This window comes from Astatotilapia calliptera, chromosome 23, assembly GCF_900246225.1.
Source record: "Astatotilapia calliptera chromosome 23, fAstCal1.2, whole genome shotgun sequence".
Classification (NCBI taxonomy): Eukaryota; Metazoa; Chordata; class Actinopteri; order Cichliformes; family Cichlidae; genus Astatotilapia; species Astatotilapia calliptera.
The window spans coordinates 92,095-380,452 of record NC_039323.1 but is presented as its reverse complement, the minus strand read 5'-3'; the positions used below and the strand labels follow the sequence as shown (position 1 = coordinate 380,452).

The 288,358-nt window shown below is 42.6% G+C and overlaps 11 protein-coding genes across 25 annotated transcripts in view; 7 read left to right on the top strand and 4 right to left on the bottom strand.

Moving 5' to 3' along the window:
• The window catches only part of LOC113015825 (uncharacterized), an 18,232-nt gene extending 6,315 nt beyond the window's left edge, over positions 1 to 11,917 (top strand). Inside the window, exons 3-6 of the mRNA XM_026158177.1 lie at positions 695 to 743; positions 2,622 to 2,691; positions 4,763 to 6,450; positions 9,167 to 11,917. Coding sequence (XP_026013962.1) covers positions 695 to 743; positions 2,622 to 2,691; positions 4,763 to 6,450; positions 9,167 to 11,688 — 4,329 coding nt within the window. The 3' untranslated portion in view covers positions 11,689 to 11,917. The remainder of the gene's footprint in view (positions 1 to 694; positions 744 to 2,621; positions 2,692 to 4,762; positions 6,451 to 9,166) is intronic.
• A 53,002-nt stretch (positions 11,918 to 64,919) lies between these two features.
• Positions 64,920 to 178,836, top strand: pex5la (peroxisomal biogenesis factor 5-like a). 6 transcript variants are annotated; one of them, XM_026159989.1, is made up of 16 exons: positions 65,308 to 65,386; positions 106,898 to 106,969; positions 124,578 to 124,682; positions 135,603 to 135,714; positions 139,545 to 139,754; positions 140,503 to 140,623; positions 142,497 to 142,590; positions 143,679 to 143,708; positions 147,098 to 147,193; positions 159,237 to 159,353; positions 161,140 to 161,283; positions 163,022 to 163,092; positions 165,623 to 165,841; positions 167,737 to 167,902; positions 171,114 to 171,271; positions 173,379 to 178,836. In XM_026159989.1, the coding sequence occupies exons 1-16, from the start codon at positions 65,366 to 65,368 to the stop codon at positions 173,578 to 173,580; spliced, it is 1,938 nt and encodes a 645-aa protein (XP_026015774.1). In that variant the 5' UTR covers positions 65,308 to 65,365; the 3' UTR covers positions 173,581 to 178,836. The 6 variants fall into 6 exon arrangements, with proteins under 6 accessions (XP_026015778.1, XP_026015774.1, XP_026015776.1 ...); XM_026159991.1 differs by lacking the exon at positions 106,898 to 106,969; XM_026159990.1 differs by lacking the exon at positions 143,679 to 143,708.
• Positions 178,837 to 178,889: 53 nt separating this feature from the next.
• Positions 178,890 to 212,701, bottom strand: usp13 (ubiquitin specific peptidase 13). Of its 4 annotated transcripts, XM_026159985.1 has the most exons (22): positions 212,531 to 212,698; positions 212,157 to 212,390; positions 210,298 to 210,423; positions 208,016 to 208,079; positions 206,756 to 206,877; positions 206,002 to 206,144; positions 204,890 to 205,074; positions 204,385 to 204,482; positions 203,359 to 203,549; positions 202,939 to 203,010; positions 201,374 to 201,479; positions 199,755 to 199,880; positions 194,808 to 194,961; positions 194,265 to 194,439; positions 194,055 to 194,143; positions 193,493 to 193,615; positions 190,878 to 190,901; positions 190,321 to 190,464; positions 184,293 to 184,462; positions 182,016 to 182,208; positions 181,587 to 181,671; positions 178,890 to 181,299 (listed from the first exon to the last, which is right to left on the bottom strand). In XM_026159985.1, the coding sequence occupies exons 2-22, from the start codon at positions 212,265 to 212,267 to the stop codon at positions 181,203 to 181,205; spliced, it is 2,598 nt and encodes an 865-aa protein (XP_026015770.1). In that variant the 5' UTR covers positions 212,268 to 212,390; positions 212,531 to 212,698; the 3' UTR covers positions 178,890 to 181,202. The 4 variants fall into 4 exon arrangements, with proteins under 4 accessions (XP_026015770.1, XP_026015772.1, XP_026015769.1 ...); XM_026159987.1 differs by having other exon boundaries at positions 201,407 to 201,479; positions 212,157 to 212,701; XM_026159984.1 differs by having other exon boundaries at positions 212,157 to 212,698.
• Positions 212,702 to 213,510: 809 nt separating this feature from the next.
• On the bottom strand, positions 213,511 to 219,407 carry ndufb5 (NADH:ubiquinone oxidoreductase subunit B5). Its single transcript, XM_026160003.1, has 6 exons — positions 219,237 to 219,407; positions 217,617 to 217,699; positions 217,005 to 217,071; positions 216,825 to 216,886; positions 214,476 to 214,582; positions 213,511 to 213,719 (listed from the first exon to the last, which is right to left on the bottom strand). The coding sequence occupies exons 1-6, from the start codon at positions 219,352 to 219,354 to the stop codon at positions 213,599 to 213,601; spliced, it is 558 nt and encodes a 185-aa protein (XP_026015788.1). The 5' UTR covers positions 219,355 to 219,407; the 3' UTR covers positions 213,511 to 213,598.
• Positions 219,408 to 219,581: 174 nt separating this feature from the next.
• On the top strand, positions 219,582 to 222,679 carry mrpl47 (mitochondrial ribosomal protein L47). The gene is made up of 7 exons (XM_026160002.1): positions 219,582 to 219,753; positions 220,362 to 220,510; positions 220,774 to 220,834; positions 220,915 to 221,011; positions 221,086 to 221,216; positions 222,249 to 222,344; positions 222,430 to 222,679. The coding sequence occupies exons 1-7, from the start codon at positions 219,599 to 219,601 to the stop codon at positions 222,539 to 222,541; spliced, it is 801 nt and encodes a 266-aa protein (XP_026015787.1). The 5' UTR covers positions 219,582 to 219,598; the 3' UTR covers positions 222,542 to 222,679.
• An 85-nt stretch (positions 222,680 to 222,764) lies between these two features.
• actl6a (actin-like 6A) lies at positions 222,765 to 232,124 on the bottom strand. Of its 4 annotated transcripts, none has more exons than XM_026159997.1 (14): positions 231,964 to 232,124; positions 229,038 to 229,315; positions 228,203 to 228,377; positions 226,207 to 226,307; positions 225,889 to 225,986; positions 225,655 to 225,749; positions 224,826 to 224,932; positions 224,575 to 224,664; positions 224,440 to 224,501; positions 224,173 to 224,287; positions 223,972 to 224,052; positions 223,748 to 223,843; positions 223,502 to 223,588; positions 222,765 to 223,408 (listed from the first exon to the last, which is right to left on the bottom strand). In XM_026159997.1, the coding sequence occupies exons 2-14, from the start codon at positions 229,146 to 229,148 to the stop codon at positions 223,328 to 223,330; spliced, it is 1,299 nt and encodes a 432-aa protein (XP_026015782.1). In that variant the 5' UTR covers positions 229,149 to 229,315; positions 231,964 to 232,124; the 3' UTR covers positions 222,765 to 223,327. The 4 variants fall into 4 exon arrangements, with proteins under 4 accessions (XP_026015782.1, XP_026015783.1, XP_026015781.1 ...); XM_026159998.1 differs by having other exon boundaries at positions 229,038 to 229,114; XM_026159996.1 differs by lacking the exon at positions 231,964 to 232,124 and having other exon boundaries at positions 229,038 to 229,655.
• Positions 232,125 to 232,170: 46 nt separating this feature from the next.
• On the top strand, positions 232,171 to 235,794 carry aldh7a1 (aldehyde dehydrogenase 7 family, member A1). Its single transcript, XM_026159995.1, has 2 exons — positions 232,171 to 232,246; positions 233,689 to 235,794. The coding sequence occupies exon 2, from the start codon at positions 233,694 to 233,696 to the stop codon at positions 235,320 to 235,322; it is 1,629 nt and encodes a 542-aa protein (XP_026015780.1). The 5' UTR covers positions 232,171 to 232,246; positions 233,689 to 233,693; the 3' UTR covers positions 235,323 to 235,794.
• Positions 235,795 to 237,881: 2,087 nt separating this feature from the next.
• On the top strand, positions 237,882 to 255,358 carry LOC113016843 (guanine nucleotide-binding protein subunit beta-4). 2 transcript variants are annotated; one of them, XM_026160001.1, is made up of 10 exons: positions 237,882 to 238,166; positions 247,583 to 247,757; positions 248,047 to 248,085; positions 248,435 to 248,541; positions 251,668 to 251,731; positions 252,080 to 252,242; positions 253,023 to 253,089; positions 253,317 to 253,518; positions 254,145 to 254,361; positions 254,890 to 255,358. In XM_026160001.1, exons 2-10 carry the CDS (start codon positions 247,701 to 247,703, stop codon positions 254,994 to 254,996), a joined length of 1,023 nt encoding a protein of 340 aa, XP_026015786.1. In that variant the 5' UTR covers positions 237,882 to 238,166; positions 247,583 to 247,700; the 3' UTR covers positions 254,997 to 255,358. The 2 variants fall into 2 exon arrangements, with proteins under 2 accessions (XP_026015786.1, XP_026015785.1); XM_026160000.1 differs by lacking the exon at positions 237,882 to 238,166 and adding an exon at positions 243,104 to 243,363.
• A 4,828-nt stretch (positions 255,359 to 260,186) lies between these two features.
• On the bottom strand, positions 260,187 to 273,645 carry mfn1b (mitofusin 1b). The gene is made up of 18 exons (XM_026159988.1): positions 273,470 to 273,645; positions 272,885 to 273,042; positions 272,636 to 272,771; positions 271,743 to 271,905; positions 270,218 to 270,342; positions 270,028 to 270,136; positions 267,976 to 268,083; positions 267,713 to 267,866; positions 267,410 to 267,477; positions 265,864 to 265,985; positions 265,490 to 265,616; positions 264,157 to 264,261; positions 263,675 to 263,777; positions 262,852 to 263,078; positions 262,601 to 262,771; positions 261,704 to 261,900; positions 261,328 to 261,462; positions 260,187 to 261,103 (listed from the first exon to the last, which is right to left on the bottom strand). Exons 2-18 carry the CDS (start codon positions 273,030 to 273,032, stop codon positions 261,034 to 261,036), a joined length of 2,268 nt encoding a protein of 755 aa, XP_026015773.1. The 5' UTR covers positions 273,033 to 273,042; positions 273,470 to 273,645; the 3' UTR covers positions 260,187 to 261,033.
• Positions 273,646 to 278,360: 4,715 nt separating this feature from the next.
• Positions 278,361 to 283,684, top strand: plaat1 (phospholipase A and acyltransferase 1). 3 transcript variants are annotated; one of them, XM_026159334.1, is made up of 5 exons: positions 278,361 to 278,480; positions 279,484 to 279,533; positions 279,846 to 279,984; positions 282,631 to 282,899; positions 283,500 to 283,684. In XM_026159334.1, the coding sequence occupies exons 2-5, from the start codon at positions 279,507 to 279,509 to the stop codon at positions 283,599 to 283,601; spliced, it is 537 nt and encodes a 178-aa protein (XP_026015119.1). In that variant the 5' UTR covers positions 278,361 to 278,480; positions 279,484 to 279,506; the 3' UTR covers positions 283,602 to 283,684. The 3 variants fall into 3 exon arrangements, with proteins under 3 accessions (XP_026015119.1, XP_026015117.1, XP_026015120.1); XM_026159332.1 differs by lacking the exon at positions 278,361 to 278,480 and adding an exon at positions 278,540 to 278,750; XM_026159335.1 differs by lacking the exon at positions 278,361 to 278,480 and adding an exon at positions 279,123 to 279,142.
• A 1,453-nt stretch (positions 283,685 to 285,137) lies between these two features.
• The window catches only part of ftsj3 (FtsJ RNA 2'-O-methyltransferase 3), a 9,705-nt gene continuing 6,484 nt past the window's right edge, over positions 285,138 to 288,358 (top strand). Inside the window, exons 1-11 of the mRNA XM_026158920.1 lie at positions 285,138 to 285,353; positions 285,490 to 285,595; positions 286,314 to 286,360; positions 286,470 to 286,549; positions 286,689 to 286,788; positions 287,018 to 287,212; positions 287,339 to 287,454; positions 287,644 to 287,748; positions 287,859 to 287,959; positions 288,121 to 288,207; positions 288,296 to 288,358. The exon at positions 288,296 to 288,358 is cut by the window's right edge and continues 84 nt beyond it. Coding sequence (XP_026014705.1) covers positions 285,287 to 285,353; positions 285,490 to 285,595; positions 286,314 to 286,360; positions 286,470 to 286,549; positions 286,689 to 286,788; positions 287,018 to 287,212; positions 287,339 to 287,454; positions 287,644 to 287,748; positions 287,859 to 287,959; positions 288,121 to 288,207; positions 288,296 to 288,358 — 1,067 coding nt within the window. The 5' untranslated portion in view covers positions 285,138 to 285,286. The remainder of the gene's footprint in view (positions 285,354 to 285,489; positions 285,596 to 286,313; positions 286,361 to 286,469; positions 286,550 to 286,688; positions 286,789 to 287,017; positions 287,213 to 287,338; positions 287,455 to 287,643; positions 287,749 to 287,858; positions 287,960 to 288,120; positions 288,208 to 288,295) is intronic.

The following is a 288,358-nucleotide window of genomic DNA, read 5'->3' as shown; positions in this document are numbered from 1 at the left end:
AAGAACATGCACTCGTTACATCACAAAGAAGAGCAGCTATAACTGTAACCCTGCTCAATCCGGCTTCTTTTTTATATATTATGTGTTCACTGAAGTTCACTGAAATAATAAGGTGAACATTTGATCAGTCTGTAAATCTGTGAAAGGATTTCAAAGCTTGGTATCTTCACATGGCTCTGTAACTCACAGCTAAGTGTTTTCAGTTGTCACAGATTGCATGTTCTGGTCAGTTGATTTTATGACTGAGAACTTCAGCACTCACAGTTACATGTGTAAGTTTGTAATAGTGCATTTAAAGCATTTCTTTAAATGCTCTCACCCCAACCAGTCACAGCAGATGGCTCCACCCCTGCCGGAGGTTTCTTCCTGTTAAAAGGGAGTTTTTCCTTCCCACTGTCACCACAGCGCTTGCTCATAGGCAGTCGTATGATTGTTGGGTTTTTCTCTGTATGTATTATTGTAGGATTTCCTTACAAAATAAAGCACCTTGAGGCGATTTGAGGCTGTATAAATAACTTGAATTGAATTGAATGCTGAGGAAAGGCAAGTGCTGAAGCTTTTCTAACTGCTCCGTAACATTAAATACTGTATACCGGTCCTCACTCATAAGTTGACATTTCTATGGTTCAGCACCATTAAGCTGGTTTGTCTGGATTGAAGCTGAGCGCGCTGGTTTTCCTGTTTGTTCTCACAGGCTCTCATGGGGGAAGGAATTCACTGTTTCTCCACAAACTGGTGTGCAGGTACGTGTCCCCAGCTTTCACAGGCTTGAATCCAGATAAGTGTTTCTTTGTGGACGCGAGTGGATCAGGCAGCTTTGTCCACAGGTAAGACAGGCAGGTGCAAAAACACGGTGAGTGGGTAATCTTACTCAGGAACAAGAAAACATGCTTCACCTATCAGGAGAGTCCAGTCTCACTACAACATGACAATTTTAGTTCAACAATCCAGTGAGGAATAGAGAGGAGAAACGAGGTGAGTGTAAGTGGAATCAGACATGCCACTGGCTACTAGGCAGCCACGCCCATACCTGTGAAGAGCACCTAATACTAATACTAGTACTAATCAAATGTCAATAATAAACATATGCCATGCGTTTCCAGCAGGAAATTCTTTTTATCCTGAACTCTTTTACTGAAAACTGTAGAATTAACAGGATAATAAACTCGGACCATTTTGCATTTAATCATTAGTTATTGGTTATTAAACTCTGTCTGTCCCAGAGGTTTCTTCCTGTCAATCTTCCTCTTTTTCTTTGCAAGTACTTTCTCGCAGAGTTGCATCTATTTGATGGGATTTTTCTATTATTGCAGGGTCTTTACCTTACAATAGAAAGCACCTTGAACAGAAGAACAGAAAATGCTATCTTGTCATGCAGTCTTTTGGGATACTAATTTAGAAGCTATTGTACACAGAATGTGGGATAGATTTGCTTTATAGTAAAATATGCAAAACTAAAAACATACAATAGCTCTCATGTCGGAGGCATGTAAATCAAATCAGTTATAAAACACAATTATTTATGTTTCAATATTGCAATAAAAGTGTTTAGGACAGTTTTGTGCACTGCAGCAACATCTGCCTTTAGATGAGCTCCACCCTCATTATCTGTTTCCAGTAGTTTCCTGTGTGATAGAGTTTAAAAGCTAAAAGCTGCATATCACTGGCAGATCAGAGCCATCTTTTTCACCTAAAAACCAGAAAACAAGACAAATTTAGCACTAAAGCTTAATCACATAATAATTCCCTTTACTGTTTGTGATATCAAAGAAACCGTTCCACTCTGTTTTGTAATAGCGTGTTTGGCTCACATGAGAAATATGCACACAACACGAGCAAAAGCTGTAGAGGCAAGGAAAGCTTCGTTGCTTAATTCTATCCAGATGTACTAAATGCTAAAAGTTGTTCCTGAACTTACCCGCACAAGACTTTCATTATGATATGAAAATAATAAGAAAATGAATAGAAAATGTATCATTTTTGTTACAGCAGAGAGAGTGAACGCTCATTCAGTGTGTTTGTGGGTGGATTGTGTTACAGTCTGTCCCTAAAAGTGGATTTGGGAAACCAAACCCATCCATTTACAAGCATACCATGAATGTTACTCCAAAGATATGTGCAGACCATACTTTGCACACCCAAGCAGACACACAAACAACATTGCCACAAACTAAAAACACAAAACAATCTCCATTGTTCTGTCCAGAGTCACTTGTCACCCTTCCTGTAACCTCTAGCACACATATACATCTTTCCTTGTCCATTAAATAAAGAAGCTTGAGGCATTAAAAAAAGTGTCTTTGCTAAGATGAAACAGAGACCAAATACCCACATAAACACAAAATCAGTTCAGTCCCAGGCTGGTACCAGAGGGTGGGGCTTCTGCTGGTCTGATCCCCCTCCACCACATTTAGAAAAAAAGGGTGAGTGTGTGTGAGACACCGAGGGGGCCGGGGGACGGCCAGGAAGCTCAGAAACAGGATCTACACATTTCTTGTGTGAGACAGAGAGAAAAAAAGCTGACTTATAAAATTTGACTGATGACGAAGAGCAGGAAAATGTGATGGTGTGAAAGTTCAGGCAGTGCTGGAAACTTTCAGAGGATTAGTAAAACTGAGGAGGAAGGGAGGACGCACATAAAAGAACTCCACACCGACTCACTGTCTCTGTTCAGGGATCGCAGCACGAGAGGTAAGCTCAGCAAAACAGCACGCTGGCCTACTTTGTTCCTTTATTTGACTTTTTCTTTTTTTAAAACTTTTATTTACTTAAGACTTAAGATGTGTCCAGTATATTTCTGAGGTAAATGTAACAGGAAACAAACAAGATAAAGAAGTCGGTGACAGTAATGTGGAATAAGATATAATGTTAGTTTTTCTTCTTGTTATTTTTTAAATATTAAATTTATAATACGTTGTATAGTCATGTGTTTTCATGTGTAAAACAATTAGCTTTTTAATATGTCATTATTATAAGAGTTACGTTTTGAATTACATGACAAAGTGTATTTTTTATGTCATGTCAGCTACGGTGTTCATCAAAACATGCTAAATAAAACATGCATGGCCTTCTGCAGCTCTGCTCCTACGCTCTTTTCACAGAACATAATGTTCTGAGCCTTTAATTATCGAAGGGAGAAAAACATCTAAGGAATTACTGGTGAACTGGAAATGGTTTAACCATTATATTACAACACAGATCATTTCAGGCTGTCCCAGTGACGAAATGACAGTGGGTTTGGGTTGGACTGAGAGGATAAAGTCTGCCAGAGATGACACATAGTTTAGGTGTTAATTTACCTTTTCTTCTCCCTCCTGCTGGCTCCTCCGCTTTTTAATACGGCGAAAATGATCCCATATAACAAAAGGAAGGGTATTCCACGGATACCTAAATTTTATTTTTCAGTAGTTCGGTAATTAGAAACCCGTCTATGACTAAAGTCTGAACTCTGACCGGCCACATTCACAGCAGGAAAGAAAAAGGAAATAATCATGAAACTGTTCGGTGTCTCTTATAGGAAAGTTAAAAGAAATAAGAATTATGAGGAATTAAATGAGGTATTATGTTAGTATGGCTAGAAATCATGTAAACGTTATAAAATTGTAATAGCAGTGGAAACAATGACTTCACCCTCACAGCAGGAATCTAGTACCACCTCTCCAACCTTTTAATGAAAACAGAAAAAATGTGTTAAAATGTGAGCAGCTGGGACGGACCAGCATGGATTTTATGACCTCCTGCTTTTGATGAAAAAAAAGGAAAAGAAGGAAGTTAAGAAATCTGATGCCTTTGAGTTCGTTTGAAGGATATTTTATTTTGTCTTTACAAAGTTCCTTCCTGAAAGACACTCTTGTTGCAAACTAATACATCTCATCTACTGAGAAGCAACTCAGGCTTGCCAGCCCTCAGTTGCAGGACTGTGAATTTGGTGAATTTGTGTGGAGAAGCAGGTCATGATGCTGGCAAGGTTTTGTTCCAGGAGCCGTCTGTGCCTCTACAAACAGTGAGAACGGCTCAGCTTCCAAACTTGTGCAGGCAGTCTGGCATGCTGAGAAGCAGACAAAACACTGAATTTCATTTGCTAACAAATATTCAGTGTTCACTTTCAAAAAATTTTGCAAAACAAATTATTCAGGCATGAGTGGTTCAAAATTACTGCTTAACACAAATGCTGCATACACGGTTTTGCTGCCAGAGGCCTGCCAAGCATTTAGCAGTCAGTTCTGTTGGTGGGCAGTGCTCCTAGCTACGGGCAACATTGGATTAATTTATGCAAATGTCGGCTTCCTGGACGAAACACAAACTCAGAGGCTACACCATGAAGACACTGTTACTAATTAGAGCTGCATTCAGTAGAACTTTCCTATCATTGTGATGGTTCTGGGAGCAGAGAATCCCAATCTGACATGGAGAGGAGATAAATCCTTTTCTTTACTGCCCTGTAAGCAAAAAGGTTTTGCAATAATAAATCAAATTTCAGAGTAGGTCCAGTGGCGTTAACACACCAGAAATGCAACAATGTCCATTTTCCCTCATGAATATCCAAAGTGGAGCAGTTCAGTTACTTTCGTAAGCAAAAATAACAGCGTTTGTTTAATGAGCGCTTGCTGGCCTTCCACATAAAGCAAAATCCCCACAGGTTGTACACAATCTTAATGTATCCAGACTTCTTTTTCTTAAATATGGCAACAAACATGGCTCACACTGATTTGTTTAGTGACTTTGGCATGTAACCAATCAACATATGTTTCTTCTATTTTAGGGCAATAATGGAGCTGCCAACGACACTTCCTGTACTCCTACTTCTCATGGCCCTCAGTGTTGTCTGGGCGTGTCCGGATGGATGCCAATGTAGAGGAAGCACAGTCCAATGCGTTGGCCTGTCAAACTTCCCCATGCCGCTGCCGTCATCTGCCACCAAACTCTATTTTTCAAAATGCAGTTTTAACTCTCTGGAGCCAGAACACATGACGAATTCGTTGGATTTGTTGCTAATTAAAGAATCTCTTTTGAGGGAAGTGCGCCCTGGCACGTTTAATTCAACACCACATATCGGGTCCTTAACATTAACTGGTACCCAACTGCAGGATCTGCCAGAAGCCTTGTTGAAAAATCTGCAGAAACTTGAGGCTTTGACACTAAGCATCAACAACCTCTTAGTACTTCGGCCTCAGTGGTTTTCCCTGTTGACCGAGCTTAGAAGACTTGACCTTAGTAGGAATCTTTTCACTGCAGTACCTGTGGAAACTTTTCATCCACTGAAACAGTTGAGCTACCTTTCCCTTTCTGGTAACAAAGTCAGCCAGCTATCTAGAGAAACCTTTAAGGGTCTTTCTCAGATCATAACTTTACGCCTTAATAGAAACATGCTACAGGAGCTTCAAGTTGGTACTTTGGATGACCTTGTAAACCTGGGAGAGCTGTCACTACAAGACAACCAAATCACTCACCTCCACCGTGACCTGTTCTCCAAGACTCCAAAACTCCAGAAGCTGTTTCTCTCCAACAACAAGATCACATCTCTCCCAGAAGGGATCTTCCTAAACGTGCCAAATCTTTCCCAGATCTCCCTGTATGAAAACCAGCTGGAGACTCTGGGGCCAAGGGTGTTTGGGCCCACGGCCCTTAAGGAGCTGTGGCTGTATGACAACAAGCTGAGTCGTGTGGAAAATGACACGTTCAGGAACCTGACTCAGTTACGCCTCCTGGTCCTCAGTCGTAACCGGATTAGTTATGTATCCACCAGTGCATTTAGAGGATTGGAACAGCTGGGAGAGGTATCCCTGCACACCAATCTGATCACGACCCTGCAAGCTGGGACTTTCCAGGTGCTACCAAGACTGGTCAACATTTCTCTGGAAAACAACTTCATCAAATCCCTCCCACGTGGTTTCCTCCAGGGTCTGACCCACCTGGGACAGATAGACCTGCGAAACAATTCCCTCCCTAACCTACCACAGGAGAGTTTAGACGCCCTTACTGCATCAGAGGAAGTACTCCTCCAGCAAAATCCCTGGAGGTGTGACAAGGATATTCTGCCACTTAGGGACTGGTTGAAGCAGTACCCATCAAAGACTAACCAAAGCCTTGTGGTCTGTGACGCTCCTTCCAGTCTGAATGGCGAGATGATTGCTTTGCTGGCAGATGAGAACTTGGTATCTCTCAGCTCTACTCAGGAGCCCGTGCTGACCTCAACAGAGAAGAGGAGGAGGCCACATACACCTCCAGCCAAAAGAAGCACTCCCTCACCAGCTGTCAAGACGACCCCCACCTCAGAGTATGAAAAGGTAACCAGGAGTGGACAAGGGAATACTGGAAGCATTTCTCGTGATATTTCAATCACCCTAATTGTCATCGCAGTAGTGTGCACTGTCATCATCAGCACTGTAATTATCAGCTGTATTTGCTGGAGGAGAAATAAGAGTGGCACGGGGAATATAGGCCGCAGGAGTACGAACTCTGTGCTGTAGACTGCAATTCAAACAAAGCACACGAAGAACTTTTAGAGGGCGACTTTGGAGAGTTGGTAATTGAGCCTGAAAGGCACCAGAGAGTTCATTACCTTTCAGTTTTATTCATCAGATTTACCCCTCAGTGTGTCTTCCTGACTGTGCATCTTTGAGGAAAGAGATGCCATCTTAAATACTAACTGTAACAACAAATGCCTTAACAACTTTTGGCCAACCTGGACATATTTGTGAATGTAAACTGAAACATGCTTCGCCTGTTGAGTTAACCACCCAACGACTGTTTTTCATTAACAATTGTTGCAGCTTGACGGCTGATTTTGTGCTAACAACCCAACATTTAGCAAATAGTTGAACTTCTTTGCAAAAGCGTTACAATATACATACAAAAGATGTAATATGGAGTTCACTAGGGGCAGGGATAGCTCAGTAGGTAGAGTGGTGGCCCCATGATCGGAAGGTCGGGGGTTCGATTCCCCTGAACAGCTACCCTGAGGTACCCCTGAGCAAGGTACCGTCCCTACACACTGCTCCCCGGGTTCCCAGTGGCTGCCCACTGCTTCACTGAGTGAATGGGTTAAATGCAGAGAGGGATTTTCCCCACGGGGACCAATAAAGTACACTTTCTTCTTCTTCTACTATACTATACATCACGCTTCAATAGCCTGAATAAATGCAACACTTCTAGTGAGAGCATGTGCACGCTCTCTTATTGTCTCTTATTTACTGAGCTTCACCATTCATACTAGGTTTGACAAGTCTGACATTATTTATATAAATATATACATTGTTTCATATTTGAATTCTTGTGAAAATGATTTTAAACACGTGAAAGTTTTCAGCATGACACTGACATAGTGGGTTGTACATTTAATAAAACGTAACAAAAACAACAACCCAGGAGTACTAATTTTTTTTCCATCCATCCATTCACTTCCACTTATCCTTTTTCAGGGTCATGGGGGGCGCTGGAGCCTATCCCAGCTGTCATAGGGCAAGAGGCGGGGTACACCCTGGACAGGTCGCCAGTCTGTCGCAGGGCCAACACACAGGGACAGACAACCATTCACACTCACTTTCACTCTCACATTCACACCTAGTGGCAATTTGGATTATCCAATTAACCTATCCCCACAAGCTGCATGTCTTTGGACGGTGGGAGGAAGCCGGAGTACCCGGAGGGAACCCACGCAAACACGGAGAGAACATGCAAACTCCACACAGAAAGACCCCGGCCTGATGCTGGAATTGAACTCAGGACCTTCTTGCTGTGCGGCAACAGTGCTAACCACCGTGCCACCGTGCCGCCCACTAATTTTTTTTAATTCATTTATTTTAATATGGTAAAATTAAAAGAAACAAGGCAAGCCTCACGCTTCAATCACATAAATCCATACATAATAGCCAAGTACAGAGTGTCAGCATGAGTACCATTGTCAAGGTCCGGCTGTGTGGGAGGCAGGATGTGGACCCAAACAGAGGACTTAGAAAACAATAAGTAAACTTAAAATCTAACTGTAATGCTGACTATCCACAGAAATAACAAAAGAGCAAAAACTTCTCCAGGGCAAGAACTGGAAATCAGAGTACAGGTATATAAGGACAACACGTGTCAGAATCAGAATCAGAATACTTTATTGATCCCTGGGGGAAATTATTTTTGTTACAGTGCTCCATTATAAGCCAACATTAAGACAAGACAGACAATACACTAACTAAGAATAGTACAATATATACATATATATATATATATACATACATACATACATACATACATAAGTCACTCATAAATAAATAGCTGAACAAGAAACATGTGTAGTTATAGCAGCAAACAGCAAACAAACAGCAAACAAACAGCGTGTCAGGGAGACACGCTGCTATGAGGGAAGACACAGCAAAGAACAGAGGGAGACTCAGACGATAAAAACCAACCAGGTAATGTAAGAGATGGAAAACAAATTAAACTAAGAAGTCCAAAACACAATACCCTGGGTTAAACACCCAGTTACATCTACTATCCTCTTGGTAAAATCCATTCTACATCCACAGTACCTTCCATTACACTGCCATCTAATGGAAAACAGTCACGATAAAGTCTGAAATACTTTAGCTGGAATCCAAAAGTTCCACCTGAAGCTTGCCTATGATTACAAACTGGAAGCAACAAATTCATCAAAAATGATGTTGTGCATTTTTTCGTGCTGTTCCAGTGAGGAAGTAAAAAACCAAAATAACAAACACATGTGCGTTTTAACTGGCCTGAAATATTGTGTTAAGCATGTGTTAAACATTAATCACACAGCTATGTATGACGTTAAAGAAAAACTCCACAATCTTGAATGCACTCTGTAGACGTGTGCAGTAACTAAAAAACTGATGCCTTGCTCTTATCTCGGGCTGCAGAAGTGTGCTGCGCCACGCCTCAGATGCAACAGACTTACAGCCTGTTGGAGCCTCAGTAATAATTACCTAACTCGCATGTGTCTCGTTTTTGCTGGAGCTTCATCCTCCAAAAGAAATAACCTGGTAGGTACCCTTTTCTTTGATATTTGACTAGGTTTAAAAAAAAAAGATTTTCCAGAGAAATTGCAGGTCTGAATTTGATGCATTAAAAACAAATCATGCTAAATTACAAACCAAAATGTAATTCTTGAAAATTTTGCATGAGGGTAAAAATATTTTTTTCTTTTTCTAGTGAATAAAAATGTCCAGAGGCGAGATCATCGTTTTCTTTCTACTTTTCATGCCTGACTTTTCACTGGCTGAAACCCAACCATGTGAAAAGGCGACTGACTGCCCCAAAGAGAACCAGGCAGTTTTTAGCTCAGCTACAGAAATCCCACGCTCTCTCAGACCCAAAGTGACAGAAGTCTTTTTTTTGGTTAGCCATATTACAACAATACCAAAAGGAGCCTTTGCTGAAAACCCACAGCTTGAAAAGGTGGAGTTCATAAACAGTAACATATCATCCATCGAGCTGGGAGCGTTCGAGGGACTGAAAAACCTGAAAAATATTGAGGTCTCTGGCAGCAAATTAACGTCACTCCCAGTAGGAGTCTTTAACGACCTCAGCAACATGGAGGAACTCGTACTCAAATCTAACAAGCTTCAAAGACTTGATAAAGGTTTGTTTGAAGGCCTTAAAAAACTAAGACACCTCCTGTTGAATTTGAATGAGATTAAGTTGATTGAAGATGAGACATTTGACGGTCTTGACAACCTTTTAATGCTCCATTTGGGTAAAAACAATCTCTCTGCTGTGTCAACTCACTGGTTCTCCAACCTAAACAAGCTGGAGGCATTCCGACTTTATGAGAATCAGCTGACCACCATTCCTGAAGACTTGTTTCAGAATTTACCAAACTTAAAGGAAATCAGCTTGCATGGAAACCAGATAGAAGAATTGCCTCCCAATCTGTTCCCTCATAAAAACAAACTGACTAAACTGTTGCTGGACAATAATCTTCTAACTACTTTTCCTGAGGGGTATTTTGTTGGCTTCCCTCAGCTTAAAACACTGACCCTGAAGAACAACAGGCTGAAAAGTTTGCCACCAGTGCTGTTTGGAGAAATGCCCAAATTGACCGAATTAAGCCTCCAGCAAAACAATCTCTCCAGTCTCCCTAAAGGAGTTTTTGGCCCTCTGAAGAAAATCAGGAAGCTGGACCTGTCGAAGAATAAATTCGTCACCTTGTCCCCTGAATACTTTGAAGGCCCAGAAAAGCTCACAGAACTGAATCTACAGAACAACATGATAGAGTCACTGGATGAAGATCTGTTTGAAAAGCTACAATCACTAGCCACTCTCAAGCTTGCTCACAACAACCTCCAGACGCTTCCTGGAGATATTTTTGACCCATTAGGAAAGCTCGGGAAGCTTGACCTCAGTAACAACCCGTGGCTCTGCGACTGTAACCTGAAAGCCTTCCACAGCTGGGTGACCAGAAATGCTGCAAAGCTCACATCTCCTCCACTCTGTGAGTGTCCCGAAGATTTGAAAGGGACGAAAATGCCCTCATTAACACAGGATCAGCTGATTTGCCCAGCACTTCCACCCACGACTACCACAACAACTACACCCACAACTACACCCACGACAACACTTCCACCCACGACTACCACAACAACTACACCCACAACTACACCCACGACCACCCCAACCACAACTACACCCATGACAACAACTACACCCACGACCACCCCAACCACAACTACACCCATGACAACAACTACACCCACGACCACCCCAACCACAACTACACCCACAACTACACCCACGACCACCCCAACCACAACTACACCCATGACAACAACTACACCCACGACCACCCCAACCACAACTACACCCACGACAACAACTACACCCACGACCACCCCAACCACAACTACACCCATGACAACAACTACACCCACGACAACACTTCCACCCACGACTACCACAACAACTACACCCACAACTACACCCACAACAACACTTCCACCCACGACCACCACAACAACTACACCCACAACTACACCCACGACAACAACTACACCCACGACCACCCCAACCACAACTACACCCACGACCACCACAACTACACCCACAACCACCCCAACCACAACTACACCCACAACCACCCCAACCACAACTACACCCATGACAACAACTACAGCCACGACCACCCCAACCACAACTACACCTACAACCACCACTACATCCCTGACTACGACAACTACACCCACAACCACCCCAGTAACAACTGCACCCACGACTACCACAACAACTACAACCACCCCAACCACAACTGCAACCACAACCACCCCGACTACAATTGCAACCACCACTACTCTGACCACGACTGCACCCACAACAACATCTACACCCACAACCACCCCAACAACAAGTACAACCACAACTACTACAACAACTACATCTCCTCCACCCACTCCAGTGATCTTCTCCTGTCTGAACGTGACAACCTCAGAGCAGCAGCAAGCTTACTTTGTTCCTCAAGACAGCACAAAAGTTCAGCAGTGCAAAACTCATCTGAAGGTTTACATTGTTATTCTGGTGGTAGAGATTATCTGCACATTGGCTCTGGCTAAGTTCACCATTTCACTTTATCACCTACTCCAGCGCAGTGAGAGGTTGTACCACAAAGTGAAACTCACCCGCTTCTCCTACAAGAGGGAAGTCATCCTACGGCCTCTGCGAGAGGCAGAGACCCGAGGACTTTGAATTTTCTGAGGTGCTGCTAGAGATCAGAGTTTAATCATCCGAAAGATCACCAGGATGGCAAATAGGCCAGAAGCAATCATACAACTTATCACAACATCCTTAAAGCTGTAATAATTCATCTTAAATGATTTGTGAGCAGTGGAGCGATAAGATGAAGAAAGAATAAGAAGTAAGAATGATGCATACACATGCATTAGGTTTTGTATCCCTTGCTCAAATGTAATGTTTCTGGATGTTTTCTCTGTTTTTGCTTAAAAATATATGCAAAAGATATTAGTTTTTTGTTTTTTTATGTCAAATATAATAAAATGTACATAATTTAAAAAGACGTTTCTGAAACTAGTCATTACTGAGATTTCCTTTAACACATTCTTACAGCAAGGGGGTGGCAGAGATCCATAAGATCTCACTCACATTCACCAAAAACAAAAAACAAGAGGTGCTAAGAATAGGACCAGTTCTGCAAATTAGAGACACTGTAACAGGTAAGAGAAGTGCTCACTAACACAGATTTGGACAGATTTGTGAACAATATTTGAGAGTCATGGGTCTTTCAATTTTAAATCATGCTTTTTATTTGTTCTTGTTTCTAATGTCTCTGTAAAGCACTTTGAATCACCTTGTTGTTGAATTGTGCTATACAAATAAACTTGCCTTGCCTTGCCTTTGTGCATGTAGAAAATGTTTCAGATCTTTAAAAAATGGGAGCAAAAGTGTTGCGTTTATATTTTTGTTCAGTGTAGTTCACTGCCACACAAAAGCAAATTCTCCCAACAAGTTGAAATTGGGCTTGGTCTTCCCACACTCTGCCACCATTGCTACAAGCGATGAAGCGCCTTGAGGCGACTTTTGTTGTGATTTGGCGCTATATAAATAAAATTGAATTGAATTGAATTGTAACCTCACTACTCAACAAAGTGATCCATGTGATCCCTGTACTGACTCCTTCCCACCTCTGACAAATCCCACAGCTGCAGAATTGTCCAAGAATAATTTTTTTACAGATCACACCGCTGTGAGTGAAATCAGGAGTGTACAGGGTGAAGAGAAAAGGCGAGAGTACGGTCACCTGTGGTGCTCCTGTGCTGTGACTGACACACACACACACACACACACACACACACACACACACACACACACACACACACACACACACTGTAGTATATAAACGCTACATATTTTCAGTATACAAAAGCATGGTGTCTTATCAGGGCCCCCTGGTGGATCACAAACGTACTGCAGGTGGGCTGCAGTAATAACAGGAATTCAGTTTGTACATTTCTGTAATTTCAATCACATTAATATAAATGTATTAATTGATATAGTAAGTGAATAATTCAAGGTGGTTAGTTTTGGATATTACAACTGACCTAAATTTATTAAAGTTTGAGTTGGGTTGCATTAGCAATTTATAGCCAACAGCCTAAGAGCTTTATGTTCTTTGCATGGTTCACAAGGAAATGCATCATTTTCTGTTGTATTTGATTACAGTGAAGGTTTAATGATGGGTGGGTCCAATTTTATTTCCTGTTTTTTTTTTTGTTTTTTGCTTTTTTTTGTTTTTTTTCCGTGTATCGTGCCCACCCCCAAGATCCTATATGTATGTGTAATGAGAGTGTGAGTAATGTGAATGTCTAAGTTGTGGGATAAAATTGAGGCAGAGGCAGCCAGAAGGGGACAGAGGGGGGGGGGGGGGGGGGGGGAGCCTCCTCTGCACCCTGGTGACATACCCCTACTCCAAGGTCCTGCATGTGTGGGTGGTTGTGGTGGAGCGGGAAGAGGGAGGCAGCTGGAGATGGGGAGGGAAGGAAGCTCCCCCGCTGACCCCAGTAGGCACCCCCATACTCCGCGACCTGCCAGGGAAAGGGGGCCCAGGCCCATCCAGACCGGGCCCAGTGCAGCAGCGCCGCCTGGCCCCACAGAGCCCGGGACAGTCCACCCAACCCCACCACAGAGAAAACTGCACCCACCCCACCATCCACTCTTCTTCCAGACTACATAAGACAATAAACACCCAGGCTGAGATCTCCCTCCACCTCTCCTGTATCTCCCCCTCCTGCAGAGAGAGTTCCTGAAGAGAGGAAAGCTCCTGCAAGATGTGACAAACTCCCCCACCAGCTGAAGAGCCCCCCAGGTGGCTCGATGCACCGGCGGCACCCTGCTCCAGGGCTGGGCCCCCATGCACCCACCCGCCCACAACCCCGGCAGCACACCAACCAGGACCCAAGCCCCCGAGGCCCGGCCCGGGCCCCAGCCCAGAGACGGAGCGCCCCAGAACCTCACGCCCATCCCGGACCCACCCAGGGGCAGACAGACTACCAGGTCAGTAACCCACGTCCGTCAGCACAGACCCTCCCCTAGCCCCGCTGCACGCAGCCGCGAGGAAACAGTCACCTGAGAGCCAACAGAGCCCCTAACCGGACATGACCGCTACCCCGGGTTGAGCCCCCCAAGGAAGATGCCTCCGGGGAACCCCCCGACGCCCTAAGCCTGTCCCTACCCCCACATCAATCACATCAGTGAAGGCGGGACCAAACTATGACCCCCCACCCCCACTAGGTGATGGAGCTGATCAAAGGAGCCCAGAGCGATTGATCTGATGTGGTGGCAGAGGCTGTATCAAGACTAATGTAATCTAATAGATAATTTCTATATTGGTTAGAATTAAGATTATTTTTATTTTTCCAGTTCATGAGGACTGTTTTCTTGGCTATGCATAGGGCAGTGAAGATCATATGGGCTATATTGTTTTCTGAAGTGACATTATCTAAGCTGCCCAACAAACACACTAAGGGGGAAGTTGGAATGTTACATTTCAGACACCCACCCATTTCCTGGTTTTCAAATGAATCGCAGCACTCTCGGCTTTGGGAATGGCTGACATAGAACGTGGCAGTAAGTCTAGCTCAGGAGCATGCCAAATACTCTTGGGCAAAATACTGACCCAAGTTTCTCTCCCCTGCGTCCGTCGGACCATGAATGTGTGTGCATGTTAGATAGAAAGCACATACTTAGAAAACGGTGTTTGTGTGAATGACCAGGCTGATGATGCAAGTTGTATAAATTGTGCTGGTGTCCCTTGTTTTCCCTTTTACTGGTGTGTGTGTGTGTGTGTGTGTGTGTGTGTGTGTGTGTGTGTGTGTGTGTGTGTGTGTGTGTGTGTGTGTGTGTGTGTGGTGTCCTGGTTTTCCTGGGACACCAGGAAGGGTTGTTCCCACTGTGGGGACCTGCCTCACCTGGAGGCATAATCACACACACCTGCAGCTGACTAGGCTCGTCTGGAGAGCTTCATAGAAGAGTGGCTGAGCTTCTGTCAACGCTGGATCGTGGTGTGACCTCCAGTCAGTTTCTCAGCAGTAACTGTTTGTAGTCAGTGTGAGTCTGCCACAAACTGTGAATGTACTAACGGCTGCCTCTGTGATTTCCCAGGAGGACTCAGGAAATGAGAGGGCAGCATCATAAGAGGCACCATAAATATATTAAATATATAAAAATGAAGCTGTTAGGTGATAAACAAATTCCTATGTAGTTCCATCTGATAGCAAAAACACGATTATTTAAAAATTTGTATTAACAAACATTTATAAATAACACAAACAATTTTTAAAGAAGACCCTTCTCTCTGGGGTGGAGGCAAGCGGACCACCTCCTTATCTGCAGTAGCAGGGAGGCCCCGCATCCCAGACCCCAGTCTGACGGCCAGCACCTCCTCCCAGCCCCCCAGCCCTGACGGCTAACAGAACCGGGTGAGTGAAGACCTCAAACCTCCCTACGCCCGCTCATATGTAGTGTTGCTGTGTGCTGTTCTAAAGTGCATTTAAAACTCAGGAGAGCATGGTACTAGCTTCCTCTCAGAGAGCAGCACGGCTCTTCCCGAAAACCCTTAGTGTCTAAATGCATTTAAAATTGAGGGCAGGGCACCAGCGGCAGAGGTGAGTTGGAGTACACTGACCATCCTCTGGATGCTGTAAAACGTGCCCACCCCCAAGAGTGAGTAATGTGGATGTCTAGGTTGCAGAATAAAATTGAGGCACAGGCGGCCAGAAGGGGACAGAGGGGGAGTGCCTCCCCTGCATCCTGGTGACATACCTGCACCCCAAGCCCTGCGTGTGTGGGTGGGTGTGGTAGAGTGGGAATAGGGAGGCAGCTGAGGATGGGGAGGGAAGAAAGGGGCCAGCTCCCCCGCTGACCCCAGTAGGCACCCCCACACTCTGGAACCCACCAGGGCAAGGGGGCCCAGGCCCATCCGGACCGGGGCCCGCAGCAGCAGCACCGCCCAGCCCCACAGAGTCCAGGGCAGCCCACCCGACTCCACCCCAGAGAAAACTGCACTCCATCATCCAATCATCTCCCAAACTACACAAGACAATAGACACCCAGGTTGAGTTCATTCTCCACCTCTTCTATATCTCTCCCCCCACCTGCAGAGTGGGCTCCTGTAGTGAGGAGACCACCTGCAAAGATATAACAACCTCCCCACCAGTTAGAGAGCCCTCTAGTTGGGCCGATACACCAGAGGTCCCCTGCACTGGGGCTGAGCCCCCCTGCACCCACCCGCCCACTGCTCCGGCGACACAACAGCCAGGACCCAAGCCCCTAAGGCCCGGCCAGCACCCCAGACCGGGGGGCGGAGCACCCCCAGACCCCCAAGCCTCCACGCCCGTCCCGGACCCTCCCAGGGGCAGCCAGGCTACCAGGCCAGTAACCAACGTCCGCCAGCACAGACCCTCCCCCATCTCCGCTGTACGTAGCCACAAGGAAAACACCATCTAAGAGCCCCCAGAGCCCCTAACCAGGTCATGGCCACATCCCCCGGGTTAGGCCCTCTAGGGAAACGTCCCTAGGGACTCCCCAGACGCCCTAAGGCCGTCCCTACCCCCATATCAACCACAATAGCGAAGGCAGGACCAAACCATGACCCCCCACCCCCACTAGGTGATGAAGCCGATCAAAGGAGCCCAAAGGGATTGATCAAATGTGATGGCAGATGTTGTATCAAGACTAATGTGATCTATTAGATGGTTTTTATATTGGTTAGAATTAAGATTATTTATATTTTTCCAGTTAATGAGGACCATTTTCTTGGCAATGCATAAGGCCGTAAAAACAACGTGGGCTGTGTTTATTTCTGCAGTGACCTCATCCAAGTTGCCCAGCAAGCATACTAAAGGGGAGGCTGGAATGTTACATTTCAGACACTTTGATAAGTCTTCACATATCTCACGCCAGAATTTCTGAACTGGTGGACAAAACCAAAGAGCGTGGATGTAACTGTCCGGTGTATTTGCTGTGCAGTGTGAGCAGTTGTTGGAAGGCGTATAGCCCATCCTGAACATCCTATGACCAGTATAGTGCACTCTGTGTAATATTTTGTATTGTAATAATTGCAAACTGGGATTTCTGATCCATTGAAAGGTTTTTAAGCATACCTGAGACCAAAAGATTGGGTCTAAGCTGATTGATAAATCTGCTTCCCATTTTGCAACAAGAAGGGATATTGATTCATCTATTTTAGAAAGTGTTCTGTATATTTTAGACAATAATTTGGGGGGTTTTAGACTAAAAAACTGTACCATACTTGGTGGTGTTTGTAATTCAGCCTCACTGGGATTAAATTTCTTTTTTACTATGGATTTAATTTGTTGATATTCCAAAAATCATTTCTTGTTGATCCCATATTGTGTAACTAGTCTGGGAATTAATCGCATTGCACTTGACGCACTCCAGCTGACTTACCTTTGTTTGAATGATGACGTTTGGCGGCTTAAAAATAGCCAAAACTTGTACCCAACCATTGGTAAACTGGATGTGCGCCTCCAGAGATTTATAATTACGAAACTGGTTCGCTGTGTATGTGCTGACTCCACAGACAAGGTACGTAAAGATATCGGGGTAGGACAATGGCAGTAAGTCGTCAGGGTCTCTACTCCACTGGTGTATTTCCCAAGTACCGTCTCTTTGCATCCGAACGCAATCGGTCTCTATACCACCCTTTGTCTTTTGAGCTGCTTTTAAGCATGTTTCTTGCAACTGTCCTTCCAACACAGTGTGTTTGTTTTGATTCGTGGCCCAGAAATAGGGTGCAGCCCTATAGTTCCTCCACATGACACACAGGCTCAAAGTGATCAAAAACAGCAGAGCTGGTGAATTTCTTGGAAAGGTCCTGTGAAGGCAGGGCGATCATAGATCGACGATGATTTAACCTTACTGATAAAAAAACTGCAAAAACCTTTCACAAAAAGGAGAGGAACAATGGATAGGGAATATGCACCGACTATCATAAGGCCAGAAAAGGCAGAAAAATCAGGGATTGGGAATTCTGCGCCAGTAAACCGATTTGCTTTCTGGGGGATTCCAACCTGAACCGATACAATAATGAAACTATTCACTGACAGCTATCTGGGGGCTTCCTTCTACCACTTTCACCAAATTTTAGAGAAAACTCCAGATCACCTGCTCTTTAAATTGGTGGTGTTATCAGTTGGAATAAACAACAAAGATCAGGATCCAGAAGAATCTTCAACTAAACAACTGAGGATGCTGTACAGGAAAGCTCAAGCAGTTTTTTCTTCTCTTCCATGGGAACAATGATGAAATTTGACAGTGATGAACAATTTCCTGACTGATCGCTTCCTGGTTCTGAACCTGCTTCCTGCTGACCAATTCCAAACAGTTGGGGATAACATTCTTAAAACTTATTTTTTTACTTTGGCTTTTGATTCTGTCTAGTTGGCTGTTTTAGCTTGTTGCGTTGTTACCTATTGTTTGTTGTCCTCTTCTATTGTTTGTTTTAACTGTCTCATGTTTTTATTGACTGTGAAGCACTATGGTCAACACTGTTGTTTTTAATATGTGCTATATAAATAAATTTTGATTTGATTTGATTTGAACATTCACTGGACACAGGACACAGCGGAGCGTACACTCTTACATTGGTGCGAACAATTATAGTTAAATGTTTAGTGCATATTCAACCTAGGGGTGGAAACGGGACCCACTGTTGATTTGTCGCGGGAGTGTTTTAAATCTGTCGGAATCGTTTCACCCCACAGAACGTCAGGTGCGTATGCTAGAGAGGGTCTCACCTGTATTCCGGTTCCAAAAACACATGATAGACTGGCGCTCCGGAGGGATCTTCATTTGTATCATAGGAAAATTAAACGAACTATTTCTCACAAAATAGGAATAAAAATAAAAATGCCTTGGAGGCAAAATTCCCTTTACCCTCTAACTGGGAGCCTGTATGGGAACAGGTGGACGCTAAGATGAGGCGCCGCTTTAGCTGCAATTAGAGCAGGGCGATATGGCCAAAAATATTTATCACGATATATATTTGAAAATTTGCGATAACGATATCACCGACGATATAATTGATGCGAGACAAAATACAACTCCACAACATTACTAGCGCAAAAAGACAACCTTCCATTTATTTTCACTTAAACAAGAAGCTGGTTTTTATGTACATTAAAGCTTTATAAAAATGTAACAGTGCAAATGCAAATTCCTTGCTGAAAGTTTAACCAAAAGGCATTTCCAGTAGAAATGGGCTGACATATCCTGAGCATAACCATGTATAATATCCACTGAAGTTAAAAAGAGGTGCTTTGCAACATTAAACTGCAGTGTGCAGTACGCATTTTTCGGACCATAAGGTGCACGGGATTATAAGGCACATTAAGCGAAACAAAGCAGTCAGATAAATCAAACTTTATTAAACTCATTCTTCTTGATTCCTCCACTTCTGTACCATTGATTCATTAATGTTGAATTCTCTGGCAGCTGCTCTATTCCCATGTTGTTGCAGTATATTAATGACTAACCTCGTATTGTGGATGGATTATCTCAGTTGTTCTCCTGACTGAAGTTTGGTCCGTTTACAGCATCCTGCCATGCGATTGCATTTGTCTCTAACCATGAAGAACCTTCACGTTAACTTTTATAAGTGGAAAAGTGTTAGTGTTCGTCCTCCAGCTTCACTGTTTATGTTATGCTAACATAGCTGTGTCGCTAGCGATCACGTAGCACATCATTATATACCAGCTAGCCCAACTTCAGTAACCGTACAAACGTCACTGCTGTTTAGTTTCCTGTCTTCATTTATGTTGGAAGTGATAGCAGAGCTGTACGTTTGATTTTTTTCAGAAATCTTTCAGTCAGAACATGCAATATCTTGCTTAGGTAACTAGCGAAACTAGCGAGCTAACTTCCGCTAGCTTCCTGCTAACTTCTAACTCCGTTAAATGTAATAACTTTTGTTTTCATGGATGCCTGGAAGTTAAACTTTATAGTTACACCTGGTAAAGCAGCAATGCTGATCGTTTTATTAAAGATGAAAGAATTTAGACAGTTTTTAACTCTAAGTGATGCTGCAGTGTTGTTTGACCTGAAGTATACGGAGTTTAGGACCCAGATTACTCCCAGATTTAAGAGCATCTTAGTCCGACAAATACGACAATAACAACGGCCGCTTGCATGTTCTGCAAAAAAATGTGCTTTGTTGTGTATCTGACGGACAAACACCAAACCAGTTCCACATCACGGAAGTTGCACCATTTTTACAAACCAATTCTGGTTCATCTGTTTCACTCAACAATCGGCCATGTGCGTATGAAAACAAAGGCACTGCGCATGCGCGTTTTACTCCCATTCTATCGCGATATTTCATTTTCCTATCGTTGCCTAACATTATACCGGTATTACCGTATGGCCCAGCCCTAGCTGCAATGATTTTGAATTTAACGCCAAACAGTACCTCCAAGTGGAGGGACTGCAGTGGGAGACAGATATGCCCCATCTTATGCCAACTTCTACATGAGTGAATGGGAAAAGGGTGCTTTGGTGAAATGTCCCTGCAAACCTTTCTTCTACCTCCGCTTCTTAGATGACGTTATAGGGGCCTGGTCGTACACACGGAGGAATATATTGAGTTTTTAAAGGTGTTGAATGACCATCGTGCTTCAATTAAAGTTAAGAATACGTTAGATCCACAACAGGTGAATTTTTTGGATACAACAGGTTTTTTTTGAGCCTGTAGATGAGCAGCACAAAAGAATACTCACATGAGTATACTTCAAGTCGACACACACTCACGCCCTCCTCCATAAGACCATCTACCATCCCAAACATACATTTAAAGGCATTGTTAAGTCACAGATCATCAGATTTTACAGAATAGCATCCCGTGAAGAAGACCTCCAGGAGTCCATCGCTGTCCTCTTCCTCAGTCTTAGAAGTAGGGGATATTCAAACAGGTTCCTCAGGGCCATTAAGAAGAAAACTCTCTTAGAACTGGGCTCACCCGGGACCACTAGCCCAGGGGCGGGGGTATTGTACCTCTGATTACCACTTACTCTGCATCACATTTGCCTCTACAGCGGGCCTTCATTTGTAACTTTGAGAAGCTTCCAACCAGTGTGAGCTACTTCCAAGATTGTAGGGTGATAGCAGCTCACAGAAAGGACAAAAATCTAAAGGATGTGTTCGTTGAAACGAAGCTCTGGGATCACCATGAGTAGAGAAACCGAGGGACGAACCACTGGGCCCTAAGACAAAAGCAATACCTGTTCAATCCACATGGGGGAGCTGAAGCTCCAATTCTGAATAGAATTACACTTAATAGTAGAGGGTGGGCCATTTATATGGATACACCGTAATAACATGGGAATGGTTGGTGATATTAAAGTCCTGTTTGTGGCACATTAGTATATGTGAGGGGCAAACTCCTCAAGATGGGCGGTGACCATGGTGGCCATTTAGAAGTCGGCCATCTTGGATACAACGTTTGTTTTTTCAATAGGAAGAGGGCCATGTGACACATCAAACTTATTGGTAATGTCACAAGAAAAACAATGGTGTGCTTGGTTTCAACGTAACTTTATTCTTTCATGAGTTATTTACAAGTTTCTGACCACTTATAAAATGTGTTCAATGTGTTGCCCATTGTGTTGGATTGTCAATGCAACCCTCTTCTCCATCAGATCTATTTTCCCTTTTTTAGAGGAATAAAAACCAAAAGGGATTCGTGATCATAAATATGGGACAAGAATAAAGAACTTACCTGAAGGAGAAATGGCAGGACCTGAGATGAGGGCCACTGAACCAAGTATAGGATGGAAAGAAGGCGACAGCACTCAGACTCCTGGCTGCCAGTGCACTGGACCCATAGTTTATGGCTACAGAAAAGCACTCTCTTTATACCTAACCCCTGCTAAGAGTAATGCACAGTTTTCTTTTGCTAAGTCACCTCCTGAGATCTTCAATCACAAACCGAGTCTCATTTCCACTTGTAGAAAGGGAAGCATCATTATTTATCCAGGCTTGAATGACTGGTGTGTTTTAGTCTGCTCTTCCTTCCCTATCTCTCTGTGATTTACAGATAAAGTAGCCACAGTTTTCAGACTTTCTGATCAAGCCAACAAACACAGAGTTGAAATAGTTGTTTCCACCACGCTGCCAGGGACACACTTCACATGGGATTGCTGAGAATGTATTTATTTATTTGTCTGTTAGCCTAAAAGTGGAAATGAATAAAGAAAAATATCATCAGCCACACTGTTATTTCTTTCTTTGAATGTGTAAATACCAGTTAGATTGCTAATGTGGCCAGAGTCACAAAGAGGATATGGAGGAAAGTGAAAGCTTTTCTTTTAGCACTTCTCGTCTAAGCACACGAGCTTGTGGTCCATCTTTCCAGCCTCATCCTCTCCAACAGTGGACTTTTTCCTCTTTTATAATAGATCCATCCATCTCTCTTTAGAACTGCTTGTCAGAGCCATGGTTTGAAAGCTGCAGCAGCTTGGAATGACTAGTTAGCCTAACATGCCTGTCTTTGGACTGTGGGAGGAAGCTGGCATAGAGAAGAGCACTCATGCAAGCACAGGAAAGAGCAACTAGTGGATTCAAACCTGTGAGACAAGAGTGCTAACCACTGCATCACTCTGCCACCACCTCTGTTCTTTGGTTACCTCGAGCTTGGGGTCGTATGATTACAGAGGGTCGTGAAAACTGCCCAGCGCATCGCCAGAGCACCACTTCCTGCCATAAAGGACATCTACAGGAAGCAGTGTCTGAAAAGGGCAGGGAAAATCATCAAAGACCCCAGTCACCAATCACATGGACTCTTCACCCTCCTGCCCTCTGGGAGGCGCTACAGGAGCCTCCGGACTAAGACCACCAGGTACCGGAACAGCTTCTTCCCCACAGCTGTCAGACTCCTGAACTCTGCCTCCTGACATCTGACCCACGTTAAACTCATGGACTGAACATACACACACCCACAATGGACAACTGTACCCTCAAACACAATAATAACATGGACTGAACCACCACTCACAACCACCAGCACTTTATATAGCCTCTGTAGAAACTATCTACACCCTCACTTATCTTAACTGCACTACTGTATAGCTCTGTGTAAATAATCATTCTGTACATTCGATAATCTTTAATCCTACAACTGTTTACAACTTGCATAGTTCCCATTTCTGTATAGCTGTATATCTCAGATTCTGTAAAGTTATTTATTTCATATTCTGTATAGTTTTTCATATTTATATCCTGTTCATAGCTTGTACTCACTACAGCCTGTACATACTTATAGTTATAGAATATTCACAACATACTTCATACCGTGTACATTATAACATACCATAATAGACCCATTTCTGTAATATACTCACATATCTATATTATTGCTAATATATATTGTAATATATCTATATCACTAAAGCACTTCTGGATGGATGCAAACTGCATTTCGTTGCCCTGTACCTGTGCATGTGCAATGACAATAAAGTTGAATTCTATTCTATTCTATTCTATTCTATTAGCAGCTTCGTTCTGTTCAAGAGAAACGAAGAAGCCTTTGTGTAAAGTAACTTCTAAGATGTTGTGGGTTGATGAATAAGATACACATGCATTTATGTTACGCTGCCTATCTTCACATGGGACCAAACTTGATTTCTGTGAGTCATGATGGCATCACGTCACACCAATCTAGTTAAAATGCTGATTTTTTCTCTGTTAAAGTCAATAAATATCATTCGATTCCTCTAATAAATCTCCTCTTACTAAGATGGCTTTAGTGTCACAGCAGCCACTGTTGATCAGTAAAAACTCTGACTTTTCAATTAATCTTTTCATGTCACACAGATATGAAAACAATGCACTTTACCAATACATTACAAAAGAGAGCTCACATACAAAAAATTAGTTAGATCTACAAAAAAATTGCAATAGTTTCTTAGTTTAAACTGTTTATAAAGCAGTGAACTTTGACCTCTGCTAATCTGCAATGTGATAATTAACAGACAGCGAGGCAAAGGGAAGAGGATTTGATTCTTGTCAGAGTGTGAAAGTTGATTTGTGTCCAGAGGGAACAAAATATAATCGATGCTATGTCTTCTGCTTTTAGCTGTCACACAGCAGGTCATCTTACCCGTCGCACCAACAGTCTGCATGTCCTGTCTCTCATTTCCTCCATGAATCTTCCTCTTTTCCTCCTCCCATAGTCTCTAGATTTAAAATCCCTGTTCTCATACATACTGCACATTGCCGTTGGACAGTGTCCACTCACACCTTGCTGGCCAACAACACAGATCTTATTGATAACCGGAAGTTTGATTTGGCAAAGGTTTTGTAACGCAGACTCTTCCTGACACAACAGAGTACACTTTTGCTGTTCAAAAGTGATTTTGAATGAAAATGGAAAAATGTTCAATAGAAGTCCTTAAAGTAGCCAGACAGATTAAACCAAACAGACCTCACATTACTCCTTGTTTAGTGACCTTTTCCATTACCGCACAGGCCTACCATAAAAACAAATGAACTGTAATCAGCTGGCTTTAAGATCATATTTTGACGTTCAATGGCTTTACATTTCAGCAGTTTTAGCTGAGCCAAAAGATTATCATCCAGAAGCAGACAAAGTTGTCATATCCCTTGAAGACTCTGCTTTTAGGGAAGTTCTTCTAACGAGCCTGAAATGGAGCTGAGGAGGTAATTGCGTGTGAAAAGGGCAATGTACTGAAGAACATAAGAGGCTATAAAATAAGGAGGAACCCATTATAGCCAAAATAAGAGATTTCAACTGGAAAACAGTTTAAAGCAAGCAGGCAGAGTTTCAGCTGGAATGGTACAGCTGATTACCTGGGGTTAATGACCGGCAGGCTCCTATTATAGAGAACATATGATAGAGATGTGGCCAACTAATTTTGGGGCAAACTAACTTTCATTCTTCAGTGAATCTACTTGTTTTATGGTACAATGAGAGAAGCTGAGGGAAAGTTCTTGATCAAAAGTTGTTACAAAAGCCAGAAAAAACTTCAGTGACTGCAGTTTTAGTAGGATTTGATGCAAAAACTGCAAAGACTCAAAACTAAACAAAAAACTTTATAAATTTTCTCCACGTACACTGAATGCACCACAGCTACAGAGGTGCAGAAGTGTACAAAATGCCGGTCACACTCAAAACCTTATTTTGTTTGTTGATGAAAAATAAAATCGGGCATGGCAACATTTTTTATTTTATGACAGATATTTGGGGGGAAACGAATATTTAAAAAATGTAGCAGATTTCTTTTCGTTTGATAAAATATAACCAAGTGCAAATGTTTTTGTGAAACTGCAGGACAAACGTCAGGACTCCTTAACTGCTACACATGTGGGCATGTAGATTACCAGTTCAAAGCTTTTTCTCTTTGCTGCTGTCAGTTACTGGATATTTCTGCAGATGAATTATTTAAATCTTCCCAGAACAACAGACATCTTCTCTTGGCTCAGCAGGGTCAGTTTCACAGCTGCCTTCAGACAGGCTCACAGACTCCAGCAGCGCTGAAACCTGCTGTCAGGAGCACGTTCAACAGAAACACAGACACTTTATACTCATTTTATTTTTTTAAGTTTAGTGTATTACATGCAGTGTTGGGTAAGTTACTTTAAAATAGTAACTTAGTTACATCACTAGTTACTTCTCTCAAAAGTAACTCAGTTACTTCAAGTTACTCGTTACTTTCAAAGTAACTAGTTACTAGGGAAAGTAACTAGTTTTACTCAGAATTCTCTTGTTAATGTGTTGCTTCCATAACTGGATACCCAGCAAGATTACCAGTCTTCTAGCTTGCCTACTTGCCACAAGTGCACTGTGCCACCTACCAATAGAAAGGAAAAGATAATGTGCATATTTCCACAAGAGAAATCCCACGCCTGGACCGTCATTGACTGCTGCCATGATTCTAGCCTATGTCACAGCGTCATGTGCACCTTTAACACAAAAACTGCAGTCGTGGTGCTTTCGATTGTACTCAGAACTCGGAAATTCTGCCTTCTGAATAGGAAGATGTAGGTAACACCAGACTGCAGATGAGCCGCATACAGGGCTGGACTGGGACAGAAAATTGGCCCGGGCATTTTGACTAGAGACCGGCCGCCATTATAGGAAAAATCTTAAAGCCTTTGAATGAAAATAAACACTGTTGTGACAGTGATGTTCACTGTTCTGATGGTATATATGCATCAATCTATCAATCGTTTGTTGTAAGATTCAGTTAATTATTTTTTAAAAGCGAGACATTTTAAATGAGAATAAGAAAGAAAAGTATTTCTTTGTGCCCCCCATTCCCTGTTAATGCCCTACCTGCCCCCCTGGCAACACTTTGCTAGATCCGCCCCTGCACAGTTACCAGCTGTCAGCTACCTAAAAAAGGATCCTGGTGTTATTTGTCTCTCAGAAACAGTGTTGGTCAAGTTACTTGAAAAAAGTAATCAGTAACTAATTACTGATTACTCCCCCAAAAAAGTAATCCCGTTACTTTACTGATTACTTATTTTCAAAAGTAATTAATTACTTAGTTACTTAGTTACTTAGTTACTTTTTAAAAACACGATTTACAACCTGAAGAGGTGATAAAGCGATAGATCTTTCAGCCCAATTCTACTTTTTCTACATGATCCATCATACAAAATGTAATCAAATGGAAAAGTCTCTTTTTTTAACTTGTTTTATCAGTTTTAATCTTTTAACTTTATGCATCAAGCAAAACATTTAATTATATGCAACATTCTCTGACTTGAATAAATTAGTTTAACATTTAAACCTATTTTCTACACATTCCAGCACATAAAATAAAATATTTTTTGTGTTTACACTCACTCTTTCAAACAGATGCAAGTAAAACACAGCAGAACATAAATAAAGTCAAAGACTCAGCGGTCCTTTTGCTCTATTTTCACCTGTAAAGCAGGAGCAGGGTAGGCGGAGGGTTACCCTGGTGCAGGTGTGCTGCGGTCAGTTGAAGAATCCGCGCGAGTGTCTCTGTGAGTTTCCCATCACGTCGTAGCTACTCGGTGCTTGTTGGAAGTTTAGGGGTTTTTTCGCTGTAAAAAGAAGTTTTCTTCCCACGCACAGCGGACACTAATGTTTTTGTCACTTTTTATGGAATCAAACTCAAAGTAAGGTCAGTACTTCCACACTTTAAACGCTGCACGCTCATACTCTCTCCCGCACTCGATATATTATCCATTGTTGATCTGCACACAGCTGCTGTCACCAACGTCGCACTTGCTTACGTCACTGTCATGAGACATTCTCGCAAAAAAAATCACGGTTTTAGTAACGCAGTAACGCAGCGTTCCTACGGGAAAGTAACGGTAATCTAATTACTGATTTTGCAATAGTAATCCCTTACTTTACTCGTTACTTGAAAAAAGTAATCAGATTACAGTAACGCGTTACAATTAACGCGTTACTGCCCATCTCTGCTCAGAAACAGTTCATAACTTCCCTTCAACTCATTCATGTCACCTAAAAGGTAAACCTGTTTCTCCATCACAGCTCTGATGATTCAGTAAGGACATCTCCTGGTTTCATCTTCATGTTTCCCTCTCACCACATATCCAAACCGACATCATGACCAGCAGCTTTACAGCTGTGGCTCCAGCAAACATCAGCTGATACTAGAAATTAATATTAAATAAATTCTAACAACAGCTGATCAAGCTTAAACGTGCTGCTGTTGTTTAGCGCGACATCCGCTGGTTTCCTCTTTCGGCGCAAAGTGAGCGATAAACAAACAAGAGAGCCGATCAGCTGATCATTGATCAGTTTCATGATTGAAGTAGAAACAGGAGAGGAAGGGGGGAGAATGAGAGAAGAAGAGGCAGCTGTGCAGCAAAGACAGAATAACTCCAGCTTTGTGTCTTTTTGTAGCTGAATTACGGGACAAACTGTTCCTTTTCACCTCAATAAGAAACGCGTAATATTTCTCTGAATACCAGACGGGACGGTTGGCAACTCTAATAACTTATGAACAAAATAAAGTTCAACATCATTAACTTCATAGCACCACCCAGCTGTATAGAAACTCCGTCATGCTAGCTAGCACGCAGTACGGAAAAAGTCAGCATAACGAAAATAAACTCCACCTACACTTGGTTCATATCTGACCCAGAGAGACTGCAGGTCATAACTTCTTACCTGAAGTTCAGTTCACACTTGGACCGGCGGCCGCCTCGGGTCTCTTTTCCTTCTGCGTCCCCTTTCCTTCATCCACCTGCTGGCCTCCAACACTTGCTAATGTTACTGAATCTGTGGAAGCTCCGCGATGCCACCACTCGAAGTAACGAGTAACGACCCTTTCTAAATCCCAGTAACGACTAACGCGTTCCTGATTTTGGCATAATAACTAGTTACCGTGCTCGTTACCACAATAATAACGTAGTTACTGTAACGCGTTACTTAATAACGCGTTAGTCCCAAGCACTGATTACATGAATGCCTGCAAACACAGATGTTTCTGTACACAGCGGGAATTACGAGCACAAACTGTCACATCATGACAATGCTAGCTTCCTGATACTGACAGCATTAAGGTTTCTCTAAGGATTATATTTCTGCACATTTCTCTTAATGCCACAACATGAAATATTTGACACTTAAAGAAAAATCAATTTGGGTGATTTTCTTTTCAATTTAAAAATTTACATATGTCACAACCTAAACAAGAAAAAACATGGAAACTGTAATTTGTAGTATTTCAAAAGTAATTTGCAGCCTACATGTGGTGTGTTTTCCTAACCATAGTTATGGTTGTACCTCATACTTTATACCTTTACAGGCACTGTGTGTAAAATCTCACCACTAGATGTCAGTAGACTGTAGATTGCAGTTAACTGAGGACTGTTTCCTTATCCCTCCCTATTCAAGTGCATAATCTACTGTAGGAGAAAGGACTGCAGTGAGTATAGACAGTGAGTCCAGTGTTTCTGTCAATATGTCAAGTGTCTATTTACTGCAGATCAGGCTGTAAACTTAGTCCAATATGAGCCGACGAGTCAGCGAAGCTCACTTCTGTCCATTGACAGCGTCACTGAGGAAGCTTTGAGGATTTCTTCTATGTCAGTAAGTGCTGCTGTTTTTCTGTTAGCCAGCATCAGTGCATCTGACATTGTTGGACTCGAACACTCAGAAAATAAAGTCTTATATGATGTGTGAACTGTTTAACAGAGAGAAAGTGAGATTTTTAGGGCGCTCGAGCCTCACATTAGCTGAATTGCTGTTAGCCGTCCAGTGATGGCAGGGTTGCGTGTCTATTGTCTGCTGATAATAAGTAATTGCAACAATTTTGGGAATAACAAAGCATGTATGTGCATGTTGAGTTTTCTTCCACCCCCTCTCAGAGGATAAAACAGAGGTGTGAGCCTTTATATGTTGAGTCTGAAGGTGCAAACGCAAATTAAAATTTGTCCCCATGGCACACAAATACCTACAAGTTCTGTCCTTTCCTTTCCAGTTTGTTAGAAGACGCAATTAAATGTATTTTTATGAGTAAAGCATTCAGTTTTTCTATTAAATAAACTAAACATGACTGTCCCTTTAAATAAGTGTGGACCAACACGCTGTTGCTTAGTTTGTTTTACTGCAGTAGCCTTTACATGTCCATGAGTAGTCACGTATGCAGTGAGGGGGCCTGGACTCAGGCACTTGAAAGCACAGCCACCTTGGCGCTGGTGTCTTGCGCCTCCCACCCGAGGAGCATTCAGCAGTGCCAGCTGAGCCCAATCTCTGCATGGCAGCTGCACCTCCAGCTTAGGAGCTTAGGTCACCATGACACCTTCTCATCTGCTCCTTAAAATGGAATCAGCCAGGGAGCCTATAGAGAAGCTGCCTATAGAGTGCACACAGATTAGCTATCATTCCGTGTACTGTTAAGTATTACTAATATTAAGTGTCATCACGCTAAGTATGCCCTGACTGATATATGAACGCTTAAGCCCGCCCAGGAAATGACGACCTCTATCCAGGAAGTACATCCATACAGCAGCATTATGTGCTTATGTGGTAGAGTGTATATAATGATCAGTTACTGAAATAAAACCTTAAACAACAACCCTGAAACAAGTCTGTAACTGTGCAAATGTGACCACCGAGCATTATGCCACGATTCTGTTCAGTCAAGCATCTCAGGACAAATTAGAGTTATGCAGTCATGAATGGGCTTTCAATATGCTCCCTCAGCTCCTGTTTGTTGTAAATCAATGATGGTGCCAGGTCTGTCTTGTAAAAGGGATTATGCATCTCAAGTGACATTGCAGTTAACAAAGCAAAATCAATATTTAAAAGATTTTGAGTAGAATTCTCAATAAAGAGAGACGGTAAAGTGCAGCCTCAGAAAAACAAGCAGTTACATAATAGAAGGAGCCTTAGGAATTTAAGCAGGAATGTTAATGAATAGTAGTGTGGGATGTAAAGTCATAGTTTATAAACTATTAAGAAAATGAGGATATTTTAATTCCACCCTACAGTGATGCCAGTTGTAATAATACTCACATATCTATATTATTGCTAATATATATTGTAATATATCTATATCACTAAAGCACTTCTGGATGGATGCAAACTGCATTTCGTTGCCCTGTACCTGTGCATGTGCAATGACAATAAAGTTGAATTCTATTCTATTCTATTCTAATAGGAAAACGGTGAAACTTCATAAAAAGAAAGTGAAAAATGTTGAAGGGCCTGAGCTGACGCGAAGATGAATCTTGGACGATACGCTGCACACGACGCCAGCGGCCCAGCTGCCAAAACAGGAAGAAATAATGGCTTCAAGTAATGACTTGTCAGCCTTTGTATGAAGGAATGAGACAGAAATAGCTCCGCTTGAATTAAAAAAAAGAAGAAGAAAGTGAGTCTATTTTTACTCTGTCCTCTTCGCCTTTTGTCTAATTTTAGTCTAGAATTAGTCTCGCTGGCTGCCTGAGCAGGGGTCTCATCAAGCTGCACAAGGGTGCTGAAGATATTACAGGAAGGAGTGCACATTTCTTTTAACTTTAAACACCTTGATTCACACAAGCACACAAATATTCACAGTTCTCAGAGTCAAGGTTTATTCATGGAGAGGTCAGTGGGAGTCATCCGATTAGAGAAAAGCTTCAGGTATTTTGGGAGCTTTTCGACTCTGACATCATTGTAAAAGTCACTGCAGATGTGAGTGTCATTGACTTAATGAGCGGTTTCACCTTCGCTATACCCCCAGTGATGATGAGGCATTAGCTCAGTGTGCAGGACACCAGAGTACACTTTTGCCGTTCAACTTTAACATTTCCAGGCAAAAAGCACTTTGCTCATAATTGGCCTGTGCAATTAGCCAGACTCTCTCCTTTGTTCATGAACAGCAGAGCTACAGTCGGGGTGAAGAAAGAAGAACGTTTCATGTACTGCAGTTTTCATCTCGACCAACTATACAGCAGTTCAACACAAACTACTACTTTGCTTGTTTGTTTTGCTGGATGTGAAGTTCTTTTGACAAATGACAAATTAAAGGAAAACAAATCTCAGCTATACGGAGGGCCTTTTGGTTCCACAAACCAATGGGACGATAGAGAGGAGCAGTCACACCCCTCAGTAAAACGATTAGGTTTTAACCTGACCGACGACAACATTCACACGTTACAACCTCAGGTTCATGATGGTGTAAAACATGCTTCTACATCACTCCCTGTCCACAGATTTGCGGAGTAAAAGACGAGCAGCACACCGCAGACGATGCTCCAAAGGACAGCACAGTCCATTTCTTAGTTATTATTTATGGATATATTATTGAGATTATTTCACGTTAAATACTGAAGTTAAATGGCACAGCTGGTCAAATGGTGTAAGGCACTTGGTGCTATAGCTAGTAACTGACATCATTTTCATACTCGTATCACTCAGTTGATCTTCTTGTGAACGATAAACAGTAAAGATTCGTATTTGATTGTGTTTGTGAGGGAATTCAACTCAGTTCTGAAACTATTTTCACCATCTATTGATTTTTTTTTTAATTCATGGGTTAAATGCTCTAGTGTGCAGTACTGTAGTTTCAGTAATGTGTTTATATAGCCATTATATTTATATACAGCTGATTTTTCAGGACAACTCTTCACTCCTACATGGACAGCGAAGAGTGAGCACAATTTCGGACATAAAGTGAGCAGCAGCATAGACTCTGATGACACAGCAGCCCTGATTGAGAATGAACAGTCTCAGTCTGAGGTAAATGTCACCTAAGCCTGAAATCAATTGCAATCTCCCCTTAGTGTTGTCTCCCAGGAACTGGATGTTCCTCCAGCCAGCAGTCCCGCTCTGCTTGGGCAGTACCGAGGATGATACCTGACACTTCCTAAACTTCCCCCTGGAAGCTGATGGAAAACTGCATCTTTAGAAGCTCACAGTAATGATAAGAACGACTAACAAGAGTTGGCTAAATGATAAACAGATGATGGGCTGAGTATCGTGTGCCTCACACAGCAGCATGGTCGACCTGAGTGCCGGTGTGTATCTCAGTCACACGGAGGTGTGTGAGACGACACAGGAGGTGATTTGGTGCCCCAACATGTGTCAGCAAGCAGATTCACACAATAACAGTCTGTACACCATTTATTTTGACACAAAATTCTCTGTCAAGGTCCCGATAAATCAAACGTGACTGTCAAACAGCCGGTGATTTTTCTAAAGAACAAAGACGTTTAATTTCAACTTAAAACATCCCATGAGGAATGTTCCGGTTTTAAACTCTTTCAGCTCAACAATTACAACAAACTGTCATCGATGTTGGATAAGAAACAGTTAAGAAGAAGATCTGTGCCTTTGTTTAAATGCTCAACATAAGCACTGGTGTAGCCGGATACAACAAATGCTGTCTGTGTGTGTGTGTAAAGTTAAAGCTTTGACGGTGTGATACTTTTGGATATGCTCCTGAGTTATATAGAGATCGATGTTTACCAGGTGTAGTAGCAGGATACTGCATTAGTCCTGGTGAAGGTCATTAAGAGCTCTGTGCAGGATACCCTTTGGTAATTCGGTGTATTGTACCTGTTTAACTGCAGTCACGCCACAGGAGCGATGCTAAACTTCCTGTCTTGGGTTTAGTTCACGCCAACATTTGCCTCCCAACAAACTGACAAACGTTTTGTTACTCAGTGACTTCTAGTGCCAAATGTCAGCTCCTCAGGAAACTGTGAAGATGTCTGATCATAAGTGTGAGCGCTGATGAAACATCCTTTACACAATTACTCTGATTACTTGTTTCCCTGAACTTCAGAACATGAACACTGCTGTTCAGGGTTACTTAGGTTCACACACACTCGCACTTGCTTGGACCTCTTACATTCATTCAGTACCATATGAAGATATTACCACAGTGCCTGTATTATGGAGGCCAGATCAGTTTGTTTCACACACAGTTTGTGTTTCCATCCACCAAGTTTCTTCCATTTATCCGATTCAGAGCATTCAAATAAATCAAATTCAAATTCAAATTTTATTTGTCACGTACACAGTCATACACAGTACGATATGTAGTGAAATGCTTGGACAACTGCTCGTGACCTAAAGAAAACAAAAAAGGAAAAGGCTATGAATAAGATAGGAAATAAATATGAAAAATTAAAAAGGGTGAATTTAACTAGGAAGGAATAAAATATAAATTAAGGTTAAAAATGAAATAACTGTACAACACAAATTAGAATGAAGGGTAAATTTAACTGGGAGAATAAGATAAAATATATAAATTAAAGTTGAAAATAAAATAACTGTACAACAAAATACACAATATAGAACTATATAAGAATGTATGAAGAAATATAAATAAATATATACACAATAACAGCAGCTGTACAAGTATTAACCGGAAATGAAGAATATAGTGACCAGTGTTGTGCAAAACCAAAGTCCAGAAAGTCCAGTGTGTGTGTAAGAACCATATGTGTGGGTCAGTACTGTGTGGTGGTGTGATTGAGAGACCGTATCGCCTGCGGGAAGAAGCTCCTCCTCAGTCTCTCTGTGTTGGTCTTCAGGGAGCGGAATCGCTTTCCTGACCTCAGCAGAGAGAACAGTCTGTTGTTGGGATGGCTGAGGTCCTTCACCATCTTCCTGGCCTTGGTCCAGCACCGCCTGCTGTAGATTGAGTGCAGGTCAGGGAGCTCGGAGCGGATGGTGCGCTCAGCTGACCGCACAACCCTCTGTAGAGCTCGTCTGTCCTGCATGGTGCTGTTCCCGAACCAGGTTAAGATGTTTCCCGCCAGGATGCTCTCTATGGTGCACGAGTAAAAGTTCCTGAGCACCTTGGAGGGCAGTTGGAAGTCTCTCAAGCGTCTGAGGTGGTAGAGACGCTGTCGGGCCTTTTTCACCACGGTGTTGATGTGACAGGACCATGACAGGTCCTGCGTGATGTGAACTCCGAGGTATTTGAAGCTGTCCACTCTCTCCACTGGGCACTCGTTGATGACGGGGGTCTGGTAGTTCCTCTCCTGCTTAGTGCTGAAGTCCACTATCAGCTCCTTTGTCTTACTGACGTTTAGAAGGAGGTTGTTCCTCTGGCACCAGTTCTCCAGATTCCTAATCTCCTTCAGGTAGGCCGTCTCGTTGTTATCAGAGATCAGGCCCACCACGACGGTGTCGTCAGCAAACTTGATGATGGTGGTGGAGCTGGTAGTGGCCACACAGTCATATGTGTACAAAGAGTACAGCAGGGGGCTCAGAACACACCCCTGGGGGGCTCCAGTGCTGAGAGTGGTGGAGGCTGAGACATGTCCGCCCATCCTTACTGCCTGTGGTCTGCCAGTTAGGAAGTTGGAGACCCACTGACACATAGATGAGCTGAGTCCCAGAAATGATTCACAAATGATTTGTATTGTTTTTATTTACAGTGAATCAACAAAAACAAAGGAAACAAACTTGTATTATACTCTTGATGCATCTCAGTCATCCAGGAAAGTAAAATCTCCAAAAGTTGATTCTGTTCATCTGGACGTAGCGTTTTGTGGGAGAAACGTTTCGTCACCCATCCTTCTTCAGTCTCAGCTGACTGCAGGTTTCAATCTTATAAACAGGACATTTGCATAATGACTGAAACAGCCCACTGAAGGAACAATGGGCTGGGAGGTCAGTTCCTTTATCATAATTTTGCAAATTCTCATGACCATTGGTCAACAACCACTGATCAATCCCCACAGACACAGCAGCCAGGGAGGCAGAAGAACATCAAGAAGGCCCTGAATAAATGTGGTTATCCCAGCTGGACTTTTGTCAAAGCTGGAAAGGCTCCTAAAGAAAGCTCCAGCCGATCCAGGAGAGAAGGACAACCGCTGCCTAAGCGAAAACCTCCCATATGTGTCAGGAGTGTTGGAGCAGTTGAGACGCATTTTTTCTAAACACCGGGTCTCTGTGGCTTTTAAACCCCAAAACACGCTGCGCCAAAAATTGGTCCACCCCAAGGATCGGGTCCCCCGACACAAACAGAGTAACATAGTGTACGCTGGTAAGTGCAGGAGGATTGCCAGGATTTATACATCGGGGAAACCAAACAACCTCTGGCTAAGAGGATGGCACAACACAGAAGAGCCACCTCGTCAGGCCAGGACTCTGCAGTCTGTTTACACCTACAGGCCAGTGGACACTCTTTCAATGATGAGGATGTAACATCCTGGACAGGGAGGAACGCTGGTTTGAGGGCGGAGTCAAGGAGGCCATTTACGTGAAAAGGGAAAGACCATCTCTGAATTGAGGAGGGGCCTAAGGGTACATCTGTCACCATCTTACAATGCTGTGATTGCAGCCATTCCCCAACTCTCTGTGACCGGGACTCATGGTTATTGATCAGTGGGTTTTGGTCAGTGGTTGTTGATCAATGGTCATGAGAATTTGCATAATTAAGATTAAGGACCTGACCTCCCAGCCCATTGTTCCTTCAGTGGGCTGGTTTCAGTCATTATGCAAATGTCCTGTTTATAAGATTGAAACCTGCAGTCAGCTGAGACTGAAGACGTCACCTGATGATGACGAAACGCTTCTCCCACAAAACGCTACGTCCTGAATCAACTTTTGGAGATTGTATTGACTAGATCTCAGTCCAGGTGCTGTCATTCTACAGGAAGATCAGGATGGACTCGACCACCCTGTGTGCTACTTCTCAAAGAAGTTCACTCTTCCCCAGAGAAGGTATTCCACCATCGAACAAGAAACCCTTGCCGTTCTGCTGGCTCTGCAGCATTTTGAGGTTTATCTCGGATTAAGCAGGGAGCCCATAAAAGTCTTTACAGACCACAATCCGCTTGTTTTCCTTTCAAGGATGTACAATAACAATCGTCGGCTTATGAGGTGGTCTTTAAACATTCAAGAGTACAACCTTCAAATCTGCCGTAAAAAAGGGACAGAAAATGTCCTGGCTAATGCACTATCCCGTGCCCTGTAGTCTGTTTAGGGTTTTTGTTTGTGTTTGAAGGATCCAAACTGTTTGTTTGGTGTTGTAAGGGTGGGGGTGTTACGTGTCTGCAGGCTGCATGTTTTCTTTCCCTCCCCTTTTGTTTGCCATTCCCTTAGGTCGCAGACTGCAGGCTGATGTCAATCTGGGGACGTCCAATTAATTAGAGGAGGGAGGCCCTAATTGGACAAACCAGGAGTGAAGCCCTTGATAAGGAGACTCACCTGTGGCTGGGGGCGGCTCTCTTCCCTCCTTGAATTGTTTGACACATGTGTGACGGTTTCCTGCTGTCTTTCTTTTGTTTGATGATTGTGGTGGGAGTAAAGTGGACTAGGTGAGTTTGGGGACCCCATACACTTACTCACGTAGAGTCTTTGTGTTAGAAACACTAGGTAAGTAGGTTGGTGCCACCCATGTAATTTTGAGCTTGTTTCAAGTTGAGGTTTGGGTCTATCTCTCCTGTTTGTTGCTTTTCTAGGATAGTAGCTCAGCTCAGCTAAGTTTTGGTTTTGTCTTTTTGGTGTTTTTTTTGGCACAACCTAACTGTCCCTTTTCCCCCCACATTTGTTGTTTGAGTCTGGGTTGTTTATTTTGTGAGAGTGCTGCCATTAAACCTTTTTTCATAACACCTGTACTGAGTTTCCGGAGTTGTGTTATCCCCTCCTGCCCTCGGGGAGACGTAACATACGGTCATACCAATATTTTGGTCCTCCTCCCACTGAGTGCGGGTATTGTGAAGACGTCTCACCTCAGCGCAGCGATGGGCAAATTCAAATTAAAACTTTATGTCTTCTCAGTCCTTTGACCCAAAAGCTGTCAGCCAAACACGCGTCACTTAACTACAAATGCAAACGTGGAATAGCAAACACTAGCATCTGCCTTCTCTTCAAACGCACACTCGTGTTTGAAGACTAGAGATGGCACGATACCACTTTTTTATGTCCGATACGATATCATAAATTTGGATATCTGCCGATACCGATATGAATCCGATATAGTGTTTTTTAATCAACAAAACTGTTTTTTAAAATATCTTGCTGCATTTTGCAAGTCTGCAAGTTCATACTCAAGTTTAAAACAACAACTACACTAAAGCTATTCTGTTATACCTGTATACAAAAAAAATATTTCATAGTTCAGCAATACTGATCAATCTAATAAACTTAGACCTACACCATCCTCCCTATTCTGGTATTTTAAAGAGTACTTAGCGTAAATATTAAGCAACCTAACTAATAGGGTTCCAACTCCCAGCAACAACAAAAATAAATAAATAAAAAATAGTGAACCACCCCTCACGCTCCACCTCATGATGCTTAATCAATGTAATCAACCTTAATTTGATGCAGTGTGAAAAAAAATGCACAGAAATCAATTATTTTTCAAGAAATATTAAATAGATTCAACATCTTTCTTCAACAAAATTGCAGACTGCACAGATGGTACCTTCCCAAAGGAAAATGTACTATAGCTTACTAGGGTATATATATTAGACTTAATAGTCACTATATACAGTAATTGACTTCTATTCATTTTACATCAAATTAAAACTTTGGGTGTCAGATAATTATTTATTAAAAGCTAGACATTTTAAATGAGAATAAGAAAGAAAAGTATGTCTTTGTGCCCCCTTTTCCCAGTTAATGCCCTATCGGCCCCCCTGGCTAAACTTTGCTAGATCCGCCCCTGCACAGTTACCAGCCGTCAGCTACGTAGAAAAAGATCCTGGTGTAGAAAGTAATATTAAATAAATTGTAACAACAGCTGATCAAGCTTAAACGTGCTGCTGTTGTTCAGCCGCTGGTTTGCTCTTTCTGGTGCAAAGTGGACCAAAAACAAACAAGAGAGACTCACGACAGAAAAGCCGATCAGCTGATCATTAGCAGTTTCATGATTGAAGTAGCAGCCGGAGAGCGAGAGGCAGTCGCTCGTTAAGCTTAACGTGGGAATGCTTTACAAACATTCAGAGATGGACTTACACACTTGCTTTACTTCTCTCGGGATAACTTTGTCGGAGATGAAATGCCGGGTTGCTAGCGAAGCTCCACATGCTATCCAGACCACCGACAGGTCCCGCATGCCACAGCTGCTCTATCACGTGATGCATACTGCTCCAACGTTCTGAGGCGAGTTACGGCGTGTTGCAAGTTTTGTGAGGTGCTTTCGTGATATTTAATGGATCGGATTACATTTTTTATTTTTCTCCGATATCCGATCCAGTAATTTAGGTCAGTATCGGACCGATACCGATACGTAATATCGGATCGGTCCATCTCTATTGAAGACACACACCTCCTACTCTGCCTGCTGACATTCAGTCAGTCATGTCAGCAGCGATGTCTCACAGAGGGCCGTCTGCTGTGTCAGGATGCTCCCCGAGTTAACCTCACCACGGGCCGCTCTGAGCATTAAGTAGCAATATAAATGGAAATTAGACCTTCCAATGAAGAGTAAATGAAGTGCAAGGAAACAATATATGTTCCCAGATAAGTAACAATGATAAAGATGCCACAGAAATGAAATGACTGCCTGGATTACTTGCTTGTTGGAAGAACCAAAGACTGAATGGAATGAATGCCTCAATTAGGATTTGTGTGTCTTATTGTTAAAACATATACTTCTTTTGCTCCACCAAAACTGAGCACCATGATAACTATTTTAGTGGAGATGCTGAAAACTTGAACACGGGGTCAGGGGATTTTTACTTTCTACACTGCTGGTACTACACGTTGGCTTCTAAAACAATTTCAAGTTTAAACAACACTAGCTAAATATACCACATTAAACCCCTTCCCACATCACTGCTTCTTTAATCCTGCCTGAAAAAATGGTTGGGTTTGTTCAAACGGCAGAAACCAAACACGAGCTCAGTGACTTTCACTGTGGATGTTTGACGCTCGTGTTCCAGCGGGCAGGAATCTGTCAGGATCCAAACGTTTCAGAGACACGTTCGGGAAAACTTACGGAACGAGCTTTCACCTTCTCGGTTATAATAATAAAAGCATGATGTCTGGGTGGGTGGGTGACTGTGGATTCTTGTCTGTGTGTGGCTTTTTTAAGCCGTGCCTTCAGGGCATCGAGATAGCGATCACACCGGGTCACAGCAGCAAGCTGAAAAACGTGTAGCCATCATCTGCTCTGACAGAAGTAGCAAACGACCGCCTGAGTTCACAAGAGCCAACCCTCCCTCCTGCTGCTGCCAGCTCATCACATGAGCGCTACCGTGTTTCCATCATAAACAACAGAGGTAGCTGATTTCACACAGGCAAACATGAACCATCATGAACCAACAAACTAACCATTTAATAACCATTTAATCCGATTCAGACTCACGGGGATGAAGGCTGGGATTTTTCCCAGCTGTGAGAGGGCAAAAGGCACGGCACACAACCCGGACAGGTTGGCAGTCTGTCGCAGGATCTTTGAAATACGCATCAATATCAGTGTTTCTTTATTGTTATCCATTGTAGATGCTGTGTTAGTTTGTCATGGGTTGTTTCTTTGGGGTTTTTAAGGATTGAAGACATCTGTGTCCCAACAAAACTGGCTTAATATTTACAGAATAATGTTCTTCTCTCCCCTATTGCACCGTCGAGGAGCGTGCCAGCATACATTTCACTGCATGTTGTACTTGTATAACTATGCATGTGACAAACAAGCAACCTTGCATCTTGATCTTGAATCTTAACCAGAAATATTGTCGGCCATCTGAAATAATGTGTGAACCAATGAACTACAGGAACTAGCTTTGCTATAGTTAATATACACTCAGCCACTTTATCAGATGTTTTTGTGCGTTTAAAAACACAGCTGCTGCACATTCATGGTCAGTACTGTGTGTTTGGCTCAATCAACGAGTCACAAACACACAACAGTGGCTGGTGTTAGGCATGTGGGGCTACTTTGACTTTTTTAGTGGGACGTCCGAGCTGAGCGGCTGTTCCACAAATAACTTCACTGGGAATTCAGGAATGCACCATAAGAACCAACAATTTCTGTTTCTGCTCAGTTCAATCCTGAATTAGACATACATGCCTAAATGCACTGAATTGCTCCGATGTGATTGGCTAATTATAGATATTTTATATATATATATATATATATATATATATATATATATATATATATATATATATATATATATATATATAATTATATTACATTCTTTGTTAATGAGCACCTGAACCCGAGGTGTACCTAATAAAGTGGCTGGTGAGTGTACAATTTAAAATAAATACAAACTTATCCGTCCACTTGGAAACAAATACTTATTATTTCTGATAAAAAGTCTTTACATTTCCTGTGGGTGTAAATATTCGTTCCTCCAGGCTGCTGACCTCTCACAGATATCCTTCAGCCCCTTGCGACCCGGTGCTAGATAAGCAGGAACAGAAAAAGGATGGATGGATGTTTGCTGTTGTTTGTGCCAAGAGGGAGCATGACGCAGCGGTCAACCACCGAGGCCGGGCCCGTCAGGTTAGAGCGCCCTTTTTTTCCTCGGCGCTCTCAATCATCACAGAACAATCTCACATCGCAGCTCTCCCGGACCTGCCACATTTCATCTGGTGTCTATTTATCACGCTGGGGTCAGACGGCTCCTTCTCCTCAATAAAAATACTCACTTGTATTGTATTTTTTTTGGGTTGTATGGAAGCCCCAAACGCAATTTCATTGTTCTTGACAATGACAATAAATAAATACTACTACTACTACTTTATGTGACAAAATACTTTGAACAGTGGGTTTGCAGTTGAGCAAAATGATTCATGCAAATGCTGCTCGAAGAATTGTGCAAATATTATCACTGCGAGTCTGAAAGCAAAGAAAGGGAAAACAGATGTGCATGAATAAAACAAAGGGGCTGACACACAGAGATTTAGATAAAAATAAAGAAGACTGGAACGGAAAAGACATCCCCAACAAATCTCGACACCAGAAGAAGAAAAAATAAGTTTAAAAACAAGCATGAACGATTTTGAAGGGATACAGATCTGCATACTGTCCAGCACTAAACCCACTGAATGTGATGATGATTGAGGAGGTGGCACATTAGTCGTGTCTGCCCAGTGCAGACTCGTCAGTGTGCTGTGCCTTTTTGATAGTTGTTGATGGACTTGGAAGACTAATTCATCTCCATTACAGTGACATATTTCTGTGCTGTCGTGCTCAATTAGATTCCACATCAGTGAATAAACCTCTGTGCAGCACTCCTGTTTTTCCCTCCTGCCACTTTCAGTGATGACAATACTGGAGTCGCTTTAAGCCTTCTGCAGGTGGCCTGGCTGTGGGCTGATTTCTGTAGGTGTGGAGCAAAGACAGAATTTGTCCTCGGTGAAATGACATCTGCTCGCGATCCCTGATGCAGAAACTCATAAATATACAAGGATTAAGGGGGAAAAGTCACTTTTAATTCAAGATGTTCTTTTTTTCCAAGACACCTGTCACGTTTCCAAGTAAACAGCGTTCATGTGAAAAATCCGCTTCAACAATGACACATTTACTCAGTAGCCCACGAGGTCCTGCACCCTCTCCTCTTTAATTCAAAACAAAAAGAATCATTTTAGGTTGCAGACACATGCCAGTACTTCACACTTCATCCTGTTTGTACTTTTGCATTAAAAATCCCCCAGCGAGACTAATTACCCTGCATGATTAGAAAAAACTATGGCCTGCTGTCAGCTCAGCGATGAGGAGTTGCTCAGATTTGGCAGGCGAGTGAGTAATGTGACAGAGGACTCTTAACTCAAAGTTGATCTGTGCTGATGCTGAACACTACAGCACAAACAGCCTGATTGCATTAAAATTCAGTTTGTCCTCCTCGACAGTTACCCTCAGTGTCCACCATCAGCCCGGAGCTCGAGCACTGCCATCCATACCCACATTAGGCACGAGGACCCTGCTTCAAACTCACTCAGAACAGCGAGTTTCACACTTCAAGTCATTTAGCTGTGATGTGTTTTTACTGTCTTTGATTGAAGCGCCTGCATGAGAGCAACTAGCAATCGTCATAAGTGTTCTTTATATTCAGATCATCAGCAACATCTTCAAGCCTTGTCAGGCAAGGTCACAGCTTCAAGTGGCCCACTGGAATTTCATGAAGCCAACACAACAGTGTGCTATCCAGCTCTTTTTGGAGTCTTATGCTGCAAAACCAGCCAGGGAATCCAGTCGAGAGCACAAAGCACAGGGTCTTTATACGTTTGCCTCCTATCAGACACTGAAACAAGCAACGTGCTATGATGATGCTGGCTGTGTTTGCCATTCACAACAACAAGTCAGGTGTGTGTGTGTGTGTGTGTGTGTGTGTGTGTGTGTGTGTGTGTGTGTGTGTGTGTGTGTGTGTGTGTGTGTGTGTGTGTGTGTGAGCATTTCCACTAGGTACGGTCCATTTCATAACAACCAAACATAAAGTCTAGCTTCTATACACAGCTGACATATAAATCTCAGCGACTGCACCCATACAAAGCCCACATGTGCATCTTTTATGTGTGTTTGTGAAATGCTTGCTGTTGCTTACACACAGGAGAGTTGTTGAAAATAAAGAGAAAGGAACTGTGAACTCCCTTGGAGGTAATATAGCGTGCTTGCCAGTGTTACATAAGGCAGTGATTGCTCCTTTCACAGACACTGGCACCTCTGTGCTTTTCTCAACTCCATGCTCACGTTTTTAATACTAACAAACGCTGAAATGTCAGCAGTGTGGCTCTCACTCGGACCACTATGAAACCATAACATGAGTGGGTGAAACTGTGTTTCCCCTCAGTCCTTGTAATAAAAAAATGACACTTGCCTTAATCTGTAAGAAGCTTAACCCCCTACTGTGAGATGGATTATAATCTCTACAGACACAAATATGACAAGGTTATGAACTTTGCAAAGAAAAATCATCACAGCTGTCCTTGACCCAAGAATGCAAGTACTAATTAAGTTCAAGTTATAAAAAAAAAGGCCAACAGATTAGTTCCTGATTATTTCCTAAGATCAGCAGAAACAGATGTCCAACTTGTTCATTTCGTATTTAGCTGCAGCTCCTTAAACATCGCACCTCTGCTGAGGTGCTGCTCAAACCCAGGTTGCTTTCATAGTAGCTTTTCCTTTATTTTTGGCTCAGGTGTTTCTCGTTTTCTTTTGGACAACACCCCGGAGATGAGTTAGGTTTAATAGTGTTACAACCAGAAAACCATCCGGTAGTAGTTTTGGCCCCGTGAGCAGCTGCTATGTGCTGCTGGAAAAGGAGATCTGCATGTTCACAAAGGTTCAATATTAGGAATGCATGTTTGTGCACCTTTTCCTTCCAATTTTCAATTAATTCGCTTTAATGTAGCAGCCAGCCTTCTGTGCACACCGACCATGTGGAAGGAGCATCATACGGACAAATAAAAGTTTGAATGTGTCGGAAGTAGGAAGTTTTGGACCCAAATTTAGGTTTCAAACTTCAAAATGAAATTCAAACAGAGACAGAATCAAAGTACAAAACTCCCCAAAATGTCTGGGTGGCAGGAACATACAACCAGAGAGAAACAAACAGATGCTTGGACAAAGGAAGTACAGGACTATAAATACTCACACTGCACTGACAGCTGACAGGGGAAGTGACCACAGCTGGGGAAAATGAGGCACAGGTGAACACAATCACTGGGAGGACACAAAGCTAAACAGACACAGAAAACAACAAACCAATAAAACAGGAAATGAGTAAGAAAAACTAAGCAGGGAAACTGAAATGCAACAATAAATTAAAGTTGATGAAACGGCAAAGGAAGGCACAAAGGCAGAGGATGAGGACACTAACATATAAACAGTGACTGCAGCTCAGAGCTAGAGGTGATATAAATATATTCAACAGCAAATTGAAACTCAAAACCCTGGGTCTCAAACCCAGGGACCATGACAAAATATGAACAATAAGACCACGATCATCAAAACTAAACCAGAAAAAGGCTTAAAGTACTTTTGCTTTACATGGGATGAATATAGAATATATGAGTTTTCTCCTGAGATCCACTTGTAGAAACCTGATGCAACACTGGGTGTTTTAACATCCTTAACATCAGACGTTTTAGCGTGAAACATGGGAACTGGCTTTCTTTTGGCAACTATGATGAACTTGGAATTATTTTTCATCCCTGAAGGTTTCCGACTCGCTAAGAAACAAAACACACGAGCAATGACCTCTTTTACTGTTGCAGCTGTCTGCATTACTTTGCTCTGTAGCGTTGTTCGTGTAGCATGGCCAGTTTAAATCAAAGGAGAAATTGAGCCAATTACAATTTGCTAAAAAGATGGAAAATTAGCAAAAAAAACCATCATGTTCTTCACCGCGACTCAGTGCAAGAATGACTGCTTTAAGCTCTTAAGCTATTAAATTAAGTAGTTGGTTCAACAAATGTGAAGCTGATGTGAAAATCGCCAGTTTGCTTTCTGTTACAACGGCTCGTTTTATTCACAGCCACTGTGAGACGACTGCACCAAAGTCTGTTAAACTTTGGTTCATCGCACAAGTCAAAGGACAACCTGCACATGACTTCCTCTGTTTAGTTCAGAGATGCTTAAGTTCACCAGTCACTGATGAATTAGCAACTTCAGATAGTGACAGCTGATCTGTGTGTGTGTGTGTGTGTGTGTGTGTGATAATGCTCCTGACTTCAGAGGCACGGAAACAGCATCTGCATCAGGTAATACAGCTAAGATTCGTTTCTGAGTGTCTTTCAATATCTTTCAACAGCTTTTTGTTTGTTTTTAAATTCTAAACATGAAAATGAATCCATCCCGTTTGTATCTGCAGCAGAGGGTTTGAGAATGAAGTAAACAAAGTGTGTCGCTCTTCCTCCTGACTGCTCTCTCACGGGTCCCAAAAGAAGTAAAAACCAACAACAGTGTAAACTTGTGCACCTTCTGCTCATCTGTCACATTAGTGACAAGACTGAGCTCAGTGAAAAAGACAAACCTGCAGAGAGACTGAGAGTAATAGGCTTGGTGGGGAAGGGGAGGGGTGTTTCTGCTGCATTGCTGGGTTTTGCACTCCATCGTTTCTCCATCTCATTTAATTTATCAGATGCAGCCTGGTGGACTCACCCAACCTTGGCAGTGGTTATGCTCACCTTGTCAGTCAGTCCCTGTCTCTGGGATCACATGACATTTTCAGCAGCACTAAGAGCAATAAAACTTTTTTTGTTTGCATGGTGAGGGTTCATTTGCTGCTAAAACGAGGCATTCAGTGTTGTTTCAGATCTGCACCATTATCTGCTTTGGCAACATGTCTAGCTCAGTTTTTAATTCTCGTGACTCCAAGCTGCACGTTTTACAGAAGATCTGCACCAGTGACAAAAATGAAACAGCATTATCCTGATGGCGTGATGAAAAGTATTACAGCTTTAAATACTAGAGGGGGGGGGGAGCATTTAATTATGAATACTTTCCAATAGTCCAACACTTATTTCTTTGTATTTTGCTTCAAAGCAGTCAGAGTTGTTTTTTTCCAACACAAGGGATGAACCAGTGTTGTGTCTACACACAACATCTTAGTAAAGAAATTCAGTTAAAATGACATTTTATCACTGGGCACTTTCTTATAAGCAACCTGTCACAAAAGCACATTTATTTAGCTGAATCTATGCCAATGATAACACAGTTTGACAGGCATAAAGTATAATTTTTGCACCAACAAGGTGATTCCCTAAAAGCTGCAAACTTAGTGTGCAGTCTATACAAGTGAACAAGTGAAAGACAAAAGAAGAGGCAGACCTGAAGAAACCCAACCTGCAGCAAAGGAACAGTCTCTGAAAGTCATGTCCTTAAGAAATAAAATAAAGAAATTCATTAGGACTAAGTGTGTGTACCAGACTTCATATTAGTCCATGTCGTTTCACTGGCAACAAGAAACATCAGTCTCACGGTAGCGCTACAGAAAAAAGTCAGAGAATTAGAAGGAATCATTGGGGAACTTCATTTAATCAGGAAATCTCGGTACAGACCAACAGAATAAATTGCTGGACAGGCAAGCAAACCAACACACTAAATTAAACCGCCTGTAAGACTACATGAATGGGTCTAGAAAAAGCTGAATTTACCACTGTGCCAGATGTGCACGTCCAAATCCCCAGAGCCATTTGTAGCACAGAAATGAGCCAGCTGTTGTGGTGTGGTGGGTCAGCACTGGATTGTGCTGATTCTGATACCACACAGCTGCCAGAGAGTGAAACACATAATAACACTGTCGGGTTACGCTCTCCATCAGTCACGGCAGTGTTAAGATGCCCTTGAGGAAATGTGAAGTTCCCAGTAGACAGGCGGTGTCCGCTGTGGATGGATGGAGAGTGCTGAGAACAGATACATACGTAACTCAGATTTAACAACAGGGAGCAAACATGTGCTGTGTAAACAGGAGCTCTGCTGTTTGGTTAGTGTGCCAGCTATTGGATCACTTCTGAAATACGCAGGATTTTGTTAACCATCCAAAAAAAAAAACCCACACTACAGCTGCTTCAACATCTGCTTCCAGGGTGAACATTACTGTCACCGGGGCGATCGTGGTCAAGAGTTGGTCTTGTAATCAGAAGGTTGTCGGTTCGAGCCCCGGCTCCGACAGTCTCGGTCGTTGTGTCCTTGGGCAAGACACTTCACCCGTTGCCTACTGGTGGTGGTCAGAGGGCCCGGTGGCGCCAGTGTCCGTCAGTGCGCCCCAGGGCAGCTGTGGCTACAATGCAGCTGCCATCACCAGTGCGTGTGTGTGAAGGATGACTGGATGTAGTGTGACGCGCTTTGGGCTCCATAGGGACTGAGTAAAGCGCTATACAGTCCATTTACCCAGCTGCCCAATCGCTTTCAGCTGCAGCTTCCTCTTCCTGAATGAGGTCACTGATTGGCTGCAGGCCAAATAAATTATCTCTACTTCCAACCAAATATACCTGTGTGGCTGGCATTTTGCACTCAGGGCTCATATTACAGTTGAATTCTATAGATGTTGTGCACTATAAGCAATAACTTGTACTTTTTAATGTGTTATTAAACAATATTCATGATCCATGAGATGAAGGACTTTATACAAAAGAAGAATCGATAACATCTCAGTGCTCAATCCTCTAAAAACATGTTCAGTCTAATATTTACAAATGATGTCACCTGACATCTTACCTGCGCAGTATCACTGCGATACTACCATCCTGTGAAAATCTCACTATACTATTTCTCAGCATCGTCTTTAGTTCATTTCAGAGTTGTTATCCCTCCATGTGAATGAAGGCTCTTTGCATCTTTCTGAGAAGCTCTAATGGGAACAACAGAGTCACAGCAACTAGAGCGACGCAGCAGCGACATGCTGGCACACTCAGACTTCCAGCCGGAACTACAATCTTCTGTGCAGGTATTCAGTCAAGGTCAGTTTCAAAGCTGGCCAAGCTTATGTGACACGACTGGATGCGTTTGGGAAGATTGTCTCGCCATCTTTGCGGTTTTTGCAGGTTTGTAACTCTGAAGCTATCAAGTGCAGTGGTTAAGTCTTTTTACTTGGAAAGCAAATGGTTGCTAGTTTGATTCCAGTTGGAGGAAAAGCATGTGACATAGAAACAAACTAGTTGTTTGACATTCAACCTGATAGGTTTGTAGCTTGAACCTATTCGCTGGAATGTTGAGGACAATATAATTACACAGCAAGCAAGACCCGAAGTAGGCAAAGTTCTTCTTGTTACTCATGCATGAGGGAGACCTGCCTGGAGCCAAGTGTCGTTCCACCACTTGACCTCCATCAGACTCTCAGCCAGGTTCCCCATAGCACTCCTTTTATTGTGGTTACATGAATATGCATAGGGTCATTAACATATAGCATCTTACATAGGTGTACATGTGAACAAAGAATACTGTGTGTGTGTGTGGGGGGGGGGGGGTACTGCTGATCAAAGGGTCATATAACATGAAAGCACAAAAGCAAACATCCTTGGTCAGGAAGAGGGTAGTCTCCCCCTCACCCTAGATGGTTCACCCTAGATAACACGGTGAGGAAGTCCAGCAGTTCATCTAAACAAAAAGCACTTAGACTAGAACAGATGTAGCTACGTTAATCCTACCGTAAAATAATAAGACAAAGTACGGCCTCTCTCGTGCTCCCAGAGTGCTCTCTAATGCACACAAAGTTTGCAGACTATTAAGGATCAAACCTCTACCAATCTACAATTAATTATAAAACTCTAAGCATATATAAGTAGATATTTTTAAGCATAAATGACAATCAACAATACAAAACCTAACACAACCAACTGTGAAAATCTGTCACCATTGACGTTTTTAGGGTTTAGTTTCTGCTGTATTTATCACCAGAAGGCTTTTTATACAAGCGTGTTGTTGTTGTTGAAGAGAGGGGGTCATGGACGTGTTATTGGCTGTCATCGCTGACAGGTGGCACTGGGAGATGACCACACCGTCGCTGTGTCAGCCTGTGAAACACACACCGGGCATGCAGCCAGCTCTGATGGGATTTACACAAGAGGAGAAGAAAACCCGCTGCTGACTAATCCTCGGGGAGCTAAATGTAATCATTTTTTGTCACACAGGTTGGACATGAAATGATCTGTGTTGAACTTGGCACAAATGTTACTTGTTTTTGTTTTTCTAAATCCAACTCAAAACACAAATTGCTGGCTTATATTATTATGTCATAAGAATGCATGTAAAAACCCACAATCACTTTATCATCATTATTTTTAAAGTATATTTTTAGCTGATATTTCTTTCTCTGTTTTTGCCCGGAAATCAACAGGAAACAGGCTGAGATCAAACCAGCTGCAAATCCAGCTGTGGCCTGGAGATGTTACCTGAGGTGTACAGAAGGACGGTGAAAGGAGCGGTGCATGTGCATCAGCACTAAGAGTTGGAAGCTGCGTGTCATTTAGGTAGTAGTTGGTAGCCTGCAGCAGTTAACTGCCTGATTGTGGATGCTGTCTCGTACCTCATTTCTTCATATCGCCGGTCCCTTCGTTCTGAAGGTGTCGGGTTTCTGTTCATCGCTGTGAGCAGGCAAGTAAGACAGGAAGCAGAGGGAGGGAGATATCAGACAGGGATGACTAACTGCTCATTGGTACTAACAGGACACTTTCACGTGTGAGCCAACCTGTTTGTCACAGTGGCGCAAAACTGCAATGACAAGATGTTCAGCACGTTTAACGGTGGGATCTCACTGGAGCTGACAAAAATAATTAAGAAATGAGAAAAAGACTTACCAAAGGGAGCCTGCTGAGATGTTTCATGCTGCTGTAGCCTGGTTTGTAATATAGTCATCGTAGAAAAACAGATGAAATAATTAAAAGCACACCCTTTGGCAGTTTTTTTTATTATATCTTTATTGAAAAAAGGACTTGTTACAATAAAGTGCGTTAATATTATTTAGTCCTTTTGTTTTACATTCAGTAACGAAAAGTGAACTCGGTGGCTTGACAGTGTATACATAATGCAGCATGTTTAACTTATTTACATAAAGTACATTCAATACATATTATGGAGGGTCGACCTGACATTGTACAATACATGGGAGATACACCAATTCAGGGCTGGTCTCACCTAAATTCAGGGCGGATGGGGGACACAGAGCTAATCCATTATTCCATATTTTGTAGAATTGGTCTTTTAGAATTTTTAAAAAGAATGTCAATGTTTCCATTTTCCATATTTCAAAAACCGCATCAAACCAATCCTCAAGTGTTGGCGGAGTTGGATTTGCCACTTTCCGGTTATTGATTTTTTGCTTGCCGCTAATAGGGCTTGTAAGAGCTTTGTGTTCGGACCAAGCCAGCAACCAGGCCCAAGTAAAAATTTACAAAATTAATATCAAATTTTATCTTAAAAACCTTAAAAACCTGGGATATTGCAATGTTTGTTAAAATAATCCCGCATTTGAAGAAACCTGAAGAAATCTACTTGTCTTAGGCCATTTCTTATTTGTAAAGATTGGAAACTCTGAAGTGTCCATTTATGTGTGAAGGGATGTTGTTGGTCCACTTTCTATCCAGGACTGAAATCTTTTATCACTTTCATTTGGTTTAAAATCTGTGTCATAAGCACACCATCTAAATTCTTTTAGTATTCGTTCACTACCACATATTTTAATCAATTTATTCCATATTTCTAGAGTGTGGCTTATCCATGTTCCTTTACCTTCTAAACCGTCTGCCAATTTTTTATCCGCAATTGAGGCTTGTAGTTGAAATTTCCCCTTGTGGGCCTGATAAAGGTATATCAAATCAAAAATTTAGGGGTTGTATTGAATTCTATGGATTTCCACTTAGCTTTCAAATTAGGGTTACACCATTGCAGCAGGGGGATGACCTGAGATGCATAATAATAGTATTGTAAACATGGGAGCACTGCCCCACCTTTTGCCTTGCTTAACTGTAAAATACTAAATTTAATTCTTGGTTTTTCCCCTGCTAAATAAAGCGCGAAATCCATTTGTCCCATTCCCCAAACTGTGTTTGACTTACTTCAACAGGCTAAATAAATAAATTCTAAATAAATAGAGGAGTCTTGGGAGTACGTTCATTTTCACTGCTGATATCCTTGAATTTAAATTTAAGAATCAATCAATCTGAATCGGATTTTATGGCCTGTGACAAGGGACCATAATTTACTTGTGATAGATTAGAAATATTCTTAGTTAGAATTATTCCCAAGTATTCAAGTGTTTCAGCTTCCCAATTTATATTATAATTATCTCGTAAATTGTTAAATGCTGTATAGTTTAGTGTCATTACCTGTGTACCTGTGTTTAGTTTATAACCAGACACTTCTCCAAAGTCGGATAGAGAGGACATCAACTCCTCAAATGATTCTTCAGGTTCCCTCAAAAAGACCAAAACATCATCTGCAAACATTGCAACTTTTTGTTCTTCACCGGCGGTACCTTTAATTTTAGTATTGTTTCTCATAAACTGACCAAGAGGCTCAATATAGAGTGCAAATAAAAGTGGTGAGACCGGACAGCCCTGCCTGGTCCCTCTTTCTAGAGTAAGTGATTCAGATAGATCTCCATTGACTTTCACCCAAGCCCTTGGTTTATCATAGAGGGATTGTATTATTGAGATCAATTTATTGTGAAAACCAAAAGTCTTTAATACCCTGTAAAGAAAAAGCCATCTGACTGAGTCAAAGGCTTTCTCAGCGTCCAGTCCCACCAACACTGCCCACACCCCACCTCTGTTTATTTGTTCCATAACATGTAGGGAACAATGTTGTCCACTGTTTGCCTGTCGGATGAAACCACACTGATCCAGGTGTATTTTGTAAATTTTTTTGAGTCTCCGTGCCAAAATTGCTGTAAATAGTTTATAATCCAAATTTAATACACTAATCGGTCAATAACTGCTACATGCTGTCCTATCTTTACCCTCTTTGGGAATGATGGAGATAACTGGACAGGAGTAGTGGGTTTGGAGAGAGTTCCATGCTTTTAGGATGGAACTCTCTCCAAACATCAATTATCCCCAATTCCTCCATCAATTGATTTGATTTTTTTGTAAGAGCATCTGAGCTAATAGATGCTCCAGACACATCTAGTTTAGGGTTCAATCTCATATTGAAATCACCTCCACAGATTACCAGACCTTGTGAATTCACCATTAAATCAAATATTTGTTTATATACTGCCCAGTTGCTTCCTGGAGGAATATACACATTTATAAAAGTCGTTTCCAGACCTTCAATTTTGTCCGTAATTTTTATAAACCTTCCCTCCCCATCCTGTAGTTCTGATATGTGTTCATAATTAATTGTATTTGAAATAAGTATAGCAACTCCTCTCCTAGGGCCTCCCTTATATGAAGACGAAAATATGTTTTTAAAACCGTGTCTTCTCAGTGTATCATGTTCTGATTGACTCAGGTGGGTCTCCTGGAGGAACCTGTGCCTTTTCCCTTTTTAATTTAGACAAAATCTTACTTCTTTTGACCGGATTTAGAACTTCATTTACATTAAAGGATATTAATTCAACTGGTTCTCCCTGCATTCATACCTTGCAATTTCCCCCTTTCTCCCCCACTTCATATAAGCTGCTGCCTCGTAAACACAGTAAAACAAAAATTGCCACCAACAAAAAATAAATTGCGAAAACTTAACACTCACACAGCCCTCTTACTGACCTGCAGCAAGTCCAAGGGAAAGCCTCCAACCCAAAATGAGTTGCAGGGCCCTCTACTGCTTTGGCCGTTTTTAGAGATTTTACATATGATTAGAAAAATGACCTCGTCCTTGCCAGGATGAACAGCAGCATGGTGTATTTATTGTACAGTATCACTATTTGTTTAACTGAGGCAAAAACAGAAGCAGTGTGTGAAGAACCAAGTTCATCCCATGATCCACCTTTAGCAGCATGTATGACTTCATTAGTCTTTCACATTGTTGTGGAGGAATTTGGTTTCACTCTTCTTTACACCTTTGCTTCATCATCGAGGTTTGTAGGCATTCATTTATGCGCAGCCTCTTAATTTCCCACCGTAGCTTTTTAACCAGATTGTAAGTCGGAAAGATGGCCTCACATTTGACTCGGTGTTACTCAGCGTAACTGTATCCCAAAATATACAGTTGGGTTCATGGTTGGCTCAGTAACTGCAAGGCCCCCAAGTCCTGTGGCTGCTAAACCAGCCAAATCACCTGGGATGACGTGTTTGTATGCTGTGCTGTGCAGCACAGCCAGATCTCTGCACTTTGGTCTCATCTGTCCCAGAAGCATCGTTACAGAAGTCATGTGGTCTGTTTAGATGCAATTTTGTAAAGCTAAGCTGTGCTGCTGTGTTCAGAGAAGAGGTTCTCTCCTGGAAAAACTTGCAAACAAACCATACTCGCTTAGTCTTTATCTTTAATATTTAAATGCTAAATGAGCCCCGTAGAGTCTGACATGGAGCTCTTGGGTATTCTGAAGATTCTGGGACTATATCACGGTCTGACCTCGTGCTGGAACAACAGCAGGAAGACTGGCAACAGCCACCAATGTTTCCCACTCGTAAATAATCTTCTGATGGTTTGGAAAGGGTCATATAATCCTTCCTGGTCTCAGAGACAGCAACAGTCGCTTCTTTACAGTCATTATTGATGTCTTTCCTCCTTGGTTGCGTTAGCACACGTTGACTACTCCAGATCAAATACTGTGAAAACCTCTGCTGTTACAGGGGTGCCACACAGTTTTTGAAGTTTCGGTTCATTTTCATTAAATAAAAAATGTGCAGTTCAATTTAGACATTTTAGTAAGTGGAACATGGTGACATTAGACATTTTCTGTTGGGAGCCTTTTGTTGCTAGAAGCAGGTTTATTATATTATATTTAAATATTCTGGACACAAACACATTTTGTACTTTTTTGCTGCTTTTGTGTGGATCTACGTAGCGACTCCCTGCTGAGAAACATCACACAACAAACTTTTGATAAGTTCGTTAAGTTAGTAAGTCACTCCCTATGACTATTAGCTGCTTTTGAAAAGCACATAATATGTTGTAGATTACTTGTTACCCCTTTAAAACTGCAACAATTTAAGTAATTTTTCCGTTACTTTAAAGTAAATGTATTTCTTTTCTTCATTTCTGGGAATGAATCCAGATCAATGGAAACATCTACATGCTGTAGATGTTTCCATTGATCTGACATTAGATCGATGTGGACACTGAGCTCATTTTTACTCCTGGTTAATGCGTTTTACTCTCAGCAGTGGCCTTCAGGGACTTACCTGATTCAAGAAGAAAGATTTCGGTGAATTTCCAGGACTCAAAGGAGCTCTTGACTGACGTCACAGCCAGTGACTAGCAGTGTTGGTCAAGTTAATTGAAAAAAGTAATCAGTAACTAATTACTGATTACTTCCCCAAAAAAGTAATCCTGTTACTTTACTGATTACTTATTTTCAAAAGTAATTAATTACTTAGTTACTTAGTTACTTTTTAAAAACACGATTTACAACCTGAGTAGGTGATAAAGCGATAGATCTTTCAGCCCAATTCTACTTTTTCTACATGATCCATCATACAAAATGTAATCAAATGGAAAAGTCTCTTTTTAAAACTTGTTTTATTAGTTTTAATCTTTTAACTTTATGCATCAAGCAAACATTTAATTATATGCAACATTCTCTGAGTTGAAGAGATTAGTTTAACATTGAAACCTATTTTCTGCACATTCCAGCACATAAAACAAAATGTTTTTTGTGTTTACACTCAGTCTTTCAAATAGATGCAAGTAAAACACAGCAGAAAATAAATAAAGTCAAAGACTCAGCGGTCCTGTTGCTCTATTTTCACCTGTAAAGCAGGAGTGGGGCAGGCGGAGGGTTACCCTGGTGCAGGTGTGCCGCGGTCAGTGGAAGAATCCGCGAGTTTCTCTGTGAGTTTCCCATTACGTCGTAGCTACTCGGTGCTTGTTGGAAGTTTAGGGGTTTTTTCGCTGTAAAAAGAAGTTTTCTTCCCACGCACGATGGACACTAATGTTTTTGTCACTTTTTATGGAATCAAACTCAAAGTAAGGTCAGTACTTCCACGCTTTAAACGCTGCACGCTCATACTCTCTCTGCACTCGATATGTGATCCATTGTTGATCTGCACACAGCTGTTGTCACGAATGTCGCACTCGCTTACGTCACTGTCATGAGACATTCTCGCAAAAAATCACGGTTTTAGTAACGCAGTAATGCAGTGTTCCTACGGGAAAGTAACGGTAATCTAATTACCGTTTTTGCAATAGTAATCCATTACTTTACTCGTTACTCGAAAAAAGTAATCGGATTACAGTAACGCGTTACAAGTAACGCGTTACTGTAATCTGCCCATCTCTGGTGACTAGTGCTAATAACAAAAAGCATGGACTTACTGGCAAATGAGGAGGAGCACAAATCAAATTCAACCCAGGCTTGGAGTCTATGCTGTGATGGGCTGAGAGGCCAGGTACACCTTAGAAAGGTGAGCAGTCTATTGCAGGGCTAACACACAGACGCTCACAGCCATTCATGCAGCCAGTTAACACAACATACAACTTACATGTCTTTGGACTGTGTGAGGAAGCACTCGCGCCCACATCAGCACGGGAAAAGCATCAAACCCCACGGTAAGGCTGACAGTTTCAAACCAGGAGTCTTCTTGTTGTGAGTCATTTTCATGGTGCCAGAGGTTGGTCCCAATAAATTGTTTGGAAATAATAAAGACAATCGTAGATTCTGAATTGATGCAAAGCAACAGGAACAAAATAAACTGACACATTTAAACCTTTGGTGGGGGGGGGGTCACTAACTGTAACTACAGACTTTCAGCATTTACTTCATCTTTTCACAGTTTTTTAATGTAACTAGTTGCTCCCAAACACAAGACGTGTGAATAGTCATTACAACATCATGAGTTTTACAATCAGCAGTTCCCAGTGTTTCAAATTAGCTGGAAAACTCTGAATGTTGTTCTAATTGTGCTTTTGAAACAGCGCACTTAATCTGCGCTTTAACTGCAGCGTCGTTTGAGGCAGTGATTTGCTTATCTCAGTGCAATATGCTGAAAGGTTGGTGTTGATGAAGAGCCACCGAAGGTCAGCAGGATATTAATGTAGTGTGCTAATCTAGAGATTTATTCATACAGCTTTATTACCGAAGATACCAACGGCTGCACTGGAAACTTTGTTACTGACTAATTTATCATATAGCAGAGTGGCCGCTGTCTCAGCTGGAACAGACTTGCTGCTTTCATACAGATGCAGGTACACAACCTTGTTTTCTTTATTATATTCAGGAGAATTCAAAGCCTGCCAAAGTTAGGAATGGTTAGAAATGGACTAAACCTAATTTTTTTAGCCGTTATCTTTCAAGTCCAACAGCTAAAAATTGTTTTTATCATCACTGAAAAGGGAGGTGTCACTTAATTAGCCTTTAGGAAGTGTAAGCTGAGTGCTAACTGGTATGTAGCTAGTCTCCACTTCCATAAACTGCAGTGAATCTCTGTGATATTGCCCATCCAGCAGTCGCAGCTATCATGCATGTGTCATGAATTATTGAAGTGAATCAGTTGCCAGGAGCCTTATTTCATGAAGATGAGCTTCACCTGAAGTCATGGCTGATGGCAGCCTGCTGCAGCTGCTCATCTGGAGCTATGGTGCACAGCGTATGACGGCATAAATATGGAACAGAGGAAGGTTTACAGTAGCTGAAACCTCAAAAGGAAAAGCAAGAATTTCTATCTGACTTTATTCCCATTGAGCATTCAACACTGAATGCTGGGACTGTATCAGCAACTGGAGCTCTATTTCCCCACTCCATCAGGTCCATAGCCTCCATTCCTCAGTTATCCCCTGACTGTAAACAGCTAATCCCATTTAAGGTCAAAAGGGAACTGAGTCCATTCCAAGGTGAGAGGTGAGTACACTAGACCACCATATCAAGGAACTGCCACATCTTTCTTTGGATGCCTAACGTTAACCAGTGAGAACATGATCTTACTGTATGTACAATTTACCAAAAAATACATACTCATGTAGAAAACAAGCGCTTTTCGATGACACTGCAAAGCCCTTTGTAATCCAGTTTCCATTTATACTCAAAACCATTATGGTCTTCTAATTGTACATGTTTTTTCCCAAACTGTTCGCCTCTGGCATTACTTGAAGGGGACGCTTAATAAAATCCAAATAATCAATACTGCTACAGTGACCTTGCCACAGACAGTAAAGTACACCGATAAAAGAGGAGGCACTGAGGGGTCAACGCTGTTTGAAGGCACTCACAGCTCGGTGGGCCAGTGAATGCAACCTGCTTTTATCGGCCACCAGACAACCAGATGCAGCAAACACAGACAGCTGGATTTGCATCCTAGACACCCTAACAATCAGCGGGCAGCCGTATCAAAGCGCTGCAGACCCCTTGATCTACTTTTTATGTTCAGCAAGAAAATGCGTTTACTGATACATATAAATAGTTCTCCATGTGATCATTTCTAGTGCGATTAATCTGGAGTAGCTCGGCGGACAAACAAGTGTGTGTTTGCATTTCTGTGTACGCTTCTGCTCATCTGAGGGAATATTTGAGAAACATAAATTATAAATCCCATGCCATGCACAAATAACCGTGGTAATGAAGCTGGCAGAACAACTGGATGCGGTACATATTTAAACAGGCTACTTGCTTTGTGGACATATCATCTGGGCATTAAAGATTCAGACGCAGTGATAGCCCAACGTTAGAGAAGACTGCAGGGTGAGTAGTTTAGAAATGGGAGCATTATCTAGTCAGCAGGGGCCGACGATGCACGCAAGAGACCCGAGCTGCCGGGACAAGACCGACGGGACGGCGAGTGTAAGATTTACTGTGAAGTTTCCACAATAGTTCTGCAAAAAGAACCCAAACTGTTAATGTTGCAGATTTAGAAGGTTAATGATATTCACGTGGAAAAATATAGAACAGCATATGTGATTATTTGTTGCCTTCAAGTTTCAGTCTTTGTCTCCAGAAAACATCTCAATACTCTCACACTATAAACAGAATCAAACATCCTCGCAGTCACCACAGCGAAAGCCCTGGGTTGGCATTAACTGCAAAAAATTAGAAAGCAAGCTTTTAAAAGAGCTATAACTTCAGACGGCACTTTTTAATCTGTGCAGTTTGTATTTTTTCCTAACTAGTGCCTTTGTTTACCAGGTCGGATGCTTCTCTGCAACATTAGCCTTGCTTGATTCTTATCTTGTCTATGATTTCTAGCTGCAGTTGGAAATAAGGGTATAATTTACCACAGCACAGAATACAGCTAACACGAGGTATTTAATATTCCAGTACGTCATGGTTATCCAAGACCATTTGCTTAATCAAGAAACAAGATCCTTACTGCCAATAAACCATTAAAAGAGTGAGAGCTTATCTCCTACTCTACTTACAGCTGGATGTTGAAATGACTGGAAGAAGCTTCACCCGTTTATCTTCAGGACACAGTTAGAAGTTTGGACCTTTTAGTTAAAACGTTGACTTTATAAGTTATATTATGTGTCATGGTAAAAATATCACCCGATCCTCTGCAGGGCTTAAAAATGATTAACATACATTCATTCAAACATCAATGAGCTGATGCAGAGTCATAAAGCGTAGGCCCAAATTTTTTCACACACAAAACGAAAACAGAGTTTTATTACTATCATTATTATTATTATCGTAGTAGTACGAGAAACGAGGAAAACGTGCTTAGATCTGCGGATTTTGTGTTATAGTGATATTTGCCGGCTGGCAAAGAGCTTTCTTCTAAATATCAGCTTGTTTGATTACCTTAACTAACTCATTAATAATATTTTAAACAGTGCATTTACCAAAACCTCAGCGTGTTCCTGTCTGCTTAGGAACAGCGGCGCCTCAGAGGGAAACATGCTTGTTGGAGTGTAAACTGGTACAAAGCGTCTGCCGCTCTACATCGTTTGACATCATTTGTTTGCTCCATTAGCTTTGTGTCATTCTCCTCTGCAGCTCCGCGGCTCACTGCTAATGATTTGTCCTCCAAAAAGCAGATTAGGAGTTAGTGTGTTAGTTACATTATGTGTAAAATCAAAAGAAATCACATTTTTGCCTGAGATGACCGGACGATGCAAGTAGTTTTTAGCCGTTGGATTAAGAAGTCCAATATTTAGGTTTGTGATGCAGCAGAAAAAACGATTCTCTGAATTTCTAAAATAACACGTCCAGGAAATAGTGCCGTTTTTCTGGTTGCATTCAGGCCAAACCATCAACACCTCTAATAGACTTGTTTGCAAAACCACACTTTCCGATTGCAGGGTGACACTGTGTGAAGGTCGGGCCTCTCCGAAGCAAACAAAGCTGGATGATGACATCACTGCTGCACAGCAAAAACACACACGCATGACAAAGACTGACAAATAGTCAAGGAAGAGCTGCGATTGCTATTTGATCATGACAGGAGGGGCAGAGCTGTGTTGACTGATAGCATCTGTGGCCTGTTGCTATGTAGCAACTGGTCGCCTGGAAATTATTTCTAGAGTAATGAGTTACCGGCTGACGAGTACTTCAGTGGAGATCCGAATGTGTGATTGGATTTATAGGCAATGAGATGGTACGAACCTCGGATACAGGAGGAACAATGCGGTTTTCGTCCTGGTCACGGAACACTGGACCAGCTCTTTATCCTCTCCAGGATACTTGAGGGTGCATGGGAGTTTGCCCAACCAGTCTACATGTGTTTTGTGGACTCGGAGAAGGCATTCGACCGTGTCCCTCGGGGTGTCCTGTGGGAGGTGTTGCAGGAATATGGGGTGTCTGGCCCATTGCTACGGGCCATTCAATCCCTATACAACCGTTGCAAGAGCTTGGTTCGCATTGCCGGCAATAAGTCGGACTCGTTCCCGGTGGGTGATGGGCTCCGCCAGGGCTGCCCTTTGTCTCCGGTTCTGTTCATAATTTTTATGGACAGGATTTCTAGGCGCAGCCAAGTGGCGGAGGGCTTTCACTCTGGTGGCCTCAGAATCTCATCTCTGATTTTTGCGGATGATGTGGTTCTGTTGGCTTCATCGGGTGGGGGCCTCCAGCTCGCACTGGAGCGGTTCGCAGCCGAGTGTGAAGCAGCGGGAATGAGGATCAGCACCTCCAAATCTGAGGCCATGGTTCTCAGCCGGAAAAGGGTGGAGTGCCCACTCCGGGTCGGGGATGAGTTCCTGCCACAAGTGGAGGAGTTCAAGTATCTCGGGGTCTTGTTCGCGAGTGATGGGAGAAGGGAGCCGGAGATCGACAGACGGATTGGGGCTGCAGCTGCAGTAATGCGGACGCTGCACACTCCGTCGTGGTGAAGAGGGAGCTGAGTGTAAAAGCGAAGCTCTCAATTTACCGGTCGATCTACGTCCCTACCCTCACCTATGGCCACGAGCTGTGGGTAGTGGCCGAAAGAACGAGATCGCGGATACAAGCGGCAGAAATGAGCTTCCTCCGAAGGGTGGCTGGCCTCTCCCTTAGAGATAGGGTGAGAAGTTCGGCCATCCGGGAGGGGCTCAGAGTAGAGCAGCTGCTGCTCCACATCGAAAGGAGCCAGCTGAGGTGGTTCGGGCATCTGACAAGGATGCCCCCTGGGCGCCTCCTGGGTGAGGTGTTCCAGGGCATGTCCCACCGGGAGGAGGCGCCGGGGCAGACCCAGGACACGCTGGAGAGATTATATCTCTCGGCTGGCCTGGGAACGCCTTGGTATTCCCCCGGATAAGCTGGAGGAGGTGGCTGGGGAGAGGGAGGTCTGGGCCTCTTTGCTTAGGCTGCTGCCCCCGCGACCCGGCCCCGGACAAAGCGGATGAAAATGGATGGATGGATGGAGATGGTACACTGCAGGTACGCCTGACAGCAAGTGTCACTGTTTCCTCTAGCGTGAGAGATAAGTTCCTCCTGTACTGGTAATGAACCAGTTAAATAAAACCTTGGTCAGGCCCGTGTGTCCACAACAGGTTCAGCTGCACTAGTTGCCAGGAGCCTTATCTCAGCTTCGGTGTCACCAACTGTGACGTCAGCGAAACAGCTGTCACCAAACAAGTGATATATGGAGTATAATGGACATTTTAATTTTTAAGCACCACATTTCTCAGGTCAAAAATAGGTCGAGCCCTGCTAATAATGGGATCGTCAAATGTGCCAGCTGCATTTGATCTCGCCATCCATTCGCATTATTTCAGTCACTCCTTAATTTACAGAGATTCTGGAGGTCAATCCAATCCGACATATTTCCGTGAACTTCTGAGACTCAGTTTGGTGTTTATTTTATTAAAAGTCTGCATTGGAGCAGGCTGCGGTTTTATGAGAATAAAATCTATATAACACTTTTGTATAATTGCAAATCACCAAAAGCTCTCATGTTGCCCAGAATTTCATGCTCGGTGTTGAAACTGTGTTTCAATCCCAGTCAAATGCTTATCAAACCGAATCTGTTTAAGTCATTTGTCTCACCATCTGTGGTCCAGGTAAAGACTTAACTATGGTTTGGGGTGAATACATGAATTCAAATGACGCACTTCCAATATCCTTTTATACTTTTAATAGCTTTGTGGGCAATGATGGTCAAAAGAATATCAGAAATAATTATCATTGAGTATTTATGGCCATACGTTAAAGTTACAGCTGAACAAAAAAAAGAGTTTTTACCTGATGATGGTGTTAATTAATACCTGAATCATCAAGCTATATTCTCCACACTAAGTGGATAATTCCAAAAAGCTGTGACCAAAAACCGCCCCGCCGGTGACGCCCAATGAGTTAGAGGATCTGCATGGTGATTCAAATTTAGTCAGAGGGTCCAAAGCGGTTGGTCTGCTTAGAATGAGCCGAGATGTCTGTTGGCAAAAAGCAAAGCAGTGACGTCATGATTATACCAGAAATCAGTCAGTGTTCAAAAGACTTTGTTTGTTTTTGGGGGGTGAGATGCACCATGGTCGAATTCACCTGTGTGAACACTGAAGCATGTATATGTGTCACTGACATGAAACTTGGTTTACGCTTTTATTCCCACTTTCCAACATTCTCAGTCCGTACGTCTCATTAAAAAATCACAGCAGTACTGCTCAGTATTTATTGTAATTCTTCTTTAGCTGTGTTTTGTAGCTGGTAATTATCCAAAGCAGATAAAACAATTCATTTTCAATTTGACTGAAATAAGTGGCCAGCCAAAGAGCAGTAATTCCCTTCTTGTTAACTTTAATAATATTTTCACCATTTCTGTTAATCTAAACATAGATTTAAAGGCCAGCACGTGCACATGTGAGCACCATTATGAAATATATAACAATATGACTCCTCGATAAAACACTACAATCTGTGATCATATATCGATTTTTAAAAATAGGTCTGTGTACGTTTGGTAAACAATAAAGACCCAGGATGTAATAATCGTGCTTTCTTGACTTTAGACTAGATTTTTTTAATGTAGTGAAGCATGAAGAATAAGACAGGACTGATGTGTTGGTGTTGTTGCACAGCAAATTACAGTGAGAGCTTCTGAAAAGCAACAACTTACACCTTTATTAAAGGACAGTGTGTTAATAATTACAGATGTGTTTGGTTTGATGTCCACACAAGCCTCTGCTGCCCTCAAAAGATCCTGGGCCGTTTCACAAAGACAGTTAATTCCAGTTCTTTTGGGTGATGTTCAGATACAGCAGAGCTTCAACAACATTTCCAGGGAAACAGGATGTAATGATTAGACCGTGCTCAGCGCCTCCAATCACGGGAGTTTCCAGGGTTTTTAAAATTTGCTGACATGAAGAGGATCAGGAGAAAGGTGGGAGGGGAGGCAAAAATCAGAACTAAAATTAAACTACAAAGTACACTATTTGCACCTAAAATATAGTGGAAATGTGGCATTACATAGAAATACTTTACGTTCAATACGTGAGTAAATGCACTAACTTGTTACTCTGTTCCTATACATCAGGGGTGTCAAACATAAGGCCCTGGGGCCAGAATTGGCCTGGCAAAGACTCCAACCGGATGGCACTGGAAAACTTTATGTTCATAAGTTTTATAACATTTCCCACTGATAAAGATCTCCCCCATGGCTTCTGATATTACACTGAAATAATTATTTAAACATTCATAGACTAACGCAAAGGACCGTTTCTTTGGCCCATCCCACTTAAGATCAAAGTGGGCTGTACGTGGTCCGTGCTATAAAATCATTTTGACATCCATGCTGTACGTGCTCTCATTCATTGGGTATTGTAAGATTAACAGTACTTTACTTTTTGCCTCCAAATGTGAGGACACATTAGAGCTGTGGCCTTCAGGTTGTTAGTGCTCATGCAGCGGCAACCCCTGAACCAGATGGTGTACACCAGGGGTAAAAAGAGCCATCAGGCTGTAGAGGAGTCTTTTTCACTCGGTCAGCTTGTGGGACTCTGCAGGCAGCTGACCAGCAGGCCAAGCGGGCTGTGGCTTCAATGGTTGTCAAAGCAAAAACTCAGGCGTGGGAGGAGTTCAGCGAGGTCGTAGAGCTACGCTTTGGGTCAGCCTTGAAGAGATTCCAGCAGACTGTCAGACAACTCAGGAGGGGGAAGCAGCTTTCAGCCCACACGATGTACAGTGGGGATATTGTTCTGCTTATCTCAACTGAGAATATAGTCAGGGGGTGGAAGGAATAATTTAAGAATCCCTCTGCCTTTTACATAGATTATCTCTTGACAGGCAGATACACAAAAAGATGGGCATGCTTTACTGCTTTGATATGTGACTCGATTACTTCGCTAAGGTTTCTCAAGCTGCATCTTGAAGCAAAGCATGTCTTTGAGGGCTCTGCTCAGCTATATGTTCAGTGTGAGTGCTTATATCACCAGATGTCCAGATGGTGGTGCACTCCACATCAGTAATCCTTTGCTACACGTCTGCAAAGTAAGGTAAAGTATTGATTAAACTGCTAAAAAAAATATATCCCTGTGTATCAAAACTAAATGTTAGGAATTGTTTTCCAAAATAATCCTTTCATGCATCCCAATAGCTTCGGTGTAAATGTGTGGCTCACTGGATATACGAAGAAGTCTCCTTCACTCTCAGTCTGCACCCAACAAGCTGTGTGACTCCACTGAGGGGGACACAGTACCAGCTGACACTGGCAAAGTGTGTTTACTTTGCAGGAAAGGAAGAATAGAGGAAAATGTTTTGCTATTAGGTGCAGAACACAAAGCGGCCCTGCTCCAGCTGGTCAGAGAAGAGAAAAGGTCAAAAATCCTTCCAGAGTGTCGAGGTGCTATCAGCAAATTGAAAAAGAAATTAACTAAATTTTCACCAGAAGCTGAACTTCTGGATGAAGTGTTGTTGAAATTCTCATAATACATAACTCCCACCCCCACCAAGACATTGTAGACCTACATATGTTTTCATGTAGGTATGAAAACAGGCAAAGTTGCCATTGCCCCGTTAGATCTAATCTGAATCCGTGTTTTTGTTTGTTTGTTTGTTTGTTTGTTTGTTTGTCATTGATACACTAATCTGGAGCTGTTCCGCTCCCAGTGAGCTATTTTAGAATAAAATAAAAGCTTGCTGTGTATTTGATATTCTGTTATTCAGTAGAAAACATCTGCATACATGCGTGTGTACGTGTGAGATTAAAACACGCGCACTGACAGTAATGTGGGCTATACTTTAAACATATAGATCTCCTACGTTGCTAAGAAACCACATGTCTCCATTGTTTTTGATCACTGAATTGTGGCTTCCACTAATTAAAACGAGTGAAAACGGCAACTAATTGGTTCATCGCACGCAGATGTCACGCTCTGTAGACGCTGTTTCCTCTGCGTGTTTTAACCGTGTCATTCAGCTGCTTTCTCAGCGGGAGGCTTATAAAAGCTTATAAAACGTTTTTAAAATCAATTTGCTCATGACAAAATCCTTCTGCTATAAATTCTTCTTCTACGCCTGTGAACTTTTGAAATTTCCTGAACACGATCTTGAGAGCGAGCGAGCGAGAGCTGTGCACGTCATCACTGGGGGAGGCACCAGAGGGCTGGGTTAGAGGGAGTAGTCGGGAAGCAGGAGAGAGGAGCGCGCTATAAGAAGAGAGAGCCCAGCAGGAGCGTCAAAACATTTAAAGCAAGACCGAAAGGAAAACGCCAGCGCGCTCAGAATGAAGACTTGAATCTCGAGAGAATTTTATTTTTGTTTGTTTGTGTTTTTCATGTAAGGACTATTTCAGGAATCTGCAAGTATTAAAAAACCAGGAAAGAAAAGAAAGTGCCGTCCGGCGTCGCTCTCCGTGTGTGTCAGCGCGCTGAGGTATCCTGGATGAGCGCAAAGTGTCAGCTTCAGCACCCGAGGAGAGGACAGCTCCGCTCTGTCTGCTCCTTTTTGGACCTCCAGTCCAAAAACTCTCCTTCGGCTTCTGATGTCCACACTTGGAGTTTGACACTGTGCGCCCCATACAAGCCGGGAAGAAGTGTAAAAGGAAGATCCAGTGACGGAGAGAGCCGCGACCGACTGTGTGCTCAATATGTACCAGGGGCATTTACAGGTAAGGAGGCAGGATGTGCACGTCTCAATTAAGATGGAAAACGAAATGTTGCAGTTGTGATGGAACAAATGAACAAGATTTGGATGCATTTGTAGTTCATGTTAAGAGCTTTTCTGTTTTGTTTTGTTTTTTCATTCCTTGTGGGTTTAGTAATCTCGAGGCACTGCTGTTTCGATGTTGACGCCGTATTTACCTGAGAGACGTCTGCTGATGCGGGCCCTTCAAGTTTTGGGGGGGAAATTTGCTCAAAGAGGCTGTTAATACGTGAATTTAGTCCAGCACTCGAGTCTGCTACAGCCTTCATTAGCTGCGGTAATCACCGGGGAGACGGAGGGAGTGAAGGGCACTGTGGCGCGCCAACTGCAAGTGCAGGTGCGTGCCAAAGGTAAACAGGAGGCAAACCTCGTCTGTTTAACCAGGCAGCCCGTGACATCGCAACAAATCACTCGCGTGACGTCACGCAATTTGACGTCAATTTTCAGTCAGCTCTTAATAAGAGCCTGAAACTCATCTGAGACGTTAAAACGAGGCGAGCTGACGACGATCAGCTTTCTGACTTCAGCAGAGACCGGAGGGTTACAGTGAGCAGCTTCCAACAGCTGCATGTGTGGCGTGCGGTACAATCACACGCTGTCACATAAACAGTAACCCCCTCCTCTGCGGTTAATGTTAGCCTCTGCTTTGCTTTATAAACATGGAGTGAAATTTACACGGCTGCTTGACAAAGATACATTCGTTTCCAGACAGCTGATTATGTAATAAAAGACCAGCAGTCCTGAGTCAGTACTCGGGAGCTTTGAAGACCAACATTTAATATTTCATGATATATTACTCAAGCAGCGGTATTCATTGAAAATGCCAACAGTTCTTGCCTGGATGACCACGGACGTGTTTGTTATGGGAGGGTCAGCGGAAAACCTCAGAAACTGGATGATTTTTTAAAAAGGAGAAAATCACGTGCTTTGAATCAAAGTTTTCTCTGTTACATTCATGTTTCAGTTGTCAGACACTTTCTGTGTTTTTCATCACATGCACGCAAGTCATTACACTCTGTGCCATGTTTAGATCACAGCTGTAACAAAACACTGTGCTTTCTAAGAGATTATACGGAAGTTATTTAGCAGCAGTGAGTAATGGGAATATTTTTGCTTTGACATCCGCTTGTGTAAGGGATACATTTATTTTTCCATCCCTTTCTCCTTGAAGTAAAGTGTTTGCTTCTGGGAGAGCATATGAAATCTGAGCTATCTAAATCGGTAACACTATCAGACTCTTGTCGGAGAGACACTGGAACTGATAGCATGGCTTCTTTGGGCATAAAGGAGGACTGTTTTTCCTCGAAGAGAAGAGGCTAATATGCACATTTGTCAGCGCTTTTTTGCAGAAATTAATCAACGTGGAACACTTTTAGAGTTGTTCGCTCTTCATAACAGTTTAAATTGTATCACACACAGTCAGTAAAACATGAAGTGCACGTCCGTTATGTTTGCATTTTCATTTTTGCATCAAGCATTTCACAGGCCTAATGTGACCTCCAAATTTATGCTGGAGGTGGAAATCACTGGGCGTAATGGGTCGCCGGAATTTCAAGTGAAGCTCACACTGCACACACTTTGTGATGCATTACTGGGATAGGAAATCCGTCAGTCAGAGCTATCAGATTTCCTATCCCAAAGTAGCTACACTTGTAAGTTCTCCTTTATTACACAATTGTCAGTCAGCACGATTTGTCAGCTTATGAATGTTGCAGCTCAGGAGGCAGCTGGCTGGGGAGCGAGATAAGAATGTCCAGTTTCCATCTTACCATTTCTTATTTGATAACCTTCTCCTTTCCCTGCGACCTGGACAAGCGGAGCATGTGCGGGCCAGTGTGCAGTTTAATCCAAGGCTTTCTGTATTTCCATAAACACATTTTGCATAAGTGCAGGGGATATTCACACAATGAAACATTATTGGATGAATCAAATATTTTGGCCTGTGCATGGTCTCATGATTGATGCCAAGTGTTGGTTGGCTGTTGAGGATTGTGGTCTGCAGAGAGCTGCTGGCAGAAATACAATGCTGGACTTGTGTCTGCTATTTTTTTCCAGTTATTCTTTTTCCCCTAAATGAACCCTAAACACATGGGTAATGATAACACCCAGCATCCAGGCAGTTACAAATGTGTGTTTGCGTGTTATGGTATAAAACGTGACATCGAGAAACGTTTTACCTTTAAGAGAAGGGTAAACCAAAGGTGTGTAACAGCTGCTCATCTTTATCAAAAAGCTACAAAACATACTGTTTCTGTTACTTCCCTGCATATTTCACTTGTATACAGTAGTACATTTATTAAAGTTTAAGATTTAGTACACCCATTCTTCATCAAACTACATGAGAACATTTCAATTTGTACACTGCAATCGCTGAATTGGCTTTAGCTGCTTTGGTATTCGTGTTTACAGTATATCTAATTAGTGCGTGTACTGTGTGTATAAAACATACTGGCTTAATGGAAGCGACGCTCCAAGGCCTTTAGATGTTTGCTCTGTTAAGCGCAACATGATTACGTAATTTGATTACCATTTTTCAAGGCCCTCGGGGAGCATCTCAGATGGATGCTTTCGCTGATCAGAAGTAGATCAAGTCTCTTAAGATCACAGTCATTCACATCAATATTGTATTAGACGTGTACTAGATTTACTCATACAGTTTGCTGTCTTGGGTGAAAGCTTCTTAGTTTGCATTTCATTTCCTTGTCTTTTATTTGTCACAGCATGGCGCATATCTTTGTATTTTTGGGTTCTTCTCAGTGCAATCAGCCAAAAGCTTTTCTCAGAGCTATATTCATGTATTCAAATGCAAAGAGTATTTAGAGTATTTAAAAGTAGAATGGGAGGCAGAGCCTTCAGTTTTCAGGCCCCTCTTCTGTGGAACCAGCTTCCAGTTTGGATTCAGGAGACAGACACTATCTCTACTTTCAAGATTAGGCTTCAAACTTTCATTTTTGCTAAAGCATATAGTTAGGGCTGGACCAGGTGACCCTGAATCCTCCCTTAGTTATGCTGCAATAGCTGCTGGGGTTTCCCATGATGCATTGAGTTTTTCCTTTCCAGTCACCATAGACCACAGACCTCTGCACTGAATCACACAATCTCTGTCTCTCTTCCACAGCATGTCTTTATCCCGTCTTCCTTCTCTCACCCCATCCCTAGCTTTCTTCCTGTTAAAAGGGAGTTTTTCCTTCCCACTGTCGCCAAAGTCCTTGCTCATAGGGGGTCATATGATTGTTGGGTTTATTGTAGGGTCTACCTTACAATATAAAGCACCTTGAGGCGACTGTTGTTGTGATTTGGCGCTTTTTAAATAAAATTTAATTGAGTAAAAATAAATTGTGGTAATCGGATGACCTGTATATCCTATTAAACACAAATATTAGAATATTCAAATATAACTACTCTGAAAATTTAAACAATGCTTAGTGGATAAAACCTTTTGGAGAACTTAAAAATATTAATGAATCAACAGATTCAGAAAAAACAAGGGAGCATACAAGAGCGTCAGGGTATCACAACCCAGCAAGAGAACGTATGCAAGCATGCATGTAACATCCTGAAACACCCTTTCATCGGTCGGAGCTGTGCAATCAATCAGGCTGTACTTCATGTATGTTAAACTCTTAATGTTGTTGTTGTAAGGTTTTTATCAGCGCCTCTCCCACAGCTGTGGCGGTCAGCTTGAGGGACAGCAGAGGACTCCCGGAAGCTTTTTCCACTATTTTAAAGTCTCCTTGATTTAATGAACCATGGTCTTGATTAAGAGCCATTTAATAGGCCTGACTATTTCAGGAGCCAGGATAATGAGTGAAATCAGGTGGCATCCGGCTGGAACAAAAGCTCCACAGACAGTACTGCTCTCCTTGTTGAAAATATGTAGCGGGGCTTGAAACCTGTAGACGTCCTAACTACTGTAACACTTACAAACCGTTACATTATGGATGTTCAGGAGATTAGCAGCCCCTCAAACCCTGAACATTTATTATTCACCATTTATTTTTTCTTAAGAGTCTCAGTGGTTGTTAAAATCATGGTCTCTCTCACTGTCTGATGGTATCAGGGCATTCTAACTTTTCAATATATATGAGACTACTGTCTTATAAGGTGGCGAAGTTGGCCATTCAGGAGAGACACAGAGTAGAGTCGTTCGTAGGGACTGAGATGAGATGTTTTGGCTTCTGGATTTCTACTAGCTAAGGTGTTGATGGTATGTCTGCCTGGAAGGAGAACCCAAGGCAGACTCAGGACATGCTCGGGATTATATCTTTTGTCTGGCATGGGAATGCCTGGGTGTCCCAGATGACTTAGAGAAGGTAGGTGGGGAGAGGGAGGTCCGGGCATGTCTGCTTTAAATGTTTCCCCTGCAACCTGGACTCATAGGAGTGGCAGAAGATGAACGGATAGATGGATGGAGGCACTGGGGTCTGAACTTGCGTTTAAACTTCCCTTATTTTTACTTCCACTTATCAAAACATCAAAACCAACTGCAGTATCTTGTCTATGTACTCCTCGTGTCCCCAGAACATCTCTGATTTTTCAGGGCTTAGAGACAGGTCCTCCAGGGACAGCAGATTTTTGGGTCCTGTTTGTTGCTGGGTAGGGACTTCATGAATCCACTTGTGCTAGTGCAAATGGTTTATTGGATTGGTATATGCAGAAATTGGAGGCTGAGTGGTGTCCTCGAGCTGTTCCTGAGCAGTGTTTGCAGCGTAGTGGGGTGCACTGTCTTTCTTGGGGACACAGCTGCTGTTAGGCCAGTGCCATCGCCACCATGTTTTTTTCTTTGCATGTATTGGGTAAAAAGGTTCATTTAAGTGGTGCTACGGGCCTTACGGACTAATTTACATACATTTAGATAGAAGTACTGCTTTGAAGCATTGTCCTGCTGCATATTCTGTGAAGTCATGCACAGCTGTTCTGTGCCATGAACACTAGTTTAACATTTGTGGTATTTAAAGTATGGCTCGTCTGTGAAGCACTTTGTTGTACCTGTGACTTTTAAATGTGCTATAGAAATAAAATTGAAATTGAAATTGAATTAAAAATATAAAAAATACACATTTTCCAAACCAGAGAATTGCTGACTCGCGCCAAATATGTCTTTATACAGAGAGGAAAAAAATGTCTAATTAACCACAAGATAAACAACCTGAAAGATTTGCCTTCTGCCGCTGCTTTCTAAGGTAGCCTACGTAGCCGACATCCAGCCTTCAGTCACTGGGCTTTTCTACTTCCCCTGTTTGGGTAGTTAAGGCTGAATAGAGACCCTGAGCAGCTTGTGGAGCTTGTAAAGCGGACTAGACGGAGACTAAGAGGGATTCAAGCATTCATCAGCAGCTGTTGCCCTATAAGCAGATTGAGGAAAAAAGGGATTGTTCTTCTTGCCACGGAGAATGGGAATTTTGTCATGGCTGTGTGCAGGCAGGCAGGGAGAGAGGACCCAAAATGCAGGACTCACAAACGCAGGAACTAAAGGGTGAACCTTAAGCAGATTTATTGATGTGCACAAACTGAACAGAACTGAACTGCGAATACAAAACTAAACTAGCAAGCAGGCAGGTCGGCAAACTGAACACACAGGGGAGGTATGAAGGTACGACGCGACAGCGAGCAGGGGAAGACGCTAAATACAAGAGGTGAACAGAGCTAAGAGGAAACAGCTGGGAGACACGGCTGATGCTGATTACACTGACGAGACAGGGAGAGCACAAAGCTGAACGCACAGACATAAGGCACAGACCTACAAAGTAAAACAGGAAGTACACGACAGACAGAGAGATCCAGACGAGACACAGAACTTAACAGACGCAGAAAGCAGATAAAATAACACCGTGGACAGACAGAAGGAAGAGACAGAGACCGGGAGACCAAATAACAAAACCTAAAAACAAGAACTCAGGAAGTGCTACCAAAACTAGGAAGCTGAAATACTAGGACAGAACCAAAACAGACAGTCATACTTTGTAATAAAATCAAAAGGAAAAGTACAAAAGCAAAAACACTGGGTCACTGGCCCAGGACCGTGACAAATTTTGTTATTCACTGTCATCTGTCCTTTCTTTGAACACCCGCCCATTCATGAAACAGAATAATCAAAAAAGGAGGAAAAAAGGACATTAAGTCCAGATGTGGGTGTGAATGATGTGACAAGAGGTTGGGCTGAGGAGAGCGGACGGAGGAGAAAAAGGGTCATGATGCAGTCATGTCACATTGTACTGAATATTCATCTCTTTCCTGTTAAATCCAGGCTCCAGTCTGTCCTTTGGAATCACAGTTTCCTGAATAACCACCTGCTCTCTGACTGGGATGACTTGGAGGATTCATATCTTCCTGGATCTTAGTCATTCATAAGGGCACAATTCATTAGTGCCCAGCTTTAACATAAGGAAGCTGTGGTATATGTGCAGTATGTTTATATCATTCACACCTTAAGAGTACATTTCTATAGACCGTGGCTCAAAATGTGCACTGCTCAGCGTTTTGAGGACTCTTTTAAAACCGCTGGACTCGGTTGCTATTATACAGTTTTTTGCAGACAGGAGCTTCTCTACACCAAAGCAGTGCAGCAGCTCACAGAGTAGCAGAGCAATTAGGCTGACTGTCTTAGCTAGTGACACACACAAAATCGCCCTCACCAAATGTTAGCACAACTTTGCAAGCTTTCTCAAACGGGAAGCCTGTAACCGAGAGAGGATGCAATCGACGTAAGGAACCCGGCTTCACGGCTTCACAGCTCTACACCATCATCTCTGTTCGCTGATTTCCTCCGGGTGTCTTTCTGCCTCAAGTCTGTTAACACGGCAGCCCTCCCAACCCCACGCCGAGAGTCCCCTGAGCTACTGTACAGAGCCACATTTTTCCTCCCACAAAAGTAGGACAAGCCTCAGCATCTTTGTCACTGGAAGCGGAGGGGCTGTGCAGAAGAACGGGTAGCCCATCCATCTCTTTCACCCGACCCATTCATAACAGCCATTCTCCAACTGGGAATTAATTTGCTCCAGAAACCAGACATACGAGGGCCTGAGTGCGGAGAGCGCATGTGTTTGGGCCTCCAGGGATATATAGGAGGTGTCATGGATGAGAGCTGTTGGTAAACAAATACGCAGGTTCACTGTGCCAGATGTGAGCATCACCTCCACGGGGCTTCCCGCTGATAAGTTAGTTTGGCCCCTCCTCTGTAAATTCACCAGATAGATTTACTGCATGCATGTATAGCGCTTTATCTACTGCCACTGGTCTAAATATATTAACATATATCATTTTCAAAAGACATTTCTTTCAGCAATTTATTGTCAATAATAATTTTGAAAAATGGCTCTGAGAGTTTACCAGAGACAAAAGTGAAGACTTTAAAACTGATAGTTTCACCTACATGAAGCAGTCAAGAGGTAGAAATGTGTATTTAAGATCTTTAGTAGTGCAAAATGTGCCAGTCTTCAGAAACGTAGTTCTCGTCCAGATTTAGTTCAGCTCGTGTGAACACATGATTAGCTGCTTTTGGTTGCCCAGCCTGTCACTTCAACTCAAGCTAAGGCCCCAACTCTGCATCCTGTTTTTGCTCTGAGTTTATTTCTGCCATTTTGGGGCTTCTTTCGAGATTTTGGTCTGTTCTTCATTAGCCGTGTGTTTTGGTAACAAAAGAAATGACGCTTTCATGCAGTGAGCATTGTCCTAATTGTATCCCAACCACTCGCCTCTTTACTTTGTTTATGTAAATGACAAAAGTGATCCCACCGGTGTAATTTGAGCTCAGATCTTTCAGTCACTTTGGTAATGGATGGACAGGCAAGCTTGAAAGTGCCAACATTAAAGGAAAGATGCGACATGTAAGCGTTAGCGCCGCACGGACATGATTTGACTGGCCAAACTGGTTCTTCTGTGCTTGAAACATTATCACAGCTTAATAAAGTGACGTAACGCTGTTTCTAACAAAATCAGTTTCAAATTCATTTATTTGTTTCCCGCAGCCTAATATCTCCCATTTATGGGATACAAGTAACTTTTTAACGTCTCGTGAGTAGAAACAGACGGCGAGAGAGAGAGAGGGGCCACAGGAAACTGCAAATAGTCGGGTCTATCCGAAGGTTGTTGCTCCATGGGGAACGCTTGAAATCCCGCTCTCAAATTCACCGTCCCTGCTGTTTTAATGTGAGAATCTGTTTTTGTGCCCCGAGCAAGAGATACTCATCTTTTGATTTGCTGACTCCCAGCTTCCTGCCTTCTGTATTTGAACCTAGACTAGCAACTTCACCATCAGTGCTCAGCCTTATACAATGGCTCTTCCTCTGTGAACCAGTAATCTTGTCAGATAATTGCAGGAGAACACTCCACATAAACCAAGGTCTGCAAATTATCACATCAATTAGTATGTACCCACAAACACCAATTACATCCCTCTCATGATCACCACTAATGACAATTTGAGCACTCTGTCGCAGCCCTGTACTTACAACCAAGTGCTACCCAGCAGTTTACAGCTGTGAGAAGCAAGCTGTTTGTAGAGACGCCAAAATAATGAAACTCTGAACTAAAGCTGCTCTAATTTCCTTTAATTTTAAGAAGCTTTTGCCACATGAAACACTAATTTGTCAAAGCTCTCCTGTGTAAGGCTGTAGTGAAAAAGGAGCCTTTGATGTTATTTGTAAATGCGGAGTGAAGGATGAAGTGTGGAGGATAATGATACTGTAGCTGAAAAATGTGTCAATTAAACACTTTGTGCAAAGATATGCTGCAGAAATTGTGAGTATGAGATTTGTTTAGGCTTTCTTGATGGATGGATTTACAGCAGCGCCCCTCTACTATTGTTCACTGAGCTACTTCCAGTGGAGTTCACCTACTCTATGAGTTTCTGTGCAAGTCTGTCTGTTGGAAGCAAGCGAGCAAGGAATTGCCTTGCATTTCTATAAATACCTGTGAGACACACAGTTAATGAATTCCCTGGCAGAAGTTCAGAGTTGGGTTACAGAGCAGAGCTTAAAGAGGAGCTGGGTGTACAGCTGGGATGCATGTATGTGCAAGTGTGCGCCAGCTGAGAGGGCTAAAGGCAGGAAAGCATCGCAGCAGAGCAGGACTAACTTCTCACCTGGGGCAGTCCCACATGCCACTCTCCATATGCAAATCATCTCACTCTTGTGCATGTGCAGGTACAAGCTAAGAATATGTGTGTATATTTCTCCAAATGCACATGTGGTACCTGCATGCAGTTGTCTGCATGGATGCATCCATATGCCCTTGAGCATGCATGTTCACACAAGTGTAGATAATGAGGCAAGGCACGTTTGTGTGATTCATATTCCTCCACATGACAGGAGCTGCAGCGTGCCAGAGAGGAGGTCAAAAGACCCCGCTCGCATGGCATCTCCCCACACATGCATGGAATGAACAATACTGTTTGGCAGCTAAATGGGTGATGCTATATTAATACTATCTACACAAAACTAGAGATGGACCGATCCGATATTACGTATCGGTATCGGTCCGATACTGACCTAAATTACTGGATCGGATATCGGAGAAAAATAAAATAGAAGTCAATTACTATATATAGTAACTATTAAGTCTAATATATATATATATATACCCTAGTAAGCTATAGTACTTTTTCCTTTGGGAAGGTACCATCTGTGCAGTCTGCAATTTTGTTGAAGAAAGATGTTGAATCTATTTAATATTTCTTGAAAAATAATTGATTTCTGTGCATTTTTTTTTTCACACTGCATCAAATTAAGGTTGATTACGTCGATTAAGCATCATGAGGTGGAGCGTGAGGGGTGGTTCCCTATTTTTTATTTATTTATTTTTGTTGTTGCTGGGAGTTGGAACTCTATTAGTTAGGTTGCTTAATATATATGCTAAGTACTCTTTAAAATACCAGAATAGGGAGGATGGTGCAGGTTTAAGTTTATTAGATTGATCAGTATTGCTGAACTATGAAATATTATTTTTTGCATACAGGTATAACAGAATAGCTTTAGTGTAGTTGTTGTTTTAAACTTGAGTATGAACTTATACAAAATGCAGCAAGATATTAAAAAACAGTTTTGTTGATTAAAAAACACTATATCGGATTCATATCGGTATCGGCAGATATCCAAATTTATGATATCGGTATCGGTATCGGACATAAAAAAGTGGTATCGTGCCATCTCTACACAAAACACCCGCAAGGAAACACCCGTGTGGTAAAGGTTCACAGAACCAAAGTCTTTCCTTTAACGGTGTTTGTACATGACCAGACCTGCTGCATCCCAGATAAACATGACTTTTTTAATCTTAGGTTTGGTGAGAAACAACATATTGCATCGCATGCGTAACTGGAACTCATAAGGCCATTACATGGTCACATGTCACTGTTAACATATGACAGATAAAAGCTGTGACTGAAAATGTTCGATGACTAATAAAACTAACACTGAGACATAGTGAATACTGGTGGATAGTATTTTGGGGATTCTGTGGTATTAATACTGCAATAAAGCATCTGAATGATTTGATAAGGACGGTGATGACAAAGGCAACGGTTGAGCTCCAAAGCACCTGGGTCAGAATCACCAACTCTATCAGGATGTCAACAAAATACCTGATTCCTCATTTTGATCAAATGTGGAACATAGAAAAGTGTTACAACGTCATAGTAAAACTGACCTTTGACCTTTGGGATAGAAGTCAGCATCGGTTATTATTTGGTTAAATCACATGTTTTTGTAACCACTTCATCCTCATGAATTATTTAAAAAAATACAACTAATTTATTCAAATAAGAATTCTGACTCGTGACAAAATGTGAATTCAGATTCTGAGGCTGAGAGTTTCTCTTCTGGGGAGAGCGACTGATATATGTAGAGTAAAATAGATGAGAAATCATGTTTGTTTGGCTTTCAGTGGAAGCAGCCGGCTAATATTTTAACGCAAAATGTCGATTCTTGTTTTGAAAACGAGGACTTTAGGAAGCAGCTCAGACAGTCTCAGCGTGTCCCTGGTTAAAGTTATTCACGTCTGCACACCTCACCTCTTGTGGCAGACATTGTTCTATTGTGTCCTCCAGATCTTCCTCTCAGCGTAATCCATCACAGACAAAAGCAGTGAGAGTGTAGGTGTTTCTGTGGATCTGTCACAGTGTCTGCATCCAACAAAACTCTCATGTGTGGCTTGTTGACTGTGACAACGTCTAGTTGAAGTGATGTAGATATCAGGCTTCAGCTGTTCTTTGTGTGTGGCGTAATTACACGATAACAAATAAGCTGTTTGCAAAGTGACAGCATGCAGAAGTCTGCACGCTCAGAGTCACCATTCACGGTAAGTAACGTCTAATCTCGGCACATCAGATTCTTATGCTGTCATCACCATTAAACGTATTCCCTCAGGAGTCATTTTGTGTAGACTGGTCTGAAATGTTGTGAAGTGAGCATCTCTAAAAATGCAAGTAGGCATTAAAGACAGAGAGGAATATTTTTTATATGGCAAATATGGGCTGCTACCCCGACCTCATATAAACTAATATCAGCATTTATTCTTTTATTCCTGTAAACTTTCTACTTGGACCAAGAACTGTGAAACTAATCAATCATTAGAAGTTCAGTGAATGAGCGTCCACTGCAGTAGGTCCGTAATACATTTCTGCTCCATCTCTCTCATTCTGTGCATGAGAGACAGTGACTGATTGTGTGCTTTTTAAATTACTAATTGACAGCAGAAATTGAGCAGCATGGTGTGAGTCTATTTTTGTAGCACTACACACCAATTTACTCAGCAGGGAAGCTGCACCGAGCCATGAGTGGAAGTATTATCTTGCTGTTAAGAGCAACAATAAAAGCCCATCTAGTGTTATATAAGTCAAAGCCAGTTCACGTTGAAAGTGTTCCTAATGTTTTCGTCTCTCATGCGCCAGTCTCACAGAACATCAAACGAGTAACTCGGCTCTCTCAGACAGGCTTGTGAGTCAAGCGCCATCCCAGCACCTCCTGCACATTTTGTGCTTCCAGTCTATTTTCTGTCTTTTCCTCCTCTGGCAGCTTAATGAGGTCAAATTCCCGCACGACTGTGTCGCCCCTCACAGTGTATATGCGTTGATCTTATTAATGGTTTCTGTAATTACTGGTCAGACTTACTGTCTGCTTTCTGCTTTCACTTTGATCGTATAAATCACTGAATCCATACATGAAAACACATCTGGTTCTTGTTCCTGTGGAGCTACGTAAAAGCTGCTTGGATGCAGTAAATATCCGGTATCATTTAGCTGATCGAGTGCAGTCTGGGGACTTAGCTATAGAAAATAGTACGAAATGTTGGGTTAGCTTCCCAGCCACACAGAAATACACTCACTGGCCACTCTTTTAGGTACACCTCTTCAGCTGCCCATTAATGCCAATCATACGGCACCAAGAAAATGTTGATATGGTCAAGATGACCTGCTGAAGTTCAAGTTGAACATTAGGCTGAGGAAGACACATGACATGGTTGTTGGTGTCAGATAAGGTCTCTGACAGATCTTTTATGGTGAGTATGGATACATGCTCCTCTAAGATCCATGAAATGACATGTGGTGTGCCTCAAGGGTCGGTTCTAGGCCCTGTACTTTTTAATTTGTATATGTTGCCTCTCGGCGGTGTCATCAGGAGGCATGGAGTGAACTTCCACAGTTACGCTGATGACACGCAGCTGTACATCTCTGTGTCTCCTGATGACACCAGACCAATGGATGCCCTTTTTAACTGTATCTTGGATATAAGATCTTGGATGGCAGAAAACTTTTTACAGCTTAACCAGGACAAAACTGAAGTTTTAATTGTCGGTCCTGAGGCTCAGAGAGAGAAACTCTTGTCTAAATTACAGGCATTTTCACTATGTCCTTCGCTACAAGTGAAAAACCTGGGTGTTATTTTTGACTCTGAGCTTGGTTTTATCCCACATGTTAAACATGTAACCAAAATTGGATTTTATCATCTAAAAAATATAGCCAGAGTCGCCCTATTCTCTCTCGGGCCAACATGGAGATGCTGATGCATGCTTTTATTACCAGTCGCATTGATTACTGTAATGCCCTGCTCTCTGGTCTTCCTAAGAAGAATATTTCAACTTTACAACTTTTGCAAAACTCGGCAGCTCGTGTGCTGACGAAGACCAGAGGGCGGGCCCACATTACACCGGTTTTAGAATCGCTGCACTGGCTCCCCGTGTGTTTCAGGATCGATTTTAAAGTTCTTTTATTGGTTTTTAAATGTCTTAATGGTCTTGGGCCTTCTTATCTCTCAGATCTGCTTTTACCATATGAACCCTCGCGGACCCTGAGGTCCTCTGGTACTGGCCTTTTGATTGTCCCTAAAGTCAGGACACATACTCACGGAGAGGCAGCTTTTCAGTGGTATGGTCCTCGTCTGTGGAACAGCCTGCCGGAGGAGCTCAGGGCCGCAGAGAACGTACATGTTTTTAAGAACAGGCTCAAGACCCACCTTTTTAATTTAGCTTTTACTTAGCGTTTATTTATTTTTTATGCTTATTTATTCTATCCTGTCATTCTATTATTAATTTAGGATTTACCTAATATTTCTTGATTTTATTCTTATTCATATTTTAATCTTCTTACTCTATTTATATTTATATTTATATTGTATCCTGTTCTTATTTATTTTATCATTTTACCCTGTATACATCGTATTGCGTCATATCTCCAGTGTTTCCTCGGAGGGCGCTCTCTGCACCGGGGCTGTGATTGACCGTGGCTGCTGGGTCTCTGGGGGTCCTCTCAGCCTGGTTGGGGGGCTCCTTGGCCTCCCTCCTGCTGTGTGCCCATCCCGGAGGCTGCGGTCTGTGACCGGCTCCCGGTGCAGACGGCTCTCTGTTATAATGTTTCCTCACTTGGCTCATGCGAGCCCAGCCCAATTTTTACTCTTTAAGTGTGCGCGTGTGTGTATGTGTGTGTGGGTGGGGGGATATATGTGTATTGAGAGTGTGGGGAGTGAGTTGGAGGGTGGGGTGGGCTGCTTTTAACTATGTAAAGCACTTTGTGCTACATTTTTTTTCTGTATGAAAAGTGCTTTATAAATAAAGATTGATTGATTGATTGATTGATTGATTGATTGATTGATTGATTGATTGATTGATTGATTGATTGATTGATTGATAAGGTGATCTGAGTATTTCAGAAATTGGTGAGCTGCTGAGATTTTCCCTGAAAACGGTCTTGAGGGTTTTCAGAGAAAATATCCAGGCTTGTGAAAATTAGACAATGGAAGAATAATGCCTGAGTTTATGAGATGGACACATTTGCACGTTTCAAGACACGTGTTAACAATTCTCCGAACATCAGATTAAAGTGCAGCTATTAAAATAAACTGACCTGCAGAGGTGTTCTTCGAGCACATGATGGTTGTCCCAGTTAAACCAAAGGACACCAGCACTAACTGGAAGTTTCTGGATGGATGGCTCAATGGAAACAAACTTACAGTAAAGATAACCCCCCCTCCCACACACACACACACACACACGTACGTCTACTCACCCTCTTCTATTTACAGTATGTTAAAATCTCAACTCTGCGCACATTAGCGTGCATCATTTGTGAAAATCAAATAAATGTCTATTTTAAATGAAAGGAAACAAAGCAAGACTCGCTGTGTAAAGTTCATTTAGAGTTGAGGCCTTACTTAAAATTATAATCTTGTTCCAGCTTATTGATAAGCAAGCTCTTGAGATAAGAGTTGCATGCCTGTGGTCCTTCAAGCATGCCAGTGTAGCTTGTGGAGAGTTTCTCAGGGTTGGCTCTGTTGTTTTGTTTCCAGCTGAACTGGAGAAAAATCAATAGAGGCCAATGAAAAGTTCACACGGATGTCTCGGGCTCAGTTTCATGAGCATCTGCTTAGATACGCTGGAAAGATAACTTTCTGAATAACTACTAAGTGATCTTCAACCTCAAATACAGTCATGGTCTGATCAAGATGCAGCTGAGGGACATTTAACCAAATATTAGTGGAAGTGTTTGTATGTATGAGGCTGTATGAGACCGTGAGCCTGTCGGGATTCAAGAAAATCAAAAATAAATTCAAACTTGTGCATCCAATTCAAGTTTTTACAGATGAATGTGCACAATCAGTCCACCCAGATCAAAGAAATCATTAAATGTACAAAATCACTATGGCATGCATGCCCACAAGTGTCTGTAAACCTACAGAGTCCAAAGGCGCATAGACACATACAGAGAAACAGGGAGAGATTTACAGCCTTGAGCAAAAGGGCATGACCGCTCTGTTTTCAGCATTTCTTTACCATCTCCACGGCCTCACCTCACTCATCTTCAAGATTGCTATCATGTCAATTAAAGCCTATCCTTCAGCTATCATATAACCCAGGTTAGTTAGACAGGCTGCCATGGAAAAGGTCAGTCAAAGCTTTAACGATGGTGCAGTGGGATCTCCGCAGAGCGTAGGGAGGCGAGAGGCAGACACAAAACAACCACCAGGAAAATGATTACTTATAGTTCTTATCTTAATCATTTAAATGTGAAACTCTCAGACTGTTTCCTGTTAAAAGGATTATAGCACAACTTTAATGATTTTTTTTAACAGCTTTAAAAAACGATATCATGGTGCAGTCGATTTGATGCATTTGGTGTTAAAGTTCAGCTTAGTGAGACTCCTGGTAATGTTAGCTGAACTGCACTGCTGAGTCCTGCAGGCCAAACATGGCACTAATAATGGTGAATGTTGCGGGTTTTGAAAAAGCATATATTGTCATCCATATGATGTCCTGTTCAGGTTTTACTTTGCCTATTTCAGCACAACAATGGGCCTCATTCACTTATATTTACATAGAAATGTTCTAACCATGTGCAAAAAACAAGTGCGTAAATAAAATTATCACCAGATTCATGAAATGTGCACAGCAGCCTGTTTCGGTCTTATTATTCTCCATATGTTCGTGAATTAAATTCAGATTATACAATCTACATACAGTCTTTCTTCTGTCTGTCTACTGAACCATTTGTCTGTTTAATCTAATGAATTCAACTGCAGGTGTGAAAAGCAGTGCAGAGCTGAGCAAGAAAGCAGGAGAAAGTCTGACTGAAGAAACTGAAAAGATCATGTCTGAGGAACCTGAAAAGGTGAAAACCAGGAAGAAGTGAGCAGGCCTCAGGCTGAATTCATGGAAGTTCTGAATATCATTTCCCCTGAGACACTCGCTGTGCCGCAAGTCAAGAAAAGTTTGGACATCAGAAATAAATAAAAAAAGACTGACAGATGATCCAAAACAGACAAGAAGAGGTGGATAACAAGGAGCAGAAGATGAGAAGGTCACCACAAAGGATAAAAACATCCCTGAGAAATTAGACTGTAAATGATTAGATCAAGCAGTAAAGATGCAAATCACTGTATCAAATGTGTCCATCCATCCAGTTCCTTAAGCACTTGTGCAGTTGAAGGTGTGTAGCGTATCCCATGGGGTGTCATGGGGTGGAGGTACACCCTGGACAGCTGGTCACTCTATCACAGGGCTAATGCAAAGAGACAAGCAGCCATGCACGCTCATATTCACACCCACAATCCCATACCTCTTTGGACGTCTGTGGGAGGAAGTTGGAAGGAGAAACCGCACAGGTAAGGTGAGAAATAACCTCCACGCAGAAGGACCCAGCCTGTGGATTTGAACCCCCACTGCACGAATATATTTCCCCAATGTTAATGTGTCATTTCTCTAAATGCTATCAAACCATCCAATAACAAAATCTTCTGTTCAGTGAAGAGTGACTGTACACTGTGTCAATTCTAATTAACAAGCCAATTTTCCACTTTCCAAAAGACGTCCATAGTAAAATATGAAAGTTTCAGCTCTGTCAGTACTGTTACAATACTTTTATATATAAGTACAAAAATGTCTGCTGTGCACTACAGAGGAATCTTCCAGGCTCTGAAGAGCGAGATAATGTGTGGTAGTTTCACTCCACTGTTGGCACTTTCATGGCCATAACAGCAGCAGCAGAAACATCATACATTCGAACTCTCCGAGCTGAGAGTTGCTTCCTCACAGCACGTTCATTATTTTAGTGTGTTCCTTTCTGCGTTCATTTTCCATGCAAACTTTTCAAAGGGCAGCCGGACAGGGAGAGATGGAAACTTTCCAGGCTGGCAGAGGGTTTAAAAAAACAAAAAGCTAAGCTGTATGACGTGATTACAAGTGCCTCACAGCCCCTTGTGTAATCAGCACCGCTGCCCACATCTAATCTTGTGAAGAGCACCCCCCCCCCCCCCCACACACACACACACACACACACACACACACACACACACCACCAGATGACCAGTTAAGAAATGCCCCTGTTATGATGAAATCCTCAGGGTGGTGATTTGCACCAGAAATGTGACATTTACATGAAAGAAACGAGCTGCAACAGAAGCATCGAGTCCATCACAATAGTGATGAAAGCAGCTCTTTAACAGTGATTGCTTGGTGATATCATGTTTGTGTTCGGTGCTTATCACAAGTGTCAAAATATCAGGCAGAAAAAAAAGAAAGAAAGCGCTGCTTTGGTCATCTGTTTTAAAAATAGGAGGCTGAAGTGGCCACACGCAGAAGCTATTGTGAAATCTGAGATTCGCCCAATCGATGTTCGGGCTCAAAGCCAGCTTCTACTCTTAAGTTGTAGATGCTGTGCAGAGGAATGATTGTGCTGCGTCTTTAGTGGATATCTGTTTTCACGCACAAAGCATGTTTCTGACTCTAATCCCACTCACACCAGCACCTGATAATTACAGTTAATAGTAGGAAACCTTTTCTTCCATAACCTCCACTGCTCCTGCTCTGAGAAGGAATTTGAAATAACAACTGATGCTAATGCTTCCTACGAAGCAGCCCAGTGTTTGATGTTTTTTACCAAGAGCTCTTTACAAATATGTCCCATAATAATCTGCATGGAAGGGCATCTGGGACTGCATGCGAGTTTGCCAGTGGGTGAGATTATAATAGATTAGACTAATTACATGTGATGCCAACAGGCTGCTTTACACTGATCCATTGTTTGATGATGAATGAAACTGGAGTTATACGGGTTGCTGATGTGACCGCCTGCTGCTTTCGTTTAAAAGGTGAAAGCGTAAAAAAGAAAGGTATCGAGGGATCAGAGAAAAAAAAACTGTGTCTAAATGTGCTTTCAGCACCATCAATAAATGAGGAGACACAACAAGGCGAGCCACGTCACAGTCAATGGAAAAGTGTGCTCTAAAGTTGGAGGAGTCCCCTCCATTCAAAATAGCTACTTCACATGAACAGCAGTTTTCGCCATTAAATCTGCTTTTGTGATTTTTGATTATTTCTGAGAGTCATATCAGGACATCGCTCTGAGAAAAGCCCAGCTTTTTGACATCTCATATACTTGTAATAAATGGCATCAAGCGAAATAAACTCTTGATCAGGGTCACGAAATTCAAAAGGGATCAGTGCTTATTTTAAGTTAACAGCACTAAAAAAATTATCTTAAAAGTGGGATACACACTTTTGACAGGAGAAATGAGTCAGAGGTCGACAGATGGATTGGTTCTGCGGCTGCAGTGATGCTGATGCTGCACTGCTCCATTGTGGTGTATAGAGAGCTGAGCGTAAAACCGGTGGATAAATGGATGGATGAATGGATGGATGGATGGATGGATGGATGGTTGTATGGATGGATGGATGGATGGATGGATGGATGGATGTATGGATGGTTGTATGGATGGATAAATGGATGGTTGTATGGATGGATAAATGGATGGATGGTTATATGGATGGATGGATGGATGGATAAATGGATGGATGGATGGTTGTATGGATGGATAAATAGATGGATGGATGGTTGTATGTATGGATGGATAAATGGATGGTTGTATGGATGGATGGATGGTTGTATGGATGGATAAATGGATGGATGGATGGTTGTATGGATGGATAAATGGATGGATGGATGGTTGTATGGATGGATGGATGCAATGGGATACTGAGCTCATAAGAAGTCACAGAGATTTGTGGCCATGTATTGCTCTTTGGGTTAGCCAGTGATGTCATGCAGTTTTTAGATGGTTTCCTGCATTCACCGAGATCAATGGTAGTGTGAGAGGGCATTCATCATTTGACAGATCTCTTATCATTGTGGTAGACGTGTAATGAGCTGCCTGTGGGCATGTCTCTCTCTTTCTGTCTTTGTCACGGTGCCTCTTTATCACACAGGGTCAGGTGTACCAACCCTGACTTGCACACCTCCCCAAACCCGCACATATACACGCACTCAGACAGCCACACAGACATGTTGAAAGAGAAGCAATTGTTGCCCATTGTGAAACATTGTCACAATAGAGAGCCATCTATAACAGCTGGCAGCTTAAGGTGTGCTCCTCTCCATGGGGCCTACTTTGTTTTGACAGATTTGTACTATTACAATGAGATGATCACAATAGGGCCATTAGACAGCTGAGTGCACCCTTTCGTAAAATGAAATGACTTTGTATGATCTTCTGTCACTGTGAGGAAGTCTATATGTTCATTCATTGTACTACTTTTTCATTCATGTACCTACAAGTGCTCCCAATTCTAAATCCTGTAAGTATGTCCACAAACTTTCCACTTTAAAGAGCACGTGAGGTCACCCGCTTCACTCGGTGGCTCACGCCAACTGGATCTACTGAACTCGTCCAGTAAATGTTTTTAAAGCATCAGTAACTACAATGATTTGCTAAGTGCATGATGACTGCTTAATGGTCCACCTGGATATGCCTTTACATTATGTTTGCACAGCGTTTTAGGCCCTTCACTTCCATCCATTTTCTTAACCACTTATCCAACTGAGGACCACGGGAGTGGGGGCTGCAGCCTGTCCCAGCAGTCTGAGGGTGATATATGAAGCCTTGACGATTCCTCTCCTGAGCTGTGCTAGGAAAATATTTTACTTTTCAGATTTCATAAAACTATTTATAGCCAGGGCAGAGAAACCAAAAAAGCCAATTAAAACACTGAAAATAAGTCCAAAAGATAACAAGAATACAAAAATACAGAGAGAAAACCAGAGAAAGCATGATGGGAAGAGCAAATATTACAAAGTAGCACATACACAGATGTTTTAACAAAGGGTACACAGGACAGGAAAATAAAATCAATAAAGTGCAGTATCACAATGTTTTGCTTGGCAATATTGCAAAGATGCAGGGGCAACAAATATCTTACATCTTATCATAAATATCTTTTTAGTTGTGGAATAATATAATCAACATTTTTTTTAAACAGATGTAAAGCAAAGATGGAAGCATCAGAGGAAGAAATCAGCAATCTGCAGTTAAATGAAATGTATGGACTTCTTTTGGATAGTTCTTTAAACATAGATGGGACAAAGCAGATGGTTATTACATATGGGATTATTAGGAGTGCTATATGGAAGTAAATAATCATTTTGTTCGCACTAATACCAGAACACATTTTTACATGATATCAGCAATAATGCATGCATTTATGTTCAGTTGCGTGCACGGCAATCAGAGACACATCAGAGCTAAAAACCTCAGATGAGGGCAGTAGCGGTTTTTGATACGGGCAACATGGGCGGTTGCCCAGGGAGGCATCGTGGTGGGGGGGCGGCATCACAGGCATCAGTGCCCTGACGTCATGCCAGCGTATATTGGGGATGGCATAGGCACCGATCGGTTTTCTATCGCCCATTTGCTGGGAGTAAGGGCGCCCTCCGTTTGCAAGGTGCGCCTGCTGCTTGCGGCACAGGGAGGAGAGGGCGGGGCGGGGGGGATTCTCTGGCTGGCTGGAGCGGCATCCAATAACCAACTCGCAAAATAAAACAAAATAAAAACAAACCAACAAACACGAAAACACCAGACATTATGATACAGACTTATAATTTGCACCGATGTTTTTTCAAAATTCTGTATGCAAAAAGTGAGCGCGAGAGCCCTCGGTGCGCCTGCTCGCTGCTGAAATCAAAGTAAACTTTATTGTGATCTCCGCTACATACAGTCCAGTAATATATATAAGAAGAGTAAGAAAATAAATACACACTTTAAGATCAGGGGTAAAGGGCTCAATAACAATTTAAAATTTATAATTTACAGTTTGATGATTTGAAGTCTCACACACAACCCGTCGAAAGGGGCGGGGCCGGCTGCTTCCGAATAGAGCACATTTCAATCATAATGTTGTAAATCCAAGCCCATTATGTATTCATGATTTGAATCCTGGGTTGTGCGAAATCCCAGAAATAAACCCAGAAAAAGCCAATCTGTGAACTAAGGTGTAGGTCTGTTAGGTTATGCTGTGGTGATCCTCGGGTTACAGTTGGTCCAAGAAGAAATGGTAAAAATAGTAACAGTAACAGACTAAACTCCAAACAATACTATGTTGCAGATTTTACACATTTAAGAAATAGCACTAATATATAGAGATCACTCAATTATAAATGTCAAGGATTAACAGAGGGGATTATAAATAAATATCAAGAAAACTGCCGAGAATATTTCAGAGTAGAAAAGAGCGTGTGTAAAAAGGGTGTAACTATTGCAGTGTTTGCAGTGTGTTAGATGGAGGAGTTGTACAGGGAGCCACAGGCAGGAATAATTTCCTGTGTCGGTCAGTGGTGCATTGTGGGTAATCTCAGTCTCTCACTGAACGTGCTTCTGTGACGAGCCAGCATGTCATGTCATGGAGTGGGTGGGAGGTATTATCCAACATTGTCTTTATCTTGGACAACATCTGCCTCTCAGACACCACCCTAACGGAGTCCAGCTCCATCCCCACAACATTAGTGGCCTTGTGGATCAGTAAATTTAGTCTGTTGGCATCTGTGACCCTCAACCTTCCTTCTCTCACCCCAACCAATCACAGCAGATAGCCCCGCCCCTCCCTGAGCCTGGTTCTGCCAGAGGTTTCTTCCTGTTAAGAGGGAGTTTTTCCTTCCCACTGTCGCCAAAGTGCTTGCTCATAGGGGGTCATATGATTGTTGGGTTTTTTCTCTGTATGTATTATTGTACAATCTACTGTACACTATAAAGCGCCTTGAGGCGACTGTTGTTGTGATTTGGCGCTATATAAATTGAATTGAACCTGTTGCCTCATAGAGGATAGCACTGACCAAAACAACAAGATAACATCAATTAGTAGGGATAGTGAAAACGTCTGTTTACGTTTGTTAGTCACTTGGCTATATAGTAAACAGTAGACACTGATGTAGCTTACTGAATCTTTTGGATTGTGTTTCGACAACAGTTTTATGTTAATGTACAACCCTTAATATGTTTTGTGTGTGTGTGTGTGTGTGTGTGTGTGTGTGTGTGTGTGTGTGTGTGTGTGTGTGTGTGTGTGTGTGTGTGTGTGTGTGTGTTGGGGGGGGGGGGGGCAGAGGGAGTGTTCGCCCCAAGGCGCCAAACAGGCTAGGACCACCACTGGATGAGGGTGTAGTATCTAAAAAGGAAACTACTTCAATAACCACTCCTTCCAATATTTTGCTAAATATGCAAGAAATGGGGAACACTAGGTTAATTTAGGTATTTGATTTTTGCTGTGTCATTATTATTGCATTATAATGGTGCTGCACCTTGTAGCAGTGGGTTCACACTTTGAATCAGGTAGTGACAGTAGGTCACTGTAAAGAAGGCTGCCCTTCACTTTTTGCACTAATAAATAAATGCTACTGGCTGCAATCACTGATAAAATGTCCAATTTTTTTTTCTACATCATCATAAATATCTTGTTGAAATATGACATTTATTACTTTTCGAATTACCCTGAAATATCATGAAATCATTTTGAGGCTATATTGCTCACTCCTATTCCCACACACTGTGATGTCATAGATACAGCTCATAAAATAGGTCTGAGTTTATGGGCAGATGAGAAAGCGGCACAAACCGAATTCAAACAGGGGCTGGAGTCTGTCCCGGCTGTGCTGGGTGAGAGGATCAGTGCACCCTGGACCAGCCTGTCGCAGGGCTAACATACATGTAGACACACAGCCATTCTTCTGATGATTCCCACCTTTAATATTTATACACTGAGTACTTAATGTGAGATGACAAATGGGGGGATGAGACACAGGTGAACCTATTGAAAAAAGGTGTGGACGATCATGACAAGTGATACAGCAAAATTAACTCATGAGAAACAAGTAGAGATGACTCCCACTAACATTATAATGGGATAATAACAAACCAAAACCCTCTGATCATAGTTCAGCTCTTCAGATTCACAGAGGTAATCTAATGTTAGCATATAGCAACACTGCAATATGGTAACTGTTCAACATACGCACAATGCTAGCCTACAAAGCTCATTTTATTGTTTTATCTTAATTTTTTTTAAAAAAAGCAACAACACAACCAAAAAAACAAGTTTTTGAGAGCAGCTCGAAAGCAAAGTTATAAAATGAAACAGAGAGAGTTAGAACTGATTGAGAAGAGGATGCTGGCAGTCTGAGGTGTAGTTCTGTGTCTCAAATAGCTTTTAAAAATGTTTTCTTTATCTCTGTCCGAGTCTGTCTGAACACCAGAAGCCCAAAAAGCTTCCTGGCTCACTTTATCCTGATAACAGTATCAGCCCAAATAGGCGCCGGTCCAGATCGTGTCCTTTAGACAAAATGCCTGTCAGTTCAGTTTAGATTAGAATTACTTGTAAACCAAATGCTTTTTTTGTGTAGGTGGAATTTTTTTTGCCTAATTTGAAGATTTATGTGTATTGTTTTTATTTGTTTTTTTATTTGTTAGTATATACATATTGTACATATTTTATTCTAACCTCATTATAATATGTAAATACCTCCATCGAACGAGCATTCGTTTCCTCTCGCAGCAGGGGTGAGCGTCCTCGAACAATAAGCCAATCTCATTTGCACAGCAGGACTTCAGTTCAGTAAGGAACTTGTGAACGAGGATATCGTGGGCTGACAGCAGGGAGGTAGGGCTGGGTGTCAGGGCCTCAGGAGAGGCAGCGTGACACCACAGTAATCAGGGTGAGGGCGGGCAAGTATAACATCATTTCAGGAGGTCTATGCTTGACCTACAACTGCCAGTAAATGCACAACACCGTAAACCTGATTTGCAGCTTACATCTGTCAACTAAGCCATTTTCCCCTAACTATCATCTGGATCCAGTCCTACCATATGTTAGCAAATATATACGGGCCTCTTGCTTACTACTCTGCTTGCCGTTTAAGTAAGCCATACAGTATCAAACAAGCTATCAGGAGACAGAAAAAGACGTCAGCGGGATTTTGACCAATGAATAAATAAGAAAGGAGTCTAGGGATAAAAACAGGTAGGAGGCTGTTGTGGTGCTAATGGTTGCACATAAGGATCTGCTCCCCTCCTCCTCATCCTCCTCTCAACAATTCTCTGTTCCTGCAGCTGCTATTTTCAAAGGCTTTAATTGGCCAAAGTCACTCAAGGTGACAAGGGCCCCATGGGCCTGTGTCTGGGCAACCTGATTACTGTGTGCGTGCGTGCATGTGTGTGTGTGTGTGTGTGTGTGTGCGCCTGTGTGTGTGTGTGTGTGTGTGTGTGTGTGTGTGTGTGTGTGTGTGTGTGTGCACAAAGGTATCACCACGGGAGCACTGAAGTCAACAAGGATGTCATGCAGTTGCTTGTGGTCTGAAAATGACTTAAGGATGTTTTTGTTTTAATTGATGTTGCTGTTAAAAGTGTAGCGCAGCATAACATCAAACCAACAATATGAACATTTTCAGGCAGGGAGGCCGTTAGTAAGATGTTTTTGGATGACCAACACAGCTTTGCTTGTGAAATGAAAGAATGAAGGCTACAGGGTTGCCTCTAATGCAACCAGGAAGTCCACGGTTTTCAGTTATGGTTATTTAAAATCATCCCAACGCCACAGCAATGCCCGATATGCATCCATGCATCTATCCATCCATCTACTTCCGCTTTATCCCAGGCCGGGTCAAGGGGGCAGCAGCCTAAGCAGAGAAGCCCAGACCTCCCTCTCTCCAGTTTATCTGGGGGAACACCAAGGCGTTCCCAGGCCAGCCAATAGATATAATCTCTCCAGCGTGTCCTGGGTCTGCCCCGGGGCCTCCTCCCGGTGGGACATGCCTGGAACACCTCACCCAGGAGGTGCCCAGGAGGCATCCTTGTCAGATGCCCGAACCGCCTCAACTGGCTCCTTTCGATGTGGAGCAGCAGCGGCTCTACTCTGAGCCCCTCCCGGATGGCCGAACTTCTCACCCTATCTCTAAGGGAGAGGCCAGCCACCCTTCGGAGGAAGCTCATTTCTGCCGCTTGTATCCGCGATCTCGTTCTTTCGGTCACTACCCACAGCTCGTGGCCATAGGTGAGGGTAGGGACGTAGATTGACGGGTAAATTTTACACTCAGCTCCCTCTTCACCACGACGGAGTGTGCAACATCCGCATCACTGCAGCCGCAGCACCAATCCGTCTGTCGATCTCCGGCTCCCTTCTCCCATCACTCGCGAACAAGACCCCGAGATACTTGAACTCCTCCACTTGTGGCAGGAACTCATCCCCGACCCGGAGTGGGCACTCCACCCTTTTCCGGCTGAGAACCATGGCCTCAGATTTGGAGGTGCTGATCCTCATTCCCGCTGCTTCACACTCGGCTGCGAACCGCTCCAGTGCGAGCTGGAGGCCCTCACCCGATGAAGCCAACAGAACCACATCATCCGCGAAAAGCAGAGAGGAGATTCTGAGGCCACCAGAGTGAAAGCCCTCCGCCACTTGGCTGCGCCTACAAATCCTGTCCATAAAAACTATGAACAGAATCAGTGACAACGGGCAGCCCTGGCGGAGCCCATCACCCACCGGGAACGAGTCCGACTTGTTGCCGGCAATGCGAACCAAGCTCTTGCAACGGTTGTATAGGGATTGAATGGCCCGTAGCAATGGGCCAGACACCCCATATTCCTGCAACACCTCCCACAGGACACCCCGAGGGACACGGTCGAATGCCTTCTCCAAGTCCACAAAACACATGTAGACTGGTTGGGCAAACTCCCATGCACCCTCAAGTATCCTGGAGAGGATAAAGAGCTGGTCCAGTGTTCCGCGACCAGGACGAAAACCGCATTTTTCCTCCTGTATCTGAGGTTCGACTAGCGGACAAACTCTCCTTTCCAGCACCCTGGCATAGACTTTCCCAGGGAGGCTGAGGAGTGTGATCCCCCTGTAGTTGGAACACACCCTCCGGTCCCCCTTCTTAAAGATGGGGACCACCACCCCGGTCTGCCAGTCCAGGGGTACTGCCCCTGATCTCCACGCAACATTGTAGAGGCGTGTCAACCAGGACAGCCCTACAACGTCCAGAGCCTTCAGGAACTCGGGGCGGACCTCATCAACACCAGGGGCTCTGCCACCAAGGAGTTGTTTAACTGCCTCAGTGACCTCGCCCCTGGAAATTGGCGGGTCATTCCCCTCATTCCCAGACTCTGCTTCCTCCTCGGAAGACGTGTCAGTGGGATTAGGGAGGTCCTCGAAGTATTCCTTCCATCGCCTGACAATTTTCTCAGTCGAAGTCAGCAGCGCTCCGCCAGCACTATACACAGTGCAGGTAGAGCACCGCTTTCCCCTCCTGAGACGCCTGACGGTTTGCCAGAATCTCATCGAGGCAGTCCGAAAGTCTTTTTCCATGGCCTCTCCGAACTCCTCCCACACCCGAGTTTTTGCTTCAGCCACTGCCCGAGCCGCATTCCGCTTTGGGTGTAAGTGCCCGATATGCACTTATACCCAAATGCAGCTAAAGCATCAATAAATATCCTGTATCTGTGTAAAGACTTCATAGAAGATAAATGTGGCAAATGCCATCGCAGGTTTACCCTCGATGCATTTCAACATCTCCGTGTGTTGTAGCCTGTAGGCCACAAGCTACGCCTGTAGCCTACAGTATACTAAACATTATTAAACAGCAAAAACAAATCTGGAATCCAGCTAGCTTGCAACCTAAATGCTGATGTTTGCAAACATTCTGCCTGCATTGCATCAGCATGTTAGCTTTGCAACTCATTATTCTCATGCTGACTTAAGTATTTAGCTCAAAGTGCTCAGAGACACTATGGTTGCTGTATACTCCTGATTTAGTTTTTGCCGTATGTCAGTGTCTTTTATTCCTATCCCCCTCTCTCTCTCCTTAAATAGCTCCAGGTCTATTTCAGTCCCACTGATACTTGAGACAGAACAGACAAATGTGTGGGCCTGAATTTAATTGCAGGTATCCAAGTGATTAAAGGCAATTTTCTGGTTTAAGTCAAATATTAAAAGGTCGGCCTGTGATTAGCTCTCAGCTTTGAAGTTACACAATATGATCCATTTTCTTCCTACAGTCTGCATCTTAGCAATAACCTCCAAGGGAATACTGTACTCAACAACATCTTTGTCATATAATTGAAAGGCACCCGGACCAGCATCCCCTATTCTAAATGGATAATTAAATCAAACACATCTTGGTGGAGTAGAATAGTAATGAAAGCAGAAGCCATATTTTGCAATTGCTCAGATGTAGATGAGTGCGTAGAAGCCACACATATGACAGCTACTTTAAAAAGCACAATGACAAACTCATTTACAGGGAAAAAACGCTGTGCAGCTGCCCTGATCTAGGACAGTCAGCAGCTCGAACTGAGATGTGTCTGCAGCGAGAATGTAATGCTATTTTCCAGCTAGCCGCTAGTAATCAGGTTACTGTATCCTCTTGCTCAATGCACAAAGGGGATCCTCCTCTTTTACCATCATCCCTCATTGTTACCAGCTGCAGGCCAAGCTGCAAGTAGCAGCACAGCTATAGTGTAAGTAATGACTTGGGCTGGCTTGGCAAGAGAGGCTCAATGTCCTCTTTCACTACAGTTTTTCTTAACGGAGCAGGTAATGAGGAAAGAGCATATTGGTCACTGAGTCTAGAGCATTTGGTTCTGCCAGGATATGTGGAGATATGAGAGGGGCTGCAGAGTGTTTCTAGGTGGTTCCTGGAAGAGGAGGAATTACAAATCACTGTTAAATAAAGAATAAAAAAATGATTTTTTTAGTAGTCTTTCAGTGTTGCGCTGCTCTGCCCTTGCTATTTTCACTCGAATTAATCATAGCAACAGATGTGCCGAAACATGTCAGGAATGGAGATGGCGGCGCCCTCTTTCATGACAGTAATGTCAGCTTTTTATTTTATCCTCCAGCTGGTGGCTCTGCTGCTGTTGGTGAAACTGTGCATACTGAGCACTGATGAGGGAGGGAAGAGTTTGGCTGAAGGTACAGGTGGAGTAAGCACTTATGCTGTATTGAACATGGTAAATTAGAGAGACTGGGGCTGTCCATTTGATTACGCCGTCGTGGGAGGGGTTTAACGTCTGGATTAGTGTATTGTTCTCACTGGTGTCTATCAGGCCTTCAACATCAAATCAAAGAGTTTTCTGCAGATTTCTGATTCATGACAGAAATCAGGTATTTGAAATCAGTAAAGAACGATGTTACAGAAAGTGGGAGGATATTTTATGTCAACCTGAATTTACTTTCATTTTTGGACAGTCAGTGTCCTCTGAACAATAATGAAAATACCATAAACACTACTGTAAACCATTGCTTTTCACCACACATTAAAACTCTTTATAAAAACCAACTACACCTGCTCTGTGAGTGGGTTTGTTGTTTAAAATAAAACAAGCCACCACGGCATGTCATTACTCTTTGTCGACACAGTGCATTGAGAAGCAAATTCACATGAGGAATTGCTGGTATTTCACAGGTTCACCGCTTCTTTCAGGAACTCACAGATGGTATTACTGAGTGTTAGTCTGCAGCTACTGTGGAGCGAACTGACTCACCATTATTTGTTTTACAGCTCAAATAAAGACATTGCTTGACTTACTTTTATGAGCCTTGCTGCCAGGTCGCTTGGGCTTTTCTGGGGACTGAACAATAAAGTCAGTCTAATAACACTGTATAAGTCTATGCAGCCAACAGAAGGCTGTCACTGCAGGCAAAGAAACTGAACACTTTGCTCCCATGGCTATGTTTTCCAGGGGAAATTATTTTTTTTATCTTCAGTACTGCAAATGTATTATATTCAATAACTCGTTGGAATTTCATAGATGTATTTAATTTTCTTTCTACTGCTTAGACAGCCAAGTCTTCTTTCCTCACGTAATCCTCAGTTGTCACATGAACAACTTTTTAATCGTGTAAGGTGAACTCAGTTGTTTCTCACTGCTTGAAATCCTGTTTAGTTTAGTTTTATAATCTCACTTCACCGTGTTTTGTCTACAGTGTGCAGTGGTAAGAAGCGAGGTTTATTATACTCACAGTCTTTATTTAAAATCATTTAACTTTTACGAAATTACTCCTCAGTTTTTAATACATTCTACATTTTGCATTTAGTACTTTTGTAGTCTGCTGGAGTTTGGCTCTCCTTCATTGAAATCCTACTGACAAACTAGACTGCAGGTATCCAACATGCAGCAATGACATCAGCCTCCTTTTCATTGTTGATGGCACTTTTTTACACCATGTCAGAGAGGTATAAGTTTACTGCAGGGAACAATAAAGGGATAAAGTCATGAAACACAGCTTAACACAGAAGCAGTGTCAGCTCATGTCTTCGAGGTGCTGACTGTGACTCTCAGAAATGTAGGGGCCTACTATGAAATGGTCTTGGTCCAGTATACCCAGTGAAGCAGTTAACGAGATGAAGTCTATTTATGTCGACATTATATGTGACTTTTGGCCTTCCCTATCAGTGACTTCTCTGCTTACATTGATGGTCAAGGTAGTTAGTAAGAGCAAAGCGACATGTTAAGACAATAAATCTCAGAATGCTTGCTAATGTAATTTTCTTTCCACAAATGCACAGATAATATCTGATCTCAGAGCAGTGAAGCCAGAGCCAGCAGCGCCTTGTCTAGCATGGTAGTCTCCCCTGTGTTTCCTGTCAGAGACACGGGGCTTTACCTACAACAGCCTGGCACAAACAGCCAGAAGAAGCTGCTGGCTCTCAACTTGGCAAGCTCAGGCTATGTTAAAGGGGCACACAGACACACTCATGAAACAGACCTGTGCTACAGATTCCAGTGGAATGGAAGACAAGCACAGTCTAACCTATTCCACATAATACATATCTATATCCACAGGATGATGGAAGCTTATGAGACTGAACACTGTTTGAAATGCTTTAAGTTTGTGAATAAGACTGTAATTTATGTCTATTTTAGATTTTTCTGGGCAAGCAGTGCCTGCTTTGCTTTCCCTGGTGGAACGTCACTGGTATCGTTTAACTTTAACTGGTAACAACAAATACGTATATACCCTGATTAAGTCTACATTACTTTTATGTGGGGAAAAAACTCTTTGTTGTGTGACTCTCATCAGCAACACGGTGCAGCTAACAGGAGACATACCTGCACAGCTCCACTGTTGTGTCTGCCTACAAAGTGTTATGAAAGGTGGATAGTGCAACATTAAATGTAAAGCTTTCCTTAAGGTCACAAAACTGTCCTTAACCTTTGCCACAGCTTTGCTTATGACAGAATATAAACTCTGAGTGAGAATCAGAAGATAAATGAGCTCTTTTGTTTTTTGTGAGGTACAAAGATTAACAGTTTTCATGTTGTACAAATGTTTTAATCATGTCATCCAGGAAGCTTTACAGACGCTTTATCTGGCATCGGTTTGAACAAAAGATCTTCTCATTATGTGCTGAACATTACAACTCAGCTCACAAGCTGCCATTCTTTCACAACTAAATTAATGAACTCGTCAACCAAAATGAGCCCATACTTTATTCAAAATCACCCGTGGAAGCAGCAAGTGAAGGTTATGAAATTCAGAACGTAACGACTGTGAGAGCACAGTAAAGTTATTCTTTTCTTAATCTGACTGCAAATTTCACAGTTTGACATCTCCTGTAGCTTCAATGAGTAATAGGTGACTATATATATATATATCAGTACAGCTATATCAAATAGTGCTGACATAAAAGCTCAGACGGACGTTGATGCGTTGTCGTTCCATCTCACCTTTTTGACACGATGACTCGTTTAAAGAATCAGGGGAGAAAAGCAAATCAGTCTTCTGCCTAAGAGAGTGGAAGTCAAAGCAAAGCCCATTATTTTGGTTTCTGAGAGTGGAGTCACTACTCGAGAGTGTACAAAAACAAAGATAAACACATCATGAGCCAACAATCAACCAAGTGCCTCATTTCACAAATGTAATTCTTATTAAAGCCAAATACATATGAAAGTAGTTACTGTTGTTTTTGAAAGAGACATCACAAGGAACAAAACATACATTTATTGACAGTTCGATTTAAATCCTAGTATCTCTTTCAGTTTCCTTACCTCCACACACACACACACACACACACACACACACACACACACACACACACACACACAGTTCTTTAGCATCAGTAGCCTGAGTTATGCAGTATAAAAATGTTAATGTATGCATTTATAATGACAAACAGCAACGCTTTATCCAGCGCTCCGAGTGCTCAACCAAGCACACTGACAACCAACAAAATCCTTATTTTTCTTTGCCAAATCGAATTCCAGTTAATGAAATGTTCATCTGCCAACAAACACGTGTGAATACTCCATCTGGGATGGGCCCAGAGCTGTCACTAATGAATACCATCCAGCCACCTTTCACAGTGAGGCTGACACTTTCTCAGCTGTTTCTCTCACCAGTTTACAAGTACTTACAGACGAGTGGATGCAGTGTCCAGTCTGCCTACATACTCATCGGTCAGGTGTAGGATGTCGATCTCCCCCCTTGTACAGTCTAACTTGAACTGACATGCTTTTTACATGCTCTGTGATCCCATGTGAATCTTTTATGAGCCCCGGCCTGTGTTTCATGTTCACATTTCATTGTGAGCGTCAGAGCCACACACTTTTCTAATGCACATTTGGAAGCTTTATTAATCCCACACTGGGTAAATTCACAGACAACAGCGAGAAAAAGTTCATTAAAGATATATTACTAAGATATATATATATATAAAGATATATATATATATAATACTAAGTGCAATAATCCTTTCTGTCATCGTTGTATTTTTACTCAGTTGTATATAGTATTTGTATTTGTATTCTATTTTTATCTTATTGTATATTTATTTTATTTTATTCTATTCTGTACAGTTGTGTACTGTATTTATTCTTATTGTATTCTAATTTTTGCCTCATAACTTTTGCACTGTCCACTTCCTGCTGTGACAAAACAAATTTCCCACGTGTGGGACTAATAAAGGTTATCTTATCTTATCTTATCTTATTAGAAAAATAAAAACTGAAAAATAATGCACAAAAGAGAAACAGTAGTTGTAATTGTATTAGTATCATATTGTGGTGTGCCAGCTGGCTGTTTTACATTTTTTTTCTAACTCTCTCTTTAATAACATCCTTTCAGATCTTGACTCTGGGGGTTTTGTGAAGTAATCCTCCTGCAGTGACAAAAAAATTATTAAAAATAAAAAACTGAAAGATAAAATTACATAAGTATCTACAGCCTTTTCATGACACTCAAAATTGAGCTCAGGTGCATCCTTTCTCCACCCCCACACCTGTCAGATGTTTCTACAACCCGAGTCCACCCGTGGTAAGTCCAGTTGGCTGGGCATAATTTGGAAAGGCACTCCCTTGTCTGAAACACAGATCTAAGGAGGGATATAGAAAGATTTCTGTGCAATTGAAGGTATCCGTGATCCCAGTGGCCTCCATCATCCATAAAAGAAAGTTTGGAATCACCAAGACCTGGAGCTGGCCAATCTGGGTGATCGGGGAAGAAAGGTCTTAGTAAGGGAGGTGAGCAAGAATCAGACAGTTACTCTGACAGAGCTCCGGTGTTGCTCTGTGGAGAGGGGAGAACCTTCCAGAAGGACAGGGCCGTGCAGAGACGTTTAAAGGGGCGGGTGCTCAAAGTTAAAAAGGGGCACATTGAACCAGGCTGGATAACAACAACAAACATTCATCAAGAATCTAATATGGGCAACAAGTAAAGCAAACGTAGCCTATGTTTTACCTGATGGGTACAATGTTGCTGTTGAGGGGTTGCTGCTGCTCCTGCTGCTGATAGTGCTGGAGGGCAGGGCTGTGTTGATCTGAGACTGTAGACATTAAAAAGTCCACAGGAGAGATGGTAGCTGATTAAACAAGTGTCATGAGATAATAACAAGATGCAAAGATTGGTGACAGCGCTTGGAACCATAAGGCAACAAAAACTGTGAGAAATAATTTAGGCTCTGCCTGTGAATCACTCTTTGCTTCTCTTCTTCCTTCCATCCCATCATTTCATATATCACTCTCCACTTGCTGTCTATCTGAGAACAAGGCACAACTTGCTATTGCAATAAACTATAATCTAATTATCCACACCTAACAACTCTTGCACTTAATCTATAATAAAATGATGACAGAAAAATGTTATAGCCCTGCCTTTAGTAGCCTCACACAGCTCCTACTGTTTCATCCTCATGTCCTTACCAGGCATGTCTGGACAATGTTATATCATGAGTAATAGTTTTTTTTAAAAATCCATCTAAATAAAAAACACACATGCACGCACACACAGTGACATTTTAGACCTTCTTCAGAATACTGTATATACTATGGGCATCACGGTGCTGATCCAGAATCCTTACATTATTATTTATTACTAGAGCTACAATAATAAAGCAAAGAGGAGGGGGAAGTAATAAATATGAAATAATGTATTTATGATGATTCCATTTGTTTCACTATCCACTCTGTGCAGGGCAAATCTTATTTTTACTGCTGTAAAATCCAAATTTTGTCTTATTTAAAATATAAATCTAATATAATCTGCTTCTTAATGTATGTTCTTTAAAAGACAGCGTGTTTTTTAATATATTATAATTATAATAATGCATTATTATGTGGACATGCATATTAGATCATTTTTTAGTGAAATATAATCCCCCCAGAAAGGCAGGAAAAGCCCGGAAACTTACTTTAAAACTAAATATGTTCTAAATACTTTAAAACTAAATATGTTCCCTACAACGGTGACAGAGCTACAGACCCATGACAGCCTTACACAGGTAGCCAGCAGCTGTGACCAGCACTACTTGTGCAGTTAATACAAGGACAAGTAATGTTTGTCGCGCTGTTGCACACACAGCACGCTCATTTGTTTCAGTTCATCAGTTGCAACAAGACAGCTTACCAACGTGTACGTAATAAGCTAATACTCCTGTGTGCTACACACTACAGTTTACGCTGTACACCTACTTACTGGTTTTGTCGCGTCAACTTGTGTTTCTCCTGCAGCTCCGGACCGCAACAAATGCGCGTGCTCTTTGTGAGCTCGTTCCCGGCTCGTAACCAGCGCGTTCTGCCGTCAAGGGCAGATCATTGGTTAAATGTGATCATGTGACTGATGCAAGCCAGATCCTTTAATTTAGCAAAACTGTGATTAATAGTTAAATTTTATTGTTGAGGGGCACAGACAGGACTCCGCACACACATTAAAAAATTTTTAAAAGTTGCCTCAACAAAAGGGCACTTTGGGCACTTATCAGAAAAGGGGCGGGTGCTCAAGCCCCTCTAGCCCCCCCCCCCCCCCCCCCCCTCTGCACGTGCCTGCAGAAGGACAAGCATTTCTGAAGCACTCCATCACTCAGGCCTATATGGTCCTCAGCAAAACGGACGTGATAGTCCTCTGGTCTCTGGTCTAATGAAACCAACTCTTTAACTGAATGGTATGGCGTTATTTTTGTGCCACTATTCTGAGCGCACGTAAAAAGAGTTTGCAGGTGCAAGTGTTGAATTTTGAGGAGAAGTTTATTTTGAGCGAAGAAAAGCTGAATTTAAGTGAACAAAATTTATTGCTGCGTGCAAAAAATGTATTTCCGTCTTTGCTATTATCCACACACACACACGCACACACGCACACACACACACACACACACACACGCACACACGCACACACACACACACGCACACACACACACACACGCACACACGCACACACACACACACACGCACACACACACAATAGCAGCCCCTCTCGCTCAGTTTTTGTATTTGGGCTCTCAACATTTCTGCCTGTGAGCGTTCAACTCTTTCCGTACACCGTTATATTTGTGCCACAAAACCAGCCAATCACAGACTTGGATGCAAAAAAATCTGGCTGTTTTGGTCTCCAATCAACTCGAAATGACAAAATGCCATACGCCATAGCCTACGTCTATTGCAGCATAACTAAGGGAGGATTCAGGGTCACCTGGTCCAGCCCTAACTATATGCTTTAGCAAAAAGGAAAGTTTGAAGCCTAATCTTGAAAGTAGAGATAGTGTCTGTCTCCTGAATCCAAACTGGAAGCTGGTTCCACAGAAGAGGGGCCTGAAAACTGAAGGCTCTGCCTCCCATTCTACTTTTAAATACTCTAGGAACAACAAGTAGGCCTGCAGAGCGAGAGCGAAGTGCTCTAATAGGGTGATATGGTACTACAAGGTCATTAAGATAAGATGGGGCCTGATTATTTAAGACCTTGTATGTGAGGAGCAGGATTTTGAATTCTGGATTTAACAGGAAGCCAAAACAGGAGAAATCTGCTCTCTCTTTCTAGTCCCTGTCAGGACTCTTGCTGCAGCATTTTGGATCAGCTGAAGGCTTTTCAGGGAGTTTTTTGGACTTCCTGATAATAAGTTCAAGTTCAAGTTCAAGTTCAACTTTATTGTCACTTCAACCATATACAGTTTAAAAATACACAGTGAGGCGAAACAACGTTCCTCCAGGAACCAAGGTGCTACAAGACAAGTTAGTGCAAAAAAAATAATAATATATAATATATCTAGTAATAATATGAATTACATGTAATGAATTACATGTAATGAATTACAGTCGTCCAGCCTGGAAGTAATAAATGCATGAACTAGTTTTTCAGCGTCACTCTGAGACAGGATATTTCTAACTTTAGAGATGTTAAGATAAGATAAGATAAGATAAGATAGAACTTTATTAATCCCTCGGGTGGGTTCCTCTGGGAAATTCGATTTCCAAAAAAAGCACAGCAACGACCGAAGTTACAGTTACAGAATTGTTATATATATATATATATACACACACACACACACACACACACACACACACACACACACACATATATAAATACAGAAACAAATATAAATAAAATATACAAAGGGGATAAATAGAATAAATAGGAATAAAAAATAAAAAATATAAAATGTTGCACAAATGGAAGAAAGCATTATGTAAACATAATGAATTACAGTCGTCCAGCCTGGAAGTAATAAATGCATGAACTAGTTTTTCAGCGTCACTCTGAGACAGGATATTTCTAACTTTAGAGATGTTGCACAAATGGAAGAACGCAGTCTTACATATTTGTTTAATATGTGCATTGAAGGACATGTCCTGGTCAAACATGACTCCAAGTTTCCTCACAGTGTTACTGGAGGCCAAGGTAATGCCATCCAGAGTAAGAATCTGCTTAGATACCATATTTCTAGGCTTTTCAGGGCCGAGTACAATAACCTCAGTTTGATCTGAATGAAGAAGCAGAAAGTTAGCGGCCATCCAGGTCTTTATGTCTTTAAGACATTCCTGCAGTTTAACTCATTGGTGTGTGTTATCTGGCTTCATGGACAGATAGAGCTGGGTGTCATCTGCATAGCAGTGTAAATGTATGCTATGTCTTCTAATGATGCTGCCTAAGGGAAGCATGTATAATGTAAACAGAATTGGTCCTAGCACTGAACCCTGTGGAACTCCATAATTAACCTCAGTGTGTGAAGAGGACTCTCCATTTACATGCACAAACTGGAGTCTATTAGATAGATATGATACAAACCACTGCAGTGCAGTACCTGTAATACCTACAGCATGTTCTAATCGCTCTAATAGGATATTATGGTCGACAGTCAGGGTCGAGGGAAAGATGTATACAATGATGCACAGAGACATCCTTGCTGATAATCTTGATGGCTTTGGTACCACTCTGTGAATGTCTCTGAGTGGCGCAGCCAGAGCCCAGACCTGAGCCCAAGTGAATATTTCTGGAGAGATCAGAAAATGACTGTGCACATCCAACTTGATGGAGCTTGAGAGGCTCTGCAGAGAAAAATGGGAGAAACTGCCCAAAAATAGGCGTGTCAAGCTTGTCGCGTCATACTCAAAAGGCTTGAGTTTGTAATTGCGTAGAAAGACTGTGAGCATTTATGCGTGCTGTATTTAGGTTTTTTTATTTTTCATAAATTTGTGAAAATCTCAAGCAACATTTTGGTTGAATAAGGCTGTAAGATGACAAAAGTGAAGTCCTGAGAACCCTGATCAGATGTACTGTGCATCCTGTCACTGACTGCATTTGATTGTTACCGGTGTGAGCTGAAGAGATGGATTCATGGGTGATTGGGCCATAGTAGTCTGGTGCACACTCAGTAGCATGCTGCCTTTGCTCTCATTTCATTTAAGCCATGTTTTCTCAGTTGTCCTAGGGAGCAGCCGTCTGTAAACCCTCAGGGACAGCTTTTCACCATCTATCCCCATTATAAGGCATTACCGTCCTCTGCCTTTCCCAGAGTGTCACTTCATTTTTGTGAAAGCTCTGCCATGGCACATCCTCCCCATAATGAAATAGATCCAGTTCTGCTGCACTGAAATTAGGTTTACAGGGAAACTGTGGAATGATGATTTTCCTGTACATAAATCTAACCTTATTATGGAGAGTGTTAATGAAACAGCAGTTAATTAATTCTTTGCTGTTAAATTGAGGACTACATCTGCAGCACAGTAAACATCATTGGATCCACCATTAGTTGGGAGACATGGCTTGTCATAAATAATATGTTAGCATCACTCCACAGCAGCTTGTTTTTTGAATTTGGGTTTCATGTTTGAGCTCTGGTAAATTGAGCCTCTGAGGATTTGGTCTCTAATAGCACTATGAAGACATTTTTCTTTCAGTGGGACCCTGCTTTTTTATCTTATCCACATCAGATTGTTTGTAAAAACAGGATCTTTTTTATACTTCCTTGCATCATTCCTCCTTAGACATGGTAAACAAGCTTGGAATCCTTTATGTCTGTAGATGTTTGTACTAGTAATGTATATGAATATAATAGATCGTGTCCACAGACTTTAGGGTCATTCTTTTAACCATCTACATGTCTTGGTAGCCGGGGGTCGGTCCGCCAGGGCCTCTGCTCCTGTGCATCGCTCAACTCTCAAAGCACCCGAACCCTACGGTGCCTCCTGCGGGTGGTGGGTCTGCAGGAAGATGGGCCCATATCCCTTTTTCGGGCCGTGCCCTACCGGGCCCCTTGGACTAAGGCCCAGCCACCTCCCTTGGCTCCAGGGCGGGGCCGGCTAATCCTATCCCAGGCAGGGTGAACTGTTCCTCGATGGTCTTCTCATAGGGGTCTTCTGAATCGCTCTTTGTCTGGTCCCTCACCCAGGACCAATTTGCCATGGGAGACCCTACCAGGGGCTAGAAGCCCCTGGACAACATTGCCCCTGGGATCCCTGGGACACACAAACCCCTCCACCACGATAAGGTAGCGATTTGCGGATGCGTCTACATGTAACAGTAAAAAAAGCCCTAACACTGGCAGCTTTTGTGTTCCAGTCTTTAACACTTTCTTACACTTTCTTAAGACTGTCTCTCGTGTTTTGACCTTACAAGACAGGCTGTCCTTTGTGTGTGACACTAAAGCAAAGTCAAACAGTTTTTCTTGGGTCTGATTTGCAGCACAAACCTGACAGTAGTAAATGCTGCTGGTGCGGGAATGCAGCCGCATAAATGTTTTCAGTGAATCGCTGAAACTTCTTTTGTTGACTGAGACACTTAAAGCGTCACCAGAGCTTAAATCCACACAGACCTTTCTGTGAAATCACCAGGCAAGGCATTAGTTAGATCACCAACCAAGCCATGTGTGGTTGAACAGGATAAGTTGATTTACTTCACAAGATACCAGACTGAATTTACTTTTATTGTTATTTTAATAAATGAATCTATGAATTGGTGTAATCTGACTTTGAGGAAGGGATGAAGATTGGTACAGGTGAAGAGGAGCCAGTTATAGCATAGCTCAGCATAAAGACAGGAAGACACATGCAGTTAAACATTTATTACATTTTAATTTTTGTCCTGTCATTTTCAAATGTATCAGGAAAATGTGTCAAAGCCCCCAAATCAGTTTACCGGCTGCACATTAACCACACACAAAGGACTGCGCTGCACATTTTCATGTCTAACATGTAGAGGAAATTAAATATGCCTCTTTAAAAGAATCACTCACACACAATGCTTAGTTTTACCAGGTGTTGAAATGTTTTAAATTATAGTTGTCAGAATAAGAACCACTTCTTTGTTATTATAGAACTGTGACACTATGCTACAGTATGGTACATTAGATAACATTACAACACAAAACAATTAAAAAACAACTTTTCCGCAGCCATTGACGCATCTAATTACTTCAGTGGCTCGAACTGCAGCGTTGTTATGGAGGAAATGAGGTAACCAAGGAATCAAAAACCTGATTAGACATGAGAAATGAATCCACCACGCTGTGTTTCAGGATTATAATCATGTGCACATTTGAATAATTGCATTTGAATAAGATAATTTCCCACAAGCACAAAAGAACATTGCTTTACAAACTAAACAGTGTCCTTTAAATTAGTTTTAGGCTTTGAGAGTTAGACATGTCTAGAGCTCTTACTACCCCGACACTGACTTAATGTCACATTTCTCAAGTCTTTATAAACTACTAGGGAACACGAGTGGGTACTAAATATTCTCAGCAGACAAGCCTTAGTGTAGAGTGCAGTTTTTTGTACTGGAACATAAATTTCCTTCAGCTGCAGGAAGTAATTTTGAACATGATTTGTATTAGCCGCCAACAAAGGAATGCTTCGTCTTAATGTGCTGCTGCTGCAAAGACTCGCGCTGGACCATGCGAGCCAATAGTTTGTGACAGTGATGGATGAGCTGCTGTAAGCACAATAAATTACCTAAATTATTTTTCAAGCACATCAGGTTGCAGCTTTCCGTGGCATGTTTGCTGCCAAAGTTCCCCATTCATTATAAGAAACTATCCCCATAACAAGTATGAAGGCCAGTAAACATGGCACGAAATGTCACGCTTAAATATCAGCAGTAAAAGTGATGGTAACATTTATAGGTGTAAGCCTTATTCACAGTACTACTGGAAGTCAGTTATTGACATCAATATCTTAAGGAGGGGGTGCATTTCTGTCTGAACCTCATCATTCTCCCTTTCCAAAAATGTATTTTCAAAGGTAACGACTAATATTATTTTACATGTACAGTACTGTGGAACAAACTGGTCTTCAGCAGTACTCTGGGCTTTCTGGAGGTTTTTCACATATCTATGAAAAATACCAAAACGTTCTACGGTACAGAGGAGGCCAAGACAGACTTAATCATGAGTTTGTACAGCCATCTGTACAACATGGTCGAAACTCTGTGTCACGGTCTGCGTGCAGGCAGGCAGGAAAGGACCCAATGCAGGCTCGTACGCGGAGGTGAAACTTAAAGTCAAAAAGCAGCTTTACTGCTGGACAATAGGAAAACTTAAGTAAACCTGAAGATACAAAATCGACCAAGGGCAAAGACACAAAGGGGAAAATACGAAATAATCAAAATCTAAACAGGAATAACCAAGGCACTAGACAGGGGTGTCCAACTCCAGTCCTCGAGTGAGAGTCAGACAGAGAGGTTGCTTTTCCCTGAGAGCTGCAGCTTTTAGATGCACTCTTGTTCCGACACACCTGACTCTAATGAATGGCTTGTTACCAGGCCTTTGCCAAGCTTGATGGCATGCTGACGAGGTAATCCAACCATCTCATTCAACTGTGTTGGAGTAGGGATGCAGCTAAACGCTGTAGGACAGCAGCTTTTGAGGAGTTGGACACACTTAAGACTACCAAAGAGACTTAAACATGATACGTCACACTCTGTCACAGTTTGGGCTTTTCAGTCAGTGGTGTTATTATTGTTAACTGATGGAATAATGAACGTAGACTGGACATGCTTTCACCTTTCAATAAATTCTCGTAACTATTTCTGTTTATTTTCCAAACCAAATATAAAAGATACAGAAGGGCCTGAGACTTTTCATACTGTATGTCTTCATGTGATAGATTTAGGATGTATGAATGTTAATGCTAGCCCATTCCACCACATGTCCAAACGTATTCAGCAGAGATGCTTGTCTGTTCTCTGTGTCAGGGACAAAGCACCGCTTCTTCTCAGCAGCAGAGGTCTGAGTGCAGCTCTGCTCTGAAATCTGAACTTTAGCGTTTGTGAAGGAACAGATTTGTATGTGGAGAGTCTGCCTTATTTATTTACATCTTCTGTTTGAGTCAGTCACAATGCTCCAGTGGACCGCTTATTATTATTATTTGCCACCATATATCAGCTCACTGCACTCAGTAGTGCAGCAAACATTTTCCACTCAAACCCACAGAGGATAAGCTCATCCCTGACTGTGATCAATTTTCCATTTCCACAGAGGGACCCAGCTATTGTTTGCGGCTTCTCTCTGAAGCTAAGAGGAAAACATGAAAGAGGTGAGACGCTAGAGGTGAGCCAGCAGCGCAAAGACATGCATCAGAAACTACTTCATACTGTACCATGTGGCTAACATGGCACACAAGCTGTGTCCACGTTTCTGACCATAAAGTAAAGAATTGATGTTATGTCCTTATTTATCACCATATCTGAATATATCTGTGATATCTCAGTGAAACTTTCATCAACCAATGGTTGATAAAAGTGACTATTTGCACTTTTTATCTAAAAATGTTTCTCTGCTCTTATATGCTGCTGTCGCCATTTAACCTTATAGATTTTCTCTAGTATTTCCTTAATAAATAGTTATTTTAAAATAGGAATTCAAAACAAATTTCCTCAAAAAAAAAACACTGAAACCACCACACCAATACAGCCCTTATACCAAGCAGCAACCTGACAAATTAAGCCAACGCTAAACAGAAGGAAATTGAAGTAATGAAGGGTCGTTAATGCTGTTTAAAAAAAAATTTTAATCCCCATAGACCAGAGGTGTCCAACTCCAGGCCTCGAGGGCCGGTGTCCTGCAGGTTTTAAATGTGTCCCTGACTCAACACAGCTGATTTAAATGACCTCCTCAACATGTCTTGAAATTCTCCAGAGGCCTGGGAATGAACTAATAATTTGAATCAGGTGTGTTGACCCAGGGTGAGTTTATGCAAATATAAAAAAAAGTCACTTCTAAAATAAATACACAAATTGTGTAGTCATGTATTTTGGTGAGGGAGATATTTATATTTATATATATACCTGAAAAATAGGATCATGGCCAAGCTTGAAACCTGGATCCCCCGTAGCCGGTTACCAAGATTACGTGAAGTACCTTCAGTAGGTCTGTTAGATGATGTTAATGCAGCACTACGGACAATACCTACAACCACGATTACCGACACTAACAAGCTGATCTACAATACGGCAGCAGTGATCAGTGAGATGCTTGGCTACAAGTTGAATAGCCACAAGGGGCAGTACCCTGCATGGAGAAGGAGGCTAGAGGCTAAGATCAAAGTAGCACGGAGGGAGGTTAGCCAACTAACGGAGTTGCAGAAAGGTGCGACGAATAAGGTGCCTAAGAAATACAGCAAGCTGTCCATACCTGAGGCCTTGGAAACTGCCAAGCAAAGACTCACAGCCTTGGCCAGCCGCTTGAGGAGGTACACCAGAGAGATAGAAGGCAGGAGAATAAACCAGCTGTTCTCCACAGAGCAAAAGTGTACTCTCAGTGGCAAGGGAACAATAAGAGAACAGCACCACCAAGGCTGGAGACGGAGCAATACTGGAAGAGCATATGGGAGAAGGACGCAACCCATAACGGCAATGCTCAGTGGCTAGAGGATCTGAGGGCAGACCATAGCAACCTCCCTGAACAGGGTCCAGTAACCATCACAGTGGCAGATATCCAAGAAAGGGTCTCCAGTATGAAGAGTTGGACAGCACCAGGGCCCGACATGGTTCACGCCTACTGGCTGAAGAAGCTGACTGCACTCCACGAGCGTCTGGCAGCACAAATGAACCAGCTGCTAGTTAACGAGAGACACCCGGAATGGCTAACTGAAGGCCGGACGGTCCTGATCCCCAAGGACCCCAAGAAGGGACCAGTCCCCTCCAACTACCGACCAATAACCTGCCTCAGTACTACATGGAAGCTCCTGTCAGGCATCATAGCGGCTAAGATGAACAGGCACATGGGTCAATACATGAGCGAGACACAGAAAGGAATTGGCAAGAATACCAGAGGCGCAAAACACCAGCTACTGGTAGACAGAACAATCAGCCGAGACTGCAAGACCAGACTGACAAACCTGTGCACTGCCTGGATTGATTACAAGAAGGCCTATGACGCAATGCCCCACAGCTGGATACTGGAATGCCTAGAACTATATAAGATCAACAGGACCCTGAGAGCCTTCATCAGGAACTCAATGGGGATGTGGCGTACAACACTAGAGACCAACTCCAAGCCCATAGCACAAGTCACCATCAAGTGCGGGATCTACCAAGGAGATGCTCTGTCCCCACTGCTGTTCTGCATAGGCCTGAACCCCCTCAGTGAGATCATTAACAAGACTGGATACGGATACCGACTACGGAACGGAGCAGTTGTCAGCCACCTCCTGTACATGGATGACATCAAGCTGTATGCCAAGAGTGAACGAGACATCGATTCACTGATCCACACTACCAGGCTATACAGCAATGACATTGGAATGTTGTTCGGACTGGAGAAGTGTAGTCGGATGGTAACAAAGAGAGGGAAGGTAGTCAGAACTGAGGGGATTGAACTACCAGAAGGCAACATTGCAGACATAGAGGACAGTTACAAGTACCTGGGGATCCCGCAGGCAAATGGGAACCACGAAGAGGCCGCTAGAAAAGCTGCAACCACCAAGTACCTGCAGAGGGTCAGGCAAGTCCTGAGGAGTCAGCTGAATGGTAAGAACAAGATCCGGGCCATCAACACGTACGCCCTGCCCGTGATCAGGTACCCTGCTGGGGTAATAGGCTGGCCAAAGGAGGAGAAAGAAGCCACTGACATTAAGACAAGAAAGCTCCTTACCATGCATGGAGGGTTTCACCCCAAGTCCAGCACCCTGAGGCTGTACGCTAAGCGGAAGGAAGGGGGCCGGGGACTGGTGAGTGTCAGCACCACAGTCCAGGATGAGACAACGAACATCCAAGAATACATTGGGAAGATGGCCCCAACTGACCGAGTGCTCAGTGAATACCTCAGGCAGCAGAAACCCAAGAAAGAGGAGGGAGACGAGGAACCATCGTGGAAGGACAGGCCCCTGCATGGTATGTACCACCGGCAGATAGAGGAGGTGGCTGATATCCAGAAATCCTACCAGTGGCTGGACAAAGCTGGACTGAAAGACAGCACAGAGGCACTAATCATGGCAGCACAAGAACAAGCTCTGAGTACAAGATCCATAGAGGCTGGGGTCTATAACCTGGAAGTCCCGAGATCAAAATGGGAGATGCCCCCAAGGGTGGTGGAGAATGACCGAGCTAAGATCCTGTGGAGCTTCCAGATACAGACGGACAAAATGGTGGTGGCTAACCAACCGGACATAGTGGTGGTAGACAAACAGAAGAAGACGGCCGTAGTGATCGATGTAGCGGTTCCGAATGACAGCAATATCAGGAAGAAGGAACACGAGAAGCTGGAGAAATACCAAGGGCTCAGAGAAGAGCTCGAGAGGATGTGGAGGGTGAAGGTGACGGTGGTCCCCGTGGTAATCGGACCACTAGGTGCGGTGACTCCCAAGCTAGGCGAGTGGCTCCAGCAGATCCCGGGAATAACATCGGAGATCTCTGTCCAGAAAAGCGCAGTCCTGGGAACAGCTAAGATACTGCGCAGGACCCTCAAGCTCCCAGGCCTCTGGTAGAGGACCCGAGCTTAAAGGATAAACCGCCCGCAGGGGCGCGCTGGGTGTTTTATTTATATGAAGCCATACTCGCTCGGACTTGCCCGGATTAAAAAGGTCTGCGTCAGATGATGAGGAACCAGGGCACCCTGATGAGAAGTGGGCTACTCCAACAGAGAGAAGGGCATCGTTGGGCAAGAGAGGAAAAATAGGTCACTGTTGGAATGCTACTATATTAACCCAAGCAGAAGAGGTTACATGAGTGGGATGAGGGACCTATGGGATCTTTGACACCCAACATCCACGCTAACTGAGAAACAGTGATAGATGTAGTGATGCCAAATGACAGCAACATCAGGACAACAACAACAACAACCTTTATTTATAGAGCACATTAAAAGCCTAGGCATACCAAAGTGCTTTACAGAAAAACAATAAAATAATACAGTTAAGAGCATTAATATCAAATATAATAAGAACAGCAGACAATGTTCACAGTAGAAAGCCACTAATAAAATGGACTGCAGCACATAGATTATAGCAGACCCAGTGCCGCATGATAGAGAACACCAAGAATGAAGGAATAGTAAAAAGTTAATGCAATAGGTCGCAGTTAACAGTCAGCATTTAACGGGTAGAAAAGGAAAAAGGAACACGAGAAGCTGGAGAAGTACCAAGGGCTCAGAGAAGAGCTGGAGAAGATGTGGAGGGTGAAGATAACAGTGGTTCCAGTGGTAATCGGACCACTAGGTGCAGCGACTCCCAAGCTAGGTGAGTGGCTCCAGCAGATCCCAGGAACAACATCGGAGATCTTTGTCCAGAAGAGCACAGTACTAGGAACAGCTAAGATACTGCAGGACCCTCAATATACAGGATTTATCAATAAGAATACTGCAACTTGAAATTCTATATTTTTTTATGCAATGAACATACAAGTATTGACCCCAAGTTCATCTTGGGAATCCTTCACCTTGAAATTGTACGTCTTGGTGGACTGGCTGGTTAAGGGTCTCTCGGAAGTGTTCGGCCCATTGTTTGTTTTGCTCTTCTTGGGCGATCGAGAGCTTCCCATTTTTTTCCTCGACTGTGACGTTTGCATTGGTCCTCGATCCAGTAAATGGTAAATGGCCTGTATTTATATAGCGCTTTACTAGTCCCTAAGGACCCCAAAGTGCTTTACATATCCAGTCATCCACCCATTCACACACACATTCACACACTGGTGATGGCAAGCTACATTGTAGCCACAGCCACCCTGGGGCGCACTGACAGAGGCGAGGCTGCCGGACACTGGCGCCACCGGGCCCTCTGACCACCACCAGTAGGCAACGGGTGAAGTGTTTTGCCCAAGGACACAACGACCGAGACTGTCCGAGCCGGGGCTCGAACCGGCAACCTTCCGATTACAAGGCGAACTCCCAACTCTTGAGCCACGATCACAAGTAAGCTTGTTTACGATGCGGTATAGGGTCTTGGAATCATTCCGATCCGCTGCTTCCTGAGTTTCGGCACCTTTTCATTCTAGCCATTCTTTCTTGTCTTTCTGACAGCTTTTCTTCACTAGCCGATCTAATTCTGCGTAGCATCGGGTTCCTTCCTCTCTGGCTTGTTCGGTTTTGGCCTGCTCTCTTTTGAGCTTCGCAATTTTTCTCTCATCGATCAGTTCCCATGTTCTTCCTTGGATCCACTGTTCGTTTCTCTTTCCTCTGTGTCTTCTGATCAATAACATTGGAAGACGCAGAGGAAACTGCAACTTGAAATTCTATATTTTTTTATGTAATGAACATAAAAGCTTGTGGTAAATTTTAAAATACATGGTCAGATATAAAGTTTTACAAAACTCACAGTGTTCACATATAGTCAAACTGGTCCCAGTGAGCTACCAGAGATATAATGGTGTCATTTAATCATCTCCTGTGAGCTCACAGTGTAAAACATACACAACATTGAAAAAAGGAAAAAAATCTAATGTGATAAACTTTAATTCCTAAAACAGTTTTTGTGAAACAAATGAATTTCTTTGTGTAAAAGTAATGTAAAATGTGTCCACTGAATGCCAAGTAAGACATAAAAGTAACTATTGTCTCACTCAAAATATAATATTGCTCATTACTGCAGGCCACTTTATCTTTGTTGTATGAGATGCATCACCTGGCAGCGCACTACAGTGTAATCTGGTTTTAAATGAGGAGATAGTGACTTACATAAGGAATAATTAATGCTCACAGGCTTGTGTAATTTTAAACTGCTTAGGGGGGATATCATGTTTCACAAGATTTAGTCTCAAACTGCCCACAGAGAACGTTGTCAGTAGTTAAAGGACATTTTCAACAAAAGTTTTTAAATGTTAAACTCAGCATGTGGCATTAATACCAGCAGGAACATTTCAAATACAGATAATCCAGCCATAAAAAGCTGGCAAACAAAAATAAAAACATAATTTCCACTGAACTGCAAAATCTCAATAAATAAAACCTGCCATTGTTAGCAGATTGTTACATCTGAGTGTAGATGGAGACAGCTAAACAGCCAATAAGTCCAATATGAGTATATCACACACTGTTATTTTTATATTCTCTCTTTCCTGATCGTGGGAGATGATTTGTATTTAAAAAGCAACTTAAATACAATTGTGGCCATAAACTGTCTGTATCTATAAAGTGGGGGTAATTATTGTCTGTGAAGGTTCTCAGTCATCCAGGTCATCGTAGTCAAAGGAGCTTGGAAAGAAAAGCGTCTGGACTTCTTTAAGTTGCTTGAAGACGTTTCACCTCTCATCCGAGAAGCTTCTTCAGTTCTAAGGTCAAATGGTGGAGAGTCCCAGATATAAACCTAGTGGGAGTTTCCCCCCACAGAGGGACAAAAGGACCCCCTGATGATCCTCTAATCGCCTGAGCCAAGGTGTGAAACTGGGCGTGGGTCACAATCAGCCAGAGTTTCGGGTGTGTTCATTGTGAAACCTGGAGGACAGATGAGGAGAGGACAGATGGTTCGAAAGAGGAGTGAAAGAAGCCATCTATGTCCACTGTGAGCGACCATCTTTGAACAGAGGCGGGGGTTTACGACACCATCTCTCTGCCATCTATAATCCAGTTTTGAGATCCCTTCCCAGACGCCTTAACGCCCACTCACATCCTGGGCCATCTGACCTCAGGAATTCACATGATAAGGTGGGGCCAGGTTTCACAATGAACACACCCGAAACTCTGGCTGATTGGGACCCACACCCAGTTTCACACCTTGGCTCAGGCGATTAGAGGATCATCAGGGGTCCTTTTGTCCCTCTGTGGGGGGTCACTCCCACTAGGTTTATATCTGGGACTCTCCACCATTTGACCTTAGAACTGAAGAAGCTTCTCGGATGAGAGGTGAAACGTCTTCAAGCAACTTAAAGAAGTCCAGACGCTTTTCTTTCCAAGCTCCTTTGACTGGGGGTAATTATTATTTATTCCTCGGCTAAATTTGTAATTTTGCTTACTTCCAAGAATTGAACAGTCTGTAATTGTTGTGGTAGTGAAAAATATCAACCAAAATCTATTTAAGTATAACTTTTATGTAATGTTTTTGCACTACTACATGAGCAAACTAATGAAATAATTATTTCCCCCACTGTATCAGTACAAACTCAACGGACTCCTGTCAGTATGAATGTTACAGATGTTCAAAAATGTTATAAATGATATAGTTCTAACCTCTGAAATGTAACCTTAGAAGGAGAAACAAACTGCCTTTTTTGTAAATAATGTTTTTGTGTGTTTCAGTTAGTTGTTTTTTTTTTTTCATTTATTGCCACGACTTAGATGAACAATTAAAAACGTACTTACTTAGACTTAGATCCTCCCATGCTTTATGTGGCATATTGGGCGGCAAACGAACGCCACCAGGCTCGATCTTGTGCCCGGGCTTCAGCTTCATCCAACGTTATATTCAATGTCTTTAGGTCTTGATGGAATGACCTTCACCAGGTGTTGCGGGGACGTCCTCATGGTCTTTTAACGCCCAGGGGTTGCAAGCGCATCACTGTTTTTGGAATCTGTGCGTCATCCATGTGGAGGATATGGCCGGCCAGTTGGAACCTTTTGCGTGCAACGATGTTGTGAAGTTTGACTGTGCCACTCCTTCGCAGGATCTCCTTGTTGGTGATGTGGTCGGTGTAGAGGATCCTCAGAATCCGGCGAAGACATCGCTGCTGAAAGACGTCGAGTTTGGTGTTGATGCAGGCCGACACCTTCCAAGTCTCGCTGGCATAAATGGCGGCTGGGATCACGATTAAATTAAGCAAGCGGTTTTTGATCTTGAGGGAGATGGTCGGGGAGGACCAGATCTTGTTCATCCTCCGAAATACCGCAGCTGCCTTTCCAATGCGGCATTTGACATCCGGCTTGCCGCATGACGTAGTCGAGGGCAACGAGAAAAAGTAGAGGTGACAGGATGCAGCCCTGCCTGATGCCGGTGGTGATTTCGACGAAGACGGTGTGGCCATTTCCGGTCTTAACGCAACAGCATGATCGCAAGTACAGGTCCTTGAAGATGTTGATGAAGATGGTAGGGACACCATACAAGTGCCGCATCTGCCAAAGAGAATCGTGGTGGATGCTATCGAAGGCCTACTTGAAGTTGACGAAATTGATGGCGAGTTGTTGTCGGTACTTGACGCACTGTTCGATGATGTTTCTTAAGATGAAAATCTGTTCTGTGCATGATCGGCCTATCCGGAACCCAGCTTGCTCTTCTAGTAGACGTTGGTTGAGGGCACTCCTCAGTCGTCGAAGGAGGACAGTACAGAATGCCTTGCCAGGCACAGAGAGGAGGGTGATGCCTCTCCAGTTGGTGCACTCGGAGGTGTGGCCCTTCTTTGGTAGCTTGACTATGGCGCCCTTCCGCCAGTCCTCCGACACTGCCACTTTGCCAGCACTTGTTGAACAGGGTCGTCAGTTCTTCCACCATGGCTTGGCCGCCGTGTTTCAGGAGCTCTGCTGGTATTTCGCCTAGGCCAGCCACTATGTTGTTCTTAAGGCTCGTGATTGCGATCTTCACTTCCTCGATGGTGATTCTGCCAGTATTGACCCCAAGTTCATCTTGGGAATCCTCCGCCTTGAAATTGTATGTCTTGGTGGACTCTGGCTGGTTAAGGGTCTCTTGGAAGTGTTCGGCCCATCGTTTGTTTTGCTCTTCTTGGGCGATCGAGAGCTTCCCATTTTTGTCCTCGACTGTGACATTTGCATTGGTCCTCGATCCAGTAAGCTTGTTTACAATGCGGTATAGGGTCTTGGAATCATTCCGATCCGCTGCTTCCTGAGTTTCGGCACCTTTTCATTCTAGCCATTCTTTCTTGTCTTTCCGACAGCTTTTCTTCACTAGCTGATCTAATTCTGCGTAGCATCGGGTTCCTTCCTCTCTGGCTTGTTCGGTTTTGGCCTGCTCTCTTTTGAGCTTCGCAATTTTTCTCTCATCGATCAGTTCCCATGTTCTTCCTTGGATTCACTGTTTGCTTCTCTTTCCTCTGCGTCTTCTGATGGTGTTTTGGGCGGACTCCACAGTGGCGTCCCTGAGGCCAGTCCAGAGGTCTTCGACGTCTTCCATTTCTCCAAGGAGGGTGAAATGATTTTGCAGCTCTAAAGTGAAGCCATTGACAACGGTCGGGTCCTTGAGCTTCTCGATTGTGAACGGTGCATTTGGTGCGGGCTGTCTTTGTTTCCGAAGTTTGAATTTGACTTCCGCTCTGACTAGGTGGTGGTCAGATCCAACATCTGCTTTTTGACATGCCCTTATGTCTTGCAAAGCCGACCTCCATTTTTGGCTGATGCAGATAAAATCAATTTCATTGAATGTACGCCCATCCGGTGACCGCCATGTCTTCTTGTGGATCTCTCGGTGCTGGAAGTATGTATTTCCAACGCACAGCCCATTGTGCTCGCAGAAGGATACTAATCGTTCGCCGTTATCGCTGAGATGCGTTGAAGATGCATGCGATCCAACCACTGTCTTCAATCCCAATCGGTCGCCGCCCAGCTGGGCATTAAAGTCTCCGATGAGGATCTTAAGGTCGTAATTCGGGATGTCATTAAAGATGTCTTGCAGCTGATCATAGAAATTGTCCTTGAAAGCGTCTTCCGTATTGTCCGTTGGTGCATAGACTTGCACAATGGTCTTCTTGGTGTGTCCAAATCCAAAACGAGCTGTGATGATGCTGTCGTTAACAGGTTTCCAAACAACGAGTGCGCTCACGGCTTCTTTGCTCAATACGAACCCCACTCCATGTTAATGTCGATCTTCATGACACAAGTACAAGATCGTCTTGCCATCGCTGATAATTCGGCCACTCTCTATCCACCTCATTTCACTGATTCCAAGGATGTCTAGCTGATAATCCTCAAACTCCTTCAAAAGTTGAGCCAGCCGTCCGCTCTGATATAACGTGCGAACGTTCCATGTCCCAATTCTTGTGATGGTTTTGGCAGAGAATAATGCTTCCATCGGGCGCTGGATGCCATTTTTGGTTTCTTCCAGCACCCTCATCCTGTTTGAAGTAGAATTCCAGCCACATTGTCCAAAACTTCTGCTTTCGTTTGTCATTTCTGTAGCGGTAGGGTTTTTTACAGGTACGGGTTGCTAGTCCGACGCCCAACTCTCCTCCTTTCTCATCCGGGCTTGGAACCGGCCATGGCGGAGTTAATTAAAAACGACATATTCTAATTGCTTGGAGTTAGAGACAGGTTTGAACAGCAGTGATCACTTCAGAGGGCTGATTAAAGCATGTAATAGTTGTGCCATTTACTGAAATTTCAAAGTCTTAGACCGAAAGATAAATCCTTAATAGCCCCATATGAAATATTGTTGTTTAATAAACATCTGATTAAGCTCAGATATGTTTAAATATTTTTAATTCTTCATATTTAAAGACAGTCTCGGTGTCTCCTGATATAATCCCACACTGACTCCATGACACTGAGATTAGGGCTCCGTGGGAACCAAGTCATCTATAATAAACTTCTATGACAGACGCCTTGTTTTGCCATTGGCTGAAGAAACTGCTTCCTAATTTGGGAGCGATCAGAACCCTGTCTGAAGTCATGGATTACTAAAAACAGTAACGTACATGTAATAATTCAGAAAAACAGAAAATCTGCCACCTTGTTGAGAAATTAAATTGAACAGCACAGAAGGTCTGCAAGCCAGTACAAAGTGAACACAAACCTGGTGGACCGTCTACTGCTGGCTCACGTAAACACTGCACAGAGAGAAGATTCAGCTATTTCAAAACTGCATCTCCTGCCATTCGGTCTAAACAACTAACAACACATTTTTTAGGCTTCATCGAAGCCTTTATGATTCGTCTCTGGCCATGTAAATGCTGGCAACGTCTTATCAAGACATGTTATAGTGAGAAAGTCTGGAGAGAGGGAGCAGGTGGCTTTTGGGACTCTATTAAGAGCATTAGGCTTTCAAGGAACGTCTCCCTCAGGCGCATGCATTTTGCAACATGATCAGTTGAGGAAATTAGCGGGAGAAAAGCCTAATTCATTTTACTGGAAAGTGGAATTGTGAAAAAGCCCTAATAAGATCTAGCTAAAAGGCTTCTAGTGTGCTCTCCTCTGTCTGAACAGGCAGCCTGACAAAATGCAGAAACTCAAACGTGATGAACGTTTGCTGGTCAGCAGATTTAATTGCAGGAAGAAAAGCCATTTCCTGAGATGAAATGTGTAGTCTCCTGTGAAATGGTGATTCAGTGACATCTGTGTGTCTTAAAGGGATTAATAGCATACAGTACTATCTGTCTTCTGGCAGTGGGCAAAACATGACATGAGGGCGAGTCGCTGTTGGTTTCTGCAGGACAGCTGCTGCCATAGAGTCAAGGTGCAGAGGACGACAGTAGGCTGGGAAAATCAATTTGACCTCTTATATAATCTGTTTTTACTGTTATGTAATATAGCCTTAGCAATTATCGGACGAGCTTCGAACAGTTGTGTTCCTGCGAGAGGTTGTAGGTGGTATTAGGACAGTTTAAGCTCGGAGGGTAACTTTGAGTGTAGCTAAAGATCCTGGATACAAGTGCACACTTTGACCGCTACAGCTACGTGAAGCATTAAAATAAACTCTGTAGGAAGCTGAGAAGTAATACTCCACAGGCATATTAACTTATCAGCAATCAAACTGTGGACCTTTTGATTATGTTATTTAGTTTTGTCATCATCGGTTATTTATAATAACACCAAGACCAGAGGGTATCAAGACCAAGACAAGACCAAGACCAAGACTGAGACAAAAAAGTCTTTAAACTGCAGCCAGAAGCTGCTTCGTTTATGGGTGTAAGCATTTTATGTGTTTTTGCGATGCACTCACACAGCCCTCCTCATCACTGTCTACTGTCTCACTCACTTACTGAGAGGACAGGCGCAAGCTCCACTTGACTGTCGTGTCTCTCACATAATGATATTATCCCATATCCTCGCATGTGATTGGCCACAATATGGACGCTGTGTTTTGAGTTTTGTTCAAAAAAGAATCACTCATATAGGAAAAATATATATAAGATAAGATAAGATAAGATAAGATAGAACTTTATTAATCCCTCGGGTGGGTTCCTCTGGGAAATTCGATTTCCAAAAAAGCACAGCACCGACAGAAGTTACAGAGTTATACACACACACATATATATAAATACAGAGACAATATAAATAAAATATACGAAGGGGATAAATAGAATAAATAGGAATAAAAATAAAAATACAAGTGAATTGCACATTTCAATATATCACATCTGCAGGACACCTTAAACTAGTTTTTTAATTAAGCAGCGAGGCAGAACAAAGTCGGGGCTGCATCAAGACACAGGGACTAAACCCCAATTCAACCAGACCCAGAACTGATCCGGAATTAAAACAGGATACAACAGTTCAAAATCAGGACTACTGAGGATTTAACCAAAACAGAACCAGAATCAGAACTAGATGATAGTAGCACTAAAATCATCATAGACCTGCACTACACTTATTTTTAATTCTACCAAAGTCCACTATTTAGATTCAGAAACGTTTATATAATTATTTATCCTTGTTGTGCAAACAAGCTGCAAAACTTAATAAATATAGAATTTGAAAAATAACAAACAGAATCTAAAAAGTTACACTAGGCACTGGATACATGTTCTGATGAGTTTTGGCAAACAACCATGTGACTAACAGGTGTGTCTCACCTGCTCTTGTTCCCTCCCTCTCTCATTCTGCTCCTCTCTCTCTCTCTCTCTCTCTCTCTGTTCCTCTCTCTCTCTCTCTGTTCCTTTGTCTCTCTCTGTTCCTCTCTCTCTCTCTCTCTCTGTTCCTCTCTCTCTCTCTGTTCCCCTCTCTCTCTCTCTCTCTCTCTCTCTCTCTCTGTTCCTCTCTCTCTCTCTCTCTCTCTCTGTTCCTCTCTCTCTCTCTGTTCCTCTCTCTCTCTCTCTCTCTCTCTGTCCTCTCTCTCTCTCTGTTCCTCTCTCTCTCTCTCTCTCTCTCTGTTCCTCTCTCTCTCTCTCTCTCTCTGTTCCTCTCTCTCTCTCTCTGTTCCTCTCTCTCTCTCTCTCTCTGTTCCTCTCTCTCTCTCTCTCTGTTCCTCTCTCTCTCTCTGTTCCTCTCTCTCTCTCTCTCTCTCTCTCTCTCTGTTCCTTTCTCTCTCTCTGTTCCTCTCTCTCTCTCTCTCTGTTCCTTTGTCTCTCTCTGTTCCTCTCTCTCTCTCTGTTCCTCTCTCTCTCTCTCTCTCTCTGTTTCCTCTCTCTCTCTCTGTTCCCTCTCTCTCTCTCTCTCTCTGTTCCTCTCTCTCTCTCTCTCTCTCTCTCTCTCTCTCTCTGTTCCTCTCTCTCTCTCTGTTCCTCTCTCTCTCTCTCTCTCTCTCTCTCTCTGTTCCTCTCTCTCTCTGTTCCTCTCTCTCTCTCTCTCTCTGTTCCTCTCTCTCTCTCTCTCTCCTCTCTCTCTCTCTGTTCCTTTCTCTCTCTCTGTTCCTCTCTCTCTCTCTCTCTGTTCCTCTCTCTCTCTGTTCCTCTCTCTCTCTCTCTGTTCCTCTCTCTCTCTCTCTCTCTCTCTGTTCCTCTCTCTCTCTGTTCCTCTCTCTCTCTCTCTCTGTTCCTTTCTCTCTCTCTGTTCCTCTCTCTCTCTCTCTCTCCTCTGTTCCTCTCTCTCTCTCTCTCTGTCCTCTCTCTCTCTCTCTCTCTCTGTTCCTCTCTCTCTCTCTCTCTCTCTCTGTTCCTCTCTCTCTCTCTCTCTCTCTCTGTTCCTCTCTCTCTCTCTGTTCCTCTCTCTCTCTCTCTCTCTGTTCCTCTCTCTCTCTCTCTCTCTCTCTGTTCCCCTCTCTCTCTCTCTTCTCTCTCTCTCTCTCTCTGTTCCTCTCTCTCTCTCTCTCTCTCTCTGTTCCTCTCTCTCTCTCTGTTTCCTCTCTCTCTCTCTCTCTCTCTCTGTTCCTCTCTCTCTCTCTCTCTGTTCCTCTCTCTCTCTCTCTCTCTCTGTTCCTCTCTCTCTCTCTCTCTCTCTCTGTTCCTCTCTCTCTCTCTCTCTCTCTGTTCCTCTCTCTCTCTCTGTTCCTCTCTCTCTCTCTCTCTCTCTGTTCCTCTCTCTCTCTCTCTCTCTCTCTCTCTGTTCCTCTCTCTCTCTCTCTCTCTCTCTCTCTCTGTTCCTCTCTCTCTCTCTCTCTGTTCCTCTCTCTCTCTCTGTTCTCTCTCTCTCTCTCTCTCTCTCTCTCTCTGTTCCTCTCTCTCTCTCTCTCTCTCTGTTCCTCTCTCTCTCTCTCTGTTCCTCTCTCTCTCTCTCTCTCTCTGTTCCTCTCTCTCTCTCTCTCTTCCTCTCTCTCTCTCTCTCTCTCTCTCTCTCTGTTCCTCTCTCTCTCTCTCTCTCTCTGCTCCTCTCTCTCTCTCTCTCTGTTTTCCTCTCTCTCTCTCTGTTCCTCTCTCTCTCTCTCTCTCTCTCTCTCTGTTCCTCTCTCTCTCTCTCTCTCTGTTCCTCTCTCTCTCTCTGTTCCTCTCTCTCTCTCTGTTCCTCTCTCTCTCTCTCTCTGTTCCTCTCTCTCTCTCTGTTCCTCTCTCTCCTCTCTCTCTCTCTCTCTCTCTTCTGTTCCCCTCCTCTCTCTCTCTCTCTCTCTCTGTTCCTCTCTCTCTGTCTCTCTCTCTCTCTCTGTTCCTCTCTCTCTCTCTGTTCCTCTCTCTCTCTCTGTTCCTCTCTCTCTCTCTCTCTCTGTTCCTCTCTCTCTCTCTGTTCCTCTCTCTCTCTCTCTCTCTCTCTCTCTCTCTCTCTCTCTCTCTGTTCCCCTCTCTCTCTCTCTCTCTCTCTCTCTGTTTCCTCTCTCTCTCTCTCTCTCTCTCTCTCTCTGTTCCTCTCTCTCTCTCTCTCTCTCTCTCTCTCTCTCTCTCTCTCTCTCTCTCTCTCTCTGTTCCTCTCTCTCTCTCTCTCTCTGTTCCTCTCTCTCTCTCTCTCTCTGTTCCTCTCTCTCTCTCTCTCTGTTCCTCTCTCTCTCTCTCTCTCTCTCTCTCTCTGTTCCTCTCTCTCTCTCTCTCTCTCTCTCTCTCTCTCTCTCTCTCTCTCTCTCTCTCTCTCTCTCTCTCTGTCCTCTCTCTCTCTCTCTCTCTCTCTCTCTCTCTCTCTCTCTCTGTTCCTCTCTCTCTCTCTCTCTCTCTCTCTCTGTTCCTCTCTCTCTCTCTCTCTCCTCTCTCTCTCTCTCTGTTCCTCTCTCTCTCTCTCTCTCTCTCTCTGCTTCCTCTCTCTGCTCTCTCTCTTCTCTCTCTCTGTTCCTCTCTCTGCTCTCTCTCTCTCTCTCTGTTCCTCTCTCTCTCTCTCTGTTCCTCTCTCTCTGTTCCTCTCTCTCTCTCTCTCTCTCTCTCTCTGTTCCTCTCTCTCTCTCTCTCTGTTCCTCTCTCTCTGTTCCTCTCTCTCTCTCTCTCTCTCTCTCTCTGTTCCTCTCTCTCTCTCTCTCTCTCTCTCTCTGTTCCTCTCTCTCTCTCTCTCTCTCTCTCTCTCTCTCTCTCTCTCTCTCTCTGTTCCTCTCTCTCTCTCTCTCTCTCTCTCTCTCTCTCTCTGTTCCTCTCTCTCTCTCTCTCTCTCTCTCTCTGTTCCTCTCTCTCTCTCTCTCTCTCTCTCTCTCTCTCTGTTCCTCTCTCTCTCTCTCTCTCTCTCTCTGTTCCTCTCTCTCTCTCTCTCTCTCTCTCTCTCTGTTCCTCTCTCTCTCTCTCTCTCTCTCTCTCTGTTCCTCTCTCTCTCTCTCTCTGTCCTCTCTCTCTGTTCCTCTCTCTCTCTCTCTTCTCTCTCTCTCTGTTCCTCTCTCTCTCTCTCTCTGTTCCTCTCTCTCTGTTCCTCTCTCTCTCTCTCTCTCTCTCTCTCTGTTCCTCTCTCTCTCTCTCTCTCTCTCTCTCTGTTCCTCTCTCTCTCTCTCTCTCTCTCTCTCTGTTCCTCTCTCTCTTCTCTCTCTCTCTCTCTGTTCCTCTCTCTCTCTCTCTCTGTTCCTCTCTCTCTGTTCCTCTCTCTCTCTCTCTCTCTCTCTCTCTCTGTGCTGACAATCAAACCAAACACCAACATCATCAAATATACAGTGGAAACCAGATATTTACAAATTTTCTGTTCCTGGTGTTTTGTTGACATCTCTTGATGTTCCCATGTCACAGAAACAGGCTCTGTGTTTTGCCTTATATGCATCCACAGCTGTGCCACCAGTTTACTCACATGGACTCTACGAACCAATCAGAAGCTTCTTCAGCTCAGAATAGAATCGTCTGGAGTTTCTTATTAATTAACAATAAACTTAGAGTATATGTACTCCTACATTTGATGAAAGTGATAAAAATAGAAGCTCTCTCTCTCTTTATTCTGACATTTAACTAATTCAAAAGATATTTCAATATTTATTTATCCAAAACAAAACAAGTGTACTCTAAATTGATGTTTAACAGTAAAATAATGTTTTTATGTTTTCTCCATAAAGTGTAAATATCTGGTTTAAACTGTGAATATACTGCTGTGTATTGAAGTTCCTGTTGTTTTGCATAGAAATATACTGAACAACATACAAAGCATAATATATAAAATAACATCTACCAGTTTTTTCTTTGAAAGAAGCTCCTCATGTCCATTGTTGTGTTCATCAGTACATTACTGATTTATTTAGCCGTGGAGGGAAACAACTGAAAATATGAAATAAACACACATGTAAGCTGAGACTCTCTAAAGAAACAGCATTGTTGTTGTTCGGCTTTTCATTTTGCCGTTTGTTGATTCACTCAACAGTTGTCAGTCAGACATCTAAGGATGAAACAAATTACACTCCAAAAGACCCAATGCTTCTGATGCTTAAGCTCAGTAAGCCCCCCCCCCCCAGCTCTGCCGGCGGTTGACTCCAAATCTCCCGAGAACTATGTCGATCTAAGAAAGCAAGACCGAGACAGCGAGACCAAGACAAGACCAAGACCACGTAAAAGTGGTCTCGGGACACCCAACTCTAGTTAGTGGTAAATGGACTGATTCTTGTATAGCGCTTTTCTGCTCTCCCAAAGCGCTCTGTACAACATTCACACAAACAAGTGCTTTCTAATTACCATTCACACACCGATGGATGCATCAGAGAGCAACTTGGTGTTAATGTCCGAGGATATTTGGCACGCAGACTAGTAGGAGCCAGGGACTGAACCACCAACCTTCCTGAGCTACAGCCACCCCGTGCTCATCCAAATGATGAATGATGATTTCCTTGATTGTTGATTGATGATTGTTTTCCTTTTTTCATCCTTTCAATTGGTCTTTTTTACTATATAATAATTTTACTATCGTGGGTATCCAGATTTTAACACGCTGGCTTCAGTTTTCGTAGTTTTCACCTTAACAAGTTAAATATATGCAGGAGAAGAGGAAATATTGAAAATAGTGTAGAAACAAATCATTGCATCACACAGTTAAATTTTTTAGACCAAACTTTTTATATTAGCACTTGCAGTTGTACCCATAGTGGAGTCAAAGCCTTACACTCTGTATAATGAGCTCTTTATAATCATCACAGTGTGCAGAAGTGCTGCTGCGGACAACCATACTCATCTCTGTCCACAGTCAACCCTCTACATCGTGCAGTGACCTTCGTTTCATTGCCATGGTCTTGTGGAAATGTCTTTAGTTGATGTGTTGATTATCAGACAGCCTGTAGTATTTGTCCATCATCATAAGGTAAAGTATGCTCTGTAAGATGCCCTGGATGGGGTCGCACTGAGTTGTCCAACTGTCCTGACACAAGTCGTTGTTGATCTCACTGTTGTAGGGGAAAGACTCTAGGGCTGCAGATAAGACTGTTGCCATGGTCCTGAAGGAGATACCAAGTAAGGCGTCATCAGAAGGGAAGCCCCTCCTCACAGTGACTACAAAGGTGGGCAGATGCATTTCAGAAACACCCCACCCACCCCCAATCCCAAACCCACCCCCTGGATTAAAGCAGAAAGTCCTCCTGTGTTGGTCACACTGAAACACGAGCAAAGCTTTGAGTGTCCTATAACTGACCTCTCCTGTCTACTAACTCCTAACTTGAGCCTTATGACTGTTGTATCTAACAAAGAAGCGAAAATTATTTCATTTCCAGCTGCTCTATGGGGTATAAAACCCACCTAATGCATCACTACGTTTGTACAAACAGAGCCTAATGATGTTACCATCTACACAAGTAACCTCAAATTCACTGCAATTATTCATGCGACTCTTTATCTTTTCCAATTAGCCTCTGCAACACTCATAGTGCTCCTCCACTTCTATATTTAACACTGTATGGGGATTAACCACAAATTTCGTGTCCCATTCATAATCGGGTCAGTCAAACTTCCTCGTGAACTTTTTACACCTCATAAGCAGCTAATCCTCAGCACAAACAGTGTGTGAATGCATTTCCAAAAAAATGCTATGTCACACAGCATGGCATTGAGCTGTTGGTGGTGTTCTTTGAACCAAAGACTGCAGCAAATTACTGCAGCCATTGCTGAGCTTTTCACTTCTCTGTTGCTTTTTAAGTGGTAAAGCTGGAGTCTATGCACCAAGTGCCAGTATGAGTTTTGTTGCCCTGTGCTTGATTGCTTCTGTGGGTGCTGCTGCTGCGTGTGTGTCTATGTTTTGATAAGCTGTAGCATGCTTTACTCCTGTTTTATTTTCTAATGCAGTGTCTGGTTTGATAAGCTCTCATACAACAGATATAATTTTCCCACTTAAGTGTGGGGGGGATGTAATTATAGCCCCAAATTGTTTGCTGAGTCGACACCAACAGAGTACGATTTAAAGATTTATCTTAAACCAAAGTGTAAAGGGTCAGGAAGGAATCAGTGATTGTTAGCACACGTTTCCTGTATCTGACATTTCTGCTCATTTAAGATGCTGCAGTGAGGCTGAAATCAAATTAATGGAAATAATAGATCAATAACTTATTCTCAGTTTGGATGTTAGCAGCTCATATTTCTCCTGCTACTTTACATTGAGTTTTATTGCTGCTTCAAACAGGCAACGCTCCATCAGTTATGCTCAGCGAGTCTGATCGACCACCGGCGAATGAGGTGATAACGGCCTATTGAGTGTGCTGGTAGGTGGAGGAGGCCGCCGACTGGCAACATGCACGAGGCTGATAACAGCTGATGATGACCATTCATGGTCTAAAAACATTCAGACTGGGGGGGTTTACATTTTACAGCCTTCAAATGTCAATAATCTTGTCTTCAGGCCCAGCATTGAGTGAAAAGAACATGAACACAAATGTCATTACCATTTTGGGTTTACTTCTCACAGTGCAATGATGACAGCATGTTTCCATGAGGCCACAGGCTTCAACTTTCAAAATGAATCAAAAATAACAAACAATAACAAAACAATATAAAACCTCTCATTTCATTTATTTATTTATAAAGCACGTTTAATAACAATAGGGAGCTGACCAAAGTGCTGTACAAAGTAATGACATTGACGACAACGACAGGTAAGAAAATTAAAAGAAAATTAGGATAAAAGAATTGGTAACTCTCCTACAGTTTCGAAAGCCAGAGTAAAAAAATATGTTTTCAGATGCGATTTAAAAAGAGTAACAGTTGGGGCCTTTCTAATGTGGAGAGGTAGATCATTCCACATTTTCAGTGCCACAACCGCAAATGCCCGATCTCCTCTATGAACCATCCTAGGCTTATGTAAGGAGCAGATGTTTGCTTGATCGAAGGGCTCTAGGGCGTATAAAGCTGCAATAGGTCAGACAAATAGTCCGGTGTCTGGCCAAGTCAAAAGTAACATTTTGAATTTAATTCTAAAACGCACTGGAAGCCAATGAAGGCTCTTCTCACTATTGTCTTCACATAATTATTAAAATGATCAAAGCCACAACAACTAATTAAAGACACAAACTTAGAGGCCCATCATACATACTAAGCAGGTCACACATGCATGCACTGCATAATGTATAGAAAGTGAGTTTCCTGTATCCTCTCTTTTTAAAAAGGTAGAAAAATATGTCAAATTATAACAGTTAAATCATATTTGAGTACCACAGACATGTAACAGTAACAACCACTTTGCTTGCTTTTTGCACACCCTTCACCAAACCCCCCCCCCCCCCCCAGTGTTCGCACACTGTTGTTTAAACATTTTATGTGCTAAAATGATTAAAGGGTGTATATGAAAAAGTCAATTTTTCTGCAGATTTTTATTTTTTAATATCTGGATTGTCAGTTAGTCAAAATCAAAATCACCAGTAAAATAATCTTAAATGACAGCGTCGAAGCGAATGCTGGATGTTGTTTCCACTCGGCTGGACTCAACTCATGATTGAAGTGCTCTCCAGTGGCTGAGGCAGCAGTTTGAGAAGTGTCCCTGCCTGATGTCACTTAGCAAGTGATGGAGGCTAAGCCACAGCCGGTGGTCCCTTTAGCCGCACGTCAAGTCAGGTCAGGTTTGTTTGGAAAGCCCAAGATGATGCATGATGTCTGAATGGGCCACACACACACAGGCTTCAACCAGCCAGACTCTTTATGATGATACATGAAAAAGAATCCGCATGAAACAAGACGTCACATTCACCTCTTCCTCTAATTTAATTCACAGCTCTGATATCCTCATTTCTTCATCCATATAAAACTAAACTACAGTGATGATCTTCAGAACTGTGTGCTACTGTATGTGCAACAGATCTGCTGTTAATTATCAGTTTTTGTTTTATTTTTGTTATTTTGTTCATTTTTTATTGACTTTTAGTAAAAAAGGTAAGATTCAATGTGCAAAAAGTACCTTTTTAAGTATCCTAAAAAATGGATACATTCCTTTTTTTAATATTACGTTGTACTTTTTTCACACTGTCTCCTAAAAACAAATCAGTCAGGCAAAATGTTGTACTGGATAGAATATTTCAAACCTTTATTTACAAGCAAAATTCAAATTGAATTAGTGTCCTTGGCCAAAATAGGCAGGGTTAACCTTGGTTTCGGAGCTAACCCACCATGACTCTCAATGCCAGGACAAAACGGAGTAACCAGAGAAATAAAAAATATCCAGGATCCTGTTGCTGTGAGGAAGCCGTGCTAACCACTGATCCAGTTCCAGTCATTATAACAAGACACATTATAGAGCCAGCTGTTAGGACCGATCTTCAGCATTAATAAAACCAGTCTTGGACAAATCACAAGAAAAGTACAGAGCGATGGGCTGTTGAATTGATGATTTTTGTCCAAAGGCAGTCTGGTAGCAAGCTTTTAGTATGAAATAATGGCAGCTTTATTCTTCACTCAAATATATAAGGGAAGAAATTATTCTTTTTTTTAAATATTTCACTTTTGACTCTGCTGCCTAAAGTCAAATCATATAAAGCCATCACGATGACTCATAAAACCCCAACAAGCCTTTGGGATGAATAGATCATCACCACCCACAAGAAACTGCTTGGAAACAAAAGTAACGAGTAAACAACCTGATGCATCACGGAGAAGCTTTCTAATGATTTGTAAGAATCAATTTTGCATTTTAAAAAAAGACTTGCTGCATAGTTATATAATCCCTGACCACAGCTCACAACCACGTGAACTCTATAAAGCATACAACCTTGACTGTTATCATTTTTCTAGCCAACCATCCATCGCATAGCCGCCAGCTTTTAGCTAACAGCTGACATTAGTTCTCTTTGCCTTTATGTAGTGTTTTCCATCCTCTGCACCTCCTCCTACCCTCACCTCAGCCTCCCCTCCTTCAAGGCTCTGGTACACAATTCCCCTGACAGCAACATCTGAGAGTCAAGCCCAAGTGGCACAATTAGTTGAAGTTTTCTATCACATAATATTCTAGATTACTGCTTAAAGCACTTGTAAACAAAATGCCAAAGTGCTTTGCATAGGAGAGAGTTAAAAAGAAAGGCAGCGAGGGAAAACAGTAACCACCTCATAGCAATGGGCAAACAGCTCACAAAGCTCCTCTCCTGCCTTAGAAGTGAACCTGTAATTAGTGTTTGCATGCTACCTGCTCTGTGCCTCACACATCATCCCAGATAAACATGGTAGATTTTCTGTCCCCATTTTCTGGTTGATTGGAGGAGGAAAGTGAAGAGGTCTCATCATTTCAAAGCCATGATTTAGAACAGACTCCTGTGGCAATTACACAAAGTGCTTTGAAGAACTACATCAGCTTACAGTGATCGTTTAGGGTTGGGCGTAGATCGTACAGAGTCCTCCATCAGAAGGCTGCCAGCAGTCATACAGAAACAACCTCCTCTTCACAGGCGTGCCTCAACTTATAGGCTCAAAAGCGACCGTTCACAGTCAAATCAAGCTTTCAGTCTGTCAGACTCCACACTCACACTAACATCTTTAATGATGCACTTAGGCACAGCAGTGCTTTTGTGCTGAATGCTAATGGGTTATAGTTTCCTTTATGACCGTTCTAGTTTAGTGTTACCACGCTACCATGTGTTCCCCCTTAAGGCGAGACTAGTGTTTAACATTTAACCTTGAAAACATCCCAAATGTAGTCAGTTACAACGCCAAGCTTTACAACCTCAGGCCTCATGTATCACTCTGGAGGATTTTAAAATCCAGTAGGGTTGTCACCCTGTCCATAACACCAACCTGTGCTAAAATCTCTCATCTGCAGCTCTCCCAACTCACCAAATGATACGTCCATCATGGTCATAGTAACACCAGATGGTGTCTTTAGTGAATGTGCCACACTTGGAAACTGTTGAAAAATGGAGTTGAGCCTTAAAATGAAGCCAGTGCAGAAATAGCAAAAACAAATGCAACAAATCAAATGGCACTTGAAGCTGGTTTCAAAGCAAGTCGATGCCAATAGAGTCCCATGATGACATCCCCAACTTTTCAGCAGAATTAAACATATTTACACCCTTTTGCAGAACATTTTTGGTCTCTTTTCCTTAAAATTATATATATTTTACGAGTGTGACCGTTCTAAGTGACAGGGGGTGTTGATATAATCTTTATATGAAAGATTAAACTTTAAACTTTAAATATTTCGGCCATAATCCTTTTTTTTCTCCTTATTAATAAACCTTGATACCTGGATGCTTATACAGTAGAGATCTATAATTCAAAGAGTAGCCCTGCACTAAAGCTAAACCTCCTTTATTGTCCATTTTACATTAAAGGCAACCATAATTTACAAAATGAGCAGTAAGTTTCTATAAAATAAAACTTGAAAGAAGTGATTAAAACCATTAACTCGTTAGGAAAGCCTTTACTGAGATCATAAACACTGCAGGCTTGTGTCCAACTTAAGAACTTATTCCCATCAGGGGAGTTTAAAAAATGTAGGGTGGAGGCATTTTGGCTTTGGCTTCATTTTTCAGGGCCAGAAGCTACAGCCATCTATAGTCTGTGGGTGCCAGCTTATATCTATTAGATAACACATTTTTCTGTCTGGTTAATTATAATGTCAGTCTATCCTCCAGTTCTGATGATGTTGTATATTTGCATGCATTTAACACTAATTAGCAGCTATTTGTTGCTGTGTCCCATACAGCCGATGTTTGCAACTTGTTCATCAAGCATGCTAATGTAGCTAACTGTTAGCTTAGCACTCCAGCCTCTGATCTTATTCTGGCTCCAAAAACAGCATGGCAACAACCATAATGCCAGAACTGAAGCCTGAAAACAACATCCACAAACTACTGGGTGACATCTATTAAAAAAACATGTCACTAAAAAGGCTAAGTGCTATCAGTGCATAATCACAAAGATTTATCACCTTGACTTAAAACTGAAATTTGCATCCTTGATTTAAAGAAAAGGCCTACTGTACCAAAGATGTAGTTTTGTGTGAAGTTTGTCACCATATTGTTTCAAATGTCACATTTTCTGGGGATATGCTAATGTCAGCTGTCAGCAGAACATGGCTCAGCATGGATCCCAATCATGTCTGTCAAAACTTTAAATCTCAACACTATTCAATTAAATCAGAGCATTACTGGAGGACTCTAAATGATGTTTTCTAAATGAGCCACATGCTGCTCATTTGACAGAACTGACCTTCAGTCAATCAATCAATCCAAAAATAAATAAATAAATAAACAGAGTGGAAAAATCCAAAGTCTTGTGACGTAGAAAAAAGGGTTATAAAAACGCATCTAAAAAGAAAACAGGCCAAACTCACAAATGATTTATTAGATGCTTTGAATGGGAAATGCTTCTTATCATGGTTATCGTCCACTGCATGAAAACACAGCTGCAATCCAAATGCTCAGTCGCTGTGAGCATGTGCACTTATGAATGCCTGTTAAGGTGTAAAGAGAACACTATACAATATCTATACAGCTCAACTGGTATTTAACGACTCGGTTAGCTCGAAGCATGATGTGTTAAGTACATTAAAATCAGAAATAAGACTTCAATCCTGAAGACACCAGACAGAAGGAAATCTTCTGTTTTATTCTTACGTGCAACACGCTAGAGAATGCATTTGACTGCATGCACTCATGCATACGTTACTGTACCACAGGCAATATAACAGAGCTGATTAATGCTTCATTTAAACATCAAAGCTGTCAATACAGAAATCTATAAAGGAAACAGAACATATTAATGTACCAGGAAATTAGTACATTAACTATCAAATAGTCAATTACCTGAACTGCTCACAGTCAGTTCACTGTTAATCTGAATAAACCTTTAATTAAGTAATGTTTTCACAAAATAACGGTCTGCAACACCAGTTACTTGTGTAACTGTAATTAAAGTTGCTAAAATACTTTACATACAAAAAGGTTCAGATGAATATGAGGAGACATGATGGTGAAACCTGTCAAAATATGTTGGAAGGCTCATTATGTTAAAAAAAAAAAAAACTATACATAACACAACAACTGATTTGATCCATTTCAGTCTGACTTTAGGGGAAAGAATCAGTACAGGAGCTGTTTTATTGCAGTTAGGCTTATGAACAGCACTTTAACTTTTGCTCTTGTTATTTTACTGGACCTGACTGTAGCTTTGCTTTTGCCAACCATTCGCTTCAATAGAGTGAAGCTGGCTACACACTGGAGACCTTACTGGGCAAGCAAGTACAAACGACATATCCACTGAAATGGGCAGGAAATAAACTCATCTCAATCCTCAAGGAAGCAACCGAAGTGACTACCAATGAGAGTGAAGATTACCTTTGACTGACTGGTAGTAAATAAGCATCGCCTAGGCAACTGGGGCCATGTTAGAGCCATCAGTTTCAACGTGATGTGTGACAAGCTAATCGCTGCTAATGTGAGATGGTGTAGATGGAAAGGCACTCGAGTGGCTCTTATGCAGTTTATCAAACAGAGTACATCTTAACACGTGGGATCCCACAGGGCTCAGTCCTTGGACCTGTTTTGTTTCCTTTATATCTGCATCTATTCAGCCATGTAATCCATTATACACGAGTGTCTCTCTTACGAACTGTGTACCTTTAATTCTTACTGCTGAACTCTGATAAAAACTTAAGTCCTCATTATTGGTCCTGATCATATTTCTAATAATGTTAGTCCCCTTTGTTGGACAAGTAATAACTGAGTAAAAGCAATCTGCTAAAAACTTGACATTATTTTCAATCACCGACTCAGTTTTAGCCACATGTCCAAGTCTAATCCATTTTTGCTTCATACAAAATGACTCCAGACTGCAGTTTAAGATTAAATCACTCCACGCTATGGCTCCACTTTAGATCTCAGAATATCACCCTCAGACTCTTCACAGCAGACAATCGATTAAAGGTTCCACAGTCCAGTCTTTAAAACAAAGGGACACTGTGCTTTCACTGTTTTAGCCCAAAACTGTTGGGCAATTTTTCTTTGACCATCAGGCTCAACACAATCAGGTGCTATTGAAAAAAAAACCTACCTCTATAAATGGGCTTTTGTATAATGTTTTACAGTATTTTCTTATATTTTTAGCCTTGCCTGCATTGCCTATTGTTGTTACACATACTGTATATATGTCACTCTCTATAGTGAGAATGCAAAAACATAAACAGGAAACAGAAAAATAGAAGAGCAATGGAAGAATTTTTCCTCTCACAGAAACATTGACACCTATGGGGTTTTTTTCTTTTTAACTCAGGTGATATGTAGTTGATCGAGAACAAGTGATTTAATTAAAAGCAACAAAAAGTCACTTAAGATGAGTCACTTCCTGCATTAAAGGCCAGCAGCTGAGCGGTTATCCGGGTTAGTTCATATAAAGCATGCACTCCTTTCACACCGCTAACAGCTGTAACTGATTCAGCAGTGGCTTAGCCTCCGCTCACACTCAACTGCACCTTTGCAGAGCAAGCACAGTCTGTAAATCACTTAATATGACCTTTAAAAACAAGTCCACCCTCATGCATTTCATTTTAAGATTGGTTGCTTCAGACCAAATTGGACAATAACACACTGGCTGGCAGCAAAAGGTGAAATAAGGCTACTCGGCATTGTGAGACTTCCCATGGACAAAATCTCTACTCAGACAGCAGAGCAGCACAAACACAGCCTAATTATCTGTGCTGGGTCACTGTTCCTGCTGCTCAGCACAATCTCTCACTCCACAAACCAACGGCCCGTCTCTGGGTATTATTCATGTCCTCTTTAAAGCATCTCTGCTGCAGAGCAAGGATACAACCAAAGCTGTCACTTCTCCCCTTGCTGATCACCACTGATAAATAAGAGTAAGAAAAAAACACAAAGAAGAATTCATATAATGTCAGTATAATGTAACACAGGCACAACATATAATATGTTGCCCAGTTTTTCCAGTTTTCTAATTGGTTTTTATTTTCATTCACTCAGTAAAAGGACTAGATGTTACAGTCCCTGGTAATGCATTGCTTTAAATAGAGAAAATCTTTCAGGGATGGCTGTTATGAGGAAAAGTAGCCCAGAAACTTTACCAGCGGCACATATCGTTGTGTGCCTCAACTTTCGGTCTTTTACCCAGGCTAATCTGCCATGTTTCCTTGGTTAGGTTTAGGGGTTAGAGATCTGATCTAAATTATCATATTAAAATTTGGGACACATCGTCAGCAGTGGACCTTGGATTCATCAGGTGTTTTGGCCATTATCTCCAAGGAGGCCCTGCCAGGGCTGATCAGGCCCCGGAGTGTGTCAGTGGTTTATGTTAACATTGTTATTTCTCTTCTACTTTCTCCTGTTTAGATTTCTACAATTTATTCTCTATTCAATGCAACTGAGAAATACTTACCTCTTTAACATTTATGGAGCCTCGTTTTAATTTAATTTTCACTTTTGGCTTTTAATTCAGTTTAGTTTCAGTTTGTTTCCAGAGTGCGTTTGTTTATTCGTCTTTAAAAATGTTTAGTTTTACTTTCGTTTCTATTAGTTTCAGTGCTATTTCTAGTCCCCATTAATTATTATTGCACAGAGGACATATGTGAGAACAGCGTTCAGGAAAAGCACGTGACTCACAGTCTTGTACACACCAAAGTCTGATCAGGAAACAAACACTGAAACTAAGAATATTTCCTGCATATATCTTCAAATTTTATTTCAGTTGGTTTTCCAAGTTCACAAAATTGCAGTTTGAATATTTTTCAGTGGTTTCATTTTTATCTTTGTTACCTGAAATATTTTTTCCCACGTTTTGACATTTAGCTTGGCAGAGCAGATCCTAAAGAAGGTGAATGACTCCCCAATCAAAGCGACAAATGGCTTTTACGTCCACTGGACTTTTCTCATCTTGCTGACTACTGAAAGCTGCTCTTTCCTGTCGACACACATTTACACAGATCTTTCTAATACGCGCATTGATGATTACCTGTCACACGGCCATGTTACAATGACCATTTAGCCCAATATTCATGTCTCTGAGCCCGCGGTCAGATATTTGTTTTTCATAATTTCTCCAACAGAGGTCGAGCAGGGCCCAGCATGCACTCCAGATTTATTCAGGAAGTCAGCATAATTGTAAAGTAATATAACGCTATCAAAAGCCCATCCAACACTTCATCGAGCATATGGCAGATTGTGCTCAGCGCACTTCATGCTTGCTAACTAACAGGACCTTCATTAAAATTCTGCTTGTGGCCATGGCCTGCAGAGCAACAACAGGAAATGTCACATTTCCTCGCTGCCAGCATTATGGACACGCTACACAATGACATCACCGGTGGCGGCTGCTTTCCTCTCCAAATGATGAAGAAATGGCTGGCAAATTGAGACCAGCTGCACCTGAAGTGTTGTGAGGATTCGTAGTACCAATAATGAACTGGATGTGACCTATTCAGCAGCTGCTCTGGCAACCCTACAAATTGGTGCATCAAAGGCAAAGTGATTAGCATTTCATGGTTTGGAAGGTGAGATAAGCAGGAATGGTTATGTAATTATTGTTCTGGACACCAAGCAGCTCCGAGTCCAGCTCATCTGGATCTCAGTGCATGACACACACTCCAATAACCTGCTCTTCTTTCTGTAGTAACCTGAGGGTTTGTTGGTGCCATAGAGATGTGATTGTGTGATAACAATCATGAAATACCAGCTGTGTTCAACCATATGCCACGCGCACACATCAGTTTGCAGAGAGAAGTCACAGTGGGCTTAGCCGAGAGGCCGCAGGTTCAGTATGTGCCGTCACATGCTGTCGTTAAATAATGTGCACCACGAGCATGTCGCCCCCCAAAGGACAGAGTTGTAGAAGTTTACACACTCATAGGGATTTGACAGTATAGCTCTGCTGTCATGTGAACCAGTGGCCTGAATTTCCCCTCATAATAATAAGGCTTTGGGGGCTTTCACAGAGGATTTGAAGGGAGTTTAGCATGAGAGACATGCGAAGAGAGCCTGAACTGTCTCATGTGTTTGTCCCTGCAGCTGGTGAGCGAGCAACAAGAGAGCCGCCCGCTTCTAAGCCCTTCTATCGACGATTTCCTCTGCGAGACCAAGTGCGATGGGGTTTCCCGCCCAGTTACTTCCAACACAGCCGGTACAGCACTTTTATTTCCGCATTTAAGCTGATGATAATGTGCTTACATCAAGTATTTTTCTTTCATTTGTACAAGCATTATATTTAAATCTACTCATATTTAATAGCCAGGAAAACCTTTCTGAGCCATGTTGGGACTAGAACAAATGGATGTCACTTCCTCTTTTTATCCAACACGGCCAAAATCCTGGAGACGAGTTTCTTTCTTTTATATAATTTACCTGTGCCTCAAGTCAGATCAATAGACCTTCATATATTATATGATATTTTGATTCTTCACTGTCCACAGGTTGCACTCAGTGATGCCCAGTGCTTGCACAAACATTAGCTGTTGAAGGATGTACTGTATATATATATTAAAAAAAAGGTTTTAGCATCTAACAAAGGTTCATTCTAACATTTCCTTTTCAGCTCTATTTGCAGTTTTAACACTATCCCTACTAAACACCCCAGTAATCAGTTTTATTCACCTCATACAATAATGTTTCCTGTGATTCTCACACATTATAGTGGACTGATTTATTTTCTACTTCAAACATTAAAACTGACTATATTTAAAGAATTATAATACAAATGTATTATAATTAGTGCTTTAAACGATTGTTTGTGCTAAAATAATCTGGATCAGACTCACTGTTGAGAAACTCAACCATCTGACATTAACAGAAGCTGAACACCATCTTGATTTCCGCATGGCATCGTTTGCAGATCAGACAGCTGACACATGTCATCTCTCGTCAGCTGAGAAAAATGCTGTGAGCAACTCTGTCTCTCCCTAATGGAAAAATCATTATGTTTAGGAACATAAACTGCAGAACTGAGGGATTTATTTCTCATTGTGATTTGGAAATAAGAAGTCAAAAATAAGAATAAAACTCTGTGTTTAGGCAAATTTCACTGGGTACAGTCTCCTGCTGCTGCAGTTTGCAGCTACATAAAATGATGCAGGTGAAGCAAATTTTAGGTTTGATTGTTTGTGAACTTGTTTTCATGCTGGATGGAAGTTTCCGGAACCACACGACACTTAACAAAATCGAACAAGCAAAGATAATTACGAGCTCAAGTATGCTAATCCACATGAGTCCTCCGTGATGATGCTTTCTCTGTTTCACTTCCATCTGCTGTTCAGGTCGACAGCAGCAGGTTTTTTTGCTCTTCTGAGTCTTAAAAACCTCCACAGTTAATTATGAATTGATGTCACAGGTATCTGGGGTTTAGAACCGAGTCAATTATACATCTATTTAAATTTGTGATTTAAAAGAAAACAGCGCAGAGGTTTGGGGGTCTCCATCCGGACCAATGCAGCTCTGACATTAACGCATTCACAGAAAGTCGCTTCACCAACACTCTTCTGCTCTCATTTTTTCCTTTTGTCATCACTTTGATGTTTACTTGCTAGTTTAAATAGTCAAAGGAAGGCTTGAAGGATGTGTCATTAACAATGTGTTCTTTATAAAACTGCTAAATATAAACGAATCAAAATGTAAATTAAAACAAACTAATTCTGGCTGAAAATCCTGAGTTTGGGACCACCAGCCTCTACCTTTCTTTCACCTGCACTCCGGTCGGAGCTACTTCCTGTCCTTAAATCACAAGGTGATGTGGTAGGATTGTGTCAATACATGATATTCTTGGGAATTGAAGTTTGAAAAGTGATTGCCAAAGATGACATTTCGATTGTTACTAGTAAATTAAACATTAAACAAATTAAACACTGATGTGTGCACACTTGGTCCATTCTTGGATCGTTGCACACTTGAATGTGAGTGTGGGGAGTAGCTTCCTTCATCAGTCACAAAACAACAGAGTGTCATTTTGTCTACTGGCTTGATTTTAGTTTTTGTAGTTGTGTCAGGCCTTTCGTTTTGTGATGATGGAGGGTCAATGGAAAATTGTACTTATTAGTCAGTATAATCTTTCAGTGATATAAGTTTGCATATGGTAGAATACTGCATGTAATCATTTGTGTTTAGAAGTATATAGTTGGTGACATAGTGAAATGTTTCATCCTAGGGGGCCTGTAACACTTTAAGGTGTTTTAGCGTCCACCCCCACATCCTGGAGAAGTGTTTTAGAGTATATTTCTTAACATGGAGGGTTACACGTCCCTCTAACTTTGTGGCCAATAATATGTTCTCTCTCCACTGCAGCAGCGAGTCACCGCTGAACAGTTTGGTCTTTGTCCAAATTGTTTCACACACTCAGAGCTCTGACGTGGCCCGATGGAGACCACTGGTACAAGATAATCAGCTGTAATTTGTCATTATGTTTTGGCTCACTGGTGTCAAACTGAAGAGATCAGGACTCTCGATGTCTCAGTGGTCATACTTGTTTACTACAAACCCACTGGCCGCTACACAGTAACTACTTCTAAATGCTTACTGAGGAGGTTTCTTCCTGTTAAAAGGGAGTTTTTCCTTCCCACTGTTGCCAAAGTGCTTGCTCATAGGGGGTCATGTGATTGTTGGGTTTTTCTCTGTATCTATGAAGCGCCTTGAGGCAACTTATGTTGTGATTTGGCGCTATATAAATAAAATTGAATTGAATTGAATTGAATTACTGTGCGCTGTATTTCTTCCTAGCATCATCATTTCAAGGAGACTCTGGGTGGCAAAACAATTTTTACATCACTGTCTCTTCATAAAGCGTTCGTGATTCTTTTGATGCTGGAAACTCTTCAGGCAAGCATCCACACGAGTGTGTCTCCCTTGATTTCTAATTGTATTTGTCATCTAAAGAGCACAAGGCTGGGAAAACGAGCACACTCTCTAATTATGTAGAGATTTCAGTCAACAAATACTCTCAGTTGCTTGACAAGAAGCAGCAGCATGCCGGTTATGCAGTCACGTACCTGCACTTTTAAGCTCGTATGGCTCAAAAGACGTCGTCGGCTCCTCGGAGGCGAGCAAGAAAAGTTTGTGGGTTCCTCAAATATCCAGTGTATGAAAACGTTTTAGTGTGGGTTTTAGCAAGTCATGAATTTTTAATCTAACCTCACAAAAACATGTCATGTATTTGGTTTGCAGTGTTTCTCACTAAACTACTGATGGGAAATAAAGGAAGCGAGTCTACTGCAAAAGGACAAAATGCCACGATAGATACGATGCAAAGGTTTTTAGTCCCCACTCATTTCTTAATATTTTTGCTTCCAAGGAGCCAGACTCTCTTAGAATTTTTTAAATAGCCCTGAGCAGGAGTTCTTCAACCTCTGAAGATCTTTTTCATTTTTAGTCCTCTCCTTGTACCTGAGCATTTTCACAGTAATGTTTTCTTGTTTGTTGAGCCACCTAACATGACTCGTGCTTGAGTTACTGCACTGACCAAACTGCCTCCAGAGCCCGTCTCATCCTTAGCAGACCGTGCAGTCATTTGCAGTATATTTAGATTGGCTGAAAAGAGCAGCAGCAAATTTTTAGATGCCCACCTAAGGGGGAATACTCCAGCTTAAGTACCGCTGACAGGTCTACATGCCACGTCAGAAACCGTGCCGATCAAAATCAAAGCCCGTGGTGCACAAAAAGTGAAGCCTGCTATTCAGTCTCATTACAAAGTTTTACAAGTTTGATGCAACCTCGAAGGCCTCTTAAAGTAAAGACGCCAATAAAGTCGCAAATTACATTTGAGATAAGGAGATGGTCAACTCACAGATTACTAATTTTTAAAAAAAGACCAGAGTGAGGGGGGAAAGTACTCTATGAAAATTTAAGTGCAATCCAACACTCCAACAGATTTGATCAAATTAGAACACGTTTAATGAATGCAGTTTCCATGGCTATCAATGATCCTTCAGATGACAGATGAGAAGCTAACCATGTGCCATCTCCTCACAGTTCTCTCTTCAACTCTGGACCTGCTAGATCTCAGCGAACCTGGAGAGAGGAGGAACAGCAGGGACAGAAAGAGTGCCCTGTTATCCCAGGGAGACAGCCAGAAGAACACCTCACACAGGAAAAAGACAGATGAGACAGAGCTGATCCAGGTGGAAGTTGAACATACGGCACCAAGCATGCGAACCCCAGAGAGGGCATCACTGGACTCAGGTAGAGAGACGCTCCAAAGTTTGGGTGATTTTCTGTCAGTAACACTAAATCACACTTAGTATCAGGGATGACCTGCTCCAATAAAACTGAATCCACTCCACGCTGCCAACACTAATGTGCAAACGTGGTCAATCCTTCATCAGCCTCCACTCGAGCCCTCTGACACACCTTATAACTTGAACAACTACAACTCCCATCATCTTGTGTGGAAGTGACCTCACACGTGCACAAGAGTGGCCACAGAAGCACTGAGTCGATTTAATGTAATGAAAGGGATAAAAGAAAAGAAACAGCCAGTTCCTTTTGTGTTTGAAAAGGTTAAAGTCTGTAACTGTGCAGAGCGAGTGTGGTGAATAACTCATGGGAGGGAGACTGGTTATAACTGTGATGTCATTTAAAGCAGAACTTTGTGTCCTGATAGATTTGTGGACAGCTGATCGTCTTCTCGTTTTTTAAATTTGTTTAGATTTGTTTTGTTTTTTAGCTAATTATTTGTACTCTCAGAAAGACGTGTTAAAAGGTTTGTGTTTCAAAGCTGGAAAAAATAACTTATCTTTGAAAATTAGTGTCACCATTTAATTGCACACCAAACCTGATTAATTTAGCTTTTTGTCTGAACACATTAGCGTTTCCCCAAATTAACAGAAAGTGGAACATCTGTGTATGTTTCACGGGCAAATTTGAAATTACATTTCTTTGTTTTTCCATGTTTCACTTTGGTTTTTTGTTATGTTATTACTGTCACCAGTTACAATTGGCTCACTGGATAAATGGGAAGAATTGAATCCCAACCCTGAAAGAAATGGCAACAGAAAATGGAAGCTGGAGAGACGACGTTCTTCTAAAAATTCATCTAATGAGTTTCTGTGGTAGGTCCTTACCTCTATATTACTCTGACTGGATAATAATCATATCATCTTTTTCATATCTGTCCAGCATCATTATTATTTACACTGGAAATCTGAATTCCCTGTCAGATGTCTAATAATCAGTAGCCAAAGTCTCAGAGCTTACGCAGCTTTTTGTGCATTAAAATTTGTGTCACTTTGTAGGAAAAATGTCCTTCAGACTTGTTTTTATCCCACCTCTAAGAACCGTCTTAGGCTACGTTCACACTGCAGGCGAAAGCACATCAAATCCTGACCCTGCGACTCATATCCGATCATGGTGTGACAGTGTGAACGGCACATTGAGAGACCAGTGTCGGAGTGTTAAAGAACAGCTTTGAAATTCTCATGAGTTGTTTGCAAAAGAAAAATCACCATCATATTGCAGCTATCCCTTCGGCGCCAGCTGTGGGCTCAAGGCTGGAGCCGAACAACAACACCCTGATAACGACTGTGTTGAGTCTGTTCTTCCCATTCCCTGCAAGGCCACCTGGGTTGGCTGGAAGACTGTTTACTTAGCCTAGCAGGGCGAAGGACAGTCTCAGCTGAACTCTGGACACACACACACACACATATACACTGATAAGCACTCACCGACGCATCACCCTCCCTACCCCGGATCCAACGCCACCTCCAACGCTTACCTCCCATCCGTTGTGGACACCGGGTCAGCTGGAGGCGCAGTCAAAGATTGCAGCGGTCCCAGATCAGATGTACACACTGGAACACTTTCCCATGTTGCTGTCTGTGTTTATTGTGCTATGGTGTGTTGATATCTGTGCATTCCTGTACTATCCTTCTGTGTTACACATTTCCATGTTTTTTTCCTGCTACCTGGCCTGACCTGTCTCCCCAATGTGATGTTTGTGTATTGTATGTACGGTCGGCAAGGTCTGTCATCTCGGTTGTGGGCAAAAGACCTGCAACTGACAAATAAAGGCTATCTCATCTCATCAAATCCGATATTTTCAAATCCGATCTGGGTCACTTTCGTATGTGGTACTGAATCCGATACATATCCGATGTTTTAGAAAGCGACTGCTGTTTGATGGTCATGTCGCATTAAATCCGTCTTTTACGTCACTGACACAAGACAGACGCCAACTATCAGCGCCCAGGAAGACGTTGTGAACACTTCCTGTTTGTTGGGAAGACGATGTTGGAGAAACGTGAACATTTTATTTGTACTGCTCCTCTCTAAAACAGTCATACGGATAAACTGTAATAAGGATAATTATTAGGCCATATGTAAATAACTTTACACTTATAATTATAACTTAGAGCAAAATTGGGAAACGTAAAGTCCGAAGTCTTTATATTAAGGCCATCAGTCAAACACTACTGCTTGGTCTGGGTTGTGTGTGACGTCTTCTTTTGCGCATGCGGACGCGTTGAGCGTTCACACTGGAGACCGTTTGCTGTCACATTGTATTTGTAGTGTGAACAAGCAGACAAAAAAAAAATCGGATTTGATCAAAAATTCAGAATTGAGCATCAAGACCTGCAGAGTGAACGTAGTGTCTTTATGTTCAGGGTTTTTAGGCCCACGACTTCCTTTGCTTGCTTCTTGTTAGACAAACAGTCCTGCTGAACATTTTAGGTAACTGAGGAAACATTACTTTAGTAGACGGTGAAACAGGGGAGACCGAATGTTTGTCCACCTGTTGATTATATAGTGTTTTATCTGCTATTGGCAGAGTTCAAAGGTAAATATTTACCATGGTGATGTTTTATGCAAACATGTAATAAAATGACATTTTTTTTACTGCCATTTTCTAATTATTCATCTTTAAAGCTCTACTGCCAACATGTTTAACATGCTGGCTCATCCCAGTCCTCTCTCTTTTTTCTTTAGGTCCATAGATTGTAAACCACAGATAGACTCGTCAAATAAGAATACCCTGGAAGCAAACACCAAACTGGAACCAGAGTCTGCACTGGCGTCACAAGTAAGTGCTCGGAGTGTGAGTGGAAGGCAGGAATCCTCATTAATGCACTGTGTGCGCACTCGAAGTCTTTTTTAACTGAGAAAGCTTTCCACATCTCCGACATTAGCGTTTCCCTTTCCAGAACCCCCCCCCCCAGCACCACCACCCTCCTTGAGAAAATCAAACTACATGAACATACAACTGCAGGAAAAGGCTGTGGAACCTCCCAGCATTGATTGCCTGTCGTGTCCTGAGTCTTTGTCTAAATCACACTTATAAACAAGTACAAGTGACCACATTAATGTCACACATTCTTACTTTGTGTAGGCTTTGTGAATGTCTGAGATCCTGATGTTTCCAAAAACTGACATCAGAGCTTCAGTTTCAGAAGCTGGAATCAGAAGAAGAGCACGCCGCTGTAAATAAAGGCCGTCAAAATGCTTCTTGACATTCACGTAAAGATTTCATGATGGGACAAATGGGACACTATAGGAAAGATTATTAAGAAGCATGAAGCTGTAAAATGCCATAGAAGAGACTTTTTCAACATCACTCCATTTTCTAAACCACTGTTTATCAAATTTTGAGACCCATGGAGCAAACGCCAGGCAGGGAACACCCTGGAAACATCCAGGACAGGTTATCAGTTACCATTTCATGCTCCATATTGCACCTACAGTCAATTTAAAATCTCCAATAAAACTAACAGGGTGGAAGTCAGAGTACCCAGAGATGAGCCACATACGCACAGGGAGCTGGAGGAAACTGAGGAAATTTTCCCAAAAGAGGGAGTTCTGCAGGGATTATTTTAAAAAAGCACTAATCATCTTCAAAAATGTCTGTTTTTGTGACTCTGATAAAGATTAGTCCAGATGTTAGGAGTAATCAGTGCAGAAATCCTGGTCATTCCAAAGGGTTTACAAACTTTTTTACTGTATTGTTCTGATTGTTGCACTGTTATATACGTTTGAAGAACTGATGACTTAAGCTTTATTTACCAACTGCATGTTTATGTTGTGTTACAATGAAAGTTTGTATCTAATAAGACACCCTACTGTGTGTTGTTTACCCATCATTTTGTCCTAACACCTACAATTCTTCCATTTCAGCTCAACAGGCAGTATATTAGTGGAAGACATGTAAGCCTCCCTATGCATCCTTTCATATAACACTGAAAGACTTATACATTTGTACCAGTGAAACAGCATCACACCTTCTCAGAATATCTGGCTCTAAAGACCAAAAACAAGGTGACTGTACTGAGAGCAAAAAGTAAGATAAAGATCAAAGTTGGCTTGGGATGGATTCCTTTGTGGTGCTACTAGGTCCAAATGTCAAGCGCTTTCTGCCTTAGTTGGTGTCTCTGTGTAGGTCTGCATAGGGGTCTTGTTTTCAGACGCCATTATTAGATTAATAGCCTATGAATTATTCAGCAGCCTTACTCCAAACCCATTAGTGTTGAGCTCACCGAGCTAGCTAAGCCTATATCACCTTTTCAGCACACTGATAAATAATAGATTTGGGATTAAAGATAGCTGTCCGAGACGGGGGCCGGGGAGCTATTGGCAAACAAACACACCAAATTTGTTTTGCTCAGGAGTTACATTGTAGCTCGCTGACAGAGATACTGTAAAGAGTGGTTTTAGCTTCCCACACAGCAGGTACAACACGCACACAGAAAAAAAATGCATGCAAAGATGAGGCGGGTCCTGCATGAGATTTACATACACGAACTAACACAAGTGTATAACTCAACCTTCAAAGGAAAAATCCACCCTCGTTATTTTGTGGAGTTAAACATCAAGGAGGAGAAAGAATCGTCATTTTATATGTTTATAAACATGAAAAGAAATCTTTTTATGATGCAGTTACAGTGCATGCTCACTGTGAGCTCCAGCTTCACGCTTCAAGGTTTTATTGTTTCCTCAGTCCCTGCTTTTAAGGAGCTCATCCAACTGTAATTTGCCAGTAAGTCCTCATCCTATCAAGCCTTTAGTAAAAACATCATGTCTTAGAAATATAAGAAGGGCAACTGGAGGGCACATCCTCTGCCAAGACCAATGTCTGAAAGAAAGATTTCAACATTTAAAGGACTCTTGCTTGGCACACGCTCAGCCTCTGTGCTAGCCTTCATGAAATTAGCTTTTGTGGTTTTTGCATAATCTTGATAAAAACAGACAGAAAACAAATGGCCTCCACCTCAGTGCCTGTCCTGGCAATCCCATCTTACATTTTTCTTTATCATCACGAGCTCAATAGCTCTGCAGAGCAGTCTGGTGCTTACTTACTTCCACTGCTTTTACAGAAACATTTTGCATTTTAAATGCAGATTCTTGGGGTTTCCTCTGGGCAGCAAGAAAAAGAAAACACAGACAAACAACAGCTGGAAAAAAGCAAAACAATAAATACCAACAGGAAATAAGACACTGCTTGAAATTCAGGGCTCATTATTTTAAACCTGAATACGTATTTGTTTTTTTAGCTATGACTATGTCACCAATCGACAACCTCTGTGTGCATGACTGAGAAAAGTCTCATTAAAAACAATTCTGCAAAAGAAGAAACATTCTTCAACAGCGATGTGAGAGACTCATCGCCAGTTATTGCAGAGGCTTGATTGCTGTTCTTAGTTATCAGGTTTTCACACAGGGTTCCTATAAGTTTGGACACACCTTCTCATGTCATGGTTTTTCTTTATTTTTACTACTTTCTACAGTGTAGATACAAACTGAAGACTTAAAATCTATGAAGCAACATATATGGAATTACCCAGCAAAGACAAAAATGACAAATAACTCTAAACATATTTTAGAAAGCAGCCATCCTTTGCTTTGTTGACAGTGGGTTAGGGTTTGTTGGGGTTTTATTCAAAACTGAAGGCACACTGAACCAGCATGGCTACCACAGCATCCTGCAGCCACACACCATCCAATCATTTATTTTCCAACAGCACAATCACTCCACACTCACCTCCAGGCTGTGTGAAGGCTGTTTGACCAAGAAGGAGAGTGATGGAGGCCTGGCCTCCAGTCACCTGACCTAAACCCAATGGAGATGGTTTGGGATGAGATGGAGCGCAGAGTGAAGGCAAAAGGACAATCAAGTGCTCAGCATCTTTGGAAACGCCTTCAACACTGTTGGAAAACTATTTCAGGAGATGACCTCATGAAGCTCATGGAGAGAACGCCAAGAGTGTGCAAAGCAGTAATCAAAGCAAAGGCTGGCTAGAATCTAACATGTTTTGAGTTATTTCACACTTTTGTCTTCTACATAATTCGTCTGTGTTCATTCCTAGTTTTGATGCCTTCAGTGAGAATCTACAATGTAAACATGAAAATAAAGAAAAACCATTGAATGAGAAGTTAATAGTGTATACACTACCAGTCAGGTGGTGTATACACGATTAACTGATGGCCAAGGCAACGCCCAATCACATCATCAGGTTGCACTGTGTGAATTGTAACCATGTAATCTAAATTCCATCTTGTTATGAACTAAAAGTGAAAAGTGTGGAAAGAAGCCCAAAAAACAACCACCAAGGATTTGGAATAAAAGTTGTTAAAATGTTGTCTGGTATGAAACTACAGCTGGACTGGAGATCTCACAGCAGAATAGTAAATCTCGCCACATTTCTGATTTAAGCTGAAGACAGGAAACTGTGACAGAGCACTTTCGGGTGGATTTTTCCTTAAGCAATCCAAATACAGAATCCTGCATTTGTGGCAACTTTTTCTTTTTGGCACTGCATGCATTTTGCTCTTCATGAAGCACTTTCTTGCACCCATTCTGGGTGACATTAAGATAAATTTTGCATTATATCTTTCCAGATGGGAAATGTTACAGATAATAGCTGGCGGGACTGCAAGCACAGGGAGCAGTCTCTAATAGATTTCCTAGCCCTGCGATACATAAAAGCTATTGCTATGTCTAGTAAGCCTAATGCATTGTATACGAGTATCTCAGAATCATTTACTTCTCAAAATGAATGCATATGAAGTTGTGTAAACTATACCACACTCTGATAATGCAAAACTACTTGCGTGTAATTGGTTGGTTTCCATTTTCTCAGCACAGCAAAGCTTCATTATCCAAGTGTGTAAGTGGGAATCTATCAGCATATTCTGGTTTTACATTGCATGCACACAGGAGTGAGCCAGGCCGGAGGGTGAAATTGTGAGAGGCTGGATAAGTAGGATGTGGTTCAGATGAGGAGCAGGTCTGCGAGGCGAGGGCTGGGCGGGTGGGTGCTGACAGTAGTGATTCGGCTGGCCTTCCTAAGCATGTCAGAGGCTTTGTTGAGGCAGGGATATTTACTCATCCCTGAGAAAGCAGAGACGGCTGACCCTGCACACTCTCCCTGCCCGCCTGTCCTCCTATCTGCGCGTGTGTGTAATGCGATGTTCTATGTTTGAAGCGTGTGTGCGAACGTGATGGTTTGTCATGTGCAAGTGAGTGAAGGTAACGGAGCCTGTTTGCGCATAAATGTTTATATTACTATGAAATGTGTGCATGCATGTGTGTATGACAGGCTCGCTTAACGAAGGAGCAGCGGTGGGGGAGCGCGCTGCTGTCCAGACATCAGTCCCTGGAGGAGGAGTTTGAGCGGGCCAAGGCTGCTGTTGAGGTAAGCAGAGTTCTCTTTAGTACATCTGTCAGCAAAGAGGCTCATCCGCCGCTGACTTCTACTAAGACTTAACAGGAAGGTTGGATGTTCAGTTTCCATCAGCTAAACTGTTTCGTGCATGCACCCTTCCTGGCAAACACCCTCTTTTTCTGTGCGAGTTTCAGGAACGGGCACGAGTTAGAGAGACGGACAGCTTACTGGAATCCAGCCCTACTCATCGAAACAACATTCCTTATTCCAGCTTGAGCTTATCTTTGTAATTCACTAAGAAATGCAAAGAAAAAAACAAGCTGTGAAAAATCGTACTTATTAAACAGTGAATCCCAAGGAACTTAAACACTGTTCTTCTGTAGTTTAGCACGACCCCTGATCAGCTGGGTAAAAGTAATTTTCTCTGTTATCAACATGATAATACTCCTCCTGCTTTTTTAAGGGAAAATCTTTTGAGTTTAAAGAATTGCAATAAAGGTTCTGTGGGCATTAAGCCATGAGAACTGTCTTCAATATCACATTTCAACCATCATTGCCCATGTATTCAATTCAGTTCAATTCAATTTTATTTATACAGTGCCAAATCAAATAAGGGCGCTTTATATTGTACAGTAGATCGTACAATAATGGATTCAGAGAAAGCCCAACTATCATATGACCCCCTATGAGCAAGCACTTTGGCGACAGTGGGAAGGAAAAACTCCCTTTGAACAGGAAGAAACCTCCAGCAGAACCAGGCTCAGGGAGGGGCGGGGCCATCTGCTGTGATTGGTTGGGGTGAGAGAAGGAAGACAGGATAAAGACATGCTGTGGAAGAGAGACAGAGGTTAATAACAGATATGATTCAATGCAGAGAGGTCTGTTAATACATAGTGAGTGAGAAAGGTGACTGGAAAGGAAAAACTCAATGCATCATGGGAATCCCCCGGCAGCCTACGTCTATTGCAGCATAACTAAGGGAGGATTCAGGGTCACCTGGTCCAGCCCTAACTATATGCTTTAGCAAAAAGGAAAGTTTGAAGCCTAATCTTGAAAGTAGAGATAGTGTCTGTGTCACAGTACGGCTGTGTGCAGGCAAAGGAAGGACCCAAACGCAAACTTGTAGAGACAAAGGTAAACTCAAAAAACACAGCTTTATTGCTGGTGTAGGGGGACAATACAAACAATACAAAACTAAACTGGGAAACTGAAGCACAAGGCACCACAGGGAAAATCACACAGCTATGAGGGAGGACGCAACGCTGACAAAGAGAAACACGGGGCTTAAATACACAGAGCGATAACGAGGGGGAATGAGCCACAGGAGGAGAGCACAGCTGGGAGTAATAACGCAGGACAGACAAGGGAAGCAAAACTAGAAACATTAACATAGGACAGACTGTGAAAGTAAAACAGGAAACACACGGACTGAACTCAAAACATGAAAACTTAACAGCAACTGAGACAGAACATAGGGACCTGAAACATGGGACAGAAAGGCAAAGTAGACACAACATGAACATAACAACGCCCACAGGGAAAGATCAAAACAGAACACAGAAGCACAGGACCTCTTTCAAAATAAAATAGGAAACAATGAAACACTGACATGACTACATGAACTTGACAACATAAGAAACAGACATGAAACACATAAAGGATAAGGGAGACTTAACACAAGGGTTGAAAACACAAGGGGAATATAATAAATAAATGAACATAGAAAATTTAATGAGCTTAAACATACACTATAAACATCAAAATGAACTAAAACTCAAAACGCTGGGTCATAAGACCCAGGATCGTGACAGTCTGTCTCCTGAATCCAAACTGGAAGCTGGTTCCACAGAAGAGGGGCCTGAAAACTGAAGGCTCTGCCTCCCATTCTACTTTTAAATACTCTAGGAACAACAAGTAGGCCTGCAGAGCGAGAGCGAAGTGCTCTAATAGGGTGATATGGTACTACAAGGTCATTAAGATAAGATGGGGCCTGATTATTTAAGACCTTGTATGTGAGGAGCAGGATTTTGAATTCTGGATTTAACAGGAAGCCAAAACAGGAGAAATCTGCTCTCTCTTTCTAGTCCCTGTCAGGACTCTTGCTGCAGCATTTTGGATCAGCTGAAGGCTTTTCAGGGAGTTTTTAGGACTTCCTGATAATAATGAATTACAGTCGTCCAGCCTGGAAGTAATAAATGCATGAACTAGTTTTTCAGCGTCACTCTGAGACAGGATATTTCTAACTTTAGAGATGTTGCACAAATGGAAGAACGCAGTCTTACATATTTGTTTAATATGTGCATTGAAGGACATGTCCTGGTCAAAAATGACTCCAAGGTTCCTCACAGTGTTACTGGAGGCCAAGGTAATGCCATCCAGAGGAAGAATCTGCTTAGATACCATATTTCTAGGCTTTTCAGGGCCGAGTACAATAACCTCAGTTTGATCTGAATTAAGAAGCAGAAAGTTAGCGGCCATCCAGGTCTTTATGTCTTTAAGACATTCCTGCAGTTTAACTCATTGGTGTGTGTTATCTGGCTTCATGGACAGATAGAGCTGGGTGTCATCTGCATAGCAGTGTAAATGTATGCTATGTCTTCTAATGATGCTGCCTAAGGGAAGCATGTATAATGTAAACAGAATTGGTCCTAGCACTGAACCCTGTGGAACTCCATAATTAACCTCAGTGTGTGAAGAGGACTCTCCATTTACATGCACAAACTGGAGTCTATTAGATAGATATGATACAAACCACTGCAGCACAGTACCTGTAATACCTACAGCATGTTCTAATCGCTCTAATAGGATATTATGGTCGACAGTATCGAACGCTGCACTGAGGTCTAGCAGGAGAAGCACAGAGATGAGTCCACTGTCAGAGGCCATAAGAAGATCATTTGTAACCTTCACTAAAGCTGTTTCTGTGCTGTGATGAGCTCTGAAACCTGACTGAAACTCTTCAAATAAACCTCTGCAGATGATCTGTTAGCTGTTTGACAACTACTCTTTCAAGGATGTTTGATATAAAGGAAGGTTGGAGATTGGCCTATAATTAGCTAAGACTGCTGGGTCTAGAGATGCTTTTTGAGTAAAGGTTTAACTACAGCCAGCTTGAAGGCCTGTGGTACATAGCTGATTATTAGAGATAGGTTGATCATATTTAAGATCGAAGAATTAATTAATGGCAGGACTTCTTTGAGCAGTTTTGTAGGAATGGGGTCTAAAAGACACGTTGATGGTTTGGAGGAAGTAATTATTGAAGTTAACTCAGAAAGATCAATTGGAGAAAAAGAGTCTAACTTAACATCAATGGTACTAAGAGTAGCTATAGATAATATTACATCTGTGGGATGATTACTGGTAATTTTTTCTCTAATGATAAAAATGTTATTTGTGAAGAAGTTCATGAAGTCATTACTAGTTAACGTTAAAGGGATGGTTGGCTCAACAGAGCTCTGACTGTTTGTCAGCCTGGCTGCAGAGCTGAAGAGAAACCTGGGGTTGTTCTTATTTTCTTCAATCAGTGATGAATAGTAAGATGTTCACTCATGATGGCTCGTGCAATGTGAATTTCTACCTGAAGCCCCATGGAGCTGATTTCCATTTGATTTCTTCAGCTCTTTTTTAATCTCTTTGTGAAATGATCACTATTGTGCTTCCTACAACGTAATCGGCCTGTGGTGCCAACTGACACAACAGTGTGTGTAAAATCCACAGAGGAGAGTTCATGAGTGGGCTGACCGAGAAAAATATTCACGACTCTGAACGAGCTTGCAAACGGACGGTAAACAAACCGGACATTTTGCCTGATGTCACAGGATAAGTTACAGTAATTAGAGACATTATTGGAGAGCGCACAGTCGAGTGAAAAAAGAATTTATGCATTTTTTAAATAAAACACGACACATTAAACTATGTCGTTATTTATTTAACAAAAGTGAAAGAAGCAGCGTGTAAAGCACAGCCGTATACTTCCAGTTCTGAGGTTGTATTTTTCAAATCAGCTAAGAAGAGACTAATTTTCTTGTCCTGTCGGGGTCACCGTGAAACATGAAACACTGCTTACTCGCTTCTGTTTTGTTCCTAAAGTACTGTTGTCACTTTTCAAATTCTTTGCCCACCAAGTTACTATTTGACCCAACGATTACACGAACAACAACAAAGATTTCCCTGTAAATGTTTGTTCTTTCACTTTTCAAACAGGTTTATTTTTGAAACGTTACAGCATAGTCACTAGGTACAAATAAACCAAAAACACTGACTTTCTAAACTGGACATAGGATAACAGACATAACCACGAAGGTTGTGTTTCTGTAATAAAGTCATTTTACCGCTCAGCAGACGTCTGAAAATGGGAGTAAGCCCTGCACTGCTGAAGGTTACAATAGACTGCTGCACACCGAGCTACGTGCAATGATCAATAAATAACAGAAGTGAGAGGAGCAGCAGCAGTAAGGGAGTAGAGCCGCCCGTTCGGGGGATCCCATCCCAAATTTGACGATGACGTAACATTTCATATTAGCGAAAAGCTGCATCCACCCAAACACCTGTACAGGTTCTGGTCGTCCGGTGGCAGATAAATGATGAGATTTAGAGATTCTCCTTCTGAGAACGGCGTATCGATTCGTAACAGTATCTCACAGCCTTGATCGAGAAGCCTGAGTGCTGGCCTTCATTTGATGCGAGCCGTCAGCCATTTTGGCTTCGCTTGCCAATGCCAAAGACCTTAATCGCATAATTTCAATTTAAGCAGCTGTGCATATGCATGCTCTTTCATACTTACAAAGACACGGCGGTAGAGACAGCACAGACAGAACATTAAATCAGCACAGCGTCTTTCTTCCAATTCATTCAATTAGACGAAGCAGCCAAATGTAAGAAAATTAGGACCCGGGGAGGATTCGTGGAATTAGCCGTCTAAATAAGATTCATTTTACGAAGCTGGCACTTATGGGAACCTGTAAGCTTATGCCTTTAGTGCCTTTGCACATAAAATCTGTGGAAAAGGGAGGATAAAGTGGCAGCGGTCCAAGACTACTAACTATACAGGGGAGATATATTTAAAGTATGCACAGTGCATGTCACACGAGGACGCCGTAAATTACTTTGAGCTGATGACAATGTAATGCTTTCATTAAACAGAGAAGCCCTGAAATTGCTGCAGGCTAAATTGTGACTTTGGGAAACAGCGTTTTGGCTGAGGGGCATAGGAAAAGGTCCCACAGTGGTGATAAAAATGAGACGAAGGTGACTGCGCACCCTCCCGTTTGATTAAAACGCAGCGGCTTCAATTTTATCTGACAGAATATTAGTCTGAGGCAGTCTTGGTTTAAGTTGCCTTTGTTGCGGCAATGTAGTTGCCGACAAGTTAGAGATGCAGCCCTGCGATCAAAAGGTCAGCAGTTTTAATCCACAGTCCTCCTGGGGAAAATTAGGATGGGGAAAGTAAATGAGTAATGCCTCCACTACTCTCAACAATCTCCATCTCTGTGCCCTCCAGCAGTCCACAAAATTGCAAATGTTGGAGCTGTAAAATTTTCAGCGTGAGAATGAAGACGCACAAAGCATCTCCTAAAAAAGTATAAATGTACCTGCATTGAAGAAAAATGATATTTATATATTTGATGAGTGGTGAATGCAGCATGAATGGAAACTTTCAAAATGTGGAGTGCAAAAAGTGAGCCTTTGTGCTTTGAAACAACACTTTGGGTCACTGAAAAATGAGCTGGTGAAAGTTCCTTCCAGTGTGAAGGTTTTCAGGAGCCCAGGTTCTGTGTTTACATGCAGACTTGTCATGTGTAAAAAACATTAGCATGGCCCTGTTTATTTGTAGGCTTCCTATATGTAGGCCAGTATTTGTACACATTCAGGGCTATATCGCCACATTAGACATGCTCTCAACAGCTATTTTTTAAAATTGAAAGCAGAAAAAAGTATTTGTAGCCTAACATGGAAACATAAGTGAAAAATAAAGAAAATCCATTAAATAAACTATAAGCTATAGTGCAGTATGTAAGATGCTGTCCCTTTATCTACTTTGATCCCACAAAAAGCTTCATTTGGCTGTTAATTAAACTTTCTATGTACTTTAATGAAATATGTATTTGATCCCCGATCAAGGGGGCGAGCTCTTGATGGCGAGCACAGAGGGAGCGAGGGAACACGAGGGAGCGACGGTGCAGATGTGATGGGCTGGGGAAACATGAACATAATGAAGCGAAACACAATGAGAGAAACAAGAACTCACACAATTAAATAAACACAGTTGGCAAGGACACAATAACCAAAAGCTAAACAGAATAAGCAACCGAGGCACTACAGAGTCAACCGTAGAATAACAAAGTAGACTAACATCATACAAAATGACAAAAACCATGAGAAAACTCAAAACACTGAAAACAAAAGACCCAGAACCGTGACAATAATGTGTTACCAAGTGGTGGCTGTGGTCCCAGTTATCTTCAAACTTGTGTAGTTTTGGGCTGATCCTCCACCTTCCTCATCATCATCCTTGTGTGGAGCTCCAGAACGAAGGCGACTGTTTTTTTATTGCTTCCATTTCTAGATGATCCCACCAACAGTTACGTCTCCCGATGGTCTTGTAGCCCACTCCAGCCCTGTGTGCTGTACATGCATAATGACTTCAGATCAAGTTGATTACCTGTAATCTGCATGAAACATGGGCTCACAGGCCTGGTATCACTGGCAGCCAGAATTCCAGCTGGATTCAATGGGATCAAGTGCTTATTTCACTCAGTGACATTCAAATCCATTTATAACTTTTATCTAATGCATTTTTTCTACATTTTAGATTGTTATTCTCTCTGTCACTATTAAAATAAAACTACCATAAAACATTGCAGCTGCGTATTTCGTCAGCAGCTATCAAATAATATACTGCAGTGTCTACTACAGTGAGGAAGAATACAATAAGGAAGTAGGTCCTGAAGGTCACATCTTCACTACTATAATAAAAGAAGCAAACTTTGTTGCTACTCCGGCTCAACCTAGAGTAAGGATCTTTCATTTCAGTTTGTTTGCAATCAGCCACAAACCTTTACATGAAAAAGCCCTCACTGAAGTAGATCTATGTGCTGTTATCAAAGACATCCATGCAGAAGGTCTGCCAAAATGCACTGGTAGCACTTTGTCCACAGCAGTGCATTTTACTCGTCTCTGAGTGACATTATCGGGACTCTAGCTTCCTATTTTTGTCTCGCTGACCAAGGACTTGGCCTACGCAGCACAGAAGTGGGTGGCTCATTAACATTAAAAGGCCAGGCCAGTCCTGCTCCGGAGATGAGAAGAGTCCTTTTTTCTGGAGTCTGCTGCTGTGTCACTGGTAAATAATGAGACTTTTTGTGATGCAGGCCGCCTGGGCAAAGTGGATAAGTAACCCTGTTCAAGTACTTGTTTTCTTCCAAAGACTGTGTTTCAAGGTAACAGTTCAAACTGACATCCTGTTAGGCCAGTTATCATCGCAAATTTCAACATCACAAGGAACAAAACAAAATAACATTCATTTATGGATTATTAGCATTTTTTCAGTTAGCGAAAAGCAGGAAATATTCACTTTAGTGTGATGAAGGTTGGTCTGATGGTTGCCAAAAGCTTTAAAGCCTGTGGGTCTCCATTCCCTCTGCACCTGGTGATAAAGTCGTTTGTATAAATGCAGACATGAGCGAGATCTGAACTCATCCATAAGACAAAGTTTCATGTTGCTGTTTGAATGCTAACTATGCTGGTTTACACACACAACTCCCGTGAGTGTGCATCTCTACCTTTATATTAAGTCTATAAGTCCACCTGTGTTTACAGTAACGATAATGCTCTATGCAAAAGGGCATTTCATAATCATTTATTATAAATAATTATGGCTCTGTTTTTCCTATCAGGCCTAAGATAAATATATTGCACCTTTCGTTTTTTAGCTGACTTATCGAGAATTTTCATTACAAATTACCTTCTCAGCCGCGTCCATTTATTTTCACTGCATTCATCACCTCAGCCCGTTTGAGTAGCACGCATTAATTGGACTCTAAAGGCAAAACATAAGTATAGTTTTTCCAAAAGTAGGCGACACAAACAGCGATGTGCAAGCTCTGTAGAGGCTGCTATGATTATTGCTGTTGTTAATAATGTATTCATGAAGTAACTAATGAAACCCCACCTCATTTACAAGCAGCGGCGACATGTTTGGTTGTGGGAAGCTCTCTGTCTCTTTCACGTAACACTTCATCAGAGCTGCTGAAATTAGAGTCGCAGCCGTGGCCTCACTCCAGTCGTACGCAGGATATAATTACCTTGCTGTGTCTTTGCCTTGTTCCTCATAATTAAACTGCCAATGCCAGCGTTGAAAACATCCGTCACAGCATTATGAAGAAATATGAATTTCTTGTCATTTCACAACATGCATGTGTATTTACTCGATTTTAATTCTCCGAGCAATTTACTGAGCGGTACCGCAAGCAGTTTACCGTCTACGACTTGGAAACATTGAGATGATGGGTAGGTAACAGGGCCAATGCAGGCCCTGCGATAAAAATAATGAAAAAACATTAAAGCCGTAGTATTTAAATTACCACAATGACTGCAGCCTGCCATAAAAATCTATTATAAGAACATGAAGATGAACACTGCCGGAAGCCAGGAGGAAATGATGCTGTGCAGGGAATCAGGATTCGGGACTAACAACAGGAAGTATGGATCATATGAGCGCAATATTGTGGATTTTTAATTTATTTTAAGTAAATGGTAGTTTCTTAATCTTATACTGATTTTAGGGGTAAAAACTGTATTTTAGCATTTTATTATTAGTATTAAGGAAGAGGGTCGGAGTCATTGTTAACCTTCAGCAGTGTATTTTTACACACTTTGTAACTGCAGATAGCACTGATAGTGGTGTAAACAAGCGAGCTGCTGGGCATCTTTTCTCCGTTATGTTCTGTAACACAGGAAACATCCTGACACCAAGATGAATAATACAAGCCTGTAATAACAGCCAATCATTAAGCCAGTCAGACTCAGCCGATGTGAATGCAAGACTAACGTGTGCTGGTTACTTTCAGCAAGACATTTTAAGGACTTCCTGCTATGATACTCGCAGTTCTCACACTGGATCACGCTGGTCACACTTTGTATATCAGTTCGATTTATTGCATAAATGCTTGCTTAAACTTAGAGTACAATGTGTGAAGGAGAGATGAGAAACACCTTATTATTTACATGTGGAGTTCAGATTTGGGCCCAGACTGTCAAGTCAGGGCTGTGTGCAGGCAGGAGTGGTGGTAAGGAGGACCCAAAGTGCAGACGCTCAGAGGCAAGAGCGTACTTCAAAACAGCTTTAATGCTAAACTCAAAAAGTACCAAAACTGAGAATCCAAAATAAACACGGCCGGACGGACAGACAGACGAGAGTAGATCACGACCAGGACGGAAGAAAACACAGGCATCCTAACACAGAGAGATTTATTAGCTCAGCTGTTTAACCCTCTCGAGGCGGGCGTCGCCGATTTGCAACAGTTAAAAACTAACAACCTGATTACCCCACATACATATTTTATGAGTTTGCTGTACTCAGAAGTACCACTGCAGGACTTGGTTGTGCATTAGCAACAAAAAGTTTAATTTGAGCCTGAGAGGGTTAATAGAGGGTGTACTGCAGTATTTAAGAGGGACCAGAGAAAAAAGGTACTTGGTGTTGTAGGGATTTGGTGGTTTCAGCCCAGATGATACTCTTCTGTTGCACCACACACACCAGCAAAAACAAAAATGCTAAACAAAATAATGTGGTGCAGCGACACAGGGCTATGACACAAACTCACATGTTTCTAAATGTAAACAGCTACTCGACCTCCAAATTTCTGCTTCAAACACCGACTCTCTGATGCCATGCTTCCTGATGGAGCCGACAGCGAAGGCTCCCCTCGATGCAATTTGTGTGCAAGTCAGCAGTCTGCAATTACCTGCCATCTTTCACCACGAGGGGCCGCACCGTGGCCTTGATGTCAGTCAAAAGGATCATTTCATGTGGAGATCTGAGACCTTTGACACAAACACATGTGTCCTTATAGCAGGTCTCTCTGACCCTGCTTGCTTCTACAGTGTCTCACACACGCATGTACTGTGTGCGACGCTGTCATGTTGTCATGATGACTATAAAGGACTGAATAAGTCAGAGGAAGCTGCTCTGCTCTGTTTGGCTTCCTGTTCTTTGCTCTGCTTCTGACAGGAAGGCGGTCACAAATCATGAAATAAACCAGCTGGAAAGAAAAAAGTGGCCATGCAGAGTATTCGCGTTTTGCATGAAAGGCAGTCATGTCATTAAGTAAATCTGTAGCGACAGGCATGTACGTGAAGAGAAATGGGACCGCACACCAAAAACTGCCCCATCATGTTTACTGTGTACATAAATAGGACAGGAACTTGTAAGCCGTATGGCTGCACACCACACAACTGTGCATCCAAAACTTACATTCCCAAATTCCCAGTTATTTCCAGACAGGACTTACAACATCCTGCTGATATCCCAGCTGCACATGAGACTTACCACACAAATGGTGTGAGAAATAACACAACACTGCAAACTGTTACACCCCGTTTAGCGACACTGCAGTCAATTTACCTGTGACACGCACTGCAAACAATTCGGGTCTCAGTACAGCTGGGAAGCAGCGCTATGCATGACCTGTAATCTGGAATATAAAGGGAAGTGGCACAATCAAATAAACAAAAAACAAAGAAGGAGGTTAGTCCGCCCTTACACAACTCACTCACAATCAATACCCGCCTTCACGGCTGGACGAACTAACCAAAACAAAATTCCAAATCAATCAAAAGAACGAACAAAAAAGGACAGCAGAGACAGCACAGCTGAACAACACAAACAACATTATGGAATAAAATATTACCCAATAAAATATCAATTTTGTGAAACCATTCAAAGTCAAAGCTAAAACACACACTCAATATACCTACAATATTGATCCGTCTCCCTGCGCGCAGTCGATCTAGGGCTTGATCAATTCTTCTATTAAAACTCGTGGTCACACTAAAAAAGTCCAGCGACACACATTAAAAACGGGCACCTACAATAACAAATAATCCAAACAAAATGGCAAAAGGCTCTTACCGACAGTATACCCACTCGCATCCGAGTGAATTAATCACTCTTCTGTTTTTTCCACAGAAGAGTGCTGACCTCACCCCACACACCCACTACCTTTTCATAGCTCTTCAGCCAATCACCTGGCAGAGAGCAACAAACTGCCAGGTGACACGTGTTACAATCGGTTTTCTTAAAGCCTCTTTGAAGTGTTTATAGGTCTGCTACCATAATAAATAAACACAATTCAACAGTTTCCTTATCATTAGTAGTCTTGCCGTTAATTACATTACAGTAAGCTGTCGTATTCAAGGGTTATTGCAAAACAACACAAACTCTGGTTGATTAAACTAATTGATGGCAAACAAACATGTATTTAAAAGGTTCCCAGTACAGGCTTTGATTTCCTGTCAGAAGAAATGTTAGAAAATGCTCCAGGAAGCAAACTCCCACATTACACTGACAGCCTTCGGTCTGCTGATTGAAGGGTGCAAATATCATCCTGATAGAGTTCCTTAAGTCCAACTCTGTCAAGGAAAGGTGAACATTTTGTGTGTTTCTGATCGTCTTAGAAAGAACAGACCAAGCTTAAAATATGCAAATTATTGAACGGCAGAAACAGTACTTCAGGTTTAGCTGCTGTTTTGAAGAATTAACCGATTCTGTTGAAAGAAGGTGCCAGCCGCGTGTTTCATTCTGGTCGGGTCTTCATCCATTTCCTGCAGCTGCATTTCCAGCATAAAGCATTTTTCCTCTAAACTCTGCCTTGACATGCAGATGTGATGAGTCATCAGGAGTGTGAGGTCTGTACATTACAGCACGGAAATAGGCAGACGTGACATTTCCAACAGTAGGGTGATTGCAAATTGCAAGAGCTAACTATTCACTCATTTCCCCCCTGTCACCTTCCACTCCTTCCTTCCTGTTTTCTTGAACTGTGTCCTCTCTCTCTCTCTCTGATGTGTGCAGTCAGATACCGAGTTCTGGGATAAGATGCAGGCAGAGTGGGAAGAGCTGGCTCGGCGAAACTGGCTGACGGAAAACGAGCAGGCACAGATTCCCTCCACTGTGTCTCCGTACGAGAAGGTCACTATTATTAAAATGTTACTCTCAGCGCGCACGCAGATTCGTCCTGATGACAGTGATGCAGGAATATGCAGAACTGCGTGTGCGCCTAGAGTGAAAGTGTGCAGTATGTTTACATCTGACATCTATAAAAACCTGAAACCAAATATAGTTTTATCAGCCTTTGTAGATCAACATTTAAAATATCTGAGCTATTTATTGTCTTCCACGTTGATTTAGTGTCCAATTCTGTATTTATCCATGTGTGACTGTCAGAATTTATGCAGCCATAAAATGAACCTGTGCTAATATTCTCACAATGCGCATGAGGGAAGATTTATGATTAGTAAGTGGCCTTGAAGTCTCAAAGTGATGAATGAGTGAGCAACGGAGGGATTTTAGGAACAGGCGTGATTAATGGAGGCTTGTCACCCTGAGGTTAACGGTCAACTATCAGAGACTTTAAGGTTACTGTAATGCACCGAGCTTTGTGGATCCAGAACTTTTATATATGTGAATGGGTTTTAAAAATGAGGAATGACGTGTAAACTAGTGTTAAACGACTCCGTGTTGAATGTGAAGCCTTTGGTCTCAGTCACACATACCTGGTAAGCACTGGTATCCATGCAAAGATGAGTATTCCTCTAGTGGTTGCCAGTAGTTACTGGAGGTCGCTTGCCGTCGCTGTGAAACTGATTCTTAAAGACCAGCCAGTGATGCCATCACTACCAGTTACTATACTGTCGCTTAGCATTAGCTGATAACAGTGGTCACCTCCAGTTTGTGTGGAAGATACCTAATTGTCTGCAAGCACTGGCTAACTACTGGCTAAGTGATTGTGAACCTGTGACGTGTAACCTGTCAAACTTTCAAGTTTCACTAGCTAGGAGGCCAATTAGGGAGTCTATGCAGACAAGTGGCTTCTTCCATGTAAGCTCCAGGCGACCGTGGCAACCTGCTAGTGACCAAAGAATTTAAATAGAAGTTTCCAGCAACATAGCCAACACCCATTAGCCAGGTTGTTGGGGAATATGGATTTTTTTTCACCTAGAGTCAGCTGCCGGGTGAATGCTGTGCCACAAAGGGATGAGGTGGTCTCTAGGTCTGTTTGACCGATTCCCTATTGTGTATGAGAAGAGTGACAATATGAAAACCCAAGAGTGAAACAGCGAGTAAAGCTAAAGCTGCTTATTTTATTGAAAGCAGCACAGATAATTAAAGTCTAAGAGTCTAAAAATATGCCATTCTGAAGAAGAAACATACAAAAAAAAAAAGTAATAATTTAGTTGTATTTATCTTTCTGGTTCACGCCAGACTGATCAACACTACTTGTTAATGTGTTGTGATGCAATGTAACAACGCCTGCACACTGACCTGCATGTTTACCGCATCACAATGACATTTTCCCGAGTTTCAGAGGACATGAGCACATGTCTGAGCATCACCCACCAGCTGACCTTCTTATGCCAGGAAATCATGTGAGATCAGACTTGTGGGCTTTCTGTATTGATCCCAGCGTAGCGCTCGTTCTTAAGGAAAAATCTGTTTCAAAGTCATCGTGCTCAAAAGCACGCAACACACCAGGGTAATCACAGTTTGAAAATGCAAAGTTTAACATTTAAAGAGAGCAGACAAACCCTGGGGAGCTCAGTCCAGGTTTGATGTGAAGGAGAAAAGATCAATTCCTGCTCCTGCAGTTTTGCTTAAATATACAACTGCACAGGACACTTGGTTTGCAATGGAATAATAGAAGAGTGAAACTGACGTTGCCACTGTGCTTGTTTTTATCTTTTCTTCTTGCTGATAGGGTTACTACTTCCACACAGATAATCCTTATAAGGACTTGCCTAATGCATTCGAAGAGGGACTGAAGAAATCCCGAGAGGGAGACTTGCCAAACGCTGTGCTTTTGCTTGAAGCAGCTGTCCTACAGGACCCTCACGATTCAGAGGTGAATTCTGCTAATATACACATGCACAGAGCTGTCAACACACACTGTTTACCCAGTCAAGTCAGTAGCAGAGCTATTCATATTTACAGACATTTGTACACTTTTAGAGTACAAATGGCCGATAAAACTGCAGCCTTACGCCGGCTAACTGGACTGGATCACTGAGGCTTTCATTGCAAAGCTATGGCTAAATCCTCCCCTGCTACAGAGGAAGAATGCCTCACTGACCAGCTGATTTGGTAGGCAGCACCCACAGGCTCAATGCTGATTGCCTGTAGAGGTCAGGGGATTTTTTCCCTTTTAAAAATAGTTGTTTACTGTAGCAAAAAAATACTCAACTTGCACTTGATGAGAATTTCCATTTGCCCAGTGAGATGAACAATAGCTCATTCTCCTTTTTGTATTCCTCCCATTTCAATGGAGTGACCTCTTTGCGAGCTGAAAGAGCAAAGCCTTCATTCAAAGTACTTCGGAATCCCCTGGAATATACAGAAATGTGCCAGTTATTCCGAGGAGAGGATTATCCCACGGTATATGGAACTAATACGATTCCAAATTTCCTTGTAGGGCACGTAGCGGCTTATTGGCCGACTGCGAAGACCTCTGAATCATTCAGAAATCATTTGGCGCCTGGTTTCAAAGAGCTGAACAAAAAAAGCATGTAGAGAGATTAGAACAGGTTATTAAATGTGCCCTTACACACACATCATACAGTGGGACTAATCTCATAATCTGGATTGGATTTCAGGTTCGTTATATCATTGTCTGGCCTCTTGTGTTGATGAAGGCCCTAATTCAAGTCAGTGTCGTCCCTCTAACACATAAACATATTCCAATTAAAGAGGACAGCAAGTCATTTAAAGCTGTGGGATAATGATCTGCTCAGCTGAGCAGCAGAAGGGGATGATAATCAGCTGCTTTGGGCAACGATGAGACAACCCCCAAAACAGGAATGCTTTTTTTCCTTCTTGTTTTCACTAGTTTTGCATTTGGCTAGGGTCAGTGTTACTACTGGTAGCATGAGGTAATACCTGGACCCTACAGAGGTTGGTAGTAACTCCTCCAGGAAGGCTCATCAGTACGTACCATTGCAAGGAGGTTATCTGTGTCTACCAGCACAGCCTCGAGAGAATGGGGGAGATTGGGGTGTGCCAAGTTACACAGGAAATGGGCAGAAAATGAGGGGCAAGAGGACTTCTGGAGAGATGAATCCAAATTTGAAATATTTGGTTCAAAGTGTTGACAGTATGTATGGAGGAGCAGCCCTGAGTGTCTACAGCCAACTTTTAAACACGGTGGAGGCACAATCGTGGATGCAGTTACCTTCACATTTTGAGCCACTGTATATCATCTATAAAGCATCTGATTGGCAGGGGCTTCATGTTTCAGCATGACAGCGATGCCAAACACGATGCCAAACAATGCAGTAAATGCATACCTGGATAGGTCCCATCGCGGTTACACACAAAATAAACTATATTTATTATTAAATTATGCTCTTTTTCAGTTTTACTACATAATATCTGATGGTGCCTGAGGACAATAGTCCAAATAAAACACTGTCAGTCTTAATCATCACTGCATATACCCCAGTTGTACTTCCTTAAAATTAGCTGGAGCTATGGATGTCTTAACTCACAGTAGCCAGACAACAGCCGTGGCAGCATAGGCTGTACACTGTTTCCACCGTGTGTTTTTTACTCTTTGTTCTTTACCTGTTTGTATTGTTTTGATGCAGGCCTGGCAAGTCCTGGGGACCACCCAGGCTGAAAATGAGAACGAGCAGGCAGCGATTGTCTCCCTCCAGAGGTAATGACAAACAACTGCATTCAGTTCCCATTTAAAATCAAAAAACGCTCGCAGACATTGGAGTCAGTCAGCTGTTGCTGCTTGGGAACACCATATGTTTGCACAAGTGGGACACTGTGGAAATATCATGTGAAAAGATGAAGCCCAGCACGTGAAATTTGCCTGCGAGGTTTCACTGAACTGTTTAACAGCAGTAGGTTCAGCGAGAACAAAACCAAGTCATAACTATATGCCGATGTTAAAACAGTATTATAAGAAGAACACCATCACAGTTTTGTTCAGTTATCCTTAGATGGAGATGGGAAGAGCAGGCTCTGGGAGTTTTATTCTTAAAACAGAGACACCCCACATGGATGGTGATAGCACAGAGCACGTTTATGAGCAGAAGCCTCAATGGGAGGTGGCCCACTTTCATTCAAACTGGTGAAGCCGGAAATGACACCTTTCTGGGAATGTGAGTGCTGACAACAGAAAACACAAGAGATTCAGCAGAAAGTGTTCTTCCTTCAGATATGGTCCATTTTTCAGAAGAAAGAAACAAGACTAGGAAAATGTGATCGCTGTTAGACGTGGATTACAAACGGTGTCCGCTGTCATGCAGAATATCTTAGTTGGCCTGAGATTCCTGCGGTCCAGCAGAGTCCTACACGCTCCTTCTGTGGTTTGAATGTCTGTGTTATGTAATGGCTCCATCTGCGAAGGCTCTTTTTGTATGAAGTGAGATTAAATGTTTTTAGCTTGTGGTTACAGTGGCATCGTTTCAGATTCACAACACTGCTGTATTCTCTTTTTTATCTGTTTGTTGAATAATGTCATATGCTTAACTTTGTTTTGCCATGTTTATGCTTTAATTCAGAAAATGTCTTCTTTGATACAAAGGCTACACCTACAGTACTGCTATTTGAAATAAAGCAATTAAGATGTGATCGAAGGGCAGACTTTAAGCTATGACTCGAAAACCGTATCACATTAACTGTTTTTTTATGCAAAGTCCATTTTCAGACAGGTGACTGAAAGGTGGGTTTTTGACGAGGTGAGACCCGTTCCCTTGTTATTCGATGACAAATTAAGCAGATGAAAGATCTGATTCCAATTGTTTACCTTCTGTTTAGTAGCTGTTTGCTGGAAACTGCCAAAAAGATGAGACGTTATATGTAAAGTTCATCATTAGGCTGGAAAACAAAATAAACATAGAAAGGCCAGTTCATGCCTTACTCTAAGAAAATCACAGAGGGCCTGGAAGAGCACAAAGTAGAGCAGAATTGTTGATGCAAATGATGCAAAGAGAAAAGCACGCCAAACCAGAGAAATGAAGCAAACCACATCGTCCGTCAAACACAGTGGAGGCTGTGCTATGGCACGGGCATGTGTGGGTCACAACTGTTTATTGATGGTGTGACTGCTGATAGAGGTAACAGGATGCACTGTGAAGTGTACAAGGCTATACCCTCTGCTAAATGGTGCTAAACTGATCAGAAAGGATTTCACAGTGCACACCAATAATAAGAAGCATACTGCACATAGCAAGGCAAACATGGCCGACTCAGTCACCGGCTTTCAACCAACAGATCGTGCTCTTTAGTTACTGAAGAGAAAGCTGGATACAGAGAGATCCCAAAAAGTAACAACAGTAGGAGGCTGAAGGCCTGGCAGATCATCTCAAGGGCGGAAACACAGCATTTGGTGATGTCCATGAACAGTTGTCGAGGTACAGGCCGTCAAAATCTGCAAATTGTGTCTGACGGTCTAATTATTTTTAAGCCTATAAAAATGGGGGACTAAGTATAAAGATGTCTATAATTCCTAAACAGTTTCGTATTTTTGTTAAACGCCTTGAAGTCAAGTCTGCACTTTGATCACACCTTAATTGTTCGATTAAAATCCACTATGTACGGAGGCAAACAATGCAACACTGTGTGAGTATTTATGGGCCTAACTTTATATGCAGTGAACGTCAGTGTCCTGAACCAGGGTTTACGTCATTTGCAGTGGGACTGAAATAATTTGGTTTGTGCGAGATTAGGATGGTTTTAAGGAAGCTGGCACATCAACTGTAGCAAATCTGGCTAAAAAATTATCTTGTTGAAAGCTAAATCTCGTTTTGGCCTCCCCTTTAGTCTTTCAACTAATCCAAGTCGTTCATCCAACACTGTTCTGTTCTTCTTCCCTTTTCAATTATGAAGTGCCAGCACAGTGGCAAGCGTCCACGTGATATAACCGGTGATATAACTTCAGCAATTACTACAAACATACTTTCCGTCTCTGGAACAACCACCCATGCCGTTTTGCCTAAGTGCAAAGCTAATTCAAATCATCAGCTGTGGGTAGCATGCAAACACGACTCTCTGCAGCAGAGACGGAGCAGGAGAAGTGTTGCTCGTTCGCTCTGGCCCAGAAATCATTAGCCTTGGCCTGATGTTCCTCTGCTTTGGCCTGTCCCAATTAATGCTTGTCAAATCTAGATTTCTCTTTGAAGTGAACACCTTACTTGATTTCTCTTCTCCCGTGAACGAATCGTGTCTCCATCCAGGTGTTTGGAGCTCCACCCAAACAACCTTATAGCCCTCTTGGCTCTGGCAGTGAGCCTGACCAACACTGGTATGCGCCATGATGCCTGTGAGGCCCTCCTCCGCTGGCTGAGACACAATCCCAAGTACAAGCATCTTGTCAAAGGCAAGACTCATCTAACGGGATCTCCAAACTCCCAGCGCAGGATGTCTCATGCTCCCAACCTGGGCAGACATGAAAGGTAGAGTATTTAAACTCTTTAGACCTAATTAAAAGGATCACTACAGCATAAGAAAACCTGCAGTCTCTTGTTTGCCACTTTATTAAAGATGGACGGATGTCTCGTATGTTGGCTTTGTACACATATCAGAGGCTGCAGCAAGTCAAAGGTGTTGTTGATGAAGTGGAAAGCAACATGTAGCTGTGCAGGTTTCTTAAACTTGTAGCTGTTAACAATTACTAAACCAAGTTTAAGACATTTCACTTTAAAATCTGGTCCTGGGTGTTTGTTTTGTACACTAATACACTGATTATTTAACAATAATTGGCTATTATTTTGCTATCTGTCTGTTTTCTTCCACCTCTCTAATTCAGAGTCACAAGGAGAAGGGTTATCTCAACTATTATAAGCTACAACCCGGACAGGTTGGTGTGTGTTTAAAGGGCTAACGGAGAGAGACAGACAAGCATTCACACCTGCAATGCTAACCACAACACATACCTTCAGGACAGGCATGTGGACGTTAACCTGCAAGGAAAGGAGGGTGTTGGTACTAGCAGTTAACATTAGCCACACATCAGTTTTTCCTTCTATTTATAACATTATAACATACTGAATTTGTGTGTTTTTTTAATTCAACAATAAATATCACGTGCTGGGAATATTTTTAATTCTAGCAAATATGAATGACAAAATCCTTCTTCCACAGATTCCTGGTTCCTTCTTTCCTAATAGCAATTGTTGCCACAGCTGACGATGCTGTGGCAGACGGGCAGTTTGACGTGTGCTTACACTCCGTTGCAACATTATAGCAGACGGCTTCATTCATTTGGCTGGCTTATCTTTATTATTGGGATTGTTCGTGTCTCTAATATAAAATATATGCACAGCCAAAAAAATAAAAGGAAGACACTGAAACTGTCAATAGGAAACAAACAATCATGCTAGATATCTATACTGACATGGACTGGGTAATGAAAGGATGCTGAGATGGTGCTCAGAGTGGGCCCCAAGAGTAGCTGACAACAAAGGGGCGTGCTCCTGATGAGGTAACTGATGGCGTCCTGGAGGAGCTCCTCCCAGATCTGGACCAGACTATCGCTGAGCTCCTGGACAGTTGGAGTTGCAGCCTGGCGGCTTCGGATAGACAGAAACAGAAAGTTTCAGATGTGTTTTATTGGATTTGACTTCTGTTGTTAAAACTGGTAAAATTACGATTCCAGGATTTGTTAATACTCTCGTATATGTACTTGTGAAATGTAGTACTGGTGACACTGGTAGTGGCAGTAATACTGGTGAGATGGTAGACGGAGGGTTACAGTACATGTGTGGACCTTGTTAAATTACTTTGTTAAGTGCGTGCTGTCTGCAATATTTTAAGTCGTATAATTGAGGTTGTTTGGTATATCTGATCTGAAAGACCTAATTCCACTCCCGAGGTAAAGTAGCGCTTTATCAAATCATTAATCGTCTAGTCAGTGTGAAGAGACACAGTTACAGCCCAATTACTGCGGTCTCCCCTCTAGTCCACGGAATAACATCCCTTTAAATTTTTGCTGCTCACCTCATCCCTCATTTTCTATCCCTTCCTTTTATCGCTCTGCTAAGGCTCGCGTCACAGTTTTCAGATACATGCACTGCTAAATATTAGACCACAGCTTCACTCATGTTTACAAACATCAGTGAACATGTTTACAAACTGTTTACAAACAGAAATTCATTCTTTCCATACGACCGGCCTGGTTTCCAGTTTTCCTCTCTGTACCGCCCCCATCATTCCCCCGGCTGCCTCTCATCATGTTACGCTGTGAATAAAAGTCCAGTGCACATCATGGCCCTGCAGTCTTATGCGTGCTTACTCAGCAGCCTTAAGTCACACTAATCCTTATCTCAATTTTGTGTGTGTGTGTCCACAGCTCCCTGCTACCAGAGGTCAAGGAGCTCTACCTGGAAGCAGTTCAGCAGAACTCTGACAGCATCGACCCAGATTTGCAGACGGGCCTCGGGGTGCTTTACAACCTCAGCGGAGAGTTTAACAAAGCCGTGGAGGCCTTCAACACGGCTTTGTCAGTGCGGCCCGAGGTAGACACACAGCCCTACGCACTACACACAGGGACACGGTTTAATATGCATGGTTCTCCAAAAAGATGACTTTAGGCTGACACTTTACCATATACCAGTCAACAACTTAGCAGCTTTGTTAGTTAGGCTCTACTTATCAAGTATAGTTTTTAAAAGAGAGAAGGGAAATAAGTGATAATCCAAACACGGCTCATAACACATGAACAGCTGGCACTGCATTAATGCACCAATGTCAACGGCTTTCATACAACAGTGGATCGGTTGCTCACATATTACATCCATGTTACAGCACAACAGTGGGTTTTCTGTTGTCGTGGTGTTACGGCCCTAGCAGGGCCTCCTCCTGAAGATGCCTGTGTGGGCGTGTCCCACCACCTCTTCTGCCTGAGGTGCCACCTTTCCCTTTTACACAGCTGACTCGCGTCAGTAATCAAGGAGATTTAAGCCCAGGGAAAGGTGAGCTCTGGGCCAGAGTGCCAGTAGTGTGGTTACAGCTTGTGAGCTGAGTGCTTGTTGTGTTTGCAGCTAGTGAGCTGCTCTTTCTTTTTGGCTTACGTTTTACTTTATTGATAAGGTATGTAATTTAGACTTAGACTTTAGACTTAGTGGTCTTAGTGTTTCAGAAACTGCTGATCTGCTTTCACACACAATCATCATCTCTCAGGTTTAGAAAGAATGATTCAAAAAAAGAGAAACTTGGTGAAAATCCTTCCTTGGTGTCAGCGGTCAGTCAAAAATAGCTTCCAGCTGATAGGAAGCCAACAGTAACTCAAATATGGCACCAGTTACCACAGTGGGTGAGCAGGCGATCGTATGTCTTCCCTGTCTTTCTCTGCTTTCCTGTCTAGTTCCATTATTGTAATCAAATAAAGGCAAATGCCAAAAAAATAACCAGTTATTACAGGCAGTGTATAAAAAGAGCATCTCTGAGTGCACAGTGCAGCAGCAGAAGACCACACTGTCTGCCCCGCCTGCTTAAAACAGGAAACTGAGGCTACAGTTTACATGGATAATACAAGACTGGAAAAATGTTGCTTGATTCAATGAGTCTCATATTCTGCAGCAACAATCGCTTCATCCGGCTTCGCATCAATAGTTCAGGCTGTTGGTGTTAGAGTGGTGCTGGGTACAGTATCTGGAGAAGCGGCCCCTTTTGTGCGCCACGGACCAGTTTAATGTCGGACCATATTTTCACGGGCCGGCCTTTAAGGTGTGGCGGATAAATACAACAAAATAAAATGATACAACCGAGACAAAAACTGTGACGCTTTGTAAATATAATAATAATATATATAATATAATATAATAGCTCAGTAGGTAAAGTGGTCGCCCCATGATCGGAAGGTCGGCGGTTCGAATCCACTTAACGGCTACCCTGAGGTACCCCTGAGCAAGGTACCGTCCCTACACACTGCTCCCCGGGCGCCTGCTTAGTGGGCTGCCCACTGCTTCACAGAGTGAATGGGTCAAATGCAGAGAAAAAACAAGTAATTTCCCCATGGGGATCAATAAAGTATCCATTATTATTATTATTATTATTATTATTATTATAAAAGCGAATTCACTGTGTAATTGTGTAACTTTATTAGCAGCGTCCCCCTGAACAACAGCGAGAGTAACATCCCCCTCTCTGTTACTATGGTAACGCGTAAACGTTTCTTTCAAAATAAGACGCACAACTTCAACACGGGAAAGACCCAGGGAACTGAAAACTGAAACCTCAAGCCTCGCAGCCCGGTATCAAACGAGCGGTCCGTGGCCCGGGGGTTGGGGACCGCTGATCTAGCGCACTTTGGGCCTCTTAGTACCGACGGGTCAGTATTTAAACACCACAGCCGACCTGGGTATTGTTGCTGAACGTGTCCATCCCTCTGCTGACAGCAGAATAGCACACTACGTCCCATGGATCAGATCAAACTGGTTTCTTGAACATGACACTGAAGTCTCTGTACGGCCACCACAGTCACCAGATCCCAGTCCAGCAGAGCATCTCTGGGATGTGGTGGAACGCAGATAAATCTGCAGCAGCTGTGTGTGTTGGTTGTGTGTGTGTGTTATTATCGTGCTGATGTGAACCCTTCAGGAATGTTTCCTGTGAGCGTGTGCTGTGCTTTCTAATACTGTACATACTGTAAGAGCCAGACTTCCAAACACACGCAGCAGACACGAAGCCCCAAAGCATAGCGAGGATGAGCCACGATATCAAGGGAGAGCTTGTGCAAACAGATGCAGTGAGGCACAGCAAACTGTCACAGCAATATGCGAACTGTCGCGCTGCCAAATCTGGCCTGGTGAACTCCTGACTGGCACACATATGCTCTCGCTTGTGATCCAGCACAACGGTTGAGCAAGACGCAATCCGCACACACATACACAAAAACACACATAATTACGCAGAGAGCTAAAAATAATCTCAGATGCATGCATATTCACTCCACTAGAACACACAGGCATGCGACAGATAAAATGGACACGCACGCAAATACAACCAAGAACTTTTCTACCATTTCTCTGTATGCAAATGAGCTCCATCCTCCCAGCACTGTCCCAGGCCGGCATGAATATTACTCACTGTTAAATCCAGCCTCCCGCATTTGACTTGGTAATATCAGGTCCCCTGCTGGAAAAATAGCTCTGAACACAAAGGGAGATAATTATACCCCAGTGCTGGGCTTAGCCAGAGATGAAGGATCCCTGTAACAGACCATGACCTCTGTATGTGCCTGTCTACCTGCAGGTGGGAAACAACAGCAAGGACATCCTTTGTGATATAACTCAGCTATCCTTAAATTACCCTTCTTGAGTTACTTTTAACCAGGGGAGATGTTACAATGCTCCAAAACAGCCCCTTGTTATTTAGGTCTCTAAAGAAAGACTGCTTTGTCACGCTGTCACTGCAGATGGAAGGCCATGTGATGCGCAGCAGCCCAGATTATCCAAGTCCTAATTAGTCCATCTATTGTATTAAAGACACTGCAAGCTGATTTTTAGGTCCTTCAAAGGTGGACAGCGTTTAAGCCTTGAATAATTAAATAATAATTGAAGCGATGTCGCTGATGAGTTTTAAATTGCACTAAATGACTGAATGCAAGTCTTGAGTATGTTGGTTATTTAGGCTGGCAGCATCTGACACCACACTGAGCTGTACCAAACCTTCACTACCTGACATTTCCTATTCCTCAATCAACCGATGACTCGCACTCTTGTGCAGGACTACTTGTTGTGGAACCGCCTCGGGGCCACGCTGGCGAATGGAGATCGAAGCGAGGAGGCGGTGGAGGCTTACACAAGAGCCCTGGAGCTGCAGCCGGGGTTTATCCGGTCCCGCTACAACCTGGGCATCAGCTGTATTAACCTGGGGGCACACAGGTGAGTGATCTGTGAGTGGGATAGCATTTCTATTCTTTTTGCGTAATGCAGTGGAGTAGAATTAATAAGCATAACAGCCAAAGTGTAGGTCAGAAAGGGCAGCAGTTGAAGTAAGACAATGCACAGAGTTAATATGTGAGTTTTCATAAATGCCAAATAAAAGCATGACATCTTCACACTGAGAAGGCTGCAGACGATATTGGCTCAAAAATCAAAATGTGGCTGATTAATTTCCTGTTGATAGATTTATTATTGCAGCTCGAATCTAAATTGCAAAATGTGTGACTTGGTGCACAAGATCTCTTCTTATGAATCATTTATCTCGTGTGGTGAGTGGAATACTGTCTGCACATATCAATTCTGCTCATGATACCAATCATATGCATTCATATGAGTTTTAATATGTACCTGCCAGACAACACCCAAAAGGCAAATGCTTATCCACAAACAGAAAATATTCAGATTGAAGCTACTATCAGCGTAGAAATACAAGCAGCAGCACACAACCAGAAATCTGACATGAGCAGACATCAAGACATATCCAAACTCAGCCAGTTACACTCAGAGATGGGCAGTAACGCGTTACATGATGAGTAAGTAAGGGATTACTATTGCAAATTACTATTACTATTACTATTGCAAAAACGGTAATTAGATTACAGTTACTTTCCCGTATGAAACGCTGCGTTACTGCGTTACTGAAACCCTGATTTTTTTGCGAGAATGTCTCATGACAGTGACGTAAGCGAGTGCGCCGTTAGTCACAACAGCTGTGTGCAGATCAACAATGGATCATATATCGAGTGCAGAGAGAGTATGAGCGTGCAGCGTTTAAAGCGTGGAAGTACTGACCTTACTTTGAGTTTGATTCCATAAAAAGTGACAAAAACATTAGTGTCCGCTGTGCGTGGGAAGAAAACTTCTTTTTACAGCGAAAAAACCCCTAAACTTCCAACAAGCACCGAGTAGCTACGACGTAATGGGAAACTCACAGAGAAACTCACGGATTCTTCCACTGACCGCGGCACACCTGCACCAGGGTAAACCTCCGCCTGCCCCACTCCTGCTTTACAGGTGAAAATAGAGCAACAGGACCGCTGAGTCTTTGACTTTATTTATGTTCTGCTGTGTTTTACTTTGAAAGACTGAGTGTAAACACAAAAAATACTTTATTTTGTGTGGAATGTGCAGAAAATAGGTTTAAATGTTAAACTAATTTCTTCCAGTCAGAGAATGTTGCAGATAATAAAATTTTTGCTTGATGCATAAAGTTAAAAGATTAAAACTAATAAAACAAGTTTTAAAAAGAGACTTTTCCATTTGATTACATTTTGTATGATGGATTATGCAGAAAAAGTAGAATTGGCTGAAAGATCTATCACTTTATCACCTACTCAGGTTGTAAATCGTGTTTTTAAAACGTAACTAAGTAACTGAGTAATTAGTTACTTTTGAAAATAAGTAATCAGTAAAGTAATGTGATTACTTTTGGGGGAAGTAATCAGTAATTAGTTACTGATTACTTTTTTCAAGTAACTTGATCAACACTAGACAGCTGTCAGTGGCCGAAGTAAATAAATAGCATAGACACTAACAAAATAAAAGCATAGAAATAGTCATAGAAACAACAGGACTTCATGTAAATTTACTCTAGTTCAAATGAGTAAGTTTTCTAAACCTTACCACTAAAACGCAAGAAATGCCTTGACGTTGAGGTAGCTTTAAATGTCTGCACAGTTGCCTTAATGCAACCACACAGGTCCTGTTAGTTTGGCAGGTGAGACATCTGCTTGAGACGTCTCGCAGAGTGATCAAGTGCAGTAAGGTTTGTTATGTTTTGGCCTTTTTGTTTATATTCTTGTTGTGCAAAATAAGTTGGTCTCGTCTTCCTCCCCTCACCCCAACCGACTGGGCGGGCCTCTCCCTGAGCCTGGATTTGTCCAAGGTTTCTTCCTGTTTGATGGCAGCAACATTTCTCAGGGTCATCTTTACCACTGTGTAGTATCGCCTCTTCTTTTAACAACAGTCTGTACGTGTCTCAGAACTGAGGAGACCAGCTGATGGAATTTTGTGATGCAATGACTTGCTTTTATTCCTTCTTCCCCAGAGAGGCGGCCAGCAACTTCCTGACTGCCTTAAGCCTTCAGAGGAAAAGCCGGAGTCGCCAGCAGTCCCACCAGGTGATGTCTGGAAACATCTGGGCGGCTTTGAGGATAGCTTTATCCATGATGGACCAGCCTGAACTCTTCCAGGCTGCAAATATCGGCGACTTGGATCATCTCATGCGGGCCTTCAACTTAGACATTTGACGACCAGGAGGCAGTAATGCTAACATCTGCCCCCTCTTCACTTACTATCTGATTTCTACCCAACAGCCAAAAGTCCAAAGTGCACAGTCAGAATGGACTGATGGACGTCAGAGACAACAGTGTATTTTTATGCACGTCCAAATTAACTACAGTCGTCAAAGCTATTATATTTTTCACCCAAGTACCTCGGAGCAGTTCTGGGGACAGGTTCTTCCAAGGGTTTGAAGGGACTGCTCTGTGTTGGATTTGCACTGTAATTTGTGATTTCCCTGAAGAGCACAAGGACGGGCAAAGATTGTACGAGCAATGCCTTAGAGGACACATCAATTAAAAACTGACTCATCCAGCGGAACAGAGCCGGCAGAGACGGACGGTTGTACGAGCCTGATAGAGCAGACCTCACAGGCCGTTTTCAAAGAAAAGAGAGGAAAAAACATTTGACTCCTGAAGGATGGATTTAGTGAGCAAATGACAAAGACTGCAGCGTATAACCTGGAACTCCAAGCTCTGTTCCTGGCTTATTTTCATCCTTTCAATGGGAAAATAATGATACTGCATGAATAAGCATTTTCATAACTAGATTCTTGTTTCAAATTAACATACTTTTAGAGGTTTTCCCTTTGCACATCAGATAAACAGATATAACTTCCTCAGTCCGAGTGGAATGTGCAAGCCTTACTCAAAAGCATGCGACCAACAATATTTATTTATACTATTTTTATGAAAACAGAAAAAACCCACACTAAGCCATTTTCAGACTAGTTTCATTTTCTTAAATAACTGCTGTCTTTTGAACTTGAAAGCTTTCTGAGCCACTAATTTTTGTTTCGCTCGGTTTTTCTCTCCTTTCTTTTGGCTCCTAGCTCCTCTTTGTTCCCTTTAAGCTGACTGCAGAAACACAGAAAAGCTGGGCAACAGCAATCTATAAAACCTTCATTAGTCTTTTCAAACTTTAGCATATGAAAACGTTATTCTTAACAAGTCTAAAAATATCTCTTTTTATCTTCTTCTGCTAGTTCTGGGATGGCTTCAGAGTTACTAATGACTACTGTACACATTATTCAGTCCTTTTTTATTTTTGCTGACCTGACTCAGTTTGTTTTCTGTTGTCAGTATCTGCTGACGCCGTCACTGGTGTCTTTGCTGCTCCTCCAAAGACAGCAAGGCTCATGCATTTAATAGTCATAATGCATGATTTGAATATTTACGTAAGCTTGGGCAGAATGCTGCACATGTATGATGAACGCTGTTCGTTTCACCACACACTTCAAATCACATCAGGTTGATGTTCAAACTCGAGATGGTTATGCATCTGCAGAAAACATGATTGTGTAAATACAGTGACTCTCCTGCTGCAGGACGAAAGCTTTTCCTTAGACATACTTTTTAGCTGACAGCTTCACTTGCATCACTGCTGCTAGTTTGAAAGTCACTCTCTGAAGTGAATACCCTGTACCTCGCTGTGCAACAGAGTAAATGATAGATAATCTTCTGTACTGCATAGCTCAGCACATTCGGGTGTTTATCAGGCGTGTCCACGGTCTGAGGGTTTTTATTGTAGCTCCTATGCAAAAGGTCATGTTTTATGTTGCCATTCTGAATTGTTGCGGGTCCCCGTCTGCCTCGGCAGACTGAAAGGAAGCGTCATTTCGGTGTTTGGAAAGAAGACTATCAGGCAGAACCAGAGACCAGTGTGAGAGCCATTCATCTTCCAAACTGTACAGCCGGGGTGTCACGGTCTGTACAAGAAGAAGTGTTTCATCAGGAAGTTGCCAGAATGAAAACAAGTGTTCTCCCAGGGAGAAAGTGGTCAGAAGCTCTGACTAAAAGAAAGACTGATCGACACAAAGAGTGCAGCCTTCTGCTTTTAGAACCAGGTTGCACGGACATGGCGTCTTTGACCTTAGTTGCATCCATCAAATTCACCGCCACTGATGAAAAAAGATCAGCTGCTCTACTTGCCAGATACTTAAAAAAATATTGGCACAGACTCTATTTATCACACAACCAGGATAAATAGATCAAACACTAGACGAGAAGTCAGAGATACACAGCACATATGTGCATGCCTCTAACAGTCGGCCTCAGAGGGGAGCTAACAGCGACTTTGGCAACGAGGCCAAAGCAGGGGTGCATGCACAAATGTTTTCACGGTGGGAGACTGGACGATGATAAAAGGTATCCTTCGCTGGAACAAATCAGGTTTACATCCAGGAGTTCATGTTTGATTTCTGTTTGATTAGCATTAAATTACTGTGGAAGTCAAATTTAAGCATGCTTGTAGCTCCATACATGCCAGCGAGGGTCTGTCTGCCAGTTTGGCCCAGACTGAAAGGGGTGGCGTGAAATTTGCTTCCAGCACGTCTCCCAAAAACAAAAGTGTCACTCGGCCGGCAGAATGGGTTTAGCCCAAATAACTGCAAAGTTTGCGACGGCGCCATGAACCTGCATCGAGCTACCTTTAGAGCCATTTGGCTGTCAGCGTTTTAATATAATAAAGCTTGTGGTTAAATTCGATATGGAAGCTCTGCAATCCCTCACCTGCCTGCTTTCTTGTTCAGCCGCTGTTCTGTTCTTTAGATCATTGCCACACTTTCACACCCAGTCATAATACTCTCGTTCAATCACCTTCTTGCCTGCCTTCTTTGAGCCAATTAGCTTCCACTCTGGTTTAAATCTGTGCTCTTCATTGCTCTCCCTTTCAGACTGTCATTTGCACAACCCACCTCGTCCCCATCTCTATTTTCATGTTCACCACCACCAGCGTCTAGACTCCAGGGGGTCCTGTCCTAAATCCTATTCCTGCTGGGACAGGTAAGATGGGTCACCAGCGTCTGATCGCCAAATACATTCATTTCTTTGTCTCAACAAATCATGTTCAGTTCTTGATCTCTCCTTATTGAACACAGGAGATATTATCAGTATGTTAGCATTGTCAGAGTGAGTGCTGCATTTCGCTCAAAGCTCCACTTTTAGGCTCACAGAGCAGCTAGCGTGGTAGTCCAGTGCACGACGATCCCCCTCCAGTTTTCTTTGCTAAAGCGTTAACTCAACCCTGTAGGAGGTCCCTATCAGCGAGAGGTTCTGCAGGCCAGGAGCTGTTCCACATTTTTACCTGGCATGCCTGTCCTCCCAGGTGCTCCCAGGTGTTTTACAAAATCAACTCTAGTTGTCTTATGAGGTCGCAGGCCCTCGCTCTTTTCCATTTCGTTACAGGTTACCACAGGTTCATGTTTTTTAAAGAAATCTTACATTGCTGGGCCACAACCTTCTTCTGCCGTCCACATCATTCCATAGTGCATTGAGATAGGATGCAGTTTTCTTTATTTTGCTGAACCTACTACTGTACCTTCTCAGGTGAACTGACCTAGCCTAACGCATGCACCTGTGCAACAAACTGAGGCTGTTTGCATGTTAGATCCTTTACATTTCTACTTTTTTAATGACGTTTTCATTCGTATGCATGACATACATGGAAGTGCTTTCTCTTCCGACCCCAAGAAAAGTAAATATATCATGAGGTTTCCTTGCAATATCGCTATAATGCACTTTTAAGTTCGCAAACTTTGACAAAACATGATGTATATAAACAGTATGTATTCTACACAAGATGCTTTTTCTTGCATGGAAGTGTGAGAGGCTCAAAATAACGAGTCTAAGGCACAGCACACTGCAAACACACTTCAGCTTGAATACTGGCTAATGAACTGGATAATCATAGTTATGCACAAATGTTATATTTATTACTTCTACAAATTACAAACATGTTTGTAACCACTGCAATGACCCCAACCTATAAAGCTGTCTAGCTGTTATTGCACAACTCTTTAGTGCTGAAAAGCTTTTATGTAGACTTTCACAACCTGCTGTGACCCTTTAACAGCTGTTTTTATAAGGTTTTAATGTTTGCAAGAATCACTTCATTAGTTCTGTTTACACTTAAGAAAGAGGGAGAGTAAAAGTGGACAGTCATACAACAGTTCAAATTCACAGCTTTTACACAGACTTGCTCACCGTGTCTTCTATTGTGGAGACCTAAAGTGTTCAAAGGTGAGAGTTACGCAGTTTTATGGAGTGAAAACAGACCAAATACAATCGCTCACTGACTGCTGTGTTAGGTACACCTGTTCAGCTGCATAGATGCAGATCGTGTGGCAGTCACACAGTGCAGATGTGATTCTGAATGTGGTTGTTGGTACCAGAAGGACTAGCGTGACTACTTCAGAGACTGTTGACTTCTGGATCTCTATAGTTTACACAGAGTAGTCTGAAACCAGGAGCAGCAGATGTAGAAGAGCATCTGTGAACATGTAACCACTGCTGTCAGCTAAGAACAGGAAACGGACCATCAAAACTGAAGATTCGAAACACGTCTGGTCTGATGCTCCTTGGCTTCTCCTGACATTCGGATGGCTCGGTCAGAATTTGGCATAAGCATGAAAACATGGCTGCCTGTGTCAGTGGGTCATTTTGGTCCCCTTGGTATGAAAATGAGCATCATTTAAACACAGCAGCCTACCTGATAATGACCACGCTGATAAATGTTTCCATTCAGCTTCTTGGATAAAATAAGATTTAATTACATATTGAATTTATTAAAAATGTGTGCAGGGGTACTAGCAAGGTGTACCTAATGAACTGTCCAGTTAACGATCCTAATGAGGCAATCACATCTTTGGCTCCGGCATGTTTCTATTAACTGAAAAAACGAATAAATACCCAGACACACAAATAATTCTTCGTTCTAATGAAACAATGATACTGAAAAAAAAAAAGGTCAAAACAGAATAAAAAGACTCCAAAGGAGGGGCATTATTCTTCATTTCACTGGAATAACTTTGTTTTTGTGTATCAATAAGACACTTTTTATTTGGCTTTGTCCACTTTTATTATCTCTAAAAGATTTGTGCTTTTAAAATGTGGGAATTGGTGCTTAGGGTACAGAAAATCCATAAAGCATTCGTGATGGCTTCACTGGTTGGGCTCATTGAGGTTGCTGTTGCATATGTACTTCCTCCACTGCTCCGGTTCAGAACGTGCACCTTGTTATCATTTATTTGCGTCACACGTATATGAATAATATATTTTGAGGGATGAAATTAGAAATAATGTAATTTGTATACAGCCACTCGTTTATTGAAACACCTACTATAATGCATATTACTCTCCCTGTATAATCACGAGGTCAGCATTAGCACCTTTGGAACGTACAACATGAAAGTAATCTTTTAAAATAAAGTGTTGTTATATATTCGACACTCCCGTGTCTTTATTGTGCCGACTCCTGCCCGACACGATGAAGCCAGGTCTCAACAAACATGTCGTTTATTAAATGATCCAAACATCGTAAGTAAACAGTGCCACTGGTACACTGGACTGCCATGACTCTGTTCACATACACCTAAGCCATATTTGGATACATTACAAAAGTCAGCTTAAAATAATCAGTTCAAGGAGAGCTCTGAAATGAAAACTACAGAACTGACAAAAAAGGCAGAAAGATTAGAAACAGGTCAAGAAGCTTTTTGACATTTAGTTAAATGGAGAGAAAAAGAGAATGAAGCTCACAAGAGTACAACGGTACAACCCAGACGACTAAATGTCCATCTCTAGTTAACATGCTGACAGTGGAAAAAACCTTTTTTATATGACAAAATGAACCATTACGTTTTAAACAAGGTAGAGAAGAATGGAAGCGACGGAGCTGGAGAGAAAGCTGAAAGACGAGGACAGAAAGACGGCAACGAGCCGGGACCACGAGAGGAGCAGAGACAGCTACCCATCATTAGGCAAAAGCTTGTCACTCACTCAGCGACGACGAGAGGCACAAACACAAGACTTGCATAGAGATGTTTAGTATTCCCCAATGCATAGACAAACAGTTTCTCTGGTAAGAGGCTAAGATTTGCTCAGGGAAATCGAGGCACAGTGTTGTTAAAGGGGAGTCATATGGATTTGTTATATAAATTACATTAGTGTTTTTTGTCTGTGTCAATGAAAAACGCCCGTAGAAACCATCGTGGTGCTGTTCTGCTTTTCTTTTCTACTCTCTTTGTCAACAGCACGTCTTCCCTTTGAGTACGAGAGCCTAAAATAATTAACTGTAATTCAACGTTTGATAAATTACGATTAATTTGAGCAGAACTCCACCTTCAAATATGCTACCGGAAGCAGACCGCGCTCTCCGAGATGAACAAAACGTGAATAAAAATAAAGATATGAAGCCAAGTATGGAGATACTGACAGTCAAGAGCACAGTGTTTAATCCATCCTGCACATTATGAATATTACTGAGCAGATAAAGCAGAGAGCTGGAGGCTAGACCAGCTCCAGGCCCTAAAGAGTGGCCCGCTGTAGCATCACAGTCATGTCTGAGTGTTTTGTTTGCAGCGAGCACCACGAGTGTATACATTCAGAGGAGGTACGGTCACTGTACAGCTGTTCTCGTACAGCTGTTCAACAGCAGATTTGGTTATTAGTGCATATTGCTCTAGACAAAAACATTCAAACTTACATGGCCTGAAACAATCGTTTTAGCTTCTGGGCTACAGTCCGAATCTGTCAGAGTGATAAAAGAACCAGCGGGAGCCAGGTGCAGCCCAGTAACAGTTATGTCGAGTTTGCAGATATTTTGCACTTTGAGCAAAAATTATGTACACAAAAGGTTCACCTACGTTACTATGCAACCTCCCTGAACAGGGACGACTGGACAGCCAGGCTGGCCTTAATTAGATCGAATCAAATGAATATAATCTCCTTGGCAGTGCCGCACTTCAGACATGAGTCCTGGTAGTTTGTGACTGGCAAGTACAGTGCAGGTACAGGAAAAAGTCAAAAAAGTGCAACAGGGACAGAAATGACACTAACATCCTGACAGCCGGCGCATCAGGGCGTTGAAGGTTTTTCATTAAATGTGACAAACGTACACGTCGGCCTCGAGCATAACCGGGACGAATCGAGTTAATGCCCATTTATCACTCTGAAACTCACGTGGTGACTTCCATGTGTGGAAAACCAAAACCTTTTCATTCTTAGTGAATTTTGCTCCGCTTCATATTTGTAATGTTTTACATGAAGCACTTGGGATTGCACTGTGGAAGGAGCATCGCGCTCCTCTTCTCTTTCCAGTTTCTCAAAACATTCAATGCAAAGCCCCCTGCAGCACAGGAGCTTCTTGTTTGTTGTTGCAGTTTCAGAGCAGGGCTGGCAGTGAAGCACTGCACTTAAGTACACATTTATAAAATGCACCACTTTGGGAAAAAAGAAAAAACGGCACAGTGACTGAAGGCAGAGAAGAGGAGAAAGACTGAGAGTTGATATGTGGCGTTGTTTCGTGTAAAGAGCACAATCGTAGAAATTGCACAGATCCCTCTGTACCAACACTGTAAAGACATGTTCTTTCTTTGAACACAAACACTGATATTTAAAGCATAACACTAATACACAAAAAGCACATCGCTTTCCCTTCTGACCAGAGTTCCTGGTTGCTCCAGAATGACATCACAATAAGGCAAGCAGCTGGTCGGAGAGGTTATCCCATCGTTCCCACTGAGACGTCACAGTTGTCTGCCAGTCTTCTGGGTCTGTGGTTATTTAAAGGACACGGCGCAGCGAGCAGCGGTCTAACTGCTCGACAGTCGATGGTAAAAGTAGACGTAGCCCAAGTCCTTTGGAGGTCTTTCTGACAAACACACTTTGTGGTCGTTGTAGATCACCCACCTGCAGGCGGGAGAAGTGCACATTAAATTCACACAAATGCTTTTAAAGTGTCATTTTTCTCAAATTTGAATGAAAAGATTTAATGGGTTCATTATTCTTTTTCTACTCAGTGTAAAGAGGAAACAGGCTCAGTTATGATCCAGCAGCACGCAGCCAGACTGGTGAACTATCGTAGAACTAAAAACAATAATAAATCTGTACACAGTTAATGCAACGAGATGAGACATCAGAGATGTTTCTGTGACAGGTCGTCAGCTCTGTAACATGAAACACTGCGTGCCGCTCACCGTCCCTCCTTTTTGATGTGACAAACATAATGTCCAGACATCGTGGACGCTCCCATGTGACTGATGAAGGCGAAGAGCTCATATCCTTAGAAAAAGAAGAAGAACAAAGTCAGTGAGTGACAAACTAACGCATATTTACAGAAAAACAATTAAAGTGATAATTATCTAATAAAGTGCTCATTTTCAGTTTTAACTTAAAAACAGGTGATGTATTTAGCACGTGGGGATAAAATGAAGGAATTTAAATTGTTTTTTGATGCTGCTACACCTTGAAATCCAGTGCCCAGCAGCACGTGGGTACAGCACGCGTCATAATCAGACCTGACTGGGGCTAAAATGGCCCGTGGACGCTCACAATGTCGAGATTAAATTCAAGGGCAGAGAAGCAGTATGTTTCTGTCGGAGCGGCGGTCGTGCAGAGTCACTCACGTCCCGGTCCGTCTTTGACTCTGGGGCCCGACGCGTCTCCGTCTGGGGACAGCGTGGAGTCGCTGTGCGAGTTGGCGTTGGAGAAGGCGTTGTCATTGGGCTCTGTGTCAGCCATGTCTGAAAGGGCATCACTCTCCTCCTCCTCCTCCGGGTGGGTGAAGATCCAGTCGAGAGCTCGTTCAAGATTATTGTTCTGTAAAATGCCAAAAGCGGCGCAAACACGGTCAGCTCGCTGACATTCAGAACTAAAAAGGCCGTAATATCCCAGGAATGCTAAGAACCATAGGGAATCTCTTCTTCTCATGCAGATGTGAACATGCTCACCAGGTAATGGACCGGTTCTTATACAAAGGGCTTTTCTTAACCTCCTAAGACCCGAACTCTTCCACGGCATGCATTTTTATTTCTCTTTGATATTTGGTCACATTGGGGCCCAATGAATGTAAAAACAAAGAATTACCAGATTTTGTTTTTTTACATTATTTGAGTTTTTATGAAAAATAGGAGCCACACATGAGGATATTTGTTTAAAATTCTGATAGAACAGTAGCAGTATAATGTCCTCGTGAGTGGATTTCAGGCCTTTGTAGAGCAAAATGGAGTATTTTGGTCTAAATAACCCAAAATGTGATGTCTTCATATGTGGACGCAGGTCCTAGGAGGTTAAAGCACTTTTATCTCATTCACACACATTCATACAAGCAGCTTTTTTCTAACATTCACACTCCAGTGAATGCACTGGGAGCAATTCGGGGTTCAGCATCTTGTCCAGGCTGCAGCAGCCAGGGATCAAACTACAAACTTTCCAATTAGTGGATGACCTGCTCTACATCCTTAACCACACCCACAAATATTTCTGCTTTTCCTGGAAAAATTATTTCCTGAAATGCTCAAATCAACAGTGACAGTAGAAGCAGTACTCGTGGGAATAAAACCAGAGCTGATGATTGAATTTTGGGGGGATTTATTTTCCCCCACAGCTCCAGTGCATCTTGGATAAACTCCTCATAAAAAGCACTTTTAGGAACGTGTTAAATGAACAATTATTTACTAGAAAGGTGAACGCAAACATCTGCCTGTGCTCATTTTTCCACAGAGGATGTTTGCGTTCGGTCCAAAATAGAGGTGTGATGCCTGGGGAATGTCAGCGTGAGGAGCATGTCGGGATGATGAGGAGTTAAGCTGCCTGATGTTGCCGGGCGGGTCACTGCGCTTGAAGAGCAACTCTCTTTTTCTTCCTAATTTTGTGCTAATAATGAACCAAGACTTGAGACCGCTTCTCTGTTTCACACCTCCATCCCTCAGGACCAACGTGAGCTTTTTTCCACTTCAACAACACGGAGGCAGGCAGCGAGTTGGGCTCACTGATGATGAGAAGCCTGGTGTGTCTATTTGTGCGTCTGACTAACAGTCTGCTGGGCTATTTTTGCTGAGGGCGCACTTTGAAAGATGAGAATCAGAGGCCATTTCAAAACAACACTGATAGATTTACTGCAACTGTATCACGCTTGACTCATTGAAAAAATAAATCAACACTATGAATGCATTCAAAGTGAATCTTATGTGATGATACAGCGAGTTAAAGTGTCAGTGAGCCGTGAGCTGTTCCTAAACCTGACAGGCTGCTGGGATTACAGCTAAATGCAGACATTTCTAATCCCTCTGACATGTACGACCAATCACATCTGCACTTTGCCCTCTGTTTAAAATCACCACGCCGCCTTACACCAACTTCACCTCCTGACACATTGTTCCATTTGCTCAGTGTTTCTTCGAGGTTTACAGGCCGTATTTTCCTGATTGTTACCCGTTTTAATGACTCAATGAATGACTAATTGTCAGAGTTTCTTTCCTCTTGCGTTTCAAACTAACAACATTTATGGTGCCTGGAGGTCAGAGCTGTGTTTTTGTCCCGAACCCATCAGAGACAGCGAAGCACGTGGGTGGTTCTTTGTCGTCCGGATTTCCGTCCTCGGCTCTGATTTATTTCTATATAAATATGTAAAGTATTGCATGTTAAACAGGCTGAGATACAGGTACCACCTTATCGGCTCAGACAGGCTGACCATCGCTGTCCACACAGGCCGCCGGGTGCCCCTCGTGTTTAAAACAAATCCCTGCTCTCACGAACTGCAGCAGAAGACCTTTTCAGTCACACAAAATGGTATTTGTAAGACATCCTGGATAATTACCAAAATAATTATCTGATGTATTTTAAACATTTTTTGTGCTAGTGGCTAGAAAGACTCCAGTGGACATAGTGGGCAGAAGACTGACCGTGGCTTTCAGCGCGTGGATGCTGTGAGTGCGGGGAAAGCCCATTGAGGTAAGGATGGCAATGCTCTCCTCGGGGGGCGAGTTGCCCAGCAGGGCGGCGCCCGTGGGGCTGTCACCGGCGGAGGGGCCGGGATCAATCATGGAGGGCAGAGTGAGCGGCTCTGCAAAGTCTGCGAGGAAAAAGAGACAAAGGAAAAAATAATGATGCAGCACATTCCCATTTATGTTTAACCTAATTACTGTGCGTTTCTGCTTTGGAGGTCAAAGGTCGCATTTTCTAGAGACAACGCTAATTCAAACTGTAAAGCGATTAAAGCTGATCACAGACGTCCGACTGGTGTGTGACTAACTGGCACTAAGAATATTTCAAACACAGAAACAGCAAACGGTCACGTTAGGAGGGCGTGTGGGAGGCATCCCGATGCTCTGTAGTGGAAACGACACACACAAATGCACCCTGTGGATTGTTTGTCACAGTCAGGTTTGCTTGGGGGGGTCTGCACACCACGAGTGTTGATCTGTTGAGGTGCTTACGCCTCTCCAAACAGATGTACAGGCTGGCAACGAACACCAGGAAACACCTGGACCCTACGCTGAGGGACTCCAGCTCTGTGGGGCTGGCAGGGATGGTCCAAACACAACACCCTTCGTGACGAGTCTCCATGTAATTCAGTGAGTATGAAAATGATGTGAATCATATGCTACAACCTTCAGTTTCACCAAATCTAAACTAAAGTGAAGACCAATGGGAGATCTGAAACCAGACTGCAGTGCACACCACCATCAAACAACATGAGGGGAAAGAAAGTGTGCGACTCCCTTTCAGAGACTTTTAGAGTCACTTGAGCTGTTCTGGCAGAGTGTGGCCGCTCACCTCACTGACACACTTCACTTTTCTTTGTCTCGGGTTTCAAATAAGGTAAATTCATACCTCTGACTGTAGACCTGTAATGTTCCTCTTTCTCAATTCAGACTAAACTAAACGAGTTGGCACAAAAAGCCTCAGAAACACCATCTATGCACTATCTGGACAGCATATACTTAACCTCCAATACCATTGCTAGAAATATCAGGCCATTTCCTGAAAGAGAGGTCTTCTTTGACTTGCATGTAAATCAGGTCTCTATCACTACTTTCCTTTAGCTGAAGTACTGAGAAAATGAGGCACTTATCTATCTATCTATCTATCTATCTATCTATCTATCTATCTATCTATCTATCTATCTATCTATCTGCACGATAGAGACAAAAGTTATTGGTCATCCATCAAGCCAACCATCTGTACTTTTGCTCATCCAATCAGGCTGGTGTATTTCCAAGGCAGGCTCCCAGAAATATTAGGCCACACCTTGTAATCTTTGAATCTAGTGTTTTCAGTTCCACAGGTGTATGAACTCAAGCACCTGGCCATGCGAACCTTTGTGAAAGAATGGACTGTTCTAAAGAGAAGATCTCACTGAATTTGAGCGTGATGCTGTAACAGAACGCCAACGACTCGACAAGTCACCTACTAGATAATCCACGATAACCTTGTAAGTGGTATTACTGCAAAGTGGAAGCATTGAAGAACCACTCAGCCAGGAAGTGGGTGACCATGTAAAGTTACAGAGTCACTGAGTGCAGAGTGCAAAATGGTCAATGGTAACTTTATTGTCCCTGATGGGAAATTGCCACCAATGCTTTGCTGACGCAGTAACTGCGAGCTTCAAAGCTCCTGTGAGTGTAACATGTGGCTTGTCCAGTATTTCTGTTCATTTAGTGTATTCTGAACTAGATTTCTGTCCTTATTATCAGGATGTAAATGTGAAAAAAAATGCTCCAGCACGAGTACTAGCAGGAACTAGGCTGATCATATTTCTCCAGTACCAGCTTCTCTTTGTAAAATGCAGAACTGAATATTTTTTAAACAGAAAAAAGCTCAATCATATCTGAAAAGGTCTTATGTTTGCTATTGGCACTTCCCTCCCTTAGTGCAAATATGCTTGTTGTTTTGTAAAGGAATCAAAGGTAGGATACTGCAGGTATTACAGGTACTGTGCTGCAGTGGTTTGTATCATATCTATCTCATAGACTCCAGTTTGTGCATGTAAATGGAGAGTCCTCTTCACACACTGAGGTTAATTATGGAGTTCCACAGGGTTCAGTGCTAGGACCAATTCTGTTTACATTATACATGCTTCCCTTAGGCAGCATCATTAGAAGACATAGCATACATTTACACTGCTATGCAGATGACACCCAGCTCTATCTGTCCATGAAGCCAGATAACACACACCAATGAGTTAAACTGCAGGAATGTCTTAAAGACACAAAGACCTGGATGGCCGCTAACTTTCTGCTTCTTAATTCAGATCAAACTGAGGTTATTGTACTCGGCCCTGAAAAGCCTAGAAATATGGTATTTAACCAGATTCTTACTCTGGATGGCATTACCTTGGCCTCCAGTAACGCTGTGAGGAACCTTGGAGTCATTTTTGACCAGGACATGTCCTTCAACGCACATATTAAACAAATATGTAAGACTGCTTTCTTCCATTTGCGCAACATCTCTAAAGTTAGAAATATCCTGTCTCAGAGTGACGCTGAAAAACTAGTTCATGCATTTATTACTTCCAGGCTGGACGACTGTAATTCATTATTATCAGGAAGTCCTAAAAACTCCCTGAAAAGCCTTCAGCTGATCCAAAATGCTGCAGCAAGAGTCCTGACAGGGACTAGAAAGAGAGAGCAGGTTTCTCCTGTTTTGGCTTCCTGTTAAATCCAGAATTCAAAGTCCTGCTCCTCACATACAAGGTCTTAAACAATCAGGCCCCATCTTATCTTAATGACCTTGTAGTACCATATCACCCTATTAGAGCACTTCGCTCTCGCTCTGCAGGCCTACTTGTTGTTCCTAGAGTATTTAAAAGTAGAATGGGAGGCAGAGCCTTCAGTTTTCAGGCCCCTCTTCTGTGGAACCAGCTTCCAGTTTGGATTCAGGAGACAGACACTATCTCTACTTTCAAGATTAGGCTTCAAACTTTCCTTTTTGCTAAAGCATATAGTTAGGGCTGGACCAGGTGACCCTGAATCCTCCCTTAGTTATGCTGCAATAGACGTAGGCTGCCGGGGATTCCCATGATGCATTGAATCATATCTGCTATTAATCTCTGTCTCTCTTCCACAGCATGTCTTTATCCTGTCTTCCTTCTCTCACCCCAACCAATCACAGCAGATGGCCCCGCCCCTCCCTGAGCCTGGTTCTGCTGGAGGTTTCTTCCTGTTAAAAGGGAGTTTTTCCTTCCCACTGTCGCCAAAAATGCTTGTTCATAGGGGGTCATGTGATTGTTGGGTTTTCTCTGAATCCATTATTATACGATCTACTGTACAATATAAAGCACCTTGAGGCGACTGTTGTTGTGATCTGGCGCTGTATAAATAAAATTGAATTGAATTGAATGTTATGCAGAGATTTCTGGCCTGTTCCCAGTCAGCTCCCAGTTTGGATGTGGGAAACAGACTCCCCTCTCTGCCTTTAAGATGAGGATTAGAAACTCTTTAAGCCTGAATCTTATTTATGCTGTCTGGGTCTGTCCCTGAAAACCTCCCATCTACTCTATTTCAGCCTCCACAAGCTTATATGCCACTGTTGCATATCATTAACTCTTTGTCTTAGTTAGCGTTTGTCCCTCGCTGTCCTCGCCGTCCCTTCCTGCAGGTATCTCTGGCTTCAGAGCTGCTTGTTTACCATCTGCTTTTACTGGCTCCACCAGCCAGCCCAGTGTTTACTGTCATACTATTATTGTTTGTCGTCTGTTGTCTCTCCATGCTCATCATTTCCCTTTTTACCCTCGGTGCCTCAGCTGAATGCAGCAGATGGTTGCCTCTCCCTGAGCCTGGCCCTGCCAGAGGTTTCTCTGCTAAAAGGGAGTTTTATTCCTCCCTGCACCGTCATCAAACGCTTACCCGAATATTTGAGCTTCTGTCTGTGATACAGTAAAGCGCTAACCACCATTTCAACTTGTAGCTATTTTAAACGCATTAAAATGAACTATATGCCAATCAGATTTTTTAAAAGAGAAATCAAAGGAATATTACTTTTATATCTGGTGAACGTTTTACATATGCTGAACAGTGAAACTGAGCATGGAATGGAAATACTCATTTTTAAGTACAACACACTTCTCTTACTTTTAGTTGAATTTGCTGAAGGTGCACAATGACCGCTGAGGAACAAGGACACTCCCAATAGAACGACTTACTGTTGGCCATAAACACAGCCTTCATTACTCTGCTTGCCATAAATTAAATTGCGCACCACTTATCTCCCCCTATCATCTCTGTCTCGTTCTCCTTGTTTTGCGTCCTTCTGCTCGCCTCCTATACAGATGTGTTTATACCACAGAAAGACGCCGCTCTGTCAGGCTGCCAAACAGAAGAGCAGATGTTTGCATGTGAAGTCTTAAACTACGGCCGTGTCACATTGTCTTTAAAGCCCTCGTGCTGTTTATATTCACTGCGGCGTCTAAAGTGATTAGGTGAACAGCGGTTTAGTTGTCAAACCAAAATAAGCTGAAAGAACCTCCGTGCAGGATCGGACCCTTTAGCTGATGTCACTGAGCCTGAATGCAGCCCGTTTTGTAGATCCATCAAGCCCATTTAAAAACTCCTCTGGAGAGGCCCTTTACAGCCAACCAGGGAAATAAAAACGTGAGTCTGCACCTCAGGGGAACATCTCAGCACAAAGACACAAAGTCAGTCCAGACAAAGTTTCTGGAGACGATCGTGCACGCAGGTGAGCACAGATAAGCACCTGCAGCACACAAAAGAACACAGTGCATGCAATGGAAGAACATGAGATGTGATGCGTCTCTCACTTTCAATTACCTCTGTGTTTAAAAAGGTCCCCAACAAATAAACGTACCTGTCTGTGTAATGCATTCTGTCAGCACCACAGTGGGGGAAATGCCTTTGGCTGATATGTGGATAAAAACATGCAACACAGACATCTTATGTAATCTGACCAACATCTAAACTTTGTCTGTTTTCACTGCAGCTCTTCTATTACTTGTCTCTAGTATTTCTACCTTTGTCTGGATTACAGTTACTCCTTGAATCCTCAGCACTCTCCCCACACTCATTTCGTATCACCACCATGCTGTCTTGAAGCCTCGCTGTGAATGTTTGCAGGTTTAAAACACTAGTTGCACTTTGACACACTATAACGAGAAGGCCCGGCTCACAGTCGCTGCTTTAATTTATCCCAGAGCTGTTCTGTCAGGTTGAAGCCAGGACTCTGTGCAGGCCAGTCGTGTTCTTCAACCTAACATGTGTTCATCCTCGTCTTTATGGACCTTTCTTTGTGCACTGGTGTGCAGTCATGTTGGAACAGGAAGAGGCCGTTCCCAAACTGTTCCCACAAATTCAGGAGCATGAAGTTGTCCAAAACATCTTGGCATGCCGAAGCATTAAGAATTTCCTCCTCCACCAAACTTTACACTCGGCACAGAGGAGTTCTCTTTCCACTTCAGTTGCTGTTGTTCCCAACTGCAACCACTTTGTTATAACGCCACTAACAGTTGACTGTGGAATATTTAGTAAGAAGGAAATTTAACGAGTGGACTGCACAGGTGGTGTCCTATCACAGCGCCGCGCTGAAATTCACCGAGCTCCTGCAAGCGACCTGTTCGTGGCACAGTTGTTTGTAGAAGCAGTCTGCAGCAGCTGACTTTACACACCTGCAGCCACAGAAGTGACTGAAACACCTGAACTGAATGATTTGGGTGGGTGCGTGCTTCTGGTGATATAAAGTGTACATCGTGGAAAAAATGCATTTGTATTGTTTTTATTTAGTATTTTATGTGTGAAAAAAAGCAAATAAGTCCCAACATGTAATTTGATACCAGCACTAACATGTTTATAGCCCTGAACTGAGAAAAATGTTTGTACAGAACTTCTGACTGTAGAGGTCATGTGACATGTTTAATTTCACACTCCACCACGACATCATCCTCCATCCTCGGTGCATTGTGCCGTGATGCTGGCTCACCTGGCTCTTCCATATGGGCTATGATCCAGTTGAAGGCCATCTCAGGGCCCATGTTCCCCGTGTAGTACACCGCCTTCCTGCAGGCCTCCAGCGGAAAGCCCATCTCCGCCAGCTGCATTACTGCAGCCTCGTCTATTTCTGGAGCTGGGGACACAACAAATCAGCATCAATAACTAAAACATGCAGTTGCTGATTCAACAGTAGCAGTGGCTTGAGTCTAAACAGCCAAACAGATTTGTGGCGACTCCCTCTGTGGGACTCATTAAACAAAGAGAGCAGAGGAGCGTCGGGCCTGCAGAGGCATCTTTGTTGAGGGATGATTTATCAAGGAGAGAAATGAGTCTGGCTAAAGCAAGCAGAGCTGCACAGCAAAGCCAAGTTTGTCACAAAGTCGAGAGCAGCTGCAGCACCTGCTCAGGTAGGTCAGAGGTTTAGCTCGCTAGCATTCATCACCACTGCTTCGAGCTCGAAATACATTTTCTATGGTTATAACTTATAGAAATGTTGCATGTTTATTCAGTTTGGCACACAGCTGTGCAGAGAAATTAAATACTTACAGTCCAAGGAGCTCATGGAGTTATCTGAAAGAGGAGGAGGACACGGCACAGTCAAGCATCACCATCGCTGGCTCTGTATTTACTGTTGATTCTGTTTTGGAATCATTTCACTCTTTGAGAATAATAAAAGATTTGCAGACATTTGTACAGATAGCATCTATAATCGGCCAAGACAATATCCTGGAAAATCTGAGCTGCCGGCACGTTATTAATATTCACAAACAAAGGTACAGTTCATCAAACAAATCCATTGTAACACAGGGAATCCAGATGTTTTCGAGTACCCGTGGCGGGTCCTGGGCACAGTTGGTATTTCTGTCTTTTAAATTTTCTTTTTACCTTTCTCATAAAAGGATCATTTAGCTGCAGAACATCAAGGGGAGAAGCAAATGTCCCCTCCCACACCCCTCATGAGTCACAGAAACACTGCCCAACTGTGTTATTTTGGACCGTGAAATGTTGTCAGTGTCCTACAAACACATTTTATTTTACACAGATATGAAAACATCGGGTGAACGAAGAAAAAAAATAATGCAGAAACACGGCCTGAGAGCGGCACAGGCTTTTGTTCATTTTCCTTTGTTTTCCCCTCATGGCCTCAGTTACAGCCCCTCGGACGGCTGCTGGGTTTTATCCAGTTTGCTATATTAACTGAAAGGAAATACTGACCCAGTGAATGCAGCTGGAGTAGCCATCTTCCATGGTTTCTTTTAAATCGCAGGTTTGCTTTAATAGGTTTAAATGGATAATGTGAGTAACCAAAACAGGGAAGGAACAAAGCTGAACCAGTTTCAATACATCGTGTGCAGTTTGTGATTGTTAATTTTGTATTTTTTAACCAAAAGAAAAGTGGAAGCAAAAGAAAACAATTCACTTTCCATTTTCTGAATGGCCTGGAATAATTGAGTGAATAGAAACAGACCAATGAGAAATAATGTGCTTCAAGCAGCGTACAGGAAAACACATTTGTGTGCTGCTATGAAATCAATAAGAATCACTGAAGCCTTTTGGAGATAGAAGTGCGACCAACGATGAATCACTGCGAATTCCAGCAGGGGAGGAACGGGCCAGCGGTTCATTTACAACCAGCAAAACTCATCATATGAATGTGAAATAAATAAATCTGAAAGGCCATTGAATGCAGCGTGTTGTCTCCTCTGACCTGTTTTCATTTCACAGCTTTAGCTGCACGATTTACAGAGGCAACGCTGTTGTTAACCTCCTGAAATAGAAGCTCAGAGCGACGTGCAGATTTGCTGCAAATAAAAGCATGTGTGTGTCTGTGGCCCTCAAAGATATCTGTACAGGACGCCAAGCCGTAACAGGGTCTAAGCAAACCAAAACAATGATGCTCTAATGTGCAGATACTCCACTCAGATTGTTTGACACCGACAGTACAGCACACCATGTTCAGTCCTAAAATATTTAGGCACACTAAGACAAGCGAGTGCAAAGTTTTTCTATTGTGTATTCATGTGCTAAGATGCAGCAGACGAAACCAAAGAAAGATCCAAGTTTATGGATGTGTGAAGCACAGCAAAGGCTGCTCTCAGATGTTACCGTCTCTGCTCGAGCCCACCCCCAAATGTGCTCACAGCCTGAAACATTATAGGACTCTCTGTACTTCACATCTGCTGAAATATTAACAGAGACAGCGATGTAGCTGAACTTTACAACAGGAGGAGGAAACTGCAATCACAGAGCAGAGAGAGACGAAAGGCAAACAAAAAGGAGGGCACTGCCTTTGTGGGGTTGATTTTTTATTTTTAATAAGGGCTAAAGTGGCATGGATTTAACGGCTGAAATATTACCAAGCCTGCAAAAAAGTTTCTTAAAAAGTGACAATATTTTATTGAGTGCTATAACTCGCTAGCTTCCAGTACTTTAATCCCAGAGCTGAGGGAAGTGCGTTACAAGGAGATCTGGTGAAATCATTAGAACCTATTAGGCTTAGCCACACTGTGAACACAAACACTCTTCAGTAATTGATTGAGCATGCCTTTCCTGTGGGATTCCATTTAATGTGTCCTTAGGAGGGAATATGGGTGGCTTTCAGCAGAATATTATATTAGAGACAATTTCACAGACCATTTAATTCACAAAAATACCCGAGACCTGCCAAAAAGGATCTGGGGCACTGCAGCTGGTTTAAGCAGCAACGTGTTATGTTATAGGGTAAACACAAAGTTTCATATACTGAGGTGTTTCTAGCACATAAATGGAGTGAAGAAATATTCTTGGCTTTTTTGGCTAAACAGTACAACAAAAGGCTTCGCGCTCTGGGAAAACAGTGCCCTTTAAAATTAATAAGGGACTGTGAAATCAAAGATGAAGGGCCAAAAACGCCCGGAGTAATTAAGGGTGCTGGTACACTGTTTTTCTAGAATTCATGCATGACTGCTAACACCCCTGTAGGCCAATGCAGGCAATTTATGAGAGCCTGTAACCTTCTCATTGAATTCTGGGTGAGAAAAATGGAGCAGCATCTAATAGATGCCATATATTATAATATATGGATGTTTATTTGTCAACATCAAACAGAAAATAATACAGAAAAGAGCAAATTGTTAAACTCAAATAGGCTTAAAAACTCCCTCCTCCATTTTATTTCATACCTCTGGTGTCTTCGGGTAAAACAATGGGAGGCATGAGGTCCGGCAGCTCTTCTTCACCTGCCTGCAGCCCCGTGGCTCGGAGCCGGTTCAGATCCAGGAAGTCGGGAACGTCAATGACCACATCTGCAGAGCGAGATATAAAAGTATCAAACTGAAGAATCCAGCAGTAAGAACAGTGAGCTCTCAGATCAACTTTTAAATATTACGATCTATATGTGAGGCGTGAACTGACCTTTTTCCCCATTTATGAACTGAACTGAACACTTTATGAACATTTTAAGGTGCTAAACACACCGATTGATTTTCAACTACCAGCTAAACAGCAAAAGCGTTTTACGGACACCGACAGGATGACAGATAAACGTTTATAACCATGTGTTCAAAGTGCAGGTGAAACGTTTTCTCCACCCGGCAACAGATTCACTGCTGTGCCTTGTGAACTGCAGTTTAATGGTGCCCTCTGCTGGGGGTTTATAGCATTGCACTTACTGAGACATGCTGGTGGAGGGAAATATAAGGTCAATAAATCTGATCAGTCACTAAAGTGTGAGATACTAGTTACCTAGTTTTTTCGGCACCCAATCAACTCCAAATGTGAATTTCTTAATCTGCACCACCAGATACTCTGGGAACGAGGCAAATCGGGAAGTTCTGTAAAAGAATGTGTTGAAAATTCAGTTTATGAATCCAGCTGGTTTTCGTTTAAATATACTGGTTAAAAAGGGGTGTACGTTGGTCATTTCTGGCCCGAGAACAAGTGGACGTTGCTTACTTGACTCCAGCTGACTTGGCCTGCAGTGCCGAGCTCCAGAAATCAGGAACATTTTCCGGCTCTGTGAAGGCCTGCAGACAAGCAGTGAAAGGGATCCGCGCTCTCACTGGTTCAGGAGGGGGACGCATGTTCTCTTCTGCTTCCTTACGCTTGACCTCATATGCAAGTAGCTCCTCTGGTAATGAAAAAAACAACAAAAATGTGTCACTTTCATTTGCAGCATTCTCAGAACTGAAGGTGCTGCAAAAGCTGCAAAAGCCAATGTATTTGTTGTAAGTGTAGCATTGCAGAGCTTTAACTAAAACTCCACTGTTTCAGTCAAATACTCTCATCTTGGCAACATTTAAATAGTACATACAATTTGTCACGTAATACTTTATATCAAGCTGTGAAGGTGTAATTATACCTTACATACAAAACAGCTCTTAGCCGGGAACATTATTCCCTTCTCAGAGCAGGTCCAGTTCATTCTCCCACTTGCTGCAGTGACCAGAGGCAATCGTGGCCTCCATTCGCATTGTAAGCGTGTGGGGGCTCCGTTACCTCGATTGCTGGCGGCCTCAAATGGAGCGGGCAGCTGGATGCAGTAGTCAACCCGCTGAGTGTAACGGACACGACGAGTCTGGCAGCACTGAACTCGCTCCTCCACCAGGAAGCGAAACACATCACTTGGATTCTCTGAGCCTGCGCTGTTCCTCTGCAGAAACACCAAGATTTACGATTCAGAGACGCTGAATATGAGCATCGATAACAGAATCGGACCACATTTGGATTATGTGTCAGGCTGACTTTAGTTTATTATCCCTAAAGCAGGCTTGGCCGAGTCCAGGCCTCGAGGGCCGGTGTCCTGCAGGTTTTAGATCTCACCCTGGGTCAACACACCTAAATCAAATGATTAGTTCATTACCAGGCATCTGGAGAACATCAAGACATGTTGAGGAGGTCATTAACCGTTTAAATCAGCTGTGTTGGATCAAGGACACATCTAAAACCTGCAGGACACCGGCCCTCGAGGCCTGGAGTTGGACACCACTGTCATAAAGTATTAGTCCCATCCATCCATCATTAATTTTGTTTCGGTTATCTGGGGCCGGGTCGCAGGGGCAGCAGCCTAAGCAGAGAAGCCCCGACCTGCCTCTCTCCGGCCACCTCCAGCCTTTCCGGGGAAACACCAAGGCGTTCCCAGGCCAGCCGAGAGACATAATCTCTCCAGCGTGTCCTGCCTCTTGGCCCGGCACACCTCAACCGGCTCCTTTCAATGTGGAGGAGCAGCGGCTCTACTCTGAGCTCCTCCAAGATGGCCAAACTCCTCACCCCATCTCTAAGCCACTGTTAGGGAAAATATTCTAAAACACTTCTTCAGTAAAGACTCAGAGAAGAGAAACACACAGAACTTCTTGCTAGCAAGGGCAGCCTCCAAACTGAGACTCGCACTAAGAAACTGCCCCGGTCTTTATTTATACTTCAGTGAGCATTTGTGTGTGTGTGTGTGTGTGTGTGTGTGTGTGTGTGTGTGTGTGTGTGTGTGTGTGTGTGTGTGCTGCTGATCAAAGGGTCATATAACATGAAAGCACAAAAGGTACATCCTTGGTTAAGAAGAGGGTAATCTCCCCCTCACCCTAGATGGTTCACCCTAGATAACACAGTGAAGAAGTCCAGCGGTTCATCTAGGCAAAAAGGCACTTAGACTAAAACAGACATAGCTATGTTAAAACAATAAAACAATAAAACAAGGTGCAACCTCTCATGCTCCCAGGACGTGGGGGTGCATTCCTGGAGTGCACACCAAGCCTGCAGCCTGTTAGAGATCACACATCCTGTCACTACACAATTAATTATATGCCTCTAAGCATACATGGTTAAATATTTCCTAATACAAATAACTACATGCAGTATTCTACCATATGCAAACTTATATCACTAAAAGATTATACTGACTACTAAATACAATTTTCCATTGACAGCCACTCTTCAGAGAAAGCTCATTTCCGCTGCTTGTATTTCGGTCACTACCCAAAGCTCATGACCACAGGGGTAGGGATGTAGAACAACAAGTACATTGAGAGCATTGCTTTCACACTCAGCTCTCTCTTCGCCATGATGGACTGGTACAGCGTCTGCATCACTGCAGCCACAGCATCAATCCGTCTGTCAATCTCCTGTCCCTTTCTCCTTTCACTCATGAACAAGACCCCAAGATACTCCTCCACTTGGGAACTTGTCCTAGAGTAGGCACTTCACCCTTTTCGAGCTGAGGACCATGGCCTCAGATTTGGAGACTATGCAGACCAAGCTCTGCAATTAACCAAACACCCCATACTCCCTGAGCACCTCCCACTGGATACACCAAGGGACAAAGTCGAATGTCTTCTCCAAGTCCATGGTCCTGGTTCCACGACCAGGACAAAAACCGCATTGTTCCTCCTTTATCCGAGGTTCGACTAACGGATACATTTTCCTTTCCAGCACCCTGGCATAGACTTTCCCAGGGAGGCTGAGGACTGTGATCCCCTACAGTTGGAGCACACCCTTTCTTGAAGATGGGAACCACGACTCCGGTCTATCAATCCAGAGGTACCACACCTGATCTCCACGCAGCACTGCAGAGGCGTTTCAACCAAGCCCGCCCTACAACATCCAGAGCCTTCAGGAACTCAGGGCGAACCTCGTCCACACCAGGGGCTCTGGCACCAAGGAGCTACTTCAGTGACCTCCCCCCGGAAAAGACGAGTTGTCCCCCTCGTCTCCAGACTCTGCTTTCTCTGCGGAAGACTAAGGAAGTCCTCTGAGTTCCATCCACTGTGCAACAATGTCCTCGGTCGAAGCCAGCAGCGCTCCACTACACACAGTGCAGGTAGAGCACTGCTTTACCCTCCGAGTTGCCTGACGGTTTTCCATGTTTCTTCAAGGCAGTCCGAAAGTCTTTTTCCTCCCTGAACTCCTCCCACACTCGAGTTTTTGCTTCAGCCACTCCCAAACCATGTTCCGCTTGGCCAATCGGTACCTATCAGCTGCCATCGAAGTCCTAGGCTAACCAAACCTGACAGGACTCCTTCGTCAGTCTGATGGTTCCCTTCACGTCTGGTTCGGGGGACACCACCACGACGGGTACCAACCACCTTGCAGCCGCAGCTCAGTGCAACGGAGGTGCTGAACATGGTCAGACTCAATGTCCCGAGTCTCCCTCAGATTGCTGTTGAGCTCTGCCGGAGGTGGGAGCGCTGGCATATTAAGCAAATTATAAATACGGTTAAATGTAACAGCTCTATTTGACAATGACATAAACTGGGGAAGAGGTGGATAGAGACTGGATATATAAATCACAGAAACGACTGTCTTTGCCGTGGTCTCTCTAGACTCTCCTGGCAAGACTTAAGCGTGACTGCAGTTTGACCCACATTTCTTAATACAGCCATTCAAAACACTGATGTGACTCTTTAATTTACCAAATGCCTCAATGGAGAGAGCTGCATCTTTTTTTAGAAAACTAGGAAGAATCATTATCACTGACAGGCTCCATATCCTCAGCAGGGCTGATTGAAGCAGTGTTTATTTGAAGACTGTGGTGAAGGATGGCACTGTGATTAAAGCACTCGTTTGCCAAGGCCAAGGCCTCTCTGCACCCCAGCCCTTCTATTCTAAGATGCTACAGCAATACACGAGTTATAATGTCACTTCAGCCATATTTGTAGGATGGCACAGGCTGGGCGTGCTGCTGATGGTGGTGATGTTATTCAGGTTATCCATGTATGGGTAACTAAACTGGCATGTAAACACTGACTAGTAGGTCAAAGGAGGTGTGGAAACAAAAACAAAAATGTTAATCACATTTAGTGTGAAATATATCTACAGATGATTTTTTTTAACAACAGCCACAGAGGTTAGGAGAGATTGGTTGTTATGTTTTGTTTATGTGCAGACTATCTCAGGGCATGCGTCCTGGGTGAGGCAGAATCGGAGGCATTATCTGGCCACACAGTGTAAGCGATAGCAGAGGTCTATAGATATCCTGCTTGAGACAGACATTTCAGCACACCCCATGTTTATGTACCAACCAGGGAGACGGCGTGCTGTGTTTAGTCGAAAACAAACGGCCCCTCCTCCAATAAACTGTCTGTCCCCGTGTGTCACACTCACCATATCCCACAACAGCTCCCACTCTGTGACAATGTCACAGAAAACTGCAGTTTACAGCACATCGGTCACGTGGGATGTTTTACGTCATTTTAAAGATTTTCTGTGACGCAGCGAGGCACGCTGACAGACGTCAGGGTTTTTTAATTTTACAGAGCAACATTGTAACACTTACATCAAATATAGAATTCACAGATGTATTTACATTCACATTTCTAAAAGTCGTTTGCCAGATTTATACATTCATCAGCCGCTTTAGTAGATACACCTTGCTAATACCATTTGGACCCCCTTTGTTTTCTTAACTTCTCTAATTCTTTGTGCCAACAGGGTGCTGGAAACAAAGATCAGAGATTTTGGTTCGACGTTGCTGCAGATTTATTCAACTCCACGTCCATGATGCGAATCTCCCGTTTCCACCACAACCCAAACTTGCTCTAGTAGTTTGAAATTTGGTGACTGTGGAGGCCTTTCAAACTGCAGTGCGTTGTCACTGAAAGCAGTTTAAGATCAACTTTGTGCTCATTTGCATACATTGATTCCAACAAGTGTTTATTTGAGTTATTGCTGCCAGCCTCAGTCTGACTCTGACGTCTCGTACTCGCACTCACTGGATATTTTCTCTTTTTCAAACATAGAGAAGGTCGTGTTGGGAAATCCCAGCAGTTCAGCAAACTCTGCAGTCACAGCCTGTCACTTTCACAGTCACTGGAATCACCTCTTTCCCATTCTGGTGCCCAGTTTGAACTTGAACACAGTATTTGCATTATAAGACAGTTGAACAGGGATGTCGCGGCCTTTTACGTTCCAAACACCAAAAAAGTCCAAGAAAAGGCCGTGGGTGGCAACGGGAGGTTTGTTTTAGAACGCACTTCTGACTCCATTGTTTAAAAATCATATGCCGTTTATTTCGTGGAAAATTATAAACAAAAATCAGCCAAATAACTTCTTAAAACTTAAAATTAAACGAAAGTTAACTTAATTTGCTTTAACAACTTCAAAAGTGGTCAAAAAATCATTTCCTAACCCTCCCGTCTTCCCATCTGACATTTGGCAAACAAAAAACCTCTTTACCACACCCATCCAGGGTGCTCTTAATCTCTTGATTAATGAGAGGGTCCATAAGCTAATAAACCAATCACTTTGCAAAAGCTTCTCCAATAAAATTAATTACAAATTTACATAACAAAACCAGGTCAGTACATTCTTACACCTTTAAAGAAAAAACAAAAATGAATACAGATTGCATTTTATAAACATTCAACAAAAATGGCCACAACAAGGGATGTCTAATAAAGTGTGTAATTAGTGTACATGTGGATATGTGAAGACATTTTTCCACCCGGCTTCACTCACCTCCACCAGGTTGATCATGTGCAGGAGGAATTCATGAGCATCTTGTTGTCTGTTGGAGGAAAACTCTAGGTGTCCCCTGCTGACCAGAGCCTTCAACATTCGAGCAGAGATGCCCTTCTGCTGGTGCTGCAATTAAAATATATATACATATAAAAAGATGTCTCACATAATCTGACTACGCGTAAATACTCGGCCTTTTCAGAGGACCATATAACACAAGAGACAGCTGACCGAGAGTGGGAATTATAGATGTTGGAAGGAATGTGTGATGTCAGGCTAATCAACATGTTTGTCTAACGTGACAATAATATATGTGCTAAAATATGATGCTACAAAGTAACACAGATACTTCAAAAACTCGCTGCTGTGGGGGCACGGTCTGCGGTGCTGCTGCAGGGGTGATGGACACACCTGCACGCCATCTGCAATCACGTCTTGCCGGCTTAAAAATCTGACTGGGTCCTGGGTTGTTGATGTCAATGCGAGTTGGGCTATGAGCTGCAGCTGACTGAGTGTGTGAACAGCAACCAAGTATGCTGAAAAGCATGTTAACGACAACACCATCGGGTCTGCGGTGGGTTCTTTGCACTGGCATCGCCACCTTCTTTGTTAAAAAACTCAAACTTTAAGCTAGCTGTCACAACAAGAAATACAGACGTCTGCATCACAATGCTCAGGTAAAAAGCATCTTTTCCAATGCTCGCCATCACTGTTGATACTTGCAGCTTGTGACTAAAACTTTGTTGCTGCCATACATATAAAAATGTGCTTTCACAAAGATGCAGCAAAAACATTTAACCTGGCTCCTTCACACATATCTACATTTACTTTGGTTAAACAGAAGTTAAAGTGTGAAAAAGCATAAACCAGCAGTTACTATAAAATAAGCAGACGTTTAAATATGTTGCTGCCATCCAATCTATATTTTTTCTCTGCAATCAAACAAAAGTAATAGTCTTTAACACGTAAAACCACCAACCTCCATCACGAGAACGTGTACCAGCATTAAGGAAACAATTTGATGAGACTCTGTGATTGTGCTGGGTCACACTGACATAATACAAGCTCTCCCCCCACATCTCCCCAGCTGTCAATATATGTCCAACCACGATTCCCCATCACACATGCAGGAAGCTCACAGCTCGGCCTGGTGGCTGGTGAAGCTTATGGAAGAAGCCCAGGGCTTACAGAAATAACCCTTTATGGCTGTCCTGTAATTTTGTGGCAGATGTGTACTACGACTCCGAAAAGGCAACAGTTTCAAATGACAAACAAACACGTAAATATTCATATAAATTAAACAGTAGCACATTTTACCCATGTAGCAGCATAAAGCTGTGGTGTGAGGAACTAAAAGGCAGAACACAAAATATTAACGGAGCTGTTGAAGTCGAGCAGCTCAAACTGCTGTCAACAGTTTGTAGACCAAATGAAAACAGCAGGAGGAGGAGAGAAGCGACTTTAAACATATATAAACTCAACTACACTCCTTAAAAAACAACTCTGTTACGTTACTATGAAAAACCAAACGTTAAATCAAACTGAGCGGCTAAATCTGAATGTTAGGATTATTCGCATGCTTCTGTTGCTTATGGACCCAGTTTGGAAGCTGGACATACCCAGTTTAACACCTTGTATTCTTCTTTCATCACCTGTTCAATGAGCTCAGATTTCATGGGCGGTTTGGAGTACTGGCCTGAAAGCAGTCCATGTCCCAGTTTAGCCCTGCCACACAAAAACACACACATAAGCATAAAGTAGAGTCTTATTTTAGTCTTGCTGGGGTTATTTTTTAGATGGCACACCCTGAAGGAAGTGTGCACAGATGTCAAGGAAAAAGACACTACAAAACCTTCAGACAGGGCACTTGGAGGCCAGCTCGTGATAATCCTGAGTTTAAACTAAAGCAGGCTGTAGTCCTAAGTGCCTGTTTTGTTATTGGACTGGCTGTGGCGCCTCTTTGCAGCTCTTTGTGGTTGTTTCTTGTCTTATAAATACGTCTGTGCAGTGGTACTCCAGAGAGACAATTAGGAGAAATACAGTCATTTAGATTCATTCAAGGCTGATGACAGTTTTCATCGACTGTATACTACTTCATATTTATTAAAAGTGAAAAGGAGCAAGCAAGGGGACCTAGTCTGCTTCATTTGTTTCCCTGTCATATATACACTATTACACTGATGTTCTTATTAAACAGTGAGGTCATGTAACAGTTATCCCGATCCAGGCGTGTTTTCATGGGCGTTTTTCCACTCTTGGATCAAAAGCAGACGTCCGATATTCAGTAATAACAGGCACACAGCTATAGCTGCGAGGACAGTAGCTCCACCCACCTGCTGTTCAAACCTTGTGTTTATGCAGAGCAGCCAATCAGACGGACGTTTGCTTCAAGAGGAGCTAAAACAGTTTGTGCCAGACGGTGCATGAGTCCATAAATGTGTGATAAGTGGCGTAAACCCGGCCCTGTGTTAGCCTTACAGCTTACAGGTCACCTGCTTAACTTAGTGAGGCACGCAGCACCGCAACTACTGCAAAGATCTGGAGGAGAGCCTCTTCAAATGATTACACGACCTTTAGCAACATGCTAATTTAATGAACTTAAATATTTGGTGGCAGAACCTCAGCTCCAATCCACGCCCCCCGAATGCGTCATGTGTATCATGAAAGACTTTCCTGTTTGTCCTTCAGCACCTTGACCTTTATTCACTTTATTCACACGTAGCGTTTCTATTAAGTACCTGTTTACAACATAATTGTCTTCAGATTAATCCAACTTTAAGAGAGCGCCATTATACAAATAAACGGTTTACTTTCCTATGACCCATTTCTCGCTGACAAGCTCTAACAGTGACAGATATAAACGTGTTTTTATCTGGCTGCGTGCCTCACAGCATGAAATACACAGCTGATATCTATCGCCTTCCTGGCTAAGAATCTGCTTCCCATTCATCACACCCACAGCATCTGACTGGCCTCTTGCAACATACTGGCTTATGTGACAAAGTCAAACAGATTTTACAACTAGCATCAAAATTCATTGGCAAGATTTGGTTCTATTAGAAAACGACACATCGTGTTAATTATGTTATAATTAACAAAATATTCCAGTCCTGAGCAGCTAGAAAAACACCCTCTCCTGTTTGTGCAGTTCCACACTGCATAACGTGACACTGCAGTCACTTACATTTGAGTTGCAAAGTCCTGGGTGGGGTCGAGCGGTGAGTAGTCAAATATCCTCTGAAGATTACCCACATACCTGGAGAGCAAAGCATGAGTCACACTCTGACCTACAGAGGAGCATACGGGATGATGGACCCTCAGGAACATTAACTGTAAAGTAACAGTTTTAAATAATGCTCAAAAGATTTTTTTTATGTCCTCTGTCGACTGACATGAATAAATATTTGTAAATTATTTTGAACAACAAATTTACACTTTAAACACTTGATAAAAAACAGCTTTGATTGTTAATAAAAACTGAAAAAGTATTTCAGATTCTTCTGTGGTAACAAGACCTCATTTTTAAACTGGCTCTAAAGAAAAGCAGTCTTTCTGTGAAACCAGTACAGAATCAATAACATCTGACATACGAGATATTACTCACATCCTTTGGAAGTCTGGGATGCTGAAGAGGACCTGCATGACCGTACTAAGGTAGCAGCTGCTTCCCAGATTTTTGATGCCTGTATAACCAGAGCCATACACCTCCTTCAGCTTCATGCCCGACTCTTGGATCACCTCCCACTCGCTGACCCGCGGCCGGGGTTTATTGTCTGTGTGGTGCCCGTTTTCTGTCTGAAGGGGGAAAAGGGAAGCTATATTAGAAACACCTTTTGGGAGAAACAGAGTCTTCATCTGGTTCTCAAAGCTGGAGAGAATTTGACTGGAAAGTCTATTATGGTTTTTAAACTCCACCCCACATGAAAAACGCCTGGTTAGACCAAAAACAGCGTTGGAGAATCCAGGCAGGTCAATCCCAATCAGTCCTACACTTTTTATTCATGTACTAAACTAAACTCTGAGATGAAGTTCTTTTAAATGTGGATTGTTTTGATTGAAATATCCCCAAAAACCCCAGACTGATGTTTTTGGGACTGACACCTATTGGCACGATTTAAATACAGTGTTCATCAAATTTATTGGAGCATCTGACATACAAACAAGAAAACATAAATATTTACAGCTCTTTCAAAAACTTCAAATCAATCAAGCATAATATTCAACCACTGTAGGAATGCAAGTCAATTTGTGTAATTTGGCATTTTAATCAAAAATAATAGTGTGCTTCACTCATACAGATTAATATGGGAGAGGATTAGGGCCACTGGAGTCCTCTTCCATAGCATTAACCATTACAGAAACACCAATTACTCCATTTAAATAGCAGTGATTTAGGGCAGCTGTGTCATAAACCTCTCAGTGAATTTAACAGCGCTACATCTCTTCAAAGTTTTCTTTATTTCACGTAAAGAAATGTAACAAATGTTTGTAAAACTCCAATGAAAATGTTCAGTGTGTAGCTGCAGCAGTGAAGCGTGGTGTGCGTTTGTTATTGATTTGATAATTGACTGATTATTACTGATTTCTTTGATGTGTTTTAGATGTTTTAGGCTCAAAGCAGCTAACTTACTCCTTTCTGCATCTGTAGCATGTCTATTCCAAAATGTGACAGGTGCTCTGATACGTGCGGGTCCAACACAGCTTCTTCTTCCTCAAACGAATAGATGTCTGAAATTTAAAGAGCAGTTAATCACTACAACAAGATTCATTGTTGGGATGGTAACTTACTCGCTTTAGAAATGAACTACAGATGGATGAGATCTTGCTTTGTATTTCCAAGAGTCACTGTGTGAGCTTCAGGAACAAAACTTTGATCGGACAGTCGGTAGGTGAAATTATTATTATAGCTACACGATGCTACACATTATGTCAAATTTTTAAAAACGAAGCGAGTTTAACTACATATTATTGTGTTTTAAACACTACCATAAATTTGATCTAAACTACAAGTTTTCTGTAGTTTTCTTTGCATTAAAGATCAAAACAAATGTAAAGGAAGGATCACTGACAACGTGAAATAAATGAAATTCTAGATTCGTGGAACGGCTCTCGTGATGATATCAAGAGTCCCAGACCTGCTCCATCGGGGGTGATGGTGTCCAGTTTGACAGCCAGAGGGTAGTTGGTCTCTCTGTAGTGCTCCAGCGCATGGCCGTTACCACCGCTCCCATCAAAGAACCACTTCCCACAGAGCACCGCTCCGTCTGTCAGGTTCAGCCACAGGTTCTCTCTCATCTCACACTTCTGACACTTCCAGCCACTGCAGACAACAAAACAGACTCGTGTTGTTGATGTGCCATTTTTAATCACTCAGTCGTGCCAAGCCTCACTTTTGACTGCAAAATGTCTGTGAAGCTTCTCAGTCATCCAGGTCACAGCAGTCTAAGGAGCTCGGATGGAGAAGCGTCTGGACTCCTTTAAGCTGCTTCAAGACGTTTCACCTCTCATCTGAGTTCTAAGGTCAAAACAGTCAATCTGGGACTCTCCACCATTTGACCCTAGAATGAAGAAGCTTCTCGGATGAGAGGTGAAACATCTTCAAGCAGCTTTTCCATCCGAGCCACTTAGACTTTTACTGCAACATTGCATTTTCCTCAACAACAGGGGTGAAAGTCGTCGGATTTACAGGTTCTCTCCTGTTCTTTAGTTATCAAAGCAACAGAAACAAAGACTACAAATACAAGACTTTCCTTATATAGAATCATTAAAAACATAGACGTTTACATCCATGCCTATTCAGACACGTATAATAAAGTACGCAGCAAAGCCTTTAATAGGTGGAAACCAAAGATTACTTTGATCAATGAAGTGTCAAATGTGAAATATGGTTCACATTTCGTTTTGGCTTCACTAACGAGGTTTTTGTAGTGTGTGCGTGCCATCATTCTGTTTGCAAACACAATAACCTGAATAAACTGGACTTCTATCCAGAGATGCCTTCAAAGTCAACTTAATGGCTTCGTGGTCAAAAACGGACAAAAACCGTAACTTTGAAACCAGAATTCTGTGGTGTCGTGATTATTGTTGACATACACAAAGTACGTGTCAGATTTGACCTCTGACCTCTTCAAAGTCAGTACATTGATCTGAAGGTCAAAGTGATCATGGTGCTATATAGAGCTGTTGTTTCTTACTGCCGTTATTTGTATTGACAGCATACAGGGAATAACACAGACTTCACTCCGACCTGGGTGGGATCCTGACCCCGTTATCCAGCTGTCTGAGGCTTCTGGCATGCCGAGACACCTGGATCTCCTCCTCCCAGGACTCAGGCTCCTGTTTCTTGTAAGCTGATGGTGCATTGAGTACTGCATCACAGGCGATGGTCACCTGGACGTCAGCAGAGTCAGCGGTCAGTATTTTATTTCAGCAATTATTTTCTTACAACTGAACATAAAAGCTCAGAACCACAGAAAAGAGCCAAAGAGGTCATGCAAGATTTGTGCTTAAAAAAGAAAGTGTGTGCCACGTCACATGACTGATTCAACACCGAAAGAGTTAAGAAAAATCCAGCAGCAAAACACACCTGCTCTTTTATTACACTGTACAATTAAATATTTTCCACGCGGCAACATGAAATCGCACATGCATTAAATAATAAAACAGACGTCGAGGTCGTGCCAAAGCCAAGCTCTAAAAGCCAAACTAACGAATAAATGTGTGAAAAGTCTCTTCTGTGCTCCATGCAAGCAGTAAACACAGAAAACAAGGCACATACAGGTGCACCACATGGTTCCCCGAAATGTTTGCAAAGGTGTACATCTCACAGGTCACCCACCAATCCTCTATAATGAAGTTCGTTTTTGAATTTTCACAGATGTTTTTGAACCTTGAATGTAAAACATATGGATTGAGACCAAATGGTGGCTCTACAAGACAGACGGGGTGGCCACTCAGGGAACCATCAGCGTGCACTGTAACGGTAACACCGACTCACTGACCAGAGCGGGCAACTCCTCAATATTTGGTAAGGGGATCTCGAAGTGGTCTGGAAAAATGACGAGCTTGGCCTCATCCTCGTATTCATAGTCCTCCCCGTTAAAATCACGGTTCAGCTCTAAATCTTTCAGGGAGGAAGCAAACAGTCAGCTGCCACTGAGTTTGTTCTGAAATATCTTTACTTGATGTTCTTTTCTGCTTGAATTTGAGATGATGATTTGTTCCTTTAGTCAGTAGCGGATTTCTAAGGAGCGGGCTTTGATCACCCTCCATACAGAGCATTTGTTTTCCACTGCAGCCTAAACGTGCATAATGACTCAGTGGGAAACAGGATCATAGGTTAACCCTGACAATGCTGTTATGCCTACTGATTGCATGCGACGTCAGCAGCTAGCGCCTTAATTAGATCACTGGACCAACGTGGGGATTATGGCGGATACGTACATAACCGCTGTCACTTCAAGATCTTAAAAGGATAACAGGAAGAACTGCTCCAAAGAAGGAGTCCTCAGGAAGAGGCAGGTAATGGCTGGAGGGCTGATCTAATCTACCCTTCATGGAGTGGAAGGAATTCCTCCGTCAGGAAGGAGGCAGAGTCACCTGGTCCTCTGGGCGCAGCGTCATAGCTGCAGCAGAAGTGTGTCAGCAGCCTGGACGGGAGGTTGACAGGCGGTGGCAGCTGAGAGGCCGGCGACTCTCCCTCTCCGCACCCCCAAAGAGGCGGAGATGAAGGGGAGCGGGCCAGGATTTGATTTAGAACAGTTACCAACCACATTTACAAATAAATGAGCTATATTTAGAGAACAAGATGAAGCGGAGGAAGAAGAGGAGGGGACACATCATGAGGAACATCTGACGCTTTGGGTAAAGGCTGGCAAGAGGGGGCGGCTGGAGGGTCACGACAGAGCAGGAGATGCGTTTCTGACCACATTAACATTAAACCACCAAAACAGTAAATTACTTCTGGAGCTGCACTTTTGCAAACACCAATCAACGAGATTTACTGTTCAGGTATGATTTAGTGCTTTAATCCTGCCTCTGCTGGAGTATAAACAGTTGATTACTCATTTTCCTGTTCTCATGCTACAAAATCCGTAAACATGATCGTCGTTACTCTGGTACATTTAAGTTCTGACGATAGGTCTCGTGGTGAGGAAAGGAGCATTTAGTGAGTTTCTTGTACCAGTGAAGTAAAACCCTGAATGCTTTTACTTATATTCATAAGGCTGTAAACTCTACTTGCACCACTGCCTCGGTCTTACCTAGAAACACTTTTCCATTTCTTCTTCTGGGGATGGCGCCGCCTCCAGCAGCTCCGGTGGCTTTCTGTAGGAAACATCACATTTAAACACCTTTCAGCACCCTGCACAGACATCCAGAATTACTTGAAAAAACACATTTTTATGCCGTGCTAAAGCCAATCCAGATAGTTGTCATTTTGTTAGGAATAGATGCTGGACGTTCCAGGTGCCGGTCAGTTTACAAGGCAAGCGGAAAACCCCGACCATGGCAGGGTCAACATACAGGATGATTAATAAAGTGCTTCAGTACGACAGATACTGTTTACATCATGTGTGGGCCTGTCTTTGCCTGTAGTGTGTGTCATGGTCTTTTTCTGCCTCTGCTGCAATTGTCTCTTCATTGAATGTCGTCAAGTGCGATCAAAAAGGCAGCATGAACACAAAAACAAAGAATAGTAACATTAACATATTTTAGCTTTGACACAGTTATTGAATGGCTTAGGACCGTGAATCTGCAGAATCATCAGTTGGCAGCACAACTCCACAGCGCCACCAACTGGTTTCCTTTCAGTTTGATCAGGTTGGCCTGAATGAGCCTCTCTCGGTGGGTAAACAGGGCAGAAAGACGGAGAATGCTGACACGCTTGAGACCGAGTGGACCCATGGGAAAAAACCCAGCAGACACAGGAGCCTGCAGAATGTGAGCAGCTGTTTGTGGACAGATCCAGGCATTGAAATAGCAGTTCTCTACAAAGCAGAGCAGAAGCCAATTAGAGGCAGCAGCTCTGATCTTTGTCGGTCACCATCCAGTTTTCATAGAAAGACAAAAGTGAAGCATGTTTTGGTTCAGATGTGATACTTTTGCAAAGACTGTTCCCTTAAATGACTCAGCAGCTCTGTGGCTCAGTCTCAACAAAAGCGTAACGTTACAGTCTTTGGACAAAACATCATTAATTGTAATAAAACTCTACAGTAATAAATTCTGTTGTGATATAAATGGGTTCAGTCGTTTCACTTTTGTAATGCTCGTCTTATTGTTGCTTTCCAATTGGAAAATTGTTTTTACTCATGTTTTACTGAAGCACACCTCACTGGTCCAATCTTAAAAACATCACAGCTTGATGAATTGTGGGTTTTAACGGCGTGTTCAGCAAACTAAGAAAAATAGATTTTAATCTCTTTATTACAAGTTAAAGAAATCCTCAACTTTCCACATAATTAGTAGCAAATTACCAAGTTAACTCTTGGAATTTTCCAAACACACAAAAACTAGAAAAACGTTCAGTGAGGAAAGTTAGAGGTGAGAAACAGGCCTGAAAACATCAAGTGTTACACACAAACAGGGGGGGGTGTAATGATTTGCAAATGAACCCATAGGGGCCCAGCGGGCGATCGTGGCTCAAGAGTTGGGAGTTCGCCTTGTAATCGGACAGTTGCCGGTTCGAGCCCCGGCTTGGACAGTCTCGGTCGTTGTGTCCTTGGGCGAGACACTTCACCCGTTGCCTGCTGGTGGCGCCAGTGTCCGGCAGCCTCGCCTCTGTCAGTGCGCCCCAGGGTGGCTGTGGCTACAATGTAGCTGCCATCACCAGTGTGTGAATGTGTGTGTGAATGGGTGGATGACTGGATGTAGTGTAAGGTGCTTTGGGGTCCTTAGGGACTAGAAAAGCGCTATACAAATACATTTACCAAGACGATGCTAACTTGCATCTATTATGCTGCATCAGCCTCTGTGGGAGGAGAGTCTGTGTCCTGAACTGGCCTACCTGCCTGCAGTCCAGCTTCACCAACTGGAAACACTTATTGAAATGAACAATATGACCGAGCAGATGTAGGACCGTGGAGCAACTGGGATGCTGCATCAGACAGGGCCGGGATGACGTTCCTCTCCCAAAACTCAAGCACCTGGCCTACTCGCTCTCCAGACACTTTTTTCATAAACATTTCTCTCAGTTTACATCTGCGATAAAACGCTTTTACAACTTGACACGTTGTGATTATTTTTGTGCGCAAGAAATCTGGATTTAATTTGGTCTTATGTGTTAACAATCATCATTTAAATATATGAATCAATATTCCACACATCACTGGTTTTACTCAGGAGTTGTTTTTTTAGCTTTTCTGTTCGACTCTGTTAAATTCTATTAAATGAATTACCTTTATGTGCTACGGATTCAAACGTGCTCTATAAACAGGATTTGAAAAGCACTTTAGAAACAAAGATGATTTCTGTGCTCTGAATTCTACTTTAGTCTGTATTTACAATCAACGCCCGACAAAGCACATGGAGCAGGTGGAAGACGCACCTCTTTGACGTGCCGTTTGAGGTGCATGTAAACGCTCTGTCCTGTTTTGCGATAATGTCGCTCCACATGTTCTCGACCGAAGCCCAGGAATGTGTTCATACACACATACAGGCCTCCCTCAGACTCCTGCGGAGCAAAACAAACAATAACAATGAGAAAGCACAACTGGCACACTATGAGCACATTTGAAATATTTCTTACCGTGGGAACAATTTCAGGATCTTCTATTTTGCCCAGTTTGCCAAACTCATCACGGTAACATCAAACACAGAGATGTGATTCTGACACTTTCCAAACTCTTTCTCGCTCAAAGAATTATTATTTGCACCAAAAACTTTCCACCTTTCAGCATTTGTGCTGCTGACAAGCATTAGTTTTAATGCAAATGCCTCCTCTGACAGGTCATTTAAGCCAAGGAAAGTAATTGATTATTGTCTCATATTAGGCTTCATACGAGCAACATGATACAACAATTTTATGCTGTTGTTTCTGAAACTGAAAAGCATCCCATTACAGGCAGACTATTTCATTAACAACATATCTGAGCTCTTGGGAGAATGATTTTTACCTTTAGTAACAGCCCATAAGCTGAGACTGACTTGTGTCATGTCTTTGAGAGAAGACACAATTCTTTGGTCATCTTGTTATTATCAAAAAATGTCCACGTGAACAGTGACAGACACCTAAACATGCTTTCAAATCTACAATAATCAACCTTTTCCTTTCCTTGACAGTTCACTTCACATGGGAAAACAACACACTTGGAAAATACACCTTCAAAGTTAACCTAAATCTGCGACCAGGCCAGGCCTTATAAACCCCCCGTGATAAACCTTTAAGTGGCCCAGAGTGACATATGAGCCTCAACAGTGCAAGGGTAAAAATAACCCAGTCCTCAGGCCAACATGACAAACTCCAGACAGCTGAGTCACCTTTAAAAACGGGTTCAGTCGAGAAAGCGAGATTTCATTGGGGCAAAGAAATGTTATTTATATCTGTCACAGGTAGGAAGGGTACCTGTGACAGATACAAAAATGCAGGGTTCAGTTCACGTACAGGAAGAACTGAATCATCAGCGCATGAAACCCCTTAAAGGTTCAAATAAAGTAAAGCAGCAGCTGTGTTCATGATGTCCCTGCTGTCCTATTCACAGAAGAAAAGTAAAATGACAAAAATAAAGCAGAATAAGCATTTTCATATAGCAGAAGCATTAAATCTTTCACTTTTTGACTCATTATAGTCACAGTGTTGCAGAGACACCATGTGACCCCATAAAAGCTACTAAAAACCAAAACAACACCATTAGGGTCTTTAAACGTGTACAAATCCTGTTTGAGAACAGAAACATCACCGTGGACACAGTTCCAGCCAAGCACCACTGACGCACTTTAGGCCATTTTCAGACAAATTACAGACTATAAAAGGCCAAGAGTGGAGCAGTGAACTCAGTGTGCTGCTGCTGGAGGGGGAGCCCAGCTTCAGGCAGGTGTAGGTGTGTGGCTCCGTTTATTGGTCTAACTGGCCTGCGTGTGGACCTCCAGTAGTAGTGGGGTGGTGTGAAGTGGACACAAAGGAAACCCCTTTCATCTCTTTCGCCTGAGACGTAAACACCCTTTAATTGTCTTTTCCCCTCTCAAGCTCGCGGGGACGGTGACCATGGAAACACGCTCATTTACAGCAGATTCACGTGCGCCGCTGAGCTCGTGCAAAACAAGCTGTCAGCTCGCCTGCGACGCACTTTCTCTCCCCAAACAAGCCGCTCGTGTCGCACCGTGTGTGTGTGTGTGTGTGTGTGTGTGTGTGTGTGTGTGTGTGTGTGTGTGTGTGTGTGGGTGGAAGGGGGCGACAGGCACACTTACGGGAGAGTCGAAAGAAAAGGCGCACTCGCTCTTGAACACCCGGTCTCCTGTTCTGGGGACCCTGATGGTGGGCATGTATGGGACCAGCAGCTCTCCGAGGTCTGCAGCCATCTTCGCATTCCTGCTTCTCGCACCACAGTGCTGCGGAGCCTCCGGGGCAGCGCCTGTCACAGGAGAGGATGCTATTTTTAAAGCACTCCGTCTCTACATTCCTCCGACCAGGGGGATGTGACGCTGAAAAACATAAAAATAAAATGACCGAGGGGTGGAGGCAGGCAGGCTGCTGCACGGTGCGGCGCAAAGCTAATGTTGTTCTTTTGTGTTTCTATTCTTTTTCCTGTCTCCCATCACACAAAAAAAGAAAAATCTCGGACCTGCGCAGAAATTACATTGCTGCTGTTGGCTGTGGTGACGCCGCTGTGCTGCTCCTGCTCACGGGGATGTTTTACGAGAAGGCCCCTCCCGCCTCTGAGGATGATTCATAAAGCCGCCCACATTTACTACAGCATGTTTCCAGCTTCCAGGATTCAGGAAGTGCGTGATTATGGAGGACACTTTGATTTTTAGTAGCTGCTGCTGATCCTTTATCAATCTGCAGTCGGTTTGTTTAAAAAAGAGAGAGAGCAGGAAATGTCATTGCTCTGCAGGATTTTGCGAATATAATAAGTAAATAAACAAAAAATATACTGCAGATGGCAGATTTTTATTTTTAATATGTGATTTTAAGTCCACTTGTGCTGCGTGTGTCTAAAGAAGCCCTTTGTCCGCATGACCAGGCTAGTCTTGTCTGCAGAGCTCTGCCACCCGGTGGACGCTCGTGTTCATCGCAAGAAAATAAACTATAAACCAACAGGAGACCAACCTTCCTCAGAGATCTGGAAGAATTTACAGTACAAATAAATGTAAGGTGCAATTTGTTTTTAATTGCACTTGGCTGAAGCTTTCTCAGCCCTGGCTAAGCATTTGGATATATCTTGATCTTTGTCAACAGGCCAAGTATATCCTGGACAGGTTGTCAGCTCGATGCCGGGCTGATACAGAGACGGACAACCATAGGAGACTTTTAGAGTCACTAATTAACCCCACTAACTGCACGCGACGGAGAAAATTCAAACTCCTTCATGGAAAAAAAAAATGTAATTATAGATATTATGCACATTTGATTTACTCTTCAACTTGAACTTTATTGGATGATTTCAGCTCAGAAGTATTCACACAAACTGAAGACAGGGGGTCTCAGTGGGTTTCCTGCTCTGACACAAGCTGCCAGTCCCCGATCATCTGTAACTCTGGAATATCATCACGGTAAAGGTGTTTGCTGCATGAACTGAATTAAGACGCTAAAACATGAATATCAGAGTTCGATAGATACTTTATTCACGCAATAAGGGAAAAAATGTACAAACAGTGAGATTGATGTACAGATGACAGAAACATCTGGATTAATGGTCAGGCGATGACTTGGGGCTGTTGTCAATTAGCTCCTTGTTAAGGGTCGGCACTTGAAACCAGGGGCCGTCTCCTTGCTGCCTCATATGGCGACGCACCTCCAGCTGCGTCAGTCTGTGACAACAAAATCATGAATAAAAAGAGGCGGAGAATGTAACACCATGCTTTAGAAATGAGCAACCGGTTAAGTATGGAAGACTAATAATGTACGATGCTCGTAAAATAACAAAGAACTACATTTGTCACAGCTGCAGCACACACACTTAAATTGATTCCTCAAGATTTACCAATCTTATTAAATTTACCAATTTCAATAACCAATCTGCATATTTTTCAGAGAGCGTGTTCTGAAAAAGCCAAAGATGGTTCCCTCATAGGCTCGCCTGCACCTGTTTTCTTTTGGAGAGAGAAGAAAAACAAAAAACTGAGGTTTTCCACATCAGTGGAAGAATGCTATTATCAAGGAATGCAGCTGCTCTGCACGCCCTTTCAGGATCCCTCCCTGCACCAGAACTGCATCATGTTCTGGTGCTTTCCATGACTGGACACACTTAAGAACGGCTGCCGCTTTAGCGTTTGTAGTGAGTTTTCCATGACGGTGGTAGCAAACTGCTGTTTCCCATTTTTGCTGTAAAGCACATTTGTAAACCTCTGTGACAGTTAAAAACTCTCTCTTGGATGCTTCCCTCTGTAAAACTCAATATCAAGACACTGTTGGTTACACTACATAAACAGCTAAACACCAGCTGTAGCACATCAGTGTATCGTGTGGTGTATATGAGCCAAGCAGACACGTCTTCTAAAAGCATTTAAATTCATGTGTTTGTGTTGATGGTGAAGCGCACGAAGCACACTGGCAGTAACACCCACCTCATGTCTGCTTTTTCCTTTTCAATCTGGATCGCAGCCATCATCTTTTCGTAGTCCTTCACTGGGGAATCATAGATGTTCCGTGTGATCCACCTGGTGATGGGGTGCTGAAACAACAGCGCACAAGGATTTTGTGCAAACATAGGACTGTCCCTTTAGTGCAGGCATGTGACATACATTTGTTGCAGTTCAGTGTTATTGTGGTTACAGAGGAGCTTTGGTCAAGTAAACTTTCTTGAGGGGACATTTTTTATCCTGTTTTAATTCTTAAGCTCAAGATCCGCCTCACCAACAGCTTAAGGTCATAAGGAGCATTTACCAGGCTCTGCCCATGAAAACTCAGAAACCATACACTTTTTTTACAAAGATTATTTTCCTTTGGAGATGCTTTCATGTTGACTGTGGCTGGTGCTGCTGTGCGTTCGTGTCGTCTGGATCGGCTTTGGTGAATGTTTTGGGTTTGGTGTTGACATCTGTCCAGCCTCGCTTGTGGAATATTCCACTCTCACCCAAGGTGGAAGCGTGCCACTTGTGGCTAGGGAAGATTGAGTGCTTTAATGAACTTTGATTCACTGCTTGATCAAAGCTTGTGCGCCAAAACACACTGGAGGGTTTTTTTTTATAGGAATAAAAGCATTTTTAAGAAATAGAGTGCCACTGAGTCCTTTGAAGACTTTGCTTAAAAATCATACCCAGTTTAAAATTTGTTGCTTTCTCCTTATCAGAAGCCTCCTTAGACAGGAGACTAGCATGGCTGCTATTTTTAACTCCTTTCCTGGAAGTCCCGGTCTGTTCCATTGCACTTGTGCATCTGCAGCACATGATGGATCTCCTCCAGTGTGTCACTGCAATAATACTTCAACTCTAACTTCATTTTTGGGAAAAGGACAAAGAGCCAGAATCTAGAAAGTGCAAGGCAGTCGTCAGTGTGTGGACACAGACTGGTACGTGCTACGTACAGACTGCTTGCTCCAAGTCCAGAGATTATACTCTCACCATCTACAAGTCCGCTATGGCCTGCTTGAGTCCCAGTGATGGGACACTGGGCCATGTTGCCACTGTGTGCACCTATGTGTCTATGGAACTGTGCAGGCTGCACTACCGCACCCCCACACCCTCAGAGATGCAGGATTTTGAACTGAGCACTGATAACAAGCCGGACGGTCCCTCTCCTCTTTAGTCTGAAGGATGCTGTGTTCATGTTTTCCAAAAAACTTTGATTTGTCTGACCACAGGACTGTTTCCCCACTTGGCTCCAGTCCATTTTAAACGAGCTTTGTCCTGGATCATGTTCACATACGCCTTGTCTTTACATTATGATGCTTTGACATGCATTTGTTGATGACACGGTGACAGAATTATGACGGTTTATCTCTGACAGGAGCAAACAGGAGGGACACAAAGTAAGGAAGCAGCCCAGGGCAGACGCACACCCAGGCTACTGCAGCCCTTTGGCATACAGGTCGTTTGCACAACCAGGTCAGCTATGCCAGGGCTCCATGTCTGGTTTGAATGCAGAGCAGCCTGAGGGCCTGGAACTGAAGGGCAGCCAATATTGATTTTCTCCTTGTCCCTTTGCCCCAAAAGGAGGTTTCTCCAGAATCTCCAGCTGTGCTGATATTATTTACTGTGAATGATGAGATATTCAGTCTTCTTTGTGGTGAGAAACATTCAGTTTTGTGCAGTTTAGTGAGCCTCTGCTCATCGACACGTCTGAAACGCTGCCTCTCTAACATCATCTTTTTACACACAATCATGTTACTGACCTATTATCAGTTAACTTCATTAGATGTGAATTTCCCCCCAGTTATTTCTTTTTAGTACTGCTTACTTTTCAAGCTTTTTTTTTTTGGCCTCCATCCCATCAGTTTTTTGTTAAACCACGTAGCTCTAATCAAATTCAAAACAATCAAATGTTTTCATATAATGTTTTCAAATAATTTTGGCCTGTTATAGGATACCTGTCAAAAAATAAAGATGCTGCATTGCACATAATGATGAGCCAGCTCTGCCTCACCGACATAACAGACATTTAATCGAGCAACATAATGACGTGCAAAGCACGCTGTTTCAGTCGAGGCTTCTTTTAACTCTACACTGAACGGGGCCCTCGGAGAGACTTTTACCTGAGGGACCCGTCGTAGCACCTGGGTTTGAAAATGTAACACAACAGTCCCATAAAACACTCACTGGAGGAAAACATGATGTTGGGGGGGGTTAACAATGAATATGCACATATTATGATTACACTTCAAAATAAAATCCGTGAGCATATCCTTCCCTTAATACGAGTTTGAAGCAATGACAGAAAGAAGCACCACAAACAACCAAAGAGACAAAGGGACGCACCTTGTAGTACTCCCAGTGCTCGGGCTCGTAGCCTTCAGGAATTTCAGCCAGCTCTGCCTCACCTACACGACAGACATTTAATCGAGCAACAGAGATATTCATTCCATACGTATTTGAGTAAGTCCTGGAAAATATTAGAAGCCGACTAGAATACACAATAAAACACTTATGCTTACTCACCGATGAAGATATTCACCCCCGTGACGACGATAGCCACTGGAACACCAGTCAGCAAGATGTAAAATTGCTGAGGGAAAAAATGAGAAGAAAATCAAATATATGGCAAATTCAGTTGTTGATGCGTGCAAGTCACCATCCAAAATTAACCAAGTAAGAAATATCTCTTACTTTTTAACTCAGCGAACTGACTTTTTTATTTTTTTAAACCAGCTTAAACAGTATCATGTTGGCCATTTTAGTTTTGATGTATGCACTGCTCTCTGCTGCTGGTGCCTTTGAGCAAGGTGAGTAACACAAATGTGGAAGCTTGTTTTTTGGCTGAGTGTAAGAACATGAACACAAACATTCTTTAAAATAAGAGAGAAAACATGGTTACTATTTAGAAACCTGCACTGTGGGTGAATAATAAACTTCCAACAGTACGTCTGAGCAGTCAAGGAAAATATGTTGAGGGAAAACTTCCTTTGTTACATTTCAATAACAAGATTTTGTTTTGTTCTTTCAAAGGGTGAACACAAACATTATATTATAATGATACAGCAAAGTTAACAGAGAGCACTTCTGCAGTGTATGTACGTGAGCTTGGTGGATGTGATGGTGCTCTGCACTTACCAATAGGCGCAGAAATCTCCTGTCATAGTAGTCAGAGGGTTTGATGACAAACAGTCTCTTTCCGTGACCCCAACGGACCGCAACTGCAAAACAGGGCACAGTTACTATCATGATGCCTGTGATTGGTTATAGTGAGCACGCACGCTGCCTCTTCAGTTGCATGGAGGCTCTGTCCAGTGTACCAAGTATCTCTATAATGTATTACAAATGCAAAGTCTATGACCTACCACTACATCATGATTAGGTGGGTGGAGCTTGTATTTTGTGTTGTTTTTCTAGCAGGCTTAGATGTTTTACATGGTTGACACGTTTGCCCCATCTCCCTTGTTGAAGAGACGTTGTTTCTAATGGTGGCTGCCCGATTGAGTTTAGTGCTATAATTACATATTCATATAATTGGACTACAAAAACTCAGATTATGATTACGTTTCACTTCAACAATAAATAATCCCAGATTATTTTTGCAATAATGGCAGTCATCCATTACTGCGGACATCTTCTTAGTAATAATCTTTGGTTTGACCATATGGGCAAAAATCAAGAATGACCATCACTGCAGCTCTTCAAATGTGTATTCGTGTGGCTGTTCCCTTTAGAGGTTGCCACAGCAGATCGTCTCCCTCCTTCACTACATCCACAAATCTTCTCAGCGGCCTTCCCTTTTATCTGCCTTTGCAAAACAAATCCACTACCTCTCCTCTGTAATTGTCCAAACCATCTCAGCCTTGCTTCTCTAACTTTGTCTCCAAAGCGCTCAGCCTGAGCTCATGTGCTCATTTCTAACCTTGTCCATCATGGTCACTCCCAATGAAAGTCTGAGCATCTTTAACTGTGCCACCTGCAAATCTGCCTTCTGTCTTTTTGTCCATACATAATAGCAGACCTCACTACAGCCTTGTAAACATTTATTTTCGCTCTTGCAAAGTATTGCATGAACTGTTTAAAACAGGGGTAGGGAACTCCAGGCCTCGAGAACCGGTGTCCGGCAGGTTTTAGATGTGTCCTTGAGCCAACAAAGCTGATTTAAAGGGCTAAATTAGCTCCTCAACATGTCTTGAAGTTCTGCAGAGGCCTGGTAATGAACTAATCATTTGATTCAAGTGTGGTGACCCAGGGTGAGATCTAAAACCTGCAGGACACCAGCTCTCGAGGACTGACGGTCCCTACCCCTGGTTTAAAGGGTGTCCCACTGAGTCAGGTGGCTTTACTGAAACCTTATAATTTAAGGATATTAAAGAACATGTCGCTATTAAAAACATGGTGAAACGCCTTTAGATAAAACTGCAGACCATAGCACTGCATGCAACAAGCAGATTTATGTTAAGCGTTGACACAGAGATGACAAACTATCATTCAAACCCTGTAACCCAACTAATGTTTACTAAATACGCACCGCTTACTGCAATGAAAAGGCAGAGGTTGAAACTGGAGGATAAACAGTGGCGTATATAAACAGTACATATGTATACGGAGCTATAATAAAGTCACTGTCTTCCTTTATTGACACCAGGACACACGTTAACAGCTAGCTCATGTTAGCAAGCTAACAAGGTCATGAGAAAAGACAAGCAGCCTTCCGGTCAGTCGTCTCATTTTTTAAACGACTGGGGTGTGTCTTACCTTTATCTGTGCGGGGGATTGCTCGAGTGAGTAAATTAGCCGCAGTATTTCCAGATTTCAGAGGACTCAGTCTGGCTGCAAAAGCAGCAACAGACCTGAGAACGCTCGTGCCCACCATCGTTACTTTGGGAGGACGGCCCAGCAACACGAACTGTGATTGGCCGTTAAGCGAATAAGCGAATCATATTTGATAAGAGCACAGGTGTAATTTATTTTCAACTGAAATGTTATACGGGGTTTTATTATTAAATTAATATTATAATAATGTATTTAGCACCATAAAATTATTTAAAAATATATCTTTCTTCTTTTTTCTTTCTTTTTCTTTTTAAGAAAAAGAGACAAAATGCATTCTGGGTAATATGGGAAGCGCTACATCAAAAATGGCGGCGTCCTCATCCGCAGGACGCGTTTTGACTCTTTGCAAGCAGTTTCAAAATGTCTTTAGGATATCCTCAGCGACAAACGCGCGACAGGGCGCTGTTAGTTCGGCCAAATGCCAGACTTCTCTTCTCAGGTAAGAGATCAGTTTAATGCATTCCCCAAAACGGAACAATAATGTGGGTTAACAACGACACATTCAAAGCTGTCGGTCAACAGCTCAGCAGTCCCTGTTTGCGCAAAGATGCCAGTGATTGTTTACAGCAAAGTCAAAGAGACAGGTTTTCTTTATTACGGTGAGGTAGAAACCCCGAGTTCCCATGTTGATGTACTCAGTGGACATTTATGGTTTTATGGCTGTATTTAAGACTGAAGTGAGATTTTGACTGCTGTGATCGTGGGGTCTCCATTATGTCCCATCAATACACAGCTGTTAACTATACGTGTGAAAAGTAAGTCACAGCCTAAAGACCAACTGACAGGTCAGTGATGTTTTAGGACAGAAGAGGCTCCAAAGAACTTCAAATGATCCAAAGTCTTATTTGACGTTAAAGAGCTTAACACCAAAAATATCTGCCTGGGATTAAACCAGAAAGTGCTGAAATGTAACACTTAAATTTCAAGATGGAATTCCCTGAATTCAGTTTTTGTTGTTTGGGGGTTTTTTTAATTGCGGAAAAATAATTTACCTGCTTCGGCATTTGTTATCAGGCTTACTGTGTGCACTTTCTTCATGTTCAACAGGGAGAAGTCTCCCATTGTCACCCCATCCTGGAGCAATCCCATCAGCTCTCCAGGTCAGTATCGAGCTCTGCACACAACCATCAGCAGGAGAGGACTAGAGGAGTTCTTTGATTCACCTGAGAACTGGGGAGAGGCCAATGTGAAGTCAGGTAAAATATTACAGCACGCAAAGAGAACATTGTCTGCAGGTTTGATTGTAGTTTGAATCAACCTGAATATGTTCATTTTATTTGCACCTGAATGTCGATCAGTGTAAACACAATCTGCTAAACACTATTTATCAGCACAATTTGTTAAAAAGTATAGTAAATACTGTTTAACAAATTGTTTGTGGTCAGATGTGTGAGTTTAGAGTGACATGATCATTTTACTATTGCACTAACGAGGTTGTTATAACTTCTTGCACTATTAGGCGCACCGTGGACTGCCAAACAACTGAGAACAAAGAGCAACGAGGACTTGCACAAACTCTGGTGAGCTGTGTGGAAATGAAGCGTCTCAGTGGAAACATTTAAAACATTTAGCGGCGTGTAACCCTCTGATTGTGTCTCAGGTATGTCCTGCTGAAAGAAAAGAACATGCTGCTCACACTTGAACAGGAAGCAAAAAGGCAGAGGGTCCAGATGCCAAGTCCAGAAAGACTAAGAAAGGTTCGTCTCATGCTGAGCTGATAGCTGACACGATGTAGGTGCCAATGATTATATGAAGCTTTCTCCCCTCCCAGGTTGAGCGGTCCATGATCAGGCTAGAGACGGTGGCGAAGGAGAGAGAGAGTGCACTGCGTCTGCTGCAAACAGGACAAGAGAAAGGCCGACCAGGAGCCTGGAGGAGGAACATATTTGGATATGTGTACTGGTGAGGGCAGTCTTGCATATCAGACCTACATGGGAAAAAGATATGTCATACCTTTATCATATGGTGATGGGGAAACGGCCTGTTTGCAGGACATAGTAGGTCCATATAAACACATGTGGTCCAAGCTTTGTTACACATATTTCATTCTCAGATTGAGCCTGAAAAATATTATCAGTGTTTTCTTGGATTGAAAAATAAAATAAAGAGTATTTACCAAGAAACCAGTTTAAGCTGCTTTCAGCTCTGCGATATGCTGCTTGATCCTGCTGGAAGCAGTCATCAGAAGATCAGCATATTGTTGTTATAAAGGGATGAAATGATCAACAACTATACTCAGCTAGGCTGTGGCATTTAAATAGCCCCCACACATCATACCACCACCACCATCAGCCTGAACTGTTGATCCGAGGCAGGATGGATCCAGGATTTCATGTTGTTTATACCAAATTTGGACTATTGTCTGAATGTTGCAGCAGAAATGAAATCTCATCAGACCAAACAATCTTTTTCCAATCTTCTGTTGCCCGGTGCTGGTGAGCCCTTGTGAATTGTAGCCTCAGTTTCCTGTCTGACAGGAGCGGCAATCCATGCGGTCTGCTGCTGCTGTGGCCCACCTGATCCTAGGTTCGACATATTGCGTGTTCAGATATGCTCTTCTGTATGCCTTGGTTCTAACATGTGGTGATTTGAGTTACTGTTTCCTTCCTATTGGCTTGAAACAGCCTATCAGTTCTCCCCTGAAACCACCAGGCTATTGTTTGGACAGAGAACTGCCACTCATTGGACAAATTTTCAGCAGTTTTGAACTACTTGGAGCAGCCAATCTGGCACTAACAACCACGTCACGTTCATCTTAACCTTGCCGCAATGCGATTGGCTTAAAGCGCTTCGAGTGCTCAGAGTAGAAAAGCACCACGTAAGCACCCGTCCATAGTTGTGGTAATGAGCAGCTGAACCGATTCATCCTTGGCAAAGCTAATTTGAGACTTTTATTGGACGCCCTGTAATCTCATTGATTTATTTCCTCCACAGGTATCGATTCAAAGAGTATGCTATTCCCTGGTACATGAACAGACGATACAAGCGCAAGAGGTTCTACACACCCAAGTTTGTTGAACCACATATAAGGTAAGACCAGTGTATGCAATATCATGTACATTTTTAAGTACGTGATACTTTTCTTACAAAGGATTTTACTTCCTTTCTCCTTCAGGCTGCGTATTGAGAATTACCTTCGGGAAAGGGCAAGGAATGAAAACTTAAAGAAGAGACGTCTCACCAAGTTACAGGAGAGGTTCCCCCAGATTAAAGCTCCTGCATCCTGAAAATGTGGATCTGACTAGTGTGAATCAGCTCATCAAATAGCCATGGATGGACTGAAACTGTTGTATGACCACCTTTCATGTGATCTCAAAGATAAATTATGTAAGATGGCTCTAAAGTGTGCCGCTCTCTCTATTTGACCCCGACTCCGGTGTTCTTTACGCTCCTGTATGAAAACCCTCAGAACTTAAGTAACCAGTGGGCTATTGAGACTACAGCACTCAGTTAATCATTAAAAAAAAACAACTTTATTTGTAAAAGACCACATGAAGCCAATGACAAGCAAGACTGAAAATTAAATACAGATTTGAGTTAATACCAGTAAGCACAGGTAGGAACGGACTGGCCTTTACCTGTGACGACTTGACCTGCTACATAGGAAGAAAAAAAAGGTTCATGAACGAGACGATATTCACGTCAAACTAACAGGTTGTTTTTCCAAATACATCCTAATCATCCCAAGTTTACCATATCAGCATTCTGCACAAATCATTTTGGCTTCTGTACTCTGTCGTTTTGATCAGAAAGTTGACTTTTTGATTCGAGGTTCCCACCAACAACTTACAGATAAGGCAACCGGCCGACTTTCAGGGAGCTCTCAGAGGAGCTGAAATTGCAGATGTTTGTTTTCTACAGCAAATCCCAGACAGGTGTATGGACAAACTCTGTTTTAAAAACAAGTCGTACAAAAATAAAACAGCGAGGTGTTCCTGAGTCTGGGTCAGAGGGGGGAACCATTCACGACGTTGAGCTTGCAGTGAAAAAGACGATGAGGATCGGGGGTCAAATCAAGGGCACTTCCTGTCCACGCACTGCTTTCCTCCCTCCTCATACTCCTGTTTGGAGATCCACATCTGCTGGAAGGTTCCCTGGAGGATGCAAGAAAAATGTTTAAAAGACTCTGAAAACACTTTAGTGCCTTTAATGTGGTACAGACATGAAGTCATTTTGTGTGTCCTTACCAGAGATGCCAGGATGGAGCCTCCTATCCAGGCGCTGAACCGGCGCTCCACTGTAGTGCTGTTTGCTATCAGCTTCAACCTCATACTCTGCAAAAGCACGCGATTAAAGATCTCTCAAAAAATGATGAACAAAATGTAGCAAATTTAAAATGGAAAGACAAACATTGCAGTACATCACTGACTAAAGCTAAAGATGGTACTGATAAAAACATATTTAGTGACATGCTGGCACTGGCTGATACTCACCGGAGGGGTTTTCTGGGAGAGTTCTCTGTTCAGTCGGTCAGTGAAGCCCTGAATGAGCGTGTTTCCACCAGTCACCACCACACTGCCATACAGACCCTTGGATAACAGTCACAGGTCAGTAAGTGGGGTTGTAGGGTTTAGGCACAGATACGAAGCACAAAAACTACTCAGATTACATAAAACGGTGTTTCTGAAAAGAAAATCCAGTTGAACGAGGTGCTTACAGGCCGGATGTCGATGTCGCACATTCCCACACTTGTTGTCACGACGTGGCCAACTCCTAGCATGGTGTTCCCAGACAGTCCCTAAAAGCGATCAAACACAAATGTTACATTCATAAATAAAAACATTTGACCACCTCAGAGCAATATACATTTAATCACCAGCGCCGTTCATTCATCCGGGACCTGCTGAGTAAAACTCACCTTAGCATTGGAGGGGTCAAACAGCCCCTCTGGGATCTTCAGCCTCTCTGCTCCAAAGTCACAGTTGTAGCCATTGGGCAGCTCATAGTGCACTGTGGGCATCTGGGCAGCAACCCTGATGAACAAAAGAAAAGGGGGGGAAAGTACTGAAATGTATCATATCGATCTATGTGTGAGTAAACATCTCTGGTTCTAATGTGACTCTTTTTCTAGTACAGCGTTAGAGTGAATCTGTTAAACTGAAGTACAGGATCAAACCACTCTCACTGTTCATCATATGGAGAGTCTGACACCTGCAGCACTGATGCCTGGAAGTCCTGGATTACACACTGGAAGAAAAAGACACACTTTCATTACCAAACATGTAATTATTATTACTGTGCTGCCGAGTTTGCTGCTTACATTACACATGTAGTTGTGCCAAGAGCGGGTGACTTGAGGTAGTTTCTCCTTTTTCTTCCAACTGGCTTGGGCTCCCTCCCGCACTGGATCCTGTATGGACAAACCCCCCCACTGTGGTTAGACACATGGCAATAAGGGCTTGAACCCAGTAATGTGGCAATGATGTGTAGAAAAGCCAGGCGTGGTAAATGTTGAGCAAAGTTAATCATTTAACATTCATCAAATGAAACAATCACTCCCACAGATCGTACCTTCGATGCAATCATGTAGGGAGGGATTATCTCCACATTTAGCTCCTGAAACAGCTCCCTGCACTGCATGCTCATGAAGTCTCCAGCCAGGGGCGACTTGACGATGCCTGTTGAGAGTGAAAGAGTAACGCAACTTCAATGACACGGTAACTTTGTAGGCACCGTAACACATATCATTTAAAAGCACTCAAAGACCGTAATGTGACTTCAGTAACACCCCATTTATCATTTTCTACAAAGACTGCACAGTAACAGTGACCCTGAATGGATCACTCCCATTCCTGCTGGATTTTGTCCTCAGCATAATTAATAAATCTGGTCTTATTAACTAATGAATAAAACCTGACTTTGCTTTTCTATTTGTCAGATATCCTGTTCTTCATTTATCTTTAGAAAGACAGTAAACAAAAAAGGCCACAGAAAATTTTTGTGGATGTAGTGAAAGAGGACACGCAGAGTGCTGCTGTGACAGAAAACAATGCTGCTTAGGAAAACGTTAGATGGACACACGATCCGCTGCAGCAATCCCTGAAGGAAGGAGCCCAAAGGAGGAGGAGGGCAAGTACTTGACCAATCAGAAACGTTCACAGTAAATCCTGCTCCCAGTCTCACGATACCTTTGCAAAATAATCTCCCACAGTTCAAAAACATGCATGTTATGTTAACGGTCCATCCATCAGCCCTGCGACAGGCTGGTAACTTGTCCAAGGTGTACCCGCCTCCTGCGTTACGGCAGCTGGGATTGGCTCATCACAGCAAGCTGAGGTCTTCTGGTCAAACTGCAGTCCCTTTATGATTTTATGATGTGTATGTTACAATAGCTTCTCACCTTGCTGCAGAACATAGCCGTCGTGCACTGGAATTGCAGTAGTGTGTGTTGCACCACTGTCTAGAACCAGGCCTGTAGACCGCCCATTGGCAAAGCTTGTATGTTTAAAGTTAAAGAAATATGTGGTTTAAAGTCCAGCAGATGGCATGAAATTTAATCAGAGCTGTCTGTGATGATTAACTGAACGCACTGCTTTAGTGTCCGTCCTGGATGACGTGAAACAGTAAAGGATACGCAGAGAGCACGGCTGACTTGCAAAGGAAGAAGGCAGGAATGTTGTAATGCTCAAACATCAGCTCTGTTAGTTTCTCTCTCTTTGCTCGTGTGTTCCACTGCAAACACAGAACAGAAGTTAGCCCACTTACAACAAATCACTGCCAGATACACACAGATACCTGCAGATGGTGATGAGGGCAAGGACAGGAAACACACTCTTCACATGGCGCTGAGCTCAAATAGCTCAGATGTTAACATCAATGTGTCACATATTTATTTTTAAACAGAGCAGCAAATCAAACCGATTAATTTTTTGAGACTCAAAAGTTAACTCACCGACGCCTCTGACATGAGCACGGGGTGCAGGCTGGGTTCAGACTTGAAGTGCATCTTGTACGTGTGATCCAGAATAGCCTGGAAACTGTCCCAGTCCTCAACTAGAGGCAGAGTTAAGAGAAAACAAATGAAGGGCCTGGTAACTGCCAAACACCTCTGAAATCTTTTTTTATGTCACCGTACCTACATTAAAACATATGACAAAGAAATCACTTGTGCATAGAATAAGGTAGCCAAAACCATTTACATTTCATATGAAGAGCTGCAGCTTTTTGTTAACATTTACTAGTTTAAATTAAAAGACGTGAATATCAATCGTGGCTCAAGAGTTGGCAGTTCGTCTTGTAATCGGGCAGTCTCGGTCGTTGTGTCCTTGGGCAAGACACTTCACCCGTTGCCTGGTCAGAGGGGCTGGTGGCGCCAGTGTCCGGCAGCCTCGCCTCTGTCAGTGCGCCCCAGGGTGCCTGTGCCATCACCAGTGTGTGAATGTGTGTGTGAATGGGTGGATGACTGGGTGTAGTGTGAAGCGCTTTGGGGTCCATAGGGACTAAGTAAAGCACTATACAAATACAGACCATTTACCATAAGCAAATAACAGCAACGTTGTCATGCTAAGGCTTTGCAGTCTCTGTGGATACAGACCTCAAAAAGCCCCTTCATCAACACTATCATGTGTGTTGGGTCAGATGGTGGAGAAATTGGAGCAATTATAATTTTTTTTAGATAATAATTTGAGCACCAGGCACCATTTTTCCAGGTTAGCCCTCTAAGGGAGACTCTGGTCCCACTGTGCTCTTCTGCTGCAATTAAGATTTGTGTCACACTCATCTCTAAATAGCCTGAGAAACTCCAGTGGACCAGATTCTGATGAGCATCAGCAGCTAGGTCAGTGCACTGGGGCACTTGCCATCACTAATACTTTGGGTAAATGCTTTAAAAAGTGTCAACACCATCAGTGGACTGCAATCACTTAATACTTTAACTGGCAAAAGCCATTTATTATCTGTGAATCAAGCCACTACAAACAAACATGGCCATTACAATTTTTAGTTGTCCAACAGTCCAAAACCCAAATATAGAAGCAAACTGCTGCGATGTTAGAGCCTGAAATGGCTTAGTTAAATGAATTATATGAAAAAAAACTAACAGTAACTTTATGTCACTTCTGATACTAATAAATGTTCAAGTAAGTAAATCTGAAAACTAAGTAAAGGGCATTTAGGGCAAATGAATAATTGTTTCACCCAAAGAACAATCAAAAGATCAGTCGATGACGTGAACAACCATAAACTGCAAATATCTGAAATTTCTAATAAGGAAAGAAAACTGTTCAGCTGACCAGAACATAAAAACGAACCTCTAAAGCTTAGTCCGCTCCAGCATACAAACACCATCGCAGAAGAGCCAAATCACCAATTTAGTCTTTTTTAAACCAGTTTAGTTCATTTACAGCCCTGCTGCTCACTGGGGAACCAGACCAACAGCAGCAGCAACAGCCCTGGTTGGTGACCGTTAAACTGAAATCCAAAGTTTTTCAAAATAAGCCCAAACACAGTTTGGGTTATTCCGCACATGCCCCGTTATGACACAGACACTGCAGTAAACCACAGATTGCAGAGGGCTTGGCTTCCATCAGGAGAACACTGCACACCACAGCTGATGCTGATGAGCTGCCTTGAGCTTCAAATAATCTCATTAATATTCATGATGCGCTCCAGTCATATATATATATACACGTCAGCCAGGGTTTAACGAGCTCGCCAATGAAGTCGTTGTCAGACCAAAACAGACTAATTATGGATTTGGATCAAGCAGGCCAGATTATACACATTCACATTTGCATCAGAGATCAAAACCTGTTCCGTGTTTTCCAACAGCTCTTCTTCCCATTTATTTAAATCCTTTTTTACAACATACATATGAAAAGATCAAGGCCAGTCTTTTATGTACAGGTGAAAAAAGTCCTATTCTCCAATCACTTGGACTAAACGCTTACTCATGCCATTCTTGAGCGGAGACATGACCTCCATGTTCTCTCTGGGTACCCTCAGCTGATTGGTATCAATATAGTAGGTGGTGCCGCTCTGCTTGCCCTTGTCACCATCAGTCTCCATGGGTGTGCTGCCATCCTCTCGGTCAAGAGTCACACCTATTACTGTGGGAAAGTCCGCCTGAGATGGGACAAAAGAAACAAAACACACCAAATTACAGGTTAAGGCTGTTTGCAAGAGCCTGATTTCGGACCAGCATAACAACAGAAATTCACAAAAACTCCTTTCACAAAGTTAGTCATCCTCCTTTGCAGTGAGTGAATGAATTGACATTTTTGTGGAACACTGAGGTGCCATAATGTGATGCAATCCCTCCTGAATTATGAAGACAAACAGTTGGGAAATTTTCAAAAGTACCTGATTTGAATCTGGCCGTTTTTGACCAGTTTATTATGCAAAAACTGTATTTACAGTGTCTAGCTAAATGCTGAGAGGATTTTCAGAAGAAGAGGGTTATGTCAAAAGCAGAAAGAAAAAACATCTTTTAAATGGTAGAATTTGTGCTTGCATATAATCTGCTGATAGGCGATTAGTGTCCATCTGTAATGTCTTACATTTATTCACACAAGATTCATTTTATCCCTCAGGACTTGCACGTAAACCAGAGGAAACAGAAAAAGGAAGTATTCTGGAATAATCTGAACTCAATTTATGCCTCCTGCCTCCAAGGTGACTCCAACCCTGATTTCTCATCATTGCCGTTCCCCCAGAGGGATGTTGAAGATGCACAGAGGAAGAAAAGACACGTTGTTAATAAGGTCATTCGAGTGAGCCACTTACCTTGGGACAGTCTTCTCCTGCGTAGCCAGCTCTTACAGAATAAGAGCCAATGTCAAACACCAATGCTCCCACCTCATCTGCAGAAATAAGGGAAGGGCTGCGATTGAACATTTTTCGAATGAAGTTATGCACAAAATATGGGGGAACATTTTATTCCTGTAATTTGTACACAATGCGGGCAAAAGTATTGGGCTACACATCTTAATCTTTGAGTTCATGCATTTTCACTGCCACAGGTTTATAACATCAAGCTCCCAGCCATGCAGCCTTCATAAAATCTGTAAAAAAAAAACATGGGTCTTTGTAAAGAACTTATTGATAAATTAGACAGCAAATTATTTGAGACGTTCAACAATCTCTCCCAGAGTGATTGCAGTCAATGCACATCAGACTGCAACTGTTTGCAGAAAGGTTGCCACCAACAAGGTGAGATGTGCCTCCTTATTGATAGTATTCCCAGAATATTTTAATTTATTTAATAAAAGATTTATATTTAGTGTCACTGGATCGATACAATATCCCCACGCAAAACATCGCAATACTATGCTGTATCAATCTTAAATAATCATTAACCTCCTAAGACCCGAACTCTTCCACGGCATGCATTTTTGATTTCTCTTTGATATTTGGGCTGATTGGGATCCAATGAATGTAAAATATATATATAAATTACTAGAATTTTGTTTTACCTGATTTTTTGTTTCTAAGAAAAATGAGAACCATATATGAGGATATTTGTTTAAAATTTCGACAGAACAGTAGCAGTATAATGTCCTCATGAGTGGATTTCAGGCCCTTGTAGAGCAAAATTGAGTATTTTGGTCTAAATAACCCAAAATGTGATGTCTTCATATGTGGACGCAGGTCCTAAGAGGTTAAATACATTGAAGCTATCTATAAAGTGAGGTATCAAATACAAATTATATTACTTATATGTGTATATGCGTGCATGTGCGTTGTTTGTTGTTGTTTCTGTTCTTTTCTCCTCCCTCACCCAGGCAGCTGTCCCCACCTGTATGAAGACTGCCACCATCATCCCAGTCCCCAAGAGCTCTGCTGTGACAGCCAGTAGCCATCATGCCGATCGTCACGAAATGCTTTGAGAGGCTGATTATGGCCCACATCAAAGCCACCATCAGAGTCACTTCAGACCCACACCAGTACGCCTACCGGAAGAATCGATCCACAGAAGATGCCATCTCTTCTGTGGTTCACACCACCCTCACCCACCTGGAGCAGAAGAATTCCTACGTCTGTTTGCTCTTCATGGACTTCTTCTCCGCTTGCAATACAATTATCCCGCAGACACTTGTTGACAAATTACTGACCCTGGGACTGAGCTCCTCTCTTTGTAACTGGGTCCTGGACTTCCTGACCAACAGACCGCAGTCTGTGAGGATCCACAACGTCTCCTCATCTTCCAGAGTCCTCAGCACTGGCTCCCCTCAGGGCTGTGTGCTAAGTCCCCTCCTGTTCACGCTGCTTACATATGACTGCTCACCCATCCATCCAAGCTGTGTTATTATAAAGTTTGAGGACGACACAGCTGTGGCTGGTTGCATCACAAACAATGATGAGACCAGTTACAGGAAGGAGGTGGAACACTTGGAGGACTTTTGCAGGAAAAACAATCTCTGCTTAAATGAGAAGAAGACGAAGGAGATGGTTGTGGATTTCAGGAGGGGAAGACACACACCCCTGCACGTTGGAGGATCTGCAGTCGAAGTAGTACCCAGCTACAAGTACCTGGGTACGTACCTGGATAGCAACCTCACCTTGAAAAAAAACACTTCCAGCCTGATCAGGAAGGCTCACCAGAGCCTCTACTTCCTGAGGAGGTTGAAGCGTGCGGGAATGGAGAGCTCAGTCCTCATCTCCTTCTACAGATGTGCGGTGGAAAATGTTCTGTGCTCTGGCATCAACGTGTGGCACAGAAACTGCACTGTGGCAGAGAGGAAAGCTCTACAGAGGGTGGTGAAGGCTGCACAGAGAGTTGTCGGAGGCAGCCTCCCAACCGTCACAGACATATACACCTCCAGATGAATGAAGGACCCCACTCACCCAGCACATACATTCTTTGTCCCCTCAGGCAGGAGGCTGAGGAGCATTAAATACAAAACCAGCAGACTGAGAAACAGCTTCATTCCAGAAGCTGGGAAACTTCTCCATGCATAATGGACAAGAACTGTTATTGTAGCACCTTAACCACTACTGACACTTATTGACACTGTCACTTTATCAATGCTGGTCATCATGCCCTTTGCTGCTAAAGTATTTATTTACACCTATATTTATACCCACACTCTATACTGGTACTCAGCTTGTTGCACTCTACTTATAATATTATTTATTGTATTGTCTTATTAGCTCCTTGAATCCTTTCTAAGCATCTTACTATAAGCCGCATGCGTCACTAATGAAAAGGTCTATTCGGTACCTACACGTTTATAACAACTGACACCGGCTACCCGGAGGAACTATGAAGTTATTCTCTGTAAAACACAGGAACGACAGGATGGGTCATCAGTATGTCTTTGCAGGGTCTTTGTATTGGGTTTATCGCGATGAGAGCCTCGGTATCGTCATAACTACCGTTATTTTTACCGTTACATAACATAAACGGTATTTGTTCGTGAGCTCGGCAAGCCCATTTTCATTCATTTCCTTGCTAGCTAGACGACACCGGCTGAGTGACTTGTATAACACTTCACGTCTGCACGACTAAGCACCTGTGATATCTATATATTTGAACAGCCCTAAACACATGAGAATTAAAATGGACACAAGACTATATCGCTGACCAACTACGAAGCAGAACTTTAGCATAGCTAGCATAACGAGCTAACTAGCTACAAAGCTGGCTAGCTCCAACCAGGGACAACGTGGACGACAGTTGTGTATAAAATCAGCATATTATCATACTCACCACCACCGTACACTCCACCACTCATCCTCTAAGTTATAACGACAGTAACTTTAACAATATATGTTATTACAGGAGAAACACAACCACAAAGCGATTAATCACAACAAAGGAAATCTGCTAGCATGCATCAGTCCAACAAAGCGGGCTCCACAGTGCTTCGAGACAGCTGTCCAATCAGAGAGCAGCAATTCTCAGTACTTCCGTTTCCACGGTGATAGTCGGAAGTGACTGCGAGTACTTCCATGCTTTGGAGTGGACGTGGCCCTGAGGATTTCATATCGACGTGAGTTAAAACTCGTCATAAGTGTCTCAAATGTAACTTTAAAGATTAAAAATCGATGCACGGATCGTGCACGTGCAGACTTGATGAGTACACGCTGGTGTTGGTGAATGAAAAGTGGAGGACCTTGAGTCACGGTCACGGTCAGACTCAAAACATTGACTGTTCTAAGCGAGCATGTCCACGCTGAAAAAGCAGCAGCGCTGTTGTACGGACACGCTTATATTAGAAAATCGGAAATGCAATCCTTAGATTACACGTTATGCGTCATCATTGTCCAGCTTTTGCAGCTCAATCCAAGTTTTCCAGCCTCGTGTTTGTCCGGTGTTGGGTTAATTGCGCAAGCGCACGGTGGAAATGGTTAAGGAACTTGCTGGACAGTAGCAGAGTAGCCTCAGGAAAGGTGTTTATATAACTGTGCCTCTTCTCGATTTCTAATTACTAAAATACACTTTTTATGTAATATGTAGGTTCATACATGTCGCAATAGTGACGTTTACCATGTTATTAATTCAAAGTTAATATGAATATATCTTTGAAAGTTTTATCTTTTTATGGATTACTTATGAGGCCCAGTTGGCTCTTGTTTGTTAACAACCTGCAATATTAGACCAAGACAGTAACACTGGTTGTGCGATAAAAAGCATGTATTTTTGTTATTGATTAATTTAAATCAATTTGCTTTTTTTTTTTCCATCCATAAAACATCAGAAAATTGGAGATAGCTCTGTTGTTTCAAGGTGGTATCATCAAAATGTTCCTTTGGCTAATAATGACACATCAATAAGATTATGTTTACTTTTTAAAGAGTATGAAACTTAGCACTTGTTAATTTTTTTTGCCTTAATGTTAGCTATAGGTTCATTGGTTGATTTATAGATTAATTAATGAGTTGAATTAGTTGTAGTAACAAAGTCAACACAGTCCGGTGGGTTACACATTCACCTAACAGAGTCTCTCTGAGACTTCGTCAGAAAGGCCACTCTTTACAAAAATCCGACAGCCAGCACTGCCTGCTGTGGTGACCCTTTGTGAATACAGGGAGCAGCTGAAGGTCGCTTCGTTAATAATAACGTCTTGCATTACAAGACCTACATTATGTTCACATTTTTATTTTTGTGGAAAGTTATGAAAAATAGCTCATTTTATTAGATCTAAATATTTAAAGCCAAATGTTAAATGTTGCAGTGAAGCTGGCGGCTCATCACCCTGTAGGGGAAAAATATCAAACCTTTTTGGGTCTTTTCAGCCTTTCAAATGTAGTTTAGGTTTTTTGCTGCCTTTATATAACTTTAAGCTCCATTGTTGTATGGAGGATTTAAGACATCTCTTTTAGGTCTAGAATGTAGTTTTCATTCCTTTTTTCACTTTAAAGCTGAAATGTCAATAATTATTTCTGAATTCTCTTTAGTGCAAAATAAATTTTTAACTTTGCTTCCTTCCAGCACTCATGCAGCGCTGCACCACACTGACCCTTGCTCGGCACAGCAGGCTCCTCTTAAGAAGTAAATTTGCACTTGCCCAGTGCCAGCAGTCAGCAGCTATGTCAAGTCTCCTGATCAACCAGCCCAAATACGCGTGGCTCAAAGAGCTGGGTTTGTCTGAGGACAACCCAGGTGTTTACAACGGTAGCTGGGGAGGTAGTGGGGAGGTTATCACGTCATACTGCCCTGCCAACAATGAGCCGATTGCCAGAGTTACCCAGGCTACTTTGGCGGAGTATGAAGAGACTGTTCAGAAGACGAAGGAGGCTTGGAAGTTGTGGGCAGACATTCCCGCTCCTAAAAGAGCGGAGATTGTGAGACAGATTGGGGATGCATTGAGAAAAAAGATTAAAGTACTTGGAAGTCTGGTGTCACTGGAAATGGGCAAAATCTATGTTGAGGGAGTTGGTGAAGTTCAGGAGTACGTTGACGTCTGTGATTATGCAGTTGGTCTGTCTAGAATGATCGGCGGGCCCATCCTGCCTTCAGAGAGACCGGGTCACGCCCTCATTGAACAGTGGAACCCAGTCGGCCTGGTCGGCATTATCACCGCCTTCAACTTCCCCGTAGCTGTCTACGGCTGGAACAACGCCATCGCTCTGACCTGCGGCAACGTCTGCCTCTGGAAAGGAGCTCCGACCACTCCTCTCACAAGTGTTGCAGTTACCAAGATCGTGGCTGAGGTGCTGGAGCAGAACAATCTCCCTGGCTCAATCTGCTCCATGACCTGTGGCGGAGCAGATATCGGCACGGCCATGGCAAAGGATGAGCGTGTGGATCTGTTGTCCTTTACTGGCAGCACTTATGTTGGCAAGATGGTGGCCATGATGGTGCAAGAAAGGTTTGGGCGCAAGCTGCTGGAGCTCGGTGGCAACAACGCCATTATCGTGTTTGAAGATGCTGACCTGAATCTCGTGGTGCCCTCTGCCGTCTTCGCTTCCGTCGGAACCGCTGGCCAGCGCTGCACCACAACCAGGAGGTTGATGCTGCACGAGAGCGTTCATGACACAGTGGTTGAAAGCCTCGCCAAGGCCTATAAACAAGTCCGCATCGGAGACCCCTGGGACCCCAGCACCCTCTATGGTCCTCTGCACACCAAGCAAGCTGTCGAGCAGTACCTGGCTGCCATCGAGCAGGCAAAGCAGCAGGGCGGCACTGTGGTGTGTGGAGGAAAGGTGATGGACCGTCCTGGAAATTATGTGGAGCCCACCATCATTACAGGACTGGCTCATGATGCCTCTATTGTCCACACCGAAACCTTTGTCCCCATCCTGTATGTCCTGAAGTTCAAGACAGAGGAGGAGGCATTTGCCTGGAACAATGAGGTGAAGCAGGGTCTGTCCAGCAGCATCTTTACCAAAGATCTAGGCCGGGTTTTCCGTTGGCTTGGCCCCAGAGGGTCAGATTGTGGCATCGTAAATGTCAACATTCCCACGAGCGGAGCAGAGATCGGAGGAGCTTTTGGTGGGGAGAAACATACAGGCGGTGGAAGAGAGTCAGGCAGTGATTCATGGAAGCAGTACATGAGGCGCTCGACATGCACAATCAATTACAGCAAGGATCTTCCTCTGGCCCAGGGAATCAAGTTTGAGTGAGCCAGCCGGCTTTAAGCGTCGATGAGCCCCGAGGACAACACTAAATAGTTTGAATGGCCAAGTGAAATGCATGGTAATGCATTTGCATTCAGAAAGGTCAGCTTGTGTTTAGATCTGTCTCAGTCACATAGGATAAGTGTATCTGTATGAATGTAGTTTAAAAATATTCTGGATTTAAAACAGTTTCAGGAGTTTTTGTTCAAGGTTAAATTTTCCCCCAAATGTGTGCACCTTTCTACAAGCACTTAATGAAGTTTGGCTAATCGATCAATTACAATCGTTACATTTTGGAAGAAAAACTAGACAAAGTTGTAAATGTGTCGATCGTTGCAGTTCACCATTAACAGAAATGTTGCGTAGTCAACACTGGCTGTTTTGCACCCAGTTAACACATGAATATACTGTAATTTCTATAATACACAGTATTTTCCAGGCAACCAAACAACAATAAAAGGCAATGGGTTGACATGTGTACTGTCTGTGGATATTTCGTATTTTAATGCTTTCACTGAGAGAACCCAAGTGCAATAGTCAAATCCCAGTAAAATTTGGATCATGAACATATATCTTCTTCTTTAAACAAATAATGTGTGCTGTAATAATTTCCATGTTCGACATGCACTGACAAGGAAGTTACTCCCGTGACTTGGGCCTGTCCTGGAACACAGACGCTCAGTTAGATTTGGATGGGGGGTTAGAGGCCAGGTCAGTGCCTTTTTGGCTCTTTGGTTTATAATAAACAACCATGAAATTGTTCTTCAGTGGAAAAAGCGTTGTCGGTGCATTTTTCCCACGCTGGGCGAAAAGGTGACTGGGAAAATCTCTCTGCAGGTACACATCAGTGTAATGTCCAATAAAGGCCAGGTTTTGTGAAAAAGTTGGAAAGAGATGATCAAAGTTATTAGCCTGTTGCATTTTAATGTGACTGACTTTGAAAATGAAAGTTTTTAGTTGAGCTCATCTTATTTTTTTTAGAATTACAATCCTGGATTTTAGTTAAGATGTACACAGAGGGACGAGAAGATAAAAATCATATATAAACAAGCAGCGTACATATTTATTATATTTGACATGGTTTAATTTTATGGAACTTTGCAGCTCCTGATTACTGCGATGATTCAGTCGACATGGTATGATATGCTCTGAGCACTGTTTAAATACTGTCACGTTGTTAGGTACAACAAAGGGACATCTGTTGAACTGCTCGTTAATGCAAATATCAGACAGTCACAAGGCAGCAGCTCTATTTAGGCATGTAGACACATCCAAGCATCAGAATGGGGAAGAAAGGTAATTTTGAGCGACTGAGCCAGACTGTTTTAATCTAATAAGAAGCAACTCAAATATCACTAAGGTAGGCAGAAGAGCATCTCTGAACAACCAGCACCCCTGATGCTACACCTGATGCTACACCTGATGCTACTCTCGGCAAGAACAGGTAACAACTCAGCCTCACCATAACTGGCAACGGAATATTGGAAAGATGCTAGCTGGTCCGATGAGTCTTCTGTGTGACATCCAGATGGTGGGGTCAGATGTTGGGGTGAATGACATGAAAGCATGGATCCACTGTGCTTTCTATTAATGCTTCAGTCTGCTGGTACTCTAATAGTGTGAGGGATGTTTTTACGGCACACTTTGGACCCCTCAGTACCAACTGATCATTTAACCACACCCTACCTGAGTGCTGTTGCTGACCGTGTCCATCAGCAACAACACTCAGCAGTTGCTAAAGGAAATAGCTCGCCTGTATTAGCACAGTGTAGCCGTCTTCTGCTTCCAGCAGGAGAGTGAGCTGTGGCACAAAGCTCGGGTAATCTCAAACTGGGTTTTTGAACATGACAATGAGTTCACTGTACTCAAATGACCTCAAGTCACCAGATCTCAATCCATTAGAGCACCTGTGAGATTTAGTGGAACAGACGTCACGCATTTGCTGCTATTATGTAAAAATGGACCACAATCTCAGAAGGATGCTGTTGAATCGACCCATTTCATTTTTGTCTTAGAATATTCTAAACCGTTATAGAAAGGAAGCACATACTGGACAAAAGTGTTACTGTGGGAATGGATCATTTACAAAAATGGTGTAGACATGAGGCAGTGTATAAGCAAGTATATACAGGCTGTGTATGAATAGAAGCGCGTTTCTGCCATTAAAAATAAATCTTAAAAAATTTACCAGGTAAAGCAATTAAGCAGTAATTTTCTCAGTTTTGAGTTATTGTGTTGGATATTTTTAAATTGAAATTCTAAGAAATTAACTCAAAATTTTGACTCACAAATGGAAAAAAAAGGGTTTTTTTCGGTGACAGAAACAAGTTTTCATATACAGGAATGGTAAAATAAGAAGTCGCACAGATGTCTCAAACTATAAATGCTCATGTTTGAAGATGCGCGTCAGAATCATGTCAAAGGTTGATGAGTATTTTGGAGCCAATTTTGTTTATGCTGTTCTTCTAGGAAGCCCTGTATGAAAACACGTGTGGCCACCTGCCAAGGGACCTGCAACAAGTTTTTTGGTGGGAAAGTAAAAAAAACTGGGATTATTCTTTCATTTCTATTTATTTACCTTCTTCAGCTAGTACTGAAGAAATCAACTCTGTCCCTTTAATAGAAAAATTACTCCATCGGCTATCCTTTGTCTCCCCCCCATATATCATCACCCTCCCACTCAGTAGCTCTCCATCCTCTAGCTCTCCATTTGCTGCTCCTCCTGGCAGCATCTACACTCACGGCTGAAAGGAAGAACTGAAACCACGGCGCTCTGTGCGACTCATAATCCATGCCATTTAGGACATATGCAGAAACAGCCACTTCCCCTCCTCATCTGCACTGGAAAAGGTAGAAAAGCTTTCATTCTTTTTTTTTTTTTAATGTCAAGCTTTTTGATTCACAGCAATGATGTATTGGCGCAGTAACCTCTATATTTACCAGGGAAAATGTACTTACTCAGGAATACTGTATACATTTAAGTACAAATGAGAATATTCCTACTGTTTTAATATAATATTTAAATTTTTTTTACATAGAAAAATTATGTTTCCAAGGCTAAAGTCTGCAGTATAAACCTTACTAAAACTCAGATATTTTTCTGGCACTTAACTCACCTTTTGGTGTTTGCAGTGTAATAGAGGAAACGCTGGTGACTGTGGTGTTTAGTGAGGTTGTGAACTCAGACTTTGTACCTGGTATAAAGTTGGTTTTGAGGCAGTGCAGAGGTGAACTGTAGATCTTATCTCATGTTAAAAATCTGTGGTGCACCAAAATGTCAAGTCAAAAAAAAAGGGAAAGAAATAGTGTGCTCGTGGTAATAAATTAATGATCATGTGGCGTTGGAGGGTTGAAGCTGTTTGGCGGCCTCTGCAAAGGGTGGTATTAGCACACCAAGGTTATTCCTCACTCCCCCAATACTGATGTGTGATCGACTTCTTTGGAAACTCATAGCATGTTGGTTCATGCTTTGTGCTGCTTGTTGCACCCCTGGTTTACAGAAGTGTCTGGGATTCCCCTGGACCGAAACACTCTCACTTCTTCTGTTTGCACATTTCCTCCGCAGCTTCTCCCTAAATCAAAAGATTAAGGGTTGCTCTTCCTTAATGTAATTGAGGGTGTCGTTTGATTAATAAATGTGGAAATTGTGTACTTTTGAAACCCACAGTGAAAATATAGCATCAAAAAATATGCGGCTTTTCAACAAATAGATAAATTTTTGGACACTAGTACATTTATTTGATTTTAACATGGATATTCACATTATAGAAAAACACTTTTGCTCTAAATTTTTCTTCTTGTAATTTAATGTTGTGTGCTGGAGACATAAAGCTTCGTGGGCAAAAAAAAAAAATTAAACCTGATTTTATTCTATGTGAGAAAGTCAATGATGTCATAATAATGGCATCGCACAGATCTATGCATATAGATGTATTATCTTCTCCAAAATGGACACAGTGTCACTTCTGTATTACATGTCCATACTTCTGTTTTGCTCTACCAATGTGGACAGCAGCAGTACATGACTTCACAGTCGTTGATCGAGGAGAGTGTGATTCCCAGCACAACACGCGAGGCATGATCACAGAAGGGTTCTTCGCCAAGCTGCTGCTGTGTGACACTCTCATGGCCCAGGAATAGCACTGAGATTAGACAAGAACCTAAACCCTTCATGTTATTTTTATGAGTTCATAATGACATCAATTGCCAAGACCCCCGAAGCGTCAAAACCATGGCAGAGCTGAAGACACAGTGTCTCCTCACCTCTTCTGTAAATATTGACAACAATTTGAACATAAACTTTCGAATTAGGATTCACTCCAGAAGCCTGTTGTTACTGATTTTCTGTCCAGTTCTTGTGTAATTTGGCAAACCTCAGCCTTCACCTCTCTCTGTTTCCCTTCCTTAAGAATGGCTCTTGACAGACACCTTTCCTCTGAGACCATTTGTGAGACTTGAACATAAGATGCATCTCTCAAATGCATCATGTGTCAGGTCTTTCCTAGATTTGATTCGCATACTGATCCTCTGCTGTAGATAGTTTTTGTAGGCCAGTCTCCTACATTTTTTTTAATAACGCACTGCACACTATGCTGAGATATGCCATGTTTTTGCACCACGTATTGCACCCAAAGCAGACAATGTCCAAAGAAAAAGTTTGAAAGACCTTCGGGAAGCCTGGACCCACTGCTCCAGAAAGCAGCCTGGCTCTTTGGAAGCAAAACATAACGGAATGAGGAGTGGCACAGCACTTTGACAAATGACACAGAGGTCACAGGACAGGATATAGACCATCATGTGTCCAAATGCAGAGATTGTTCTCCATCAAGCTTTTACTCAAAATACATAATTTAACAAGAGCCAATGAAGGCTAAGCTGTGGCAGTCTGCAAGTAAACCCAGAATTTGCCAACATCTATTTCCCTCATCACACAGAGTGAGACAGGACTGGTGAGCTCAGCAAGGCACGCATATTTTAAGTCACTTTGCACTCTTCAAGAGGGCCTTTTTTTCAATAATCCATTATGCATAGCAGCTCTGGCTCTCCCTGGTATTTCTCCTACCTTTTTGACGTCAGTTGCCATTTGTGAGGGTTACCCTGACAACGGCCTGCCTCCCCGGGAGATGTCTGGTGGATAAGACGGCCCCGATAAAGCCTTTTACTGTTGCTACACATTTTAATTGCCTCTGATACTGTGAAAGTATTACATGGGGGTGTGATGGCATGTGGCCTAAAATCGAAACATCGGGATTAAAAAAAAAAACAACATTTAGGAGGTGGGGGATTGACGTCCCGTTATCTCCACTCGATCGGATCCCCCACGTTTTGGGGTCATTATTGAGCAGTCCTGTGAAACTGAATTGGATATGATAGATCTATTTTTGAGCACACTGTTCTACACAAGACACATGCATTACCCAGTTTAAAAATGTCATATATAAAGGTGGTGTAATATGAGAAAAGATCACTGGAATTCCCCTGAACAATATGCACACAGATTTATGATATGAGGCAGAAAGATCAGATATTATCCTGGTGATTTTATATTATTATTATTTATTATTTATTAACTAAAATGAAAAACAAACCCTAACCCCCTCCCCTTATGGATTTCCAAAAACGTCAGTGATAATACGCTGAAATGTATTATTACAGCATGCTGAGAATTTTGTATCCACGCTGACAAACAGAAAAATCTAAATTGTGCCGACCTGTTGATGGTTTTGGGATGACTTGTAGTCAGCAGTATACAGGTACGTCAGTTCTTGCTGTTTCTCCTATGCCATAAAATCATCGTAAAATTCAAATGATGTTATTCACTTGCATGACTGCTATGCTTTGAGCTGTGTTGCTAAATTCGAATAAATGCAAAAATGTACAACAACACGACAAAGCTACTGTACACAATACCTGTTCCAGGCTCCAGGAAACTATTTATAGCCTCGGCAACATGTGTGTCTTTCTTTTTTTCACACACCAGGCTATTGATGTTCTATTTTTACAGTGTCAATTTGCTCCCCCCAACCCAACCCTGCTTCTTCCTTCCTGGTTGCTAAGCAATGGACCAAGGGACCTGATTGGCCTAGGATGTGCTTTTGGACACACTGACTGCGATTCTCAGCTGGTTAATGAATTCAGTCTTTTTTGCTCACTATACAGAGAGAACACAAGCTGACTTCTTCTTAGGCAGTTATCTTCCATTTAAAACCAATCTCTGATCCAAAACACTACAAAAACACAAAACAAAAAAAACGACAGCACTCAGTGTTGACTAATGTAGCACATGACTAGAGCTGAGCTGTAGCGGTGTTCAGGCTGCATGATTTAGCTCTACCTTGTGCAATTAGGAGTCTATTTTTGCATAACTTCAGACATGATCTGACAAAACGCTAAAGGGTGACCCAGTATTATGTCATCTGTGAAACCGGCTGGCTTAAACTTGTTAGTACAACTTTACAAGCACGCTATAAATGAAACAGTAATACTAAATCCACTTAAATGTTCTGATTATCTTTATTATGACTGATAAGATGTATTTTCTATAACACATGGGCAAATTATTGATTGTGGTTTTGGCAGGTGTCATCCTACGGATCGAATTTCTATTTTGCTAAATGCTGTAGAATGTGTGGTTTTAATGTATGAATACAGGCTAATGAATAAAACATACTGTGAATAATATCCTGTTCCGAGGCTGTGCAAATTAACACTGTAAAATAAAGAAAATGTAATCCCATTGGCACTAATGGCAAACCATCCAAGGCATATGTCTCTGCTATCATGGTAATCCTAATCCTCATACTACTGCTGTGTGTATGAATTAAATTAGACTTAATCTGCCCCCATGCAACTCCGAAAGGAAACCAGGCGCTGGAAAACTTTCATCTCCTTTCCATTGATTATGGCTCGTGCAGAGATATGGAAAAGCCTATCCCACTGCTCCCTTTCATTGGCCCCATTAAATATTCATCCTGTCCTAATGGAGAGAGATCGTTTTCAATGAACCCACTGCAGGCCAACTGCTGTGTGCCAGGGTGAGACTTGGCACAGCTGTCTCCTGAGGGATTTCAGTTTGTTTTAGACAGATTTATAATTCTAACTCACTCATTAGATTTGTCTGAATAGTAAAGCAACGAAATCCATTAAACTGTCAAGAAACCAAAGGATGACTAGAGAAAGTAGACAAATATTTCTGCTACTTTGATGATGAAGAGCGAGCTATGTTTGTCATACACATTTTAGAGCTGCACTTACCACTCATTTTTGATTTTGATTAATCGGTTCATTTCTTGTCTGGCCTTTCACGGTGCGAAGCTCTACAGCAGACCTGCAGGTACCTTCACGTCTCAGCCATCGCTAGTCTATGTGGTCACAACTGTTGCTGTTGACAGACTACATTCGTGAAGTTGTTAAAAACACTGCAGTCTCCTCACCTTTCACTTCTACTGCAGTGTCTGCGTTATTTACTCAGTTTGTATTTGAATGAGAGGGCAAAGGTGGAGTTTGCAAACCTTAGATGACTGTCGTTTGAATCACTACAATGACTGGCTTTTTAGGTCTAATATTTGTTTCCTGTATCCCATTCGGTTCCTTTTTGTAGAGGGAGCTGCCAGACGGTACCATTTCGCCCGTAGGGTGTACGAGTCATTATAGATATTTTTAGAGCTAGTTAAAGTGTTGTTAATGATTCCTCGAGATTATTGACGTAATTATAACTAATTTAGTACGACATTGTTACACTACAAGTTGTTGTATTAACAAGGAAACATGAATATGAATGTGTCATGTAGCGGGCACCCCTCAGCGTAGGCTGTTGCTATGTTCCCACTTTCATGGGTGTGGTGATTAGCCTGCTTGGTGAAAATTTTAGTCAAATCCGACACGAGTCGCGCTCGCTTCTGACCATTTAAACCGATTAAAACGGGCTTAAAATTAGCACGGCTCCCTTTGCGATTCCCTCACAGCTGTGGCCATGGTTGTCGTGTGAAAACGGATCGGTGTGACTCGGACTGAAGGACGGACGGAGCCCCAAACCGCCTGTTTTCAGGTGAGGACGTGCACTCAAGTCTTGATATTTTGGTGGCGTTTTTTTTTATTTTTCTTTTACAAACGCTATTTCCTGCTCTGGTCGCGGCTGTTTTTGTTTGTTTTACATTGAGCTCGGCTGATATGCAAAAACCGCCGTTAGCTGGTTCGCTCCAGGCAGCAGTGTTGAAATAACTGTTCCCGGGCTGCGCTGTTTTCTTTCTCTAAGCTAAAAGCTTTACGTTGTTGAAATTTCTCTGCTCACCAAACGCGGCCTTTTACACACTGTCAGGCGGAACTGTAGGGGCAAAACCCTTCACTGGGCAGACAGCAGTTCAGATATTTCCATTTCATACATCTGGTTCTCTCATATGTGGCTGCGTAGATTTTCTTTTCCTTTTCTACTAAATATACATGACAGCCTTCCTCTGAGCATCAACTGGTGCCGCGCCGTTTGGCTCCTGCTCTTTGGTCCGTGTGTCACGGATGTATTCAGTGTCTTTACACGTTTGTAAAAATGGAATACATTTTGCTTTTGGTCTTTGCATAGTAAAGTGTTTCACTGTTTAAACAAAAAGCTTTTAAATGTGGGGAAAGCTAGACCGGCTAGCTGATTGGTCGATAAGATGATCGGAAGGATGACCACAAATGTCCGCAGCTCGGTGTTTCGCAGAGGTTCATGTCCTACTATAAACTGAGTATGCTCGGGTTTGGGCCTCTGCTTTGACCCAGAGCAGTGTGACGCTTTGGGGGGATTTTATTTAAGCATTAACCTACTTCAGAACAAGTGTGGAAGCAATGAAATCATAATCATGGCGCATATTTCCTGTGCAGTTTCATATGTGCTCTAGTTATTGCAGGAAGCCTCACCATACGGGACATTTTTCAGATATTTGCTTCATTCTCTAGATGTCTGGAATAGTCTGTAGGTCACCTGAACAAGTTCACACCTGTGGAGTTGCCCTGCTGCCTCCTACTCATTTCAGTAGGTGCACATTCACTACAAATCACGTTTTGTCTTTTTGGTGTGTTTTCTAACAAATAACCCAGCACGTGGCATCAGCTGAAGACAAACAAACAAAAAATCTAATACTAGTCAATCTTATCTAGTAATCGGAAGCTCGGTGGTTCGATCCCAGATATTGATGCCTTCATCTGAGGGTGATAGAGCACTTAGACAAAGCAAAAAGACCTTGTGTGAACAAGGCATATTGTATAAAGTGCTTTGAGTGCTCGCTAGACAAGAGCCTGAAAAACGTTGGTTTAGAGCACTGATTGATTCCAAGTAATTAAAATTTTATCACAAGGTGTAAGTCATTCTTTTTAATAATAAGAGGATTTGTGCTGTATACAGGTATAAGATATGATTTCAGAAGTCATAATATGGACAACTTACTGTAAGCACTGGTATAAGGTGCTCACAGCAGGCCCAAGTGTGTCCACACCTGGATGTTGGTAAACCTCCTGCTCATTTTATTTTGCCGTGCCCCTAAAGCTGCTGCTCTGTTAACCAAACTAGACCACTGTGTGTTCTCACAGTTGGATTTTTCTGATTCAGATCTCATAGGATTTGCCTTTGGAGTTCCCATGCTGTCCTTAGGTGTAGTTCTGCCTTAACATGAACTACTGTGTCTGTGTGTCTGCAGGAGCAGACACTGAACAGTCTGACACGGATGTAGAGTTTAGTGAGCGAGCAGTGAACTTATGTGTCTTGGAGTTGGATACAGTTCAGATAACGTTTGTATTCCTCACACATGATAAACACAGACAGGTTCGCAGTATTGATTAAGTCATAAAAGCAGCAACAGCAGCCAGTATCATAGTCAAACTATTAAACTATTAATTAACATTCAAAGAAACTAAAAACAGTGAGTTTAAAAAAAAAAAAGATTATTATACTGCAGGCTTTGAGGCCATGTGTGTTTTTTCTGTTACTGTAACAAATCTAAATGTCATTTTAATATATTGTAGTTTTTATTTATTTTATAGATTTCTCGTGTCTTAATTAAAATGTTCTTTGTCCTGATGATTTGATGCTTTGTGAAACACTTTGTGAACTATATTGATCAGTACTTAAGTCATTACTCCTTACATTTGATTGCTGCTGTTAATGAGAAGTTATTAGATAAAAGTCACTTTGGCTTTATAGCTAAACATTTTGTGCACAAACACTGAGTGATGCTTAAGCTGTTTGTTGAGATTATTCTCAGTGATTTACCAGGTGACACATTCACCTGTAATGTGAAAGCTCTGCGGTATGAGACCAGGAGGAGACACACCCGGGCTCGGGGCATCAGCAGCTAGTGCTGGGCCCAGGCCTGGAGTCTTTGCACGATCAAAGATGCACATCTGTCCGCTGTCCTGATCCTTTGGGAAATAAGGGAGCAGCCGAAAATGCCTGTGGTCAGTTTTCAAAATAAAATGTAGCGTTTGTGATTATTTCCACCAGTGCCTTTCTGTCTTACATGTCCACAGTTTGAAGCAGGCAGCAGATGTTTTATCCCAGTTTAGGCACCGCGGTGTCCTGTCGGCCACTGGGAGCACCAGGCTGAACAAGATGAATGAATGCACGGAGGGCTGTGTGCTTGGATGTTGTGCAGAGAAGTAGCAATTGTGGCCTCCCGTGGCCTATCGCAGAGGCCCCAAATGTGGCGGCGGTGCCAAGCAGACCTATCTGCTATACTGGCACCACATACTAAACAATGGGCAGCTGCAACACACAGCTCCGCTTTTGTTGCGGCTGATCCTGGGCCATGATCTAGGTCTTTGTAGGCCAGCTCACTGGCTGCACGCATGACTCAAATCACACAAGTGGAGGGAAAAAATACACACATACACAAACGACCCGAGTTTCACAACTGTAAGTCACTACACGTAAATGTTGTATGAGCGTGTGTTTTGCCTGTCTTTGTGCTTACGACAGCACTTTCATGTGTTCTGTTTTAGCTGCTGAATGAATAATAATCACTACTGGAATATGAACATTCATGTGACACTCCCATAAATCAGTGCTTGCAGTTTTATTCTGGTTGGATATCCTTCTGTCTGTCAGCATTATGAAGCTGAATTATTTCTCACGTCATCTCCCAGCATAACCAGGAGGTGGAGAAGGTCAAACTGGGTGTTATGGTCCTCCACGAGAGGCACATGGTGACGTGGCAGAGAGGTACAGGGTAGTGGATCCAAAGCAGTGATAGCGTGGGTGCACATCACTGGAGAGCTGACGCCCAGACCCTTCTTAGTGGGGGTTGCGTCAGCTGGAGAAGCGCTGAGAGCGTTGCAGTGCCTGTCAAAGACCCCGTTGGCTGAGCCAAGGCCACGACGAGCAGTCGAGGTCTCTGTTGTGTCAGTGCAGTGGAAAAACGGGCCAAAACCAGCTCAAGTGATGTTGAGATAAAAGTCATCTGAACTGTATAAACATCTTATCATTATCTTATGTTGTTTACCTGCCTTTTTTTCCACGATTGTGCTCATGAATTACCTCGTGTACCACGGCTTTAAAGCATCTGCAAAACTGAAGCTGAAACACAAACATCCTCCTCGTTACATCTGCACTGTTTCCTGTGAAGAGGAAAGACTGAACTTGGTTTAATTGTTGAATTTTAGAAAACGGGACTAAAAATGTAATCTCCCTGAGTTTGTCTTCTGGACTGTGAAACAGAGTGGAAAGTCAGGGGGTGGGGCGAGGTATGTTGGAGCCGTGTGGAGGGGGGGTTGCTGTCCAAACATTTCCAAGGAGTGTGTAAGTGCTCTGTGACCCACATTCAGACTCCCCAAGGTAAAGGAAGTGGCAACCGGCATGTGCGCGTGCATGTTTGTGCGCATGCATCTGCAAAGGGATGACGCACTTAACCCTGACACACACATTTAGATAGACACTCACACACAAACTAAAAAATATATGCTTTCTTTCCCCACTTGGACATGTTATCAAATAGACAATCCAGATCTGCCCACAGTACACAACAGAGCACATTCAACACAAAAACACAGACTGCGGGCGGAGCAGCCAGTGCAATGCAGCAACACAAAAGGCTGATTGAGCCAGTAAAGGTCAGAGCCTGGCTCAGATGGCCTTTTGAACCAGACTGAGGAGGGTGTTTGAAGAGCCAGACCACCCTTGGAGCTCCGCCCGGCCCCACCCTCTGCAGCACCTTCTTCTTTGGTGTGAACCCAAACAGGATACTTGTGTTTGTTTCCCATCCTTCAACCTAAAAGTGTTTCTTCTGTCTTTCTTGCAGGCGTCAGCTGGTAAAGTGTGCGTGAGTGCGTGTGTGTGTGTGTGCGTGTGAGTTTGCATGCGTGTGTTTTCCCAGCGTAGTCGGTGTTTGGAGCAGAGCGTGGCCCATCAGCGAAACAATGAGCGAGCTGGAACAATTGCGACAGGAAGCTGAGCAACTACGCAATCAGATTCGGGTACGACGACATGCTGTTTGTGCTTTTTTGTTTATATTGTTGTTGTTGTTTTTGTGTGTGTGTGCATACATCACACGTGCGCCTCTGTGTGTTCACTGCATGCAGCGACACTGTGACGTGTGTAACTTTTGTCAGACCGTCACTTGAATAAACATCAGTCGGTCTGTGTGATTGCTGTTTGATCATCTCTGCGACTGGCGGTGAATCACAGCAGGTTTAAACACATTGATGAGCCGTTTGCTACGTGGTGGTTGAATACGCTAACATTTCCCGTTTTGTTACGTTGCAGGATGCCAGAAAAGCCTGCAGTGACTCCACTCTGTCACAGGTACGAGTTTAAGGTTACTATATATCTATAAATGCATTTACCATTCGGTTCATTGGTAGATCTTTTTGCCACACGTGTTACTTGTGAATAATGCGTGAAAAATTACATAAATTTGATCAATTATATCTCATGTAAATCAGAATAAAAACCGGGGATCTCAGTGTGTCAGTATTTACACATGCTGTCATTGGATCCATATAAATATCCCACAGACGTGCAGCAGCGTGAGCTCGTCTAACGTTCGCCCCGCTGCCTCGTCGACAGATAATGGCCTGTTTTTGGTGTCCACTGATGAGTGTGTGTGAGCCTTCTAGTGTAACCGCTGACACTTCTTCCTGTGTTTTGGCAGATCACAGCTGGTCTGGACTCGGTGGGCCGGATACAGATGCGGACGCGACGCACTCTCAGGGGCCACCTGGCCAAGATCTATGCAATGCACTGGGGGAGTGACTCCAGGTAGTGTGCTGGTTATACAGACAACAGAATTATTAACTGCAGCCAGGATGTGAAATTCACTCGAGCAATGTTCTTTTTCTGCTCTTTCATTGAGCGTCTGCTTACTACTAGAGATGGCACGATACCACTTTTTTATGTCCGATACGATATCATAAATTTGGATATCTGCCGATACCGATATGAATCCGATATAGTGTTTTTAATCAACAAAACTGTTTTTTAATATCTTGCTGCATTTTGTATAAGTTCATACTCAAGTTTAAAACAACAACTACACTAAAGCTATTCTGTTATACCTGTATGCAAAAAAAATATTTCATAGTTCAGCAATACTGATCAATCTAATAAACTTAGACCTACACCATCCTCCCTATTCTGGTATTTTAAAGAGTACTTAGCGTAAATATTAAGCAACCTAACTAATAGGGTTCCAACTCCCAGCAACAACAAAAATAAATAAATAAAAAATAGGGAACCACCCCTCACGCTCCACCTCATGATGCTTAATCGACGTAATCAACCTTAATTTGATGCAGTGTGAAAAAAAATGCACAGAAATCAATTATTTTTCAAGAAATATTAAATAGATTCAACATCTTTCTTCAACAAAATTGCAGACTGCACAGATGGTACCTTCCCAAAGGAAAAAGTACTATAGCTTACTAGGGTATATATATTAGACTTAATAGTCACTATATACAGTAATTGACTTCTATTCATTTTGCATCAAATTAAAACTTTGGGTGTCAGATAATTATTTATTAAAAGCGAGACATTTTAAATGAGAATAAGAAAGAAAAGTATGTCTTTGTGCCCCCTTTTCCCTGTTAATGCCCTATCGGCCCCCCTGGCTAAACTTTGCTAGATCCGCCCCTGCACAGTTACCAGCGTCAGCTACGTAGAAAAAGATCCTGGTGTAGAAAGTAATATTAAATAAATTCTAACAGCAGCTGATCAAGCTTAAACGTGCTGCTGTTGTTCAGCCGCTGGTTTCCTCTTTCTGGTGCAAAGTGGGCCAAAAGCAAACTAGAGAAACGGACTCACGACAGAAAAGCCGATCAGCTGATCGTTAAGCAGTTTCATGATTGAAGTAGCAGCAAGAAGAGGCAGTCGCTCCATATATCGCTTGTTAAGCTTAACGTGGGAATGCTTTACAAACATTCAGAGATGGACTTACACACTTGCTTTACTTCTCTCGGGATAACTTTGTCGGAGATGAAATGCCGGGTTGCTAGCGAAGCTCCACATGCTCTCCAGACCACCGACAGGTCCCGCATGCCACAGCCGCTCTATCACGTGATGCATACTGCTCCGAGTGCTAACGTTCTGAGGCGAGTTACGGCACGTTGCAAGTTTTGTGAGGTGCTTTCGTGATATTTAATGGATCGGATTACATTTTTTATTTTTCTCCGATATCCGATCCAGTAATTTAGGTCAGTATCGGACCAATACCGATACTTAATATCGGATCGGTCCATCTCTACTTACTACGGCTTTGGTTTTTGTTGTATTGGAGCATTCGTACATTAATCACTCAGCTGTTTTCTGCTGGAGGAGTCCAGAGCAGTGAATGTTGGACTTGTATTCACTGAGATGCTGCTTCGCCTGATGGCATCTTTTCTGAATTGGCAGTAGTTGATCTGCTTTGTCTCTAGCTGGCAGTGCTGGCACTGAATTTGAGTTCTGGTTGGTCAGTAACAGAATGACCGTGGTCAGACTACATGGAGTCTGCCTGTGGGGCTGATGGTCTGCTTTTTATTGAAATCAAATATGAACACACCTTTAGAAAGCAGTCATAACCATAAATCCTCAGTCACATCCTGGGTTAATCTCTGTTGATGCTTCATTTATACAACATTTATTAACAGTTTGTAGACCAACACAAGCTCCAGGTGAAAGTGTGCTGCACAGCAAAAATGAATTTACAGTCGTGAGGTTCACAACCTCTCGTATTTATTGCTGTTAAAAATTGTATCTTTGTGTGTGTGTGTCACTCTCTTTCTTTGTGTCTGTCTTCCAATGCAATGCACTGGTGCAGTGACGACAGTCCCAGGTGTGGGGCTAAACTACTACCACTACTGCTGTTCATGTTTTTACTGCTACCTGTCTATTAATATGACTAATACCACCATACATGGGACGAGCACCGTTTTACTGTGAGCACAATAGTAATCGCAGCTACCACAGCTTATTTAATAATCTTCTTAAGGATGCAGTTTGTAAGTTCCTAAAATCAGAACATTTTTAAAAATAATTAATATATTTCAAATTTTACCAGTGAGGAAATCTTCAGCTGTCGCTACATGCACTGAGTGCTCGATGAATTCAAGCTTACAAACTGCCTTTTTAACGGTTTGCTGCAGTTATGAGCACTGAGACGGAGCAGTTAATGTCACCATGAGTGTGCATGCACATCACTAATCCTTAGGCAATACGTTGGTAGATACAGATTAATAAGTGTCTCTGTTTTTGTAGTTAGTAGTTTTTATTAACATAAGATGCAGTTTCATTAGAAGGTTCTGCTCAGATGCACAGGTGTGTCCTCGTTGGTGTGTAGGTGTGAATGTGTGCCTGGGTGTGCCTCGCACCCTCCAGGTGACCCTGCAGGTGGCCACTGTTTGTTTTGTATACAGCTACTGACATTTGAGCATGATAGCTCTCCTCTTGATTTGTACCGCAGCACCAACAAGCTACTTCCTGTCCCCGGAGAGATGGAAACACCCAGTCAGGATAGGAGGGAGGGGTTCCAGCTGTTTGTGCATCTGCACCATCTGTAGATCTCGCCCTATCGTACCCATCTCTGACTCCACCTTTTCTCGGGGCTATTTTTGCTGCCGATACATTTAGCCGCCCCACCTCTGCTTCTTTCTAGCGCTTTCCCACCCAACAGTAGACTTTTATGTAACTGGGGTAATAAATATTCCACAGAGTGGGACATTACCTGGGACGAAGAGGCTTCCAGCGGGAGAAGAAGTGAGAGCGTTGTAACCAGGCTGACAGTGCAGCGCAGTAACTTGCAAGGCTGGCTCTCATTGCTTTTAATGAAACTGGGTGCATGCAGCTTAGCTCGTGTAGGCTTTTCACCACGAGCTCAGAGTCACGCTGCTCTTCTCACCTCGTTTTTAGGTTACTTGTCAGTGCATCACAAGATGGGAAGCTAATCATCTGGGACAGCTACACAACAAATAAGGTTTGATTATTTTTGTTGTGATTTTTGTAACATCTACAACTGCACCTGCATTAAGATCCAACCCAGTGCAACGTAAAATAGTGATTTCAGACCCTCATCTCTCACGTATGCATCAGTTAATTATGGCTTCTACTTTCTTTATTTTATTTTGTTTGCAACAGCACCAGATGAAGAAATAGAAGAATCCATCCTTTCATTTCCTTATTACTTAAGTTCCTATAAGTGAAAATAATGTTTTGATCTAATTTTCATCAGTTGAACTCAGCCTTGAAGCTTTTAGTCAAACTAAGGCGCCACATGAAGCGCTTTCACTGTATTTAATAACGAAATCACTTTCCTTTTAATCAGATGCACGCCATCCCTCTGCGCTCTTCATGGGTGATGACGTGCGCCTACGCCCCTTCTGGAAACTACGTGGCCTGTGGAGGTTTGGACAACATCTGCTCCATATACAGCCTGAAGACCCGCGAAGGCAACGTGCGCGTCACCAGAGAGCTACCTGGACACACGGGTAAGCACACGCTCAGCCAAGAAACAAATACAGACGGTTAATTACAAACGAGCACTAGAGCCACATGAAGGGGAAAAGTTAGTGAAACTGTCCGTCAGAGTCTCAGAAAGTCATCGTTTGTGTTTTAGCTCGTAAACACAGGGTGGGGATAAGTGTGAGGATGTTGGGGAGCTCTGCAGAAAGCTGCAGCGATCAGAAGGAAAACCAGAACTGATCCGAAACGTTTGAGTCGTCTCACTAACTCATCTACATGAGCCGGTTTAGAGGCTGGCGTGGAGTCGTTTGATTCATCAATCTTCACATTTCAACTTTATTCTCAGAATGAATAATATTTTTCTTAATGTGGCCCTGATACTCTGTCATAATTCACAGACCCTCAATAAGATCTTTCATATTTCTTTCTTTTTTATTATTTGTTGCTTTTATCGGAGAGTGAAGATTAGACAGGTGAGTCTGGGGGAGGGAGAGACCAGCGACCCTTATATTTATTTATTCTGTTTTCATATTAAACATTTGAATCCAATCTGACTTCTGTACTGTAGCTGTAGATCCTGCATGTCCTGGCTGACGGGGGCCATAAGGGCTTTTCTACAGTGTAGTGGCTCACACCTCCCCAGTTTGATTTCAGGAGGAGACATTAATCCCTTTAGGGTTGCATTAGGAAGCACAGCCAGTGTGAAACATGTGGAAGAGCTGACAGTAGGAGAGAGGAAGTACACAGTGTGAGTGGGGAGCACACAGGAGTCCTCGTCTCATCTGGAACCTTCTGTTTGCCTCCAGGTTATTTGTCCTGCTGCCGTTTCTTGGATGATAACCAGATACTCACCAGCTCTGGAGACACCACCTGGTGAGCAGTTTAAACCATTCAAATATTCCAGTGATGTTTCGCAGTAGACTGCGGACGCTCTTACGAGCTGCGTAACGTGCATGTTGTCATCACAGGAGGTTTGTAAAGCTGCGTGCAGAGCCTTTGATCACTGCGATGATATTGCAATACGATCCATGAATGAGAAAGTCTAATAAAGCATATTTTTCATAAAGAATTCATATGTCTTTCCTGCTTCCTTGTTGCAGTGCATTGTGGGACATAGAGACGGGCCAGCAAACTACAAGCTTCTCTGGCCATACAGGCGATGTGATGAGCTTGTCTTTGAGCCCGGACTACAAGACCTTTGTGTCGGGAGCCTGCGACGCCACTTCCAAGCTGTGGGACATCCGCGACGGCATGTGCAGGCAGTCGTTCACCGGCCACGTGTCTGACATCAATGCCGTCAGCGTGAGTACCCGAGATTTAATCGCAAGGAGACGTGGGAGCGTCGGCGATCACAAAGACTATTGCAGATTGATTATGTCTCAGCATTTTAGAAGTAAATGTGACCTGGTGTTTATCTTTTTTATGAGTGCTTCCGCGTAGCAGACTTCTAGGAAAATTGTGGGCTGATCCTGTGTTTATTCCAAACAAACGGCTGTCACCGTAGCCTGACAGAGAACCGGGATAATACTGGAGCAAATGTTGAGCAGGAAGAGCACCCAGCCAAAGAGGGTGGAGGGTGAAGTCTGACTGAAATGTATTAATAAAGTTATCATTTAGTCAAATGAAAAAGGCTCATTTTAAAAACCTGAAGACGACGTGAAGCCTGGTTAAAGTTCACGGCCTTTATGTCAGCATGATGAAAGCAGAGCGAGTGACAGACTGAAGCTGAGCACCTTCCTGTGGAGGAGCAGTGACGTCAGTGTTTGACAACAATAATCATCAGTGTGTTGGTTGTCATGCTTCCTGTATTATAATCTTTTCCTGGCAGTGTAAAACAGGCATCGTCATAGAAACGACTTCCTTAGAGACAAAACCCTGAAAACGTACAATTCATCACTTATCTGCGCGATCCATGTCCCCCCCGACAGTTTTTCCCCAATGGGAATGCCTTTGGGACGGGCTCTGATGACGCCACCTGCAGGCTGTTTGATCTGCGTGCAGACCAGGAGCTGATGACGTACAGCCACGACAACATTATCTGTGGCATCACCTCCGTGGCGTTCTCCAAGAGCGGCCGCCTGCTCCTGGCCGGCTATGATGACTTCAACTGCAACGTCTGGGACACGCTGAAGGGCGAGCGTGCAGGTGAGTCACACCTGAACTCTGATTGTGGGTTCTCTACTACTGACAAATGTCAAGAACTTATTCAGCTCCTGTAAACAGTTTGTGTTCATGAAGACGCCCATGTGACTTTTTAACGATCGGTGGCGTCTGTCAGCTAATGACGTGCACGTCAGTGAACCTTGCTGCTTGTGCAAATACAGCATTTCAGATTTCTTATTGTTCAACAGCAGGGTCCGACTGGTCCCATTAAGGTTGTGGTATTATTTAGAGTTGAAGGACTCAGATGAAGTGAGGGAAATGCACGCAAACTGAATTCAACTCTTCTGAAGTGTGTTTATTTAAATTCAAACCAGCGAAACCAGTGGACTTTTGTTTTCGACGAGATAACGGATGTAAAACACGAGCTGATAAATACAGACATCATGAAGGCCTGCATCACTTATACAGCTGATGTTTTAAAGTCACTGCTGACCTGCAGTCTCGATTCTCAGTGGGATGGAGGTTTGTTTTGACCCTACCTGTGACTGTGGTTTGTTTTTCATCCTCCAGGTGTGTTAGCGGGCCACGACAACAGAGTGAGCTGCTTAGGAGTGACGGGCGACGGCATGGCTGTGGCCACCGGCTCCTGGGACAGTTTCCTCCGGATCTGGAATTAAACGAGCCTGTCATACTCAAAAACTACCCCCTCCTCCCTCCACAACCCCACCCGGCATATCCCAACTCATCACTGGGCGGGTGCACACACTGTGTTAGCTGACTCTCCTTAACTCAGCCCCCAGTTATCATCTCTGCTGGTGACCTGTGAGAAAGCACCAGATGTTTAGTTTTGTTCACCGAGCTGTTGCTCAGCAGCAGAAGTCAGAGCGTCCAGGAAAAATGTTACAGAAAAGAAGATTTGGTCCTCACACGAATAATTTTCCAAAGGTATGTGTTACCATGACTAACAACACGATTAGCATCGGTGTCTAACATGTACATTTATATATAAAGACAGTATATACATATATATGTATAGCATTGTGTGTGTATATATGCATCATATATGCATATATAATGTGTATGTATATATTTTTTTAGATTATTTCCAGCCCTTGAGTTGTTTTTTTTTTTTTATAAATATCATTTTTGATATTGTATTTTATTTTGAATGGACATACTCATGTAATGCAACAAGATGCCAAATCGTGTGGGAGTTTAAACGGATACAAAGCAGTGTAATGTTTCCAAATTTTCCCGTTGATTTAGTGGCACCGATTCATCGTGCAGGAAAACAGGATCTGACACCTAAACCAAAAATCAAACTCACCTTATTCACCTGTATCTCTGTGTCATGGTTACAGGTGGTGACATCATTCATGCACCCTGTACCTGTAAATGTTGCATTCATGTCAATGATGGCTGTGATCGCTCTCTTTTTAAAAAAAGAACAAAAACCAACAAAAAAAGCCTGAATCCCAGCGTTCCCACCAGTCTTTTATTTTGGAAGGAAGTGATTGGAGTGCTGTGGTTTAAGTCTGGATCCAGCTTTAACCCCAACGTAGAAACTGGTGAATTGTAGACTCAGATAGAAAACTTTATTTTATCCGAGGCCCTGCTTGAGTAGACTGTGGATGCTCAGGGGGCCGCTTCGGTCGCAATGATAGGATTGAAGGAGGTCGTTGCATCCCTGTTTCGTGCGGCCTACGCAATCTGAGATCACGCACCGCCCTTCAAATGACGCCGGTGTCCTTGCGCTGCAAGTGGACACCTTATCCCCGAGCGGCCTTTTAAAGGAGGAGCTTCATGTCAGGACCGCCAAGGACATTAGTGAGTCCATCAGAAGGAGGGATGACTTCCACAGCTCACCGTGACGTTTCTTTTCAATGAAGGATGGGTTGTTTGTCATTAACAAGGTGTGTGACTGGAACCATGGCAGCCACTCCCAAAGTCACAGCAGTGCCACCACAGGCCTGTAACAAGAAGAAAAAACAAAACTACACATTTTTAAGGGTTTAACACTTTCACTGTTTTCAACAGAAACATTATGAACTGTTACATATGGCAAGTGAAATGTACACTTAGTAGAGAGCTAGAAAAGCACTCATGAACTGTAGTACAAATGTTAAACCGTCGAGCACACGTGACTTATTTACACATAGACGTGGTAATTCTGATTTAAGTATTTTCTTATCGTGCATCTTCCATTATTCTCAGCTCCTTAAAAGGCTTTAAACACTCACACATGTGACGTGTGTGAGTTGGACCTATCCATCAGCTGTCTCAGGTGCCTATTTATAGATGTAAACATTGAGCCGCACGGCTGGATAACGAGGGTTGGTGCACCTGTGGATGTGGAGCTATCGTGTCTCCATTCTGCCTTACGATATCATTCATAATCGGAGGTTAAACTAGCTTCAGCTACCGTAATGTTTTTCTCTCACGCTTCCTGTTTAGGCGCTGATCAATAAGAACGTTTTCCCCGTAGAACACTACAAAACGAAGGCGTGCCTGCAGAAAACCCACCGCAACACCACAGACGGCTTAGAACGAGTGCTCAGCAGCACCTTTTATACAACTCTGCTTTCTAATATTACTACTGCAGATCAGTTTGTAGTATGTGTGAGATGCCCGTTTGCCCCCGTGTCAGTCTACTGACCCGCTGCTTCATCACAGCTTTGCATCATGAAAGTCCTTTTTCAGCAAATGTTAAAAAGCAGTTCTAGTTTTTGAACCTGAGAATATCTTTGTGAGGTGTGTGTGGGGTGTAATCTGATGACGTTTGTGGATAACGTATAGATCCAAGTGTTAGACTGGTGCCAAAGTTACCCACAGACCTTGAGCTGTGAACTGAAAACTACACGTTAGCTCACTGTACTCCAGTGGCAGCCTCCTCCTCTTCCTCCTTCAAATCAAAAGTCACCTCAGCGTCTGATTTTAAATCCAGTCTGGTGTTTGATGATCAAACAGGGCGGCTGCTTACATGTGACGGTGATGATGAGGAGAGGACGATGAGTTTTCCCAGAGTGCTGACAGAGCTCATTTTTCTATTCAGGTCGGTGGACATAAGGTGTTCACGGGTCCTCAGCTTGAATTTAAAGAAGCAGTATGAAATTTTAGGAAATGTGCTTTCTTGCAGTCGTATCAGAATATTAAAGTTAATTAAAATGTCACTGGATGCCACTGTAAATACAAACTAATATTCAGACTGTCACAGAAACCAGACAACATAATACATGAATGGGTTTGTTTTTCCAATTTATTGCTTAAAAATGTATTGAGACATTTCTTTCACTGGGAAAAATTCACAGTAACGATGTGCAAGTCTCAAACTCACAAAACCACACATATCAGACGTGATGCATCAGGGTTAAACAGCCAATTCATCACCAGGAACATCCAAAGCCTCCATCCTGGTGTTTGTGATAAGAGTGTGGCCTTCAAACTGCACGATCGTGGGTTAATTACTTGACACTCGTGTGTCATTAGCATAACGTGACCAAAATGTACAAATTAGACTTTATTTATTAATCTAGTGTGACTCTGAGCAGCTGAGTCTGTAAACTGGTAGAGGTGCATTGTCTGTGATGCCTGACAGTAACTAGATGCTGCGTGTTTGTGTTCAGCTTCATAACGGCCTTTGTCACAATTAAAAGTGCTTCTCTTAATGAGGAAAAACACTTTTCTCAACATTTTTCCTGTAAAAACAGAAACAACTTCAAGATTAAATGGACTCGTATTCATACTACCTGAGCTGCATTCAGCCATAGCGCTTTATTCTGAGATCCACACAATGAAGAATAATGAAAGGCAGGGTTTCCTAGAGAGGCAAACGATGACTGTACAGAAATATGCAGCCTCTAAATATTGTTGTGAGATTTTGCCTTCCTTTCGGCGCTTTTAAAGAATAAATAGGATCCATCTCTGCCATCTTAGCGTGCGAGTCCCCGTGCCAGGAAGTGAGTAGACACCTTTCCCACAATGTTGAGCTGTTCCTTTAGTTTTTTCACTTTCATTTGCCAACATTAGCTGTGAAAAAAAAAAACACCTCAGCCCTTAACAGCTTAAAAGGAAGGGAGTGTGTGTGTGTGTGTGTGGGGGGGGGGGGTGTTGTCTGCATTACTGACAGTGACTTAGCAGACAACCATCGTGTCGCTCTGTAATTCAGCACTATTAGCAGCTGGAACCCGGGAACAGTAATCCTTTTATGTGCCTGTGCCGTTCGCTCATGCAAGTAGAGCAGGAAATTCTTCAGTCAAAAAAAAAAACAAATACAGGTGCTTGACTTCATCTAACTGGTGTATTTACCTGAAGTCTTTTCCATCCCCGCAGCCCTACGTGATGTCCTTATTTGATACTTTTAGAGTCCAAAAGTACCAAAAACCGCAGTGTGTTCATTATTGAAGTAGACTTGACTGCACGCTGTTGTTTTTCAGCAGCTTTGGCGCATGCAGTGCAGATGTTGAACCTCAGAGCAGGCTTGCAAACGTCATTGCTGCACGCGTTCGCAGTATTTTTGGCAAAGGCCGTGCAAGTTCATCAGAAAATGGAAAAGTTGTTTCTGAAAGTCGCTCATCGGAGGAAAAAAGTATTCCCCATTAGCATTACAGGACCACCGCCGCATGGTCACAAGAAAATGCACTGCCCTTCAAATCTACTTTGACTTACTGTTCTGAAACTTCCTTCGTTTGATTTTTATTTATTATGTTTTAAGCCAGTAAAGACCAGGGACTTGGTGCCATGATAATTCTCTTACAGTGCTATTGTGTGAAATTATAATCACTTGTTATGGAATAATTTTTATAGTCTTTTTTTCACACCAGACCTTTTTTTTTTTTTTTGTATTTGTACAGTGGCGTGGTGATACTGATATGTTGCCATGAATTATTGTAACCAATAAAAAGCTTTTAACCAAGAAAACATGGATGGTCTTTGCAAACAAATACACAGCGCACACTCACGCAAACTTTCCCGCCCATATAACTGTGAAACACATCTACACACAAAGTCAGTCAGTGAGGTAGTTTGAGCTCAAAATGCTCTTTTTAACTATTATGTAAAGCACATACGAGTCATTTGATCGTTATTTACTTAGAAGTTAAAACAACGCGCAGGTGCCTTCGTCAGGAGTTGCTGTGGAGACTCGTAGCAAATGTCTTGCTAACAAGTGAATCAAGTCATCAAGCTATAAACCACTAATATAAAATGAGTCTGTATTCTTAGGGAACTGCAAACATACTCGGAGAACCTCCGTCCTTAAAAGAAAAACGAAATCCTGCACAGTTCCTATGCCAAGCTGGTTTTTGTTTTGCTTTTATGGCTCTAGTCACACCAAACCAGCCTCCTAATTCAGTGACAGATTACAAGTAGTTGTGGTAACCAAATTGCTGGTTGGAAGCAATGTGTATCCTAATAACCGCACTGCATTCACTCTCAGATTTGCTAAGGCTTGCAAATATTTGCTAATTCCCAAATGCGGCCAATTGCCAAAGCATATCCGAGTCACTCTGTGCAACATGTCTGCAGTGTCTCAGTACAACAGCGGACTCCACTAAACTGGCTGTTTTCTGGTTATGCTCCTACATAAACCTCGGGTGCAGCAACTACATCACTATCAGTGGAGGAATTCCTCTTTCAAATTGATGTAGGTCTGGCTGGAGATTTCTGTGCATGTAGACAGCCACAGGTTGGGCTTTTGATTTTTGCTGTTCATTTTACAGTCAGTAGTCATTATCAGCAGCAGACGGCATGTTATTGTCGACTTCAAGCCATTCAATCGTAAACTAGCAGCAGAGTGACTCTAATTTATTGCAATATTGAACACATTTGACCTTTTTTCTGTAAGTGTCCAAAAAGAAACACACAAAATCTCGTTTTAGATCGTTGCAGTTTTAATGCAATTTGGAAAATCTACACATACTTCAGGACACATTTGAGGAAAAAAAGTTTACAAAGTGCACACTGGTGTAGTCATCATCGGGTAATGGGTATAAATAAAATAGGGTATTATAAAATATATATATATGAATATTTTGAAAGCTTTTGTTCTATACAGTTTGAAGTATTAGAAAATAGCCGACAAGGCTTCAGCTTTTCAATCGTACTCAAACGATTGAGTGAATTTACTGAGCTTCCTGTAACTGTGAAAATGTTTTCTTTCATTATTAAATTAATTTGTTTTTCACACAATGTAGATGTGACCAAACAGATGCACGTACAGTCGTACTGATTTGCTCCATAGAGGTTACTGAAATATTCACAGTCAGAAGCACATTAGTGTCCAAATACAGCACCCGACCGGTGGTGTGCACGCCGACCAGGATAACCGTGACCCGTGGAGCATATCTGCACCACAGGATTCAGGTGTGTTCACTGCTTTTAGAAGAGCCTGACATACAGCAGACCCTGTTGTGTCTGGGCCTTTGCACGTCTCTCTGCTAATCATGAAGAATCGTCTTTTTTTTTTATTTTTTAGATTAACAGTCAAATCTACAAAATCACAAAAAGAAGGGAAAAAATTACAAGTGGCTATTCAGATTGAAAACTGTTCCCGGGGTACCAACACAATTATAAATGAATAATTGAGAAGCTGATTATCAAAACATCGGCGCATAAACCTCGGCTGTAGTTTGCGCGATCTTGCAGTGACGTGGCACCGAACTGAGGAATGACTGACTCCGTGAGAGCTGAACTGTGGAGCGATGAAGAACAGGATCTTCACTGCTCAGGCTGCAAATACTGCTTGGTGAACTCCTCCAGCTGTTTCTCCAGGTCAGTGGCTTTATGTCTGCACACATCGTGTATAAAGAGAAATACTTGACTTATTACCTTCTTGGGTTGAGATAACATTTTGTGATATCTGTCATGTAGAACTCAACTACACGTTTCCAATTACTGTTATCATTCATTTGATCTGAGACGTTAACGTTCCCCACACTGGTTCCTGATAAATTCCCAGACAGACACTTTACTTTTCCCGTTATTCCCGATAAGAGAGGGAGCTGGACTGACCGCAGGCTCTTGGAGCGGCTCTGGATGCTCTCCAGCTGATCGATCTTCGCTGTCAGTTGACGGATTTCTGCCTCCAGCTCTTTCTGCGTCTGGTCCACCTGCTGACAGAGCCTAGCAAAGGTGGTTGCCATCTCCCTGGTAACACAGAGGGCACAGTGTGGCACTGCTTATTTATTTAGCTCTGTTACAGAGGGCGGGGCTGAGCTGTGTAGGTTTAAATTAGGAAAGGAGGCAGGAGGAGGGAAGCAAAAACCATGAGGCTATAACCTGTTCATGCACACAGAAGAGCAAGTGGCAGAAATGATTTTTAGATGGTTCACAGTGCACACCGTCAGCTCACTGGATAGACAGATGATATGAAAGGCAGCACACTTACTGTTGGACTTGTTTGCTACAGTTTGCACTCGTGAGGCTGACCATGAGCTGCATTTTATCGGATGCATAGTCCACAAACTGCCGCTTCAGAGCACGCTCCTTTGCCTTCGTGGTCCAAGTGAGTCTCTCGTATAGGTACAGCAGGCCATAGAGAGAGGCTGACAGGGCGATCAGCCTCCAGCCAACGGTTCTCCACACCTGAGAGAGAGTAGGCAGGTGAAGCATGCTTATTTTGCTGTTTCAGTGGTGGAAGCTTAGATTAAACATGTCGAGTTCAGCACCATGTATTTGCAAATACTACTCTTCTCTCTATAGGTTTACAAAGACGGTCGTCTAAACAATCCTTTTGAGCTACAATGGAACAAATATCAACCATTTTTAACAGGAAAATGTTAAACAGGCTAAAATGCACATCACAAAGTTGGGAGTACATGGTACATGTTAGTTCAGTGGTGGCAAACATAAGGCCTGAATTTCGTTGGACACACAGTTTTGGACATTTAGCTGAACTTTACATTACTTTTGATTTCTGAATACTGGAACGCCCTGGTCCATAACAAAGCTCAGGGAGTGCAACAAATAAAAACTCAATGTCAAGACAGTTTCTTACAGTTAAATATGTCCAGAGTTCATATTGTTCGACTGTCCACTATTAACTGAGAGGTTAAAATGAGACCTGGGTTCTCGGGCTCCTTTTATTAAAACAGGTTCAAACATCTTTGACAGTGAAACCAGTGCTGTGGTTAAGAGCAGCTTCTTCTATTTCTTTCATCTTTTTATTGTAAATCACTTTTGTTTGAAATGTGCTAGATAAAAAAAAAAATGGACTTACTGTCTTCCTTACTCACACACCATATTTCATATGTTGGAATTAAAAACGACCTCAGACACAACATACCACTCCTCCAACGACCAGTACGCCCATTGAAGTGCGGGAATTGAGGGAAGCGATGGCTACTATCAGGTCCTCCTGGGTCATGAGGGCTGTCTGCTGGTTGGGCACTGCCACGGTCGTGGGGGGCGCAGAGGAGGAGGGTGTTTGGGTCTGAGGCAGTGCTGGGAGAGGTGTCTAAGGAATGACAAGCAGAGTTTTTCAGAATAGGATGTGAAAAAGTCTCATTACAATAATAATTCTTGATTGGTGCGCACCTGAAAGTTCTGGTCCACCAGTCTAAGAGCTCTCTCTGCATTGGCAGATCCCAGAAAGCGGTGGACTAACGCTTTCCAGCCCAGCGAAAACTTAAACTCAATGTCTTCCTGGAAGTCGCTGCAAAGTGTGGCGCAGTTTAGGTCGTAACTCATGTCAAACTTCCTGCTGTTCATCAGCATGGACACCTGGCTCTGGGTTGAAGAGGGAAGCAGAGGGAGCATGCTCTCTGGAAAGGGAGAATCCCAGCATAAAATGAAGAGAAGGCATATTTGGACACTAAGTGGGCAGCCCTTCAAAATGAGGACATTCACATTTGGACACATTTGGAGCTGGTATAATTTTAGGGACCTGCTGGGCTCAAAGTTAAGAACCAAATATGACACGTTTGTGTTGCACTTTTCCTTACAAGGAAAAAGAGAAACCGATTTATAGAACAGCTCCGGAAGTCTTTTTATCAGAGGGCACATTAACACCTTTACAACATCACTGTCACCGAGCACAGCTTGCATGCGTGCATGACAGTGACGCATTTGTCGCATAATGGGGCATGGAATGACGGCATTCAGCGAGGAGGGTAAATATAGCAGTGATCAGGGTGTAGCAGACATCAGCCTGAAGGCAAAAAGGTTCTGACCAAGTTTAGCAATGCTGCGAATGAGTGACGGAGCGAAAAAATGCTGCCCTGAAGCCATTTTCTAATAAAAAATATCCATTTCTTAAGAGATGAAACCATTTTCAGAAATTGCGTTAACGACTTCAGCTTTTATATTGCAACATTGCAAAGGAGCTCTTATTCATTAACATCCGTGTTACGTGAATTACCTATCATGTATTCCTGGGTGGACTGAACAGAGGCGTTGACAGCATTGGAGCAGCGGAAAGCCAAATTCTTGCCCATCCCCTCCTCCACGTGACCCAGCAGCTCCTGCCAACAGCAACAGGGGTCAGAGGTCAGATGGAAAAAAGGATCTTTGCACGCATGGCACTGTCACAGTGTTTATGCAGACTTTGCATCTGTTATTCCACTAAAACTGAAACTGGAACACTGTAGTGCTAAAGCTAGCAGATGCTAACTGCTTTCAGAGGCCTGTCAGATAAAGTTAAACTAAATGTGTGTAGTACACAGTGTAGCAGAGAGAAACTTCAGCAAGTAGTATGTACAGGCAGTTTATCTGCTTGGTGACTCAATGTGTAGCAGACAACTTTAATGAGCATCGATTGTTGACCCTTACAGCCGGCTAAGCAGAACATCATTTTATTGGCTTTTATTTCGTCTGAGGTGTTTTTATGCTGCCTTTACTTACAGACTTGTACATTTTGAGGACCTGAGGTGAGGGGTGGAAGTCACAGTGGAACTCATCAACAATTAAATGAAGGCGACAGATCTCCTCCCCCATGGCGGTGGAAACCTGGATAAAACGCAACATGGGAGCTCAAGTTGATCTAGTCAGTGACACACAATGGAGCTTCCTCTGGTTTCTGTCCAGGCATCAAGAAGTTTTTCCAATTTCAATATCAGCGAAATAAAGAAGAAAAAAAAAAACAATTACAGTTTTATTTTTGCATATAGAGGTAATTAAGTTACTTTCATTTAAAGGAGAAAGGAAACAGACAAAAGCTCTGTTAATCAGCTTGTCACCTGCTGACTCTGAGAAAGTGATCCATGCGTTTATTTCATCCAGGCTTGACGACTGTAATAGTCTTTATTTCGGTACCAGCCAGGCTCTGCTCTTCAGCTAGTTCAGGATGCTGCAGTCCGACTCCTGACAGGCGCTCGTAAACATGACCATATCTCTCCAGGCTTGTTTACACTGGCTTCCAGTGCATTGTAGAATTGATGTTATTGCTTGTTTTTAAGTCTCTAAATGGATTAGCTCTGTCATACCTCTCTGACCTTTTAACTAAAAATACTGCAAACAGATCTCTCAGGTCAGCTGATAAGTTGCTTCTGATTGTCCCTAGCAGCAGGCTACACACAGAGCAGACTTTGGATCAGTCTGCCTCTTCAGATTAGGATCTCTCCAACACTTGACATTTTTAAAGCCTGTCTCAAAACACATTTTTACTCTCTAGCTTTTACTCATGACTGAGTGTTTTATTCTCTGTGCGTGTTTGTTCTACTTGTTACTTTTGTTACTATGTACAGCACTTTGGTCAACATGTGTGGTTTTTAAATGTTGCTTACAAATTGATTGATTGATTGATTGATTGATTGATTGATTGATTGATATAATATTTGCTATTTGCTGACCTACTGGCATTTATAACATCTGATAAATTTATCAGCTGATCTAAAGAAGAGACAGGTGAAACACCCTTCAATCAGGTGTTGATTATGCATAATTTGGCCACCAGAGGGCACCCTGCCATCTGCTGTTGGCAACGTGTTTGCTAATAAAAGCAGACAGCGTGACCAAGTTCATAAATAAACGAGAAATCTGTTTTATAAGCAGAAAAAAAACCTCTTAGCTGATATATAGTAATATCTGGCTCCTTAAAAACTATGATGAGATGAAACACCTAAGTGATCAGCAGATAATTAGCACTGCATGTGTTGGTGTAATCACAAAGTAAATATCTGAGGTTGGAGATCCTTCAGGGTAGAAAAAAATCAATTTCTCCTTTTGTCAGTGTTACCTTGGACTCCACGTCCTCACTGATCGCCTTGATCTTCTTTTTAATTTCATCGACTAGCAGGTTGAGTTGATTCTTGACAAACTCCAGCCGATCCATCTGATACTCTCTGTCCTCCAGTGCCGCCACTCTGAAGACCCCCACCCCCCAAACAGGAAATGCTGTCACACATGCAAACTAGCAGGTAAATAACTTGACAGTAAAACGTTGATTAGACCTGCACAGCAGAAAGAAGCAAAACAAAAAACAAAAAAAACACATGTTGACAACTCAAATGATCACATAATTTTTCAGCATGCTGATGTTTTATCTCTAGAAACCCTTCAGCTGGAGGAAGATCAGACATTATAAGTAAAGAAAACGTAGTGGGCGCTCACCTCTTCTCCGCGGCCTCGATGTGGATGGCATCCATTATGCTCTTGACTTGTTCTGTGATCTGCTTGGCCCTGATAGTGTGCTGCTCAAACTTTGTTTTCACTGCTGACTGCGAGATACACTCCTGCGAGGCCATAACACACAAGTTACTGTGACATTTACTGTGGCTGCTGCTGGACGCCGTGCGGGAACTTGCACGCCACCAGGGACGAATGTAGGACAAGATAAACACCTGCTACGTTTGACTTAAAAGAAGAAGAAAAGAAATGGAAACACAGGTGTGGAAACGACAGCAGCAGAGTGCGTATCTTGTGTCACGCAGCCCACATTTGGTCACAGTAGTGTGTTGGTGATCTCACAACAAAATTAAGAAATAAAAATCAACATATTAAGTGAATTTAAACACAAACGCAACAGAATGAAGGAGGAAGTGCAACATAGATAAGTAGGAATTTATGTCATGTTGGGATTTAAAGTAGCTGTTCTTCATTTTAAGTTAAGTAAAGAGTATCGCGATGACTTACTGGAAACAGATTCCTGACCCTGACAGAAGCAGCTCTCTAACGATATAGTAAATCTACGTCATCAGAACTGTGCTTTCTTTGTTTTTCTCACAGAGCACTTTTTGTTTCCCCTTTCCCAGCTGTATGATGATTTGTCTGATATGCTCTCTTCCAAACAATTCCTCCTTTATTGGGCTATTTCAGGTGTAAAGGAGGAGGAGAAGTGTATGCTAACTTGCTAACTGCCTACTTTAACATTTTCCTATGTTGGATGTAATCTGATGTTCCAGCATCCATCACTAACAACCCCAACAGCCAGACCAAGCTGCCAGTGAAGCCAAATGTCTCTTATTCTATGTGCTTTTATTCCCAGGATCTATACAGTAAAATACAACAAAAAACAAAATACCACAATAAGATGCAAAATTAAACAAAAATAAATAAAAAAAGCAGCAATAGAAAACTCAATGAAAAAAATGTGGAATAAAACAAACGGCTGCCCTCACCTAAGTGAATCTAGATTTCAGCAATGAAGACGCAGGTTGATGTAAAAAAGGCGCAGCGAGTGGACGGCTCTGCGGGAGTCAAAGTCTGAGCAGCTGGCTGCTTCTGTCAGCTGTTACTGCTCGAGGGAAGACTCACGCCGACTCTTGGTTTTTTTTTTTAAACATCGAAACACACAGACTACTACTACTTTGAGCTGGCAAAGGAACATCTGAAGATTTCTTATTTATTCCACAAATGTTAGCAGACTTATGCAACAAGCTAAGTTCTGCTTCTTGTAGAGCAGCCACTCTTTTCTTCTCCTGCTCACAATGAATGAGGAAACAATCTCAGTTAGCTTAGCGGTGAGTTCCCTTCTTTCTTCAGCGGTAATTTCTGACGATGCGCTAACTGCAGCTCTCAGCAGGCATCCATGCAACCTAACGTTTCTTTGAATCCTATATTTGTAACGACTGAAACATCCATCCAACACTCAGTTTGTTAGTAAACATTGGAATATACGCTTCAATGTATTCGTTTTCCTAAACGCACACAAACACACCTCAAACCTCCTTTCAAAGCACTGAAACTCCTTCAGTCTCTCCTGGAAGCCCTCAGCAAGAGCGCCACCTGTTGGACAATTTAATCACATTAGAAAGATCATAAAGTTCTGAACATGACTGCAAAAATGCACGCGTACAATACTTTGACTCACATCGGATGTAAACATCTAAACCTCTAATTTAATATTCATTCATAGTTCTGCTTTATATTGATATCAAGGCTTCTGCGTAACACTGGTGAACACACGTGTATGAAATCTGGGTAGTACACTTTGTTAGTCCGACCTTCCCTGTATCCTCACCTGTTTCAGGCATGCCTTGTGCACGCTGCATACGAGAATTGAGCACCTCCTTTGCAGAGACAAAGAAAATGTGGTTGGGTGCCTTATCACTGTCCAAAACTTTGAGCTCATCCACCAAGAAGTTCACACAACGGTCTGTGTGCTGCTTCCTCACCTGAAAAAGAAGACACGCCACCTTCACGTATGAGGTTTTTTACATTATTTATTCTCAAAGTAACAATCTCTTTCATTGGAGGCTGATGACACAGCAATCCCATACTCACGTCCTCCATGTATTCTGGTTCATTTGCTGAGGCGTCCCAGCGATTGTTGAGGATGAAGATGTTCGGCTTTGAAAGACGCTCATTCACTTTGTGGAAAAAGTGCTTTTCCTAGAAGCAAAGAAGTTAAAGGACAGTCTGAGTAGTGCAGAACAGTAAAGACAGGAAGTCATTTCTTTCTTTCCAAAACAAAGCTCCTGCTTGATTTGACAGGGTGCAGACTGCAGGGGTAAAAATCCTCACGGTTTGCACACTTATGCAGAAATGGTAGCTTTATGTTTGCTACTCAGCCATCAAAGTTATTTACATAAATCCTCGATTTATATCTACAGAAAAGCCCAGAGTGGAATGCAAGTCTGCTTTGCCTTTAAGAACTGCAGCTGCGCTAAAGATCTCTGTGACTGGCTGTGTTTAGCTTCACGCTGCATGAATGTGCAGACAGAAAGAAGAGTGGGGCCTGTTTGTGGTCGGACACAAACACTGGCTGGTTGCACTCTTATCAGCTCAGCATAGAGAACATCCACACGGCCCCTCTGGCTCTCACAGAACTGGAAACTTGGAGTTCTTTAGCCGTCAGAATTGTTGTCTGAAGACCAACAAGGATACCCAATGGATTTACTTTGCCCAATGGATCATCACGGCCTTGCCGTATTGGTCCATTTGATCGACCTTTGTTGTTATTATTTATTTTATTTTCAGTTGTTACAGACGGGACAGACATGACTGAGGGATAGGAAAGGGAGAAAGAAAGATGAAGGGAAAGAAAAACAGAAGGGAAGCGGGACAGTGAGAAAGGGCACTTAAAAAGAGAAAGAAGAAAAAAAAATCTCCCGGATCACCTGTTGAGAGGAAAAAGAGAAAACAAGCAAAAAAAAAAAAAAGCAACATACTAAACACAACACCATCACGTTAATCTAGCTAAGTGTAAACAGCAGTAAATACTAAATATTGAATGTTGTTGTGCAGCAAGCAGGACAGACAGTGCACAATGTGCTTGGAAATAGCAGCCAATAGAGGTGTAGTTTGTGTCTATGAACAGTGAACACCTGCGTGCACACCTATGTGGATCAGCGCGCTTGTATTCAAAAGGTTTCCCCATGTAACGGTCTGCTAGAGGATGTAGAGAGCCATAGCCCCGTCCCCCAGGGCATGAAGCAGGCATGGAAGAGATCCAGGCCCCAGACATCCAGAGGCCCCAGAGTGCGAGAGTCCAAGGAGGACCACTGGAGTGTGGGAAGAGCTGAGGAGAGCCCCAGATGAGGGGTCACCCAGTAGCCACGGAGCAGAAGCCAGAGGGGGCTGCAGTGGCGTGCCCGCCGGCTCTGCCGGCAGCCAGCTGTGCCAGAATGAGGGCCCCCTTTGCCCCGGAAGAGACCTGACCGACCAACAGGCACCAGGCCCCGCCAAGTAGTCACCGGGAGTGAACTGGTACATACCTAAGCGCCCAGCCCCGGACACCAAGAACCACCAACACACCGACCCCTGAGGGCATCAGTTACCAGCAGGGAGTGTGGTGAGGGGAGATAGGTCTTTGGAGGACACCATCAACTTAAATGAAAACTTAGAGGCTTATAGAGCAATGACGGGTGACAACGGGCCGACGGACACAGCGACCCTATCATCTAATAGCTATCAATATATGCATTAATATACGTTTAAACAAGTAACTGACAAAGAAAGAGCAGATAAAAGATCAGTAACTAACAAGCCTAATAATGGTTTTAATAATGGTTTTGATGACTGACACAAGCATATAGGCAATCTGAAAAAAGCTGACTAGACAGATCAGATAAGATGACAGGTGCTGGCAATACGATGACAAAATTCAGAGCTGAATTACAAGCGGGAACAATGAAGGAATTTCTTTGATCAATCCTTAAGTGAGTGGCGCTCACCCATGGAGCTGTTTCGATGATTTAAAACGTTATCCGGCCTTTTCCCCAGCTCGGGTTATTCCCTATCTACGCATGAAAGTGCTGCTGCAACTAATTATTGAAACAGAGTGACACCAGGACAGCAGCCAAACATGAGTTTGATGTGTGTGAGACACTTTACCGTGTTCATGAGTGTAGACTCCGAGTTTGCCACCAGCACAAAAACATCAGCATCCAGGCAAAACTTGTCTATCCAGCTGTCCAGCTCTAACGTGACGTCTGTTCCGGGGCTGGAAGTCAGAAGGGAGGTCAAATACACCAAATGTACGAGATAGGTGGACTTTTCAGATGCGAAGATCTGATCCTGTTACCTGTCTACAAGCACCAGGTCATCTCGCAGCAGAGCACATTTGGTCTTTGGCCAGAAGACACGTACCAGGCAGCCGGCATCCAGGCTTTCATCCATGAGAAGCGCGTGAGCCAGCTGGTTCACGGTCTGCAGACAGGGAGGAAATCCACTGATGTTAGGAATATTTACACAAAAAGTTTATAGTAATGCAAATGAAAATTATAGCACATTTTGCAGCCACCAAAATGTGTTAAAAACCACCGAAGGGTGCTGAATTGTCCCAAGAATCCATCAGAGTGTGAGAGAGTGTTAACAAAGCACCTTAGGTCTGTATGACTGGAAGAAAAGTGTCTTGTAGTGAAAAGTGCTTTGAGTGCTTGATTCGAGTAGAAGCACATTATTTATAAATATGAGTAAATTTACCACTTGGAAACCCACCTAGCTTTAATCACTTGAGTTATAACACGTAAAAACACCGGACTGATTATTAGGAAGGTGAGACGAAGCCGCTCAGCTCCACACAGTAAACAAGACTGTAGGGTCTCCTTTAAATTTCAGACACCTGACACTGCAGTAAACAGCCTGCCTTCATGTCACATGTTCTTACATGGCTACAAGTTCAGCCTTTGCCCAGTTCAATTTGCATTCAACTGACTATTTACGTGGCTGTAGCTCACGAGGTAGAGCAAGCCAAATCAAAGCAAATCAAATCAAATCACTTTTATTGTCACATCACATGTGCAGGCACACTGGCACAGCACATGCGAGTGAAATTCTTGTGTGCAAGCCCCACAAGCAACAGAGATGTGCAAACACAACAACACAAACGAGCAAAACACAAGAATGGCCAACCTGAAACTAATAAATATATGTACAATATATAATAGTGTATGCATTTCTGGATGTGTATACTAAATATTTTCCTACGTGTGTGTGTGTGTGTGTGTGTGTGTGTGTGTATACACATTTTTACAAATTAAATAGTAAAAAAAAAAAAAATAATAATAATAATAATAATAATAAAATATATAAAATATACAGAGTTGAATATGTGCAGAACAAGTGGCATTTATATACAGTGTGGAGTGCATAATGTTGAAGCCATCGACTACCTGAAAGGTTTGTGGTTCAATCCCTGGCTGCTCCATTCTGCATGCTTGCAGACACATCGGAGTATGAATGTGTGTGAAGTTAGACAGAAAGCACTTACACAGAAATAAGTGCTGGTGTGAAAGCGCCATATAAGAACCAGTCCATTTAGCTACTCAAGTGCTACATTTATCTGCAACTGTGAAAAACTTCAGTCCCATTATTACTGGTGTTTTAATAGCAAACCACAAACAACAAGAATAAGAATGTATAGTATGATAGAAAGAGCGGCAAGCAGTGTGAGCAGATGCTCTGATTAACGACCACGGTGGCATTCTGGTGCGTGTGTTCACGTAAACTTTGTCCTCGGTTTCTCTGGAGGGGATCAGCTGCACATAATTACTAGACAGAGCTCGCAAACTTCCAAAAACATTCTGCTGCCTCTGAATTAAACTTACCTTGACACTCTTCTTTTCATCTGAGCCGTCTGTCTTGAGGTAGGCCTTATCGTCATCGGTGCCCTCCACACTCAAGAAGCAGTTGGTGGTGTGGCCAATACCACTTGGCAGCACTCGATCCCTCAGCATGGCATTAATCACTGTGCTTTTACCATTACTGGTCCTGAGATCAACAAACAGATTCTTTACTTACTTATTTAACCTTTATTCACACAGGCGGTCCCACTGACACTCGAGGTCTCATTTGCAAGTGAGACCTGTTGTTGCTCAGTGTGCTCATAATTTTAAAAACTCATAAAGAAATGAAAGTGTTATGTACAAAGTTCCTGTTATTTTCAGCTAGTCCAGCTGCTGTATGGTGCAATTTATTGCCATCTGACTGAATTACTTGAATATAGGACATGCTTGTTTTGCTGTAACACATTAGTTTCACGGTCAGGTAACTACTCGAGGCACTGACTCATAGTTAAAGAAAATGAAAGTAAAGACACACCTATCCACACAACAGGGAAAAGAGTGCTTTACATTCCCACGACCGAGAGCGTCACAAAAAAAAAACCCACTCTGGAAAATACCATTTAAGAATAGCACCGCTTTTGGTAGAGCATGTGTAAAGCATCATGGTTATTATAGTTCAACGAAAGTAAACATAAAAAGTAAAACTAGATGTGAAAACACCTGATTACACTGAAATAAAAATAAAAAGACTTCTTTAGCAAGACTTAAGATGAGTGTGAGTCCACTTTCTTCACAAATGCACCGTTTATATTGTAATACCTGTTCTGATCTTCTTAAATCTCACAAACACATCACTGAAGTAAACCGATAACAAAAACTTTTTATTAATAAAATGTCATTAAATAAAAATAAATCTGGTCAACAGGTAGACTAACCTGCCAAAAAAGGCCACTTTCATGTGCCTGCGTGCCAGCACCTCCTTGATGACAGCCAGTTTGTCTCTATATGCCTTAATCTGCTCCTTCTGATCCTGAGTTGCGATGTTCTCCAAAACTTTATTCCCGCTGATGTCTGTCAGCACAAAAACACAGCATGAAGAAAAGCAAGTGCTGTGCGCCTCCTGCACCAACACTCCTGATTGACAAGAAGTCGGTGTTAGAAGCTCCCAGGCAAACTTCTCTCACCTTCCACAAACTCTGAAGTCTCCTTCACGTAGTGGAGTAGCTGCTCGAACACATCGCTTATCGTCTTCTTGGCCACAACAAAGTGCTTGAGAGGGGAAAACTCGCCCCGGGCCGAGTCTGTCCGTCTGAGTGGAGGCGCCGCAGCCATGCTGGTCAATCTGAAACCGGAGGCGTCAGCAAGGACAAACACACTCGTATCAGCGGGCACGAACAACACCGCAAACACAGTTTGGATCGAGCCGAAACACTTCTGTTGATCTTAATATTACAGTTACATAACTTAAGTATCAAAGTATCAAACTGCAGTGGATGGAAGATGGATTGTTTATTAAAAGTGTTTTTAGCGAAGTTATCGAACAAGAGTTAGCAATGACGCCGTGCATCTTCCTACACATTGCTACACACGGTGTTCAGATAGGTAGCTGTACACACATATGTCCGGCTTTTCCCGGTTAGTTATTAGCAGCTGTAACACTTGAAAATCTCTCACGGTGAGTGCTGTCCTGGAGGCTAACCGATTAAGCTAGGTCATGTTACAGGCAGCCGTAAGCTAGCATTAGCCCCGGCGCTACTTTTTTTCCTCACCGCTGTCCAAAGAGAGCCCGCGTCCTCTTCTCATAACACAAATAATATAGATCCGGGTGGACAATGCAGAGATCTCCTTTGCTTACTGGAAGATTGATTGCTGTCAGACTGGCCCGTGTGTTCACTGTAATGTCACAGCGCCAAGTTAGTTAGAGGAAGAAGTATGCTTCCGAAACAACTTTTCAAAATAAAATGCAGCTTTGACAGAAACACTAGAAAGTAGGGCTGGGTATCTCACTGATTTCTAGAATCGATTTGATTCCGATTCACAAGGCCCCGAATCGATTCGATCCACGATTCGATTCAATTCGATTCGATTTAAATCTGGGAAATTTTGCCTCAGACAGTCAGAAATATTATAATTCAGATCAGTACATTTACATATTTTTCTATCTATAAAAAGGAAGCTGACACTTTCCAGACTTTATCAAAGGTGTGAGCATCACAGCAGATGCCTTTGTGTCAAAGTAGCTGAAGATAAAACACAGAAAAACACGAAGGTGATTTTCCTGGCCTGGGATTTTATAAAAATATTCTGCAGTACATCAGAAACAAAAGAAAACCATTAATCAACATATGAACATTACCTCTGAAGTTAAACAGCGGCCGACAGTGCTGTAAACAACAGTAGACTTGTGCGTAACAAGCAAGCGAATAATGCAGAAAACAGATTTTTAGACGGGAAACTGTTCTTGAAGTATACTGAGAGAGAGAGAAAGAAAGAGAGATGTGCATGAAGTGTGGTGGAAGCAAAACAGCAAAAGTCAGAGGGAATTCATGACGATGTTTTTATGAAGCGTAGTTTGGATCTTCTTTTGCTGCTGGTTCGGTCAATAATGTTTGGAGAGAGATAAAACTAACAGCTTTAGAATCACCGCAAAAGGGCGTAAACACAAAGCGCGGACCCGCCGAAACTTCGCAATCAGCGAGCTGTCGGCTTTCAGCCCCGACTGTGTCCGTGCCGTCATGTGAGAGAAAGGCAACATCTCACTGATTCTGATCCATCGGCGGGTCCGAGCTTTGTGTTTACATCTTTGTGCAGAATCTGTGTTCCTGCTCTCATTTACTGTTTTAGCTGTTTGGGGGTTCTTGAAATTTTGTGAGGTTTAACCTGAGATTCTAGCGTTTCGGGCAAAATAAATTAATGTTAAAAAAATCGATTCAGGATTTTAATGAATCGATATCACGTTATCCAAGCCAGAATCGATTTTAATCGATAAATCGATTATCAAAACCCACCCCTACTAGAAAGTACAGTACTGTAAATGTGACCGCTGCTAACTGATGTCGCTTTAGTTTAATTGCTGTTGAACTACGTGTGTTTTACTGTTTTACCGCTGCCATTGTTTTTAGAACTTAAACGTGTCACCCTTGAGAAACAATATCGACTCTATATATTTTTTCTCTTTGAAACCGCTTTAGCGGCCAATTGTCCTGACCGTTCTTTTATTTTCAAACTTTAAGTGTCTAGACTTCCTGTTCTTCCATTTGACGCAGCCCCCGCCAGCGTCAGCTCCAGTCTCAGGACAGGGGGCGGAGATAAGTGACGAAACGGTTGTCCGGAAACAGCCAATCAATGAGCAAAGAATGTGTCCGACCCGGAGCTCTCCTTTACTGTAAACGCCTGTCCAGGATATACGATTTAAAAAACAGACTCTCTGCACATGTTTCTGCAAAAAACGTCTAAGCATTTAGTGAAAGTGAAGTGAAAGTAAAACAAACAAAAAAAAAACACCCAGTGAAACTGAAAAAAATAAGCACCATACCCGGTAAACCTGTTATTAAAACCAAATTAAACTAAAATCAAATTTAAAACGAAACCAAAGGTAAAAACCTTTGAAAAATGAAAATACGACAGCAACTCAACCCAGGTTGATGTTTGTGCCCTATCCCAGTTTGATAGAGGTTACACACCATTTTTAGAATACATACAGTGCTGTGAACAAGTATTTGCCCTTTCTGTTTTCTTTTTCTTCTGTGTGTGTTTATTTGTCACACTTTCAGATCTTTTTCAGATCATCAAACAATTTTTAGCATTAGACAAAGATAACCAGAGTAAATACAAAATGCACTTTTTAGATCATGATCAAGAGTGGGGAAAAAAGCTATCCACGCTTGGCTCTATGTGAAAAAGGTCATTTGAAACCTAATAACTGGTTGTGCCAGTCTTGGCAGCAAGACCTATAATCAAGCAATCATTTTGGTAATTGGCAATGAGTCTTTCACATCAGTGTGGAGAAATTTTTGCCTGCCTTCTTTGCAGAACATTTTTAAATCAGCCAAATTCAGGGAACGAACAGGGCGGACATACTTTGTCTGGATTTTCTGGTAGAAAGCAGAATTCATGGTTTCATCACTTATTGGAAGTTGTCCAAGTCCTGAAGCAGTAAAGCACCACCAGACCATCACACTACCACCACCATGTTTGATTGTTAGTATGATGTTCCTTTATGGAAAAGCTTCAGCTTTTGTCTCATCAGTCCACAGAATAGTTTCCTAAAACTCTTGAGGATCATCAAGATGTTTTTTGGCAAATTTTGGCAGTCAAGCCTTTATGTTCCTTTTGGTCAGCAGTGGTTTCCTCTTTAGAGCTCTCTTGTGGATGCCATTTTTCCAGTCTCTTTCTTATTGTTGAATCATGAAATCTGACCTTAACTAGGGCAATTGAGGCCTGCAGGTCTTTAGATGTTCTGGGTTCTTTTGTGACCTTTTGAATAAGTCGTTACTGTCCTCTTGCAATTTTGGTCGGGAAGGTTCGTCACTATCCCAGGTTTTCTCACTGTTGTTCACTGGAGTCTTTAGAAAAGCTGTAGAAATGACCTTAACCCTTCCAGACTGATAGATGTCAATGACTTTGTTTCTCATCTGTTGAGTTTCTTTAGACCATGGCATGATGTGCTGATTTTTGAGGTCTTCTTGCCAGCTTCACTTTGTCAGACAGGTTCTGTTTTATTGATTTTTTGATTCATTATATCTGGCAGTAATCAGGCCTGAGTGTGAATAGTGACATTAAATTCAGCTTTCCAAAGAAACACACAAAAAAGTGGTTAATCACAATTAATTTACGATGTACAAAAGTAAGAGTTAACGACTTTTTTACAGCACTGTATACAGCCAAACTGGTAATCTCAGCAGCAGTTTGGTTACTAAAGTAAAGATTCAAGAGCTTTATTGTCAATACAGTAGTATACACAGTATACAGTGTACCGCAATGCTGTTTCACCCTAAGCCCCCCATGGTGCATTTATACATATATAAAGGATATATCTCCAAGAGATATAAAACTAGGAATTACAAATAAATAATAAAATTAAGGGATAAAAAGGTACTAATTACTAACTATACAATTCTATACAATACTATAATGGTAACTGTAAAATATTAACTGTACGATAAACAAAGACAGGACAGAGACAAAGTGGAATGTGCAGTAGGTATTGAATACCAGTTTCAAGTTATTGTCAGGATATTAACGAGACAAGACAAAGACGTGCAAAATGTGCAAATATAATATAATTTCGGTGTGTGTTCAGAACTCTGTGACTGAGTGTGCAAAGCATAGTGTTCCCAGGACCAGTTCGTAGTGGATTTGTGGTAGTATTTGTTGTTTTTGAGTCTTTTGATGATTATTGCAAGGTGTTTGTAGAGGTGTATGTTTATATCAGTCCTTTTGTGGTAGTGAGTTGAGGGCCCTGCCTGCTTGGGGGAAGAAGCTCTTGCAGTGTCTGGTCGTTACAGTTTTAATGCTGCGAAACCGTCTGCCAGATGGAAGGAGGGAGAATAGTGCATGTGAGGGGTGGAAAGTGTCCTTCCCTATGCTGTTCGCACGTCGAATGATGTGTCTGTCAGAGAGTTGGGAGATGGATGTGAGAGGGCCTCCAATGATCCTCTCTGCTGTCCTCACGATCCGCTGCGGAGACTTCTTTTCAGCGAGGGTGCAGTTCCCGTACCAGATAATGATGTAGCAGCAGAGGACGCTCTCAATGGTTCCCCGGTAAAATAATGTGAGGATAAGAGGAGGGAGACTGGCCTTCTTCAGTTTCTTAATGATAACGACTGTGTTTAGACTGTTCCCCCCATTCCATGTAAGGCCACCTGGGTTGGCTGGAAGACTGTTTACTTAGCCTGGCAGGATGAAGGACACTGTCTCAGCTGAACTCTGGACACACACACACATACACTGATATGCACACACTGATCCCCCCTCCCTTTCCAAACGCCTTCGATGCTTGTGCCGGGGAAGATGGCAGTCGACTGGACCAGCGCAGACATGCTGCAGGACCGGATGCGCTGTCTACACCGGCTCTCTCTCACCCTTTACCCGCCCCTGTTGCTTGTCTTGTGTTTCTATGGTGTATTGATAGTCATGTGCTTTTTGTGCTGAGGTGTTTTTTCTGTTATCAAACTGTTCTCCCACTAGGAGCTCAGTCTGAGTGGAGTTTTTTTTCTCCTCCTCTTACCTCATGTTATGTATTTTCGTTGTTTTTTTTCCTATCAGCCTACCTCTCTGACATGTCTCCCCAATGTGATGTTTGTGTAAAGTTGGTCAGAAGGTTCCTTTGTAAGTGCGCATGTGCCATTAGCGTGCTGCCTGCTGTAACCCTAATTTCCTTCGGGATTAATAAAGTATTCTGATTCTGATTCTAAGAAAGTGAAGACGTTGTTGGGCTTTCCTCATGATGGTGGTTGTGTTCAGGTTCCAGGAGAGGTCAGCTGATATGTGCACACCCAGGAACTTCACACTGATGACCATCTCAACAGCAGATCCGTTGATGTGCAGTGGGGTGTGGGCCATTGAGCTCTTCCTGAAGTTAACAACCATCTCTTTAGTCTTCTGAACATTTAGAGTCAGGTTGTTATTCTGACACCAGTCCACCAGGTGTTGTACCTAAACTCCACGATGTAAGATATTTTGTGCATCTGTCAGTTTCCAGGAACAGTGATCAGACAGAGTTAATCTGAAACCAGCTATATATGTGCAAACAGCTCCTTCTGAATGGGACAAAAGCAGGTAGGAAATGCCTGTGTGTGCGTGTTTATATGTGTGTGTCACTTTGACAGCTGGGACAAACTGCTATCAGTCAGCACAGTGGACAGTGAAATACCTCCACCAGGACCTCCAGCCTCTCATTTTGCTTTGAGATATTCAAAATCTGCTCATCCTCTCAGGAACTCGTGTTCGAACCTCTTTTTTTCTCTTCTCTTGAATTTCTTTATGGTTTTGTGTGAATTTATGATGGGGAATTAAAATGGTGAGGAAGAAAAAGCTGCTGGTGTTTGAGTAAGTACTACTCTTGGACGCCTTTTCTCTTTAAAATGTTTGCTCAGTGTTGCCTATTTGGTCTGTAACCTCGATTTAGTTATTACAATATACTTCTGTCACATGACTTTATACATGTATGTTTCTGTATTTGTAGCAGCTCTCAGATGCTGATGCGGTTTTGATTTGGTGAATAATGTATGGACACTTATTTTCAATGTGTCTTGGGCACCATACATTAATAATGAGATGGATATAGCAGCTGCTCTCCCAGGCAGATATTGATTTCATGCCATCCAAGTGAAATTTTATTCAACATTAAACTCTGACCTTGGGAAATATTCACACTGTAATCATTATCATCCAGGAAAGAAAAATAAGAGAGAGAGGGAATTAAAGACATGAAATGACAGGTGAAATATTTTTTTCCTGTGTGAAATAACCTGTGCTCAAACTATTTTCTGTCAGCTTCCCTTTTGTGCTGCTGCTATTGTGGCAGCACAGGTGAAACAAGAGCTCATGTGCGTATTGTCTGTGCGAGCTGGTGTGTATTGTGCGTGCGTGTATGTATGGGTGACCTTTACATTGTGTTTTATCTAGCATTTTCTTGCTCTGGGAATTTTGTTATTTTCCCTTTCGAATCTTATCAGACTAGGAAAGGAAAGTGGAATTTCTCCATCTCTTGGTGTAAAAGCAGTTTGTATTTATCAGCTGAATTGAAAGGATTTTCTCTCTGTTCTTCCTCTCTTCTTAGAATTTGTGGAAGCATGATGTGGGATGGATAAACAACTACAAAACTCTAATGTAAGTTTGCTGGATAATGTGCATTAGCCATGTGTGTTTTGGGGATTGAATGACAGCAGAGAGGGATACACATATGAGTGAGCGGTCACTCTAGCAGCAGTTTTCCTTATCAATAATAATTATATAATCTGTAAGCATGTAGCAGCGATAAGATTTCTCAAATCTAGTGAGAAAGACTTCACATTTTGCAAGTGTGTTACAGATTTCACATTTTCTAAAATGACAAATATTCTATCAACTAAATATTTCTGTTATTTTTGTTATTTAAATGTCCTTTTAAGCATGTATGTCTCTCTGTGGCTCTCTGTGTAGATGGCCTCTAATGAGCTGGACCTTCCTGCCCTCTCCGGTGACCCCCAGCCTGGTGACCTCATTGAGATTTTCAGACCAGCCTATCAGCATTGGGCTCTCTACCTGGGAGATGGTTACATCATCAACTTAACTCCTGTTGGTCAGTAAAAGAGTTTCTAACGTAAAACTTGCGGCTATCCTCACAAATCTGACATAAACCTGTCATGTTTTAGACTGAGGTTAAAAGGCTCACATTACAAACTACATCCTGATGCTTAATTAAATTAGAGAACAGTTCTCTCTTGGCTCTTGACGGAGGCGGTCGCATTCTTCTCCCTCTCCCTTATCTTTCCTGCTTGGCTTCTCATGTCTTTTGTATAGTCTCGCTTTCTAACCCTCAAAGAGTTTCTCAGTCTTGTTCTCTAAAACCGAAAGAATTATGGATTTGATCAACTGGTCCCGTAGCGGAATTGACACCTTCCTGGGCTTGGGAGAGCCCGATTGTCCTGCGGAGACATTTGCTGCCGGATACTCGATGGTCGGTTGCATCGTTTGTCTGGCGACACTCTCGATGGAGGACAATGAACGACATCTACCAATTCAGAACCATGATAACAGCGTTCTGGCTGACTGGAGCTGGCTCAGACCTGGCTTATCGAAGTACAAGAAGCGGCTACAGCTGTTCAAAATCCCACAAGGCTGGCCGACGTGATAGACGATGGGCAGGGCAGTGAGTACTCAGACTGTGTTTTGAACTCAATATGGATACGATCTTGGAGAAGAACAACGGGAATTGAGAGAATTGGTGACCAGTGACGGACATTAGACCAATTGTAAAATTGGATGCAGTTGTTCGCACTAAATATTCACCATCTTCACTCATACGGCCATCCCACTGGCACCAGCTGAAGGCCTGCCAAGGTTGAAGCTGACTGGAACAACAACCTTCCTTCAAGGCCATCCGCGCTGATCGAAGATTGTTGACTTTTGCATAACCGGGTGAAGGGACACTTTCTCTCGGTTGAACATGGAAAACGCACACACACGCATGTACACTGACACAGACCTACACTCACCCCCCACCCCCTCCAAACGCCTTCGAAGCTCATGTCTTTATGTTGTGAGATGTGATGATTTATGTGCTGAGGTGTTTTTTTCTGTTCTCAAACTGATCTTCCTGTTGGAGCTCAGTCTGGGGGGAGTTATTTTTTCTCCTCGTCTTTTCTCATGTTGTGCATTTTCCATTGTTATACCTCTCTGACCTGTCTTCCCCATGTGATGTTTGTCTAATGTATGTATGGTCGGAGGGTAAGATGGCGCTGGCAAAGGTCGGCAGCCTTAACCCAATTTCTTTCGGGGTCAACCTTCAGGATCAATAAAGTTTTATTGAATTGAATTGATTTGAATTCAAATTAATTTTAGCTTTGTTTATTTCACTAAGGTCTGGGCACTTCATAACTCCTGAGATGTCGTTTATCAAATAATTGAAGGAAGAGTGAAAGGAGGTTAAAAATGAATACAATACAACTTTGTTGACCTGTTAAACTGAAATACCCACTCTGACGCCACTGTGCAGTGACTAGTAACATGTAACATGTAAACAAATTCAGGTATGAAAATACTGATAAATCACTGATTTGTGCATGAAATGTTTGTATCCATAAATCATGCACACATTTTTGTGTATGCACTGTTAGTAAGTGAGGGCCATTGTTCCAGATGCAGCTTTGCAAGCCTAAACTCTCCTGTCGTGCTCATTTTTAGAGAAAAGAGGCTTTATCTTGGCAAACTATTCATACTGGTTCAGTATTTTTCTAGCTGTCATGAATTTTAACATTCAACATGCAGACTGAAGCCTTTAGTCTGAGATGTAGCTCTTGGGTCATCGTGGGGCTATGATGTGCACTCCTGGGAATATTGTAGGATCGTGTTTACACACATCTGAATGCTCCAGGCCAGCAAACTGCAGAAACTTTATAGAGGTGCTCACACTTTTTGATGATTATGTGCATTTTCCAGGGAAAGAGAGAGGATGTTCTTACTTTTTCACAAATACACCCAGAGTCCTGTAAAAATGTCCTTTTTCATAGTGAACTGCATTCACTGTGAAACGGGCTGGGATAACATATCACAATTTTCACCCCCTTATAACCAAAACTTGTTTTTACCCTTTTTTGACAAGCGTGTGGCCCCTGTTATCTGCAGATGTTGGCATCCCCTCCCCCTGTTTCATACTTGAAAACGTCCCCATTTCTATCCGGTCTTTTAGTCTGATGGCATTAGCTGTTTCTGGGTCCAAACTCCGCTTCAGGTCCCAAAGTCAAATGAACACTGCGGTATAACTCAGCGTTACAAACTGTCTAAATTCTTTCATCTTAATAAAATGATCAGCTGCTTTACCAGGTGTAACAATTCAGTTTAACATCCAGGCATCCATGAAAACAGAAGTTATGAAATTTAACTGAGTTTGAAGTTAGCAGGAGGTTAGCTCGCTAGTTTCCACCTAAACATGATAGAGTATGTTCTGATTGAGAGATTTAAAAAAAATGAAAACGTACAGCTCAGTTGTTCTCTTGACTGAAGTTTGGTCCATTTACAGCATCCTGTGATTGCATTTGTCTCTAAACATCAGGAACCCTCACGTTAACTTTTATCGAGTGGAAAAAAGGTTAGCGTTCATCCTCCAGCTTCACTGTGCTAATGTGTTTATATCTGGTCTTTAAGTCTGGCGTCATTAGCCTTAGCCTACAGAAGAGTCTTTCTTCTCTTCCCTTTGACAATTTAAATCATCTCTCCTTTCCCACAGATGAGAGCCAGGCAGCCGCCATGTCCAGTGTGAAGTCTGTCTTCAGCAGGAAGGCAGTGGTACGCATGCAGCTACTGAAGGAGGTAGTGGGAAGTGATTCCTACCGTGTCAACAACAAGTATGACCACAACCACACACCCCTCCCTGTCTGTGAAATCATCCAGCGGGCACAAGTCCTCATTGGCCAGGAGGTCTCTTATGACTTGCTGGGGAGCAACTGCGAGCACTTCGTTACCCTTCTTCGTTACGGGGAGGGGGTGTCTGAGCAGGTCTCTCACTGTTTGTTCTGCTTCTGTCACTAAAAGCGACTAATAAATCCAAAACATTGGCCCTGTCATAGTCTCACATTGTCAGACATTTAAAAACATTGACCAAAGTGGCAAATCAGAGTGAACCTTAACATCAGGGATTTATCCATCCCAGGGCTCTACTATACCACTAAAATGAAAACATGATACTTTGTCCCAAAATATAATTCATAATTCTATTTTTCACCCACATATTATCTTATAATTGCTTTAATTATGACCATGTTCTGTATTGAAAACAACGACATCCAAATCTACTTTAAAGCTATGTTTAAGAGCCAAATACATCCTGCCAAAGCCTTAATCTTTACACAACAAATCAGCTTTGAATTAAATAATCAGCTCAAAAGAGTTTACGGGAAAAAAAGGTTTACTGTAAATAAATGTGTTGTTGCCTGCTTCCTCTTATAAGTTAGGCAAATCTGAGTTACAGACTAATGAGTTAGTCTTGTTAAGTTTGGAATCATGCTGTATTGTAAATATGCAATAAAATCAATCAGCCTCTGCTGCTCCTATTCTAACTTGCAGTCCACGCCCTGCCCCTCCTTCTTGTCTCCACAGGCTTCACGAGCCATTGGGGCCATCAGTTTGGTGACGGCAGCAGCCAGTGCCTTCTCTGTCCTGGGACTGATCAACACACGGTCCAGAAACAGGCCTTTCTGACAGCTGTAGTCTTCACTAAAGTGTTTTCCCTAAATTCATTTGGCTGTGATAAAAAATAACAAAATAAACATTGATAAAGATTTAAAAAATGATGTTATGTTTATTAACAAACCCCATATACCATTACAATATGGCCGCAGTTGTTTGTTGATCCAGTCTTTGTTGTAGGCAGGAGTTGTGAATTATTTGACCAAATTATTTTTTTTAACCCATGGAGCATTAATCATAGTTTGATGGGGTTAGGTTAATTGGTGAATCTAAACTGCCTGTAGGTGTGAATAGTTGTCTGTCTCTTTGCGACAGATGGGTGACCTGTCCAGGGTGTACCCCGTTCCTTGCCCTATAGCAGCTGGGATTAGGTCCTAAAGAGATGGATGGACAGAAATGTATCATCACCTTTGTAACTGAAAAACTATAAGCACGCTGGACACCAGTATAGGCCATAGTAAATACTGTGGATCCCTGTTTTCTGTAATTTCAGCAAACCAAGCATGGTGTGTTATTTTCACTTAATTAATTTTTGATCTGTAAAGAGTGATGCCATTAGATGAAAGCAAATAATGGGTAATGGAGAGTTGTTGAATGAATGAATTACAGTCTTATTTTACATTGCTCAGACTGCCATGGTAAATGGCCTGTATTTGTATAGCACTTTACTTAGTCCCTAAGGACCCCAAAGCACTTTACACTACATCCAGTCATCCACCCACAGGTGATGGCAGCTACATTGTAGCCACAGCTGCCCTGGGGCGCACTGACAGAGGCAAGGCTGCCGGACACTGGCGCCCTTTGACCACCACCAGTGGGCAACAGATGAAGTGTCTTGCCCAAGGACACACCGACCGAGACTGTCGGAGTCGGGGCTCGAACCGGCAACCTTCTGATTACAAGACGAACTCCCAACTCTTGAGCCACGATCGCCTGTATGCATGACAAGAACAGTCCTTCTCCCTCAATAGCAATTCATAAACATGAGCTATTTTTGTGTGTCTAGTACTAATCTTGTCCATATAACTGGATATATTTATAGCAGCAATGGCATTAATAATAATAATGATAATAATAATAATTATTATTATTATAATCAGTGGCACGGTGGTTAGCACTGTTGCCGCACAGCAGGAAGGTCCTGAGTTCAATTCCAACATCAGGCTGGGGTCTTTCTGTGTGGAGTTTGCATGTTCTCCCCGTGTTTGCGTGGGTTCCCTCCGGGTACTCTGGCTTCCTCCCACCATCCAAAGACATGCAGCTTGTAGGGATAGGTTAATCCAAATTGTCACTATGTGCGAATGAATGTGAGTGTGAATGGTTGTCTGTCCCTGTGTGTTGGCCCTGCGACAGACTGGCGACCTGTCCAGGGTGTACCCTGCCTCTCGCCCTATGACAGCTGGGATAGGCTCCAGCGCCCCCCGCGACCCTTTAAAGAATAAGCGGAAGCGAATGGATGGATGGATATTAATAATAATAATAATGCATTTTATTTAAGATATCGTAGTAATGTGTTGTTAACAGCAGGTGGCGAAACATGCGCGAAACTAACAAACAAATCCGAAGAAGAAGAAGAAGTGTGACGTCGTAGTCCTGCGCCGGCACGTGTACACGTGCTGTTTTCATAGGCAGAGGGGTGTTTTGAGTGTGTGACATATCTGTGTGTTAAGGTCCGGCGTAAAAGTAAAGCAGCAAATATGGGGAAGAAACTTAAGGTCGGAAAGACCCGGAAAGATAAATTCTACCACCTGGCCAAAGAAACAGGTAGAGTACCGGAAAACAACACGAGCTCGAGACTGTCGTGATATTAGCATTAGCCGGCTAAAGCTCCGATCGATATAAAGTGTGGGTTGCAGACTGCTGGCAATCTTTTAAATCTCCTCTTTTGTGTAATTTTTAGGTTATCGCTCTCGTTCCTCCTTCAAACTGATCCAGCTTAACCGTAAGTTCCAGTTTCTGCAGAAAGCCCGAGCTCTGGTGGATCTGTGCGCTGCACCTGGAGGGTGGTAAGCATCCCGTCACCAGACATGCCGTCGTGTGTGGTAACAAAAGGAAAAGAAGTAACCCCTCGGGGGGGGGGGGGAAGCTGGCCAGTTGACCACTTTGCAGTCTTTGGTCATTCGCTTCTGTCACATTTGAACGATCACCAAAGGTCTTTGTTATAACAAGTGGCAGCTGAGTCAGGGACAGAGAGAAGAGAAAAGAGCGACCACGTTGACAGAAGTGTTAGAATAGAATAGCCTTTATTGTCATTGTACAGAGTACAACGAAATTGGAGTGCCACTCCCTTGGTGCAAGATAAATAATAAATATAAATGTAAAATATAAAAAGTGCAATAAAATAATCGCAAGTACTCAAACAATAGTAAGTACGATATATACAGGATAGCAGCATTAATATAATGACAGTATGGGGGAGAGGGGAGAAAGTAGGGGGTGAAAGTCAGGGAAGAGGAGCTGACTGGTGATTGTACAGTTGCAGTTTGTGTAAAGTTGCATTAACTTAGGACCGTGTGTGACCAACCTCGACCTCCTCTCTGGTGAGCATGACTCTGGTTCACTATAATCACAGACTTTCTTTTGCTGTGATTACAAGATAAAATGCACGAGCTTTACAGAAATGACATTACGGTACAATACGTCATGACGGAAGCGAAAACGGATAAATGAGTGATTTGTACTATGCAAAATAATCAAAGTTGAATTCAAAATCTCCTTTTCCAGGTTGCAGGTAGCGTCTAAGTTTATGCCTGTTTCAAGTCTGATTATCGGTGAGTGCAAATTTCTCCAATGATAAATGGCTCTGTTTCTGTTATGCTTCTAAAGCACCTGTAATGTGTGTGACAATACTTCCCCATAAGAGTGGTTTCTTCTTCTCAGGTGTTGACTTGGTCCCCATTAAACCCATCCCCAACGTGGTGACACTTCAAGAAGACATCACCACTGAGAAATGCAGACAGGTGAGAAAGCTGCTGCTGTTCACAGCATCACTGAAAAAACATAAAATCAGAGATGATATTTCAACAGTACAGATGTGGACAGCCAACGCTATGTTTGTGACATGGTTTTAACTGATGAGACACTCTTTCCGTTGTACAGTCTCTCAGAAAGGAGCTTCAGACTTGGAAAGTGGATGTTGTGTTAAACGATGGAGCCCCAAATGTGGGAGCTAACTGGCAGCACGATGCCTTTTCCCAAGGTGAGTCGAGACAAAACGTCTAGAGATCAGACTGCAGTAAAACAGCATTCGCACAATATGTCCAAAATGATTTAATTTGGTTGAAGAGGATTGTAAGGGGTTCTTTTTTGATACATCCTTACCACTCTTTGATTTTGTGTCTCTGTTGTGCCTAAACTAGTTCATGTCCATTTTCCACAGTATTTGGTATTTAAATCTAATTTTGAAATCCTCCCTTTTTCACCCACAGCTCACCTGACTCTCATGGCTCTGAAGTTGGCCTGTGAGTTTCTTACCAAAGGAGGCACCTTTGTCACCAAGGTGTTTCGCTCCAAAGACTACCAGCCTCTGCTTTGGATCTTCCAGCAGTTCTTCAAGAAGGTGCAGGCCACCAAACCGCAGGCATCCAGGAATGAGTCTGCTGAGATCTTTGTCATCTGTCAGGGTCGGTGTCATTAGCACAACCTTTATTATTTCATTCGCTTTTTGAAGACAATAAATAATGACCTTAATTTTGACCTTGTTCTTGACTAAACCTCACCTAAACCTCCCCCATTGTCGTCATCATCAGGTTTTGTTGCCCCGGACAAAATCGACAGCAAGTTCTTTGACCCCAAGTATGCATTCAAAGAGGTGGAGGTGCAGGCCAAAACTGTGAAGGAGCTGATCCCTGTAAAGAAGCCAAAGGCATGTATACTGACAAGTGTTTGGTCACGATAAGCATGTCAGAGCTGGCTGTGATTGCCTGTTATGAAAAGTTTTAGCTTTTAAACACTTTGTTTTATTTATCAGTCACAAGGTTTAAGACTTACTTTAAGGCACATTTGAGCCCAGAAATGAACCATCAGTGATGAAGCAGCTCTTCTTCTGTTGCAGGCGGAGGGATATACAGATGGAGATCTGACGCTCTACCACAGTTTCATGGTGACCGATTTTCTGAAAGCCGAGAACCCAGTCGACTTTCTGGGAAAAGCCAGTGAGGTGAGCTTTTTTTGTTTGTGTGTGTGTGTGTGGGGGGGGCTTTGAGACAGTCCTGTTAAGAATAAGAACTAAGAAGAAAACTCGTGCTTTTCTTGCTCTGTCTCATTCAGATCACCTTCAACAATCCTGATCTGGAGTTTCACTCAGCAACCAGCAATGAAATAAAGGAGTGTTGTCGTGACATCAAAGTCCTGGGCCGCAAAGAACTCCGGTGAGCTTTTCCATCTCTCACTTGCCACGTTTGTGCTTTAGTAAGCTGCTGCTACTTTACTGTGCTTGCACATCACATACATCAGATGGTGTGAGAACGTGTTGTAGCATGAAGTGTTGTTAACACGGGCCGTGTTTGCATGTCTTTTCTCACGTTTGCAGCCTGCTGCTGAACTGGAGGTCCAAGCTGAGGAGATACCTAGCTAAGAAACTGAAAGACGAGGCTAAGCAGCTCGACCAGGAGATCAGGTTTAAAAAAAAGAAAAGAAAAAGCAATTTAAATATTAAATCTTTGTTAAAGTGTGTCACACATAAATCATCTCTACATTGTTTTTAGCTTAAGCTCGGATGAAGAAGGGAGCAATTCAGAGGAAGAAGCAGGAAAGAAGGAGGATGAAGA

Bases quoted from the DNA above. Each gene is read 5' to 3' on its own strand.
- pex5la (XM_026159989.1), top strand. From the start codon at position 65,366: ATGTACCAGGGGCATTTACAG. The intron at 147,194-159,236 runs GTAAGCAGAGTT...TGATGTGTGCAG, and splicing joins GGGCCAAGGCTGCTGTTGAG to TCAGATACCGAGTTCTGGGA. The intron at 163,093-165,622 runs GTAATGACAAAC...GTCTCCATCCAG, and splicing joins GCGATTGTCTCCCTCCAGAG to GTGTTTGGAGCTCCACCCAA.
- usp13 (XM_026159984.1), bottom strand. From the start codon at position 212,267: ATGGCTGCAGACCTCGGAGAGCTGCTGGTCCCATACATGCCCACCATC. The intron at 194,962-199,754 runs GTGAGTGAAGCC...GTGTTTCTGCAG, and splicing joins ACATGATCAACCTGGTGGAG to AGGAACAGCGCAGGCTCAGA. The intron at 190,465-190,877 runs GTAAGTATTTAA...TTGTGTCCCCAG, and splicing joins CTCCATGAGCTCCTTGGACT to CTCCAGAAATAGACGAGGCT.
- ndufb5 (XM_026160003.1), bottom strand. From the start codon at position 219,354: ATGGTGGGCACGAGCGTTCTCAGGTCTGTTGCTGCTTTTGCAGCCAGA. The intron at 217,700-219,236 runs GTAAGACACACC...CCTGTTTTGCAG, and splicing joins AATCCCCCGCACAGATAAAG to TTGCGGTCCGTTGGGGTCAC. The intron at 217,072-217,616 runs GTAAGTGCAGAG...TTTTTCCCTCAG, and splicing joins GGAGATTTCTGCGCCTATTG to CAATTTTACATCTTGCTGAC.
- mrpl47 (XM_026160002.1), top strand. From the start codon at position 219,599: ATGGGAAGCGCTACATCAAAAATGGCGGCGTCCTCATCCGCAGGACGC. The intron at 219,754-220,361 runs GTAAGAGATCAG...CATGTTCAACAG, and splicing joins TGCCAGACTTCTCTTCTCAG to GGAGAAGTCTCCCATTGTCA. The intron at 221,012-221,085 runs GTTCGTCTCATG...CTCCCCTCCCAG, and splicing joins GTCCAGAAAGACTAAGAAAG to GTTGAGCGGTCCATGATCAG.
- actl6a (XM_026159997.1), bottom strand. From the start codon at position 229,148: ATGTTCAATCGCAGCCCTTCCCTTATTTCTGCAGATGAGGTGGGAGCA. The intron at 228,378-229,037 runs GTAAGTGGCTCA...GTCCCATCTCAG, and splicing joins CAGGAGAAGACTGTCCCAAG to GCGGACTTTCCCACAGTAAT. The intron at 224,933-225,654 runs GTGAGAAGCTAT...CACTCTCAACAG, and splicing joins CGGCTATGTTCTGCAGCAAG to GCATCGTCAAGTCGCCCCTG.
- aldh7a1 (XM_026159995.1), top strand. From the start codon at position 233,694: ATGCAGCGCTGCACCACACTGACCCTTGCTCGGCACAGCAGGCTCCTC.
- LOC113016843 (XM_026160001.1), top strand. From the start codon at position 247,701: ATGAGCGAGCTGGAACAATTGCGACAGGAAGCTGAGCAACTACGCAAT. The intron at 248,542-251,667 runs GTAGTGTGCTGG...CCTCGTTTTTAG, and splicing joins CACTGGGGGAGTGACTCCAG to GTTACTTGTCAGTGCATCAC. The intron at 254,362-254,889 runs GTGAGTCACACC...TTCATCCTCCAG, and splicing joins GCTGAAGGGCGAGCGTGCAG to GTGTGTTAGCGGGCCACGAC.
- mfn1b (XM_026159988.1), bottom strand. From the start codon at position 273,032: ATGGCTGCGGCGCCTCCACTCAGACGGACAGACTCGGCCCGGGGCGAG. The intron at 270,137-270,217 runs GTAACAGGATCA...TCTGACTTCCAG, and splicing joins GACCTGGTGCTTGTAGACAG to CCCCGGAACAGACGTCACGT. The intron at 263,778-264,156 runs GTAAGTAAAGGC...TGCTGTTGGCAG, and splicing joins TCCTCAAAATGTACAAGTCT to GAGCTGCTGGGTCACGTGGA.
- plaat1 (XM_026159334.1), top strand. From the start codon at position 279,507: ATGGATAAACAACTACAAAACTCTAAT. The intron at 279,534-279,845 runs GTAAGTTTGCTG...CTCTCTGTGTAG, and splicing joins AACAACTACAAAACTCTAAT to ATGGCCTCTAATGAGCTGGA. The intron at 282,900-283,499 runs GTCTCTCACTGT...TTGTCTCCACAG, and splicing joins GGGAGGGGGTGTCTGAGCAG to GCTTCACGAGCCATTGGGGC.